Source organism: Leucoraja erinacea, chromosome 9 (assembly GCF_028641065.1).
Source record: "Leucoraja erinacea ecotype New England chromosome 9, Leri_hhj_1, whole genome shotgun sequence".
NCBI classification, from domain to species: Eukaryota; Metazoa; Chordata; class Chondrichthyes; order Rajiformes; family Rajidae; genus Leucoraja; species Leucoraja erinaceus.
The window spans coordinates 70,128,884-70,417,241 of NC_073385.1; the positions used below are offsets into that span (position 1 = coordinate 70,128,884).

A 288,358-nucleotide genomic window follows, 5' to 3' on the forward strand; every position below is an offset into this window, starting at 1 on the left:
GTGTGTGTGTGTGTGTGTGTGTGTGTGTGTGTGTGTGTGTGTGTGTGTGTGTGTGTGTGTGTGTGTGTGTGTGTGTGCGTGTGTCTCCGTCTCTCCGTGTCTCTCTCTCTGTCTCTCCGTCTCTCAGTGAAGGAAGGTGTGTGTGTGTGTGTGTGCATGTGTGTGTGTGTGCGCCTGTGTGCACCTGTGTGTGTGTGTCTCCGTCTCTCCGTGTCTCTCTCTCTGTCTCTCCGTCTCTCAGTGAAGGAAGGTGTGTGTGTGTGTGCGCGTGTGTGTGCGTGTGCGTGTGTGTGCGCCTGTGTGTGTGTGTCTCTGTCTCTCCGTGTCTCTCTCTCTGTCTCTCCGTCTCTCAGTGAAGGAAGGTGTGTGTGCCTGTGTGTGTGTGTGTGTGCGTGTGTGTGCGCCTGTGTGTGTGTGTGCGTGTGTGTGCGCCTGTGTGTGTGTGTGTGTGTCTCCGTTTCTCCGTCTCGCCGTCTCTCTGTCTCTCGCAGTCACCGGTTTCTCAGCGACCTGCTACGATTTGACAGTCGCCTGAAAAATCACCTAAGTGGGACAGGCGGATAATTATGTGATACACATTTGCCAACGCTGTGATTCAAACATTCAGCCTGATCTCCTGATGGCCTTGTACATATTTTAATCCAGATACCTCCTCCTTTGCAGGATTTATGCAGCACTGGAGAAGATGCAATTAACATCGTTCCAAGCCAACTAGGGAGCTATATCACTAATCCGATGTTTAATCCGCATGGCTTTGGAGAGCAAGAATGTTAAAATCTTACGCATTGCTTGTATTCATTGTTAATGTTGTAAAAAAGCGATTTAACCGCGGAGTCATTTGTGGACCATGCATGTGGTGTTTGTTCTTGTGCTAAGACAGTAGTTGCTGTGATTTTCATTTTCTGATGTCTCAATTAAAGCTGTGTCAGGTTTAGTTTAGTTTAGAACCACAGCATGGAAACAGGCCCTTCCGCCCACGCCGACAAACAGTCACCAGCTCACTAGTTCTATCCTACACACTTGGGCCAATTTACACAAGTCAATTAACCTACAAATCTGGCAGGCACAAGATGCTGGAGTAACTCAGCGGGTCAGGCAGCATCTGTGAACAAGGAATGGGAACGTTCACCCACTCCTTGTCTCCAGAGATGCTGCGTGTCCTGCTGAGTTACTCCAGCATCTTTTGTCTGCCTTCGATTTAAACCGGCATCTGCAATTCTTTCTTACGCAACCTACGAATCTGCACGTCTTTGGAATGTGGGAGGAAACCGGAGCACCCGGATTAAATCCGTACGGTCACAAGCAAACTCCGTACAGGCAGCAACTCTGCTGCTGCTGCTACTGCTGCTGCTGCTGTGCCGTGGTGTTAAACTCCGTACAGGCAGCAACTCTGCTGCTGCTGCTGCTGCTGTGCCGTGGTGGTATACATGTTGGAAAACGTTGAGTAAATAAAGGTGTATTTTCTCCAGTCAGGTTTTTTTAATTATAAAATATTTTCTCCCCATTCATCTTGCAAATGTTAGTCCAGTTTACAGCAGACCTATTCAGCACAGTCATTCGACAGTGTAGAAGCAAGGAATAGCAGATGCTGGTTAAAGCATAAAAGGACACAGAGTGCTGGAGTAACTCAGCGAGTCAGGCAGCATCTCTGGAGAACATGGATAGGTGACCTTTGGGTTGGGACCTTTCTTCAGACAGTGCATGTCCCGTGTGTCTTTGACCCAAGGCATGGCAACACATTTTGTACAATGTGGCCACTGTCAACCCATGGAGATGAGGATGAGGAATGGTGTGGGATTATTCAAGGAGACTGTCGTGGTGCAGTGGCATTTCTTTCTGATGTTCCTGATAATGTTTCCGATAATGATGAGAGGGGATCGTATTGAAACATATACGATTATTAAAGGGCCTGTCCCACTTGCCGATTTTTTTTTGGCCATTGCCAGCGTCATATCAGTGTCGCCTAACGGTTTTGAACATTTCAAAATCCAGCGGTGACAAAAGAAATGTTACGACACTTGAAAAAACATTGCTCGTCAAACGTCATCACGCTGCACCATCGCCGTGTCATGCCGCGGATATTTTGGTGTCCTGACACGTCAGTCAATAATGCCGGCAGTCATTGAAAAAATTACCAAGTGGGACAGGCCCTTGTTCCCGATGTTGGGGGAGTCCAGAACCAGGGGCCACAGTTTAAGAATAAGGAGTAAACCATTTAGAACGGAGACGAGGAAACACTTTTTCACACAGAGGGTTGTGAATCTGTGGAATTCTCTGCCTCAGAGGGCGGTGGATGCGGGTTCTCTGGATACTTTCAACAGAGAGTTAGATAAAGATAGCGGAGTCAGGGGATATGGGGGGAAGGCAGGAACGGGGTACTGATTGGGGATGATCGGCCATGATCATATTGAATGGCGGTGCTGGCTCGAAGGGCCGAATGGCCTACTATTGTCTGCTGTCTCACTTAAATTGCTAAAACTCTGCTGATTTCGGGAGCTCGATATTTCAAGGATGGCTGTCATCATTCTGATGGCTGGATCATAACTCTGAAACTTGGTGATTGTACATATATATATTTTACTGCTCATTATTCTATGTTTGCTCTTCTGGGTGAGATGCTAACTGCATTTCATTGTCTCTGTACTGTACACTGCCCAATGATAATAAAGATTGAATCTGAATCTGAAGCTGAATCCGTATTGTAACCCTGACCTCAGTTCCAAAGTGGTCCACTGGTATAATTTGCCTCTGTGTATTGTCTTCAGTAGAGTCAAATATTCAAAGGTACTCCCAGGAGAGTTAATAGACACAATGTAGATGTAAAAGGACACAAAGTATGGGAGTAACTCAGCGGGTCAGGCAGTATCTCTGGAGAAAAGGAATAGGTGACGTTTCAGGCTGGCACCCCACAATCAGTCCAAAGAAGGGAAGGTCACCAATTCATTGAAACAAAGGCTTTTCACTGTACCTCGGGGACATCAACCGCCTCAACTTCTCCACTCCCCTGTCTCACTCTAATCTCTCCCCCCCTGAACGTACTGCCATCCACTCACTCCGCAAAAACCCAGATTGGGTTATCAAACCAGCCGACAAGGGAGGTGCCGTGGTAGTCTGGCACGTTGATCTCTACAAAGCTGAGGCCACGCGCCAACTCTCGGACACCTCCTCCTACTTACCCTTGGACCATGACCCCACTGACGAGCACCAGGCCACCATATCTAGCACCATCACCGACTTCATCAATTCCCACGCCCTGCCCGACCAAGCTTCCAACCTCATCGTTCCCCAGCCCCGCACGGCCCGTTTTTACCTTCTCCCCAAAATCCACAAACCCGGCTCTCCCGGCAGACCCATTGTCTCTGCTTGTTCGTGCCCCACCGAACTCATCTCCACATACCTTGACTCCATACTATCCCCCTTGGTCAAATCCCTTCCCACCTATGTTCTAGACACCTCAGACACTCTCCGCCGCCTCCGCGCATTCCACTCTCTAGGCCCTCACCCCCTCATCTTCACCATGGACGTCCAGTCACTCTACACCTCCATCCCCCACCAGGATGGCCTCAAAGCCCTCCGGTTCTTCCTCGACCAGAGGAGCAACCTATACCCAGCCACTGATACTCTCCTCCGCCTAGCGGAGTTGGTCCTCACCCTCAACAACTTCACGTTCGACTCCTCCCATTTCCTCCAAATACAAGGCGTAGCTATGGGCACACGCATGGGCCCCAGCTACGCCTGCCTCTTTGTCAGGTACGTTGAACAATCCTTGTTCAATACGTACCAGGGCCCCATCCCCGACCTCTACCTCCGCTACATCGACGACTGCTTTGGGGCCACCTCCTGCACCCACACAAAACTGACTGACTTCATCCACTTCACCACTAACTTCCATCCGGCACTCCAATACACCTGGACCATTTCCGACACTTCCCTACCATTCCTTGACCTCACCATCTCCATCGCAGACTTCTGACCGACATACACTACAAACCAACTGACTCGCATGGCTATCTGGACTACACGTCCTCCCACCCTGCCCCCTGTAAAGACTCCATCCCCTACTCCCAATTCCTCCGCCTACGCCGCATCTGCTCCCTGGATGAGACGTTCCACACCAGGGCATCGGAAATGTCCTCGCTCTTCAGGGAACGGGGATTCCCCTCCTCCACCATAGATGAGGCTCGCACCAGGGTCTCATCCATACCCCGCAACACTGCTCTCTCTCCCCATCCCCGCACTCGCAACAAGGGCAGAGACCCCCTAGTCCTCACCTTTCACCCCACCAGCCGTCACATACAAAAAGTAATCCTCCGTCAGTTTCGCCACCTCCAACGTGACCCCACCACTCGCCACATCTTCCCATCTCCCCCCTCCCCTGTCTGCTTTCCGCAAAGACCGCTCCCTCCATAACTCCCTTGTCAATTCTTCCCTTCCCTCTCGGTCCACCCCCTCCCTGGGCACTTTCCGTTGCAACCGCAAGAGATGCAACACCTGTCCCTTTACCTCCCCCCTCGACTCCGTTCAAGGACCCAAGCAGTCGTTCCAGGTGCGACAGAGGTTCACCTGCATCTCCTCCAACCTCATCTATTGCATCCGCTGTTCTAGATGTCAGCAGATCTACATCGGTGAGACCAAGCGGAGGCTTGGCGATCGTTTTGCCGAACACCTCCGCTCGGTCCGCAATAACCAAGCTGACCTCCCGGTGGCTCAGCACTTCAACTCCCCCTCCCACTCCGCCTCCGACCTCTCTGTCCTGGGCCTCCTCCATGGCCACAGCGAGCAGCACCGGAAATTGGAGGAGCAGCACCTCATATTCCGCTTGGGCAGTCTGCACCCTAGCAGCATAAACAATGACCTCCAATTTCCGGTAGCCCTTGCTGCCTCCTCCCCTTCTCAGCTCTTCCTCAGCCCTCGGGCTCCTCCTCTTCCTTTCTCCCCCCCCCCACCCTACATCAGTCTCAAAAAGAGTTTCGGCTCGAAATGTTGCCTATTTCCTTCGCTCCATAGATGCTGCTGCACCCGCTGAGTTTCTCCAGCTTTTGTGTTCCTTCAATTTTCCAACATCTGCTGTCCTTCTTAAACAGCTTTTCACTGTACCTCAGTACACATAACTCAACTCAACGTCTCAACTAACTCTACTATTTACCGGAAGTGGCGGCGCTGGTGAACGGCTGCGACTCACCTGCAGTCCGTATGTTTTTACTTTTTTGTGTCTTTTTTTTCGTTTTGTTTTTGATTTTTAGGTTGTGTGTATGTGGGGGGGGGGGGGTTGAAACGGGGCTTGATGTCTCTCCCTTCGGGGGAATGCGACTTTTTTGTCGTATCCCCCTTCTCTGCCTCCGTCTGTGCTGAGGCCTAATGGCGGAGCTGGCAACCTCGAGACTCCGGAGGCAGAGCCAGTCAGGACTTGCCCTGGGCTCGCTCCTGTGAGGGCAGTCCGGCTTGGGGCTGGATCGGCGCTCCCGTGAGGGGCAGTGGCGCTCCCGTCGGGGCGGTCCAGCTCAAGGGTGGAATGGCGCTCCCGTGAGGGCGGCCCAGCTCGAGGGAGGAACGGCACTCACGTGAGGGCGATCCGGCTTGGGGCTGGAACGGTGCTCCGGTGGCTGGGACGGCGTTCTGGCGGCTATGACCCGAGTCCAGGGTTCAGCCGCGGGCCAGCGGCTGTGTCCGCTGGACTGGAGGGCGGCAGCTTCGACCACCTCGGGCCGCGGTGTTTGAACCAGCCCGTTCGCGGGGTTTGGTGAGCTGCGGGACTGTTTGTACCATCGCCCGGTGGGGAATTGCCTCAGCGCAGAGGGAGAAGAGGGAAGAGACTGCAGCCCTAAGACTTTTGCCTCCACCACAGTGAGGAGGTGTTTGGAGGATACACTGTGGTGGATGTTAATTTGTGTTCATTGTTGTTTATTATTGTATGATTGTATGTATGACTGCAGGCACGAAATTTTGTTCAGACCGTAAGGTCTGAATGACAATAAAGGTATTCTATTCTATTCTATTCTATTCTATTTATTCACAGACCACAATGTCATTGCCTTTTATGAGATGTGTTTGGGTGCAAAGCTGGTGCAAGTTCTGCTTTACGGTAATAATTGTACATAACAATGTATTAAATGGCTGGCCTGAAATTGTCAAAGGAACTCCATAGACTTGTCTTTATTTACATTGTATGGGTTTGGTTCAGCTATCTTTAGATGTTTGTGCAAAGCCACTGCTTTAAGCTGTCACGGGACTGCAACACAGTCAGTTTCACGATACTGAATCATCACCTATCCATGTTCTCCACAGTTGCTGCCTGACCCACTGAGTTACTCCAGCACTCTGTGAAACGTCACCTATCCATGTTCTCCACAGATGCTGCCTGACCCACTGAGTTACTCCAGCACTCTGTGAAACGTCACCTATCCATGTTCTCCACAGATGCTGCCTGACCCGCTGAGTTACTCCAGCACTCTGTGTCCTTTTGTGTATTAACCAGCATCTGCAGCTCATTGTCTCTGTAATCTAGACACAGCAAGATTTTAAAACGGTCTCTCTTTCACTAACCCTTTATAGGATCCTCTCCTCCTTCCTTCCTCTCAATTGCTGCCTTGTTGAACAAGGAGTATTTTTCCATAATCAGCGCTTGCAAAACGAACGCATTGCCTTTGCTTTCTGTCAAATGTTTTATATAAATCAAAGATAGGCACAAAAAGCTGGAGTAACTCAGCGGGACATGCAGCATCTCTGGAGAGAAGGAACGGGTGACGTTTCGGGTCGAGACCCTTCATTATATAAATCAGATGTGAAAGGATGTACGTACATTAATATATTGCCTCCTTCCAAAATAATATTTCTGTGACTTGAAAGAATGGAATTAAATCTTTCATTTCACCACAGTACTCTCACTGCTCAGGAAGCAGTGGTACTTGTTAGTTGTTGGTCAGCTAAATAGCGATGTTTTTACATTGTGAAGGATATTGTTTCAGAGGGAGAAACAGATGTTGGTGCCAGCTAAATACAGAGTGGTGACAACATGAGATCACCCCATCCTTTCAGCTGCAGTCTGTGTGAAGCTGGTATTGGTGAACTGATGGATGAAGAGGGATGTGATCACCAGCCTCAGTGACGCAAGTGGTCTGTTGTTTCATATCGCTTTGTGCCAGCCGTTTTTTCAAAAGGTCTAACTTGTAACGTAACGGTATTCCTCCCCTTCGCGGGAAGGAACTGCAGATGCCGGTTTAAACCGAAGATTGACACAAAATGCTGGAGTAAGTCAGCAGGACAGGCAGCATCTCTGGAGTGAAAGAATGGGTGACGTTTCAGGTTGAGACCCTTCATCAGACTGATGTATTCTCGTATTCCTCCACTTCTCTCATCTACAAAGACCGTCTGGCAATTTCTAAGAAAATTATAAAACTTTAACTGGTGGTCAACAAATGTACACAATTGCTAGTTGATTGAGCATTTCAATAGCTCACACTTTTCCTTTGTAAGTTCTCGGAGTAGAATTAGGCCATTCGGCCCAACAGGTCTACTCCACCATTCAATCATGGCTGCTCTATTTTTCCCACTCAACCCCATTCTCCTGCCTTCTCCCCATAACCCGACACCCGTACTAATCATGAATCTATCTATCTCTGCCTTAAAAAATATCCATTGACTTGACCTCCACAGCAGTCTGTGGCAAAGATTTCCTGACTAAAGAAATTCCTTCTCATCAGGTACATCCTTTAATTCTGAGGCTATGGCCTCTAGTCCGAGACTCTCCCACTAGTGGAAACACCCTCTCCACATTCACTCCATCCAAGCCTTTCACTATCCTGTATGTTTCAATGAGGTGCCCCCTCATCCTTCTAAACTCCAGCGAGTACAGGCCCATTGCCGACAAACGCTCATCATATGTTACCCCACTCATTCCTGGGATCAGTTTAACTTAGTGTAGTTTTAATTTATTAATTGAAAAATAAACAATCAAAGGAAATGGCCCAGAAGAGCACCTGGCAAAGGAGACATTGCCATCTATTTAGTTTCTTGTTTATATTAATATTACCATGGTTCTTTCACAAAGTTTGGGTTCAGGAGTGTCAATAATTCTACTTTATTATACCTTTTAGATGTGCCTCATTTTTTTCCACCAATAATTAATTTGAAATGCATTTGCTAATACTGGAAAATGTAGTGTCATAGTCATACACAGGGCTGGCCTTAGGAGGTGCGGGGCCCAATTGGGAACAATATTGGTGAGCCCCAGGTTCCCAGCAAACGTCTGTAGAATCATAGAAATACAAATAAAGTCTATTATAGACGTTATATTTCTATGGTAGAATGGAACGTAATCAAAATGTGCGTTTAAAAAGTGCCGCGACTTAATGGACCAAACAGATCTAAGCTATATTTTTTAATATCAAATTGCATACATGTAAGCCTACAAGTAACAAACAAAATGTGTAGATCACCTCTTAGAAGTAGATAGTTACAATAACACTTGTTTTAGTGACTGTGAAATGACATTTCTTTTTTAAATTAACTGGATCCTGGAAAACCAATAACTATTGGCAAAAAACCAGTCCAGGCATTAAATTTTGGGCTTCAGTCCCATCCTAACTTAGTTGTGTGTGTGTGTGTGTATGCTAGTTGTCTGTGCGTTATGTGTGTGTGTTAGTCATCTGCGTTAGGTGTGTGTGGGAGGGAAGGAGAGAAGGGAGCAAGGAAAGAAGGGAGGGAGGGAAGGAGAGAAAGAAGGGAGGGAGGGGAAGGAGAGAAAGAAGGGAGGGAGGGAAGGAGAAAGGGAAAAGAGAGAGATGAAGGAAGGAGGGAAGGAGAGAAGAGAGGGAGAGGGCCGGGGTCCGGGCGGAAGGGTGTGAGCTGAGGCCGAGGTTTGTAAACGTTGCTCCAACCCCCGGCCCGGCCCTCCCTGTATTGTTCACCGCGTCTCCCCGGGGAGAGAGAGAGGGCTGGAGCCGGGGCTGTGTGCGTGAAGCATGGCGACTGGAGGGGCGGGAACGCTGCCCTGGGACCATGAGGGAACGACCCCTCTCTTCCTTCTCCATTTCCCCTCACACCCCCTCCCCGTCTACCCCTATTCTTCCCCCTCCACCCCTCTATTCTCTCTCCAGCTCTCTCTCCCCCCTCTAGCCGGGGTAGATCTACCCAAGCCGAGAGTAGATTACTCTATCGCGGGGCCCCCTTGGGCACGGGGCCCAATTGGGAGCAAATGGTCCAATCGGCTTAACGCCGGTCCTGGTCATACAGTGTGGGATAAGGCCCTTCTGCCCAGCTTGCCCATACCAACTAACATGTTTCATCTACACCTAGCCCACCTACCTGCGTTTGGCTCGAATATATTCCTCGAAACCTTTCCTATCCATATACTTGTCCAAATGTTTGTAAACGTACTGATAATATCTGCCTCAACTACCTCCTCTGGCAGCTCATTCCAGATACCTACTACCCTTTCTGTAAAAAATACTTTCCCCTCAGGCTCCCAATAAATCTCTCCCCCTCCCCCTCACCTTCGACCCATGGTTCTGGATTCCCCTTGTCTGGGCAATTATCGTATCTTGATCTTGTCCCCCGCTATAGGATTACCCCTCGCCATCCAAGGAATAAAGTCCGATCATAATATGCCAACAAATGGACAATGTATTGAGAGTTGTTAAAGAAGGTGTTTTTAGTCATGTAATAACGTTGCTTAAAGTTTCAGGAGCAATTTCTGTTCCTCTCTGAATATCAGTAGTTTAACAGTTGGAAAGATGATACTTCGATATATCCCACAAAGGGTGCAAATGAATTAGATGCTGGATGAAAGATTTGTGTATATGGTTGGTGTGGACTCAGTGGGGCAAAGGGCCAGTCTCTGTGCTGTATGTCTCTGTGATCCATGAAAAAAGTCAACTTTAATGTGGTGGCTCGGGACGCAGTAGACTTGCTGCCTTACAGCGCCAGAGACCCAGGTTAGATCCTGACTACGGGTGCTGTCTGTGCAGTTTGTACCTTCTCCCTGGGACCGCGTGGGTTTTCTCCGGGTGCTCCGGCTTCCTCCCACACGCCAAAGTCGTGCTGGTTTGTATCTTCTGTACAATTGTAAATTGTCCCTTTTGTAGAGTGTTGGTGTACAAGGTGCTCGCTGGTTTGGTGGACGGAAGGGTCTGTTTCCGCACCATATCAGATTCAGATTCAGATTCAGATTCAATTTTAATTGTCATTGTCAGTGTACAGTACAGAGACAACGAAATGCATTTAGCATCTCCCTTGAAGAGCGACATAGCAAACGATTTGAATAAATAATAATAAGTGTCCGGGGGGGGGGGGGTGGTGATTGGCAGTCACCGAGGTACGTTGTTTAGTAGAGTGACAGCCGCCGGAAAGAAGCTGTTCCTCGACCTGCTGGTTCGGCAACGGAGAGACCTGTAGCGCCTCCCGGATGGTAGGAGGGTAAACAGTCCATGGTTGGAGTGAGAGCAGTTCTTGGCGATGCTGAGCGCCCTCCGCAGACAGCGCTTGCTTTGGACAGACTCAATGGAGGGGAGCGTGGAACCGGTGATGCGTTGGGCAATTTTCACCACCCTCTGCAATGCCTTCCGGTCGGAGACAGAGCAGTTGCCATACCATACTGTGATGCAGTTGGTAAGGATGCTCTCGATGGTGCAGCGGTAGAAGTTCACCAGGATCTGAGGAGACAGATGGACCTTCTTCAGTCTCCTCAGGAAGAAGAGACGCTGATGAGCCTTCTTGATCAGAGATGAGCCTTCTTGATCATATCTCTGAAGTCTAACGTAAAGCCTAATGATAGGGCATAGGGAAGGTATAAAGGAGGACCTGGAGTTGGGGAACGCTGTGAGGGAGGGAGGGAGGGAGGGAGGGGGGAAGAACAAGGGGGAACTGGCGCGGGGAGGGTGGATTTGTAACTTTGTAAGTGCCCTTTATGGGTGACTATTCGCATACCTTGGCATGGTTTGTAAGCAACGGATTTCACTGTAACTTATTACGTGACGATAAAGTATTCAATTCAAAGGAAAGCTGAAAAGGCAAGAGCCTAAAGCCCCTGTCCCACTTGGGCAACCTAATTGGCGAGTTCTGGCGAGTTTGCCCTCGACTCATACTCGCAGCATGGTCTCCGCGAGAGTGGTCTCCGCGTACTCAAGGCCTCAAGTAGGTCGCGGAGTTTTTTCCAACCTGATAAAAAATGTCTGCGAGTAAAAAAAGGTCGCCATGGAAAAAATCGATACTTTTTTACTCATAGGTAGGTCGTAGTAGTTTGTGATGCTGGTCGTACATAGTTGTAGGTACTCGAAGGTAGTTAGAGGCCCTCGAGGGAAAAAAAATTGAGTAGAAAAAAAAGGTCATGTAAACATCAGCACGTGACGCCTGCACTACAATGTGTGTTCATCGTAGCTGGAGAGTCTTTGGGAGCAGACACTTGTGTAGAGATGGCACCTAAAAGGCAGCAGTGTAGGGGCAGGGCACAACCCTGCCGTGCAGGTGTTGCCCACCCAGGAGGAGAGGCCACAGGAGGAGGAAGCCCCCTTCATGAGAGCTCCCTGGAGCAGGAGACCAGGGAGGTAGGCAATGTTCCCACCAACACCCCTTCTGCTGTGCCTGACACAGCATCAGAGGCAGATGCCCCATTGGTGGTGAGGGAGGGCTGGAGGAAGGTTATGCCCTATACCTTCAACAGGCAGCAGGAGGAAGGGAGACCTTGTTGAATGGTACCAGCAGAATACCATCCTGTACAATAAAGGTACAGAGGAGTACAGGAACAGGGAAAAGAAGTGCCTGATTCCAGTGCTTTCTCATATACATGTCATATAACCATATAACAATTACAGGCCATCTCGGCCCTACAAGTCCGTGCCGAACAACTTTTTTCCCTTAGTCCCACCTGCCTGCACTCATACCATAACCCTCCATTCCCTTCTCATCCATATGCCTATCCAATTTATTTTTAAATGATACCAACGAACCTGCCTCCACCACCTCCACTGGAAGCTCATTCCACACCGCTACCACTCTCTGAGTAAAGAAGTTCCCCCTCATATTACCCCTAAACTTCTGTCCCTTAATTCTGAAGTCATGTCCTGTTGTTTGAATCTTCCCTATTCTCAAAGGGGAAAGTCTGTCCACCTCCACTCGGTCTACCCCTCTCATCATTTTAAAGACCTCTATCAAGTCCCCCCTTAACCTTCTGCGCTCCAGAGAATAAAGACCTAACTTATTCAACCTATCTCTGTCACATAGTTGTTGAAACCCATGCAACATTCTAGTAAATCTCCTCTGTACTCTCTCTATTTTGTTGACATCTTTCCTATAATTGGGCGACCAAAATTGTACACCATACTCCAGATTTGGTCTCACCAATGCCTTGTACAATTTTAACATTACATCCCAGCTTCTATACTCAATGTCCTTTTGTTTCAGCAGGGGGCCCATGTTAGTGTTCAGCTCATTAAACAGCTCAGGTGGTATTCTTGTGAAGTTTCTAAAAGCAGACAAATCCTCCTCATGCAGCACATGTATCAGGTTCTCATCCTGTCCCAACCTGAATCTTCTTTGAAAGAGGGGCTTCACCCACTGAGACCTCTTCACCCTTGTTCTTTCCCTTCTGCCTTTATGCTGCAGCAGCAAAAGGGCTGCTGCCTACAGCACTAGTACTATTTTCACTGTCCTCCTCCTCACTAGTCCCTTCCTTGCATGCATGGTTCAGAATTATTTTTTAAAAACCTGGGAGGCTTTTTATTGTGGAAAAAAAAAAGCAAACATGACATCATTTTATCATGTGATAATTTTCCACTGGTAGCTAATTGTAGTTGGTCTTTGGTGTGGTCGACTGAGGTCGGTCCTCACTCTCCACTATTAGTGGTCCAATTTGCCAGAGACCATCCTCAAGTAAAACGTGCCTAGTCAAAGCTAGTCTTCAACATAGTCGTAGGAGGTCGTAGACAGTCGTAGGAGGTCTTCTACTTTGGCGAGTCAACACGGCCTTGACATTTTTTCAACTCGCCTAACGTCTTATAAACTCGTGGATTAGGTCGCCCAAGTGGGACAGGCCCTTAAGTTAGCAATGTTACAAAATTTTGAGATTTAAAAAATCAAGTCTGCAATTTATCCCATCAGATAAAGCATAAAAATACGTTTAATTTGACACCTAATTCACTTTCATATCTCAAGTATTTAAAACGTTATGGCTATTTTCATACTCGGAAATTAGCATCTTGTTCCCTATTGATTTTCTATGGACATAACAAAAAAGCTGTGATCGTGGACAGTCAAAAGCCCATAACCTTCTTAAAAATTAATTAGAACTGAATGAAATTTTCAGTTATCATAGATTGAACCATTCTGAAACAAATATAAAATAATCTTACTTGGATGACCTGAAATTAAAGCATATAATTAGTTAGTTACCCAATTGTAGTTAATTTCAAACTTCAATTACTAGATCTAAACATCTATCCATTTCTTAATAAATGATTAACATTTTTAAATAGCCTAAGTGTCCAAATAATATTCACAAATAATTCACAATAAAACATGATTTTTAAATCTCATTTACATTAATTTATAGGCCAAATGGAAGGAATTTAGTGTTCAATTGCTGTAAATTAAAGTCCATTTTAAATCGGCTTTCTAGTGGGTTCCTGTGAACGCGCTGGTTTAGAACGTTCACATTGCGCTGGATTTGTGCCTCAAATGCCCAGAAAAATACTGTGGGATATAAAGAGCCCAAAATGAGCTACTCGCTATAGTAAACTTTATATACAGGGTTCTTAAGAAGCCCCTTTTAATGTAAAAATAAGGTACATACCTTTAATTGTTTGCTTTATAAAACCCTGGGGCTGCGAGAGGTCGCGGGTTGAGAGAGTGATTTTTAAACTACTATAACTATTATACAAGGCCATAAAAACTAATAATACCTTTTGCGACGGGGTCTTTCAGCGATTTTTCGTTAATGATTTACTAGGCTGAACATCTTCGATTGCAACAGCCTAGTAAAAATCGCGTTTTAAACCCGCCCCCTCTAAACAGCACCAAAATCACGCACACGGGCTGGGACAGATTCTCAGCCACGCTTCAGGTAGGTTTTGCAACATTCCTACTTAAGTTACACCCCATCCACTCCTTCCATATCTACATTCCCACCGTATCTTTTTATTTTATAGTGGGCTTCATGCAGTATGGATTGGCAGCAATCACCTGCAATGAACCCGGGTCACTGTGATCAATGAGTATGTGTGTGACAATCTTTGCCAGCAGAATGTCACAACTTCCTGTTGCTTCTGACTCAAACCCCCCTAGTCTCCAACTGATAGTGATCGCAGGCTGAGGCAAGAGGGATTTATTTTATATTTCAGTTGCTGGTTTCAATGTAGGTCTGCGATCAACGAACTAGGAAAATATGGAGGTCAAAATTTAAGATAAACAGCTGGAAACTGTGATTATTTGTGATGGTTCAGATGGCTAGTCTTTGTTGGAACATGGGTTTAACTGGAGTGCTGTCCAATTCAATTCAACTTTAATGTGTCATTGCACAAATACGAGTATGGGTACAACGAAATGCAGTTGTAGGTAGTAGTTTGTGTACTGCAATGTTTTCTTTGGACAGGAGGTACATGGCATGCTTGCTCTCCTAGGTCAGGGCATTGTATGAGAGTCGAGTTATATGCAGGTAGATAAGTGATGGTCTTGGCATTGTGCTCAGGCATGACATTGTGGGCCTAAGGACCTGTTCTTGTGCTGTACTGTTCTATTTCAGGAGGTAAACAAGTACCTGGTGAAAAAAAGACACAGAGTGCTGGAGTAACTCAGTGGGTCAGGCAGCATCTGTGGAGAACATGGATAGGTGACGTTTCACAGAGTGCTGGAGTAACTCAGCGGGTCAGGCAGCATCTGTGGAGAACATGGATAGGTGACGTTTCACAGAGTGCTGGAGTAACTCAGCGGGTCAGGCAGCATCTGTGGAGAACATGGATAGGTGACGTTTCAACTTGGAACCCTTCTCAGTGTAAACTCCCGACATGCTGCCTGATCCGCTGATTTGCTCCAGCACTTTGTGTCTTTTCTTTGTAAACCAGCATCTGCAGTTCCTTGCTGGCTCATAGGTTCACAAGGAGCAGAATTAGGCCATTGGGCCCATCGAGTCTACACTGCCATTCAATCTTACAAATTAGGTGCAGGAGTAGGCCATTCGGCCCTTCGAGCCTGCACCGCCATTCAATATGATCATGGCTGATCATCCAACTCAGTATCCTGTACCTGCCTTCTCTCCATACCCCCTGACCCCCTTAGCCACAAGGGCCACATCTAACTCCCTCTTAAATATAGCCAATGAACTGGCCTCGACTACCCTCTGTGGCAGAGAGTTCCAGAGATTCACCACTCTCTGTGTGAAAAAAGTTCTTCTCATCTCGGTTTTAAAGGATTTCCCCCTTATCCTTAAGCTGTGACCCCTTGTCCTGGACTTCCCCAACATCGGGAACAATCTTCCTGCATCTAGCCTGTCCAACCCCTTAAGAATTTTGTAAGTTTCTATAAGATCCCCTCTCAATCTCCTAAATTCTAGAGAGTATAAACCAAGTCTATCCAGTCATAAGACAGTCCTGACATCCCAGGAATCAGTCTGGTGAACCGTCTCTGCAATCCCTCTATGGCAATAATGTCCTTCCTCAGATTTGGAGACCAAAACTGTACGCAATACTCCAGGTGTGGTCTCACCAAGACCCTGTACAACTGCAGTAGAACCTCCCTGCTCCTATACTCAAATCCTTTTGCAATGAAAGCTAACATACCATTCGCTTTCTTTACTGCCTGCTGCACCTGCATGCCTACCTTCAATGACTGGTGTACCATGACACCCAGGTCTCGCTGCATCTCCCCCTTTCCCAATCAGCCACCATTTAGATAATAGTCTGCTTTCCCGTTTTTGCCACCAAAATGGATAACCTCACATTTATCCACATTATACTGCATCTGCCAAACATTTGCCCACTCACCCAGCCTATCCAAGTCACCTTGCAGTCTCCTAGCATCCTCCTCACAGCTAACACTGCCCCCCAGCTGGGGTCCCAGCACTGAGCCTTGCGGTACCCCACTAGTCACTGCCTGCCATTGTGAAAAGGACCCGTTTACTCCTACTCTTTGCTTCCTGTTTGCCAGCCAGTTCTCTATCCACATCAATACTGAACCCCCAATGCCTTGTGCTTTAAGTTTGTATACTAATCTCTTATGTGGGACCTTGTCGAAAGCCTTCTGGAAGTCCAGATACACCACATCCACTGGTTCTCCCCTATCCACGCTACTAGTTACATCCTCGAAAAATTCTATAAGATTCGTCAGACATGATTTACCTTTCGTAAATCCATGCTGACTTTGTCCAATGATTTCACCACTTTCCAAATGTGCTGCTATCCCATCTTTAATAACTGACTCTAGCAGTTTCCCCACTACCGATGTTAGACTAACTGGTCTGTAATTCCCCATTTTCTCTCTCCCTCCCTTCTTAAAAAGTGGGGTTACATTTGCTACCCGCCAATCTTCGGGAACTACTCCAGAATCTAAAGAGTTTTGAAAGATTATTACTAATGCATCCACTATTTCTGGAGCTACTTCCTTAAGTACTCTGGGATGCAGCCTATCTGGCCCTGGGGATTTATCAGCCTTTAATCCATTCAATTTACCCAACACCACTTCCCGGCTAACCTGGATTTCACTCAATTCCTCCAACTCCTTTGACCCTGCTATTTCCGGCAAATTATTTATGTCTTCCTTAGTGAAGACGGAACCAAAGTAGTTATTCAATTGGTCCGCCATCTCCTTGTTCCCCATGATCAACTCACCTGTTTCTGACTGCAAGGGACCTACATTTGTTTTATCTAATCTCTTTCTTTTCACATATCTTGGCTGATCTATCTTTCCCTCTCAACCCTAAGTAAGTGAGACTCCTATTTAAATGCAAAATAATAACTGCTAGCGTTTAGCAGTGGGGTAGTGTGCAAATGGAATAATTAAGTGAGTTACAAAGAACTATGAGGAAGTTAAAGGGCCTGTTCCACTTTCACGGCCTAATTCACGACCTCTACCGAGTTTGCCCTTGACTCATACTCGCAGCATGGTCGTCACGAGGTCGTAGGTAGGTCGTAGGTCGGCCGTGATGCTAGTCGTGGTGCATGTGGCATCAAGTAGGTCAGGGCGCTTTTTCTAGCATGATGAAAAATGTCCACGAGTAAAAAAGGTTGTGAATTAGGTTGTGAAAGTGGGACAGGCCCTTCAGTGTTCTTTCCATGTTAACACATCTGACTGGCAGCTAAAAGTAACAATTCCTGCTACATGGACCCATAATCTGCAGCAAATGAAACCTGGTGAACTGTTAGCTTTAGATTTGTATCCACTAAACTAACTGCAAACCTGTCAAGTAATGAATTGAAGGACAATATGTGTTTGCTGGCTACCGTCTGTGAAACCCTTTACATAGAAACATAGAAATTAGGTGCAGGAGTAGGCCATTCGGCCCTTCGAGCCTGCACCGCCATTCAATATGATCATGGCTGATCATCCAACTCAGTATCCCGTACCTGCCTTCTCTCCATACCCTCTGATCCCCTTAGCCACAAGGGCCACATCTAACTCCCTCTTAAATATAGCCAATGAACTGGCCTCGACTACCCTCTGCTGCAGAGAGTTCCAGAGATTCACCACTCTCTGTGTGAAAAATGTTCTTCTCATCGCGGTTTTAAAGGATTTCCCCCTTATCCTTAAGCTGTGACCCCTTGTCCTGGACTTCCCTAACATCGGGAACAATCTTCCTGCATCTAGCCTGTCCAACCCCTTAGGAATTTTGTAAATTCCTATAAGATTCCCTATCAATCTCCTAAATTCTAGAGAGTATAAACCAAGTCTATCCAGTCTTTCTTCATAAGACAGTCCTGACATCCCAGGAATCAGTCTGGTGAACCGTCTCTGCACTCCCTCTATGGCAATAATGTCCTTCCTCAGATTTGGAGACCAAAACTGTACGCAATACTCCAGGTGTGGTCTCACCAAGACCCTGTACAACTGCAGTAGAACCTCCCTGCTCCTATACTCAAATCCTTTTGCTATGAAAGCTAATATACCATTCGCTTTCTTCACTGCCTGCTGCACCTGCATGCCTACTTTCAATGACTGGTGTCCCATGACACCCGGGTCTCGCTGCATCTCCCCTTTTCCTAGTTGGCCACCAATTGTAGATGCAGTTCATGTCTGGGCAGGGTGCAGTCGTGCTTGATTTAAAATAAAACATCTCACTTTATGTGGAATATTATAAACATCCAGGTCATCCGAGACTTTTTTTTGCAAGTCACTTAAGTGCAGCTTATTCAAGACTTTCTAAAATAGCAGAGTCTGGTTCAATTCTTAGTGGGTTACATTTCTGGCAGTTACTGCCAATTCTAATATTTCAGCCTGCCAAAGAAATCGACAAGGCACATTCAAAACCAACTTGTCAACTCCAGTGAAAATAAAAAGGAATAACTAAAGTGACTTATGAGGATACTCAAGTGTATTAAAAATTGAAAACAGTGACTCTGCTATCTCAGTATCTTATCACAAACACAATGTCGTTAGACAATAGACAATAGGTGCAGGAGTAGGCCCTTCGGCCCTTCAAGCCAGCACCGCCATTCAATGTGATCATGGCTGATCATCCCCAATCAGTACCCCGTTCCTGCCTTCTCCCAATATCCGCTGACTCCGCTATTTTCAAGAGCCCTATCTAGCTCTCGCTTGAAAGCATTCACAGAACCTGCCTCCACCACCCTCTGAGGCAGAGAATTTCACAGACTCACCACTCTCCGTGAGAAAAAGTGTTTCCTCGTCTCCGTTCTAAATGGCTTACTCCTTATTCTTAAACTGTGGCCCCTGGTTCTGGACTCCCCCAACATCGGGAACATGTTTCCTGTCTCTAGCGTGTCCAAACCCTTAACAATCTTATATGTTTCAATTAGATTCCCTCTCATCCTTCTAAACTCCAGAGTGTACAAGCCCAGCTGCTCCATTCTCTCACCATATGACAGTCCTGCCATCCCGGGAATTAACCTTGTAAACCTTCGCTGCACTCCCTCAATAGCAAGAATGTCCTTCCTCTAATTAGGGGACCAAAACTGCACACAATACTCCAGGTGTGGTCTCACTAGGGCTCTGTACAACTGCTGGACCTGTTTGCTCCTATATTCGATTCCTCTTGTTATAAAGGCCAACATGCCATTCGCATTCTTCACTGCCTGCTGTACCTGCATGCTTACTTTCATAGACTGATGTACAAGGACCCCCAGATCCCGTTGTACTTGCCCTTTCCCAACTTGTTATGGGTGAATTCATTTCCCATTCATGTTATGGTAATGATACAACATACAAGTTATTCACCAGTTAGTTTTTCTTTGCTTTATCATCTTTACAATTTAACCTTCAAAGGAATTGGATCGATCTTGCCTGATTGCAGGTGACCACTTGCCTTCTGCTGTTGTTTGACCGGCCAGGTAACATCTTGCCTGCAGGTGATGCTTGTGCAATGGGGTCGATTCTTTGCAATGTTTCTGCCTTGTGCTTGCCTCACCTCAAGAGATGCAAATAATTCCAAGTGGTGACAATGGCAGAGGTTTGGTGTTGCAGGAAGTTGCAGTTGATGGTGGATGAGGATGGGTTGTTAGAGGGTGCACGTGTCAAGGATGGAGCACAGTTGTATAGGGCTCTGGTGAGACCACATGGACACATAGAAAATAGGTGCAGGACGAAGCCATTCCTTCCTCAAATTAGGAGACCAAAACTGTACACAATACTCCAGATGTGGTCTCACCATGGCCATATACAACAGCAGAAGAACCTCTTTACTCCTATGCTGAAACCCTCTTGTTATGAAGGCCAACATCTGGAGTATTGTGTGCAGTTTTGGTCTCCTAATTTGAGGAAGGACATCCTTGTGATTGAGGCAGTGCAGCGTCGGTTCACAAGATTGATCCCTTGGATGGCGGGACTGTCATATGAGGAAAGATTGAAAAGACTAGGCTTGTATTGACTGGAGTTTAGAAGGATGAGAGGCAGTCTTATAGAAACAGATAAAATTATAAAAGGACTGGACAAGCTAGATGCAGGAAAAATGTTCCCAATGTTGGGCGAGTCCAGTACTAGGGGCCACAGTCTTAGAATAAAAGGAAGGTTATTTAAGAATGAGGTTAGAAAAAACATTTTCACCCAAAGAATTGTGAATTTGTGGAATTCACTGCCAGAGGGCAGTGGAGGCCAAGTCACTGGATGGATTTAAGAGAGAGTTAGATAGAGTTCTGGGGGCTAGTGGAATCAAGGGATATGGGGAGAAGGCAGGCACGGGTTATTGATTGGGGACAATCAGCCATGATCACAATGTATAGCGGTGCTGGCTTGAAACAGAGGAACATAGAAGATAGGTGCAGGAGTAGGCCATTCAGCCCTTCGAGCCTGCACGGCCATTCAATATTATCATGGCTGATCATCCAACTCGGTATCCTGTACCTGCTTTCTCTCCATACCCCCTGATCCCTTTAGCCACAAGGGCCACATCTAACTCCCTCTTAAATATAGCCAATGAACTGGCCTCAACTACCCTCTGTGGCAGAGAGTTCCAGAGATTCACCACTCTCTGTGTGAAAAAAGTTCTTCTCATCTCGGTTTTAAAGGATTTCCCCCTTATCCTTAAGCTGTGACCCCTTGTCCTGGACTTCCCCAACATCAGGAGCAATCTTCCTGCATCTAGCCTGTCCAACCCCTTAAGAATTTTGTAAATTCCTATAAGATCCCCTCTCAATCTCCTAAATTCTAGTGAGTATAAACCAAGTCTATCCAGTCTTTCTTCATAAGACAGTCCTGACATCCCAGGAATCAGTCTGGTGAACCTTCTCTGCACTCCCTCTTGTCCTGGACTTCATGGTTCCCTGTCACAACCAGAGAACAGTGCTGAGCGACCGTCTACCGCTTTGGTGACCCTCAGACTATCCTTGATCAGACTTTGCTGGCTTTACCTTGCACTAAATGTTATTCCCTTAATCATGTATCTGTACACTGTGAATGGGTTGATTGTAATGATGTATTGTCTTTCTGCTGACTGGTCAGCACGCAACAAAAGCCTTTCACTGTACACGTGAGAATAAACTAAACTGAAACTCCATAAAGGGGAGAGAAATGTGACGGTGGGATCATGTTACAGCGGATGGAAATTGTAGTGTAAAAGAATAGAGCGTGAAGACTGAGTGTGGAGGTGACAACAGTCACCCCCCCAAAGTTATGATACCACACAGGCCACCCCCAGACATATCTGTCCCCTCAGCTGTCATCCCTGCCCCCCTCACCCTCCCCACCGCCCCCCACCACGTTACTTGTCCACAGGCCAGTAAGCAGTTTGGTACCTGCCGTTTATGCTTTATTGACAGTTCAATTTTCAGTACTTTTCACCAAAGCACAATTCCATAATTTCAAAGAGGTGATTTTAAGACGATCCACTTTCACAAATTATCAAAAGAAACTGAAACTATTGCACCAGTAGTGTTAGGCTGATCATTCATCAGAAAAGAGCAGGATCCTTGATATTTTTTAGCAGTGTTATCCTCTCTTGAAGATGCTGCCTGACCTGCTGAATATTTCCAGCATTTTATGTTTAATTTCAGACTCCAGTTATAAGACTGCAAAATTAATCATGTACAGACAAAAATAAAGAATTGAGTTTTTTTTCATAAAGCCTACAAGGATAATAGGATTATTGCTGAAGAACAGACCCATTCATCCTTTCACGTCTATTACATGGAGAAAGCAATATCAAAGCAAATTATTAGAAAACAGATTATTATTTATTATTAAGAAACAGACGCTAGCTAAAGCCCTCTACAGCGGCACAATGGAGCAGCGGTAGAGTTGCTGCCTTACAGCGCCAGAGACCCGGGTTCGATCCTGACTACGATGCTGTCTGTACGGAGTTGGCACGTTCTCCCTGTGGGCTTTCTCCGGTTTCCTCCCACACTACAAAGATGCACAGGTTTGCAGGTTAATCGGCTTTGGTAAAGGTTGTAAATTGTTACTTGATATTTAATCCATTCCGAGAGTTTGTAATTCTAAGTCAAGTCACGTTTATTTATATAGCACATTTAAAACAACTCTCATTGGCCAAAGTGCTTTACATTTGTTATAAGAATAGTATAAACAAACAAACTACATACATATATACATATAGCCCTCGCTCAGTGGACGGCAGGAAAGGCTTGGGAGCTTGCTGTTCCAGTCTAGGGGCTGCAACCGCAAAGGCGCGGTCGCCCCTGAGCTTAACCTAGATCGCGGGATATTCAGCAACCCCAAGTCGGCCGATCTGAGGGACCTGGAGGTGGAGTGGTGGGTGAGAAGACTTTTAATGTAGGAGGGGGCAAGCCCATTGAGGGCTTTGTAGACATGAAGGAGGATCTTGAAATGTATACGGAACTGCACAGGGAGCCAGTGGAGAGTAGCCAGGATCGGGGTGATGTGGTCTCCTTTTCGGATGCCCGTCAGGAGTGTCGCTGCGGCGTTTTGGACCAGTTGCAGGCGGGACAGGGAAGATTGGCTGATGCCAGTGTAAACGGAGTTGCAGTAATCTAGGCGGGAGGAGATAAATGTGTGGATGATCTTTTGGAGGTCATCATATTGGAGGAATTGGTTTATTTTAGCTATCGTCCGAAGCTGAAAGAAGCTAGCTTTTACCACGGCATTGACTTGTTTGTCAAATTTCAGTGCTGAGTCAAATATCACGCCGAGGTTTTTGACGTGAGGTTTGAGTAGTGGGGTAAGGCTTCCAAGGCTGCCTGCTAGCATTTTGATTTGAGTCCGAGGGGCCGAGAAGGATGACCTCAGACTTACTTTCGTTTAGTTGGAGGGAGTTCTGGGCCATCCAACACTTTATATCCTCGAGGCAGCGGGTAAGGATAAGCAGATTTGATTGTTTTTTGGGCTTCAGGGGGAGATAGAGTTGTGTATCGTCTGCGTAGCAATGGAAGGAAATGCCGTGCCTTTCAAGGGGAGCATATACAGGGAGAAGAGAATGGGGCCAAGGATGGAACCTTGTGGAACCCCACAGCAGAGGTTAGCTGGGGAGCAGAATGAGTTGCCTATGTTAGTCGAGAAACTCCTACCTTTGAGGTAAGAGATGAACCATCTCAGGGCAGTGCCATCAATACCAACCCCGTACCGGAGACGGTCAATTGGGATGGTGTGGTCGACAGTATCAAATGCTGCGCTGAGGTCAAGAAGGAGCAGGATTGCACAGTCGCCGGAGTCAACGGTGAGCTGTAGGTCATTATGTACCTTCAACAAGGCAGACTCTGTGCTGTGGTGCGCCCTGAAACCTGATTGATAAGTAAAGTATTATTTTTTTCTTTTGTGCATGTGAATGTGTCCACTTGTGTAATCTCAAATTATAGCTCCAACAGTGCCCTCCATAATGTTTGGGACAAAGACCCATCATTTATTTATTTGCCTCTGTACTCCACAATTTGGGATTTGTAATAGAAAAAAATCACATGCGGTCAAAGTGCACATTGTCAGATTTTAATAAAGGCCATTTTTATACATTTTGGTTTCACCATGAAATTACAGCAGTGTTATGCCTTATTCTCTCTTTTCTATTTTCTTTTTCTCACCTTTCTTCACCCATTCATCTTTTCTCTTTTTCTTCACACACTATATATCTCACGCCTTTCTATCCTTTACTATCTCATTTCTTTTTCTTATTCTCATCTTTCTTTATTATAACAAAAAAAAATAAGAAGATGTACATAAAATGTATTATGAAAATATATATTAGGCACTTTGGTGCCATGTGACTGTACTTACTTCTAATTAAATAAAATATTTAAAAAAAAAGAAATTACAGCAGTATTTATACATAGTTCCCCCATTTCAGAGCACCATAATGTTTGGGACACAGCAATGTCATGTTTAGTATTTTGTTGCATACCCTTTGTATGTAATGACTGCTTGAAGTCTGCGATTCATGGACATCACCAGTTGCTATTCCAGGCCTGTATTGTAGCCATATTTAGCTTATGCTTGTTTTGGGGGCTAGTCCCCTTCAGTTTTATCTTCAGCATATAAAAGACGTGCTCAATTGGGTTCAGATCGGGTGATTGACTTGGCCACTCAAGAATTTACCATATTTTATCTTTGAAAAACTCCTTTGTTGCTTTAGCAGTATGTTTGGGATCATTGTCTTGCTGTAGAATGAACCGCCGGCCAATGAGTTTTGAGGCATTTGTTTGAACTTGAGCAGATAGGATGTGTCTGTACACTTCAGAATTCATTATGCTACTACCATCAGCAGTTGTATCATCAATGAAGATAAGTGAGCCAGTACCTTCAGCAGCCGTACATGCCCAGGCCATAACACCCCCACCACTGTGTTTCACAGATGAGGTGTCATGCTTTGGATCTTGGGCAGATAATTCTCTCCTCCATACTTTGCTCTTGCCATCACTCTGATATAAGTTCTTTGTCTCATCTGTCCACAAGGCCTTTATCCAGAACTGTGGTTGCTCATTTAAGTACTTCTTGGCAAACTGTAACCCGCTCATTCTATTTTTGTGGCTAACCAGTGGTTTGCATCTTGCAGTGCAGCCTCTATATTTCTGTTCATGAAGTCTTCTGCGGACAGTGGTCATTGACAAATCCACACCTGACTCCTGAAGGGTGTTTCTGATCTGTCGGACAGGTGTTTGGGGATTTGTCTTTATTATAGAGAGAATTCTTCTGTCATCAGCTGTGGAGGTCTTCCTTGGCCTGCCAGTCCCTTTGCAATTAGTAAGCTCACCAGTGCTCTCATTCTTCTTAATGATGTTCCAAACAGTTGATTTTGGTAAGCCTATGGTTTGGCTGATGTCTCTAACAGTTTTATCCTTGTTTCTCAGTCTCATAATGGCTTCTTTGACTTTCATTGGCACAACTTTGGTCCTCATGTTGATAAACAGCAATAAAAGTTTCCAAAGGTGATGGAAAGACTGGAGGAAAGACTAGGTACTGAGAGCTCTTTTATACCTGCATTAAGGAGGCAATTAAACACACCTGAGCAATTACAAATACCTGTGAAGCAAAATTGGATTTCTTTTGTTGTTCATACTTATAACAAACATTTCTGTCCTTGTGAGATGATCCAGAATACACAATGGTTTACAAATGTCCTTGTTTCTCAATGACGAGGTTACAACTTGTTAATGAACAGGATAACGGGATGCGGTTACCTGAGGCTGTGCGTGTGATGTGCGACTTGCTCCGCTGCTGCCTGGAGAGGTTGGAATGGGAAGATCGCTTTTCTTTCACCTGCTCGTCCTGTGATGCTGGTGTGACGACACTCTGTAGCAACAGGTAGGAAATTACACTCAGTTCCATCTTCTTCAGTGAGAAGTGCTCAACACCTGATTAAACATTGTGCCGCACCAGCGTTTTAATTCCAGGCAAGATGGGATAGAATTCCCACCCAAAGGAAGGAGGACGGGAAGTGGAAGGGAGCCGAGTGGAGTCATGTGGCAGACACGTTCATACTTGGTTGGAAGAGATATCAGGAAATTGTGTTGTTAAAGAATTGCGTGTGAAGACTGAGTGTGTAGGTGTGGAGTGTGGATACCAAACAGGCCACCCTTAGTCACATCTTACCCCTCAGCTACCATCCCTGCCCCCTCACCCTCCCCTCCCGTTACTTGTCCACAGGCCAGTCAGCAGTTTGGTACCTTCCATTTATGCTTTATTGACAGTTCAATTTTCAGTACTTTTCACCAAAGCACAATTCCATAATTACAAAGAGGTGATTTTAAGACTATCCACTTTCACAAATGATCAATAGAAACTGAAACGGTTGCACCAGTAGCGTTAGGCTCCACAGTGAGCCCTTTGAAGTAAATGAAGATGAGTTGCTTGATGGGGCACGTCACAATTACCATCCGCTCGGTCCGGGAGCTGGATGACTACAACATGAAATCTCTTTACAGTGATCTTGAAAAGGGAACTCATACGGCATCTGTATGAACAGTAATTTGTCAAATACAGCACAGAAGGCACACAGGTGTGATAAAACAGATAAACTAGCTGTAGTATACAAGCCTTTAATGCAATTTGGACAAAATTCTATGAATAATGTTTATCATACACTGAACATGAGATATATACACTGACATACACACACTAGCTCCATTCACCAGGAGCATATCATCTGGGTGCATATCAAAATGTACAAGGCTGCCATGAGTATCTGTTTTTACAATAACATAACATACAACACTTTTTTGTAGGAATGTATATTCATGCAATGACGTGTTTTTTTTTTTTAAAAAGGATCAAATTAATGTGGCTTCCTTATATCCCGAGACCACTGGTTCTCGAAACATCTATGCTACCTCAATCAGCAAGAGAACAATCACACTTTAAAAAAAAAGTCTTTTACAATAAGTATTTTAAAGATGCAGCAGGTCCATGATTGGCGTTCCCAGTATTAATGTTTCTCCATTGGGTCCATCAAGATTTATAGACAGATGTGGTCATTCACTAAAATGCTAGCACAAAGCACATCTACTTCAGAGATTAAAAACAGTAATACAAAAGGCAACTAAAATTCTTATTCACAGTATTATTTACTGGTGTCATGTATACCCTGAAGAAAACATTTTTTCTTTAATATTTATAAACTAAGATGCACAAACAAGGACAGTTTTATTTCACCTTTTACCAACTATTAGAAATTTAGAAGGAAAGTTTGGTGTAAAAGAATGTACAAGCCTCGAACTCCCAAATGTATTTGGCTGTTGAAGGTTCCAATTTATAAACACAGCACACAACCATAATCACCAAAGAATATGAATGATACCTAGTCATATATCAGGCTGGCAAAGTAAGCTGGAATTGTTCATAGACGAGCTTGAATACATAATTTAATGTGCAATCAGCAAGAATTAAAAGAAGAAATTATTCTTCATTCTTGGCACTTTCTTGTAGCAATTAAAAAAAAATCCATTTGTCTAGATTGAGTAAAAATGGAAATTCCTATTGGTTTGTGGCTGTAAGCATTGCAAAGTGTTACTGAGATTGATCATCATGCGTCACAGGTGGAGTGGTCCAGCCCATCAAGTGTAATCTGGTTTCTGTGAGGAGAGTTTGGGCTCGGTGGACTACTTGGGTTGGAGCTGTTCGAAGGTGTTGAATGCCTGGTGGAATCAGAGTCCTGAAGGGAAAAAGCAAGTGTGCACATCAGTTTATGCTTGGGGAACATATCATTGAACAAGGACAAGTACTTCATTATCATGCAAGTGAACCGAGCCTGAACAACCACACGTCAATACTTACCTCTCGCTCAAAATCTTGGTCAGGATCAGAAATATTATGGGATGTCATTACAGCCTCCCCACCTAAGTACAGGAAATAAGTACCTCAAATGAAAGTGCCTTGACATGTTTAACGAGTAGCACAGTTATTTATAAATGGCATATAAAGGTTAGAACAAGTAATCTAAGTGGTGGGGAATAATGCCCGATAAATGGAACTACTTGATCTATGAAATAATTCTTAGATATTTGCTGAAGTGATATCCTGAGCTGGCTCAAAATTATATCATCTGGTCTATTTAGAGTTCAAAAAATGATTACTAATTGAAAAAGATGTGGGTTGTGAACAAAACATAAAAGATTAGATGTTTAAGAAGGAACTGCAGATGTTGGAAAATTGAAGGTAGATGATTTTCCAGCATCTGCTGTTCCTTCTTAAACACTTTGTCCATCAGTCTGAAGAAGGGTTTCGGCCTGAAACGTTGCCTATTTCCTTCGCTCCATAGATGCTGCTGCACCCGCGGAGTTTCTCCAGCACTTTTGTCTACCAATGGTAAAAGATTAGATTGTGTCTGCCACTCTTTCTTACAACAGTGTAGGAAGGAACTGCAGATGCTGGTTTAAACCGAAGATAGACACTAAAGGCAGGAGTAACTCAGCGGGACAGGCAGCATCTGTGGATAGAATAGATTCCCTCAGCATTTTGTGTCTATCTTTCTTACAACAGATGACACGAAATGCTGACTGCATAGATACTCTTTGCATAGATACTGCCTATACCACTGAGTTTTTCCAGCATTTGCCAAATTCAGATGAGCCCGCCTGCATCTATTGTGCTGGAGTGGGATGTTCTGGAAAATCGCAATTTCCATCAGCTCCAATTCAAACCTTGTTACTTGGAGTTATGCAGCTGAGAGTTGTGAACACTAACATTGGTGTCGCTGGTAGGGAACGGCTCACGGCTCTTACCACATTGTTTTGCCTAAAACTAGTGATGAGGAAATCGACACCTAGAATGTTTCTTCATTTGAATGAATAATCTTTCCCCAGGATAATTCCTTTCTCACACAAATGCAAGCCCAGGAGATGGAGCTGAGTTACAGACTTTTTTTAGTTTAGTTTAGAGTTACAGCGTGGAAACAGGCCCTTCGGCCCACCTAGTCCGCACCAACCAGCACACTAACACTATCCTACACACTAGGGACAATTTACAATTTTACAATTTTACCAAGCCAATTAACCTACAACATGCAAAGGAAACCACACAGGTCACGTGGGGAACGTACAAACTCTGTAGTCAGAATTGAAACAAAGTGTTTCATTAAATTGTGTTAGCAAAATTGGATTACCATTATCATCAGTTCATACTTATAACAAACATTTCTGTCCTTGTGAGATGATCCAGAATACACAATGGTTTACAAATGTCCTTGTTTCTCAATGACGAGGTTACGACTTGTTAATGAACAGGATAACGGGATGCGGTTACCTGAGGCTGTGCGTGTGATGTGCGACTTGCTCCGCTGCTGCCTGGAGAGGTTGGAATGGGAAGATCGCTTTTCTTTCACCTGCTCGTCCTGTGATGCTGGTGTGACGACACTCTGCAGCAACAGGTAGGAAATTACACTCAGTTCCATCTTCTTCAGTGAGAAGTGCTCAACACCTGATTAAACATTGTGCCGCACCAGCGTTTTAATTCCCGGCTATAGCCAGCTGCAAGATGGGATAGAATTCCCACCCAAAGGAAGGAGGACGGGAAGTGGAAGGGAGCTGAGTGGAGTCATGTGGCAGACACGTTCATACTTGGTTGGAAGAGATATCAGGATATGATGTTGAGAATGAATGGGGAGGAAACACATTCTACGTTAAGTCAAAAGGAAACAGACTACCTAATTATCTCAGGGAAACGTGGAATAAAATGCTATTCTTCAATTCCTGGAAACAATTAAAACATGGTTTTAGAGAATATTAATAAAGTTTCATACAAGTGCAGTAAAATTCCAGCTTGCGTTGTACTTGTTTTGGAGTGTTAATATTTGAATGGAATGGCAATCGCTTGCTTCATGTTTTAACTTCTGTCTGTTCAAATGCAGATTTGTCTCTGTATTAAACAGTAGAATGCTGCTTCACAATTGCAAATTAACTTATGAAATATTACATTTGACCCATCAGAACCTTCACTGGATCTATTCGTATATTTTACTTTTTATACAAATACATAATTGACATTTTTGCTCCAGCCACCTATTGGGAAATGTTCACATCTACTCACGTATAAACGGAAAAATTATTTGGTGGAAAGACTTGAATCCTTTTCAGGATGTCTCTAAATGGTTTAGTTTAATTTAAAGATACAGCACGGAAACATGCCCTTCAGACCACCGAGTTTGCACCGACCAGAGGTCTCCGCACAGTAACACTGCCCGACACACACTAAGGACAATTTTACATTTTACACCAAGCCAATTAACCTACAAACATTTGGAGTGTACGTATTTGGAGTGTGAGAGGAAATCAAAGATCTCAGAGAAAACCCACGCAGGTCACGGGGAGAATGTACAAACTCCATACAGAAAAGCACCCGAAGTTAGGCTGGATCCTGGATGGCTGGCGCTGTAAGGTAGTTGCTCTATCGCTGCACCACCGTGGTGCAGTCAATAAAATCCTTCAGGGGAGTTAACACAGTTGCAATGCAGAAATTGCACCAGAATCCCATTAAGTGTAATATTCTAACACCTAGATAACCAAATGATTCTGGTTGATTTAAACATCAGTCAGGATACCCACTGCTCTTCTTCATAACCCTCCCATTTGATTGTTTATGTCTTTCTAAGGGAGCAGGTAAAGTCCTGATTGAACATTTCATCTGTGAGAAAGCACCCCAAACAGCTCTCAGTGCATTCCTACAATGCTAAACTATTTATGAGCTCAGATCTCCAGCAAGCTTTGAAACTGCAACCTTGTGCTTCAGAAGCAACAGTGCCAACCAACTGTGCTGCTGCCACTGTGAAGTCCAGGAATCAACACATTATGTTAGGCTTAAGGTGCGGAGATGCTCCCTAATTATAAACAATGACGGCATGCCAAGCTTGAAAGAAAGAAACGTAGACGAAAATCAAGTGAACTCAGATATAATGTAGAATAAGAGAGTTTAAAATGTGCAATATTGTATGGTAAATTTTAAATAGTTTGTATGATAAAGCTTACTGAACATTTCACCTTCAAATACAGTTTTAAATGTATGTGTGTGCATATTTTAATAATTTGCACTGATGCAATACTTATTAATATTCCCCATGCTAGATTCAAGGACTAAGCAAGTGGTGAATACACATTTCAGTTGGGACAAATATTGCTGTTGACAATTGATTCTTATATTTACCAGTGGAAGATCCATAAGTACTTGCATGCCATCTCCGGGCCCCATGTGAGCCACGTGATTGAAGTTTGTTGGATTTGATATCAGCTTCGACCGCATCTCAGGATCTCTCAGCATCTCACTGTCATGAAAATATGGAAAATACATGCAATTCAATCCTGAAATAGTTTAGAGATACAGCGCGGAAACAGGCCCTTCGGCCCACCGAGTCCACGCCGACCAGCGATCCCAACACACTAACACGATCTGCACACCAGGGAGAATTTACAATGTTACAAACCTGTACGTCTTTGGAATCTGGGAGGAAACCGGAGCACCCATAGAAAACCCACGCAGTCACAGGGAGAACGTACAAACTCCATACAGACAGTACCCGTAGTCAGGATTAAACCCGGGTCTCTGGCTCTGTGAGGCAGCAACTCTTCCACTGCGCCACCGTGCTGCATGAATAGTTCAACAAGTTTGAAATGCCGTAGATTGTAAAGCGGCTGGAGGGCAATAGGAGGATGCTAGGAGACTGCAAGGTGACTTGGATAGGCTGGGTGAGTGGGCAAATGTTTGGCAGATGCAGTATAATGTGGATAAGTGTGAGGTTATGCATTTTGGTGGCAAAAACAGGAAAGCAGACTATTATCTAAATGGTGGCCGACTAGGAAAAGGGGAGATGCAGCGAGACCTGGGTGTCATGGTACACCAGTCATTGTACACCAGTCATTGAAAGTAGGCATGCAGGTGCAGCAGGCAGTAAAGAAAGCAAATGGTATGTTAGCTTTCATAGCAAAAAGATTTGAGTATAGGAGCAGGGAGGTTCTACTGCAGTTGTACAGGGTCTTGGTGAGACCACACCTGGAGTATTGCATACAGTTTTGGTCTCCAAATCTGAGGAGGGACATTATTGCCATAGAGGGAGTGCAGAGAAGGTTCACCAGACTGATTCCTGGGATGTCAGGACTGTCTTATGAAGAAAGACTGGATAGACTTGGTTTATACTCTCTAGAATTTAGGAGATTGAGGTGGGATCTTATAGAAACTTACAAAATTCTTAAGGGGTTGGACAGGCTAGATGCAGCAAGATTGCTCCCGATGTTGGGGAAGTCCAGGACAAGGGGTCACAGCTTAAGGATAAAGGGGAAATCCTTTAAAACCGAGATGAGAAGAACTTTTTTCACACAGAGAGTGGTGAATCTCTGGAACTCTCTGCCACAGAGGGTAGTCGAGGCCAGTTCATTGGCTATATTTAAGAGGGAGTTAGATGTGGCCCTTGTGGCTAAGGGGATCAGGGGGTATGGAGAGAAGGCAGGTACGGGATACTGAGTTGGATGATCAGCCATGATCATATTGAATGGCGAATGGTGCAGGCTCGAAGGGCCGAATGGCCTACTCCTGCACCTAATTTCTATGTTTCTAATAACCTACCGACGTTGTTGTAAACGTTCCTCTTCTGGTATCCTGAAAGCAAATCTCTTCTTGCTGCGTGTTCTGACCATCTGCTTTCTGCTGTTGTCCGATGTGTCAGGCACACTCAAGCTGACTCTATCTGTGAACGATGCCCAGCACAAAATATTGTCACACAATCAACACACCAGGCCTCCGTGATAAGTGTTTAATGACACAAGATGCTCAAAGGCTCAAGTCAATTCATCAGTAGTTCAGTTTATTATTGTCACGTGTACCAAGGTCCAGTGAAAAGCTTTTTCGTTGTGTGCTGCCTATACAGCGATAAGATTCAGTGAGAGAATGGAGCAGCTGGGCTTGAACACTCTGGAATTTAGAAGGATGAGAGGGGATCTTATTGAAACATATAAGATTATTAAGAGTTTGGACCCGCAAGGGGCAGGAAACATGTTCCCGATGTTGGGGGAGTCCAGAACCAGGGGCCACACAGTTTAAGAATAAGGGGTAAGCCATTTAGAACGGAGACGAGGAAACACTTTTTCTCACAGAGAGTGGTAAGTCTGTGGAATTCTCTGCCTCAGAGGATGGTGGAGGCCGGTTCTCTGGATGCTTTCAAGAGAGAGCGAGATAGGGCTCTTAACGATAGCGGAGTCAAGGGATATGGGGAGAAGGCAGGAATGGGGTACTGATTGGGGATGATCAGCCATGATCACAGATTGGTGGTGCTGGGTCGAAGGGCCGAATGGCCTACTCCTGCACCTATTGTCTATTGTACATGATTATCATTAAAATTATAATGATACAAGATTACAATCAAGCCATCTACAGTGTACAGATAGAGGATAATGGGATCGAGGTAAAATACGCACCATATTAGTCCCACTGTATTGGTGTTCTTGCATGACTATAGTCTAATGTTAGCTTTCATTGCAAAAGGATTTGAGTATAGGAGCAGAGAGGTTCTACTGCAGTTGTACAGGGTCTTGGTGAGACCACACCTGGAGTATTGCGTACAGTTTTGGTCTCCAAATCTGAGGAAGGACATTATTGCCATAGAGGGAGTGCAGAGACGGTTCACCAGACTGATTCCTGGGATGTCAGGACTGTCTTATGAAGAAAGACTGGATAGACTTGGTTTATACTCTCTAGAATTTAGAAGATTGAGAGGGGATCTTATAGAAACTTACAAAATTCTTAAGGGGTTGGACAGGCTAGATGCAGGAAGATTGTTCCCGATGTTAGGGAAGTCCAGGACAAGGGGTCACAGCTTAAGGATAAAGGGGAAATCCTTTAAAACCGAGATGAGAAGAACTTTTTTCACGCAGAGAGTGGTGAATCTCTGGAACTCTCTGCCACAGAGGGTAGTTGAGGCCAGTTCATTGGCTATATTTAAGAGGGAGTTAGACGTGGCCCTTGTGGCTAAGGGGATCAGGGGGTATGGAGAGAAGGCAGGTACGGGATACTGAGTTGGATGATCAGCCATGATCATATTGAATGGCGGTGCAGGCTCGAAGGGCCGAATGGCCTACTCCTGCACCTAATTTCTATGTTTCTATGTTTCTAAAAGTTTGTTTTTAGGAGCTGCGTATCCCTGGCAGTTCTTGTTGCGTATCCCTGAGTAAGAAACCTCTCTCAGAACAAGGATAGCTGGGTGGCCTTAAACGTTCCTTCCACTGTGGACTTTCTCAATTTAGACTTGCAAAGTGCTCTGTGACGTTGCGATTGTTAGTGATTCGCAAATAACCATACCCGGAATAAACATGACATATCTGTCCCCTTTCAAATGCTTTTTCTCCCAATTGCTTCTACCTCTTGAAAGTGAAGTCAGTTAACAAGCTCAAGAGGGTAGGTCATAAAATTGCTTCAGGACAACTACACTGCAAGATTTTAAAGATACCCACTTTCAGGACAAAATGGCAAGTATTCAAAGTTCCAAAAGGTTGGCTTGAAATAAAAGATCCAATTCCCCAACACACATGGACAAGCATTCATTCCAACAGGGCTAGACAAAAATGAATGAAACAAACCTGAAAAGTTATTCTTGAAATATATTAACCGTGGAGGTTCAGAGTTGAGCTGATTTAGTGTACCTTCAGCATTCAATGGTCGAATCTAGTTATAAAAATAAAATAAATATTATGAATGAAATCAGTGCGCTGTCATTACAAGAACAGATCTTTGCATCTAGACAGTGTGACCGTCTACAATACCTTTCTAAGAGGAATTGTTTGGACCCATTCCATGGTATTCACATCAAAGACATCAACACCATATTCACTGTAGATGGATAGATATGACGTAGCATGACCTGGTATAGATGCAAAAAGTAAATTATTAGTCAAGCTGAGCAAAGGATATCTTTCCAATGAAATGTGTCCAAAATTGGCTTAACCCATGCGCGGGGTAGAGATATAACAGGTGCAGTTACATCCACTGCAAATGGAACTTTTTCTCTGGTTTAACCGATATCACAGTAGAGAGGGCCTCAGTTTAACGACTTATGTAAAAGATGAGAGCCCACACAGGATTGCTATATTGTCAAGCTGGAAAGGGTACAGAGAAGATTTATGAGGATGTTGCCAGGACTAAAGGTGGACACAGAGAGAATGTTAAAAATTCACAGATCTCACAAAGGATCTTTGACCTGAAACATTGGCTCTCTTCCCACAGATGTAGTCTGATCTGCTGAGTACTTTCAGTATTTTCTGTTATTATTATAGAGGATGCTTTCTATTAGGGGAGAATCTAGAACAAAGGGACACATCTAGATCGAAGGGGAGAATCTAGAACAAAGGGGAGACTATAGAATAAGGGGGAGGATCTAGAACAGAGGGAGAACCTAGAACAAAGGGGATAATCTAGAACAAAGGGATAATCTAGAACAAAGGGGATAATCTAGAACAAAGGGGATAATCTAGAACAAAGGGCTAATCTAGAACAAGGGGATAATCTAAAACAAGGATAATCTAGAACAAAGCGGTAGAATCTAGAAATGTGGGAGAATCTAGAACAACATGCATAACCTAGAACAAAGGGGTGGATCTAGAATGAAGGGGGAGAATCTAGAACGAAGGGGCAAATCTAGATTGAAGGGGCAAATCTAAAACGAAGGGGCAAATCTAGAATGATGGGGATAATCTAGAACTAAGGGGAAATCTAGAATGAAGGGGAGAATCTAGAACAAAGAGGCGAATCTAGAATGACGGGGAGAATCTGGAACAAAGGGGGATAATCTAGATCGAAGGGGAGAATCTAGAACAAAGGGGAGAATCCAGAGCAAGGAGAAGCTAGAACAGAGGGGAGAATCTAGAACAGAGGGGAGAATCTAGAGCAGAGGAGATTCTAGAACAAAGGGAGAGAATCTAGAACAACGGGGACAACAATTTAAGATAGAGATAATGTGATTATATTTTTCTGAGTACATGGTGTTTTGGCATTCCCTTCTGCTGCTGCAGATATATTAAAAGCAAGGAGGTGAAAGATTACCACAGGTAGATGAGAATGGTTACAGTCAAATAGATAACAGAATTCTACAGCACAGGGATGTACTGTAGGTCCATTGGCCCACAATGACCATGTCAAACATGATGCCAAGTTAAACTAATCTCCTCTGCCTGCATGTGATCCATATCCACCATTGCCTGCATATCCATGCAGTTCTGCAAAGGCCATTGTCATATCAGCCTCTATCACTACTCCAGCCTGGTCCAGGCACCTACCACTCTGTGTAAAGAAAATCCTGCCCTGCACAGCTCCTTTACACTTTCCCTTCTCACCTTAAAGCTATGCCTTCTAGTTTTTGACCTTTCCACTGTGGGGAAAAGGTTCTGACGGTTTTCAGTTGTGATGACATACCTCCTTGATCCATTGTACTCCTCCTGAAGAAGCTTTCTGCCCGCTGGTGGCACTTCTGGCATTTCGTCCTGAACCTCTATCTACCTCGTTGGTGACCCTCGGACTATTCTTGTCCGGACTTTACTGACTTTACATTGCACTCAACGTTATTCCGTTACCTTGTTTCTGTACACTGTATTATCACTTCAATTATTTTCAAGAGGACCTAAAGTGCTGCTCCAACAACTCCAAATATACAATCGAGCAATCTACTTGAGTAGTCTTTCAATCATCCCCTGGTCATTATCCCCCTCAATCACACTATAGTACGTGCTATGTACAAAAAGCACTGCAGCCACTAATCGACCACTCCAAAATGACCAGCTCCACAAAGCTCTGCAGCATCTACCAACAACATCAATGACTAGTACCATCTGCAAGTTTCACTCTGAGATGTACACCATCTGACACCATGTGTATGAAGGAACTGCTGGTTTAATCCGACAATAAGTAATTTCCATTTCTTCATTCTCAAGTTTAGTTTGTTGCCACGTGTACTGAGGAATAGTGACATTATGTTCTATGATATTTGGCTAACTCAATCAGTGGTGTTCTTACCAAGACACACTTTGAAGTGGGGGTAAATATTCTGTTCCCATCAGCTGAAGGATGATAGGCAATAATCAGAAAGTTTTCTTGCCATTTCTGAACTGATTCCATTAGACTTTAGACATACTAGAATGTTGCCTGGGTTTCAGCAACTAAGTTACAGAGAAAGGTTGAACAAGTTAGGGCTTTATTCTTTGGAGTGCAGAAGGTTAAGGGGGGACTTGATAGAGGTTTTTAAAATGATGAGAGGGATAGACAGAGTTGACGTGGATAAGCTTTTCCCACTGAGAGTAGGGAAGATTCAAACAAGGGGACATGACTTGAGAATTAAGGGACTGAAGTTTAGGGGTAACATGAGGGGGAACTTCTTTACTCAGAGAGTGTGTCTGTGTGGAATGAGCTTCCAGTGAAGGTGGTGGAGGCAGGTTCGTTTTTATCATTTAAAAATAAATTGGATAGTTATATGGATGGGAAGGGAATGGAGGGTTATGGTCTGAGCGTAGGTGTATGGGACTAGGGGAGATTATGTGTTCGGCACGGACTAGAAGTGTCGAGATGGCCTGTTTCCGTGCTGTAATTGTTATATGGTTTATATGGTTATATGGTTATACAGTGTGGAAACAGAGACCGCACCGACCACTGATCGCTCCGTACCATTGTACATTCCTACACACTAGGGACAATTTACCAATCTTACAGAGGCCAAATAACCCACAAACCTATACGTTTTTGGAGTGTAGGAGGAAACCGGAGCACACGGTCCCAGGGAACGTACAAACTTTGTACAGACAGCATCCGTAGTTAGGATCGAACAGGGTCCCTAGCGCTATAAAATAGCAACTCAATTGGGCACTATGCTGCCCACTTAAACTTCATGGAGTCAGAAATCAGCGTTGAAGGCCACTTGGGCTGCACTCTCTCACACTAACACCACTGTAAATCTCCACCTCAAAGAGCAGAACCAAAAACACCATCACCATTTATCTTTTTCTACTCCGATGTAAAACTTTGAAAAGATACTTGTGTGATGAAAGATCTTGGGCTGTTCTGAGGAGGTGGTATGAACTCTGTGTAAAGGTTTTCTGTTTAAAAGGTTAGTTAATTAATCAAACCTGAATTGGTTTTCAAGTATAATATATTCAGCTTGAATACTTGTTTAAGAAGGAACTGCAGATGCTGGAAAATCGAAGGTGCTGGAGAAACTCAGCGGGTGCGGCAGCATCTATGGAGCGAAGGAAACATGCAACGTTTCGGGCCGAAACGTCTGAAGAAGGGTTTTGGCCCAAAACGTTGCCTATTTCCTTCACTGCATAGATGCTGCCGCACCCGCTGAGTTTCTCCAACACTTTTGTCCAGCTTGTATACTTTTTGTTGTCGAATAAAATGTTATAAAAAGGCAAAGCATTAAACTTTAGACTTTACAGATACAGATTGGAAACAGGCCCTTTGGCCCACCGAGTCTGTGCCAACCAGCAATCACCCATACACTAGCACTATCCTGCACACTAGTGACAAATTAAAAAAAAAATTCAAAACCAATTAACCTACAAACCTATATGTCTTTGGAGTGTGGGAAGAAACCCGAGTTTCTGGTGCTGTAAGTACCACGACACATTGTGCCAGCCCTAAAAGTCTATGAATACATATCTAGTTTTTTTTAAGAAGAGGAATGTTAAAAGAAAAAATACAAAGTGTAGAATACACAAAATCTTCTCAAATCTCTGCTTCCATCATAGTAGTTCAATTGAATGGAGAATTACTAAATTTCTTAGACATGAATCAGTTTTGGAAAATTTGAGGTACTGCATTCAAATCCTTCCTATAAATAAAATGAACACTACAGTGAAAAAGAATCTGCCTAAACAGAAAATGCAAAAAAACCCCACATAATAGCAACCAATTTCTTAGACATGAAACAGTTTTTGAGCAAAAATATAAGCAATATGAGCAAAAATATAAGATACATACCACAAGCGATAGGAACTGCAGGCCACATTAATTCTTGCATGCGTGATCTTCTGCCTTGCAAGTCCACATATACACCAATGTGGCTAAAGCAGAGCAAGTATTCTTTATTGCTAATTTGCATAGCACACAGGGCATCGAAAGGTTGCTGTGAGAGAAACGCCAGCGATGTGTCCATTACATTTAAAAGGTTAATGGAAGGTCCATCGCCCTGGACGTTAAGCAGCGAAAATCCAGAGGGGTAGCCAACGCATAGCCTTTCTTCAAAGACTGTCATCCATTGCACGTTGCCTGGGGCCTGAAGCTCATGGAATCTCTTATAGTAAGGTTTAGTTCGGCTGGTTTCGTAGCACAAGATCTGCCGTTTCACTGCCACAAAGAGGCAACTCACAACACCGTGCCGCAAAGATCCAGTCACCATAGTCTGGCAGCCTTTTGTCTCAGCGAGTTTTATGTCAAAGGTGGTCTCAGGTCCATCAAAAGCAGCCCATGGATACAAATGGACATGTCGGTTTCGGCCACAAATGAGGACAATGAGATTTTCTTTGCGAATAAGCTCAATCTGGTGGACCTTTTTACAATCCGCTGCACGCACGATCACTGCAAGAAGAGAATATTGTTCTTATATAATGCACTCAAAATTTATAATAAAAATGCGTCGTTTATAACCATTTACTGATTCTTTAAAACCTTTTTACTTTCAGCAAAAGGTTCAGAGAAGTTATTTTCTATAATTTATTTAGATTAATTGAGTCTATTGTCACGTGTGCCGAGGTACAGTGAAAAGCTTTTTGTTGCGTGCTATCCAGTTAGCGGAAAGACAATACATGATTACAATCAAGCCATTTACAGTGTATAGATACATGAGAAGGGAATAACGTTTAGTGCAAGGTAAAGCCAGCAAAGCCGTAAAGTCGAAAGAAGTGTTAGTGTCGGAATAGAGATTTAAGAATGTGGAGTGATTGTACTCTGTGATTGTAGATCTGCTTCTGTGGCGAGCACGCAAATAGTCACCTGGGTTGGACGCCATCTTGGAAGCAATTTTAACCTGTTACAAAATACACTTTTGAAATTGGTAATACCGTTCGGTTATAATTACTGAATTACTGCCGAGAGTCTACAGTTAAATGAATAGATTATCTGGTAGCTTACTATCACGTGTCAGCTCTACTGCATAAAGGCCTTCATCCGTGCCGAGAGCTACACGCTCACGATCTAGGAGACAAAATGGAGTCAGATTGGGCAAAAAGGAACTGCAAAGAACACTATGAGAATAACGAATATACCAATTAACTTACCTATAACTGCAGCAGACAAAGTTGTTTTAATAAAAGGCAGTGTACTATCATATGCTTCTTGCGGCGTATAGACAACTCTGTTTCTAAGTTTGTTTTTTTGTAGAATATTTTGCAGGCCTTCCAGGATTCCAACCCATTTCCTCTTCTCACTTTCATTCTCTGTTAGAATAAGCAATGAAAAGGTCCTCGGTGGCGAGGAGAGGAGCAGAGTGGTCACCTGCGGAACAAATCAATGGAAGTTATATTCATCAATAAATCACATTTATATATATAATTTGGGGCGTGTAGCGGTAGAGCTGCTGCCTTATTGCACCAGAGATCCGGGTTTCATCCTGACTACGGGTGCTGTCTGTACGGAGTTTGCACGTTCCCCCCGTGATCTGCGTGGGTTTTCTCTGAGATCTACGGTTTCCTCCCACACTCCAAAGACGTACATGTTTGTAGGTTAATTGGCTTGGTATGAATGTAAAAAACGGTTCCAATTCTGTGTAGGATAGTGTTTAAGAAGGAACTGCAGATGCTGGAGAATCGAAGGTAATTTGTGGGGATCGCTGGTCAGTGTGGACTCTGTGGGCCGAAGGACCTGTTTCCGTGCTGTATCTCTAAACTATTCCACACAATCAACCTTCCTTCCTGTAAAGATCAACAGTGTTTGGGATGATTGTTTCCCAAGTACAATTGCTATTCATGTTATTTGCTTTCAAAGCATCAATCTTCATCTCCCACAGTTTGATGAAGTATAGGATTGTGCCACTGAACTGCAAAGCAATCACTAATTTGAGTAGGAACACTTAGGGCAACACAGTGGCGCTGCTGGTAGAGCTGCTGCCTCACAGCGCCAGTCAATCAGGTGCCATCCTGACCTCACCCACAGTGTGGATTTTGCACATTTTCTTGTGATCTTATGGGTTTCATAGAACATAGAAAAATAGGTGCAGGAGTAGGACATGCGGCCCTTCGAGCCAGCACCAGTATGATCATGGCTGATCATCTAAAATCAGTACCCTCCACAATAACTTGCCAGTGGAGAGAAAGTGAGTTGGGAAGAAGGTCTCAAGGGGCGAGCCAGATCCGGAGAGTGGGCTGTGAAAGCAGGAATTGATAGAGGATGAAGTTAGAGAATTGATCATATTTGGAGGGCCAGGGCAGGGAAAAGGGGAAGGAAGTATGGAGAATGATCACACAGATGAGGGCCCAGGAGAGATGAGAATCAGTAGGGAAAACCAACGGGGTTGAGGTGTTTTGGGGATGTTGCCAAGAAGAAGATCCTATTGAAGCTCGACAAAGAGAACTTTGTTCGTTAGATTTGGGATATGTCCTGTTACTCATTCATTGTATGAAAGCAGTGCACTAATTAAGAGCTTCCAAGCATAACTGAAACTTTTATTCATATTTCAAATATTCCCTTTGAGTCCAGAGAGGAGTCCCAAGAACTGCATAATTATCAGTCTGATTAGGAGTCTAATCTCAATAATAAAATTATTAGGAGTCTGACGAAGGATCCTAATCCATCCTTTTTCTGCCTGACCGGCTGAGTTACTCCAGCACTTTGTGTCTGCCTTAATTAGGATTCAATTTGTGTGATGAATGCTCACCTTGAAAATGCAAGGAATATCCTTCCGGGTGGCATGAATTACATCGGATGCAAACACTGAACTCACAGAAAAAGCTTCATCCCTGCAAATCAAAAGTTTACAGCGTTAATCACTTCACAAACATTTCAATGGAATCTTAACAAAACAAAAGGTTATCAGGACGATTTCTCCAGTTTCTTACAAATACTTTCACAAGGATGTTGCCAGGACTCGAGGGTCTGAGCTATAGGAAGAGGTTGTGTAGGCTGGGACTCTATTCCTAGGAGCGCGGGAGGATGAGGGGTGATCTTATAGAGGTGTATAAAATTATGAGAGGAATAGATCAGGTAGATACACAGAGTTTCTTGCCCAGAGTAGGTGAATCAAGGACCAGAGGACAGAGGTTTAAGGAGAAGGGGAAAAGATTTAAAAGTAATCTGACGGGTAACTTTTTCACACAAAGGGTGGTGGGTGTATGGAACGAGCTGCCAGAGGAGGTAGTTGAGATGGAACAGGTTTGGAGGGATATGGGCCAAACGCAGGCAGGTGGGACTAGTGTAGCTGGAACATGTTGGCTAGTGTGGGCAAGTTGGGCTGAAGGGCCTGTATCACTCTATTTCTCCATTTAAATACATTTATAGGCCCTTTGACAACATTATCAGCAGATAGTAGAAATAGTGGATGAAGTGTGTTTTGGTAACACATTTATGGATAACCATTGGAACCTATATGTCTTCAATTATTTCTAATTATAGAATGCTTCCCAAGATAATTCCAAATAAAACTGCTAGATTCAGTCAAGTGATTCTCCTCAGTCACTCTGTAACTTGCATTTCCCATGATATTCAACCGAGGCTAAATCTTTGAGCAAGAATGCAGTGGGTAAAATCACTTGTAATGAAACGGTGACTTGGCTGTTTGGATTCAGACTTGGCACTGCACATTTGTTTTCTAACCTTTCCTCATTCTGAAGAAAGATTGTTGGCCTAAAATGTTAATTTATCTTTTATGCGCTCACCGCATATTCTGCCTGTTCTGCTGAATATTTCTGATATTTGCTGCTCTTATTTCACTTTATTTAAAAATAGCCTTATTGCATTAGAGTTCAGCTCCTCTCTGAAAGGCAGCAACAAAATGACATGCAAAATTCATTATATGCTTTACGCAATGGGATTTTGATTTGTCAAGCCATCTAGGTGACATTAACTATGGCACGGTGGCGTGGCAGTAGAGTTGCTGCTTCACAGTGTCCGAGACCTGGGTTTGATCCTGACTATTGGTGCTGCGTGAACGGAGTTCGTACGTTCTTCCTGTGATCCGCCTGGGTTTTCTTCGAGATCCTCAGTTTCCTCCCACACTCCAAAGACGTTGAGGTTTGTAGGTTAATTGTCTTGGTATAAATGTAAATTGTCCCTAGTGTGTGTAGGATAGTGTTAACGTGTGGAGATCGCTGGTCGGTACAGACTCGGTGGGCCGAAGGGCCTGTTTCCGCGCTGTATCTTTAAATTAAACTACTAGATATAGATATAGATATGCCATTTATTGTCACTATACATGTACAACTAGTGCTTAGTGTTGCAGGAGCCGTAAGCAGAGAATACTATGGATCTAAATCTGTAATTTTTAGGATTCATGAAGAAATAGTGAGCAGAGTGCTGCAGACTTGATGTGTCGAATGGCATAATACTGCTCCTATGTCATATGGTGAGTCACCTGAGCGAGGTGGCCAAAAATCACGGCCGTAAGTGGCGGCGTTCTTTCAGAAATCACGAAATAGAAAGTCAGATATTGGTCAAGATCTTAGTTTTAGTAATATAGATGAAGTAAAAAATTCGATTCCAAAAATGGCAACGTTGATTGATTTTTCCATTGCATAAGCACCAGGTTAACCTTGTAAATCAAACAAAACATACATCCCCATCTTCTACTCTTGAAAAGCAGAATGAGTTAAAATATGAAGAATCCACTCTTGATACATGAAATATGTAAACGTACCTCAAGTCCAGCACCTGGCTTGCAACGACTCCAGGCTGCATAGATTTCCCTTCAGCTACATCATACAGAAACAGCTTACAATCGCACACAACTGCATATGCTCTCTGCCATCCCTTCTTCACCCCAGTCGGCTTGGGAATCTGAAGTACCAAACCGGAAATAAATTCAAGTTCTATCAACATCATATTTCAGCACTTGTAGCAAAACTCCTGCCTCACAGCACCAAAGACCCGGGTTCCATCCAGACTACTGGAGCTGTCCGTGCAGAGTTTTTCGTTCTCACTGTGCCCGCGTGGGTTTTCTCTACATGCTCCAGTTTCCTCCCACATTCCAAAGAAATGCAGGTTCGTAGGTTAATTAGCCTCTATAAATTGCCACCAGTGGATAGGATGCGAAAGTGGAATAACACAGAACTACTGTACGGGTGATCAATGGTCAGCATGGACTCAGTGGGCCAAAGGGCCTGTTTCCACATTTAATCTCTAAACTACCAAAAACTAAATCTCTGCAAAACCCTTACAACGTTTATATAGTCAACTGTCTTCCCTAATTAATGTTTGCATCTTTTTTATGCCTTTCTACTTCACCATTGAAATTTAGACAACTATTGCTTTTAGAATTTATTCCAGTTACAAAAATACGTGATATTATCCCTTGCGAATGAAATCTCCAAAAATGTTGCGTTAAGTTTGGAAACGGTACATTATCGGAAAGCAATTTCAATACCATAGCTCAGTTGGTTACCTGTTGCATGAGATACATTGTTGACGATGACTAAGTTTAGTTTAGTTTAAAGATAGTGTGGAAACAGGCTCTTTGGCACAACAAATCCATGCCGACCAGCGATCACCCGTGCATTGGTTCTGTTATCCTACATTCGCAGCCCACACATTAGGAGCAATTTAAAGACGCCAATTATCTACAAACCCGCACGCCTTTGGCATGGAGTAGGAAACTGGAGCACCTGGTGAAAACCCACGTGGCCACAGGGAGAATGTACATACTCCATACAGACAGCACCCGTGGTCAGGATGGAACCCGTGCGCTGTGAGGCAGCAGCTCCACCATTATGCTGCCTGCCCCTCCAGTCGCATGGACTCTCCATGTTTCTGCTGTGTGATAGTGCGAACTGTATTGGGTCTATTCCAAATGTAATAAATTCATACAGGGCACCTTCTCAGGCACAGCTTCATCATTCAGTCCACAAACTGGAGGAATAGTCGCGCAGTGATAGAGTTGCTGCCTCACACTGCCAGAGAGCTGTGTTCGATCCTGACTATGGGTGCTCTCTGCACATAGTTTATAGTTCTCCCTGTGACCTGTGCGGGTTTTCTTCGGGTGCTCCGGTTTCCTCCCACACTCCAAAGACCGACCGATTTGTAGGTTAATTGGCTTCGGTAAAATTGTAAATTGCCCTTAGTGTGTAGGATAGTGTTAGTGTACGGGGATCGCTGGTCGGCACGGACTCGGTGAGCTGACGGAGTCAGTTTCCACGCTGTATCTCTCAACTAAACTCCTGTTCTATCATCTTAGTGTTAACTACCAATATTGAGCAAACACCATGAATTCGATAGATTCTTTGCTATACTTAAATGAGAAGCAGTTTTCATACCTTTACATAGCCTTTGTAGGCAGTTCCTATTCCCCTCTGGACATCTATTCCAAGCGGCCTCTTTGCTTGCTCAGATGGTATCGGGCACACTTGAGGGGCACTGTCCTTGCACAACACGTGGCAGATAAATGAGCAAACTGTGGAACAAGTGAACTTTGGTTAACTACACAATCCAATATATACATTTTATTGCAGTGTGAGTACATTGAAGAAACTGGGCAGCAATCTGGATGCTGCCCAGTAACTGCACTATTTTTCTGCCCAATGTTATCGACAGTGCACTGAATCAATAAGAATAGGTGGAAAATTGGTTCAACAAATGTATGTTTTAAACCATGAAACCAACATTAACTCTGAAGGGGAAGAACTCGGAAGGTCAGGCAGCATTTACGGAAGGAAATGGGCAGCCTACATTTCGGGTCGAGGGCTTGCCTCGGGAGTGAGAGAGCGGAGGGGAGATTACCGCTGTCAAGCTGCAGGTGGATCCACAACCCGAGGACACGAACATCTCTCCCTCTCCCTCTCCCTCCATATCTTCCTATCTTTCTATCCAGATTCTACCACACATACCCTTTCGTTTAGTTTTCGAGTTTAGTTTAGAGATACAGCATGGGAATAGGCTCTTCGCCCCACCGAGCACCAATGACCTGTTCACACTAGTACTTTCTCACCCACTCCTACTCACTGGGGGCAATTTACAGGAACCAATAAACCTACTAACCCCGCACATCTTTGGGATGTGGAAGGAAACTGGAGCACTCAGATGAAACCCGTGCAGTCACAGGGAGAGAGTGCAAACTCCGCACAGCAAGCACCCAAGGTCAGGGTTGAAACCGGGGCTCTGGCGCTGTGAGGCAGCAGCTCTACCCGCTGCTCTCACTGCATCAACACCCCCCCACCCCCGTTCCCATGTACCCACCCTACCTCTCTTATTTGATCCCAAACTCAACCATACTTTTACATCAGATTCCATCAGCATCAGCCCCTTGTCACATCGCATGCCCGCCTGTCACCATCTCCGCCCCTCTCTCCCGCACTCGACTCCACTCCTCCTCACCACTTGCCGTCCCCTCTAACTTCTTTATACCCGGCCATCTCCCCTCCTCTCCTTCCGTCCACATCAAGGCTCAGGGCTCTAAACTGTCCCATTTCCCTCCACAGATGCCGCCTGAACCTGCACAGTTCTTCCAGGTGTATAAAATGATGAGGGGAATAGCTCAGGTAGATGCACTGAGTCTCTTGCCCAGGTGTACGGATCGAGAACCAGAGGACATGGGTTTAAGGTGGAGGGGTAAAGATTTAATAGGAATCTAAGGGGTAACTTTTTCACACGGAGGGTTGTGGGTGTATGGAACAAGCTGCCAGAGGAAGTAGTTGAGGGAGCAACTATCCCAATGTTTAAGAAACAGTCGGCCAGGTACATGGATAGGACAGGTTTGGAGGAATATGGACCAAATGGAGGCAGATGAGACTCGTGTAGCTGGGACATGTTGGGTGGTGTGGGCAAGTTGGGTCGAAGGGCCTGTTGCCACACTGTATCACTCTATGAGTTGAGTTTATTTGACTCCAGTATCGGCATCTCTTATGTCTCCACTAAATCTGAAGGCTATAACAAGTGTTAATACAGATGACGCTATTGTAGTACTCACCGTCGCAGGCATAGCCCTGTCGTACTAAACCCACCATCAGAGAGGTGCAATGGCTACACTGGGTCGGGCTGGAGAAGTTTCTGATGCTGACTTGGTGGGCTTTAGGCTGGGAAATTTAAAGAAACATGGAAAGGATACAAAATCAGAAATGGCCACTGAACAAGACTGCTTCAATTATTTACCTTTTTAAACAGAGATTGGGATTAAGTTGGCATTGAACCTATCATTTTGAATATTTAGTTTCATTTTACAGACATTATTCTTGGTGCCCAAATGGCACGGCAACTAGTCCAACCATCTCACGTTTCCTGCGACCTGGGTTCAGTTTGACTTGGGGGGAGTTTGCACATTCTCCCTGTAACCATGCCAGGACCAGGCCGGGTCGGAGCCTCCAACGGAGTCTCAGGGTCAAGGGGACGGGGGAGGGTGGGGGGTCGGGGTCAGGGGTGGGGGAGGGTGGGGGGGTCACGGGGTGGGGGTCGGAGTCTCTCGGGGTCATGGGGGACGGGGTGGGGGGGGACGGACGGGGTCGGGGTCGGGGGTGGGGGACGGGGTCACGGGGTGGGGGACGGGGTCACGGGGGGGGACGGGGTCGGAGTCGGGGTCACGGGGGGGGGACGGGGTCACGGAGTCTGGGGGACGGGGTCACGGGGTGGGGGTGGGGGACGGGGTCACGGGTCACGGGGGGGGACGGGGGTCACGAGAGTGGGGGACGGGGTCACGGGGTGGGGGGACGGGGTCAGAGAGGGGGGACGGGGTCACGGGGTGGGGGACGGGGTCAGAGGTGGGGGGACGGGGTCACGGGGTGGGGGACGGGGTCACGGGGTGGGGGACGGGGTCACGGGGGGGGGACGGGGTCACGGGGTGGGGGACGGGGTCACGGGTGGGGGACGGGGTCACGGGGTGGGGGACGGGGTCACGGGGTGGGGGACGGGGGGGGTGGGGGACGGGGTCACGGGGTGGGGGACGGGGTGGGGGACGGGGTCACGGGGTGGGGGACGGGGTCACGGGGTGGGGGACGGGGTCACGGGGTGGGGACGGGGTCACGGTGGGGGACGGGGTCACGAGGTGGGGACGGGGTCACGGGGTGGGGGACGGGGTCACGGGGGGGGACGGGTCACGGGGTGGGGGACGGGGTCACGGGTGGGGGACGGGGTCACGGGGTGGGGGTCACGGGGGGACGGGGTCACGGGGTGGGGGACGGGGTCACGGGTGGGGGACGGGGTCACGGGGTGGGGGACGGGGTCACGGGGTGGGGGACGGGGGGGGACGGGGTCACGGGGGGACGGGGTCACGACGGGGGGGGGGTCGGGGTCACGGGGTGGGGGACGGGTCACGGGGGGGGACGGGGTCACGGGGGTGGGGGACGGGTCACGGGGTGGGGGACGGGGGTCACGGGGTGGGGGACGGGGTCACGGGGGGGGACGGGGTCAGGGTGGGGGGGGACGGGGGTCACGGGGTGGGGGACGGGGGTCACGGGGGGGACGGGGTCACGGTGGGGGACGGGGTCACGGGGTGGGGACGGGGTCACGAGGGGGGGGACGGGTCACGGGGTGGGGGACGGGGTCACGGGGGGGGACGGGGTCACGGGGTGGGGGGGTCAGAGTGGGGGACGGGGTCGGGGGGGACGGGGTCACGGGGCTGGGGGGTCACGGGGTCATGGGGGGTGAGGACGGGGTGTCAGGGTGGGGGGGGTCACGGGTTGGGCTGGAGTCGGAGCTGGGGGACTGGAGTCGGACCGACGTGTATGTATGGGGCCACATTGTCGAGAAGGATGGAGGGCCTGGCATGGGGGTGCCAAGAACTAAGGGGAATGACGAAGGGGCAAGTACGTTTTGTAACGTTCCCGCTGCCACCGTTGTGGCGACTCCTTTGTGCATTTTGTATGCAAAAACAAAGAATTTGACGGTACCTCGCCAGGTGCAAGTGACAATAAAGTCTCATCGTCATCATGCTCATGCGGACTTCCCCTAATACTCTGGTTTCCTCCCATTTCCCCAACAAGTGCTGGTTGTTGGGTTAACTGGCTGTTGCAAATGTTCTTTAGTGTAGGTGGATGGTGGGAGAATCAGAAAGGTTTTCATGGGCAGGTGTGAGTGAATATTCATTCATCATTGTTGAAAACATTAGCGACGCAGTGGCGCTGGTTTCTAACGGGAACAGTGACGGATGCACCACACATCTCTGTCCTCCAGTTCCTGCGGACTTCCGCCGCTGGAAGTATAGGATTTTGGTGTGTGTCCTTTATCTGAAGATCTCTCCTGGTCCGAGAACACCGATGCAATTATAAAGAAAGCACATCAGCGCCTCTACTTCCTGAGAAGATTACGGAGAGTCAATATGTTAAGGAGGACTGTCTCGAACTTCTACAGGTGCACAGTAGAGAGCATGCTGACCAGTTGCATCGTGGCTTGGTTCGGCAACTTGAGCACCCAGGAGAGGAAAAGACTACAAAAAGTAGTAAACACTGCCCAGTCCATCATCGGCTCTGACCTCCCTACCATCGAGGGGATCGATTGCAGTCGCTGCCTCAAAAAGGCTGGCAGTATCATCAAAGACCCACACCATCCTGACCACACACTCATCTCCCTGCTGCCTTCAGGTAGAAGGTACAGGAGACTGAAGACTGCAACGACCAGGTTCAGGAATAGCTACTTCCCCACAGCCATCAGGCTATTGAACTCAACTCAAACAAAACTCTGAACATTAATAGTCCATTATCTGTTTATTTGCACTTTATCAGTTTATTTATTCATGTGCGTATATATTTATATAATGGTATATGGACACACTGATCTGTTCTGTAGTCAATGCCTACTATGTTCTGTTGTGCTGAAGCAAAGCAAGAATTTCATTGTCCTATCAGGGACACATGACAATAAACTCACTTGAATCATCATTGACTAGACCATTGCAAACTAGGGATGGGAGGCAATTGCTCTGAGAGCCAGCAGAACTTTATTGGGCTGAATGGCCTAGTAAGGAAATGTGTACAGAAAATATTACCTTTGGCAAAGGAGTAGGTTGTACGAATATAGGAGATGTAGCAGCAGGAGTAGTTTGATGAGGCGTCAGTGGCTCCTGAAATGTAATAAAATAGAAGGAAAAGTTAAGGTACCAGCTTGTAGATTTTGTCATGAACAATTAATGCCACCTTCCCACGAAATCCTCCCATATTCTCAGTAGATCAGCAAATTACAGATCATGAGTTTGGACTGCCATTACCGTAATGATAGCTATACAAACAATATTGCAGTCAGATCAGTGCCATAATCATTTTTGAATAAGACACAAAGTGCTGGAATGACCCAGTGGGCCAGGCAGCATCTGTGGAAGGAATGTAAAGGCGGAGGGAGGGATATGGGTGGAAAGTAGGACAGTGGGAGAAATGAATGTGCTCCTGGGTGGGAAGGAGGGAAGGGGTGGGGTTGTGACTGGAAAAAGGAGAATTTAATGTTCATACCATGGTCTCTTGTTAGCTTTTCAATAAAGTGTTATAAAATCAACAGAGGTTGGTGCCTTCGATTTTTATATTAAAAACTACTTAAAACAGTACCAAACAAGGATCACGGCATTCAAACGAATGGTAAATTGTGTTGAAAGCATAAAGGGGCTGTCCCACTTGGCCGTCATTTACACCTCATTTACGCGTCATATGTAAAATAGGTTGACGCGTCGTGACTTGTGGGGTACACATGGGTGATGTACGCATCGCGCATGGTGAGGCGTGGTCGCATGCAGTAGCACGCGATATCGCGCGGTGCTCCAGGATTTCGTAGTGTAACAAAATCCTCGCGCGCCACCTGCGTGGCGTATCGCGTACGCACGCTGACGCATTGGCGTATGCACGCTGGCGTCCCGACGTCTCACGTGTATCGCGTGGTGACGAATGGTTAGCTCACCGTGCGTCAACGTCCGTAACGATGCGACGCCGCGTGATTTGCGCGCGACATCGCGCATCACAGCGTGCAGACCTATTTTACATACAACGCGTAAATGAAGCGCAAATGACGGCCAAGTGGGACAGGCCCTTTACCATATAAACATATAACAATTACAGCACAGAAACAGGCCATCTCGGCCCTTCTAGTCTGTGCCTAACACGTATTCTCCCCTAGTCCCATCTACCTGCACTCAGACCATAACCCTCCATTTCTTTACCGTCCATATGCCTATCCAATTTATTTTTAAATGATGTCGAACCTGCCTCCACCACTTCCACTGGAAGGTCATTCCACACAGCTACCGCTCCGAGTAAAGAAGTTCCCCCTCATGTTACCCCTAAACTTCTGTCCCTTAATTCTCAACTCATGTCCTCTTGTTTGAATCTTCCCTACTCTCAATGCGAAAAGCTTATCCACATCAACTCTGTCTATCCCTCTCATCATTTTAAAAACCTCTATCGTCTCCCCTTAACCAAAGAATAAAGACCTAACTTGTTTAACCTTTCTCTGTAACTTAGTTGCTGAAACGCAGGCAACATTCTAGTAAATCTCCTCTGTACTCTCTCTATTTTGTTGACATCTTTCCTATAATTTGGCGACCAAAATTGTACACCATACTCCAGAATTGGCCTCACAAATGCCTTGTACAATTTTAACATTACATCCCAACTTTTATACTCAATGCTCTGATTTATAAAGGCCAGCACACCAAAAGCTTTCTTTACCACCCTATCTACATGAGATTCCACCTTCAGGGAACTATGCACAGTTATTCCCAGATCCCTCTGTTCAACTGCATTCCTCAATTACCATTTACCATTTATAAATCAGTTTTCTGAGGAGAATACTATACTTCATACGGTAGCTTTACATTTATTTCACTGGAAAGATTTCTTTTAAATAAGTGCATAAATTTGATAGTACTTACATCCCTTTGACCCACATGGTAAGAAGCTGAGGGTGATGGAGAAAGGGGAGATGCTTCTGGTTTCAGGGCCCCAATATCAACCTCACTGACAGAACCACTCTAGAAAATATCAATTTGGAATAAAGTTCTGTTTTAAACATTCTGTTTCAAATTATTGCTTGAAAATAATTAGTTCAGTCAATCTACTTTCTGTTCGCGAGGAGGTGTTTCCGAGAAGTAACAATATTAAGTTTTAAAAACCATACCCAAAATTGCACTTGAAAACAACTTTAATGCATTATTTTTACAAGTGGCAGCAAGCTTTTTCAATCAAAATATAAGCTGGGATGAAGAAGTGTGTCTCTGGATGCCCATCAAATTATTAAATCTAAGATGATAGAAATAAAAGGAGAAGGCTATTCACACCTCAACCTTACGCCGTTTAATAAGATCATGGCTGAGCTTGCATGGAGCCAATTTTACCTGCAAACTGCATATTCTTTGATGTCAAAAACTCTATTGAACTGTGCTTTGGAATATACTTTGCTTGGGCGGTATGCATATTGACTTCTCTAACTTCAAGTAACCCTTGCTTTCCCTCTCTCGTTTTCACACTCCCGGCCCTCAGTCTGAAGAAGGGTCTCGACCTGTAGCGTCACCCATTCCTTCTATCCAGAGACGCTGCCTGTCCCGCTGAGTTGCTCCAGCATTTTGTGTCTACCTTCGAGATGAACCAACTTCTCCTCGCTTCTGTCCAGAACAAACATCTCTGATTTTGAGAACGTAAACTGTTTCCAGACACTGCTGCCAAAGGCAATGTCATTCCCGTACTCCCCAGCAAGCTCAGTGGAAATTTTGTGCATTTCAATAACATAACCTCTCATTTTTCTAAACTCAAACTGGTTTAAGACCAGTGTGTGTAATCCCTCCTCTTGTGACACACCAGTGATCCCAAGAACAAAGATGGTGTTGGTTGCAGATCTCAAAATAAGCAATTGAACAAAACAACCATTCTACTTGGTGCTGGAGTAACTCAGCAGGTCAAGCAGCAGCTCTAGGGAACATAGATAGGCAACATTTTCGGTCATACTGATTGTAACAGTGGTATGACTAAGCCTGGTGAGTGATAAGTGGATATAGGCTGGATATAGGCGGGGGATGGTTTGGATAGGCAGAAGGTTGGACAAAAGCCAGAGATAAACAGACAGAAGGCGCAAGATAGATTTCTTACTTTTCATTTCTGGCCTTTGTCTACCATTCAACCCCCCCCCCCCCCCTCACCTGTATCCACCTATCACGTGCGAGACTTTGCCCCAGCCCCTCCTCTCTTGCAGCTTTTTACCCCCCACTACCATCAGTCTGAAGAATGGTCCCGGCTCGGAACATCACCTCACCACATTCTCCAGAGATGCAGCCGGACCCATTGGATTACTCCAGCATGTCGCCTCTTTTTTGGTAAACCAGCATCTGCAGTTCCCCGTGTCTACCATTTTACGTAGACTGCATCCCAAAGAGCCAAATTATTACTTCACAGATTCATTAAAATTATGTTTTGTACAAAACATTATCTCTTCCGTCACAGATTTTGTTTAAAGAAAGTTGACACGTGACAAAAGTGACAGCCAACATGTAACAATAATGAAATAAATGATCAGATTATTTATTTTAGGTAGACAAAAAGTGCCGCAGTAACTCAGCGGGACATGCAGTATCTGTGGAGAGAAGGGATGGGCGACGTTCCTTCTATCCAGACATGCTGCCCGTCCCGCTGAGTTATTCCAGCATTTTGTGTCTATCTTTAGTGTATAACCAGTATATGCAGTTCCTTCCTGCATATTTATTTCAGGTGCTGTTTGAGATACGAGTATGCCCAAGGTGACTGGAGAAATACATTAGCTTTCCTTCAAATAGTACTGTAATAGTATAATAAATGTTTAAAAGACACTATTTAAATGCGTTTCCTAAAGAGTAGTGCATTAACAATACTGTACCATGTAATACTGTACTGGAGTACAAGCTAGATTACGTGTTGAGGTTGCTGAGCAAGTCATAAACACAACATCCTATCTCAGAACAATGTAGAACAACAAAATGCTGGAGTAACTCAGCGGAACAGGCAGCAGCTCTGGAGAGAAGGAATGGTTGACGGTTCGGGTCGAGGCCTGCCTGTCCCGCTGAGTTACTCCAGCATTTTGTTTCTATCTTTGGTTTAAATAGGTCTGAAGAAGGGTTTTGCCCTGAAACGTCACCCATTCCATCTCTCCAGCAATGCTGCCTGTCCCGCTGAGTTACTCCAGTATCTTTGGTTTAAAACAGTATCTGCAATTCCTTCCTACGCAACAAATAACACGTACCAGCAGCTTGATAAAAAGTTATCAATTTGTGATGACACTGTTTTTCTCTTCAAAGATTCTACCTGATCAACTGAGAAATTCCATTATTTTCCATGTTAGCTTAAATATTAATATCACACAGCTTCGTATTCAACGGAGTTTTGCTTGGCACTGTGTTCCAGTTTTCAAAGTCACGGAATATTTCCAGCATTTTTATTTTATACAATTTTATATGTAGCTACTGGATCTTTGATCTCCATCTGTTTGAGTACCTTACACTGAGTTATCAGAGGACATATTTAAAAAGCACACACAAAATCCTTTAACATAAAGACCATTTAAAAATAATGATTCATATTAAGTAACAAGAACTACTTTACTTCAATTGTAATTTATTCTCGAACCATAACCTGGTCTACAATGTACTAAAGAATGGATGCTGTCAGGTACAGCAAAATATTTTCTTACATGTCTTTTCTTTGAAAAGCAGGGCTTGATGGAAGACATCAAGTTTGAAAAAGATAGCCAGAAAACAAGAATCATTGAAACAATACATTAAAACAACATATCAGACAGGGAAGTGTAAATGTCAGGTCACCTAGCTTTTGTAAATTCCAAAGCTCCAAAGTACCAGATCAATTACATGCTCGCTAGTTACATTTGGAGTCAAATTCAGGAGTTCAAATAATCGACTGTAAACTCCTCAGCAGACCCACGAATTAGGGACTAACGAGAAAAGTACTATAAAGTGTTTATCTTTACTAGATGAAAGTTCGAGACCACATCTGAATCACTCATAGATATACAGATTCAGATTCAGATTCAATTTTATTTGTCATTGTCAGTGTACAGTACAGAGACAACGAAATATATTATAAAAACAAGTTAAAACTATCTGAAATAATTAACGAGGGGTAATTGAAAGCATTTGTCTAATTTCATTTGAACTCCTGAGGCTGATTAATTCTCTCAAATGCACTGATTTCAAAAAAATATGTATTAAAAAATGGCAACATTTTGTGTTTAGTAGATTGCTGAATTATGTTATCAATGGAAGATTATTTTTCCGATTGAGTGTCATGGGAACAGCAATTAGGAAGTTAAGTATGAAATATCACCAGTTTATTTTAATAGCTTTTCAAACACGAGCGGTGGGAATCAAGTAGAGGAAGTTTCACGTAAAGCGACACAGAAGTGAGTAACACAGAAGGAAACACGGCTGGTTCGTAGGGTCAGCTTATGAAGTTTGTAACAGTTAGGGTGACAAAGCAAGCACTGAAACTTACTTCTTCCCAAAATGCTAGGAGAGATGATGTAGACGAGGATGAAACAGAGCCCTTAAGTGCAACAGATACGAGAAAAACACACTTAGTGAATTCCCTTCACAGACTGAAAGGTTTTCATCAGGACACCATCTCTTGCAAAGAGACCACTGCATTGGGATATAATCAGATTTCTTTTAAAGGAAGACAGTGAGGCCACTAAAAGCAACACAGTTTACAGATTTGTGGGAGATGTTTGGAATAAGCATAACTCCATGCAATAAAGTGTACATCCAATTCACTTTCAAAATTTTAAATTTGTGGAGAATTAGCATTGGAAAAATGGAGTGTGAACTAAATCTGCATTCATTTTGTTTTTTGGCTCAAACCATGAAAATGAGTACATCAATCACTTGAGTACATCAAAGATAGACACAAGATGCTGGAGTCACTCAGCGGGACAGGCAGCATCTCTAGAGATAAGGAATGGGAGACGTTTTGGGTTGAGACCCTTCTTAATCTCGACCCAAAACATCACCCACCCATTCCTTCCCTCCGGAGATGCTGCCTGTCCCACTGAGTGACCCCAGCATCTTGTGTCTATCTTTGGTTGAAACCAGCATCTGCCGTTCCTTCCTACAGTTGAATACACCAAATTACTTTCTACAATCTCTGCATAATTTAATTCATATTTCCCACCACGTACAGTTTTTTCTGCCCTGCTTTACTCAGGATGTATTTCTAATCTCTTCTCTGCTCTAATAGAACTTGTGATTCCACATGGATAACATATCCTTTCGAGAGTTTTACCTGATCACTATATAGAGAACACTTACTTTAAATCCTAAGTCATGTGGAACAGGAGAGGTGTTGAAGTAGTCAAAAATGGAGTCTTGAAAATCGGGGAGTTTGAGTCCTTTAATGGAAAAAGTAGAAGTTAATCACCATACAGATTTAACATTTAAAAAAAGCTGTCCATATCTGTACTGGAAACTCACAGTAAAGTAGATTCAAGCAGCAAATATCACTAACCTTTTTCTGTTCTGGCTCTACTCTCCTCCAATTCCTTCTTTAAATTCAGTATCTCCTCCATGAATTGCTGGTTTTTGGCATCTGCTTCCTTCTGCTTACTATAAAATAGATCACGAACAATAGAATGCAGAATAGCTAAATGAATTTGACAGATACAAGTTTGATGTTTGAGTGGAATTGAATTTGTTGAGGTTTTAATTCACGGAGATGGAAGGTCAGAGTGGGGAGGATTTACAGATATTCCATTTGTCACCAAAATGCTGCAATATGTGGTATTTTTGGCAGAAGAATCTTGATGGCCTAATGGACATTCTACACAAGAATATGTGTGCGGCATGGTGGTGCAGCGGTAGAGTTGCTGCCTCACAGCGCCAGAGACCCGGGTTCCATCCTGACTACGGGTGCTGTCTGCACAGAGTTTGTACGTTCTCCCCGTGACTGCGTGGGTTTTCTCCGGGTGCTCCGGTTTCCTCCCATATTCCACAGATGGTTCTATAAAATTGTCCCTGGTGTGTAGGATAGAACTAGTGTTTGGATGATCATTTGTCGACATGGACTCGGTGGGCCGAAGGGCCTGTGTCCACACTATCTCTAAACTAAACTAAATCTTTTAAATTCACTTGGACAGTCAGAATGGGGAGGATTCACAGCCATTCCATTTGTCACTAAGAAGCTGCAATATGTGGCATCTTTGGCAGAGGAATCTTAATATCCTAATGAACATTCCACACAAGAATATATAACCAGAAATTCCCTTTAGATTTTGCCCTTTTCAACATAGACTATGCCTTCTAGTCCTTTCCACCCTTCGAAAAAGGTTGCGATTGTCCACTCTAACGATGGACTTTTAAGATCAGGTCAAGGCTTAATTGCTGTCAGGTGAAATATGCATTGAAAATTTACTTTTATAAGTCCGTCATTGAATATCATGGCATTGAAACAGGTCCTGTGGCATACCATGCCCTTACTATCGAGTCTTATCTGCACTAATCCTATTTACCAACACATGAACCATAACTGTGCTTGCAATTCAAGTGCTCATCTTGATTCTCCGTACATGCCTGCCTCATCAACCGAGCTGTCCACTTACAGCTTTGTCCTCAATACCTTTGTCTCCTTAAACCCACGATCTCTGATCTCAGATGCCTCTGCTTTCACTCACTGCTAGGTTAAAGAATATTGCAAATATATTTTACATTTTTGTAAAACTGCTTCAGCTTTTCATAAACTGCTTCAGACGACATCCATGTCATTTTAAACATTGTGGCCAGATAATAATGAACATAAAATCAACTCAATTGTACCTTATTACTATACCAGGACATGCTTTGAAAATACTGGGATAGTAATATCGGGAGCTTCACCGCGGATGCCAACCAGACTCCACATGCAGCAACTGATTCGGGTTTCCAGTCCAACCTCTAATGGAGTAGTTTGAGGGAGGATGCTTTCGCAATAGGTCACTGAAGCACAACACCCCTGTGTGCAGTGGTCACTTAGGAGAGCAGCAACATGCACTGACTTCACAGCCCAACACCCGGACTTCCATCTGTATATATGTATATAGCGCTGCAGAATTGTGCACCTATCCCCCCCCCCCCCCCCCCCCCCCCCCCCCCCATTCTCCCTTTTGTTTTTGTTTTCTGTTTCTTGTTTTTTGTACTAAATTATATGTATGCACTGAGTACGAGCAGCTTTTAATTTCATTGTACATGTATAGTGACAATAAATGGCATATCTATATCTATCTATCTATCCAAATCAGTAGTATCAGTAGTAATGTGGGCCTGTAGGGCTGTATGCTTTCAGACTAGTCTTCCTTCTGAGGGTGCGATGTATGATGTTTTTATGTATGTATTGTTAAATCTATGTACCATTGTATGTAGCACTTTAGTACCTGCACTGATCTAAAGCACTTTGGTCAACGAGAGTTGTTTTTAAAATGTGCTAGAGAAATAAAATTGACTTGACTTGACTTGACTTCCATGACTTGCTGCCAACAAAACTTGTGCTTTCAGTCACAAGGTTTGCTGGCATCAACTAATGGAACTGATCGAGATAATTTACAGCCAATTGCATCTTTGCTGCTATTCCTAAATTAATCCAACTAACCTGCACCTGAATTTATTTAAAACACATCTAATATTTTCTTAAAACGACGTCGCTGTTGCAACATTCGAAACAAAGAAATTCGCCTCACTTTTGCACAGTCACAGATGATAACATTCAATTGAACACCCCTGATCACCATCTGGTCAATGTGTAAGACGTCCCTTCTTGCTTCACTCCATTAAATTCCTTCACAATTTTACAAAACATGGATCAGGATTCATTCAAGTTCTTCTTCACTTCTCTACTCCAAAGGAAGCAATCTTTAGAAACCACGTCTCATCTCGAAAACCATAGTTTCTCCGCCCTAGTACTACCTTAGCGAATATCTGCTGTACGCTCTCCAGAATGGCCACTTCCTTTCTCCAATGGCACATGACTCCAATCACGACCTTGGGTACATGCCGATTGACTATAACCCTTAACCGGGTAGACTAGATTTAGGGCATGGTCTAAGGGAAAGAGGTTAGGCCTTCAGGGGCGGTATGGTGGCACAGCGGTAGAGTTTCTGCCTTACAGCACCACAGACCAACGACAGACCCGGGTTTGATCCTGACTACGGGTACTTGTCTGTACGGAGTTTGTATGTTCCCCCCGTGACCTGCGTGGGTTGTTTCAGAGATCTTCAGTTTCCTCCCACACTCCAAAGACGTACAGGTATGTAGGTTAATTGGCTTTGTATAAATATAAATTGTCCCATCATAGCTACATACAGTAGGATAGTGTTAATGTTCAGGGATCGCTGGTCGGTGCGGACTCGGTGTGCCGAAGGGCCTGTTGCCGTGCTGTATCTCTAAACTAAACTAAACTTTAGAACCAAGATGAGAGATTTCTTCACCCAGGTTTCTCTGGAATTCTTGAACCCAGAGGGATGTAGGTTCTCTGTTGTTGAATATATTTGAGACCAAAACTCAAAAGATATTTGGACTCAAGGGATATTATTAAGAGGAGGCTTGGGGGTTGCAATTCGGTAAGATAATGAGCATCGATCTCATGATGACCACCGGGTGGCGCCAGCAATGCCTCGCCAACAGTCTGTCTGTCCCTTTCTTCTTAATTTTTGTTAAAGTATGTGTTAGACGTAAGTTTTTAGTGTTCTTCAGCTTCTTTTACGTGGGGGGGGAGCAGATTGGGGGAAACTTTTTCCAATCTCTTAACTCGATGGAGATGTGATTTTTTCCCGTATCGTATCTCCATCCGCACAGCGGCCCAACATCGTGGAGTTGGCGGCCTTTGCTGGAGACTGACCGGACTCTGCACCGCAGGTGCCTGCGAACTTAATATCGTGGAGTCCGCAATCCCTTTGCCAGGGGTCGACCTCTGAGCTCTACAGCGGTGCCCGCGGAATTTAACATCGTGGAGCCCGCGGTCTCTGGTCAGAGACCGACTTCGGGAACTCGAAGCTGCAGAAGCTTCGATCGCCCCGATGCGGGAGATTCGACCAACGGCTGCGGGAGCTTTGATCGCCCCGATGGATGGTTCAACTGCCTGACGACCGTGGGAGAAGAATGCGGGAAGAAGATTGGACTTTACTGCCTTCCATCACAGTGAGGAATGTGGGGTGTCCGCTGTGGTGGATGTTTATGTTAGCTTTTATGTAGTTGTGTGTCTTGTTGCTTTTCTTAGTACGGCTGTACAGTAATTCGCATATCACTGTATCTTAATTGGTACATATGATAATAAAAGACTTTTGAAACCGTTGAAACCTTTGATACATCGGGATGGGGACGGAGACAGGAAGGTTACATGGCCAGCTTCTGGTCTCGTTTAAAAAAAAAATCATTACACATAAACACCCAAATTGTAAAAGATTTAACAAAAAAAAAGAAATTTAACAGCTGATCAATTTAGATTTAAAGTTAATAAATAAAAGATGAAAGCGTAACAAACAGTTACTGCAAATAGCCTTCTGAAATATGATCTTCCAGCATAATGCTTTAGATTAACGTTTAGAATGCAATGGTCAAAGATGACATTTATATGGGCCTTTTCAGCGCTGAGAAAATGAGCAGAGTGCAACCGAACGCAAACTTTAATTCATAGGAATTCTTAATAATGAACACCATACCTCTCAAAAGCCATGTTCGTCGCTTTCACCCGACTTAGCTCTTCCTGCACTAACTGCTTAGCACGTATCTCTGCTTCAAGCGCTGACTGTAACTCCAATCTAGCCGACATATCCAACTTTGCACTGCGTCTCACTTTCCACAGAGGATCCTGGAGAAGCAAACAAGAAGACGTAGAGAATTAACAAAGACCAGTTAACGCAATAATATTCATCGAGGGTAGTTGCTGATTGTTAACATACAGGGGCTGTTAACATTTGGTCACAGTAAATGGCGGTACTGGCTCGAAGGCCGAATGGCCGAATACAGAGGCCTACTCCTGCACCTATTGTCTATTGTAAAATTCAGCGTTAATTTGTTTTTCCTATGTCAATACTGATGCTAATTTTGTTTCCAATGTCACAAGGTCATCAGTGATAGGAGCAGAATTAGGCCATTTGGCCCATCACGTCTACTCCGCCATTCAATCATGGCTGATCTATCTCTCCTAACCCCATTTCTCTTGCCTTTTCCGCAGAACCTCCAACACCCATATTAATCAAGAATCTATCTATCCCTACCTTAAAAATAGCCAATGAATATCCAATGTCTCAGGATTCAATAGATTCTAAGTTAAGGCGGCATCAAGGCTCACTTTTTTAAATTCAATAACAGGAAAAACTAAATGCAAAACAAATTCCTAAAAGGGTGATGTGTAGGAAGGAACTGCAGATGCTGGTTTAAACTGAAGATAGACACAAAAAGCTGGAGTAACTCAGCGCGTCAGACAGCATTTCGGGAGAAAAGGAATAGGTGACGTTTCTGGTTGAGATGGGGGTCATTGTCGGCAAGGCATTCCAACAGTTTAATGTCAATACAGTTTTCATATCCATAGCAGGAGCTCAGGAGGGTACTTTGGGAACAGTTGTTATTGGGAATGGTCACATATGACATGTGGGAGTCATTTAAAGGCCAGTTGATCAAAGTTCAGAGTCCCCCCTTGACTCCATCCAAGGACCCAAGCAGTCTTTCTATGTGCGGCAGAGGTTCACTTGCACCTCCTCCAACCTCATCTATTGCATCCGCTGCTCTAGATGTCAGCTGCTCTACATCGGTGAGACCAAGCATAGGCTTAGCGATCGCTTTGCCCAACACCTCCGCTCGGTCCGCAATAACCAACCTGATCTCCCGGTGGCTCAGCATTTCAACTCCCCCTCCCATTCCGTACCCGACCTTTCAGTCCTGGGCCTCCTCCATGGCCAGAGTGAGGACCATCGTAAATTGGAGGAGCAGCACTTCATATTTTGCTTGGACAGTTTGCACTCCAGCGGGTATGAACATTGACTTCTGTAATTTCAGGTAGTCCCTGCTTTCTCTTCCCTTTCTCAACTCTCCCTCAGCCCACTGGCTCCACCTCTTCCTTTCTTCTCCCCCCCCCCCACCCTACATCAGTCTGAAGAAGGGTTTCGGCCCTAAATGTTGCCTTTTCCTTCGCTCCATAGATGCTGTCTCACCCGCTGAGTTTCTCCAGCATTTTTGTCTACCTTCGATTTTCCAGCGTCTGCAGTTCCTTCTTAAACACCAAGATTGCTGGGGTCGCGGACCGAGAGGAAGGCTCAAAATATCCAGCGAGATTTAGATCAGCTACAGAAATTGGTGGAGAAATGGCAGGTGGAGTTTAACTTCACTTTTCACTTTTTCCACATTTTGTTATGTTACAGCCTTATTCCAAAATGGATTTAAATTTTTTTTTATCATCAATCTACACACAATACCTCATAATAAAAAAAGGGAAAACAGGTGTTTAGAAATGTTTGCAAAGTAATTAAAAATAAATAACTGAAATATCACATTTACATAAGTATTCAGGTCCTTTGCTATGACACTCAAAATTGAGCTTCGGTGCATCCTGTTTCCACCAGGACTCTTCATAGAGCTGGCCACCCGGCCAAACTGAGCAATCGGGGGAGAAGGGCCTTGGTCAGGGAGGTGAACAAGAACCCGATGGTCACTCTCACAGAGCTGCAGAGTTCTTCTGTGCAGATGGGAGAACCTTCCAGAAGGACAACTATATCTGCAGCACTCCACCAATCAGGCCTTTATGGTAGAGTGGCCAGACAGAAGCTACTCCTCAGTAAAACGCCCACATGGAGTTTGCCAAAAGGCATGAGAAACAAGATTCTCTGGTCTGATGAAACCAAGATTGAGCTCTTTGGCCTGAATGCCAAGTGTCACGTCTGGAGGAAACCAGGCACCGCTCATCACCTGGCCAATACCATACCTACGGTGAAGCATGGTGGTGGCAGCATCATGCTGTGGGGATGTTTTTCAGCGGCAGGAACTGGGAAACCAGTCAAGATCAAGGGAAAGATGAACGGAGCAAAGTACAGAGAGGTCATTGATGAAAACCTGCTCCTGGGTGTTCTGGACCCCAGAATGGGGCAGAGGTTCACCTTCCAACAGGACAACGACCCTAAGCACACAGCCAAAACAACGCAGGAGTGGCTTCGTGACAAGTCTGTGAATGTCCTTGAGTGGCCCAGCCAGAGCCCGGACTTGAACCCGATCGTATATCTCCGGAGCGGCCTGAAAATAGCTGTGCATCGACGCTCCCCATCCAACCTGACAGAGCTTGAGAGGATCTGCCGAGAAGAATGGGAGAAATTACCCAAATACAGGTGTGCCAAGCTTGTAGCGTCATACCCAAGAAGACTTGAGGCTGTAATCGCTGCCAAAGGTGCCTCAACAAAGTATTGAGTAAAGGGTCTGAATACTTATGTCAATGTGATATTTCAGTTATTTATTTTTAATTACTTTGCAAACATTTCTAAACACCTGTTTTCACTTTGTTTTATTATGGAGTATTGGGTATAGATTGATGATAAAAAAAAATAATTTAATCCATGTTAGAATAAGGCTGTAACGTAACAAAATGTGGAAAAAGTGAAGCGGTCTGAATACTTTCTGAATGCACTGTACAGAGGGATCTTGGGGTCCAAGTCCATAACTCCCTGAAGGTGGCAACACAAGTGGATAGAGTGGTCAAGTACATGGCTTCATTGATTCAGGGCATTGAGATAGGAGGTCATGATGCAGCTTTATAGGACTTTGGTTAGACTGAATTTGGGGTATTAGGTATAGTTCTGGTCACCCCATTACAGGAAGACTGTGGAGATTTTGGTAAGGGTTCAGAAAGGGTTTACCAGAATGATGTCTGGATTAGGTATTAGTTACAGGGAGAGACTAGAGAGACTTAGGTTGCTTTCTCTGGAATTTCAGAGGTTGAGGAGAGATCTGCTTGAAGTAGATAAAATTATGAGAGGCATAGATAGGGTTGACAGTTAGAACCTTTTTCCCAGGAGGGAAATGTCAGACTAGAGGGCATAGCTTTAAGGCCAGAGAGGCAAAGTTTAAAGGAGATGTGCACAACAAGTTTATTTACACAAAATGTGGTGCCTGCATGGAATGTGCTGCCTGAATTGCATTTAAAAGGCACATGGATATGCAGGGAATGGAAGGATATGGATTACGTGCAGGCAGTTCAGAGATGGTCTTGGCATCATGTTCAGCACAGACCTTGTGGGCCGAAGGGCCTGTTCCTGTGCTGTACTATTCTATGTTTCATATTCCAGACTTTTGTTTGTTACTCTATTATCAAAAAAGTGGAATCAAAACCTTCATAACATTTTTCTTCAGTTGAAGATAGTTTACCATTAATCCACATGAAGTACATAGTTTTCTGTCAAAATATTTTATGTGCGTGACTAGAAATTCTAATAAGTTACATTTACCAATTAGAGGCAGAGCAATATTTCACTATTTTGTATTGTTGGTTTAAAGATTTGCTGATTATGTAGATATACAGATGAATCGTGACAAAATGTTCCTCATTGCGGAAAAATACATGCTTTATGCGTCATGCATGAAATTATTCACCATTAAATTGTGTTTTAGCATGCTTTCTAAAGAGTAAGATTTTTAGAAGGCTATAATTTTATATTTCTTCAACAAATTATTTCCTTTGGTTTGAAGAAAGACTACCATTCTCTCATGAATCAAAATTGTTTAAAAAAACGATCAGGACTTCACACAGAGAAAATAACTATTATAAATCATACCAGTGTTCTTGAACCAAGGCTAGAATTGCGGAGGGATTCAAGTTCTTCTGTCATCTTGGAGGCCAGGGCTTGCAGATATCCTCTTGCATCTTTCTCATCACTCACCCTAAAAGTATACAGCACAAGTAGATTGAAGGCTCTACAATTGTGGGTTAGCTACATGTATGATCTCAGAGTAGATAGATTCCAATCTTTACACAATAATAAGGAGGTGTGAAAATGCACATCACCAGATTCGGGGGCAGTTTCTTCCCAGCTGTTATCTGGCAACTGAACCATCCTACCACAACCAGAGAGCAATGCTGAACTATTATCTACCTCTTTGATGACCCTTGGGCTATCTTTGATCGGACTTTGCTCGCTTTACCTTGCACTAAATGTTATACCCTCATCATACACTGTAAATGGCTCGATTGTAATAATCATGTATTGTCTTTCTGTAGCACGCAACAAAAGGTTTTCAGTGTACCTCAGTACACGTGACAATAAACTAAACTGAGCCAACAAGAAGCTCTTTGTTGAAGAGCCCCTTATTCAAAGATCTATTTTTCTAACATTGATTTATTGCATGGACAAATCCCACCTATTAAGGAATACAATCAGTGAAGTGTCAGAACCTTGAACCACATCACTGCCCATTGAATGAAGGTGGCGACTTCAAACTGGAGCCCATGACATTGTTCAAATGCAGGGGATTGAGGAACATGAAGAACAAAAGGTTTTCACTGTACCTCGGTACACGTGACAATAAACTAAACGGAACTAATGTTTATTCACAAAGACTGCTACCTACCATTGTATAATTTCTGCAATCTGAGCTTCCCAATGAGCCACAGACTCTTTTCTGGCTGCAAGATCCTGCAATTCATCCTCAAGCCGCCTGTTTTGGGCTGTCAGCTTGTCCACAAATGTGCACATCTGAAAATCAAAAACCACTGTATTTTAGAAAATAGGAAAAACAGAAATATGTACCAGTGGACTGTCTGCGAATATTTTACATGTCGAACCAGAATACTATCTGATTCCAAAAAAGTCTCAATGTCACAAGAGCTTAATAATAGTAATTAATAATAGTATCATTAAATATAATTCCACAAGTTTGTGACAGCTCAAGATAAACATGTATATTCCATAACAATATTCCATAATCATCCAATGTCCATGTATGAATACTTCCCCCCCCAAAAAATATTGAGCAACCACAACAAGCCAAAACCAAGAGAAACTTTCCAATAGCAAGCCCAGGTGACATTGTAAATAAGCGGTGAGCAGCCAGAGTTCTGGGCCATCAATGTAAAGACAGACTCAAATTGCAGCATGTGTCGGAAGGAACTGCAGATGCTGGTTTAAACCGAAGATAGACACAAAACGTTGGAGTAATTCAGCGGGGGTCAGACAGCATCCCTGAGGAAAAGGAATAGGCGACGTTTCAGGCGGAGACCTTTCTTCAGACCCGAAACGTCATCTATTCCTTTTCTCCAGAGATGCTGTCTGACCCACTGAGTTACTGCAGCTTTTTGTGACTATCTTCAAATTTCAGCATGGCAGCTTTAAATAATTCAGTAAAGAGTTGAATTTTTTTTTAAAGGTTCACCAACAATAACCAATGTCCTTCCAAGAAATAAATTGACCCTTATACAGTCTGGCTTCATGAGAATGTTTGACCTACCAATGTAGTTAACTCCATTCTCAGGCACAGTTTGGAATGGACAAGTGCCAAAAACAAATAATGTTAAAAATTATTAATTTATTCTGGAACCAAGGTCAGCTGACGTTATCCAATTTATCAGAAGGAAGTTAATGAAAGTGAAACATTTTTAAAAATCTGTATTTTTCAAGCCTATGGAAACATTTCTGTTAAATACCCCAGATTAGCAGATTCTGACCACATGAATTTAAGTATTTTTAAATAGAATTTATTTATCAAACTATGTATATGTCCAGCATACGTGCACAACTTACGTGAAACAGGGTCCCAATGTTGGGGGAGTCCTGAACCGGGGCCACCGTTTAAGAATAAGGGGTAGGCCATTAGAACTGTGATGATTAAAAACTTTTTCACACAGAGAGATGTGAATCTGTGGAATTCTCTGCCTCAGAAATCAGTGGAGGCCGATTCACTGGATGCATTCAAAAGAGAGTTTGATAGAGCTCTTAGCGGAATCAAGGGGTATGGGGAGAAGGCAGGAACGGGGTACTGATTGTGAATGATCAGCCATGATCACGTTGAATGGCGGTGCAGGCTCGAAGGGTCGAATGGCCTCCTCCTGCACCTATTGTCTACGAATCTATGTCTATGTATAACCGGGTTAATATTTGCCATTTTGCCATTATTTAGGTTAGTATACATCTGTATGCAAAAAAAGTAACAATGATAAAAGAAACAGGCCATTGTTAGCTGTTTGCTAGGTGAGAACGAGAACCTGGTGCAACTTGGGTGGGGAAGGGATGCATAGGGAATGCAGGGGTTACTTGAATTAGATAAATCGATTTTCATACCACTGCCCAAGCAAAATATGAAATGAAATAATTCTTGACCCAAAACGTAACCCATATCTTCTCTCCAGAGATGCTGCCTGTCCCGCTGAGTTACTCCAGCATTTTGTGTCTATCTTTGGTTTAAACCAGCATCTGCAGTTCCTTCCTATACAGCATCTGATTGATTCCTCACAGTAATCTTTTCTCTTACAATGCTAAAACGCTCCACAAATACCCAGATGCTATTGACAAGCAGTGTAAAAAAAAAAGCTTTGGAGATTAAATTTGTTTTCCCATCCAAAAATTAATATCACCCCAAACAGATCCATCCAGCTTATACACTACACGATTGCAATCCTGTGTAATAGTCTTTTCCTTGACTGGATAATAATAATAATAATAAGTTTATTTATATAGCACATTTATAGTCAATTTTCATTGACCCCAAAGTGCTTTACATAATTTAAAAATCAGTTCCATACAAAGCATAAAGATGGGTTAACAAAATAATAAAATGCATAAACAGGACACAACATGTAACATAAACATCCAACACAGCATTCATCACTGTGGTGGAAGGCACAAAAAATGTTGGCCGTCCTCCTCCATTCCCCCCCCCCCCCCCCCCCCCCCCGTGGACAGGACCAGAGTCCAGAGTCCAGTCCAGGATCGGTCTTTCCTCACCGGAGACCGCGGCTTCAAGATTGTGTAGGCCGCAGGCCGGCGGTTGAGATTTAAAGTCCCTGCCGCAGCCAGAAGCACCGTAGACTGCAGGGCCGGCGGTCGAAGCTCCCCTCCAGGGGTGATGGTAAGTCCATGCCGGGCCCGCGGTAGAAGTTATCCGCGGGCCGGCAATGGCGGCATGTAACAAAACGTTTTTCATTGTACCTCGGTACATGTGACAGTAAAAAACATTTTTAAAAAAAAATGCATATGTGTTTTTCTCGATAGACTTTAAAATGTTAGAATTGAAGATGACAATAATATTTGAAGGAATACTATTGGCGAATTGGTGACTTACTCGATCATTTTCAGTTGAAAATTTCTTATTCTCTTCGATAAGCATATTTCGTTCACATTCATATTTCTTCTTCAGTTCACTCAGTGTTTCCTCGATCTCATTCTGCCTATACACAAGAAACTTATTTACCACTTTTTTCCCCGCAAATCACGTCATAAAGCACCATCCTACCACCAACTGGAGTGCAGTCCATCTACACATTGTAGACACTTGGACTATCTTTAATCAGACTTTATTTTGCACTAAACGTTATTCCTTTTATCCTGTAAACTATGGATGGCTTGGGTTTTTTTTTTAGTTTAGAGATCCATTGAACCAGTGATCCCCGCATACTTATACTATCCTACACACTCTAGGGAAAATTTACCAAGCCAATTAACCTGCAACCCTGGAGTGTGGAATGAAACCAAAGATCTCGGAGAAAACCCACGTGATCACGGGGAGAACATACACAACCCTGTATGGACAAGCACCCATAGTCGGGATCAAACCTGGGTCGCTGGCACTGCAAGCATTGTAAGGCAGCAACTCTAGTGCTGTGCCACTGTGTCGATTATAATTATATATAGTTTTTCCGCTGACTGGATAGCACGTAACAAAAAGTTTTTCACGTTACAATAATAAAGTACAATAATTTTATTTGATCAGTTATATTCTTGTGTGTTTCTTTTCTGATGTAACATGTCAGTCAATATATAGGCCTATGAAAGGAAACTGCACCACAAAATATCTTTGCAACTCGGTGCTGGGTTTTTGACAAGGCAGTCGCATACTTAACATGTATACAAAAACCGTATAAATTGTTATGAGTCTCTTAGTAGCAATAACTTCTGCAATAAAAACAGATAAACTTACAATTAGCATAAAAAATGCTATTCCTAGCTAGTTATTAAAGTAACAATATTTCATATTACTTATTTTGTCTTCTCTCTATGGTCTCTCCAATTACACAAAGAGTGAGAGTGGCTTTCTCTTGCTTGTTATAGGGAAATATCTATTCTGTTCTCTTATGTAACTGATCTTGGAGATTGGGAGCATATCAATATGGGCATGCGTTATAATGTTCTGTGAACACTAACCTTATTAGGTTAGTGGCTTCCAGATGTGTGCTTTTTCCTAATCACTATAAAACTAATTCTCAAATTGCAAACAATTTTAGAATAATCCACAAGTGTATGAAGCAACCAGCAAATGTGTTGTTCTTATAATTAAGTGCCATTCTTTGGATGTTTACCTGTCTCGCTTGGCCTTCTCCAATTTGTCCCTTAGTATCATGACGTCTTTTTGCAGGGCTAAATGTTGCACATCCGAATCATGGACCTCTTTCTTAAGGTTCTTAATCTCCGTGCTGTGGGCAGTTTCACACCGCATCAGTTCCTCCTCGTAGAAAACCAGTTTCTTGTCTAGTTCTGCTTTTACCTTGGACAGCTCTTGCTGATGTTGTAAACTGGATCCCGTGGCCCGACCTCCTTGCTTCAGCTAACCAGGGAGAGAAAAAATTGTTTACCATACACAAATCCTTTCTGATAGACATGCCCTCAGTTTAAGATGTCTGAGGTCCTTCAAGGGCCCTCAGTACTTTTCTCATTTATGCATTAACATATAAAAGCTTCATTATTAAACCTTGCTTTATTTATGGTCAGACCATCACACAAACCAACCTCCCTTCTATTGACCATTTATACCTCACGCTGCCTCGGCAAGGCCAGCAGCATAATCAAGGACCAGTCGCACCCTGGCCACTCCCTCTTTTCCCTTCTCCCATCAGGCAAAAGGTACAGAAATGTGAAAACACACACCTCCAGATTCAGGGACATTTTCACTCCTGCTTGTCTCAGGCAACCGAATCATCCTATCACAAACAGAGAGCAGCGGGGAACTACCATCTACTTCTTTGGAGATCCCCTGGGACTAACCTTGAGCAGGCTTCCCTTATCATGTATCTAAACACTGTAAATGGCTTGATTGTAATCATGTATTGTCTTTCTGCTGACTGGATAGCACGCAACAAAAGCTTTTCACTGTACCTCTGTACACGTGACAGTAAACTACACTGTAATTTTTGTTTGGGGTTTGTTTTGTTAATTATTTTAATCTAATATTTTACTTAAGGTGATAAGTTACTTGCATAGGGCGTTGACAATGTTTCACTGTAGCCTCACCTTTAATGCTTCCACTTCACTTTCCAGTTGTTTGGAGTAAGCCTCGCTGTGTTCACGAAGCTTCCGTTCCTTTGATGCTTCAGCAATCGATTCTTCCAACTGAGCTTCCAGCTAGGAAGAAGAAAGGCTCAATGCAATGCAAACCAAAACAGGCAACAAATGCCCTATTTTCCACAACAAAACTGAAGCATTTACATTAACATTATGATTGATTCACAACAACATTCTTAGCTTAAACTCAATCAACAAATGATGAATGGCCCTGGATATTTAGAAAATCCTCTCAGCAATTGTCAGTTAATAGGTGTCAGGCAACGGGTGTCAGGGGTTGTGGGGAGAAACCCTGTACAACTACTATAAGATCCCCCCTCAATCTTATAGAAACGTACAAAATTCTTAAGGGGTTGGGCAGGCTAGATGCAGGACGATTGTTCCCGATGTTGGGGCAGTCCAGAACAAGGGGCCACAGTTTAAGGATAAGGGGGAAATCTTTTAGGACCGAGATGAGAAAAACATTTTTCACACAGAGAGTGGTGAATCTGTGGAATTCTCTGCCACAGAAGGTAGTTGAGGCCAGTTTATTGGCTATATAAGGGTGAATCAGTGGATGTGTTATATCTGGACTTTCAGAAGGCTTTCGACAAGGTCCCACATAAAAGGTTAGTATACAAACTTAAAGCACACGGTATTGGGGGTTCAGTATTGATGTGGATAGAGAACTGGCTGGCAAACAGGAAGCAATGAGTAGGAGTGAACGGGTCCTTTTCAGAATAGCAGGCAGTGACTAGTGGGGTACCGCAAGGCTCAGTGCTGGGAACCCAGCTATTTACAATATATATTAATGATTTGGACGAGGGAATTGAATGCAACATCTCCAAGTTTGCGGGCAGTGTTAGATGTAAGGATGCTAGGAGGCTGCTAGGTGACTTGGATAGGCTGGGTGAGTGGGCAAATGCATGGCAGATGCAGTATAATGTGGTTAAATGTGAGGTTATCCACTTTGGTGGCAAAAACAGGAAAGTAGACTATTATCTAAATGGTGGCCGATTAGGAGAAGGGGAGATGCAATGAGACCTGGGTGTCATGGTACACCAGTCATTGAAAGTAGGCATGCAGGTGCAGCAGGCAGTGAAGAAAGCAAATGGTATGTTAGCATTCATACAAAAGGATTTGAGTATAGGAGCAGGGAGGTTCTACTGCAGTTGTACAGGGTCTTGGTGAGACCACACCTGGAGTATTGCGTACAGTTTTGGTCTCCTAATCTGAGGAAAGACATTCTTGCCATAGAGGGAGTACAGAGAAGGTTCACCAGACTAATTCCTGGGATGTCAGGACTTTCATATGAAGAAAGATGGATAGACTCGGCTTGTACTCGCTAGAATTTAGAACATTGAGGGGGGATCTTATAGAAACTTACAAAATTCTTAAGGGGTTGGACAGGTTAGATGCAGGAAGATTGGGGAAGTCCAGGACAAGGGGTCATAATTTTTGGATAAAGGGGAAATCCTTTAGGACCGAGAGGAGAAAAAACATTTTTCACACAGAACTCTCTGCCACAGAAGGTAGTTGAGGCCAGTTCATTGGCTATATTTAAGAGGGTGTTAGATGTGGCCCTTGTGGCTAAAGAGATCAGGGGGTATGGAGAGAAGGCAGGTACAGGATACTGAGTTGGATGATCAGCCATGATCATATTGAATGGCGGTGCAGGCTCGAAGGGCCTAATGGCCTACTCCTGCATCTATTTTGTATGTTTCTAAAGCAGGAGAATGGGGATGGAAGGGTGGGAGATCAGCCATGATTGAATGGTGGAGTAGACTTGATGGGCCAAATGGCCTAATTCTGCTCCCATCATCCATGACCTTATGAGCAGGACCGAATAATTGTGAAATTATATGGAAGACAACTATTATCTTGAGAGATGGAAATGGATTTGAATGGTAAATGAGCTAAAAACAGTGGCTGCAATGATGTGAGGGCATCATTTATCCCTGCTGTCCTATCACTGGGTTACAGAGTGTATCACAAGTTTTTATATTTCCCAAATGACAAAGCTACATCAATAGCTTAAATGCTGCCTAATGCAATTACCATGAAATAGAGTTGCATTTAAAGGAAAGAATAATCACTTCAATGAGTGGTAAAAATCAGTGTTACAGCACAGAATGGAGAATAATGTTTTAAGAGAGGTGATTATAGCAAAGCAATAAAAAGCCAAGTGAGTCAATATAATATGATGCACCAATTTGAATTAAAAATGTCCAAAGTCGATAGATTTTAACAGGACAGTGACAGCCACTGCACTTAGGAAGGGTGAAGAACAAAATGAGTCTCTGTACCATATCCTGTCGGAAGTGGATGAGGAGAGAATAAGGCTTAGCTGTGCTAATAAATGTCTGTGGGACCCGAACAGATGGAGAACTGAATCTAAAAATAGCACAGGAGCAGAAAGAGAAAAGTAATGACTAACTTGTAATGTTAGTCCACATCACATCCATCCTCACTCAGCTCCACTGGCTCCCTATGCACCACCGGATTAACTGCAAGATTTTACTGCTGCCCTTCAAAGCCCTACACCACCTTGCTCCCCAATACCTCTCTGACCTGCTGCTACCATACATTCCTTCCCGGTCACTTCGTTCCTCCTCAGTTGCAATTTTAACTGTCCCCACATTTAGACTCAGCACCACGGGTGCCAGAGCCTTCAGCTGCTCTGCCCCACGTCTCTGGAACATTCTCCCACCTCCCATCCGTTACCTGGACACTATCGATCATCAATTCAAGTCACAACTTAAAAACACACCTTTTTAGATTAGCATACCCGACATAACTTCCACCATGTTCACCCTGATTTTAATGACTTAAAATGTTTTGTGTATTTTTTTAATTTAATTTAATTTTTGTTTTTGTTTGTTTTTGTTTTTAATCAACTTGATTTTAATATTGATAAATGTATTGTGATTTTATGTCCTGTAAGATGTCCTTGGGTGTCCAGAAAGGCACCAGCAAATAAAATGCATTATTACTATTATTATTATTAATGGCTGAAAAATGGATACTACTTTGAAAATGCTGAACCACTTTGTAGGCTATATCAATGATTGGACTTAAATGAAAGAGCAAAGGTTAAGAAGCCTGAAGATGATATGAAAATCAATATGTTGGATACGTGGAAGTAAGTTATAGACAGTAGAATGTTATCATAAGACTAGTTATGCTGGAAGAAAGTGGCATTGGAAATTCAATACAGAGAAGTGTGATGTTGAGCATTTGGGAAGGGGAATAAATAACATGAGTACTACAAGGGAAGACATTGCAGGGACTGAAATAGGGATGGTCTTGAGAGGACTATTTGGTTAGAGTTGCACATTAATAAAGAAAATGATCAGAGAATTGACCAGAGGGTGGCACAGTGGTAGAGTTGCAGCACCAGAGACCCGGGTTCGAACCTGGCTACGGTTGCTGTCTGTACGGAGTTTACACGTTCTCCCCGTGACCTGCGTGGGTTTTCTCTGGATTCTCTGGTTTCCTCCCACACTCCAAAGACGTGCAGGTTTGTAAATTAATTGGCTCGGTATATTTGTAAATTATCCCTAGTGTGTGTAGGATAGTGTTAGTGTACGGGAATCGCTGGTTGGCGCAGACTCGGTGGGCCGAAGGGCCTATTTCCATGCTGTATCTCTAAACTAAACTACATTTCTGATTGGTGAGCGAACGATAGCAACCGGATATCAGATTTGTTTATTGTCATATACACCCAAGATGCAATGAAAATTCCTTGTTCATGTGAAGCTCACAGAGTAAATGATAGATACAACAATAAGTGCAAAACAGCAGAATGGTTTAGAAAATGGAGTGAGAGATGAGAGATGCGAGATTTTGGTTACAAGTTTAGATTGAAGCAGCTGAAATAAATCTTATTGAAACATAGGGGTTGAGAGAAGTGTTGGAAACATTCAAAATTTGATTTGGTAGACAATGAAAAACTGTTCTTATTAGATTAAGATTCAATTTTTAATTGTCATTGTCAGTGTACAGTACAGAGACAACGAAATGCATTAGTGGATTGGACACAAGCAAGGAGATCACGTATTTAAAGTTTGGAGCAAGAGACATGGATGCTTTGAGTAAAAACTGTGTAAACGTAGAAATGGGTTAAGATTTGGAGCTCTGTACCTACAAAGTGGTCGAAGCTGGGATGATCAATTATTTTAAAAAGGAATTGGAAAAGCATCTGGGAAATAAAATTTGGAGAGCTATGGAGATAAAAGGTACATAATTCATGAGATTGCTTGGCAAATAACAGGCAAGGACCTGTTATGCCAAATGGATTCCCCTGGTGCAATAATGGTCCTCAACCCTTATGACTGTGTACACAATGGGCAGCAATGTACTAAGTAGTAACTGGAAAACAATTTATAAACTCCACAAGTTATGAGTAGAATTAGACCATTGTCCATCCAGAATTAGACCATCGAGTCCACTCCGCCATTCAATCATGGCTGATCTCTGCCTCCGAATCCCATTTTCCTGCCCCGTAACCTTAGACTCCCGTTCTAATCAAGAATTCGTCCATCTATGCCTTAAAAATATCCACTGACTTGGCCTTCACACCCCACATAGCAATGAGTTCCACAGATTAACTACCCTCTGACTAAAGAAGTTCCTCCTCACCTCCTTTCTAAATGAGTGCCCTTTAATTCTGAAGCTATGATCTCTGGTTCTAGACTCTCCCACTTGTGGAAACATCCTTTCCACATCCAATCTATCTATGCCTTTCATTGTTCTGTAAGTTTCAATGAGGTTCCCCCTCAATCTTCTAAACTCCAGTGAGTAGAGGCCCATCTTAAAAACACTAAAATAATGAATTTTAAACGATTGCCAGTCTAAACCCATGCCTGCCAGTTCCCTTTGAAATTCATCGGGTCCAGGATGCAGCAGCTGATATAAGGATCTTTGATCTTAAATGGTCTTTTCTGGTTCTCTTTGCAACCTAACTTCCATCATTATCTACATTTGACATAACGCTGGGGGGATCCAAGCAAAGAGGTGTCAGGTCTGGCAGTGGTCCATCAGAATAAGCTATGAGATCAGGACTCTTAAACCAGTGACTTGAACATTTCACAGCACATGCATGTTGACTTACTTCAGTTTTAACAAAGGCTCTAGTCAGAATGACCAGCAAAGTTCAGTATGATCCAGCTCAATAAATGGGAGGAATTGGAGACTGCAGAGGAACAGAGGGAACTTGAGCTGAGTATAGAAGTTGGGAGGTAGACCGAACCGGGATCTCTGGCGCTGCAAGCGCTGTAAGACAGCATCTGCAGTTTTTTCTTAAACATAGAAGTTGGGAGGTCATGTTTCCATTGTACAAGACGTTTAGTTTTAGAGATACAGCGAGGAAACAGGCCCTTCGGCCCACCTAGTGCGCACAGACCAGCGATCCCAGCACATTAACACTACCCTACTACTGGAGACAATTCATACATACACCAAGCCAATTAACCTACAGACAGTGCCTTCCATCATGTTTGGGACAAAGACCCATCATTTATTTATTTACCTCTGTACTCCTCAATTTGAGATTTGAAATAGAAAAAAATCACATGTGGGTAAAGTGCAGATTGTCAGATTTTATTACGGGCCATTTTTATACATTTTGGTTTCACCATGTAGAAATTACAGCTGTGTTTATACATTGTGCCCCCATTTCAGGGGATCATAATGTTTGGGACACATGGCTTCACAGGTGTTTGTAATTGCTCAGGTGTGTTTAATTGCCTCCTTAATGCAGGTATAAGAGAGCTCTCAGCACCTAGTCTTTCCTCTAGTCTTTCCATCACCTTTGGAAACTTTTAGTGCTGTTTCTCAACATGAGGACCAAAGTTGTGCCAATGAAAGTCAAAAATGCCATTATGAGACTGAGAAACAAGAATAAAACTGTTAGAAACATCAGCCAAACCTTAGGCTAGATGCTGGAAAAATGTTCCCAATGTTGGGCGAGTCCAGAACCAGGGGCCACAGTCTTAGAATGAAGGGGAGGCTATTTAGGACTGAGGTGAGAACATTTTCTTTCACTCAGAGAGTTGTGAATTTGTGGAATTCCCTGCCAGAGGGCAGTGGAGGCCAAATTACTGGATGGATTTAATAGAGTTAGATAGAGCTCTAGGGGCTGGTCGAATCAATGGATATGGGGAGAAGGCAGGCACGAGTTATTGATTGGGGATGATCAGCTATGATCACAATGAATGGCGGTGCTGGCTCAAAGGGCCGAATGGCCTCCTCCTGCACCTATTTTCTATGTTTCTATCATTAAGAAGAAAGAGAGTACTGGTGAGCTTACTAATCGCAAAGGGACTGGCAGTTCAAGGAAGACCTCTACAGCTGATGACAGAAGAATTCTCTCTATAATAAAGAAAAATCTCCAAACACCTGTCCGACAGATCAGAAACACTCTTCAGGAGTCGGGTGTGGATTTGTCAATGATCACTGTCCGCAGAAGACTTCATGAACAGAAATACAGAGGCTACATTGCAAGATGCAAACCACTGGTTAGCCGCAAAAATAGGGCAGCCAGGTTATAGTTTGCCAAGAGGTACTTAAAAGCGCAACCACAGTTCTGGATAAAGGTCTTGTGGACAGATGAGATGAAGATTATCAGAGTGATGGCAAGAGCAAAGTATGGAGGAGAGAAGGAACTGCCCAAGATCCAAAGCATACCACCTGTGAAACACAGTGGTGGGGGTGTTATGGCCTGGGCATGTATGGCCGCTGAAGGTACTGGCTCACTTATCTTCATTGATGATACAACTGCTGATGGTAGTAGCATAATGAATTCTGAAGTGTATAGACACATCCTATCTGCTCAAGTTCAAACAAATGCTTCAAAACTCATTGGCCGGCGGTTCATTCTACAGCAAGACAATGATCCCAAACATACTGCTAAAGAAAGCAACAAAGGAGTTTTTCAAAGCTAAAAAAAGGTAAATTCTTGAGTGGCCAAGTCAATCATCCGATCCAAACCCAATTGAGCATGCCTTTTATATGCTGAAGAGGAAACTGAAGGGGACTAGCCCCCAAAACAAGCATAAGCTAAAGATGGCTACAATACAGGCCTGGCAGAGCATCACCAGAGAAGACACCCAGCAACTGGTGATGTCCATGAATCACAGACTTCAAGCAGCCATTGCATTAGAAAGGTTGTATTAGGTTTGTATTCACTGGGATTTAGAAGGATGAGAGGATATCTTATAGAAACGTATAAAATTATAAAAGGGCTGGACAAGCTAGATGCAGAAAAAATGTTCCCAGTGTTGGGGGAGTCCAGAACCAGGGGCCACAGTCTAAGAATAAAGGGGAGTCTATTTAAAACTGAGATGAGAAAAAAACGTTTTCAACCAGAGAGTTGTGAATTTATGGAATTCTCTGCCACAGAGGGCATTGGAGGCCAATTCGTTGGATGAGTTTAAAAGAGAGTTAGATAGAGCCCTAGCGGCTAGCGGAATCAAGGGATATGGGGAGAAGGCAGGCACGGGTTACTGATTGCGGATGATCACAATGAATGGCGGTGCTGGCTCGAAGGGCCAAATGGCCTCCTCCTGCACCCATTTTCTATGTTTCTAAGCGCTGTAAGGCTGCGCCACTGTGTAGCTGGGACATGTTGGTCGGTGTGGGCAAGTTGGGCCGAAGGGCCTGTTTCCACACTGTATTACTCTATAACAAGTCAGATAGCTGTTGGCTTAAGAAATGCAATAACCATTTGAATGTAAATCATTGCAAGTGCACAATGATGAGAGTCAAGGTGCCTTGGATGAGGATTCCTAATCAGGCTGCAGTTTGAAAATTTTAAGTGAGATGCCTTATTACACAAATTTGCCTGATTAGCCTTTTAATTGTGACATTGCTGGTTACTCAGTTAGAGAGATGAGAGAAATCATGTCGCATTGATTTCATTTAGCACATTGAATTAAAAGCGAGAAAAATACAAAGTAGAATGGCATCACACATAGATACAACATTGCCATGACTAATATACATCATGAAAAGGAACATTTTATAAGGAACTTGCAATTAAAAATGTATGACAAGACTGAATAAACAACTGAGGGGATATCTATACTTCTGTCCTTTCATTTTCCATTTTTAAACTTCTCTTATACAGGTGCACAACCTTTTATCCGAAAGCCTTGGGACCAGACACTTGTCGGATTTCGGACATTTTCGGATTTCCGAATGGAAGATTTTTAGCGTAGATTAGGTAGGTAGCGCGGGCGGCTTGAAAAGTCTGGAGCAGCTGCCTCCTCCCCGGAGACCGGGAGAATCATTGCATAAATGTTAGTCAGTTAGTTTGGAGGGATTTTATGTGGTGGTGGTGTGTAGGGGTGAAGGGGGAAACTTTAATTCTTAGTCCCCTACCTACCTGGTCGGCGACTCCCAACCTCGCGGAGCTGGGGGCTCCGTCCGGCCGCGGGCGGCGCCGGTTGGAGCTCCGACCCCGGCAACTCTACCCCTGGCTGCGAGGCGCTCCAAATCCAGCGCGGCCCGCGGCCGGACGTCCCAGCTCCGAGAATGTCGGGAGTCGGCGGCGTCGCGAGCAATGCCTTACCGGGTCGCCGTGCGGCAAGCTCCGGAGCGCTGTGGCCGCCTTCTTCCAACATTCGCGGAGCGTCGCTGGATTTGGAGCCGCGGAGCTGGGGGCTCCGTCCGGCCGCGGGCGGCGCCGGTTGGAGCTCCGACCCCGGCAACTCTACCCCTGGCTGCGCGGCTCCAAATCCAGCGACGCTCCGCGATGTTGTGTGTCGGCGGCCACAGCGCTCCGGAGCTTGCCGCACGGCGACCCGGTAAGGCATTGCTCGCGACGCCGCCGACTCCCGACATTCTCGGAGCTGGGACGTCCGGCCGCGGGCCGCGCTGGATTTGGAGCGCCTCGCAGCCGGGGTAGAGTTGCCGGGGTCGGAGCTACAACCGGCGCCGCCCGCGGCCAGACCGGCCACAGCGCTGCGGAGCTTACTGCACAGCGACCCGGTAAGGCATTGACCGCTCCCCGCCTCTCCGACCAGGTAGGGGACTAAGAATTAAAGTTTACCCCTTCACCCCCCTTCACATAAAAGCCCTCCAAACTAACTGACTAACATTTAAGCAATGATTTACAGATGTTTAAGCGTCTCCCGGTCTCCAGGGAGGAGGCAGCCGCTACAGTAGTACAGACCTGGGTTGACCGTGGGTCATTTTGGGTCAAGTTTGGCGCCAAACGCGAGCTTTGGTGCGCAGACGACATCTGGAAAAAATGGCCGGTTTTCGGAGCTTTTTGGTTTCTGGAACACCGGATAAAAGGTTGTGCACCTGTACAATCATTTCATTGATTTTGCTGCACTGATATAAAGATGAAGAAACTTACAGACACACACTCAAAAACTGATGTGAATAAACTACTATTAAGGTTATGAAATTTAAAGAAAAATCTGTGCTTTATGGCTCTATAATTCAATCAATCTTACAATTACAAATATCAGCAGTTAATATAGCTGTTATTCTCCTTTTGTAACCGATTAACTAATTTAACTGTGAATAGAAAAGCTCTGATTACTCAAAAATAATTGAAAAATGTTTTTAGTAAATGCAAAATTAATTTATGAAATGAGTACTTAGTTTGCTGCGTCCAATTTTTTTTCTACACATGGACCAAGATGATATTGCCTTGGTTAATTGTTTGGTAGTTACATACCTCCTTTCTTGTCCTTTCAGCCTTGCGGATATCCTGGCGCATCATGTCGATCTTCTGCATGGCTATTTCTAACTCCTCTTCCTTGTCACGGAGCTGGCGGGACAATCTCTGCTTCTGAGAGCGCAGGTCTGCCAATCTCTCGTTGAGTTCAGAGAACTCTTGCATTGCAAGCTTTCTCTGCTGATGTGCATCCTTCAATTCCTTGGTTTGGGCTTTTTGTCTTTCAAGCGTTTCAACAAGTTGCTACGAAAATTATAGAGTATCTAGATCAATAGGCAGGAGTGGAAAGAATGCTCATCGCTCAACATTGTGCAAATTTTTTCCCGTATCGTATCACCGTCCGCACTGCGGCCTAACATCGAGGAGCTGGTGGCCTTTGCTAGAGACCGACTTCGGGAGCTCCAAAGCGGGAGCCTGTGAACTTTAACATCGTGGAGCTTGAGGTCGAGGTCCCTGGTTAGAGACCGACTTCGGGAGCTCCAAGACGCAGAAACTTCGACCGCTCTGACGCGGGGGCTTCGACCGCCGGGGGCTTCGACCGCCGGGCTGCGGGAGTTTCGATCGCCACGACTACGGATGGTTCGACTGCCCCGACCGCGGGAGAATAAATGGAAGAAGATTGGACTTTATTGCCTTCCATCACAGTGAGGAATGTGGGGAATCCGTTGTGATGGATGTTTATGTTAACGTTTATGTAGTTGTGTGTCTTGTTGCTTTTTTTTAAAAACGGCTGTATGGTAATTCGAGTTTCACTGCACCTTAATGGTACGTGTGGCAATAAAAGACCTTTGAAACTTAGAACCAAATGGGCAAAATTTTGCCATATTAACTTTGATGTTCATGATCATTGTCATGGTGATGGAATAATATGTGCAGGTTAGTTACCCATCTAGCTCTAATTAGTGACTGTCCTCAATTTAACATGAGATGAGTAGCATTAAGTGAATTTGTTAATAAAGCCTGAAAACCTTCTTCAACGTGATCTGCATAAATTAAAGAACTGGCACAACTGTAGGATGATTACAGGCTATCATGCTGTTAAACATTACTGGAAATGTGTAGGAAGGAACTGCAGATGCTGGTTCAAGCCGAAAATAGCAGGAGTAACTCAGTGGGTCAGACAACAACGCTGGAGAAAAGGGATTGGTGGCATTTTGGGTCAAGACCCTTCTTCAGACAGTCAGGGGAAAGGGAAACGAGAGATATAGACGGTAATATACAGAGATATAGAACAAATGAATGAAAGGTATTCACAAAGTGACAGTGATCAATGAAACGGGCTATTGTTGGCCGTGGGCTAGGAGTTAACGAGTTATACAGACAATGAAACTCACCAGGACAACAATGAAACTAGTACAATGACCAGGGTGGTGGAGGGACGGAGAAGGGGGATGCAAGAGTTACTTGAAGTTAGAGAAATCAATAATCTAACTGTTGGGTTGTAAGCAGCCCAAGCAAAATATGAGCTGCTGTTCCTCCAATTTGTACTGGGCCTCATTTTGACAGTGGAGGAGGCCCAGGACAGAAAGGTCAGTATGGGAACGGGAGGGGAAAGTGAAAGTGTTTGGCAACCTGGAGATCACATAGGCCCAGGCAGACGGAGCAATAATGTTCACTTTGTTGTGGAAGCTGCCAGTGAGCTTTTACATGCAGACTAAACTATTATTAAGACTACAGTGATATAAAAATACATGCCTGTTTAAAATAACAAAAATCAATTTTCATTATTAACGTTTATGATGTAACAGTTTCAATCTTACTCTCATGGATATGATTCCATTTTTGTTTTATGCTCTGCAGGTTTAGAGAGTTAGTTTCAAACCAAGCTTTTTATTTGCTGGCTGCCAGCCTGGGGGAGTATTTCACTGCAAGCAGTGCAATATGACAATAGACAATAGATAATAGGTGCAGGAGTAGGCCATTCGGCCATTCGAGCCAGCACTACCATTCAATGTGATCATGGCTGATCATCCCCAATCAGTACCCCGTTCCTGCCTTCTCCCCATATTCCCTGACTCCGCTATCTTTAAGAGCTCTATCTAAATCTCTCTTGAAAGCATCCAGAGAACCTGCCTCCACCGCCCTCTGAGGTTGAGAATTCCACAGACTCACAATTCTCAGTCTTACAATAGACAATAGGTGCAGGAGTAGGCCATTCAGCCCTTCCTCATCTCCGTTCTAAATGGCTTACCCCATATTCTTAAACTGTGGCCCCTTGTTCTGGACTGCCCCAACATCGGGAACATATTTCCTGCCTCCAGCATGTTCAAACCGTTAACAATCTTATATGTTTCAATAAGATCTCCTCTCATCCTTCTAAATTCCAGAGTGTACAAGCCCAGCCACTCCCTCACCAACATGACAGTCCTGCCATCCTGGGAATTAACTTTGTGAATCTAGGCTGCACTCCCTCAATAGCACGAATGTCCTTCCTCAAATTAGGAGACCAAAACTGCACACAATATTCCAGGTGTGGTCTTACTAGGCCCCTGTACAACTGCAGAAGGACCTCTTTGCTCCTATACTCAACTTCTTGTTATGAAGGCCAACATGCCATTCGCTTTCTTCACTGCCTGCTGTACCTGTATGCTTACTTTCAGTGACTGATGAACAGGGACCCCCAGAATCCGTTGCACTTCCCCTCTTTATGAACTTATGTACTGGGAACTAGAAACCTCTGGAGCAAAAGCTGATGGTTCAGTGTCAGAAAAGGGAATATCACTTGATTTTTGTGGACAGATATTCACAACAAATATCATTCTACTAACTTCAAATTCTTGGGCCCATTTGCTCACTGATGGCTGTATCGTATATCTTCTATTCCCAAACATCAGCATTAACTTTTCTGAATAAAAAGGTGACTTTTTATGGAGGAAAGAGGAGTCACTGATGGCAGTTGCAGAATTGTTGATCAAAGTGCTAACGATTCAAGGTGTGTTTTACTAAATATCTGACCATGAAGCACAACATTTGGCATTATTGTGAGCACAAATTAAATGTGATAACCTGCTTTTTCATTTATCAGATGTTGCTGTTTGAGTGGCTGCATAAAACTAAACTCAACCTATTTCAGGCAATTTATATTTACATGACATTTTAGTTGCATTGTTTACTTTGAAGATCAACACAAAATGCTGGAGTAAAGGGCCTGTCGCACTTAGGCGATTTTTTAGCCGACTGCCGGCGACTAGGCAGTCGCCACATGGTCGCCGGGGTGTCGCCTGTATGGACATGAGTCGTCTCCTCAGTCGCCCAATGGGTTGTAGCGTTTTTCTGGTCGCCGCTGGATTTTGAAATGTTCAAAACTTTTTGGCGACAGTGGGCTTGTCGTAGCTTATCTTCTCCTGACGTAGGTGCTGTCATAGGTTGTCACCAGGTGACGTAGGTTGTCGCCGGTGCTGACTTCGGTGAATCTCATTGTCGTAGTCGCCAGAAGTCGCCTAAAACATCGCCTAAGTGGGACAGGCCCATTAGTCCAGTCCAGGCGACCTGCTACAACTATGACAGTCGCCTAAAACATCGCCTAGTGGGAGAGGCCCTTAACTCAGCAGGACAGGCAGCATCTCTGTAGAGAAGGATTGGGTGACTTTTCGGGTCAAGCCAAAACGTCACCCATTATTTCTCCAGAGACGTTGCCTGTCCTGCTGAGTTACTCCGGCATTTTGTGTCTATCCTCGGTGTAAACGAACATCTGTAGTTTCTTCCTATGCATTGTTTACTTTATTTATTAGGAAGCTAAAAAATAACACTTCAGACAATGGAACTGCGTCAATTATTTCAGATGCAGATGATGCCAAATCTCACGAATGCTTGAGGTTATAACCTTGCTGTCTTTTACAAATAACCTATTATGGTGTTTTTATGACAAGAGCCAAAATAATTCAATTTGGGTACCTTGTGATTTTCTTCTTTTTCTTGTTTAAGTGCTTTAATCTGCTTTTCAAGTGCTTTTACTTTGTTTGTAGATTCCTCAAAATCTTGACGGAGAGACACTGCATTTCCAAGCTGGTGTTCTAACCGATCAGATTCTAAAGAGAAATAATGAAAAGATCAATGATTTTGAACTGTGTTCTAAACTCATAAAGCTTGAACTCGAAGAAATCTGCCTGGAATACCAAGTAAATATAGTTATCACCAAGGAAAGTTTTATTGACAATGACAGTGTTTTTTTTTCTAATTGCAATAAGCAGCTCATGAAAATGATTCTGTTCTTTTACTAAGAAACACCAACACAGCATTTAGGATGCTGTTACAAGATATCAAGTTCAAGAGTAAATGCGGTCCAATTTTGTCACATTTCATTGTCATATCATTATAAATTGATAGCTAAAACGTGCATTTGCACACTCTCCAGATGGGAATCCAAACTAGTTCTAAAACCAGCCCTCAAAATGGCGTGTACACTAATGGGGGAAAAAGTTCATTTAACACGATCGCCTCTGATCAGCCATATTATTAGGTAAATGATCAACCCATGCAAAATACTGTTGTGAAAGTTACCATTGAAACTACCTTTAACAGATTGTGTCTAGGAATAACCTTATCAAAAAGTCAAATAATATTTGCTTGAGCCCTTGAGTTACTGCAGCACTTTGTGTCCTTTTTTGTATACTTGTTCCTTGTTTCTCTAAATCATATTTGATCATTCTTTTAGGAAAGCATAAAGTTTGTTGCCTTGATGTGAATATATGCAGGAGGAAGAAACATAGATGAACATGAAACATGCTCAAACTGAATAGATGCCTCCATTTTCTCCATCCCCACAATTCACAAACATCCAGAGGGATTCCCCTCCAAAACCTTCATTGACAGCCTGGACTGCATCAGAACATTGGAAGGATGTGCTGGCTCCGGAGAGGGTCCAGAGGATGTTTACGAGAATGATCCCAAGAATGCGTGGGTTAACATATGATGAGCGTTGACAGCACTGGGCCTGTACTCACTGGAGTTTAGAATAATGAGGGGGAACTATATTGAAGCATACCGAATTGTGAAAGGCCTTGATAGAGTGGATGTGTAGAGGATGTTTCCACTAGTGGGAGAGACCAGAATCAGAGGTTATAGCCTCAGAATTAAAGGACGGTCCTTTAGGAAGCAAATGAGGAGAAATTTCTCTAGTCAGATGGTGGTGAATCTATGGAACTCATTCTTCGGAGGCTAAGTGAATGGATATTATTAAGGCAGAGGTAACTAGATTCTTGATTAGTACGGGTGTCAGGGATTATGGGGAGAAGGCAGGTGAATGGTGTTAGGAGGGAGAGATAGATCAGCCATGATTGAATAGCAAAGCAGACTTGATGGGCCGAATGGCCTAATTCTGCTACTATTACTTATGACCTTGTCAGTTTTCCATCTATTGTACAGGATCAGCTTGTTTGTCCCCCTCCCCTTTATTTTTTGTCTCTAGATGTTCAGACCCAAGTTCCGTTTGCCCAGCTTGACCTGGGCATGGATTCCAGCTCGACATTTCACAGCTCCTGCACCCTTCACAAGGACCACAGAATGAGCTGCCGAGCAAACATTAACTCTTTTTTAAAATCTAAGGCTGTATATTCTCACTTGCCATCATATTGGAAAACGTGCTTGAAATATCTGTATTATAGCAAGGGTAAGCATTGGAATCGGGATATGGGCTCGTGGCTTTCATTAAATTTTGATAGTTTTAATGTAAAATTGGTACCGCTGTTCAAAGATGGGCAAAACAGGAAAAATCTTAGAATTATTTGAGGAAAAGGGTTTAATGGTTGACCTACTGAATCTCTGAAACAGTTTAGCAGACACTACCAGAACAATGCCCATCTTCCTAAACACTCATTAAACACTTTTGGTACATAGGCTTTGTACTTCCTGTCAGTGTTCCACGTTTAATGTCAGCTAGAGCCTGATCTATCAATTATTCAAGAGGCTAAAATACAGAGAGAATAATAATCAATTCTCATTTAGAAACATAGAAAATAGGTGCAGGAGGAGGCCATTCAGCCCTTCGAGCCAGCACCGCCATTCATTGTGATCATGGCTGATCGTCCCCAATCAATACCCCGTGCCTGCCTTCTCCCAATATCCATTCATTCCACTAGCCCCTAGAGCTCTATCTAACTCTCTCTTAAATCCATCCAGTGACTTGGCCTCCACTGCCCTCGGTGACAGGGAATACCACAAATTCACAACTCTCTGGGTGAATTTTTTTTTTCTCACCTCAGTCTTAAATGGCCTGAGATGAGAAAGACAAATTTAACAAGATAATTTAATGCACAAAAGTACAACTTGCTGGTAAAATATATCCTTGAGAAACAGTAAGCTACTGTGAAAATAACCTAATCAAATTAACGAGCGACATATTTGGAATATTTTATGCATCTTCAAAGATGGCATCAGATCTGCCTTGAAAAAGGATCCCAACATTGTCCATGTCATGATCTTTAATTGAGACATGCACATTTATAGATGAGAGGGCACATTGCTAGATCCTCTCTTTGCATATTATTTAATAAAAGCACACAAGTCTCTGGCTCCTCAAAAAAACATATTATAATAATTTCAGAGATTAATAGGCTATAACTCTGAGGTAATGATATAAAATTTACTTGTTTTTCAAAATAGAAGTGACCGAATAAGAAAAATGTAGCTGTAACCAACATGTGTGAAGATGGAATGAGAAGCAAATCTATATTCACAAAATGTCCGTGAGTACTAGGATCTCTCTCATTTCTAGTACAAAACAAATTCAAAAACAATTTTTTTAAGTTAGTGATCATCTTTCATTTATGTCTGAAACTAACTCTCTAAATATACTTGAACTTAACTTTCAAAATGCTGGATGAAATTTGTCAACCATATTGGATATTTAAATTAACTGCATGAGGCAAATGAAGATTTAAAAAAACTGCTGGTACTGGAAATTTGAACTAAAAACAGAAATTGCTGGAAGTACTCAGCACAAGATCACTCGGCTCGGCATGCTGATTGGAATCTGGAGGTCATGTAGTGAGCATGTCCAAGCAGAATTTGCAACCTAGGGGGAATGGGGAAGTTACACCACTTATTAAGCCGTGTACCTTACAGAGGCTGTGGGACAATTAAGACAATAGGTGCAGGAGTAGGCCATTCGGTCCTTCATGCCAGCACCGCCATTCAATATGATCAAGGTTGATCATCCCCAATCCGTACCCAGTTCCTGCCTTCTCCCCATATCCCCATGACTCCACTATCTTTAAGAGCCTTATCTAGCTCTCTCATGAAAATATCCAGGAACCGGCCTCTGAGGCAGAGAATTCCACAGACTCACAACTCTCTGTGTGAAAAAGTATTTCCTCATCTCCGTTCTAATGGCTATCCCTTATTCTTAAACTGTGGCCAATGGTTCTGGACTCCCCCCAACATCGGGAACATGTTTCCTGCCTCTAGCGTGTCCAAACCCTTTATAATCTTCTATGTTTCAATAAGACTGCCTCTCATCCTTCTAAATTCTGGAGTATACAAGCCAAGCCGCTCCATTCTCTCAGCATATGACAGTCCTGCCATCCCAGGAATTAACCTTGTAAACCTACGCTGCACTCCCTCAATAGCAAGAATGTCCTTCCTCAAATTAGGGGACCAAAACTGCGCACAATACTCCAGGTGTGGTCTCACTACGGCCCTGTACAACTGCAGAAGGGCCTATTGCTCCTCTTATTTTGAAGGCCAACATGCCATTTGCTTTCTTCACTGCCTGCTGTACCTGCATGCTTACTTTCATTGACTGATGAACAAGGACCCCCAGATCCCGTTCTACTTCCCCTTTTCCCAACCTGATACCATTTAGATAATAATCTGCCTTCCTGTTTTTGCTACCGAAGTGGATAACCTCACATTTATCCATATTAAACTGCGTCTGCCATGCATCTGCCCACTCACCCAACCTGTCCAAGTCACCCTGCATTCTCATAGCATCCTCCTCACAGTTCACACTGCCACCCAGCTTTGTGTCACCTGCAAATTTGCTAATGTTACTTTGAATCGCTTCATCTAAATTTTTGATGTATGTTGTAAATAGCTGCGGTCCCAGCACAGAGCCTTGCGGTACCCCACTAGTCACTGCCTGCCATTCTGAAGGGACCCGTTAATCCCTACTCTTTGTTTCCTGTCTGCCAACCAATTTTCTATCCATGTCAGCACTCTACTCCCAATACCATGTGCCCTAATTTTGCCCACTAATCTCCTATGTGGAACATTATCAAATGCTTTCTGAAAGTCCAGGTACACTACACCCACTGGCTCTCCCTTGTACATTTTCCTAGTTACATCTTCATAAAATTCCAGAAGATTTATCAAGCATGATTTCCCCTTCGTAAATCCATGCTGACTCGGTACAATCCTGTTACTGCTATCCAAATGTGCCGCTATTTCATCTTTTATGATTGACTCCAACATCTTCCCTATCACCGATGTCAGGCTAACTGGTCTATAATTCCGTTTTCTCTCTCCCGCCTTTTTTTAAATGTGTGATTGGGTAAAGTTAAAGAGGAATGTAACAATAGACAATTGGTGCAGGAGTAGGCCATTTGAGCCAACACCGCCATTCAATGTGAACATGGCTGATCATCCACAATCAGTACCCCGTTCCTGCCTTCTCCCCATATCCCCTGACTCCGCTATCTTTAAGAGGCAGAGAATTCCACAGACTCACAACTCTCTTTGTGAAAAAGTTTTCCCTCATCTCCGCTCTAAATGGCTTACCCCTTATTCTTAAACTATGGCCCCTGGTTCTGGACTCCCCCAACATCGGGAAGGGAACTCAATTGACATCATGGACAATGCAACTCAATAGCTTTGGCGAAAATCATATTGAGGATCATAGACAAAGCAATTTTCAAAATGTGTAGGAAGGAACTGCAGATACTAGTTTACACTGAAGATACACGCAAAATACTGGAGTAACCCAGCGGGTCAGGCAGCCTCTCTGGAGGAAAGGAATAGGTGACTTTTTGGGACAGAACCCTTTTACAGACACCTAACCTACTCAGAAATGTCACCTATTCCTTTTCTCCAGAGATGCTGCCTGACCCGTTGAGTTACTCCAGCATCTTGTGTCAATTTTCAAAACGATCTGCAAATAATACAGAATATATTGATTCAAGGGAACAATATAATATGTTGTACACTATCACCATACTTAGGAATTCAGGAGCAAAAAGAGTCTGAAGAAGGGACTCTGCCCAAAAAGTCACCTATTCCTCTTGTCCAGAGATGCTGCCAGTCCCGCTGAGTTACTCCAGTATTTTGTGTCTATCTTCAATGTAACCCAGCATCTGCAGTTCCTTCCCTCACAAATCTACCATGAGCTCTCGTATAAATTTCAGCATGCAAAGTATCAGTGAACAAAAATATACCTGCTAACTGTTTTCTCAGTTTTTCCATCTCCTCATTTAACTTCTTAATTTCTTTATCTCTGCTGATAGTTCCCATTCCACGTGTTGAACCATGAAGGGACTGTGCCGCTTGGGCAGATTCTAAAACAGAGTTCAAGAACATGAAATGTCATCAGCAATTAAACGGGATGAACACAACAAATTAGCAGCAATCTAATTATGAAGTTTAAGAAAAATATTACAAATGCAGGAAATCATTAAATGCTGTAAATAAACATTAATTGTCCATTGAAAAACAAATTGATTCTTTCCAACTGAAACCTAATCTTTCAGTTTTCTATTTGAAGCTTATTAAGTTTCTATTCTAACCCAATGCATGCAAACCCAAAACATTTCTCTTAATACAGTGCCCTCCATAATGTTTGGGACAAAGACCCGTCATTTATTTATTTGCTTCTGTACTCCACAATTTGAGATTTGTAATAGAAAAAAAATCACATGTGGTTAAAGTGCACATTGTCAGATTTTATTAAAGGGTATTTTTATACATTTTGGTTTCACCATGTAGAAATTACAGCTGTGTTTATACATTGTCCCCCCATTTCAGGGCACCATAATGTTTGGGACACATGGCTTCACAGGTGTTTGTAATTGCTCAGGTGTGTTTAATTGCCTCCTTAATGCAGGTATAAGAGAGCTCTCAGCACCTAGTCTTTCCAGTCTTTCCATCACCTTTGGAAACCTTTATTGCTGTTTATCAACATGAGGAAAAGAAGCAATTAAGATACTGAGAAACAAGAATAAAACTGTTAGAGACATCAGCCAAACCTTAGGCTTACCAAAATCAACTGTTTGGAACATCATTAAGAAGAATGAGAGCACTGGTGAGCTTACTAATCGCAAAGGGACTGGCAGGCCAAGGAAGACCTCCACAGCTGATGACAGCCGCAAAAATAGATTGGCCAGATTAGTTTGCCAAGAAGTACTTAAAATAGAAACCACAGTTCTGGATAAAGGTCTTCTGGACAGATGAGACGAAGATTAACTTATATCATAGTGATGGCAAGAGCAAAGTATGGAGGAGAGAAGGAACTTCCCAAGATCCAAATCATACCACCTCATCTGTGAAATACAGTGATGGGGGTGTTATGGCCTGGGCATGTATGGCTGCTGAATGTACTGACTCGCTTATCTTCATTGATGATACAACTGCTGATGGTAGTAGCATAATGAATTCTGAAGTGTACAGACACATCCTATCTGCACAAGTTCAAACAAATGCCTCAAAACTCATTGGCCGGGGGTTCATTCTACAGCAAGACAATGATCCCAAACATACTGCTAAAGCAACAAAGGAGTTTTTCAAAGCTAAAAAAAGGTAAATTCTTGAGTGGCCAAGTCAATCACCCGATCTGAACCCAATTGAGCATGCCTTTTATATGCTGAAGAGAAAACTGAAGGGGACTACCCCCCAAAACAAGCATAAGCTAAAGATGGCTGCAATACAGGCCTGGCAGAGCATCACCAGAGAAGACACCCAGCAACTGGTGATGTCCATGAATCGCAGACTTCAAGCAGTCATTGCATGCAAAGGATATGCAACAAAATACTAAACTGGACAACTTTTATTTACATGACATTGCTGTGTCCCAAACATGATGGTGCCCTGAAATATGGGGGGGGGGGGAACTATGTATAAACACAGCTGTAATTTCTACATGGTGAAACCAAAATGTATAAAAATGGCCTTTACTAAAATCTGACAATGTGCACTTTTTTTCTATTACAAATCTCAAATTGTGGAGTTCAGAGGCAAATAAATAAACGACGGGTCTTTGTCCCAAACATTATGGAGGGCACTGTAAATGACGAATAGTCTGCTGTGAGGTTTTATGTTTATGATCATAATTTAAATATCAAAGTTACCTTGCAGTTTCCTAGTTAGTTCCAGTTTTTCTTGTTCAAGTCTGTGGATTCGCCTCTCGTAAGCCTCAATTTGTAAACTGTTTTCCAAGTCTATTCGTACATCAGCATCTCTGTCAATCGATTCTGATTGCATGCCTGTTTTCAAAGAAGTTCTATCGGACAAAGGACTGAAACAGCAAATCCCATTACTCACTTTTCTGTGAACCAGACAATTAATTTACTTTTCATTGGAAGCTGTCCGAGAGATATACTTTGCACATTCACAATGGTTTTGTTTTTACATGCATAAGATACCACAGAACTTTATTTATCCCAGGAGGGAAATTGGTCTGCCAACAGTGACAAAACACAACAAGATACACTAAACATGAAAGGATTGGGGAGTGGGGGAGGGGAGTCAGTCTACCCCACAGTCTACCCTACAATGCAAATCATCTGGCTATTCATACCCAATCCCTTAAATGGAATTAATTGACCAGATAATCTGTTATTTTGAGGGACATATACAGGCTGGGTCATTGGGAGAATGCCCCGCATTCTTTATAGAGGCAGCATAGCAACTTTCACATGCATTTGAGGAACCGGAACAAGACAGTGTCTTCATGAATAAAGACAGTGAGCAAGAAAGGTGATGGCTGTGGGGGAATAATGGAGTAAAACGTGATTTTGGCGATTACTCATTTTGTCAAGAGGAACAAAAAAATGATGAATAAATTAACCTGCAGGCACAAGTATTTAGGAAGGCCAATGGTATATGCAAGCCATTATTGCAAAGAGATTGGATTGCAATAGGAAGAAGTTTTCAGTCTGAAGAAGAGTCCTGTGTTAAAACATCATCTATCCAGAGATGCTGCCCCTCCACTGAGTTATTTCACCACTTTTGTGCCTTTCTCTCCCTCAAAACTCAAGTTTTGGTCTTCATCCCCACGGATTTATTTGCTTTGAAGGCAGTTCTGAAAATTGGTTTCTGAGATGAGACATTGGTCCTACGAGTATAGTTTGAGTAAAGTTTGCCTATGAATATGAAACTAATGTTCAGAAAATGTTGAGGTGCTCATTGAAACTTTTATGATTAAGAGAAGGACTGTCGGAATTACAAAGCTGACGCTAAAATACCCCTGTCCCACTTAGGAAACCTGAACGGAAACCTCTGGAGACTTTACGCCCCACCCAAGGTTTCCGTGCGGTTCCCGGAGGTTGCAGGTGGTTGCAGATAGTGGAAGCAGGTAGGGGGACTGACAAAAATCTCCGGGAACCGCACGGAAACCTTGGGTGGGGCGCAAAGTCTCCAGAGGTTTCCGTTCAGGTTTCCTAAGTGGGTCAGGGGCATTAGAATCATTTTCCTCTGGTTGAGAAGTCCAGTAATGGAGCATGGGGGCAAAGTCTCCACAAAAGGTTAGTCAGTGATATAAATGAGATGAAAAACAATGTATTTGTTCAGACCCTTGTAAATCATTCAGAAACATCACAAAGAGACAGATAGGTTAAGTAAATGACAAGAAATTGACACATGACCAAATGTGAAATGACCCATTTTGGAAGGAGGACCGAAACAGTAAATAGAGTGAGATTACAAAATGTTGTCATGCAAACACACCGGATGTCCGTTGCACAAAGCAAAGGGCCGGCAAGAAGTACAGCAAGTAATTCGGAGAGCTAATGGAATTTTGGTTCCTGGAACTAGGACTAATGTATGATGGGCCTCTGCTTATTAAGCTGAGAAGAATGAGAGGTGTTTTTACAGAAAGGCAAAGCAAGCCAAAAGAGCCATGTATGGGTCCTGTTTTTTCTTCAGTTCTCACCACCTTTGTCAAGCAATCTCACATATCAAGTAGAGGTACATGGGTGAGAAACTCCTTTCAGCTTGGCTCTCTTAAGCAAGGTAAAACCACTTCCATTCAAAATGGTAGATAAAGCAACAAAACCAGTTATCCCTACTTAACATAACAAACAAGCCATGCTAATAAAAAATAGCATGCTGCCTTAAATCTACATAGTATAAATTAAGGTTAAATAACGTGTAGATTATTTAAATACTTTGTTAAAAGCAGAATGCGTTTACATCACTAAACATGTACAAGACCACCACCAATTTTCCAGTAACTGGTGGTCCGGCACTTCCTTTAATCCAGACAAAATCCCGAGAGCGCACTTAAATCCCCCCCCCCCCCCCCCCCCCCCCCCCCCCCCCGAGGTGCCCCCGAAAATGACAAGGCCAGATGCGGCGGCCGATCTCGACCTTGTCGGGACTTCAGTGGCCGATTGGCGTGTCGGGACTCTGGAACCCCAGCCCAGCCAGGGTCGGCAGATCCATTCCCATAGCTGACTTCTGTGGCTGGTCAGCAGGTTGAAATTTGCCTGCTCCTGTCGGGGCTCTGGGACCCTGGCCCGGCTGGTGCCGGCACATCTGCTTCCACAGCTGACTTTGCGGGCCAGTATCTCGACCCCCCCCCCCCCCCCCCCCCCCCCCCCCCCCCCCCCAGCCTAGGCGGACCAGTCCGGTAGCGTTGGACTCCTCTCGGAGGCCGTGACCTCCGTTGGTCCAGAGAATTACAAGGTTAATTCCCGGGATGGCGGGACTATCATATGGTGAGAGAATGGAGCGGCTGGGCTTGTACACTCTGGAGTTTAGAAGGATGAGAGGGTCTCTCATTGAAACATAAGATTATTAAGGGCTTGGACACGCTAGAGGCAGGAAACATGTTCCCGATGTTGTGTGAGTCCAGAACCAGGGGCCACAGATTAAGAATAAGGAGTAAGCCATTTAGAACGGAGACGAGGAAACACTTTTTCTCACAGAGAGTGGTGAGTCTGTGGAATTCTCTGCCTCAGAAGGCGGTGGAGGCAGATTCTCTGGATGCTTTCAAGAGAGAGCTAGATAGGGCTCTTAAAAATAGCGGAGTCATGTGATATGGGGAGAAGGTCGGAACGGAGTACTGATTGTGGATGATCAGCCATGATCACAATGAATGGCGGTGCTGGCTCGAAGGGCCAAATAGCCTACTCCTGCACCTATTGTCTAATCCAGAAAGGCACTAGAACTAAGGGTGCCGGAAATTCAGTGGTGACCCTGTACCATCCAGTTTTATAACAGTGGATTGTTCATTAATGCACAAGTGAACAACATGTACAATCATTATAGAAAGGTTCTACCTGGTGGTGGTAAAGGTGAAGCCTACAAAAGGCAGGTGCAGCCCAGAAAAAGCAGTGTGAGAGGCTGGAGGCACCAGCTCCTAGGACAACAGAAAGCATTTATCAATACAAACAGAGGATTACTTTTAATCCAACAAATGATCAGAATGCTAATTTAATCTCAATTTCTAAATGTTGTACAAAAGCAAAATACCACATGCTGGTCAGGACAAATGTGGAGCAAGAAACTGAGTGAACATTTTACATCATTCATCAGAAAAGAACAGGATCCTTGATATTTTTTATCAGTGTTATCCCCTCTTGAAGATGCTGCCTGACCTGCTGAATATTTGAAGAATTTTATGTTTTATTTCAGACTCCAGTTATAAGACTGCAAAATTAATCATGTACAGACAAAATAAAGAATTGAGTTTTTCTTCATAAAGCCTACAAGGATAATAGGATTATTGCTGAAGAACAGACCCATTCATCCTTTCACGCCTATTACATGGAGAAAGCAATATCAAAGCAAATTATTAGAAAACAGATTATTATTTATTATTAAGAAACCGGTGCAAGCTTAAGCCCTCCACAGCGGCACAATGGAGCAGCGGTAGAGTTGCTGCCTTACAGCGCCAGAGACCCGGGTTCGATCCTGACTACGATGCTGTCTGTACGGAGTTGGCACGTTCTCCCTGTGGGCTTTCTCCGGTTTCCTCCCACACTACAAAGATGCACAGGTTTGCAGGTTAATCGGCTTTGGTAAAGGTTGTGCTTGTTATTCTATAAAAGTGTTTTTTTTTCTTTTGTGTATGTGAATGTGTCCCCTTGTGTAATCTCAAATTATAGCTCTTATGTATCCCCCCCCCCCCCCCCCCAGGACAAACAGGAGTCTAATGCCCTGCTATTCACATCCCTGACAAAATGAACGTAACAGGATAATTATGTTATGTTCAGTTTCCTGGTCATAAGTGATAGGAGTAGAATTAGGCCATTCGGCCCATCAAGTCTACTCCGTCATTCAATCATGGCTGATCTATCTCTCCCTCCTAACCCCATTCTCCTGCCTTCTCCCCATAACCTCTGACATCTGTACTAATGTACTGTACTAAGCAATAAGAAGTCTTGATTTTGAGAATGTTACGGTAACTTCTTTTTTTAGGGGTTTGATAAGGAGGCTGATCCCCACATTACCACACGACCAGTGAGTGAGGCTTTAGAAAATTCCTATCCTCGGTTCCACTCATTTTGATTGTTTCCTGCAAGTCCTAATCTTTCATTAGTCAGAAATGTCAATGCAGTCTTGTAATCCAGGCTAAACATGGGAGTTGCACAAAATACCAAGTGCCAGTAAAAACTACATGTAAACCTCCTCTGCACACGGTGGCCAAAGTTAAACATGGTATTCCACAGAAAACTGAAATACTAACTGGATTTTTGAGAATATCATCATCTACATCAAAGTTTGAAGTGTCTGTTGGACTGCTGACTTCAGGAATATAAGGTGCTTCAATGTTTCTAATATTGTCCCAATCGATCCCTTTGAAAAATAAATGTTTTTTGAAATCTTCCATTCCATTTTTTCCAATGCGATGTTCTCTACTGCAAATCAACCGCTGAATCAAATCCTTGGCTTCATCGGATACATCAGTGCTATGTGACGGAAATTGGAATCGTTCCTGTCGAACAAAAGAGTTTGAATGCTTCAGAAAGTTGAAAGGGCCTGTCCCACTTGCCGATTTTTTACGGCTATTGCCAGCGTCATATCAGGGTGGCCAAAGATTTTGAACATTTCAAAATCCAGCGGCGACAAAAAAAATGTTGTGACACTTGAGGAAACACCGTGCGTCAATTCATCATCACGCCATGTCACGCTGCGACTTGTTTGGTGACCTGGTACATCAATCAACGATGCCGGCAGTCGCCGAAAAAATCACCAAGTAGGACAGGCCCTGAACATGCACGCAGAACAATGATGCGATTTCTATGCAAAGTACAGAATGGGTTCAATTGATTTAAAAAAAGATACCCCGAAATTAACATATACACAATGTAGCATTTTATTCATTTTATAATCTTTTAGCTTCATTATTATCATGAAGTTAATCATGTGTGATGGTCCACACACATTGCATGAACAGTCCCAAATGTTACACTAACAGAAATAAATAGAGGTTTGCCAACATTTAAAGACACATGGTAAGGATTTAAACAGGTAGTCATAATCTATTGCAACAACTCTTCTTCAGCAAAGAGGTGAACTGCTGTGGTTCATTACATGTTGTTTAATTCAGGGGCCGGCAACGGTCCATAGCCCGAAATCATCCAGCCCACAGGCGTATTTTTATTCAATTAGTTTTCGCGACCTGGGAACCATAGCCAGTCCCGGGAACGTGAGTTGATCTGGGAACTGCAGCTCATCTCAGGGCACGCAGGCACACGACCTGGCGCTACAGCCAGTCCCGGGGCAGGCGAGCTGAGCTGGGAACTGCAGCCAGTCCCTGGGCACGCAGACGACTTGGGCGCGACAGCCAGTCCCAGTGCAGGCCAACCAGTCCCAGGGCAGGCGAGCTGAGCTGGGAACTGCAGCCAGTCCCGGGGCACACAAGGCACCTGGGAACTGCAAAAAACGAATTGAGAAACACGTGAAAACTAATTCGAAAAACTACACCAAGTGTCACACTATGGCGATAGATGTGGCCCGCCATCCGCTCACAGATATGGGTCCTGGCCCCTATGCAGAACAAGGTTGCCGGTTTAATCATTACACGTGGTTTAAAATGTCAAGAAAAATGTAGCACTTACTTGATGATTCATAATTTTCCCATACGTTTCCACCAATGACTCTGCGTAAAATGGCGTTTCTCCGACAAGCATTTCATACATACATACACCAAGAGACCACCAATCACATTCTGGTCCGTACTTCCCCATTCCATCCTCCATTGCTTGCAAGATTTCTGGAGAGATGTAGTCAGGAGTACCAACAGCTACTGAAGATTGTACCTGAGCAGAAGAATCATGGTAGCAGTTTAAAACCGACACAGCTTGTGCTTACTTTACTCTGATAAACAAAAGACCCAATAAAAATAAAAAGTGCAATATAAAATAATGGCTTTAAATTTTAACTGCAATTGCCAAGTTGTTGCATGCTTACTGAAATAAGAACATAAATAAGAGGATTTTGCGATTTAGCAATTCAAGCCTGCTCTGTTAGTTAATATGATCTCAGCTGATCATTGCTCACCTACTTTTCCACATTATTCCCTTACCCTTCAATGTTTTAGAATTCAAATAAATTATGAATTCTGTTGTGAATGCGTTTAATAAAGTGGGGATCAGCAATCCTCAAAGTCCAAAATTCTAAAGACTCACAACCCTTTTTATTGAAGAAATGTTCACTTATCTTAATCTTAACTGGGCGACTCTGTACTTTGAGAAGATCCCTCGTTTCTGACATCACATCTGCAGAAAGATTCTCCTCCTCTACTGTTTAGTTTAGTTAAGAGATAGAGTGCAGAAACAGGCTCTTCGGGCCACCGAGTCCACACCGACCAGCGATCCCAACACACTAACACTACCCTATACACACACTAGGGACTATTTACAATTATACCAAGCCAATTAGCCTACAAACCTGTACGTCTTTGGAGTGTGAGAGGAAACCAGAGCACCTGGAGAAAACCCACGTTCACGGGGAGAATGCAGGCAGCACCCGTAATCAGGATCGAACATGGGTCTCTGCCGCTGTAAGGCAGCAACTCTACCACTGTGCTGCCAGTGTTAAGCTCAATAAGAATTTTGCAGAATGCAAGATCAACTCCCTGCTTTCTTAACTCTAATCTTGATATCTCAACTCTCTTTATAGAATAAACTTTATCACAGTAATTAGTCCAACAAATCATTTTTGTGTTATATCAAAATCAAATCTATCCTTGCTTGGGTAACGAGTTCCTGGTCTACATTCACATTGGCCCTGTAAAATTGCAGAACATTTTACTCACACATACTGCATCCGTTATTAATAAAAAGCCACCACAAGTTTCCCAACTGCTAGCTTCTGTTTGGGTATAAAGTCATCAATATTTCCCGGCCTCGCTACATAAAATATTTCTGCTTTTTAAATTTTTTACCAAAACGGGTAACTTCAATTTTCTCCACATTATATTACATTTGTAACATACCTGTCCATTCACTTAAAAGCAAAACAGTAGGGATCTAGAAATCCGAAATATTGAAAAACCCAGAAAAAGCTGGAAGTGTTCAACAGATCAGACCACACCTCAGTTTATTTCAGGTGACTAACCAGTCATCAGAACATGTTGATGAAAAGTCATCCACTCAAAACATTGTTTTGCCCTTGACATCTTGCCTGATCAGCTGAGCATTTCCAGCATTTTGTTTTTTTTTTTTAATTTAAAATCTCACAACTTAATTTACCTCAATTTACTTAAGTGATTTGCTTAATTTTTGATCAGCCATGATCGGTCTCCTTATGTACCTCTGAAGTGGATGGTAAATAGCCAATGCCCAAGCACTGATCTTTGTGAAATGATACTGCTTCAGGCTGCCAACAAAAATGCCTTCGTTTTCCAAGCCACTTCTCTGTGTGTTAAGCAGCCTATGCAAACCTAGTGCTCCTATTCCCCCAGAGCCATCATTTAGATTCATTCTAAAGTTAAGATATTGTGACAAAATCATTCACATTCTTTCTCTTCATTCCATGCTTATCAAAATCTCAATCAGATTTAAAAAAAGTCTTTGAACTAAATAAGATTTTGGCAGCTTCTTAATTCTGCTGCCTGGCAGGCACCAGCAGCAGGGCGACTTGTTTACAGCAAAATGGAACAAATTGTTACATTTTGAGCTTCTAATTGGAGACCACAAGAAATAAACATGATAAGATTACAAAAAGGGATGTTAAAAATACTGGGAATTTACCAGAATTTTACAATTTATTTTCTTAGACAAATCTTGCTTATATTCTACTTCAGAACATGAGGTGGTGCATAATATTGCATGGTTTATAGATAAATACCTATTTGCCGAATATCATCAATGTAGATAATGAATACAATTCTTAAGCAGCAGTTCTAATACAAATCTAGAATTTGATAGAGGCATAGAGTAGCCCAACTTGCCAACATGTCCCATCTGCACTATTCCTACCTGCCCATATCCCTCTAAACATGTCCTTTCCACGTACCTGTCTGAATCTTAAACATTGTGACAGTAGTAATCTGTAATAAATAGTACTCACAGTGCCATCATTCATCAACTTCAGGCATGATCCAAAGTCAGCAAGACGTATATGTCCATTCATATCCAGCAAAATGTTATCAGGCTTTATATCCCTATACAAAAATGCATCTGTTAACCAAATGGTCTTCGGAGATAAGGAAACTCATTGCACAAATATTTTTAACCTAAAATATCAATTCTATCTTGTTTATATGCATTGTCATTGAGACTCATGAGAATACAGTATAAGTAAAGGATGTAGCTGACAACCAAGGGGAATGTTGCATTGCCCACCACACCCACGTTTCAGACAATAGTCCACATCACAATGTTCTGCAACATGAAACAATGTCACCTGCCCACGTCTCGAGAAAGATGAATAAAAACACATTTCTTTTTTCCCCTCATCCACATAAATTCCATGACAGTTAATTTTATTTTGTATCTCAAATGTTTGGGAAGTGATTCTTAAATTCTGCACAGGCAAGTTTCCAAAGTACCATAACACGGGGATGGCTGCAATCATTGAGGCAATTATTTATTCAGTGTTTCTTTCCCATTCTGCTTGAAGAGAGAGCAGAGAGAATGGTCTCTTCCCTGTCAAAGAAAGTTGACTAAAAGTAAGTGACTTTACTTGTCTTCTGCTCTGGGCATTTCTTATTCGAGTTTAACCTGATCATGATGGAAAGCATTGTGATGCAATCCAGGTCAAAATTAAAACTTAATACCTTGTAATAATCAGTTTTGTTTAGTTTATTGTCATGTCTACCGAGGTACAGTGCTTTTGTTGCGTGCTATCCAATCAGCAGAAAGACAATACATGATTACAATTGAGCCATTCACAGTATACAGATACATGATAAGGGAATAACGTTTAGCGCAGGGTCTTCTTGCGTTTGAGGCAGCAGAGGTTATGTAACACCCTCCAGGCGCTGTAGCCAGTTCAATGTGCTGTTGTCGAGCGCCGTGAGGTCTACCCCTCCACCAGGGGGCGGAGGACAGCGCAGTCGAAAATAACGTGCTGTACTGTTTGCTGGTCTGCTCCACACACGCAGGTAAAGCCAGTAAAGTCCGATCTAAGATAGTCTGAGGGTCTCCGATGAGATAGGGTGGGTAGTTCAGGATTACTCTCTGGTTGTGGTAGGATGGTTCAGTTGCCTGATAGCAGCTGGGAAGAAACGGTCCCTGAATCTGGAGGTGTGCGTTTTCACACTTCTATACCTGATGGTAGTGGGGAGAAGAGGGAGTGGCCAGGGCGTTTGACTCGTCCTTGATTATGCTGCTGCCCTTGCCGAGGCAGCGTGAGGTAATGGATGCCTACAGCTAGAAATCATGTAGACAGGAAGATGGCTTGAATTAAAACATTTGTTGAGCACTGTCAATTCTTCTATGCAGCTCATTGCCCTTCATATGTAATGAATTAATTTGATGTGCAGTGGCACCTGTCCCTTAAGCTATTTTCATTAGTTTGGCATATTTAATGAGAAATGCACAGGTCAAATAAGTTATTTGTCCTTTACTTATTTTACTACCATTAATGCAAAGACAGTCAATGATTAGTCAAGTTTTTTGAATACCACTTTTGATCCGATTTTTAAAAAAATGCATTATTCCTGACTTTTACAAGAATCAGTAAAATATCTTGTGTAATGGACTATCACTGAACCTAATAGGGTATTTTGAAACAATGTACAAATAACTCGGGAGAAAAGGGTGTAAGTAACGGTCAGCATTCTCTTGCTCTCATATAAATCACCTTTGAATAACCAACTTTTCAAAAAGGTAGACAGGCGATGTCCACAGTATCGGCAGGAGGGATAGTTGCATTCCAATTAAACTGTCTGATTTGCAATTTTCTGTGACCAGAGGCTGCATCTTTTGCACATTCATTGCAGGAAACATGTTCCCGATGTTAAGGGAGTCCAGAACTAGGTGTCACAGTTTAAGAATAAGGGGACGGCCATTTAGGGCTGAGATGAGAAAAAAACCTTTTCACCCAGAGAGTTGTGAATCTGTGGAATTCTCTGCCACAGAAGGCAGCGGAGGCCAATTCACTGGACATTTTCAAGAGAGAGTTAGATATAGCTCTTCGGGCCAACTGAATCAAGGGATATGGGGAGAAAGCAGGAACGGGGTACTGATTTTGGATGATCAGCGACGATCATATTGAATGGCGGTGCTGGCTCAAAGGGCTGAATGGCCTACCCCTGCACCTATTTTCTATGTTTCGATGTTTCATTGCAAGTTTCCCATTTCATTTCCCACATAAAGTCTGAAAGAGCAAATGTTTGGGACATGTTCCTTGGGTATGTACACATACATACAGACTTGGTCAATAATTTGATTCTGATCTGATCTTTGTGCATTCTGTGAGGGTAAATTTCCATTACCTGAAGGCTTGAATCCGAGGGTGGGGAATGGGTCACTAACATAGTACACCCAGTGGCTACCACAACTTTAAAATAGCATATATTATTCCCCTCCTGACATTTGCACTAAAAGATGGGCCAAAGTCAGAGAGCAGTATCTCTCAACTAAACAAAACCCCTTGACGCATTTTGTGTGGAGAAATCTATTTACTTCCCACTTCAATATATTCAGTATTGTGGCCTCTGCAGCCTTCTGGAGTAGAAATTCCAGACATTCATCAATTTTTGTTTTTGATTGAAAGATAGAACATGGAAACAGGCCCTTCGGCCCACTGAGTCCATGCCGTGTCACGGGTCTACTGGTGTCAGGGGTTATGGGGAGAAGGCAGGAGAATGGGGTTAGGAGGGGAGAGATAGATCAGCCATGATTGAATGGCGAAGTAGACTTGATGGGCCGAATGGCCTAATTCTGCTTCTATCACTGAAGACCTTATTTATTCCTTTCAGTGTAGCTAAAATGTTTCCATTTTTACAAGTTTTTATATTCTTTCGTCTAACATTTGACTGGTTTATAAATGTAATGATATTTGTTAAGCAATATCAGGACAAGAAATTTCCTGGATCCCGTTGGCAATCATAATCCTTAAATTTGTGGTTCAACCACAGAGCCATAAACATATCAAGTTTGTCCTTATATTCAACTATTTCATTTATTGTGCTCTCGAGAGAGATATTCATTACCCATTTGCATAGAAAACAAAAAGAAATATTGCTCAAGGCACAGGCTTAAATCTGTGTTTGAGATACACACAAAGAGTTCAAGATGAATGCAACCACTCAATCTACATGTGTCACAGGGTAGTGAGGATGGCCTTTGGCATGCTGGCCTTCACGAGTCAGGGAACCAAGTATAGCAGATAGTGACACAAAAAGCTGGAGTAACTCAGCAGGACAGGCAGCATCTCTGGAGAGAAGGAATGGGTGACGTGGCTGAAGGTCACAGGAAAGGGAAATGAGAGATATAGAAGATGGCGTAGGGAGATCTATCCCTCCCCCACCCAAGTTGCACCAGCTTCTCATTTTCACCCAACAAACAGCTAACAATGGCCTGTTTCCTTTATCATCGTTACTTTTTTGCATATCTTTCATTCATTGTTCTTTATCTCTCTACATCATCGTCTATATCTCTCGTTTCCCTTATTCCTAACCAGTCTGAAGAAGGGTTTCGACCCAGAAACATCACCCATTCCTTCTCTCCAGAGATGTTGCCTGTCCCGCTGAGTTACTCCAGCTTTGTGTGTCGATAGAAGATGGTGTGTTATGTTACAATTGACATTGGTGAAGCTACACTTGGAGTGAAACCTCCCTTTTGATTACCCTGTTGTGGTAAAGATGCCTTTAAGTTGGAGAGAGTGCAGGGAAGATTTACGAGAACGTTGCAAGGGCTCGAAGTATCGGGTGAGGTGGGGCAGATGAGGACTTTATTCCTTGCTGTGCATGAGGCTCAGGGCTGATCTTAAAGAGGTGTATAAACTCATCAAGGGAATAGATAGAGTCAATGCACAGTCTTTTCCCAGGGTAGGGAAATGAAGAACAAGAGGGCACAGGTTTAAGGTGAGAGGGGAAAGATTTAATAGGAACCTGAGGGGTAACGTTTGTAGGAAAGAACTGCAGATGCTGGTTTAAATGGAAGGAAAACACAAAATTGTAGCGTAATTCAACGGGACAGGCAGCATCTCTGGAGAGAAGGAATGGGTGATGGTTTCAGGTCGAGACCCATCTGCAGTTTGAAGAAGTGGGAATGGATCGCTAACATAGTATACCCGGTGGCTACAACTTTAAAATAGCACGTATATAGAGGGGGAACTTCTTTACTCAGAGAGTGGTAGCTGTGTGGAATGAGCTTCCAGTGGAGGTGGTGGAGGCAGGTTCGATTTTATCATTTAAAAATAAATTGGATAGTTATATGGACGGGAAAGGTATGGAGGGTTATGGTCTGAGTGCCGGTAGATGGGACTAGGGGAGAATAAGTGTTCGGCACGGACTAGAAGGGCCGAGATGGCCTGTTTCCGTGCTGTAATTGTTATATGGTTATTATTCCCCTCCTGACATTTGCACTAAAAGATAATAATAATAATAATAATTTTATTTATAGAGCACTTTAAAAACAAACATAGCTGCAACAAAGTGCTCTACATCACTAATCATTGACAAAAAAGTTAATACACACCAAAAATAACAATCAAAAGAAATAGTAGGAAAAGACATGCAAAATAAAGAAACATCAAAAACACCACAAACAGAAGCAAAGCCTCAGGCACGGTCAAAAGCCAGGGAGTACAAATGTGTTTTAACACTGGATTTGAAGCTGGACAGTGAGGGGGCCTGTCTGATGTGCAACGGCAGGGTGTTCCAGAGTGCCGGAGCAGCAACAGAGAAGGCTCTATCCCCTCTGAGTCTCCGACTAGACCTCGGTACCTCCAGGAGCAGCTGACCAGCTGACCTGAGGGACCGGGCAGGAGCGTATGGGTGGAGCAGCTCAGAGAGGTAAGGCGGGGTGAGCCCATTCAGAGATTTAAAAACAAATAACAGTATCTTAAATTGAACTCGAAAGTGCACCGGGAGCCAGTGTAGGGAGGCCAGAATTGGCGATATGCGCTCCCTCTTTCGAGTCCCTGTTAAAAGGCGAGCAGCAGCATTCTGAACCAACTGGAGACGAGCCAGTGAAGAACGAGCAACACCAAAATAGAGCGCGTTACAGTAATCCAGCCTAGATGTAATAAAGGCATGGATTACTGTCTCAAAATGCTGCTGCTCGAGAATGGGCTTCACCTTCGCCAGCTTCCTTAGGTGAAAGAAGCTGGACTTAACCACCGCGCATATTTGGATGGGCCAAAGATGAGAGCAGTATCCCTAAACTAAACAAAACCCTTTGACGCATTTTGTGTGGAGAAATCTATTTACTTCCCACTTCAATATATTCAGTATCTTGGCCTCTGCTGCCTACTGGAGTAGAAACTTCCAGACATTCATCAATCTTTAGTTTTTGATCGAAAGATACAGCATGGAAACAGGCCCTGTCGGCCCACTGAGTCCACGCCATGTCACGGGCCTACTGGTGTCAGGGGTTATGGGGAGAAGGCAGGAGAATGGGGTTAGGAGGGAGAAACATTCAGTATCTTGGCCTCTGCAACCTTCTGGAATAGAAATCTCCAGACATTCATCAATCTTTAGTTTTCGATTGACTGATACAGCCTGTATTCAGTCTGAAGAAGAGTCTCGACCCGAAACGTCACCCATTCCTTCTCTCCAGAGATGCTGAGTTACTCCAACATTTTGTGTTTACCTCCGAGGGGTAACATCTTCCACACAAAGGATGGTGGCTATATAGAATGAGGTACCGGAGGAAACATTTAAGGCAGATACAGTAACACCATTTCAAAGACATTTGCACAGTATGTGGATAGAAAAGGTTTAGAAGGGCATGGGCCAAACTCAGGTTAATGAGTTTAGATGAGGTGAGATGAGATTGGCACAGATGGGCTTAGATGATTAGATGAGGTCGGCACAGATGAGCTGGGCTGAAGGGCCCACTTTCATGCTGTATGAATGCAGTTCATTTCTTTATGATATAAGAACGCACAATCACAGATAAAGTCGTGCAAGTCAGCTGCAGCAGTCACGGTGGCGCAGCGGTAGAGTTGCTGCCTTACAGCGAATGCAGCGCCGGAGACTCTGGTTCGATCCCGACCACGTGTGCTGTCTGTACAGAGTTTGTACGTTCTCCTTGTGATCTGCGTGAGTTTTCTCCAAGATCTTTGGTTTCCTCCCACACTCCAAAGACGTTCAGGTTTGTAGGTTAATTGGCTTGGTAAATGTAAAAATTGTCCCTCGTGTGTGTAGGATAATGCTTATGTGCGGGGATCGCTGGTCGGCACGGAACCGGTGGGCCGAAGGGCCTGTTTCCACGCTGTATCTCTAAGCTAAACACAGTGCTCACAGGGCATGGACAAACATAACATTTTAATTCTAACTGCAAGTAGAATTCTTCATTGTGGCTTAGTAATGCCTTCTCCGCAAAGAGGAGTAAAAACACTGAAAACTGTTCTTTTGTTTAAGAAGGAACTGCAGATGCTGGAAAAATCGAAAATAGACAAAAATGCTGGAGAAACTCAGCGGGTGAGGCAGCATTTATGGAGCGAAGGAAATAGGTCACATTACGGGTCGAGACCCTTCTTCAGACTGGGGTGGGGGGGGCGGGGGATGAAGAAGGAAGAGGCAGAGACAGTGGGAGAGCTGGGAAGGGGAGGGGAAAGAGGGAGAAAGCAAGGACTACCTGAAATCGGAGAAGTCAATGTTCATACTGCTGGGGTATAAACTACCCAAGCGAAATATGAGGTGCTGCTCCTCCAATTTACGGTGTGACTCACTCTGGCCATGGAGGAGGCCCAGGACAGAAAGGTCAGATTCGTAATGGGAGGGGGAGTTGAAGTGCTGAGCCACCGGGAGGTCAGGTTGGTTATTGCTCACCATCAAGCCTGACTTCTTGAAGGTGCTGGGGATCTGGTTCGGGGGGGGGGGGTGCTGAGGCGTGTAACAAGAATTGGTTGGAGTGGATAGTCAAGGTGGGGAAGAAGCTGGAGCTTTGGAGGCAACGCTCCCTCTCCATAACGGGAAAAAATGGGGTCATCAGGTGTGAGGTGCTCTCGGGGCTGCTGTACTTGGCACAAGTGTGGCCTGTCCCTCCCTCCTATGCCACAGGGATCACCCGGGCCAGTATCCAGTTCATCTGGGGGTTGAGGATAGACTGGGAGCGACGGGCCACAATGTACAAGTCAGCAGACAACGGGGGTACACAAAAATGCTGGAGAAACTCAGCGAGTGCAGCAGCATCTATGAGCGAAGGAAATAGGTAACGTTTCGGGCCAAAACCCTTCTTCAGAAAACGTGGGTAAAAGCGTGCCCAACGTCGCCCTCATCCTGATGGCCACCTTCATGTGTAGCTGCATCAGGCGGAGTGTAGAGCCAAGGCACGTGGGCACCAAGTGTCACTACCTGCTGAGGTTCTACCTGTCCCCGGTGTTGCGAAGGATGGGCCTGGCGCAGATGCCACGCAATGTGCCAGTCAGCTGGACATTGCCGCACCATCTGTCGTCTGTGGAAAGGTTCATCTGGACCAACACCTTTGACCACATGTCCATCGGGCAGTGGTCAGCATGGAATGTCCTGCAGGCACTGCAGGGAAAGGACTCGATGGATCCGGTGGCGTGGTTCCCAGAGCAGACTGCCCAGCTTGTCTGGCAAAATGCCTCATCGCCAGAACTCACCAACAAGCACCAAGACCTGGCTTGGCTGGCAGTGAGGGGAGCCCTCTCAGTCACATCCTTCCTGCACCGTCGGAACCTCACTGCCAGTGCACGCTGCCCCCGGGACGGCTGCTATGGAGAGGAGACGGTTGCCCACCTCTTCGCAGAGTATGGATTTGCAAAGAGAGTCTGGAGAAGTATGCAAGGATCCCTGGTACGCTTTATCCCGAACAGCTCCGTCAGAGGACTCTGTGATTTACGGACTGTTCCCAGGGACACATTCAGAGACTGACATCGAGTGCTGCTGGAGGGTCATCAACTCGGTGAAAGACGCTCTTTGGTCTGCCCGAGCATTGTTCACCACCCAGCGGAGCGAGATGTCCGTCAGGGAATGTTGCCAACTGGCCCGCTGCAGACTGCAGGAGTACGTGCTGAAGGACGCACTGAAGCTCGGTACAGTCAACGCCAAGGCTCAGTGGGGGAGGACCACAGTCTAGGGTCCTTCCGCTGCTGGACATGGGGGGCATGGTATGGTGGAGACGCCCCTCAAAATAAGGGAAGGAATTCCACGCCAGTGGGACACGAGTGGCAAGGGTGTGGGGTAAAATTGTGATTTGGGGAAATTGTATTGTATGTATATATAACCTCCGAAAATGGATCATGTATTGTATATAATTCTTTCTCGAATAAAGTCTATTTTGAAATATAAAAAAATACAACTGAGCGGAGGTGTTGGGCAAAGCGATCGCCAAGCCTAAGCTTGGTCTCATCGATGTCGAGCAGCTCACCCCTAGCTGTTCTTTAGTAACTCTAGATTTTGGTCTAAAGTTTGTGAATTCTGGCCCCCATCCTGAAGGTTCTCAACAGCCAGAATATATTCAAAAAGCTGGTGCAACTCAGCCGGTCAGAGAGAAAAGAAATAGGTGATGTTTCAGGTTGAGATCCTTCTTTAGACTGAGAGTTAGGGGAAAGGGAAATGAGAGTTATAGGTGATGATGTGGAGTACTTTTTTGCATATCTTTCCTTCATTTGTTCTATATCTCTCTATATCACCGTCTATATCTCTCGTTTCCCTTGCCCCCAACTCTCAGAAGAATGGTCTCGACCCGAAAAATCACCTATGCCTTTTCTCCAGAGATGCTGCCTGTCCCGCTGAGTTACTCCAGCTTTGTGTCTACGGTTTAAACTAGCATTTGCAGTTCCTTCCTACACAGAAAAATATATTATTGGACACACCAAATGCTCAGCAAATATATCAACCAGCAGCTGGCACAGCTAGAAAACCTTTCATTTCATTCCAGGTCTATGCTGATTTATTTAATCATCTCCATAGCAGTGAAAGGGGAATGCAACTGACAGCCGCTTCCCAGGAGAGAAAAATGACCCAATTACCCTGACAGGAAATGTGTACATGTGGACTTCAGGTCAAACCAAGATCCAAATCAATGAAGTTCTTTAATTAAACTGCTTCTCAACACTCACTGTCAAGGCTCACAAGAGAATATTAACTGCTTAAATGAAGCACAAGTGAAATATGTCCAACCACATCCCGAGATAGACACAAAAAGCTGGCGTAACTCAGCGGGACAGGCAGCATCGCTGGAGAGAAGGAATGGGTGATGTTTCGAGACCTGCCTGAGTTACTCCAGCATTCAAAGGACAAAGGACATTTATTGTCACATACACCAACTGGTGCAGTGAAATTTGAGATACCATGCAGCAGACAAATAAGATAAACACAACACTATAGAAGTTAACATTAAACATAAAAAACATCCCCCAACAGCAGGATCAACGTTTCCCACTATGAGGGAAGGCAACAAAGTTCAGTCCACTCCTCTATGTTCACCCGTGGTTGGGGCTTATTGAGGCCTCCGCTGTCGCCGCTATGGAGGCCCGATATTTCAGGCCTTCTCACCGGATGATGGTGCTCCGACGTCGGAAGAACACTCTCAGCAGCTTGGAGTTTCCGAATCGACCGCTTCCTACCGGAGACCACGGCTACGGAAATCCACAGGCGGAGCTCTGGGCGGAGCTCCAACACTGGCAACCTCGGCGAAAGATCAAAGGCTCCGCGATGTTAAAGTCAGCGCCATCCGCGGCTGGAAGCTCCTCAGACCACAGCTCCACGATGTTGAAGTCGGCAGTCCCAGCACTCCGGAGCTCCAACACTCGACCCGGGTAAGGCATCGCCCGCTCCACCATGGTACCTCAGTGCTGCGCCGCCGCTGAAGCTCGAAGCTCTGGTCAGTCTCCGACAGGAATGGCCGCACCAATCCAGATGGTAGGCCGTGTGGAGGGGGCGAAGATGCAGCTCGGAGGAAGGACGCATCCTTGACCAGGTAGGGACTGGAAAAACGGTTTCCCATTTCCTCCCCCCCATCCCCCACATAAAAAGACTAAAAAATAAAACTTTTTGACAAACTAAAAATTAAAAAAAGGGTGAAGCTGTTCTGAGTCTATCTTCAGTTTAAATAGGTCTGAAGAAGGGTCTCAAACCGAAACATTACCCATTCCTTCCCTCCAGAGATGCTGCCTGTTACTCCAGCTATTTGTACCCATCTTTGGTTTAAACCAGCATCTGCAGTTCCTTCCTACACAATCACACCAAGTTGTTTTCAAAGGGGGGGGGGGGTTTAAAAACTAACAGAGATCATAGAAGGAAAAGGACAAGGGGTCACAGCTTAAGGATAAGGGGGAAATCCTTTAAAACCGAGATGAGAAGAACTTTTTTCACACAGAGAGTGGTGAATCTCTGCAACTCTCTGCCACAGAAGGTAGTTGAGGCCAGTTCATTGGCTATATTTAAGAGGGAGTTAGATGTGGTCCTTGTGGCTAAGGGGATCAGGGGGTATGGAGAGAAGGCAGGTACGGGATACTGAGTTGGATGATCAGCCATGATCATATTGAATGGCGGTGCAGGCTCGAAGGGCCGAATGGCCTACTCCTGCACCTAATTTCTATGTTTCTATGAAAAGCAGGCAAATTGTTCCACATAAGATTATTAACGGTTCGGACACGCTGGAGGCAGGAACCATGTTCCCGATGTTGGGGGGGGGTCCAGAACCACGAGCCACAGTTCAAGAATAAGGGGTAAGCCATTTAGAAGATGAGGGAATACTTTTTCACACAGAGAGTTGTGAATCTGTGGAATTCTCTGCCTCAGAGGGCGGTGGAGGCCGGTTCTCTGGATGCTTTCAAGAGAGAGTTAGATAGAGTTCTTAAAGATAACGGTCAAGGGGTATGGGGAGAAGGCAGGAACAGGGTACTGATTTTGGTGATCCAGCAATGACCACATTGAATGGTGGTGCTGGCTCGAAGGGCTGAATGACCTCCTCCTGCACCTCTTGTCTATTAATCTCAGAATGTAAATTTGCAATACACACCACACACAATAAAAAAAAGCATATACCTGTGTACGTAACGCAACTTGTGAATGGAGTCGATAGCCAACACCATCTCTGCAATGTAAAATTTGGACATTTCTTCTGGCAGTCTGTCTTCAAACTTGCTGAGTAACGTCAGTAGATCTCCTCCCACATAGTAGTCCATAACTAAATACTGAAAATACATAAAATACACTTAATAACAAGGCAATTGACACATTGAACCAGAAATATAGAAACTAAAAAGCAAAATCCAATGACTGGATTTGAGATAGAATATTTGCTGGAATAAATATCCATCTTATCTTTTTATTATTTAAACTATTAACTGTAAACAGACTTACCAAGTAGTTATCATCTTGGAAGGCATAATGTAATGTAGTGATCCACTGGCAGTCACCATTCACCAGAACGTTCCTTTCTTCTTGAAAGCAAGCTGTCTATATACGAGAAACAACTTCATGAACAAGACTGTGTTAATCTGAGCTGCATTATTTCACTTCAAAGACTGGGTTTACACTCTGACATTCAGACCAGATTACTGGTATAACCACGAAACCCATTTGCCACACAAGAACTTAAGAAAAAAGAGGACCATTCAGTTTACAAATTAACCAAGTAGGGGCGGCACTGTGGCACAGCTGGTAGAGCTGCTGCCTTACAGTGCCAGAGACCAGAGCTCAATCCCAACCTCAGGAGGGAGCCGTCTGTATGGAGTTTGTACGTTCTCCCTGTTACTGCGTGGGTTTTCTCCAGGTGCTCCGGTTTCCTCCTGCTTCCCAAAGAGGCACTGGTTTGTAGGTTAATCAGCCTCTGTAAATTACCCCGAGTGTACAAGGAGTGGATAGAATAGTGGGATAGCACCGAACTAGTGTGAATGGTCGGCGTGGATTCTGTGAGATGAAGGGCTCATTTCCATGCTGTATCTCCAAACTAAGTATAACTTGCTAAACACGATGAGAGTCCATGGTATTAGGGGGCAGATACTAGCATGGATAGAAGGTTGGCTGAATGGCAGAAGACAGATAGTGGGAATAAAGGCGGCTTTTTTTGGTTGGCTGCCAGTGACTAGTGGTGTTCCGCAGGGGTCGGTGTTGGGGCCGCTGCATATGTTGTATATCAATGATTTGGATTATGGAATTGAAGGCTTTGTGGCCAAGTTTGTGGATGATACGAAGATAGGTGGAGGGGCAATAGAGTAGAGGAAGCAGGGAGTCTGCAGAAGGACTTGGACAGGTTGGGCAAAGAAGTGGCAGAAAGTGTAGCAAAGTGTGCGGCCATGCACTTTGGCAGTAACAATAAAGATGGAGATTATGTCCTAAATGGGGAGATGAATCAGAAATCAGATATTCAATGGCATTTGGGAGTGCTGGTGTAGGATTCCCTAAAGGTTAATTTGCAAGTGGAATCAGTAGCAAGGAAGGCAAATGCAGTGGGATGCGAGAGGTAACCAGATCATTCCACCATTTCCCCAATATTGGACATTAGGCTACTTGCTCTGTCGTTCTGGATTTTCACCCTTGCATCTTTCCTGAACAAAGATGTCCCCATTTGTGGTTTTCTCCTTCACAGAACATTTTGCAAAATTTCAGAATTTTAGAAGATCATAACCAGTGCATCCTCGCCAAGATTTTAGCGACATAATAATAAAAATAAAATTCCGCCACCCTTCTACTCATTTCACGTAAAAAAAGAAATAAAAAGAAATAACCAAAAACTGCAGAATAAATGACAGAGTGTAATGCTGAAAGTTTTAGGTATCTAGGCAAAACTAAATCATTTTGCTGTATATGGGGGTATTTAATTGTTAGTAGGATTTAGGCTATACAAATGCTCAGTTTGGTTTAGAGATACAGGGTGGAAACAGGCCCTTTGGCCCACTGAGTCCGTACCGACCAGCGATCCCCGCACATTAACGCTATCCTCCACACCCGCGGAACAATTTACATTTATACCAAGCCAACTAACCTACAAACCTGTAAAGTTTTTGGAGTGTGGGAGGAAACCGAAGATCGTGGAGAAAACCCACGTGGAGAACATACAAACTTTGAACGGACAGCAGCCGTTGTCAGGATCGAACCTGGGTCTCTGGGGCCGTAAGGCAGCAACTCTACCACCACGCCACTGTGCTGCCCTCAGTCATGACTCAGCATGAGAATGAAATTCCTAATCACCTCCCCAAATATTTGTCAGTACAGGTGCACAACCTTTTATCCGACGATCCAAATAACGAAAAGCTCTGAATAGCGACATTTTTTTCGGTCCTTGAAAACGTTCACCGAGGGCGACCCACAGAGGTGACAGCGGAACCTCCGGTCGGTCCTCGAAGAAAGGGGAACTAAATCCCCATTCATAAAAGAGGTGAGGGTATATTGCGCGGGAGGGTTAATAATTTACAATATGCTGCTACCTGCCCGCTGAGTTAAAACGTTCCCACGGTAGACACGATACACAGTGTATCGTGAGTCTTGCGTGGGAACTTTTTAACTCAGCGTGCAGGCAGCAGCAAATTGTCGCTCCCTTCTGTTTCACCCCACCTACACCCCTCTGCTTCCCGGCCATGTGTGTGACCCCTTCCCTCCCCTCTCCAGCTCCCCGCTCATTGCACCGGCGCGGGGGCTTTGCACTGTCTTCACGTCGGCGATTCTAGCAGCGCAGTGCAGACACCGGAGACGTCAGGACCAACGGGACACCGACCCCCAGGCCCACCGCAAGCACGGAGATCCCAGAGACCCACAGCCAGCAGCAGCCCAGCCCCGTTCCAACTCCAGAGGAAAACTGCAAGCTGGCCGGAGACGTCAGGGCCACCAGAAGCCGTTCCCCGATGGGCCGCTACGGTGACAAGTGGCAGTTCGCCCACAGCCCGAGCTGCGCCCTCTCATCGGGACACCGACCCCCAGGCCCACTGCAAGCACGGAGATCCCAGATCAGCAACTCCAGCCCAGCCCCGTTCCAACTTCAGAGGAACACGCAGTGTATGGGCAGAAGCTGATAGTGTGGAAGGTACCTCTTGTTCTTGGGGTCGCGCAGCTCGGACTATGGGCGAACTGCCACTTGTCGCCGTAGCGGCCCATCGGGGAGCGGATTCCTCTGGAGTTGGAGGGGGAGGGGGGTATTGTGCTGTTTGATCGCCCCCTACTATCCCAGGGACAGGGAGACAGGACGTTCACCGAGGGCGGCCCGCAGAGGTGACAGCGGAACCTCCGGTCGGTCCTCGAAGAAAGGGGAACTAAATCCCCATTCATAAAAGAGAAGGTGAGAGTATATTGCGCGGGAGGGTTAATAATTGACAATATGCTGGTACCTGCCCGCTGAGTTAAAAAGTTCCCACGGTAGACACGATGCACAGTGTATCGTGAGTCTTGCGTGGGAACTTTTAAACTCAGCGTGCAGGCAGCAGCAGATTGTCGCTCCCTTCAATTTCACCCCACCTACACCCCTCTGCTTCCCGGCCATGTGTGTGACCCCTTCCCTCCCCTCTCCAGCTCCCCGCTCATTGCACCGGCGCGGGGGCTTTGTACTGTCTTCACGACGGCGATGGCTGCAGGTCAGTGCAGTCACCGGAGACGTCAGGACCAATTGGACGTCGACCACCAGGCCCACCGCAAGCACAGAGATCCCAGAGACCCACAGCCAGCAGCAGCCCAGCCCAGCCCCGCTCTAACTTCTTCTGCTGGGATCAAGGCGCAAACTGGCGACCTTGCGGATATGAGCCGAGCATTCTACCACTGAGCCAGCCATTAAAATCTACGCAAAAAAATTTCCATTCCGAAGACCGACAAATTCTGAATTACGAAAGGTGTCTGGTCCCAAGGCTTTCGGATAAAAGGTTGTGCACCTGTATTTCAATTCACTCCAAAGACCTACAGGTGTGTAGGCTAATTGGCTTGGTATAAATGTCAAAAATGTCCCAAGTGTGGAATGATATTAGTGGCCGGGATCGCTGGTCAGTGTCGACTAAGGTGGGCCAACGGGCCTGTGTCCGCACTATATCTCCAAACTAAACAAATGTTATTATCTCTATTCTGTGTACTTTTGCTCAACCAGGTCTGGTCAATTCCATGAGTGTCAACTCTACCTCATGGCTCCTTAGTCACATGGATTTGGAGAAGGCACAAAAGACATGATCGTGGGCAGAGAAAGGCACATCAGAATACCTCCAAAACATTTGGTATTCTTTGCCATGCTCAACCCATTTAAGTATGCAAAAATGAATCTGTCTATTAATTCAAATATTCCCCAGCTATTCTTAAATATCAAGACTTATTATAGTCTGTAATAATTTACGGTGAATAATCTATAATTCCCTTGTTTTCTTTTTGACTATTCTTCAATAACTAGTGTCCTATGAAGCTCACCAATCTAACAGCTCACAAATAAGGAGAGCCTCGACATAGATGAGTAGGCACGTTTATGCAGAGGACAGGCACGACCTCTGGCTATTCCAACAAACACATGATTGGGATAGATAGGAACGGGTCCATGAATAAAATCATGTGCGCTAAAAATCACGAATGGGAGAGGGGAAAGCATTGTATATCAAATATTAATTTTAGGGATATTTCATTTTAATGATTGGAGTGTCATGTCAGTTGGCAAAAGATGCCTATTTATCATGAGATGAAATAAAATATTTCACTCCCCGTTTTACATCACTGCACTCTCAATTAGAATCCATGTCAAGAATTTGGTGTATTCATCATGTGTACCCTACAATGTTACTGACAAAGCTATTTCTGTTTGCCACATGCCATTAGGGAACAATCACACTTCATTTAAGAATAAAGGCAAAATCATACTGTCACAACTTAAAAGTTTCTCTCGGAGTGATAGAGTGATACAGTGGGGAAACAGGCCCTTCGGCCCAACCCGCCCACACTGGCCAACATGTCCCAGCTACACTAGTCCTACCTGCCTGCGTTTGGCCCATATCCCTCCAAACCTGTACTATCCATGTACCTGTCTAAATATTTCTTACCAAACATTGGGATAGCCCCTGCCTCAGTCTACCTCCCCTGGCAGCTTGTTCCATACACCCACCACCTTTTGTGTGAAAACGTTACCCCTCAGATTCCTTTTAAATCTTTTCCCCTTCACCCTAAACCTATGTCCTCTGGTCCTCGATTCACCTACTCAGGGCTAAAGACTCTGTGCATCTACCTGATCTATTCCTCCCACAATTCCTCTCTCCTCCATAAAATGCTTTTAAGTTCTGTTTGCCTGCGTACTAAGTCACATCTGGCATGTCATCGAGTTTGAACATGCCATATTTTTCCTACCATTTCAGCACAATGGTCAGTGTTTTTAAAAATGCAGTAAATTGCATTGGAATCATACAATGGCAACATAATAAGCAGCACATGATGGCAAAAAATGCAAATATACAAGTGTTTGAAATGATCTGCAAAGGGACTTATCTATAAATATAATACGGTGAAACAAATGAAGCCATTCTTACCTCAGCACGTTTGAGCATTTCCCATTTATTGAGTATTTTCATCGCATAAACACGTTCAGTGTTCTTCATTTTGACCACTGCTACCTACAATTATGTTTGTGAAATAGAATACCATATTAATACTGGTTAGACAATTTATTTAATCCTATTTGTATTTACTTTCTGATTATTTCACTCTGAAAAATTGTTACACAATTCACACACATTCAAATATTTACAATTCATTTTGTACAACACTATAAAACTAAATATTTCTTCATGTCCACCTTGGTTCTTTTAAAGAGCAATCCAGTGAGACCCTACTTACAATTGCCCACATCCCTTTGAAAGCTCTCGTGCATTTGTTTTATACGATATTCAGCAAGTTATTGCATAATTTAGCATTTACTTACAACAAAGTGTTTCTTTACAATGCCACTATTAGTTTGGAAAGTTCGTTTAGTTTTTCAGTTTAGAGATACAGCATATTAACACTATCCTACACACACTAGGAACAATTTTTTACATTTACTAAGCCAATTAACCTACAAACCTGTACATCTTTGGATGTGGGAGGAAACTGAAGATCTCGGGGAAAACCCACGCAGGTGACGGGAAGAACGTACAAACTCTGTATAGACAGCACTCGTAGCCAGGATTTAACCCGGGCCTCTGGGGCTATAAGGCAACAACTCTACCGCTGTGCCACCATGCTGCCCTTGATTTTGCCATTGAATTGTAACTCATACTTCATGTCTGACTTAAGTATTCACTTTAAAGGCCTCTGCCAGGGTTTGGAGTTGATATATTTGTCCAGAGTTTATGCTGTATTAATTGCCGTCAGATTACTCAGTACAAGAATGTGTAATGCATTCTATTGTTCTGTTGCTGCATTGACATTTCAAATGGTTTTCTTCAGTTGCGAGCTGTTGCTTTCCAAAATCTGTTCATATTCCAGGCTTAATTTTCATCAGTTCTGATAAACCCCAGGCTCCCAACCACAGGAATTCCAGGCTAGAGGACACCCCATGTTACCAAAATCCAACAGCCTGCTGACTGCAAAGTTGCAGGAACACTATCCCAGTACCGCCAAGTTTCACGATCAGTTGACCATGGCAACCTGAACAAGGCCTACTCCACATGCCGCACCTCCCTACCAAAAAAATCGGCTTGCATTAAATAATAAGATACGAAGTGCTGGAGTAACTCAGCGGGCCAGGCAGCATCTCTGGAGAAAAAGGATAGATGTTTCATAAGTTCATAAATGATAGGAGTAGAATTAGGCCATTCGGCCCATCAAGTCTACTCCACCATTCAATCATGTCTTTCCGTCTTAACCCCATTCTCCTGCTTTCTCCACATAACCCCCAAAATCCGTATTAATCAAGAATCTATCTCTGCCTTAAAATTATCCATTGACTTGGCCTTCATGTCGTTCTGTGGTAAAGAATTCCACAGATTCACCACCCTCTAACTAAAGAAATACCTCCTAATCTCCTTCCTAAAAGAACGTCCTTTTATTCTGAGGCTATGACCTCTTGTCCTGCACTCTCGCACTAGTCGAAACATACTCTTCACATCCACCCTATCCAGGCCTTTCACTATTCAGTAAGTTTCAATGAGGTCCTCCCTCATCCTTCTAAAATCCAACGAGTACAGGCCCAGTGCCATCAAATGATCATCAGGGTTGGGACCCTTCTTCACACTCTTTGTGTCTATCTTTGGTACAAACCAGTATCTGCAGTTCTTCTTTTCTATATTGTTGCTTTAAATAATACTGATCAAAAGATTATGAAAATACAAGCTCATTTATAGTTTCACAGAATGAATGAACAGTGTTTAGAATTTAATCACACCAAGTATTAACTCAGTCAATCCCTGTATATCAGTTGTCTTGGTATTGTGCCTAATAAGGTCTCAAACAAATGTATTATAAAATTGCAGTCACTGACTTGCTCTGGGAAATATCTACTAATCGACTGATAATCTGCTGAAATTGCTAAGTAAGTAGCTTGCAACATTCCATCTCCAGCTTCATTCATTGTGTGTAAAGCTGTGCTAATACTGTCCCCTGCCGTTTCCATTGGGCCTTTTGCAGATGATTCTGATTGATAGCATTTGTGATTTAATCAGCAGTTAATAACAGAAAAGGCTTTTAAAGGACATTTGGACAAGTACACGGAAAGGAAAGATTTAGAGGGATACGGGCTAAATGGAGGCAGGAGGGACCAGTATTCATGACACATCTTGGCCGGCATGGGCAAGTTGGGCCGAAGGGCCTGTTTCCTTGCTGAAGGACTCCATCTTAATGTCTTAATTTAAGTTTAAGAGAACCTTACTGACAAATTGAAAAGGCCTGTTTGCTCATGGAATAGGTACTGGAACCCAGAACCCTATTGCTTTCAAAACGTATCTGAATTAGGAGGTATATTGGGGCTAATTTCATTAATTAAAAGCATTATCCCATTAAAAATGTATAATATCTTAGGTTAACATGCATTAAACCTTGTTTTTCTTTGTGCAGGCAGGAACTGCAGATGCTGGTTTACACCAAAGATAGACACGAAATACTGGAGTAACTCAGCAGGAAAGGCAGCATCTGTAGAGAGAAGGAATGGGTGACATTTCGCATCGAGACCCTTTTTCAGACTGAGAAATTTCTTCAGTCTGAAGAAGGGTCTCGACCCGAAACATCACCCATTCCTTCTCTCCAGAGAAGCTGCCTGTCCCGCTGAGTTACTCCAGCTTTTTGTGTCTATTTCCAGATATGAATAACTATGGGAAGGAAGTGATAGGCGGTATTTGGGAAAGGAGAATTCAGCATTCATTAGCTCTTCAATATGTCATAGATGCCGGTGCAATTTGCCGGTTACTATTGCAAAATAAAAACCCTGTCAGTTCTATCACCGCCCAAGTCCATTAAAAAACACATTGGACTGAAGCCTAGAAATTGGTTCGTTTTCATCTGGGCCCAAGTCAAGTCTCCCAATGTAGAGGAATGTAGTAAATATTTATAATTAATTTCCTTCAATAAAATATCTAACCACTTCATCAAGTAGCTGGAACAAACTGTACATTGTACCACAAGTATGCAGCAGAGAACTAACTCTGCTACTACCAGTCAGTAAGTTCTTCTCTTCCTAACACACCACAGTGGAAATTCATGTCTTCAACACTCTGGTAGGCAATTTCAGGGTGTCATTTAAAACCTCTATTGAGCTTTTCGCAAAATTTGTTAACAATCAAAAGGTCATCTCCACCGTGCCTCTCCCATTACCACAGCTGTGCTGAAGATAGACACAAAATGCTGGAGTAACTTGGCGGAACAGGCAGCATTTCTGGAATGGGTAGAGACCCTTCTTCCAATCCGACCCCAAAACGTCACCCATTCCTTCTCTCCAGAGATGCTGCCTGTCCCGCTGAGGTACTCCAGCTTTCTGGGTCTATCTTCGGTGTAAACCAGCATCTGTAGTTCCTTCCTACACACCACAGCTGTGCTGTTGCTCATAATATTTTTATCGCCATTCTTCATAATATTTTTAGCCTCCATCCAATACTCCTCAAAATCAAACCCACTGTCCCACATCAATCCTTACTGACACCTATTTGCCAAGTTGCTATGGCAACCACCCTAAAGCCATGATTAATTTGTTAAATACTGCACACTAGATATCACTGTCCATGATCTTGACCTTTATGAAACTTGTCATTAATGTCTGCACTCCTCACACATCACTATGGCAAGTAAGAACAAGATTTTACTCTGATCCTTCGCTCATTGTGTTAATGGCTGAATGAGGTAACCTCCTGTGCCCATTTCAACACTCACGAATCATGGGCGGAAATTCTGTGGGGGGGGGGCTGTCACCCCCATGTTTTGAGAGGTGGGAGACAATTCCCCCCCCCCATCATGTTTTGTGACCAGGTCAGCTCGCCTGCCCAGGAACTGGCTGTAGCGCCCAAGTCGGCTGGCAGGTCTGGCTGCAGTCCCCATCCCACCTGCATGCCCCGGGACTGGCTGCGGTCCCCATGTCACCTGCATGCCCCGGGACTGGCTGCAGTCCCCATGTCACCTGCATGCCCCGGGACTGGCTGCAGTCCCCAGGTTGCCTGCATGCCCCGGGACTGGCTGCAGTCCCCAGGTCTCTGCATGCTCCGGGACTGGCTGCAGTCCCCAGGTTGCCTGCATGCCCCGGGACTGGCTACAGTCCCCATGTCACCTGCATGCCCCGGGACTGGCTGCAGTCCCCAGGTTGCCTGCATGCCCCGGGACTGGCTACAGTCCCCATGTCACCTGCATGCCCCGGGACTGGCTGCGGTCCCCATGTCCCCTGCATGACCCGGGACTGGCTGCAGTCCCCATGTCCCCTGCATGCCCCGGGACTGGCTGCAGTCCCCATGTCCCCTGCATGCCCCGGGACTGGCTGCAGTCCCCAGGTTGCCTGCATGCCCCGGGACTGGCTGCAGTTCCCATGTCACCTGCATGACCCGGGACTGGCTGCAGTCCCCAGGTCGACTGCATGCCCCGGGACTGGCTGCAGTTCCCAGGTCACCTGCATGCCCCGGGACTGGCTGCAGTCCCCAGGTCGACTGCATGACCCGGGACTGGCTGCAGTGCCCAGGTCGCGAAAACTAATTGAAAAAAAAAAAACGTCTGCGGGCCGGATGATTTTGGGTTACGGGCCGGATCAGGCCCATGGGCCGTATGTTGCCGATCCCCGTCTTAGATGTTAGGCCTCATTGTTCCCCCCCATGTTTTAAAAGTGACTAGTCACTATTACCTCACCTCATCCATGAAACTATGCCTGAGCAAACTAGATAAGGGAGGATCCGGGATAGACCAAGACAAAATTAAACCATTGAAATCCAGTTAAGATCAGGTATTTCCCATCTGGGAATCACGGCATAGACCATTGATCACCATTTTCCAACACACTGAATTATTTGTTCAATTGGACCATTCTCAGTCACTAGTGTCACCAAAATTATGAAAGATTGTGGAATAAATCTCTTGTAATTTTGAAAGTGGCGGCACTGTTGAACAGCTGCGGCTCGCCTGCAGTCCGTCTGTTTTTACTTTTTGCTGTTGTTTTTTAGTCTTGTTTTAGCTAAATTTTAGTTTATTAGGTTGTGTTATGGGGGGGAGGGGGGTGAAACATGTTTTTTTGTCTCTTCCTTCGGGGGATGCGACTTTTTCTTGTCGTATCCCCCTTCTCTGCCTCCATCTGCGCTGAGGCCTAATGACTTCGGGGCTGAGGCGGCGGCGGCCCGACTCGCTGATGCGGCGTTCCAGCCTTCGGCAGCGGCCCGGAGCTGAGGCTGTGGGACACGGAGCTGAGGCAGCGGTGGCCCGACTCACTGAGGCAGCGGGACTTGGAGCTGAGGCAGCAGTGGCCCGACTCGCTGAGGCGGCGTTCCAGCTTTCGGCAGCGGCCCGACTCGGAGCTGAGGCTGTGGCGGGCCGACTCGGAGCGGAGACGGCGTTCCGGCTTTCGGCAGCGGCGACATCACCACGGAGGTCCGCTGGACTGGAGGGCGGCATCTTCGGCCTGGATCGCCTCAGCGCAGAGGGAGAACAAGGAGGGAAGAGACAGAGACTAAGACTTTTGCCTCCATCACAGTGAGGAGGTGCTTGGTGAACTCACTGTGGTGGGTTAATTTGTGTTTATTGTATGTTTTGTTATTTATTATTATTGTGTATGACTGCAGGTAACGAAATTTCGTTCAGACCGAAAGGTCTGAATGACAATAAAGGAATAAAAATCTAAAAATCAAGTAAAAAAGTATATTGATTTGTACGGTATATATGACTCATATTTTTTTCAAAGTTTATCAAGTGAAATATTTATGTTATGCTGACAATGTTTGTTTAAGGTCAGAGGTCAAATATGACTGGTCATGTGTGTGATCTCACACATGTGACCACATTTTTTTCGTAATTCAGTTTTATCTTACAAATTCTTGTGAATTTTAAAAAGCTAGAATGTTCATATCTTTAGCAGACATGCATTGTGGTTCTGTAGGTAGGGAAATAGCAAAGGCTATTAATCTCTTACAAGAATATTTTAATGTATTACTTAATGTGGTGTAATTTGGTAACGTGTGTGACATTTTGGTGCACTTTCCAATGAATGGCCCAAAGGATCATTGCTTACAACAGTGAGTTTTGCGAAATAATATACTATGCCTCTCAAATATCAGCAACCTAACAATGTGTAGGAAGGTACACAAAAAAGCTGGAGAAACTCAGCGGGTGCAGCAGCATCTATGGAGCGAAGGAAACAAGCAACGTTTCGGGCCGAAACCCTTCTTCAGACTGATAGGGGGTGGCGGGGAGAAGGAAGGAAAAAGGAGGAGGAGGAGCCCGAGGGCTGAGGGATGGGAGGAGACAGCCCGAAGGAAGGAACTGATGCTGGTTTCCACTGAAGGTAGACACAAAATGCTGGAGTAACTCAGTGGGACAGGCAGCATCTCTGGGTAGAGGGAAAGGCTAATGTTTCGGATTGAGACCCCTCTTCAGACTGAGAGTCAGGGGAGAGGGAGACAGAGATATGGAAGGGTAAGGTATGAAAACGACATCCAACGGGTCGAAGTTCAAGCAAAATGTAGAATAGATCATTGTTACCATGGGGAAGTTCACATCGAAGCAAACAAAGATAAAATTTAATGAGTAACTAGACCAAGGGGGACCCCATTGGGTCCCGTCCCCTCAACGCGCGGTTTTGGTGGGGGGGGGGGGGGGGGGCCTTTGGCGTCACACACACACACTAACCCCCCTGATATTATATTAACATTACTCATTCGCTCCTCTTATCCCATCCCCCATCCCATCCACTCACGCATAACCCCCAACTGCGCAGGCTAGAGAGGGAGGAGGGGTGGAGAGGCAGGGGAGTGGGTAGAGATTGAGGGGTGGGGGTGGCCGCGGCGTCACAGGGGAAGGCTGGTTTCCGAACGCAATACTCCACCCGCAATACCCATAGGTGCTAATATTCACCACTTCCTAGAGAAGGAGGAGGGGCAGAGAGGGGGGGGGGGGGTGGTGAGGGGAGGGGAGGGGGGGGGGCAGAGAGAGAGAGGGAGGGAGGGGGCAGAGAGAGAAGGGGGGGCAGGGAGAGAGGGGGGGGCAGAGAGAGAAGGGGGGGGGCAGGGGGAGAGGGGGGGGCAGGGAGAGGGGGGGGTGCAGAGAGGAAGGGGGGGCAGAGAGGGAAGGGGGCAATGCCTCTCCTCCCCCCCTCCCCCCCCCACCCCTCCCTCTCCACCACCTCCCTCTCCACCCCCTCCCCCTCTCCCACACTCCCTCCCTCCAACCCCCCCCCCCCCCCCCCCGCTTCCCCTTCCCTCTCTCCCTTTCTCTGCCCCAGGGAGGAATTTAGAGGGGGGAAGGGGTAGAGGCAGCATCTACCCAGGTCGTAGAGCTCTTTGCGACGTCATCACTCGGGTGCTCCTCGGGTTATTCCAGGCGCGAGCGTACTTCTCGTTCAGCGGTTGGGCTGTGGGCGGGACTGGGCGCTGCAGGAGCCGAGGCTCGAGTTAGGGGTGGGGGGGGGGGGGGGGTTAACATAACTCCAGCTCGTTAGATTTTAAAAGGATGTCAGATTGTAATGTCAGGCAGGGTGTGTAAACGTAACTCGTCAGCTGCTATAATCCAGAGCGGGGTGGGGTGGCATTGTGAGCAAAGGCATTGTGACGTCATCAGCTCGCTTCAGCAGTTAGATTTTAAAAAGATGTCAGATTGGTGAACAATGTTAGTTAAAAAAAAGCGGGAAATAATTAATCAAATTTACAGATGAGAGGATTTTTGAAATCATGAGGTAAATCTCTACCGGAATATGTAAAAATTTCACCGTTACCGCGTCGGGTTTGAGTAGATGTGAATCGCATACGAAATGACACACACACAGTTTTGGGGGGGGGGGGGGGTGAGGCGGCATTCGATCAACCACCCCCCCCCCACACACACACACCAACCACCCCCCCCACACATACACACACACACACTAACCCCCCCCCCACTTGATATTATATTTATATTATTAATTTGCTCCTTTTACCCCATCCCCTGCCCTATCCACTCAAGCATAACCCCCAACTGCGCAGACGTGGCTAGAGAGGGAGGAGGGGTGGAGGGGGCCCGAGGCGTCAGACACACCGGGGGGGGGGGGGGGGGGGTGAGAGTGGGGGAGATGGGCGGAGGGGGAGAGAGGGGAGGGGAGTCTGAGGGGAGAGGGGGGGGGGAGAGAGGAGGGGGGAGAGAGGGGAACAGTGGGGAGGGAGGGCGAAAGAGTGGGGAGGGAGAGGGGTAGGGGGGGAGGGGGAATGGGGTAGGGGGAATGGGGTAGGGGGATGGAGGGGGTAGAGGTAGGGGGAGGGGGAGAGAGGGTTAGGGGGAAGGGAGGGGGAAGAGTGGGGAGCGAGGGGGGAGAGTGGGAAGGGAGAAGAGTGGGGAGGGAGGGGGAGTGGGTGGAGAGGGGGAGTGTGGGGGAGAGGAAGGGGGAGGAGGGGGGAGAGGGGAGTACGAGGGGGCAGAGAGGGAGCGGGGGGTAGAAGGGGAAGAATTTGTGGGGTGGGAGGGGCGCATTGTCAGAGGTTAGGGCTGGGTCTTGAACGCAATAATCACTCGCTCCCTAACTGCAAGACAGCGTGGGTTTTTTTCAAAGGTCTTGCGAGCGAGTTCTTCAAAAGCAAGTCGGTAACCTCCGATGACCTCTGGTGGGCTGCGAAAAGCGGAGAGAGAGAACAGGGCCCGACTCCCTTGAAACCCGGAGGGCTAAGCAGCTGGAGGGAGGGGGCGTGGCTTCACAAACTGCGCCGGCCACGAGGAGAAAGCTCTTCAGCGAGTGTGCGCCGGTGACCTCGGAATTTGCAGAACTTTCGCGGGGCCACGAGCAAAGGCATTGTGAGATCAGCAGCTAGGCAGCGGTTATATATTTTTTTAAATGTCTGTTTGGCGATAAATAACTCGTAAAATAATTAACCAAATTTACAGAGGAGTGGATTTTTGAGACCATAAGGTAAATTTCTACCAGAAGATGTAAAAATGTCACCGATATTGTGACGTCAACAGCTGGGCAGCGGTCAGATTTGAAAAAAAATGTCAGATTGGTCAACAATTTTAATTTAAAAAGTCGGGAAAATAATTAACCAAATTTACAGAGGATTTCTAAAATCATAAGGAAAATCTCTACTGAAATATGTAAACATTTCCTCGTTTTGACAACTGGTTTTCGAGGAGATACGTGTCGAAGGCAAAATGACACACACATACACACACACTTTTAAATTATAGATAGATATGATATATGATATGATAGTCAGACTGGTCAGAGAATTATGATGGGGGAGGGATGGAGAGAAAGGGAAAGCGAGGGTTATGAAGTTGGAAAAGTCGATATTCATACTGCTGGGTTGCAAGCTGCCCAAGCAAAATATGAAGTGCTGGTCCTCCAATTTGTGTTGGACCTGACTGACAGTGGAGGAGGCCCAGGACAGAAAGGTCAGCGTGGGAATGGGTGGGGAGTTAAAGTGTTTAGCAGTGAAACGGTTGTCGAGCCTGCGCTTGGTCTCGCTGATATATAAGAGTCCACTCTTGGAACAGCGCAGATACAGTAAGTCGCCATCCAAACATATTGGCACGACTATAAAAAAGTTTGAGAATATCAAAATGTTACAAGAGATAAATGCACAGAAAAGGCAGCGTTTTGTAAGAGTGTAATGGTGATGTTGGGATGCAGGGGGGTGGGGTGGATATACATGCTCAGGCATTTCTCTATTCTACCGTTTACATAGAAGCATCAAACTTGTTTTCACAGCGGTAACTTTAGTGTGGTCATATGGTTGTGGGGTCATAAACAACTCTGGAGACTTCAATACACAAATCAGGGAATGCTGTTAAAATTTCAATTGTACAGAAGACCTTAAACCAGGCTCCCCATCTGCAGCTCAAATAGGTGTAAAACATCCCATAACTGCATTGTCTAACCGAGTGGCACGGGCTATTTACACATTCAGCTAGATTCAAACGTTTCCATGGATTTATATTAAAAAAGAGCACAAGAGCAACTGGCCTTCATTCAACACTCAACTCATTACATCCTGTGATACATTGTTCTGCACAAATAGACTGCTATGTTTGGTCACGATGCAACAATGACAATATCACAAAAAATGCATTGCTTCAGACACAAAGGGGTTGTTTAAGCCACAATAATAATGGTTGCTGTTCATCGCAACAAAGACAATGTTAAGGCTATTGACAAGAGCTGAAGGGCAGTAACAAATATGGAACAATGTCCACTGCATGCTCAAAATGTAATCATCCTTACATCTGTCAAAAATACCAAACACTAGAAGTTACATGCAGAACATGAAACTTCCCCAAAACGAAAACAGAAGTGCAGGAAGAGCTCTGCCAGTTAAACAGTCATTTATGGAAAGAGAAACCCTCAACAATTTGAGCAACCTTAATGCTGGTTGTTCCCAGAATGTGACACAGTTTACTCCTAAATGTGGCATTTCATTTCTAATTACATTATAGAATAGATTTTCAATGAGATTAATACGTGGGTCAAGCAAATGCAAGAAGTGAAGAGTGTGGAAGATTTTGCACGCCATGTATAATACATTAGCTAAATGCGTTCAAGTATCAAGAACTGTGTGCTTAGCACCAGACCCTTACGTGATCAACACAAAAATACGGATATAGTGGACAAAGCTCCTGCACTGTTGATCTAATCCAAGATTAGGAACCACAGAGGGGGTGAACTGCAAAATCGTAGAGATAAAATATTCTGCCTTTGTGTAGAACAATACATGACAAGGCGAGGAGCAAGGGCAAACTCTTCGTGGCAATTTCCGCAGAGGAAGCACATGGGATCTTAAAAAATCATTTAATCAATCTGGCTCAATCAGTGGCCAACCAAGGCAACTCATTCAAATCTCTGTTGGTGAACAGCAGCAGGAAGGAAAAAACTACCGGTAAGTACTCTTAGACATTCAATTCCCTCTTTTGTTATAGCAGCTGGGCATACTTAGGAAACAAGTCTGCAAGTAAAGAACTCCATGTCCAGAGGAAGCGCTCAGGGGTGTTGTCCCTATGTACAAACTGTTAACTCATAGAACCACTGGAAACACTTTACCTCAAAGATAATTACTGTACACGCGAACAATCATTGACTTTCATGTAAACCATGCAATTCTGATGCAGTGGCTACGAATCACCCAGTCAGGATCATTTAGTTCTTGGATGTGATTATGTCTTGTAAGTTACAGAAATCATTCAGCTTCATGAGGCTGGGCTTATGGAGTTTATTTACAGGAGTCTGTTATAAGTTGGCTTGGTGTTGACTGGGAAAGGGGGGAAAATATAGCCCAAGGTGGACATGTGGCTCCTGGATGTGTCGGAAGGAACTGCAGATGCTGGTTTAAACCGAAGATGGACAGAAAAAGCTGGAGTAACTCAGCGGGTCAGACAGCATCTCTGGAGAAAAGTTAGAGGTGATGTTTGATTCTTCAGACTGGGTCTGAAGAAGGGTCGAGACCCAAAACAGAAATAGAAAATGCTGCCATAATGCTAGGCCTTGATTAGGATAGAATTAGTTAAGTGCGTTCAGGAATGTTTTCTCAAACAATGTATACATAGCTCTGCTGGAAAGGGGCAATGCTGGACCTGACCTATCAGTGGAGAAACATTTCGCGACAAATTACCACATTTCTATTAGTTTTTAATTAGCTATGGAAAAAGTAGAACTGGCCCACAAATTAAAACCTTAAAGACACATTTTTTGAAGGCATTTGATAGGAACGTGCAAAAGTTGATAGGGAGAGTCTATTTGCTGGTAAAAGAATATATGGCAAGTGAGAGGGTTTTGAAAAAATAAACAGGGAGAGCTCAGACCAGTATATTCCTGAGAGTGAAAGAGGCCGTCAGGATGAGTGAACCCTGACCAAAGAGGAATACTGAGACGTGTGGAAAGGAACTGCAGATGCTGGTTTAAACAGACGATAGAAACAAAAAGCTGGAGTAACTCAGAGGGTCAGATAGCATCTCTGAAGAGAGTCTCAACCTGAAACGTCACCCATTCCTTCTCTCCAGAGATGCTGTATGATCCGCTGAGATACTCCATCATTTTGTGTCTATCTTAGGAATATTGAGACACTGGTCTAGCTAAAGGAGACATGTAGTATAGCCTTGTGGGGTATGAGATGTCTGAAGAAGGGTCTTGACCCGAAACATCACCCATTCCTTCTCTCCAGAGAGGTGGAGGATTGAACCAGAGTTCTGGAGGGAATTCTCCCCTCTGAATGCTGAAAGCGAAGGGGAGAAGTAACGTTAGGCGCTGAGAGTGGGGAAAAATACCAGGTTGTTTCAAAATCCTTCTCATGCCCTAACCACACTGCAGAACTAAGTAAATGCGTCTGTTTCCAGTCAGGTGCTGAATAGTTTTCAGTCGTATAAAAGCAAGAACAGTTATAGTCAGGCATTCCACATTTTGAATCGAGGAATCCTCTGAATTGAGGACCAGAGGACATAGGTTGAAGGTGAAGGGGAAAAGATTTAATAGGAAGGGTGTGGGTGTGTGGAACGACCTGCCAGAGGCTGGGACTATCGCAACGTTTAAGAAACAGTTAGACAGGTGCACGGATAGGACAGGTTTGGAGGGATGTGGACAAACTCAGGCAGGTGAGACTAGGGAAATAGGTCCTGCTGCAATCTTTCACAGCCATCATCACTGTCTGCAAAACCACTCACTTTTGTATCATCAGCAAACTTGCTAATCTTGCCCTGTATGTTCTCATCCCAATCATTGATGTAGATGACAAACAGTAATGGGCCCAGCACCGAACCCCGAGGCACATCACTAGACAGTCCTCCAGTCTGAGAACCACCTCCAGTTTAAATTCCATTTGGAATATTTTGGAGGACTAAGAAACCAAGAACCAAGCAATCTTCCACCATCACCCTCTGCTTCCTTCCATGAAGCCAATTTACTATCCATTCAGCTATCTCTTCTTGGATCCCAAGCGATCTAACCTTCCAGAGCAGCCTACCATACGGAACCTTGTTGATTGACTAAAGGGCCTGTCCCACTTATGTGTCCTTGGCAGGTAAATTACGTGACCTCATGCTCGCGTTGAGCCGCGACGGTCCCGCGCGTTTACATGCGTACACATAGCCATCTGGAGCACGTGACGTCATTTGAAGATGGACACAAAGCTGGAGTAACTCAGCGGGACCGGCAGCATCTCTGGAGAGAAGCAATGGGTGACGTTTCGTGTCGAGGTTCTTCTTCAGTCTGAAAAGAAGGGTCTTGACCCAAAACGTCACCCATTGCTTCTCTCCAGAGATGCTGCCGGTCCCGCTGAGTTACTGCTGCATTTTGTGTCCATATTCAATTTTCTTGGACCCGCTCTGTGAGTAGAAGTGGGGGCGGATCCGGACCACAACGGCCGTGAGCCCCAGGCCGAGTTCGACGATCGTTTGCCTGTGTCTGCTGTTGTTGAAGGTGAGACGTTACGTCACGCCAGGGTCTTGGGCCTGTCCCACTTTGGTCTGTCAGTTACGCGACAGGCCGGTGGCACGCGAAGATTTTGTTCACTACAAAAATTTAGGAGCCCCGCGCGATATCGCGCACAACTACATACAGCTCCGCGCTTCTCAGTGGGACCGGCCCCGCACGGCCATACGATGCCCGAGGTCGCGTAATGTGCGTGCCAAGGACACGTAAGTGGGACAGGCTCTTTACTGAAATCCACTTACACAATATCTATATCTCTGCCCTATTTGACCTTTTTGGTCACGTCTTCAAAAAAATCAATCAGATTTGTGAGATACGACCTCCCACGTACAAAACCATGCAGACTATCCCTAATCAGCCCTTGCGCACCAAGAGCCTGTATAACCTATCCCTCAGAATACTCTCCAGTAACTTTCCAACTACAGATGTTAAGCTCACCGGCCTATAGTTCCCAGCATTTTCCCTGCAGCCCTTCTTGAAACGAGGCACAACATTTGCCACCCTCCAGTCTTCCGGCACCTCTCCTATATTTAAGGAGGACTGGTAAATTTGGCTGGTGTGGGCAAGTTGGGCTGAAGGGCCCGTTTCCACGTTGTATTTTGACTCGATTTGACTATGACTCGATTTGATTACAGTTACCAAGTCATGCAATCAGAAAGACATCTGGCATGGAAATGAGCCCTTTGGCCCACTACTCCCTTGGCAACCATCAAGTTTTATTTATACCAACTCCATTTACCTACATCTGATCCACAGCCAACAAGCAATACATTCAAGATGGCAACCATCCTCTGGGTAACAAAAAGAATCTCCCTCAGATCCTCTCTCACCTTCTTACTCCTCTACTTACTCCCTCTGGCCCATGGGGAAAGTTTGTTACTGTCTATCTTATCTAGGCCTCTCACAGATTGGTAGACCTCTATCAGGTGCCCCTAGGCCTCCTCTACATCGTTCTACCCCAGCCAACCTCTGCACCATCTCCAGTGCAATGTTATCTGCTGCATGGAACACCTACCTACAAATGTTCCTGTAAAGATTTCACATAGCTAGCCGTAGAACAAAGTTACCCAGCAAGAGTTAACCTGGCTAAGGGACTATTAAACCTATTAAGCAAAAAACACAAAGCTAGAACAGACCAAAAGAACACAATAGAGATCTCTAATGAAAGCCAGTGCCCATTTATTCAGCATAAGACTTGCATTAACTCTGATGTGCAATCTCCCCATTTGTGTTCATACACCCCTCCCCGCCCCACCAATCTTAGCTCGCACGTTCTGGTCTATTTCTGAAACTACAACAATGACTGAACCATTATGTCAGTCATTGGGCTAATGAAGCAATTCGAAATCACAGAAAAAGAATGAATCTGAACCAAAAAACAAGGTTTGCAGAAGCGAAACTAAGTGGTCAACATTTCTCACAAGCCTGCTTGAATATGAAAATCACAGGAGGCATTTCAGGAAACCACATTCTGTCACCATTTCCTCTCACTGAAAATATCATCTTCCTGGCAGTATCCTGTATGCAGCCGCATCCTCTGTTGTGTGGAATAACCCAGCCATTTATGGTCAAATACTAAGGTCGGTGTAATCAGCAGAAAAGACTTAAGAATTAAATCATTTGTTTACTTTAGTTTAGAGATACAGCGCGGAAACGGGCCATTCAGCCCCCGAAGTCTGCACCAACCAGCGATCCCCGCACAGTAACACTAGACTAGCCACACAACTACGGATAATTTACATTTACACCAAGCCAATTAACCTACAAACCTGTACGTCTTGGGAGTGTGGGAGGAAAAGAAAAAAATCTCGGAGAAAACCACGCGGGTCACGGGGAGAACGCACAAACTCCGTACAGACAGCAGCTGTAATCAGGATGGGACCCGGGACTCTGGCGCTGTGAGGTAGTAGCTCTACCGCTGTGCCACCGTGCCGCACACATCTGCTATTGTTCCACATCTGCATTGTTCTGCACACATTTGCTATAAGCCTGTAATTTTATTTAATAATCACCCAACACAACCCATAATTAAACTAATAGAATATATATTCAGTCATTAATAAATATCATGAACATTTTATCATTATTGGTTGGAGTAGTTGGTGGTAAATGATTTAAAATATTAAAAAGAACTAAGTATGGGAGAGTTTACAGTCCTATTTTTATAGGTTTTCTTGGTTCTTGGTTTCTTGGTCCTCCAAAATATTCCAAATGGAATTTAAACTGGAGGTCAAGTCATTTGTAACTGGGGGAGCCCCTGGATCTCCATGTCAGATGGTGGGGGGCATTTGGTGGTGTTCTCAGCATCTTCACCCTGCGTCCATCTTGTTAGTATGAGGCTATGGGTTCAAGAGCCAAATGTCTGAAGAAGGAAGTGCCTTGACCCAAAACATCACCTATAGGGTGATTTCATTAAAGGTCACTGGAGCGTAGATCCGCACCCACGTGACCAAAATTCTCAAGTGGAGGACACTCGAGGGTTCGGTACATGTTAGTGGATGGGAAAAAACGCATTTTCTCACCCGTTAAAAACATAGAAAATGGCGAGGTTGTGAGCTGCAATTTACTGTGCCAGTCGGGGTGACCGTGAGGCACAGCTACCTAGATTTACAGGGGAAAAAAAAGATAGCAAGTAAGGTAAATTCAAGAGGGAACTGAAGGTGCCAAACCGGCGGAAATGAACAGCCGACATTTGCCGTGGATATTTACAGGTCCAAAATATCGGGAATTATCGCGTTTGCTCGCTGAATTTCATCAAAAGTAAGGCATTATTAACTTACTTTTGATAAATTCAGCGAGCAAACGCGATAATTCCCGATATTTTGGACCTGTAAATATCCACGGCAAATGTCGGCTGTTCATTTCCGCCGGTTTGGCACCTTCAGTTCCCTCTTGAATTTACCTTACTTGCTATCTTTTTTTTCCCCTGTAAATCTAGGTAGCTGTGCCTCACGGTCACCCCGACTGGCACAGTAAATTGCAGCTCACAACCTCGCCGTTTTCTATGTTTTTAACGGGTGGGAAAATGCGTTTTTTCCCATCCACTAACATGTACCGAACCCTCGAGTGTCCTCCACTTGAGAATTTTGGTCACGTGGGTGCGGATCTACGCTCCAGTGACCTTTAATGAAATCACCCTATTCCTTTTCTTCAGAGATGCTGTCTGACCCGCTGAGTTACTCCAGCTTTTTTTTTGTCTATCGGTGTTAAATTAGCCTTGGCTATCAGCTGCAGCACCTTTCATGGATGGGGCATCAGCTTCAGCAGTGGTGGGAGTTCATGGTTATCATCAAACATTCTCTGCTTTTCTGGATGGTTTGAAGCATCTTGAGTCTTCTTGGAATTGCAATGCATATTATTCCAACATGGAGTTTCAGAGGGTTCCCGATGCAAATCCCACTGTTGGAATCCCACATTAAGGGATGCATGCTTGTATTCACAGGGCACTCAGAAAATCAGTATATAGTTAATGTCAACATGGTCGTACAAAGACACAAAATTGTGTTTGCTAGATCTCGGGCCGCTCTTTTCCTAGGATAGAACCAGAACCACAAATAAGGTTGGGCGTCGGTGGGGGTAAGTAGTTCTTGCAATACAATTGACTTTCAAAATGCATTTGGTTAAACTATCCCGCTAAAAGGTTGTTATATTAAATCATATCCTCGGAGATTGACGAGGGAAATGCATTAGTATGGATATAGGATAGAAAGCAGCATAGGAACAGTGAAAAGCTTGTGTTACGTGCTCCAGTTAGCAGAAACACAATACATGATTACAATCGAGTCATTCACAGTGTATGGATGTTGTTCGTCCTTCGTAGTCAAAGAAGATCATGACTTCAGTGTATTTGTTTGTGGGTTCGGAGGTGACTGGTGAGTCTGATGGGGCCTGGAAGGCTCGCCCGCATATGGGACCCAGTTGGGTGGGTGCTGCAGTAGAAGTTGAAGTGGCTCGAGCCTTGTGCGCGGCGCATTTCCTCTGAGCTTCTGCAGTGCGCTTCTTCTCAGCTGCACGCGCTCCTATGGTGATCCAGCGTCACCCAGTTGGGCGGTACACGTCCTGAAGTCATGACTGGAGCTTGACTTGGATTAACGCGAGGGAGAGTTGCGCAAATCATCAGCCTCACCCTCTCGTCCCGGCCGATCTGGATCCAGCGGCAAGACATAGTCAAGACGGCTGGCGATAGGTCATGATGCAGTGGATGGCCACCAGTGTTCTATGTGAACATTGTGCCCTAATTGTGCTCCACCATGCTGTGCTGGGTTCACCTTCCTACCGGTTGACCGCCGGATGCAGTCTTCACCTTCCCTGAATAAGGTAATAGCCACAAGGCAGTGGAGGTTTTCCTTCACCCCTCCAGGGTGCAACATGGAGGATACACAAAAAAGCTGGAGAAACTCAGCGGGTGCAGCAGCATCTATGGAGCGAAGGAAAAAGCAACGTTTCGGGCCAAAACCCTTCTTCAGATATACCCTTCTGCTATATGGAGGATGCTTGTGCGTGACTTTGTTTAACGTGGGGAGACTGATGCACAGGCAGCCACCCCACGGTCCTTGACAGATCTGTGTCGTGATCCAGTGGCATGGAGTCCAAGACGACCGGAGACCCTTTTCTGCTGCAGCCTTCATCCGCCTTCCCAGCCGTTGTGACGCTCCACTAAGGTCAGCCATCGTCCTCCGCCTGTTTCACCGTTGAGGTTTTGGTTGGATTGCTCTTTGTCAGAGACCTCCCCCTCCCACCGCCATGGTTGGCCCTACCAGGAGCATTGCTCCAGACGGCATCACTCTCGGGTCCACACAAGATTCTCCACCGTGACAAGGTTACAATCCACGGAGAATTTGTGTATGGATACATGATACGGGAATAACGTTTAGTGCAAGGTAAAGCCAACAGAGTCTGATCAAGGATAGTCCGAGGGTCACCAAAGAGGTAGATAGTAGTACAACACTGCTCTCTGGTTGTGGCAGGATGTTTCAATTGCTTGGTAAGAGCTGGTAAGAAACTGTCCCTGAATCTGTGATGTGGAACAATTTTTCAGATAGAGATGAAGCAAATCTCAAAATGAGTTGAAAGAGTAAGTGATCTTCAGTATCTTTGTCAATTGATGAATTGTGCTGAATGATCTGCTTCCTCTATAACTATCCTGGGATCAACGTTCCAACCGTGGCCTGCGGACGTTACCATTGAGAGCTCGCAGTCGCGGGTAAAGACCGTAGATGTTGGGAACTCCAATGACACAGAAGGTTCGACAAGCCGCGACCTGGGATCTGATCGCCGGCGTGGGGGAGCTGAGACTACCCCGATGCAGGAGCTTGATCGACCCGACGTGGTGGGCCCGACCGCCAGCTACGGCAGTCAAGATCGTCCCGTCAACAGAAGGCTCGAGGCCCCCGACCGCGGCCAAACAAAGAAGGGAAGAAATTAAACGTTCTTTTTCACCTTCCATCACAGTGAGGAATGTGGAGGAGTCACTGTGGTGAATGTATATGTTAAAATGTATTTTGTGTGTTCTGTTGCTTTTTATTTGTATGACTGACTTGGCAAATGAAATTCCTCGTATGCTGCAAAACATACTTGGCTAGTATTATTGTATTGTATTGATGTCTTGAAGGATTGAATTGGGGTTTGGGAGATCAGCAAAATGTTGAATTTGTGAATTTAATAAAATACTTTGCATAAGGTTATAGAGTGCACCATTTAACAATCACAGATTCATTATCATATAATGGACTATTTTTAAAGGAATTCTCTGGGGTGGGAGATTGCAACCTTCACGTGGCCCGCATTGTTTCGACGAAAGCAATCAACCCCGGTGTGCACAGTAAAATAAGATCAAATAGAACAGGTTGTCGTACAACTTTAGGTTGTGCACGCCATACACAAGAAGAAGAAAGGAAGAAAGGAGCTAGTTGTGTAGGAAGGAGCTATAGATGCTGGTTTAAACCAAAGATAGACACAAAAATCTGGAGTAACTCAGAGGCATAGGGAGCATCTCTGGAGAGAAGAAATGGGTGACTTTTCATGTGATGGGAGCAGAATTAGACCATTCGGCCCATCAAGTCTACTCTGGATCAAGAGCTAGTTACCCTCTCCAATAAATGCATCTGACAATGAATGTTGTTTGTTTGCTATATCAGTAGTTGGCTTAAATTACTTTTTGCCACAGTATTGAAGTTTCCTCGCTTCCTTCTCCACTCATTTATAAGTGTCGAGAGGGCTGTTAAAGTGAACCTATTCTAATCCCCTACAAATCCTGACCCAGTGCAATGTCGTTTCTCCAGCACATCTTGTATAACAGCATTTGTGTATCCACATTCTCACACATCCCATTCTGAACAGTTAGTCTTACCACATCCTGTTAAGTTCTAAAAACAACTACTTTTGTGTTCCCTTCTAAAATGTATTACCTTCTCATCTTACTTTGCCCACTTCCTCCATCCACATGAACCCTTTTCACCTTCGCTTGTTTCTTCTACTTTTTCTAAAAAATGTTCACCATTAAAGATGATGGAAATAAAAACTGCTATCTCCAGGTGGGATTGATGGAGTCAGAAAGAGGAAACAAAGGAAAACATACTAAGAGGTGCATCTTATAGGTATGTTGCAAAGCGTACCTGAATCGTCGTTGAAAATCTGTCCCAGCCCGTGTGCGTGATTTTGGCGCCGTTTAGAGGGGGCGGGTTTAAAAGGCGAATTTTACTAGGCTGTTGCAATCGAAAATGTTCAGCCTAGTAAATCATTAACGAAAAATCGCTGAAAGACCCCGTCGCAAAAGGTAATATTAATTTTTATGGCCTTGTATAATAGTTATAGTAGTTTAAAAATCACTCTCTACACCTGCGACCTCTCGCAGCCCCAGGGTTTTATAAAGCAAACAATTAAAGGTATGTAGCTTATTTTTACATTAAAAAGGGCTTCTTAAGACCCCTTTATACAAAGTTTACTATAGAGAGTAGTTCATTTTGGGCTCTTTATATCCCGCAGTATTTTTCTGGGCATTTGAGGGCACAAATCTACTGCAATGTGAACGTTCTAAACCAGCGCGTTCACAGGAACCCACTAGAAAGCTGATTTAAAATGGACTTTCATTTGCAGCAATTGAACACTAAATTCCTTCCATTTGGCCTATAAATTAATGTAAATGAGATTTCAAAATCATGTTTTATTGTGAATTATTTATGAATATTATTTGGACACTTGGGCTATTTAAAAATGTTAATCATTTATTAAGAAATGGATAGATGTTTAGATCTAGTAATTGAAGTTTGAAATTTGCTACACTTGGGTAACTAACTAGTTATATGTTTTAATTTCAGGTCATCCATGTAAGATAATTTTATATTTGTTTCAGAATGCTTCAATCTACGATAACTGAAAATTTCATTCAGTTCTCTTAATTTTTAAGAAGGTTATAGGCTTTTGACCTCCCACGATCACAGCTGTTTTGTTAAGTCCATAGAAAATCAATAGGGAACAAGATGCTAATTTCCGAGTATGAAAATGGCCATAACTTTTTAAATACTTGAGATATGAAAGTGAATTAGGTGTCAACTTATTTTTATGCTTTATCTGATGGGATAAATTACAGACTTGATTTTTTAAATCTGAAAATGTTGTAACATTGCTACATCTTATTTCTGTTTTTAGAGTTGAAATCAACAAAACTTTGTGGTACTGAATTTTTTAAATATTTCCTTCATTAAAATAACAACTTCCCATTTACAAATCTATATTGACTGCTGCTAATTAATCCTTTTTTACAGAGAGTGTTAATTTTATTCATTACCCCTCAAAGAACAGCCTTAACCAACTTTAGTGGAATGATCTTTTGCTATTCCTCTAACTTGTCGTTGAAATTGAGCTGTATTACTGACAAAAGAGAGACAGAAATAACTGGAGTAACTCAGCAGGACAGGCTGCATCTCTGGAAAGATGGATTGTTTGATGTTTCGGGTCGAGACCCTTCTTCACACTGAGAATCAGGGGAGAGGGAGACAGAGATAAGGCAGGGTAAGGTGTGAAAACGACAGATCAAAGGGGAGAATGCTGAAGGAAATGTAGAATGGTTCATTGTTAACGGAGGGGAAGTTGACAACGAGGCATATAATCAGTATAATTAATCAGGGTCAGTGAAACTAGTCGGAGAACTAGATGGGGGCGGGATGGAGAGAGAAGGAAAGCAAGGACTAGGTTAAAGAAATCAAACTGATACCACTGGATTGTAAGCTGCCCAAGCGAAATATGAGGTGCTGCTCCTCCAATTTCACACTGACAGTGGAGGAGGCCCAGGACAGAAAGGTCAGTGTGGGAATGGGAATGGGAGTTATAGTGTTAAAGCCTCTGTATTTCTGTTCATGAAATCTTCTGCGGACAGTGGTCATTGACAAATCCACACCTGACTCCTGAAGGGTGTTTCTGATCTGTCAGACAGGTGTTTGGGGATTTGTCTTTATTATAGAGAGAATTCTTCTGTCATCAGCTGTGGAGGTTTCCCTTGGCCTGCCAGTCCCTTTGCGAATAGTAAGTTCACCAGAGCTCTTTCTTCTTAATGATGTTCCAAACAGTTGATTTTGGTAAGCCTAAGGTTTGGCTGATGAATGTAACAGATTTATTCTTGTTTCTCAGTCTCATAATGGCTTCTGACTTTCATTGGGACAACTTTGGTCCTCATGTTGATAAATAGCAATAGAAGTTTCCAAAGGTGATGGAACAACCGGAGGAAAGACTAGGTGCTGAGAGCTCTCTGATACCTGCATTAAGGAGGCAATTAAACACACCTGAGAAATTACAATCACCTGTGAGGCCTTGTGTCCCAAACATTATGATGCCCTGAAATGGGGGGACTATGTATAAACACAGCTGTAATTTCTTCATGGTGAAACCAAAATGTATTAAAATACCCTTTCATAAAATCTGATAATGTGCACTTTAGCCACATGTGATTTTTTCTATTACACATCTCAAATTGACTTCTCCGTGGATAGTCACCTTGTCGTGGTGGAGGAGCTTGTGTAGACCTGAGATCCTGAGAGCGATGCCGTCTGGAGCCATGCGTGGGAAGATAGAAGGGGATGTCTTTGACAAATAGCAATCCAACCAAGACCTCAACGGTGGAACAGGCGGAGGACGATGGCTGACCTTAGTGGAGCGTCACAACAGCTGGGAAGACGGATGAAGGCTGCAGCAGAAAAGGGTCTCCAGTCGTCTTGGACTCCATGCCACTGGATCCTGACCCAGATCTGTCAAGGACCGTGTGGTGGTTGTCTGTGCACCAGTCTCCCCACGTTAAACAAAGTCACAAACTGGCGTCCTCCAGCCCTGGAGACACCCATGGTCAGCCATGACCGAAGGGGGCCTAAGAAGAAGAATCTCAAATTGTGGAGGACAGAGGCAAATAAATAAATGATGTGTCTGTGTCCCAAACAATATGGATGGCACTGTAGCAGTGAAGGTAATGAAGTGACAATTTAAGGCGAGTTACTGGCAAACCTGCAACTCTTTGGCACAAACTTTTATCAGAGCCGCTGCTACTTCCTGAAAGACGACTCTAAAGTTTCACACAAAATAGTGCTGTATGTAAAGATCTATTGCCATTGTCATCACATTCCCCAAAGATTGGGTTTTCTTTCTCATTTCAAGTTGTGCCTATTTTACTATCGTGACATTTAATTTGTATCCTATCACTGGCCCAAAACAATTTTCCACAAAAACTAAAGTGAAGTCCTCCCTCAGTATCATTGTATCATTATTTCTCTAAATCCTATCATAATTAAGCACAATTAGACACAAAATGCTGGAATAACTCAGCGGCACAGGCAGCATCTCTGAGTTACTCAAGCAATTTGTGCCTACCTTTGACTTAAACCAGCATCTGCAATTCTTTCCTACACATTTTTAAATGCTTTTTCCTTTCAGCTATATAATACACAAGGTCATAAGTGATAGGAGAAGAATTAGGCCATTCGGCCCATCAAGTGTACTCCGCCAACCGATCATGGCTGATCTAACTCTCCTTGCTAAACTCATTCTCCAATCCATTAATTTAACCTGTGTTTAAGAAGGAACTGCAGATGCTGGAGAATCGAAGGTACACAAAAAAGCTAGAGAAACTCAGCGGGTGCAGCAGCATCTATGGAGCGAAGGAAATAGGCAACGTTTCGGGCCGAAACGTTGCCTATTTCCTTCGCTCCATAGATGCTGCTGCACCCGCTGAGTTTCTCCAGCTTTTTTGTGTACCATTAATTTAATCTATTCATTTAGATTTACCAAGTGGCCTCTTGCAGGTTAACATTAATTTATTTGAATCCTTTTACTTTAGCAATCTTTTGTGCAAATAAGCCTGAAATTAAAGTCTCACTTTCATTTTTCTCCTAACGTGAGAGATTCAAGTTTCTCTCCATCAATTTAGTTAATGCATGACAATATCTGATTTATATCTTCAACTTCTCTTTCAATACTCAGTTATATTTGTGTTCTGTTATTTGTATTCATTCCAGTTTATGCGAATTCTTATCTTATTGAACTTGGCTTTGCAATCTTCATCTTTTAGCCATGAACCAAATGATGTGATGTTTATTCACAATTTCATACATTATCTACCTACTCTAAACAATCAGAATTATCATGGCACGGAATGGCTCTGCCTGTTGAGTTTATTAAAAAAACAGTCACACGGAACACCTATCCTCATGCCTTCCTCAGAACCTATCAAATTCCTTTAAATGTAGGAAAGAATTGCAGATGCTGGTTTAAATCGAAGGTAGACACAAAATGCTGGAGTAACTCAACGGGGCAGGCAGCATCTCTGGAGAGAAGGAATGGGTGATGTTTTGGGTCGAGACCCTTCTTCAGACTGAAGTCCTCTATGAATGCTCTAATTCTCTGATTCTACTATTACCCCTGGCAATACATCCCAAACCTAAATCCTCTGCTCTGTAGGAAAATCTACTTCACATCATTTTTGCTTCTTAAGTTCATTCATTGTCCCCAAATTCTTGACCTCTCTGTCAATGGAATTAGTCTCTCTCTATTTCATCGATACCTTTCATTTTAAACATTTATCAGATGTCCTCACGATCTCCTCTGTTCCAAGGAAAATAACTGTGGCAAAAGTTGATGGGAATGGCCTGCGTGTGAGCAAAGGGATACCTAGCAACTGGAAAGATAATAAAAGCAAGGCAGCAAGAATTCAAAGTCGGCACAGTCTGAAGAAGGGTCTCGACCCGAAATGTCACCCATTCCTTAGAGTCATAGTGCAATACAGTGTGGAAACAGGCCCTTCGGCCCAACTCACCCACACCGGCCAACAATGTCCCAGCTACCCTAGTCCCACTTGCCTGCACTTAGTCCATATCCCTCCAAACCTGTCCTACCCATGTACCTGTCTGTTTCTTAAACGATGGGATAGTCCCAGCCTCAACTACCTCCTCTGGCACCTTGTTCAATACACCCACCACCCTCTGTGTGAAAAGGTTACCCCTCGGATTCCTATTAAATCTTTTCCCCTTCACCTTGAACCTATGTCCTCTGGTCCTCGATTCCCCTACTCTGGGTAAACGACTCTGTGCATCTACCCGATCTACTCCTCTCATCATTTTGTATACTTCTATAAGATCTCTCCTCATCCTCCTACACCCCAGCCTACTCAACCTCTCCCTATAGCTCACACCCTCTAGTCCTGGCAACATCCTCGTAAATCTTTTCTGAACCTTTTCAAGCTTGGCAATATATTTCCTATAACATGGTGCCCAGAACTGAACACAATATTCTAACTGCAGTCTCACCAACGTCTTATACAACTGCAACATGACCTCCCAACTTCTATACTTAATACTCTGACTGATGAAGGCCAAAGTTCCAAAAGCCTTTATGACCACCTTATCTACCTGCGACTCGACCTTCGTGGAACCATGCACTTGTACTCCTAGATCCCTCTGCTCTACAACACTACCCAGAGGCCTACCATTTACTGTGTAGGTTCTGCCCTTGTCCGACGTTCCACAGTGCAACACCTCACACTTCTCTCCACAGATGCTGGCTGACGCGCTGAGTTACTCCAGCATTTTGTGTCTATTCCTGTTAGAGGGCAGGGCAAAGATGGCAGGAGTAGGGAACACTGGATGACAAGAGATATCGAGGCTCTGGTCAGAATAAAGACAGAAGCATGGTACAGGTTGCTGGGATAAGTGAATTTCTGAAGCAGTACAGGGGATGCAGGGGTATATTCAAGGAGGGCGTCGCGAGGCCAAAAGGGGGGCATGAGACTTGCAGGGAAGATTAGGAGAATCTAATATAAAAATATGAGCTTTTTTAAAGTATATTATGGGGAAAAAGTGTAACTGGGGGGAGAACAGGGCTGCTTCAAGAACAAAGGGGAGAAATATGTGTCGAGCTGCAGGAGATGGGAGAGGTCCTCAATGAATATTTTGCTTCTATTTTTACCATAGAGAAAGACAAAGTCTGCATGTAAGACAAACTGAGGAGCACAAGTACATAGCAGGTCCGGGAGTCCGAAGAGTTTCGACCCAAAACGTCACCTATTCCTTTTCTCCAGAGATGCTGCCTGACCGACTGAGTCACTCCAGCTTTTTGTGTCTATCTTCACTAGATATGCATATTTCCCTGAAAGTAGAATCACAAATGGACATGCTTAAGCAGGAGGCTTTTGGCACACAGACCTTCATCTGGAAGGCTGTTCCCAGGACTTGACAGACTGAGTTATAGGGAGAGGTTGTGCAGGCTAGGACTTTAATCCATGGAGCAGAATAAACTGAGGGGTGATCTTAAAGAATTGTCAATAAAACAAAAGAAATAACTGTGGACTTCAGGAAGAAACAGACAGCACACACCCCACTCACCATCAATGGCAGTGCAGTGGAGTCTGTGAAACGCACCAAGTTCCTGGGAGTGCACATCACAGATGTCAGACATCGTCCACCAACACCATCTCCCTAGTCAAGAAAGCACAGCAATGCCTCCACCTCCTTCGACGGATGAGGAGAGCCGACCTCCCTCCTTCTGCCCTCACCACTTTTTACAGGGGTGCCATTGAGAGCATTCTTACCAGCAGTCTCTCAGTCTGGTATGGCAGTTGCTCTGCTGCTGACCAGAAGGCCCTACAGAGAGTGGTGAGGACAGCGGAGAAGATCACCAGATCACCACAACCTGCAATCCAGGACTTCTACCCATCTCGCTGTCACAAGAGAGCAACCAATATCATCAAAGACACCACCCACACAGCACACAAACTGTTCACTCTCCTACCATCCGGCAAGCGCTACTGCAGCAAGCAGACCAAAACCACCAGATTCAAAAGCAGCTTTTTCCCTCAGGCCATCAGACTACTCAACACACTCAAGAAAATTCCATGAACATTTAACTTTAACTCAATGTCTGCAGTATGCTATTTGCACTTTTCTATATTGCACCTTTAGTATTGCACCTTAATAACATACCTCAAAATTTTACTACAGTCTGGCACACTGTGAATATTTTAAATAATGGATATTGTCTATCTTATTGGTATATTGTCTGTCTGTGTTATAAATATTACTTGCACATTTGGAGTATGGGGAAACGCAATTTCAATCCAATTTATTTGAATTGACAATAAAGTTTACTTTGAACTTTGAATCTTAGTTTATATTCTCATTTGTTCCACCATGTCACCTTCTCTCAGCCCAGTCTATCCGCCTGTACATATGCTTAATGCTTATTACTATCCCTCTCACGTTTCCCTTTCCCAGCTCATCTGTAAATGTATATCCTATTCACTCAAGTCCTAATGAGAAATATACATCAACCAGTGCTTATAGCTGCTGGTGAAGTTACATCAGTTCAAATATCAACCTTTTGCGAATGTTCCCCATTTCTTACTACTTAAGTCACTTTTATTCCACAGCCTTCAATCATGATGACACTCCCATTACATGACTCCTCATCTAAATGAACCATACCATCTTCATTTCCTTCATTCACTCTCTCTATCCCTTCAAGCTAAAAAATGTAGTTAAACGCGATTTTTCATTTAACAAATGCATACAAGCTTTTTTCAATCAATTTATGCTCGTCTAGATTACCATTAATTCTGGCAGATTATTATTTTTGGGTATTTCCCCACTACCGGGCGTATACTTCATCAGTTTATCATCACACCTCCTTTAACATCTGCAGTCAGGTGAAGTCACTGAATTCAAAGTTGGCGTGCAGGTACAGCAGGCAGTGAAGAAAGCTAATGGAATGTTGGCCTCCTGCATTCCTTTTCCTATCGGCATTTCTATGGAACATTGTCTAGCTTTTTACTTCCTACCAATCTTTTCCCACATCCCCTTCGTGGTTTGTCATTTCCTTTTTCACTTCCTCCTAAACTTAGTAGTCAACCAGTTTCTCACTAGTTGTTAGGAAGTGGTACCCGTCACATGTTTTTTTTTCTGCTTTGTTTTAGTATTCTTTTTGGACACACATAGAGCCTTGGCTTTAATCCCCATTACCTGCTCCCGAATGGGAATCTGCCTGGTCTGCAGCTAAAACTCTTTGAAGGCCTCCTGTTGTTCAGTTCTATTCTAGCCCAAAGATCCTATAGGCCACTCCTGCTAAATGCAATGGGCTGACGTGTAGTACGCAACGGAGCGGAACGTGGGCCTTTTTTTCCATCCATTTCAGTAACCCGACCCGACCCGACTCACAGTGTAATCAACGTTGCGGGGGAACATAATAAATTATAATTCTGAAAATGAGGAAAGATTTTTAACCAAAGAACTTTTATTTTTACGAGGATGTTTCCGTAACCAGCTTCTGTCTCCACACTAGGTATCATTGCTCTGCTATGGGATCTTTGGTGCGGAGACGGAAACAAGTTACGGAAATGGGGCCGAATATTACCCATGACTGTACTACGTCTTTTTCGTCGAGTGGACTATCTTGCTCGCTATAGGATCTTTGTTCTAGCCTGCTACGCTATGAGTCCACCTCACCTGGGCAGGATCTGCTTCAATCACAATGAAACTGGCACCTCTCCAACTAACTATTTGTCTATGGCAATAAACTTAATGGTGAGCAACCACTGTTGAGCTGGTTACCATGGAGATGTATCCAAAGCCAAACAAAGAGGGAGAGATAGACACAAAATGTTGGAGTATTTCAGTGGGCCAGGCAGCATCTCTAGAGAGAAGGAATGGGTACCGAGCACCCCCTCCCCCCCCAGTTGCACCCCGTCAGCCATCACATACAACACATAATCCTCCAACATTTCTGTCACCTCCAATGGGATCCCACCACTAGTCGCATATTCCCATCTCCACCCCTTTCAGCCTTCCTCAGAGACCATTCCCTCCGCAACTCCCTGGTTAACCTATCCCTTCCCACCCAAACCGTCCCCTCCCTAGGTACCTTCCCTTGCAATCGCAGGAGATGCAACACCTATCCCTATACCTCCTCCATCAAATCTGTCCAGGGACCCCGACAGTCCTTTCAAGTTAGGCAGAGGTTCACTTGCACCCCCTCCAACCTCATCTACTGTATTCGTTGCTTGAGATGTGGACTCTTATACATCGGTGAGACCAAACGCAGACTGGGCAATCATCTCGCTGAACACCTTCGCTCAGTCCGCCTGAACCTACCCAATACCCCGGTTTCCAAACACAAATTCCCCTTCCCATTCCCACACTGACCTTTCCTAGGCCTCCTCCATTGTCAGAGTGAGCCCAACAGCATCTCATATTTCACTTGTGCAGCTTACAGCCCAGTGGTATATTGATTTCTCTAACTTCAAGTAACCCCGGCATTCCCTCTCCTTCCAACCCTCCCCACCCAAGTCGCACCAGCTTCTCGTTCTCACTCAGCAAACAGCTAACAATCGCCTGTTTCCTTTATCACCATTACTTTTTTTGCATCTTTCATTCATTTGTTCTATATCTTTCTACATCACTGTCTATATCTCTTGTTTCCCCTTCCCCTGACTAGCTTGAAGAAGGGTCTTGGCCGGAAACGTCACTCATTCCTTCTCTGCAGAGATGCTGTCTGTCCTGCTGAGTTACTCCAGCATTTTGTGTCTATCTTCAGTTTAAACCAGCATCTGCATTCCCTTCCTACACAAAGAGGGAGAGATGGCAGCTTCCATCATATTCAACTGCCGGTGATGAGAGGATTCAGACTAATATGTGGTGCCGCCATTCCTGGTCCCCAATGAAAGTTCCACCCACCTTGCCAGAGTGCTGGCCTTGTCCCCACATGTGAGTGGTGGGCGAGCTAGGGCATGTGATGAAGCTGCCCAACACCAGCCTTCTCAGACATCTTCTCCCTAGCGAGCCATAGGCAATGCTTTGCTGCAGTAGGCTCAGTGGACATGGGTTCGCACCTGAATCTAGGCTCAGCATCACACGCTCCATATACATGATCTTATTGAAGTAGAAGGGTAATGTACCTGTGAGCATTTGGACCAGAGAACCAAAGACTCTAGAGCAAATCTGCACACAGTGGGTAGCAATGACCATGCATACCAGTAGAGGTTAGTCCTGATGGCCTTTGGATCATTCAAATCACCTATTATGATGCTCCACAGTCCCTATATGTTTCTGTGGGCAGGTTTGGGTGTACAAGATGTAATTGTTTAAGCTATCTCTATCCAGAGACAGATCGATTATTGATTAGTACAGGTGTCAGGGGTTATGGGGAGAAAGCAGGAGAATGGGGTTAGGAGAGAGAGAGAGATAGATCAGCCATGATTGAATGGCGGAGTAGACGTGATGGGCCGAATGGCCTAATTCTGCTCTCATCACATGAACTAACTTGCAAGCATTGCAGTAAACATAAAGACAGCTATCAACTTCAGGAAATACATACAAATAGGTAGAGTACAGATAGCAAATACAAATTACCATTGAAACATTTAGATAAGAGTGACAAAAGGCAATGAAAAGATCAAATGTATAATTTTGTAGGAGGTACATGTATAGAGAACCACATGAAAAATTCTAGAACGATGGGGTTTTTAGTATTGTGAACTGGCACTTGTTTTCTTCAGAGCACAAATAGTTAAAATAGTTGAGAAAAATCAGACTAAGGTGTAGGAAGGGACTGCAGATGCTGGTTCAAATGGTAGACACAAACTGCTGGACTAACTCAGCAGGACAGACAGCATCTCTGGAGAGAATGGGTCGAGACCCTCATTCAGACTAGTCAGGGGAAAGGAAAACGAGATACTGTATAGACAGTGTTTAAGAAGGAACTGCAGATGCTGGAGAATCGAAGGTACACAAAAAAGCTGGAGAAACTCAGCGGGTGCAGCAGCGTCTATGGAGCGAAGGAAATAGGCAACGTTTCGGGCCGAAACCCTTCTTCAGACTGAAGAACTTCTGAAGAAGGGTTTCGGCCCGAAACGTTGCCTATTTCCTTCGCTCCATAGATGCTGCTGCACCCGCTGAGTTTCTCCAGCTTTTTTGTGTACTGTATAGACAGTGATGTGGAGAGATATAGAACAAATGAATGAAAGAATGAAATGATATGCAAAAGAATGAAAAGAAAGGAAACTTTAAAAGGTGTCATTATTTTGAGTTGTCTGACAAAAATAATAATTGGAAGTGAATTCATTGATAACATCCAAAAGTTAGTCGTCATAGCTTAAAAGGAAAGCACCCACATGGGTAAACAGCAAGGAGCAAATTGTTGTGCTCTGTTGCACAATTTTATGATTCCAAGTTAAGGGCCTGTCCCACGTTCCCGAAGTACTCACAAATTCTCCCGAGTGTTCCCCTTGATTCAAACTCGGAGAATGTCCGTAGCGAGTCTGTAGGAGGCCGTAGGAGTCCGTAGATATAACGTAGCGGCTCGTTATGGCAGCCGTAGGTACTCGTGGCATCAGGTAAGTCGGGACGTTTTTTCCAGCATGTCAAAAAAGTCCACGAGTAAAAGGATAGAGGAAGGGTTCGTAGATCACAAAAATCATAATTTTTTTTTTTAAGGTCCTTTCAACTCAGCAGATGACTCGGAAAAGTGGGACAGGCCCTTTACTTACTCCCCTCTTAAAATGTCTCTTATTTCATTGAAGCCATAATCTATTTTTGCACCACCTTACAATTTGAGTTTCAGTATTCCTAGAAAAAGACAGTAAAAATCTGTTTTCGTCCCTGGCAACTACTATGCGTCCGAGAAATCTGTACACAGAAACATTACTTTTTCAGCATTATCAATTATACTTCAAATGCACTCAATATAATAAGGTTTTATGGCACTATTTTAATTGCCAGTGATTGTAAACCATCCTGCTGGAAGTAGCAGGAGGCAATATATTTAACTAGTGATTCTTTGCAAAGTGGCAGCTTCTCATCAAATGAAGGTGCCAGAATTTACAATTACAGAATCTTAAGCATGCTGCTTTATTACATGAAGACAGACACAAAATGTTGGAGTAACCCAGCGGGACAGGCAGCATCTCTGGAGAGAAGGATTAGGTGACGTTTCGGGTCGAGACCCTTCTTCAGACCCGAAGTCTCGACCCGAAACGTCACCCATTCCTTTTATCCAGAGATGCTGCATGTCCCGCTGGGTTACTCCAGCATTTTATCTATCTTCAGTTTAAACTGACATCTGCAGTTCCTTCCTACACACTGGAAGACTGTGGCTCCTGGTTCTGGACTCGCCACAGTCTTAGAATAAAGGGGAGGCCATTTAAGACTGAGGTGAGAAAAAACTTTTTCATCCAGAGAGTTGAATTGCCATTGTGAATGTAAACAGCTGACACCCAATGAGGTAGCACAGTGTCTCAGCAATTAGCGATGCTGCCTCAATTGCAGAAACCTAGATTTGATCCTAACCGTGGGGATATTTTGTGTGAAGTTTGCGCAATTTCCCCGTGGCCACATGGTTTCACCCTCGCTCCACATGCTCCTGTTTCCTTCCTCAAGCCAAAGATATGTTGATTGGTAGGTTACTGAGCACAAACAACATACTTGCAATTATATACGCAGGTTTATAACCATATAACCATATAACAATTACAGCATGGAAACAGGCCATCTCGACCCTTCTAGTCCGTGCCGAACACGTATTCTCCCCTAGTCCCATATACCTGCGTTCAGACCATAACCCTCCATTCCTTTCCCGTCCATATAACTATCCAATTTATTTTTAAATTATAAAAAGGAACCTGCCTCCACCACCTTCACTGGAAGCTCATTCTACACAGCCACCACTCTCTGAGTAAAGAAGTTCCCCCTCATGCTACCCCTAAACTTCTGTCCCTTAATTCTCAAGTCATCTTAATGCACTTTATGTGGAAGTTTACAGCCCATGAATATTAGCGACCATAGTTATCATACTTCCCATTGTAATAGCACAGGATTAGATGTCACCAATAAATTAATATGTTGTAACAATGCCTATTAAGGAAGAGTCAACACATTATGGAATGGAACAGTCTGAAGAAGGGTCGACCCGAAAAGTCACCCATTCCTTCTCTCCGGAGATGCTGCCTGTCCCGCTGAGTTACTACAGCTTTTCGTGTCTATCTTCGGATTAAACCAGCTTCTGCAGTTCCTTCCTACACATTATGGAATGTCGGCCTCTTGGTTCCCAGAAAGGCTTTTCGGTTCCCGCCCCATTTCAGGAAACAAACTACGTTAAACGCTGTTGATCTCAAGCCAATTCTGCTAAGAAATGTTTTGCATCCAATTCCAGCACAAATAGAATGAAAAGCTTTTTGAAAACGCTTTTTTTCCCCTGTATGTTACAATTTTATATGCTCAGTCTCAACATTTACAATCAAAGCTTGTCCAATCTATTAAATTAGGAATTCACTTCCTGTTCAGTCTATATTAATATGGATAATTATGACAGTCAATTATACTAATGTGGCTTTAATTTGGAAGAGTGGGTAGAGCTGAACATTATGATCATTTGTAGAGAAAGGAACAGGGAAGGGGAAAGCAAGAACCTACTTGAAACCACAATATAACTCAAAACAAACTGGTGGAGGAACTCAGCAGGTCAGGCAACATTTGTGAAGGGGAGAGCCAGGTGACGTTTCAGGTCAGAATGAAGAAGGGACCCGACCCAAGATGTGATCTGTCCATTTCTTCCACAGATGCTGCCTGACGCACTGAACCCCCCAGCAGATTGTGTTTAGCTCATGATTCCAGCATCTGCAGTTTCTTGTGCCCCTAATAAAACTCAGAATTTTAATATCAACTGGTTTACAAAAAATAACTATTATAAACTTTCTGACAAGAAGTTAGGGACTTCATCACTTAGTCATAGATTCATACTGCATGGAAACAGGCCCTTCGGCCCAACTTGCACCTGCTGACCAAGATGCCCCTTCTGTACTATTCCCACCTACCCACGTTTTGGCCTATATCATGGCCACATTCCCATAAATCTTATCTGCACTCTTTCCAGCGTAACAACATCTTTCCTATACAAGGTCCCCAAAACTAGACACAATTCTCCAAATGCCTCCTAACCAACGTCTTATACAGCTGTTAAAATAATATCCCAATTCTATACTCTGACTGATGGAGGCCAAAGTACCAAAAGCATTCTTGACCACCCATCCATCCGTGATGCCACTTGACTGCATGCACAGACTCCCAGTTAAGCAGTGCTGATTACTAAAATTCTCACCATTGTTTTTAAATCCATCTAAGGCTTCGCCATTCTCTGTATATGTAGATTTCTCCAACCATGTAAGCCTCTAAAGCATTTTTGCTTCTGTTATTCTGCTTTTTGATCATTCGTAAATATAATCACAACCTATGACTGTCAGGACTTCAAGCTCTGGATTATTCTTTCACCGTACAGTACAACACTGATGCTTTGTTTTATTATGTTTACTGAATATACCGAGTGTTTTAAAAGATAGACACAAAGTACTGGAGTAATTCTGCAGGTCAGGCTCCATCTCTGAGGAAAAAGGACAGGTGACATTTCGGGGCAGGCTGAAGAAGTGTCCCTCCCCGACCTGAAACATCACCTATCCTTTTTCTCCAGATGCTGCCTGACCCGCTGAGTTACTCCAGCATTTTATGTCTATACCGTAAGTGTGATCATTTCCCCATGACAGAAATTAGATAAATACTAATTTTACATGACATCAATGTTAAAATTGTCCTTGATACCTGTGTTACATCAAAATTGTGCTGTACTTTTTCCTCCTTTAAGACAATCCATATAGCTTAGTGATTTTAGTAAGCTTCTGGCCATCAGCCTAAGGTCTTCCATATAAGGTCACAAGTCACAGGAGCTGAATTAGGTCACCCAGCACATCGTCTACTCTCTCATACAATCATGGCTGATCTATCTCTCCCTCCTAACCCCATTCTCCTGCCTTCTCCCCATGACCCAACACCTGTACTAATCAACAATCTATCTATCTCTGCTTTAAAAATATCCAATGGCCTCCACAGCCTTCCATGGCAAAGAATTCCACAGATTCACCACCATCAGACCGAAGAAATTCCTCCTCATCTCCTTCTTAAAGCAACATCCTTAAATTCTGAGGCTATGACCTCTAGTCCTAGACCCTACCACTAGTGGAAGCACCCTCTCCACATCCACTCTATCCAGGCCTATCCAATATAGGGCAATTAAATCTTATTCCTCACCACTCCTGCATGCAGTCATTGGACATTTTCCTGTATTCAAAGCAGTGAGAATTGTTGATGTTGTAGTGATCCCCGCCGTTTGACTCAAAAAGACTTCAAATGTGCACAAATACAAGAGACTAAATTTCCAAACCACAGCATATGTACAGATATGCATGGCATATCAGCCATGATCACAATGAATGGCGGTGCTGGCTCGAAGGGCCGAATGGCCTCCTCCTGCATCTATTTTCTACTGAGCATATCAGTTAATAATCAAAAGCCAAAATTAATTACTATTAGAAATAGCAAGTAAAGAAGTGATGATCACAATCAATATTTTGACTGTTCTTTACAAAGAATAAGCAATTACACAACTCAAAACACTTTATTGTTGCCTTAGGAAAGCAACTTCAAAATAGAGTACAACATTAAGTTGTATTTGATTATTATTGGACAGAATTTGCTGAATGCTCACCTCTCCAAATGCCCCTCTGCCAATGACTTTCAACATTTCAAAGTCATCTCGGTGCAGCCGCAGTTCCTTTACAGTAGAAGTAAATGGTTTTGCTGAAAAGGTCAAAGATAAAAGAATTAGAAGGGCTGCAAATACCAAATATTTGTTTCAGAATGCTAGGCGGGGCTGTAAAATTCAAGGAATATCGACAAATTATAAGTCTAAGAAGAACATAATAAGGGAAAATACAAGAATACCACGAATGAAGAATATTTATTTTTAAATGGCAAGAAATTAGTGAACTTGTTCAAAGAGGGAAGTTGATACATTAGTTCATGGAACCCAGGAGGTCAACATGTAGGTACAGGATGCAATTTAGAGTCATAGTGTCATAAAGTGTACAGTGTGGAAACAGACCCTTCGGCCCAACTCGCCCACACAGCCCAACAATGTCACTGCTACACTAGTCCCACCTGCCTGCGCTTGGTCCATATCCCTCCAAACCTGTCCTATCCATGTACCTGTCTAACTGTTTCTTAAACAATGGGCTAGTCCCTGCCACAACTACCTCCTCTGGCAGCTTGTTCCACACACCCATTGCTGTTCTCGAGTCATAGAGTGATACAGTGTGGATACAGGCCCTTTGGCCCAACTTGCTCACACTGGCCAACATGCCCCAGGTACACTAGTCCCACCTGCCTGAGTTTGGCCCTTATGAAAAAGTTACCCCTCAGATTCCTATCTTTTCCTCTTCACCTTGAAGAGTGATTGTTGGCCTTGAATGACCATGAGACGGTACAAATTTCCTCCACTGATTATTTGGAAGAGGGGTAGTTATTCAATAAGCAGAGAATGTATGGAATAGATCCACATTCACTGGAATTTGGAATTGTGAAAAAGTCATGCTGAAATATAAGATTCTGAGAGGGACAGACAGTAGATCTCGAGAGGCTGTTTCCTGGAACCAAATGGGCATAGTCTTTGGATAAGGCCTCGACCTGGACAAGGACAACTTTATTTATTTATACAGTTGTAATGTTTAGGAATGTTTTCTTCTAGAAAGCCGTGAATGCTCAGTTCTTGAATATAATCAGGATTGGGACGGGTGGATTAGTGAAGTCCAAAGGATCAAGGAATATGGAAACCCGATGGTGAATGGATATGGTGCAGGAACTGTTGTGCAAGATTAAGGGCACAGAGCTTATTCCTATAATGAGACCAGCAATGTTCAAAACCCTGTTTATCCCAGGCCAATTCTTTTCTCTCCCAATCATCACATCTGTGCATCTTATGTCATTAAATCAGTACATCCTATTGATAATGTTTTAAATTGTTGAAAAATGACATAAAAAATATTAATGATTGTGCCATTGTGCACCACACGTCACAGACATTAGCAAAGAATTCAATTTTATACCAGAGAGCAACTCGACTAAATAAACAAATACACCGCAGTGTGTACATGTTCGGCATATAAATGCACAAGGCAATGATAGCGGGGGGGGGGGACTAAAGAAAAAGCATTCATGTCAAAGCAAGGGCAAATGCTTTAACATTCTCACAAATTGATGAGAATTTTTTTTCAGACGTGGCTTCAGAGAAGTCTGCAACCAGCCACTGGTTTACTGCGTAATCTTGATAAACCCAGCATTGTTTTAATTCCAATCAACCAGTAAAGTAGTAACAGTGCTTCAAAATTCTACTTTTGAAAACTTGAAGAAACATGCCAAGTACAGGCAGACTGCCGATGAAACAAATGAATACATGTTTGGAAACAAAAAGCAGACATCTTTGCCAGACAACATTACAGCAGCTTGAGACATTAAATTTAGATTTTCTTCATAAATGGAAACAGATCTGGGACTTCCATGCATGTACAGTCAAGTCGTGAAATTCCTAACTTACAAAATACAGCATTAGTTAATCCACATTGCTTCTATGTGGAATTTAGTAGTAAAAGTTCTATCTTGTTGAGATTCCCAGCATTTACTTTGGGAAACTGACTCCAGAGATCCCCAGGGATTTTAATCAGAATTGTAAGGCAGTAGAGATGAAAAGAGAGAGCCAAGCAGACAAGTTCTGTACCTCATTTCAAAATAACTTTAACTTTGAAATGATTTTTTAAAGTATTTTAGCTAATTTGATCCTTAGGAAAAGTTTTTTTTTTTTTTTTTTAATTGCGTTTAAAGCATCGTCAAAAGTCAATGACATAGCGAATCATTTTAAAGCCTTTACAACTTTGACAATTAGCAAAGCTAGGGCAATAGTTTGCTAGTTTAGTTTGGAGATACAGAATGGAAACAGGCCCTTTCTGCCTATTGGATCCATGTCGATCATCGATTACACGTTCATACTAGTTCTGCATTCCACTTTCGCATCCACTCCCTACACATTAATGGAAATCTACAGGGGTCGATTAATGTACAAAACTATACATCTTTGGGACATGGGATGAACACCAAGTACATTTTGGGACAGGGTTCTTTAATGGCATCCCAGGAGAGCATACTGCTGGAGTCCAGGGTACTTTGGGCCAGCAAGGAAGGTTCTATGTATCAAGACCATGGTGGCGCAGCAGTAGAATTGCTGCCTTACAGCTTGAGACCCGGGTTCCATCCTGACTGCGAGTGCTGTCTGTATGGAGTTTGTACGTTCTCTACGTGACCTGCGTGGGTTTTCTCCGAGATCTTTGGTTTCCTCCCACACTCCAAAGACGTACAGGTTTGTAGGTTAATGTAAAACATTGTCCCTAGTGTGTGTAGGATAGTGTTAATGTGCGGGGATCGCTGGTCCCGGTGGGCCAAACGACCTGTTTCTGCGCTGTATCTCTAAACTAAACTAAACTAAACACTGGAAAGGATCACATTTAATGCCCATCCCCAATTGCTTTGACAAGGTGGCACATCAGTAACTTGAACAGTATTTCTGGTGCAGATACTCTTAACAATGCTGATGAATAATATATTCCAGCATATAGATCATGTGACATTGCAGAGACAGCAATATTTTTGCAAGTCGGGCAGGCATGTAATTGGGAGCAAAACTTGCAGACGATGTTCCTATACACCTTGTGCTTTTGTCCTTCTGGATGGGAGGGGTCACAGTAACCTAGGCAACCAATTACAATGCATTTTAGAGATAGTACACATCAACCACAGTGTAATAGTTATGAAGGGAATTAATTTTAACTATGGTCTGTGCCAATAAAGCTTGGCCCACTGAGTGCTCCAAATTCTTTGGCATGTAACTACAAACACACAAGCACTTCCTTGTCTCGTTTATTGTCTAAACACGAAACGCCTGAAATCCTGTTACACCCTTGTTTTCTGTAGTGTGCATTATGAAGGAATTGTATTAGAAAAAAGGGCTAGAGTATTTTACAACACAAGGGCATTTAGCTATACCTGTATGAGTCAATGTATGCAATGCTCCAATCCTCTGGAATCATGCCTGTAACTGCAGAAAGTAAAGTATGGGCCTCCATCATTTCTTAGAGGCATAGAGTCAGTCATACAGCATGGAAACAGGTCCTTCAGCCCACCAACATGCTGGCCCTAAACTCTTCCTATCTTATTTTTAAAAGGCCTCTCATTTTCCCCAATGTCCCTTTATTTGCTAACAGTTTGTCCCAATGTGGGACTGTTTGTACCATCGCCCGGTGGGGAATTGCCTCAGCGCAGAGGGAGAAGAGGGAAGAGACTGCAGCCCTAAGATTTTTGCCTCCACCACAGTGAGGAGGTGTTTGGAGGACTCACTGTGGTGGATGTTAATTTGTGTTTATTGTTGTTTATTATTGTATCATTGTATGTATGACTGCAGGCACGAAATTTCGTTCAGACCGTAAGGTATTGAATGACAATAAAGGAAATTCAATTCAATTCAATTCAAATCAATCATATGTTGCAAATTCCTGCCTGACGCCATCCAAATTTAGCCATGTCCCAACTCAGGACCTGAAGGTACAGGATTTGAAGGGCGATTTTTTAGGCGATTGCCAGCGACTAGGACAATGGAATTCACTGGTCAGCACCGGCGACAACGTACGTTAACCTGGCGCAACCTACGACAGCCCAAATTGTCGCCACTGTCGCCAAAGAATGTTCAACATTTACCAGCAGTTGTCTAAAAAATTGCCTAAGTGGGACAGGCCCTTGACTATATCTATCAGATGAAACTACATGAAACTAGATTAAAATTAATGACACCAAGCATGCCCCTTGGAATGTGATGCATGAAACCCATAATGTAACACTGCCCTTTCTCAAACAAGTTTCTTGATTTCATAATGGAGCAGCCAATTTATAATGATGCAAATCCAAACAACTAAATATCACATTAAAAACAAAATACTGGACAAACTCGTCAGGCAGCATCTGTGGAAAAAGGGTCAATGTTTCAAATTTTGATTGTTACGTGAGTAACATTAACACAAGCAATAAGTAAATTCTAAGGAAGTGTGTCTGTGTTATCTTGGGCCTCAGTAACTAAAATAACCATCTTTAGAGTCTACATCAGTAGAAAGATTTATTCAAAAATAGACCCGGAAGGGAAATTAATTTACAAACTCCATATGTGACATAAATATGGTTTATAAAGAATTGCAAAGTATTATTATAAACATGTTTTTTAATAAGATCCTAAACCATAAGGACACAGCTGAAGTAACTTTAACATGACATTGACTGAATTATTGGCTTTAAACAGTGCCAGCTTCATACAAGTAATCCTTTTCAATTATTTTTGAAGTCTGCTCATTATTAACATGTTTTATCTTTTTTTCTAAGAAGGTATTCTAACTATAATGCATAATTTCTTTCCACTGCCTGAAGCATATGACATTTTTATAAACTAACTAGACGAAGTGCAGACCCACTGGCTCCCCCCCAATGTAATATTCCACTATACACCCGTTCCACCAATGCAACCCGTTCCCCAATGCAATATTCCACCGCTCATGCATAGTCCCCAACTGCGCAGACGCGGGCATCGCGGGGAGGGAGATGAAGTCGGTGTTCGTCATGGTGGGCATGAGGGTGAGTTACCGCAGTGGTGGAGGCTGAGGAGACGGACGGTTGCAGCCGTTCACCCGGGGGGACGGGTGAGTGAGGAAGAGATTCAGATTCAATTTCAGATTCAGATTCAATTTTAATTGTCATTGTCAGTGTACAGTACAGAGACAACGAAATGCATTCGTTGAGAGATGGGACCAGGGCCTCCATTAATCTGAATGAAACTCGTTTAATTTACATCACAGGACAATGGTGAGTAAGGTGGGCCAAAATTGTAGCGCTATCGTGCACTGTTTTTGCGCAAATATAGGTACAAATAAACAAGCAAGATGAGAGTTTTAGTAATGTATAGATGAGGGCCAAATTGAAAATATTTTATTCTTTTATTTTCTTTCTTTATATGATTTTTAGAGCACACAGTACAAATTCTGAGGCCATTCAAGCATATCACCAGAAACAACAGTGTATGTCCTAGACATTGCTCATCGCTCTTTGTGGATAACAAGCCAGTCTCCATATACAGCAAAGGTACACAAAAATGCTGGAGAAACTCAGCGGGTGCAGCAGCATCTATGGAGCGAAGAAAATAGGTAACGTTTCGGGCCAAAACCCTTCTTCAGACTGAAGGGTTTTGGCCCGAAATGTTGCCTATTTCCTTCGCTCCATAGATGCTGCTGCACCCGCTGAGTTTCTCCAGCATTTTTGTGTACCTTCGATTTTCCAGCATTTGCAGTTCCTTCTTAAACTCCATAGACAGCAACGTTTCTTTGGGTGTGGTGGAATAATAGTACAATTTGCATTGTACCATCTCTTATATTTGTGTAGAATAGGGGGCTGGGTTATTATGTTTACTCTGGTATACAATACATGTTCCTAGCATTAGCATAATTGGCATTAACGAATAAACATTAGGTGACATTTCTTTTTGTGTCCTTTTACAATACTGGAGTTTTTAACGAACAAGATTAGTATTCACTTTTTTAGTATACACCAACACACTGTTCTTAACAAAAATCTACCCATCGTGTGAAACCTTGTAAATAGCAGATATAAATTAGATACATTTTCATCGTTTTCCACCAATTTGGACCACTAAAAGTGTGACATTAAAAACTCTGCCACATTTAGTCATGAATATTTAATTCATACATAAACTTCATATGGCACCTCATACATATACGTTTTGATAATGATCTAGGGAAATATCTTCATCTATACCAGGAGAAAAATACAGTAATATAAAGATAATACAGTACAGTAAAGATCCCGTAACAATCGTTGTGCTTGGCGTCCATTGTCACAACGACCGTTATCGGGGTCGGTACGTCCGTAAGTTAAACCACGAAGGCTCAAAACCACTAAAGCATTTCAAATACCCAACGAGGTATCCTATGGTAGTAGCGATCTTTGGGTGAGTTATGGCCCTGTCCCACTTAGGCGAATTTTCAGCGGACTGCCGGCAGTCGCCTGAAAAACCGGCAACTGGAACAGCGACTGTCAGAGTGAAACACACACACACTTACAAACACATCGCTTCCTTCACCAGCCCGCTACGCAGGTGGTAACAGGGCAAGCGGGGGGAGCGTTGTCTAAAAAAAATCCCACGGTGAAAAGCCAAGGTGATACAGACACACACCGCAATGAACAGGAAGGTTGGCACTGTAATAAGGCAGCTAAAGCACAATGTACGGTAAGTCCTTTAAAAGAGGGGGGAGCGGGAGGAGAAGGAATGGAGACAACTTTTAAGAAGCCAGAGATACATGGCTGTGAAGCTCGGCGGACATTTAACATTACCGGTCGGTTACCCTTGGTTCTGATAACTACTGCTTACCTTTTTTTCCCGCCATTGAGCCAATGAAATTCACTAGTCAGCACCGGCTACAATCTACGAGAGCCTCCGTGAACCTTCGACCTCCTGGCAACCCAAGGGACCTCCTGGTGACCCACTTACGGCACGAGAATTCTCACTATTCTTCATGGCCGCTTCATTCTAGTTGCCGCTAATTTTTCAACATGTTGAAAAATGTGCGGCGACCATTATGAGGCCACAACTAGTTCCCAGAATGCGGGAACTCCTCGCGACCATGAAGGCGACTCCCCGGCAACCACCCGCGAACATGTGGCAACCATGTTACGGAGACATTTTACAAAAAAATCAGCCCATATCAAACGATCTGACGAATCATCGGCCATCGCTAGCTCAAATCCATAAGGTAATGTACCGTTCAGGCCACATTGGTGAGAATGCTTGGTTCTCGCTAATAATGTAACGCTCGTTTTCTGGGACACCAAACCTTTTAGTGTCCAACGCAACGAACGTTTGTGTAACGCACGTTGCGGTGTCCACTCAGATGGATGCAATATTCTACTAAATGATCAGGTGAATGAAGTGGAAACGGTGTTTGCAATTTTATTGTTCCCTGTGGTATTCATAAACATAGAAAGGAATAAGAAATGTGTGCATTTACTGTGCCAACCAGGTCACTCACTGGTGGACACCACGCAACAACCGTTACACAAAATGTATTTGTGTATTCTGATGCCATTTTCAGAAACTTGCTACCAATATGCTATCTCTTCTTATATTTGTTGTTGATACTATGTTAGTCATGAACCCAATAAAGTGCTTGTCAACTTTTTTGAAGGAATTTGAAATTTGACCCCATTTGTCACATTTGTGTGCAGTATTGTAAAAAGACACTTATAGATTCAAATTTACAAGGTCTTCTCAAGTCAAGTTCATGCTCATATGCACAATATGCTGAGACACTAGTATCATGAAAAGCATGTTTGCAGCAGTATCACACTTCGTGGAAACGATTACTAATCTGAAGACCACGTGCTCAAAGTAGTGGATGAGTTTCACTTCAAAATGGTGAAAATTATAAATAATATTTATATTGGCTAGTTCTTTAATAAATTCTGAAGAACTAAAGCAAAAAATTATAAAAGTGGAATTAAAGTAATTACAACGGCGGCTCGGTGGCACCGCGGTAGTTACTGCCTTACAGCGCTTGCAGCGCCAGAGACCCGGGTTCAATCCCAACCACGGGTGCTGTTGGTACAGAGTTTGAATGTTCTCCCTGTGATTGCATGGGTTTTCTCTGATATCATTGGTTTCCTCCCACAAGTTTATAGGTTAATTGGCTTGGTATAAATGTAAATTGTCCCCAGTGTGTGCAGGATAGTGTTAATGTGAGGTGATCGCTGGTTGGTGCAGACTCGGTGGGCCGAAGGGCCTGTTTCCGAGCTGTATCTCTATACTAAACTAAACTTCTTAGAAAAATTAACTGCACTTTAAACACCAGGAAAGATAATGCAGTATATTGGAGTGATTTTTTTTTTTTAAACTATTACAAACTATTCCATTCATTTAATGTTCTGAGTCAGGGATGGTCAGTTGATTGGTTACTTTCAAAAGTCAACGGTTTCATTTGCAGTTGATTACTTCCATGGAGTAAAGAGAATGAGCCTTTCCTCACATATGAAGAACTCAGTGGGTCAGGCAGCATCTGTGGAGGGAAATTGATGGACCCTGCTCCAGCTTGGTGTAGTAGATTGATGTTTAATCCTCTTGCTTTAGTGTCCCTCCTTTAACTGATATTACCATTTGAAATAATTGGAACGTGTTCGTTTTAGAAAATACATCAAAACCCGTTAGAGATTTGCAGAGGACGTCTAGATTGTTGGAGCTGTGGACAATAAAGGCGGCTTTGAAAGAATACAGAGGGGTATACTGCCCTAATTTGACAAAAGGAAGCAACTGACAATGTTGTCAAAATTGAGTCATTGCTTGTTTTAGGGTATTTGAGATATGCTCTACACAATGGTGAACAAAATAAGTCTTCTCTGAGTACAATTTGAAAATATTTATACCAGAGAAGTAAGAAATTCCATCACAGAAAGCTGAAAGAAAATGCCTTTCTGCCAGTTGCTTCCTTTTGTCAAAGTAGGGCAGTATAGAACAGAAATGGGCAGAGAAATGGCAGATGGAGTTCAATTTAAACTATAGGGAATATATAGTTAATGGCAAAACCTAACAGCTTTTAGTTTTAATTTTAGAAATACAACGCAGAAACAACACTGACCAGCGATCCCCACACATATCCTACACACTGGGGACAATTTACACATACACCAAGCCAATTATCCTACATACCCGTATGAGTTTGGAGTGTGGGAGGAAACCAAAGATCTCAGAGAAAACCCACACGGTCACGGGGAGAATGTACAAACTCCGTACAGAGAGGACCCGTAAATCGGGATCAAACTCGGGTCTCTGCTGCTGCAAGCGCTGTAAGGCCGCAACTCTACCGCTATATCACAGCGTTGATGTACAGAAGGGTCTTGGTCTCCAAGCCCACAGCACCCTGAAACTGGCAACACATGTAGATGGTGTTAAAGGCAGCATATGGTACGCTTGCCTTCATTAGTCGGCCGTAGGTATAAGAGTCATGAAATCATGATGCAATAGTAGGAGTTTGGTTTGGCTACTGATAAAGTATTATGTTCTGTTCTGACCACCCCATGACAGGAAGCATGTGGAAGCTTTGGAAAGAGTGCAGAAAAGGTTTACCAGAATAATGCCTGGATTAAATAGAATTACCTGCAAGGAGATGTAGGAAGCTTTTCACTGTACCTTGGTGCACGTGACAATACACTGAACTGAAATTAACTGAGACTTGGATTGTTTCTCTGTAAAGGGCCTGTCCCACTTGGCGATTTTTTCGGCGACTGCTGGCGTCATTGACTGACGTATCAGGGTCGCCGAAAGATTTTGAACATTTCAAAATCCAGCTTTTTTGTGACACTTGAGGAAACACGTCATCACGCCTCGACTTTTTCGGTGACCTGATTCGCCTAAAAAAAAATCGCCAAGTGGAACAGGCCCTTAACGCTGGAGGTTGAAGGAAGATCTTATAGAAGTACATAAAGTTATGGGAGACATAGATAAGGCAGAGAGTCAAACCTTTTCCGAGGTTTGAAATATCTAGGACTAGAGGGCATAGCTTTAAGGTGAGAGGGAGAAAGTTTAAAGGAGATGTGCGGAGCAATTGTTTGCACGCACGCCCACGAGCCCGCCCACTGTGGTGGGTGTCTAGAATGTGTTGCCAGGGGTGGTGGTGGCAGCAAATACTAATGTGGCATTTAAGAAGCTTTTTAATAGGCATGATAAAGGAATAACGTTCAGTGCAAGGTAAAGCTAGCAAAGTCCAATCAAGGATAGTCCGAGGGTCACCAAAGAGGTAGATAGCAGTTCAACACTGCTCCTGCTCTAAGGGGACAAACCCTCAATCTTCTTTTCAGCAGCTTTCTACATCTTTTTGGAAACATCCTTACATGTCAAGATTAACAGAAGCTTGTGTTTATAGAGTAATCTGAAGTGGCATGCAAGAGTTCATCCCTGTTGATTGTTATATGCAACTGATCTTCTGCCATGTACAAAGTTCTACGAGTAACAGTTGACCTTAATCTGAAACATCTGGAATAACTTCATTTCTAAACATTGGCAAGCAGTACATTGCAAACATCCTTTACAACATGGTTACAATCTTTTATTTTGGAAAGGCCAGCTAGCTCAACAATGAGAATCAATAATCTGGAGAATAGTTAAACTAACAGTGTGTCAATATAAAGAATGTCAATTTTAATTTTAATATTGCTGTTATTCTCTACTTATAAAGGCCAACATTCCATCATTCTTTCATCTTATTTTCTGAACCTGCATGCCATTTTAATGGGTACATGGACAGATGTATTTCTGGACTTCCATCCTTTCTAACTTTTCACCATCTAGAAAGCACTCGGGTCCAAAGTGGATGACCACACATTTATATCAAAACTGCAACATTTCTTCCAGCTATAAAAACTAAAAAAATAAAACAAAACTGAAAATGCTGGAAATCACAAATTAGAACATAAAGTGTTGGAAACACTCAGCATGTCCAGTAGCATCAATGAAAAGAGAATTGTCTGGTATGATCTGCTTGGATAACACGTCTAACAAGTTTTTCACTGTATCTTGGCACAGGAGACAATAATAACGCAATACAACAGAAGCATAGTGAAAGATTCAGGTCGACAATCTTTCATCAAAAGTGAGAAAGTCAGATAACAAGTGCATTTCATAGTTCCAGACAGGGTGTGGAAGGGATGGACAGGACAAAGAGAATTGTCTGGTGAAACCAGGATTATCATCGGTTTTGCAAAGATGTCTGGTTGACAGACTAATGAGGGCTTTTTGAGACCAAAATAAAAGGGTGTGTAAAAAGTGTGAGCCACAGATGGAGAGCAATGATGTAATTAATGTGGGCGCACAAAAAAATGCTGGAGAAACCCAGCGGGTGCAGCAGCATCTATGGAGCGAAGGAAATAGGCAACGTTTCGGGCCGAAACCCTTCTTCAGACTGGCAATGTTTCAGGCCGAAACCCTTCTTCACACTGGCAACGTTTCGGGCCGAAACCCTTCTTCAGACCCTGATGTAAATAATGTGGTGCCCGAGGAGAGCACAAGCCATAGGCAGACCCTGGAACCATCTTTATCTTGCACTAAACGCTATTCCCTTTATCCTGTATCTGTACACTGTGGATGGCTCGATTGTAATCATGTGTAGTCTTGCTGCTGACTGGATGGCATGCAACAAAAGGCGCCCCGTTACACGTGACAATAAACTGATGTTTACTGACGAAGGGTCTCAAAATGAAACGTCACACATCCCTTTTCTCCAGAGATGCTGCCTGTCCCGCTGTCCAGCATTTTGTGTCTTTCTTCGGTTTAAACCAGCATCTGGAGTTACTTCCTACAACAATACTAAATTTAATCTTAGCTGATCTCGTCTCAAGATGACGCAAGTGAGAAGAAGAATGAGTAAGCAGTGGGAGGATCAAACAAAAAATGCTGGATCTGTGAGATACAACGCACTGCAGATGCTAGAAATCTAAAATTAGAAAGAATGATTGAAATACTCAGCAGTTCAGGGAGCATCTGTGCAGAGGGTCATGTTATATATGAAGGATGGTCTGCTCTATGTAGATTGGTGGGATGCAAAATGAGGTTCAAAGAACGTCTAGCCTTACACTGACTATTATATGAGAAATAGATGAGACACAGTTGAAGGTTCTGTCATTGGTAGATGAGGAATCATGGTTAAAGAAAAAATAAAGACATCTCAGAGACAAACTGGAAAGGCTGGTTATCTGAAACTGTTGATTTCAATGTGAAGTTGTGCCGACTATTGCATGGGCAATTTCCTGTCACCAAGCACCTCATTTCCACAATAGATGTCCAGTCACTCTGCAGCTTCATCACTCATCAGGATGCCGAGAAAGCCCATCACATCGGTTTTGAATAGTTCCCAACCAGTTTCCACCCATCAACATCTTCCTTGAACTCATTCTCATGCCAAGTAACTTTTCCAGTGTTAGTTAGACATAGAGTCATAGAGTGATACAGCGTGGAAACAGGCCATTCGACCTAACTTGCCCACACCGACCAACATGTCCCGTCTACACTGGTCCCACCTGATCACGTTTGGTTCATATCCCTCCAAACCTGTCCTATCCCTGTATAAAAATACAGATTAGAGATACACCTGTTTCCGCACTCTAAGTCCAAGCCGACCAGCAATCCCTGCGCACTAACACTATCCTGCACACACTTGGGACAATTTATAATTTTTATCTAAGCCAATTAGCCTACAAATCTGTATGTCCTTGGAATATGGCAGGAAACCTGCGATTCCGGAGTAAACCCACATAGGGAGAACAAACAAACTCCGTACAGACAGCTCCCATGGTCAGGATTGAACCTGGGTTCTGGTGCTAAGGCAGAAACTCTACCATGCCACCATAACTTCTCCTTCAACATTTATTTTCTCCAAATCAAAAGGGTTGCAGGCGGGAACCTGCATTATCCAACACATGTCTAGTTCTTCAGGTGACAAAATAAAACAATCTTAACTTCAAACCCTCTCAGGACCTATTTTTCAGAATAGAGTTGCTGGTGATATGCACCGAGGGCAGTGTGGAGGGGGTGTTTTTTTGAGTGGTACAGCATCGATCAGTATTGGAAACGCCATTTGTTATATATTGACATGACTTGGATGAGAATGTACATGGGATGAGACGCAAGTTTACAACAATGCAGATATTGATGGAGTCATGGATAGTGAAGGTGGTTGTGCAAGGGAACAGGCTAGAAAGTTGAGCAGAGTAATGATCGATGGAATTTAATCTAGACAAGTGTGGAGTCATGTACTTTGGGAAATTACATTCTGGTAGGACATACAGTATATGGTTTTTAGGAGCATTGATGTACAGAGACTTTGGGGTGCAAAACCAACGGCAAAGGTGGATGGGTTTGTGAAAAGGATATTTGGTAGGCTTACATTTGTTGGCCAAGGCATTAAGTGTGATAGTTGGCACATCATATTGCAGATGCACAAAACCTTGGCTAGTGCACTTAGTTCAGGATGCCACATTACAATGAGGATGTAGCAGAAATAAAGTGCAGAAAAGATTCACCACGATAATTGCTGGAATGGAGGGAAGTTGGATATAGACAATAGGTGCAGGAGTAGGCCATTCCGCCCTTTGAGCAAGCACCGGCATTCACTGTGATCATGGTTGACGCCACTCGTACAGCTCGACGGGAGTGTCGCAGAGCTGAGCGAATGTGGAAGGAGGACAGGCTAGAGGTTTCATCGCAAATCCTAAAGGACAGCTGGCGAAACTGCCAAAATACTGTTAAAGAGGCAAAAAGATATTATCTCTCTAATATAATAGTGTCTAAGTGTCACGATCCACGTGCGTTATTCAAAACTATTGATTCTGTTTTAAATGCCCCACAGCCTGTCTGCCTGGAAGCATCGCCCGAATTGTGCAACAACTTCCTGCACTTCTTTATAAACAAGGTTGTTTCTATTAGGGCTCTTATCTCAGCTCCTGCCTCAGACCCACCTGTTCTGGCCCCTTGTCTGGTGGCATTTGATAAGTTTGTTCCCCTGACGCTGTCGGGTCTAGAGGATGTGGTTACCCATATCAAGCCGTCGGGCTCCCCATGTGATGCTGTCCCTCCTCTTCTTTTTAAAGAGGTCTTCCCGAGCATAGGGCAGTAGGTCCTCGCCATCATAAACAGTAGCTTGTCTTCTGGGGTTGTCCCCGTAAAATTTAAACATGCTGTAGTGCAGCCACTACTCAAGAAACCTGGCCTGGACCAGACTGTCGTGGCCAATTTTAGGCCAATCTCCAAGCTGCCATTTATCTCGAAAATCATGGAGAAAGTAGTTTATGCCCAGCTGAAACTCTTCCTGGATGAGCACAACATCCGGGAGGTCTTTCAGTCTGGCTTCAAGGCTATGCATAGCACAGAGTCGGCTTTGCTAAGGGTCTCTAACGACATCCTCCTGGCAAATGACTCCGGTAATTATGTGGTTCGTGTCTTGCTGGACCTATCTGCCGCCTTCGACACTGTGGACCATGGAATATTAATTTCCCGATTACAGCAACAAGTGGGCATCTGTGGCAGTGCCCTGGGATGGTTCAGGTCCTATCTGGCAGATAGAACCATGCGTGTAAGCCTTGGTGGCTTTGAATCCTCCTCTGCTCCCTTGGCATATGGGGTTCCACAGGGCTCCATTTTAGGGCCCCTGCTTTTCTCCTTTTATCTACTTCCACTGGGCTCAATTTTAAGAAGGCATGGCATCTCCTTTCACTTTTACGTGGATGATAGCCAGTTGTACATGCCACTCAGGAAAGAAGATAATTATTCCCTAAAATCACTTCTGTCTTGTCTTGAGGACATTAAGTCCTGGATGGCCTTAAACTTTCTGGGACTTAATGAAAAAAAGACAGAGGTGATTTTGTTCGGCACTAATGGCTGCCGTGAACCTCCCTCTGTTGACTTGGGTCCACTTGCAGTGTTCGTAAAGCCAACAGTTTTAAACCTGGGTTTTATGATGGACGGTGATTTTAAATTAGATAAACAAATAGGCGCAGTGGTTAAGTCCAGCTTCTTTCACCTAAGGAAGCTGGCAAAGGTGAAGCCCTTTCTCGAGCGGCAGCATTTTGAAACAGTAATCCATGCCTTTATTTCATCTCGGCTGGATTACTGTAACGCGCTCTACTCTGGAGTCGCACGAGCTTCATTGGCTCGTCTCCAGTTGGCCCAAAATGCTGCCGCTCGCCTTTTAACCGGAACTCGAAAGAGGGAGCACATTACGCCAATTTTGGCCTCCCTTCACTGGCTCCCAGTGCACTTTTGAGTTCATTTTAAAATTCTTTTATTTGTTTTTAAATCATTGAATGGCCTCGACCCGCCTTACCTCTCTGAGCTGCTCCACCTATATGCTCCTACCCGGTGCCTCAGGTCAGCGGATCAGCTGCTCCTTGAGGTACCAAGGTCTAAGCGGAAGCTCAGAGGGGATAGAGCCTTTTCTGTTGCTGCCCCGGCACTCTGGAACACCTTGCCGCTGCAGATCAGACAGGCCCCTTCACTGTCCATCTTTAAATCCTCCCTAAAAACTCACTTTTATTCACTGGCTTTCGACACTGGCTGAGACATTGTTCCTGTTTTAGTGCTTTTAATGTCTTTTAATTTTTACTGTTTTTATAGTCCTGTCGTCTTAATGGTTTTAGTAGTTTGTAATAACTTTTTGTTGACTTCCAATGTACAGCACTTTGTGGTAACTGATGTTGTCTAAAAGCGCTTTATAAATAAAGTTATTATTATTATTGATCATCCACAATCAGTACCCCGTTCCTGCCTTCCCCCCCATATCCCCTGACTCCGCTATTTTTAAGAGCCCTATCTAGCTCTTTCTTGAAAGTATCCAGAGAACCGGCCTCCAACGCCCTCTGAGGTAGAGAATTCCACAGACTCACAACTGTGAGAAAAAGTGTTTCCTCATCTCCGTTCTAAATGGCTTACCCCTTATTCTTAAACTGTGGCCTCTGGTTCTGGACTCCCCCAACATAAGGAACATGTTTCCTGCCTCTAGCGTGTCCAAACCCTTAATAATCTTTTATGTTTTAATAAGATGCCCTCTCATCCTTCGAAACTACAGAGTATACAAGCCCAGCCGCTCCATTCTCTCAGCATATGACATTCCCGCCATCCCGGGAATTAACCTTGTAAACCTACGCTGCACTCCCTCAATAGCAAGAATGTCCTTCCTCAAATTAGGGGACCAAAACTGCACATAATACTCCAGGTGTGGGCTCACTAGGGCCCTGTACAACTGCAGAAGGACCTCTTTGCTCCTATACTCAACTCCTCTTGTTATGAAGGCCAACATGCCATTCGCTTTCTTCACTGCCTGCTGTACATGCATGCTTACTTTCATTGACTGATGAACAAGAACCCCCAGATCCCGTTATACTTCCACTTTTCCCAACTTGACACAATTTAGAGAGTAATCTGCCTTCCTGTTTTTGCTACCAAAGTGGATAGCCTCACATTTATCCACATTAAACTGCATTTGCCATGCATCTGCCCACTCACCCAACCTATCCAAGTCCAAGGATAGATTAGAGGGGCTGGGTTTATTCTTACTGGAACATAGGAGGCTAAACAGTGACCCTACTGAGATTTATAAATTGTGGGGGAAACAGATAGGATGGTCAGAATCCTTTCCCCTCAGGGAAGGGAAATCTAGATCGAGAGGATACAGGTTTAAGATAAAAGGCGAAATTTAAAAGGCCACCCAAAAAGCAAGGTTTTCCCGCAAAGGATAGTAAATATCTGGAAGGAGCTGCCATGGTGGTGGTCTGTAAATGGCATTGGGACAAGTACTTGGATAGGAGGTAGACAAAAATGCTGGAGACACTCAGCGGGATAAGGTGGGCCAAAAGGGCCCCACATCTGGACTGCATGCCTCTATGATTCAGTGTGTTGATGTTGCTTCCTACTCCCATAGAGGACCAGAAAATGATCTTTTCTGCCGATCTCCAACCTGCTCTTACTCTCATCTGGTTGATCTTTTACTCTTCAATCTGCTTTCAAGTTCTCCATCTCAGGGGGTTGGCTACTAATTGACATCCATTACAAGCCCAATTACTACACCTTCTATCACTGCTTTCTTCAATGGGTCTATCCCACTTTGGCGACTATTTAGGCGACTGCCAGGGACTAGTGTTAATGGAATTCACCTATGGCAACCTACAACAACACCCACGTTAACCTACCACAGGAAAAAATTGTCGCCGAAAAATTTTCAACATGCTGAAATTTTTGTGGCAGTCGCCTGTAGTCACCCAAATAAATCGCCTGAGTCTCTTTCTATTCTCCCATTTTTGCTGGCTCTGCGATATTAGTTCTGAGGACAACACTTTTAACACCAGTGCCTGTGAATGGCTTCACTTTCCTTAACCATGGCATCATACATTCATAAGTCACAGGAGCAGAATTGGGCCTTTTGGCCCATCAAGCCTACTCCACCATTCAATCTCGGCTGATTTATCTTTCCCTCTCAACCCCATTCTCCAGCCTTCTCTCCGTAACCTTGGACACACTTGCTAATCAAGAACCTGTCAATTTCTGCTTTAAAAATACCCAATGACTTGGCCTCCACAGCCGTCTGTGGCAATGAACTCCAGATTCACCACTGTCCACTCAATTGTTTGTTCTATTTTTCATATTACAGCCTTTATGGCCTCGTCCTCTCCACATCCAACTGATCAGCCTCCATACTTGTGACACTTCCAATGTGATGCCACCAGGCATATCTTCCTCCTTCAGCCAAAGGGACTGAGCACAACACAGCTGTGGTTCTCTTTGCCACCCTCACCAACACCCACTCCTCATCTCACAGCACTAGTTCAACTACAGGAGCGACAAGATTCACCTATTTAATCTTCTCTTCTGAGATCCAAGCACCCTTCCCTGTTGAAGCAAGGATTCAACCATATTTCTTCCAATTAAGAGTTCTGTATTTGCTGCATTCACTTTGGTCTTCACAATGGAGAAGTCACAGTATAAATTAGGTAGACAAAAATGCTGGGGAAACAAACTCAACAGGTGAGGCAGCATCTATGGGGCGAAGGAGATAGCCAACATTTCGGGCCGAGACCCTTCTTCAGAAGGTCCGAAGAAGAGTTTTGACCCGAAACGTTGCCTATTTCCTTCGCTCCATAGGTGCTGCCTCACCCGCTGAGTTTCTCCAGCATTTTTGTCTACCTTCGATTTTCCAGCATCTGCAGTTCATTCTTAAATGTAAATTAGGTGACTGCATTGCAGGATAACTCTATTCAATCTGCAGGTGTGAATTCCCATCCTTCTCACAATACAACTTCTGCATTCTTGCCCTCTTACATCATTCAGTGCAAGTTTCAGAAACACCATCTCATCTTCCAACAAGGCATATCAGCAACATACGCAAATCAGTGCTTCATTTTGTATTCAAACAGGCTATTTTTTTCAATGGTCTGCCTCTAATATTAACTCAATATATCTCATTTCCCAGAAGATGCCTGGCCTGCTGAGTATTTACTACATTCTGGATTTCCAATAACTGCTATTTTTGTACCCAGCTCTCCTCTTTGCGTACTCTGTTGTTCATATTCACTGATAAATGCTGAAGGAGTTCATTTACAACTCCTTCAGATAAATGAACTGCAATCAGCAAACTTTAACTGTGGACTTTGACAATTCTCCAACATTTGATATTAATAAATGATCTAGAATGACTCGCGCAAAGGTTCCTCTGTCTTTTTGTTATTCAGTCTCTTCGCCACTCCACCCCATCTCAGAGCTTCCTTATGGTTCTCTCCTCCTCTTCACTCTTCTCTGCAACTTAAGGCATCTTTGATTTCGAATCTTCTCGCTCTGATGAAAGGTCATTACGCTGAAACCTTAATTGTGCTTCTCTCTCTCTAATTCTTTCTGTCTTGCTAAAGATTTCTGGTACTTCCTATTTTTAGGAGCGTGGTGTCCTAATGGTGGAGCTACTAGCCTTGCAGCGCCAGAGACCAGGGTTCGGTCCTGACTACGGGTGCTATCTGTACGTAGTTTCTCCCCTTAACCTGCGTGGATTTTCTCCAAGATCTTCGCTTTCCTCCCACACTCCAAAGACATACAGGTTTGTAGGTTAATTGGCTTAGTATAAATGTTAAATTGTCTCCAGTGTGTGAGTGTGAGTGTGTGTGTGTGTGTGTGTGTGTGTGTGTGTGTGTGTGTGTGTGTGTGTGTGTGTGTGTGTGTGTGTGTGTGTGTGTGTGTGTGTGTGTGGTAGTGTTAATGTGCAGGGATCGCCTCTCAGTGCCGACTTGGTGGGTCAATGGGCACGTTTCCTCGCTGTATCTCTATCTAAACTAAGTCAGGTAAACGTCTTTTCTTCAGCTTCACAATCAAGTTTGGCTAATCATCTCCGAAGAGGGAGTTTATCAAATGCCTTCTGGAAATCCTTACCCATAAAACGCAAGGATGTTATCCTGACCACTAAAATTGGTCTGCCATGATATACTTCTTACAAATTAGTTTAGGCCCAGTGGGAATGATTAAAAAGTTCCAAGCTGTTTAGTCACTCCATCCTTTATGATGAATGCCAGTAATCTCCAGACAACAGACAGATGCTGACTAAATGTCACTAAAACCTTGCTTTCCTTTTCTCAGAATGACAAAGACAATTTTCCGGTCTATACTATTGAATCCCAAACAGGGAATGCCAAAGCGGAGTGATTCAGCCCTATTCCACCGACAGCAGTACTTCACACCCTTCCCCACAATCGTGAGATCCTTTAGAACCAGCAATGTATTTACAAATCAGCCTCCCTATAAAATACTCTCAAAGACTAAAGGGCCTGTCCAATCCAGCATGCGATAGCATGCATCTAGGGCGATCAAACGTGGTCGCTTGAGGCGCACGGCCTCGCGGGGCCGGTCTCACTTCGATCGGCGGACGCGTATGGAGTTGTGCGGGGCTCCAAAAATCTTGTACTGTCAGAAAATCCCGCGCAACAACAGCCACATTGAGGCCATACGCAGCGCCTCAACAGGCGTAAGCAGCGTCCTGACGGTGTATGCCTGAGGCTTGGCGTTGCGCGATGACGTCACTGCCCGGCGTGCCGTTGCGTGATGACGTAACCGCCCGACGCCGTGCGACGTCCAAATTCAGTCGGCCCGCCTCGTGCCCAGCTGATTGGTGAGTATGATGTCGGGACCAGCCCTGCACAACTCCATACGCCTCCGCGGTTGGAAGTGGGACCGGCCCCGCGAGGCCGTACGCCTCAAGCCACCACGTTTGGTCGCGCTAGACGCATGCTGGTGGGACAGGCCCTTAAAGCTTTGTTGGATGATGTCCGAATGAGTTTGTAAATGACATACCAAGACATAATTCCAATTTCACTCAAAAGCCTGATGGTGTGTACAGTAACGTTCTGAGAATCCACAATACCATCATGTGGAAATCCCTGTGATTTAGTACAGTCTTAAACGGTGGTTTTTCTGCCATCCCTTGTTTCCCTCATTGCTTTGAAACTTACTGAATTCGCTGGAAATAAATCAGGCTCTTGTGCTAGGATCTGTAAAATGTACATAACCAATTACTGTACAAATAGGAATTACTATATAAATACTATACTAGTTTCACTGTCCTCTTGATGGATTTTGCTGATTTTATGCTTCGTTATCACCTTCCCCTAGGATAACTATGACCCATTCTACATTTCCTTGTCAACATCTGTGTTGATCTGTCATTTTCACACCTTACCCTTCCAGATAGACTCCCTCTCCCCTGACCTCAATCTGAAGAAGGGTCTCGACCCAAAACGTTACCAATTCCTTCTCTTCAGAAATGCTGCCTAAGTTATTCCAGCATTTTGTGTCTATCTTTACTATATAAATGAAACTAGCACAGGAAGAACAATCAAGTTGAGGGTTGCCAAAACCACAACCTTGATCCAAATGGAAAACACTCCAATGATCACAGTTATACAGTGCCCTCCATAATGTTTGGGACAAAGACCCATCATTTATTTATTTGCCTCTGTACTCCACAATTTGAGATTTGTAATCAAAAAAATCACATGTGGTTAAAGTGCACATTGTCAGATTTTATTAAAGGGTATTTTTATACATTTTGGTTTCACCATGTAAAAATTACAGCTGTGTTTATACATAGTCCCCCCCATTTCAGGGCACCATAATGTTTGGGACACATGGCTTCACAGGTATTTGTAATTGCTCAGGTGTGTTTAATTGCCTCCTTAATGCAGGTATAAGAGAGCTCTCAGCACCTAGTCTTTCCTCCAGTCTTTCCATCTAGAAACCTTTATTGCTGTTTATCAACATGAGAACCAAAGTTGTGCCAATGAAAGTCAAAGAAGCCATTATGAGACTGAGAAACAAGAATAAAACTGTTAGATACATCAGCCAAACCTTAGGCTTACCAAAATCAACTGTTTGGAACATTATTAAGAAGAAATAGAGCACTGGTGAGCTTATTAATCGCAAAGGGACTGGCAGGCCAAGGAAGACCTCCACAGCTATTGACAGAAGAATTCTCTCTATAATAAAGACAAATCCCCAAACACCTGTCCGACAGATCAGAAACACTCTTCAGGAGTCAGGTGTGGATTTGTCAGTGACCACTGTCCGCCGAAGACTTCATGAACAGAAATACAGAGGCTACACTGCAAGATGCAAATCACTGGTTAGCCGCATAAATAGAATGAGCGGGTTACAGTTTGCCAAGAAGTACTTAAATGAGCAACCACAGTTCTGGAAAAAGGTCTTGTGGACAGATGAGACAAAGATTATCTTATATCAGAGTGATGGCAAGTATGAAGGAGAGAAGGAACTGCCCAAGATCCAAAGCATACCACCTCATCTGTGAAACACAGTGGTGGGGGTGTTATGGCCTGGGCATGTATGGCTGCTGAAGGTACTGGCTCACTTATCTTCATTGATGATACAACTGCTGATGGTAGTAGCATAATGAATTCTGAAGTGTATAGACACATCCTATCTGCTCAAGTTCAAACAAATGCCTCAAAACTCATTGTCGGTGGTTCATTCTACAGCAAGACAATGATCCCAAACATACTGCTAAAGCAACAAAGGAGTTTTTCAAAGATAAAATATGGTAAATTCTTGAGTGGCCAAGTCAATCACCCGATCTGAACCCAATTGAGCATGCCTTTTATATGCTGAAGAGAAAACTGAAGGGGACTAGCCCCCAAAACAAGCATAAGCTAAAGATGTCTACAATACAGGCCTGGCAGAGCATCATCAGAGAAGACACCCAGCAGCTGGTGATGTCCATGAATCGCAGACTTCAAGCAGTCATTGCATGCAAAGGATATGCAACAAAATACTAAACATGACTACTTTCATTTACATGACATTGCTGTGTCCCAAACATTATGGTGCCCTGAAATGGGGGACAATGTATAAACACAGCTGTCATTTCTACATGGTGAAACCAAAATGCATTAAAATGGCCTTTATTAAAATCTGACAATGTGCACTTTAACCACATGTGATTATTTTCTATTACAAATCTCAAATTGTGGAATACAGAGGCAAATAAATAAATGCTGGGTCTTTGTCCCAAACATTATGGAGGGCACTGCAATTCTCAATGAAGATGGCTGTGTTGCAAAGGGTTAATATATAACAGACTAAGACTCAGCTGTTGAAACAATGGTCTTCCATCCATCACAAATGGGAATGTGTGCTAATGATTCCACATTGTTTAATTATACTTGCATAAAAAGCAAATCCATGCCTTCAAGCCACACGCCCTAGATAATATTCAGGCATGAACTGATTAATACTTGTTCCGACCCAACTGAATCCAAATGCCTAGACTTGACACAAACACTGTGGCTGCAAAGTGGGTGGTATCTCATGGCCAGTGATTCAACTTTTAACACAGATAATTCTTCCATTGTGCAATAACTGCATTCTTAAGAAACCTCGTTTTGCAGAAAATCACATTATAAAAACAATTGTGACAATGGAGGAAAGGGGGTTTAGGATTAGAATGTTTTGCCTTGCAATCAAAATGTCTTTTTTCCCTCCGCTGGATTATCGGTCTGTTTAATAGCTATCAGTTTATTTTTGTTACTGCTAAAATTATCAGTCTGCACTTTACATTGTTCATTGAAATATCATTGCACCAGTGTCAATAGAACCAATTGCTTTTCAATTTCAATGGCCACTTGCAACAACTGGCACATTGTGTTAAGAGACGGTGTCTGTTTGCTGTGGGGAAACCATACGGAAACTCTTTCCCCCCAAAGCTTTCTTCATAAGTTAACCTGCTTCTGCTAGTCAATCTCCAGAATAACTTTTACTGGTTCTTTAGTTACCAATTAAAATTGCATTTCATCAATTTGACCCTTGTAATACTTTTCCTTACATCATCAATCGTGCTATATTCAATTTGCATTATGGAAACATGTTATTGCAGAACTGCCTGTACTTTATAGCCAATCCACCTTTTACATGGGCGTCAGGATAGCAATAGAATAGTTGCCGCATGCCTAGATTCAGTGCAGTTCCAACAACACAAGATGTTTGTCACTCTCTAGACTGAAGCAACCAAACTGATTAACACATCACCCACCACCTAAATATTCACTCTCTCTACCATGGGTGCACCATTTTTGAGTGTGTATTCTTAACAATATGCACTTGCTATTGAGGGAGTGCAGCGTAGGTTTACAAGGTTAATTCCCGGGATGGTGGGACTGTCATATGCTGAGAGAATGGAGCAGCTGGGCTTGTATACTCTGGAGTTTAGATGGATGAGAGGAGATCTCATTGAAACATAAAATTGTTATGGGCTTGGACACACTAGGGGCAGGAAACATGTTCCTGATGTTGGGGGAGTACAGAACCAGGGGCCATAGTTTAAGAATAAGGAGTAAGCCATTTAGAACGGAGACGAGGAAACACTTTTTCTCACAGAGAGTGATGAGTCTGTGGAATTCTCTGCCTCAGGTGGAGGCAGGTTCTCTGGATGCTTTCAAGAGAGAGCGAGATAGGGCTCTTAAAAATAGCAGAGTCAGGGGATATGGGGAGAAGGCAGGAACGGGGTACTGATTGGGGATGATCAGCCATAATCACATTGAATGATGGTGCTGGCTCAAAGGGCCAAATGGCCTACTCCTGCACCTACTGTCTATTGTCACTGCAGTTACCCACCTACACAGTTCAATCGCACCTCCTAAACAAGCATTTCTTCCTCATTCAAGTCAAATTGTGGAACCTTCTGCCCAGGATCAGTGAAAAGACCCACGTTTTCCCTCTCTCCATCCCTCCCCCTTCCTAGTTCTCCGACCAGTCTGACTGTCCCCCTGATTAGATGTTATCTCTGTATTCTTCGTTGTCACCTTCTCCTAGCTAACAATTATACAATCTACATTTTCCTTGAACTTTGTCCCCTTTGATGTCTCGTTTTAACGCCTTACTCTTCCTTATCTCTGTCTCCCTCTCCCCCAAATCTCCGTCTGAAGAAGGTCTTGACCCAAAACATCACGCATTCCTTCTATCCAGAGTCACTCCAACAGTTCGTCCTACACAAAAGACTACAGCAGTTCAGGAAAGCGACTCAACACCACCTTCTCAAGGATAAATAGGGTTGGGCGAGAAATGTTCCACTTTCTAGTGACACCAATATCTCACAAACATTTAAAACCGCTAATTCTCCCAGATGTACTAGTGGCCAGAGGATCTGGGGTGACGGAGGAACTGAAGAAAATTCACATTAGGCAGGAAATGGTGTTGGGTAGACTGATGGGACTGAAGGCTGATAAATCCCCAGGGCCTAATGGTCTGCATCCCAGGGTACTTAAGGAAAAGGGCTCTAGAAATCATGGACGCATTGGTGAACATTTTCCAATGTTCTATAGATTCAGGATCAGTTCCTGTGGATTGGGGGGTAGCTAATGTTATCCCACTTTTTAAGAAAGGAGGGAGAGAGAAATCAGGGAATTATAGAGTTAGCCTGACATCAGTGGTGGGGAAGATGCTGGAGTCAATTATAAAATATGAAATAGCGGCACATTTGGATAGCAGTAACAGGATCGGTCCGAGTCAGCATGGATTTACGAAGGGGAAATCATGCTTGACTAATCTTCTGGAATGATTTTGAGGATGTAACCAGGAAAATGGACAAGGGAGAGCCAGTGGATGTAGTGTACCTGGACTTTCAGAAAGCATTTGATAGGAGATTAGTGAGCAAAATTAGAGCACATGATATTGAGGGTAGGATACTGACATGGATAAAAAATTAGTTGGCAGACAGGAAGCAAAGAGTAGGGATTAACAGGTGCCTTTCAGAATGGCAGGCAGTGACTTGTGCGGCACCACAAGGCTTGGTGCTGGGACCGCAGCTATTTACAATATACATTAATGATTTAGATGAAAGGATTCAAAGTAACATTAGCAAATTTACAGATCACACTAAACTGTAAGGAGGATGCTATGAGAATGCAGGGTGACCTGGACAGGTTGGGTAAGTGGGCAGATGCATGGCAGATGAAGTTTAATGTGAATGTGAGGTTATCCACTTTGGTGGCAAGTACAGGAAGGCAAATAATTATCATAAAGGTGTCAAGTTAGGAAAAGGAGAAGTACAGCGAGATATGGGTGTCCTTGTTCATCTGTTACTGGAAGTAAGCATGCAGGTACAGCAGGCAGTGAAGAAAGCTAATGCCATGTTGGCCTTCATAACAAGAGGAATTGAGTATCAGAGCAAAGAGGTCCTTCTACAGTTGTGCAGGGCCCTAGTGAGACCACACCTGGAATATTGTGTGCAGTTTCAGTCTCCAAATTTGAGGAAGGACATTCTTGCTGTTGAGGGAGTGCAGCGTAGGTTTACAAGGTTAATTCCTGGCTTGGCGGGACTGTCATATGTTGAAAGAATGGAGTGACTGGGCTTGCGTACTCTAGAATTTAGAAGAGATGGGATCTTATTGAAACATATAAGATTATTAAGGGATTGGACATGCTAGATGCAGGAAACATGTACCCGATGTTGGGGAAGTCCAGAATCAGGGACCACAGTTTCAGAATAATGTAGGCCATTTAGAACGGAGATGAGGAAAAAAAAATTTCACCCAGAGTTGTGAATCTGTAGAATTCTCTGCCTCAGAAGGTAGTGGAGGTCAATTCTCTGGTTGCTTTCAAGAACGAGTTAGATAGAACTCTTAAATATAATGGAGTCAAGGGACATGGGGAGGAGGCAGGAACAGGGTACTGGGGATTGTGGATGATTAGCCATGATCAGAGAATGGCGGTGCTGGCTCGAAAGGCCGAATGGCCAACTCCTGCACCTATTGTCGATTGTCTATTGTCTATTTTTTGCAAGACAAAGTTCAGAAAAACATGAACTTGGAATTAATAAGAATAAAAAAACATTTAATAAACACCTTTGTAATAAATTTACGTTGAAAATAGTCAACTGCACTTAACTGAATTACCCTCATTGCTTTCCAAAATACTGACATTAATCATAAATGCGAAGGTCAGCACTCGATAAACTTCCAACCTCCACAACAAACTACTAGTTTAAGATTAAAAAGTGAAGAATGTGTGAAATTAAACAAAAAAAAATGCTAAACTGCACGTTGCAACCATCAATAAAAAAACGGATTTAGTAATCCAGACACATTCCATGCGCTATCAGCTTGCAGAGATGTATGCACTTTAGAATCAAATAAACCTGCAGCTAATCAGAGGGGGGGGGGACAGTAAATTATTCATCTTGGTTAGATGACCAGAAATGATTAAGACGTATAATGAGTTGTGTAATACATTAGTATTGCAGGCACGCAGCGCTGAACAGCTTCATGTATAACCGCAACCACTAAATAATGTGGACATTGGGAAAGCCATTTATTCTGTGTTGACAACTTCTATTATAAGCTCATAATATTAAACTGCTACACATTTTGGCTTCACATCTGTACCATTAGCTATGACCTCCATAATTAACTGTTCTACTGGTTTACTCATTAAAGATAAACAACCCTTTTTGTCTATCAAAGTAACAAAAAGTAAAATTATATCAATTTCTGGATCTCAACAGTTGTAAACTGATTCTCCCAAAATCTCAAATTAAGAATTGTATAAAAGTGTTTTAAACTAGTAGAGGAACATTTAGTTATCTTTTTAAATCATTTGATAGTTTTGACAGCTAGATTTACTTTGCATCAGCTTTGTACGCAAGATTGAAAAAAATACTGTTCAAGATTTATTATCAATAGGTAGACACAAAATGCTGGAGTAACTCAGCGGGACCTCTGGAGGGAAGGAAGGGGTGACGTTTCGGGTCGAGGCCCTTCTTCAGACTGATGTCAGGGAAGACCCACTCCCCTCAAATCAGTCTGAAGGGTCTCAACCCAAAACGTCACCCATTCCTCTCCAGAGATGCTGCCTGACTTGCTGAATTACTCCAGCATTTTGTGTCTACCTTTGATTTCAACCAGCATCTGCAGTTCTTCCCTGCTCTATTATTAATAGGTTTAGATGCTCAGTTGAAGAATCTTCAAGTTTGTGCACGTACAAAAATATAATCCAAAGATGTTTTGGACCACTAAAGAAAGTACTAAACCACTAATCCATAAAGCACTAAACTGCCCAATTAGTTTAACATCTATCGTAATGATAGGAAGATTACATAAGACAAAACATATTGATGAGATCTCCTGAAATTAGGTGAATTTACAAAGTAAAAGCACATCACAGCTTGTGGCGATCGAAGATTCTAATACAGAAATGGGCATAGAGTGTTGAATCCAAGAAAACAAACTAGCATTTATTTTAAGACGGCTTGTATACAAAAATGGGGATGTAATGCTGAGGCTCTATAAGGCACTAGTACCATCGCATTTGGAATATTGCGAGCAATTTTGCGCACCATATCTGAGGAAGGATGTAATGGCTCTGGTGAGGGTCCAGAGGAGGTTTACAAGAATAATCCCAGGAAAGAGTGGGTTAACCTATGATGAGCGTTTGTCGGCACTGGGCCCGTACTCGATGGAGTTTAGACGTTCTTTTAGGAAGGAGAAATGTATTTAGTCAGCGGGTGGTGAATCTGTGGAGGCCACAGAAGGCCGTGGAGGCCAAGTCAGTTAATAAGTCAGTCCGTAAGGCAGTCAGTGAGGCAGAGATAGATAGATTTTTGATTAGTACGGGTGTCAGAGATTATGGGGAGATGGCAGGAGAATGGGGTTAGGAGGGAGAGATAGATCAGACATGATTGAATGGCGGAGTAGACTTGATGGGCCAAATGGCCTAATTCCATTCCCATCACTTATGACCTTATGAAAATATGTAGCATACTTAAAAATGTAACATTTCAAAGGATTCTATAAGACAAATCAACCATGGCACAACTATGATATTAACATCTGCCCAACAACGAGGATGGTGGTCTAGTGCAATTGATGACGTGTTAGTATTAATTGCCTAAAATCCTCTAGATTTAATGTTAGTTTTCAAGAGATACAGCATGGAAACAGGCCCTTGCCCCACCGAATCTACACTGTCCACTGATCACCTGTTTCACACGAGTTCTATGTTATCCCATTTTCTCATCCACTCCCTGCATACTTGGGGCAATTTAGAGAGGCCAATTAACCTGCAAACAAGCAAACATGGGACATGGGAGGAAACTGGAGCACCATGGGGGAAATTGACACGGTTACAAGGAGATCCTGACAATTCTACTCAGAAAGCACCAAAGGTCAGGATTGAACCTGGGTCTCTGGCGCAGTGAGGCAGCAGCTCTACTAGCTGCGCTACTGTGCTGCCCTGGGAATCTTTCATTCAACTAAGGAAGGAACAAATGTAATCTCTTTATTCAAAAACAGTACAGGGAAAGTAGTGGCCCTATTAGTTTACCAAATAGTATTATTCAAACTATTTCTACGTACTGTGATACAGCTGCTGCCTCACAGCCCCAGTGACCGGGGTTCCATCCTGACTATGGGTGCTGTCCGTGCGGAGTTTGCATGTTGTCCCCTTGACCGTGTGGATTTCTCCAGGTGCTCCAGTTACCTACCACACTCAAAGACATACAGGTCTGCAGGTTAATTGGCTTGGTATAAATGTAAATTGTCCCTAGTGCGTATTGGATAGTGTTAGTGTGCGGAGATCGCTGGTCAGCATGGACTCGGTGGGCCGAAGGGCCTGTTTCCTCGCTGTCTTCTTCGGCCCCCTTCGTTCATGGCTGACCACGGGTGTCTCCAGGGTGCTATTCCCTTTATGGAAGACGCCTGTGCATGACTGTTTAACGTGGGGAGACTGGTGCACAGACAGCCACCCCACATTCCTTGACAGATCTAGGTCGGGATCCAGTGGCATGGAGTCCAAGACGACCGCAGACCCTTTTGTGCTGCAGCCTTCATCCGCCTTCCCAGCCGTTGTGACGCTCCTCTAAGGTCAGCCATCGTCCTCTGCCTGTTCCACCGGTGAGGTCTTGGTTGGATTGCTCCCCCTCGACCTTACCGCCATGGGTGGCCCTACCAGGAGCATAGCTCCAGACGGCATCGCTCTCAGGATCTCAGGTCCACACAAGCTTCTCCACCATGACAAAGTGACACTCCTCGCTGTATCACTAAAGTAAACTAAACAAGACAAAAGACTAGTATAGAGATACAGCATGAATTTAGGAAAGGTAGCAGAATCTTACTGTTTATTGTTAGGAGAACCAAATACCAAAGTAGGGAGGATATGCTTCATTGCTGACTCATATACAATGAACCGCACTGGCTTTCTTTTTTAAGGTTCAGTGCTGATGCATTGGAAGCTATTTTAAGGCCTACCAGACTAATTCCTGGAACAAATGGGGTGAATTATGAAAGATTGGATGGGCTGGGCTCTTGGTAATTAAGTTTAGAAAAGGTGGGGGTGAAAGAGAACAAGATCATGCGGGGTTTAAGAAGGAACTGCAGATGCTGGAAAATCGAAGGTAGACAAATGTGCTGGAGAAACTCAACGGGTGCAGCAGCATCTATGGAGCGAAAGAAATAGGCAACGTTTCGGGCCGAAACGTTGCCTATTTCCTTCGCTCCATAGATGCTGCTGCATCCTCTAAGATCCTGAGGGGACTTTACAGGATGGGCATGCAGTGAATGCTACTTCTTGTGGGAGAATCCAAAACAAGGAGTCAAGCAGTTACGATAGAGAAGACACTTTATTCACCTCACATTGGGTTTTGAATCTTTGGCGATCTCTTCCTCAAGGAAAACGGAATGTTTTTAAAGGCAGAGATAGACTGGGGCAGTTGATAAACTGGGGCAGAAAGGTTTCTGCGGGGCAGATGGCATTGCAGTGCTGAGATTAGATTGGTTTATTAAATAGTAAAGGAGGTTTGAGGGCACGTTCTCACCGTGGCCTGTGTGAGTTTTTTCCGCGAGCTCCGGTTTCCTCCCACACTCCAAAGATGTACAGCTTTGTAGGCTAATTGGCTTCGATAAAAATTGTAAATTGTCCCTGGTGTGTGTGTGTAGGGTAGTGTTAGTGTGCGGGGATTGCAGGTCAGCTTGGTGGGCCATTGGGTCCGTTTCTGTGCTGTATCTCTAAACTAAACTAAACTAAACTAACCAATGCCCTGGATCTAACCATGGCTGTTTTATTAATGAACATCATGCTGATAGTTGCTATTGTTCAATTATATTCAGAGCGTTATTGAAGGACTCAACACCTGCTAGCAAAAGACCTGAAACACATTGAGGCATTAGGTAGCAGAAATTAATTCATCTGACAATGAGAAATAACTCATGGACAAATCCACATATGGACTTCATTGCCACAGACGGCTGTGGAAGACAAGTCAATGGATATTTTTAAGGCGGAGATTGATAGATTCTTGAATGGTACAGGTGTCAGGGATTACGGGGAGAAGGCTGGAGAATGGGGTTAAGAGGAAAAGATAGATCAGCCATGATTGAATGGCGGAGTAGACTAAATGGGTCGAATGGCCTAGTTTTGCTCCTATAACTTCGGAACATGTCAGGCAATGACAATCTCCAACAATAGAGAATATAACCATAAACCAGTGATGATCAATAATATTACCATTGCCAAGAATCCCATTATTAACATCCAAGAAACCTGCAAGGGCAAGTCTGTATGTTGTGCCAAATAATCATCTGACAACCCAAAGCCTTTCCACCATTCACAAGTATGATGGGACATTTGCCACCCATCTGGCCAAGAATACTTAAAAAGCCACTCAACTCTTGAAATTGTACAGGTGCACAGTATTTCTCTTGAACTTCTACAGGTGCTCAGTAGAGAGCATACTGACTGGTTGCATCATGGTCTGGTTCAGCAACTTGAATGTCCAGGAGCAGAAAAGACTGCAAAAAGTTGTGAACACTGCCCAGTCCATCACCGGCTCTGATGGGAGTTACCATCGAAGCGATCTATCGAAGTCGCTGCCTCAAAAAGGCAGCCATCATCATCAGAGATCCACACCATCCTGGCCACACACTCATTTCACCATTGCTATCGGGAAGAAGGTACAGGAGCCTGAAAACTGTAACGTCCAGGTTCAGGAACAGCTTCTTCCCCACAGCCATCAGGCTATTAAACACAACAACGAATAAGCTCTGAGCTACAACAGACTATTATTATTATGCACTATATTTATTTATTTATTGAGTATGTGTGCATGTGCATATATACACACACTGAAGTCTTTCTCAGTTATGTATTATGTTTACATATTATGTTGTGCTGTAGCAAGCAAGAATTTCAATGTCCTATCTAGGACAATAAAACACTCTTGACTCTTGAAACTGCCACATATTCCTCCACCACAGAAATGTTCTTCCATGCCACCAGCAGTTGTGGCAAAACATACTGCTACAACTTAGAATGGTGATTTTTTTTGACAACCTACTTAGACCGTGACTTCCAGCAGCTGGATGGGGAATGGCAACTGGTGCACTGCACCTGTCAGTGTCTATCCAGGTCACCCAGCAAGTTAACTTGGATACTTAATGCATTCCTTCATCACCACCAGTTCTGCCTGCTCAACAGCACTGTGGGAATACCCGTATAACAATAACAACATTAAATCAAGGAGCCTTGTCAAGGGCAAGGCCAAAATTCGGCAACTGAATGCAGTAAATCAAAAATTGGCTCAGCAGCTCTTCCAATTTTTTTTAAAAATCACTAGGAAAGGAGAAGACTACTTAAAATGAATAAATTAACAGTTACACACAAAATAAATAAAGATCTGACCACTATTAAAGATGGTACGTTTGATCCAAAACAATGCTCTGGATTTGATATACAGGGAATATTTTCAAATGTTTCACCCATCAAATGGGTTTGATTGCATCCGTTATAAAAATGGATATGCAGCTTAGTGGCCAGGATAGTATCAGATTTCAAAGTAAACAAAACCACTGGAAAAACCAAGCATGCTCAAGACAGATGCAACACACAGCTAGGAAAAAATATGCATTTTGGGAGGATGGCTTAAAAAGGCAGTGTAAATATTACAATTTACAATGAGGCACAGGAAGAGAAACATTTAGATACACATATGCAAATCTTTCGATGCTATGCCTGTTAAACTGCAAATGGGATCATTGCCTAATGAATAGAGGGATAATGTATAAAAGCAATAAATGATGCCTTCTTTGCCATATTATGCCCAATTCTGGGTGCCTTACTTTAAGATGTCATGGCTTTGAAGGTTATAGAGGAAATTTTAGTAAATTTAGCAGAAATAAGTGAATTCAATTAAACTGCGAGGGGATATAGAGCATGCATTGTTGCTATCCGAGCAGAAGAGTCCAAGGGGAAAGATATGCTAAATTATGAAGTTTTTACAATATCTCCGAATCAATTCTGTTTCAATAACCATAGGAGCGATTCAAGATTATTAAAATATCAATAAACAATTGAGGCGGCAGACAGGATTTGTTGGAAAACTCTACTGATTTGATTATTAATGATGCAGAACTGATTAATTTGTTCCAAGTAAATTATGAAGGATAAGGATTATGTAATTAAGCCTCATTGTGAAATTATTGAAACTATAAATGAACAGGTTACAAATCCTCACTTGATATTGTCACCTGAAAACCATGCAACCTGATGAGTCACCGAAATAGGCAGAAGGATAAAATAGCCAGAAATAGATAAATAATTCTGTTGCAGTAGTAAAATGTGTGTGTTTTTTAAACTCCAAATACTCATTGCAATTAGTCATGTATTTTGCAAGCATAGGCTTGACACGTGAAATTCAGTGATCAAAAAAGTGTTTTTTAAAATGGGTGGGATGAAGCCAAACCTTCCTTGCTTAACTACACATTTCACATTCCTTTCCCTTTAGAAGATTATAGGCATCGCACTGCCTGCGCCTCAACTTGTTCACACAACACACACCCTAACCACTTTCTGCTTCAACTTCACAATTTTGGTGCAGTAATCTTCGGATAGATTAAGTTTTTGGACAATTAAATGCACTCTCTATGAGAGGTACACAAAATAAGGCTAGCTAGACATTACACTTGCTAGGTGAGTTTGAAATGTAGTCTAAGATAATTGATTTAATGAAGGTACAGAATAAAAATGCCACAATATCCATATTAAAAATAATTCTAACCAAAATCAAAGCAAAGAAAATGGATATATATTACTTCTCAGAGATGGATAAAGGAAAAAAATGTAACAGCATGCAATAATGTTTCAATCATATCAGCAATAGGTTTAAAAGAATGAGAACATGTTAAGTTACAATTGAAGCAAAAAAAAGATATTCATAAAGTGTCTTTAAAAGTAAATTTCCCAAGACGATTCACAGAAGACCTAATAACAAAAAATGATACCATCACAAAAGAGATATTAGAAAGAAGAATGTGTCAAGGAGTGAATTAAAAGAGATGTGAAGAAAATAGTTTAAAGGGGAAACTATGGGATCAAGCATCTGAAGACACAGCCACCATGAGTGGAACAAGTAAAATTAGAATGTGCACGAGACCATAATTGTAGGATCAAAGCTTATCTGGCTGTAACAATCGTAAAGGAAGGGAGCAACAAGCTGTGGAAGAGTTAATAAAACATTTAAAATTGAAGCATTGCCAACCAGGAAGCAACATGGGTCTGGCAAATGGGTGAAAAGTGGGTGCCTGGTCACAGCCATCCAGAGAAACAAGGAGAACAAAAGTTTCAAAAGAGGCAGAAGTGGGAAATTCATCTCTGGGTCAAATACAACACCAAGTTTGCAACTATCTTGGCTGCCAGGAAGCTGAATGGAATGAGTACTTCAGCAGTAGTGCATATTATGGAGACCATTGTTAATGGGTTCAGCCTTTCTTTCATTTTGTTGAAGGAAATTTCCGCTCACTCGGTTATAAGAAGTTGGAGGCAGGGAGAGAGGTGATAAAGAAGAGAAGCATGTCATATCGTCATCTGTTTACACACCGCTGGCTGTGACTATACTGCAAAGTTAACTGCATCTAATCAAAGCTCAGTTATAATTAAATTTGATATCAACTTTCAATACTTGCACATTCTGACACTCCAGTCAGCAATTCCCGGTTAGTCCTCAGGACAGGATAGTTTGTGAAGTAACAAGAACCTATTTTATGTAAAACACGCCAGAAACTACCATAGAACAGTCTGAAGGGTCTGGACCCAAAACGCCACCTATTCCTTTTCTCCAGAGATGCTGTCTGACCTGCCTGTGATGTCTATCTCTGGTAAATATCACATCTAGTTGAACCAGGTATAACAGAGATTTTAATAGCAATTAATTCTTAACAATCTCTCTGGCCCACAAAATAAATATTTCACGTGTGTGGATTGCCATTTCTTAGATAGTTATAGGGGGGTTGCATGTAATGTAAACGGGTCAAAGGGCGTGACGCACGGTGCAGCTCAATCCTTTTGGAGGACATGGCAGCTTCCGGCATACACTGTTAACACACGAAACACGTACTTTCTTACCTGTTAAAAAACGCTGAAATGGTCAATCTTTGCGCAGTAAATAATTGTGGAGGGTGACTGAGCGCTGTGAACCAAATGCTCTAGTATCTTTGCTCTGAACCCAGCCAAAGGAGCGCATCCCTCAGGACAGCCCCCCACTCTCCCCCCGGGGTCAGCGCTGTCCAGCCACGGCCACCTTCTGCCCCGTATCCCCCTGTGCGGCTGCACTATCACGTGCAGTGGGCCGGCAGCGCCCACACACTAGGTCGGGTGGAGCGGGGCAGCGGACACACGGAGACGAAAACCCGGCAACGTCTCCGTCTGCTGCAGCAGAGTTGGGGACAGTCTGGTCCCTCCCAGAGTCACTGACCACGCTGCACCGGCACCCTGACCTCTTCACACACCCCCCCCCCCGGGGATAGATTGCCCGGGGTCCGCGAGTGTGGAACCAGTCAGCGTGGAGTCCGGATGCTGGGACAGAAGAAGTCTATCTATACCGGCAGCCATAGTAAGTGCTCACCGCGCGTACTCCAGAAAGCGTAGCGTGGCAACAGTACGGGTCACGGGTCGTGACATCGACTGTCGTGCAACCTCCCTATTCAATTTTATTAAAATGCAAAGTTAATGATATTTTTTTACATGAAATCATTCCAATGTTTACACTCTGCAAAGTCTCTCAAATCTATTAAGAGGTGTGACTTTTATTTATCATCCATGTCTGAAGAAGGGTCTCGATCCGAAATTTCATCCATTCCTTCTATCCAGAGATGTTGCCTGTCTCATTGAGTTACTCCAGCATTTTATCATCATACTCCAGTCTATCTTCGATGTAAACCAGCATCTGCAGTTCTTTCCTACACTTTTATTTCCTGGTTTACTGCTGTGAAAATTCCACCCAAGGTGTTGCTGGATGCAAAGATCCACAAACACCACTTTCGTCCCCTCAAAGCTGGAATCTGACAGTGAAAGTCCACACCACACAGATCGCTAAATGACTTTGAGTGCTTCCGTTAGGCCAGAAACAAAATCAATTTCTTTGTCATTGACCACAAAATACAAGTCATTGTGGCTTTGGATGATATCACGGAGCTGCAGGAAGTAGACAGAAATAGAAGAAGTCCAAAGGCAACTCAATTAGAAAGAAACTTACTGGTTTCACAAGGTTCAATTTCAGTGCCAGGGCATTTAGTGATTAGAGTTTAAAGTTCAATATGTTAAATGAACCATTAATTCTCAGTTCAATAGTAGAATGAGAAAAAAGTCAGATAACACACTACTGAATATTAGAGAAGGCAAGCAAAAACTTCAAATTCAAAAAGAAAAAAATGGATATTGTCAACAGCTCAAATTACTTATGTCAATGACCTTTCATTACAGAGATCAAGTGTTAAGGTCATGAAAAGATTAAAAAAGGACAAGTATTTTAAGATCAAAACTGGAATTGTAATGCTATACTGATATAAACTCAGTTTATTCCCAGGTACACTATTAATAGCATTATCAATCATTTCAAATTTGTTGCAATAAATCAAAAAGGTTAATGTTTCCTTGGACAGTAATTTGATATAAAATACTGAGATACTGTAAAGGAGTAAATTGGAAATCTTTAAAACGTGGTAGCAATGAAGACAAAAGTAGGGTCTCAAGCACATTTATAGGGCTCCTGAAATGCTAAATACCCTTAGAAGTTTGTCATGTCCCCTACAACTCTCACCAACTTCTATGGATGCACTATATAAAGCATTTTATCAGGATGTATCACAGCTTGGTTTGGGAACAGCTCCATCAAGAACGCTAGAAATTGCAGCAAATTGCAGACCATCACACAAACCAACCTTCCTTCTATTGACTCCATTTATATTTCACGCTGCCTCGACAAGGCCAGTAGCATAATCAAGGACCAGTCGCACCCTGGCCACTCCCCCTTCTCCCCTCTCCCCTCAGGCAAAAAGTACAGAAGGGTGAAAATGTACACCGACAGATTCAGGGACAGTTACATCCCAGCTATTATTAGTCAACTGAATCATTCTACCACAACCAGAGAGCAATGCTGAACGACTATCTACCTCTTTGATGACTTTCGGACTATCCTGGATCGGACTTTGCTGGTTTTACCTTGCACTAAATGTTATATCTTATACACTGTAAATGGATCAATTGTAATCATGTATTGTCTTTCTGCTGACTGGTTAGCACGCAACAAAAGCTTTTCACTGTACCTCGGTACACGTGACAATAAACTAAACTAAACTGGATCAGTCAATCATAAACTTATAAAACAACTTTTAAATTGTCTTTAGCGTACAAGCTTGTAAAAATGCATGAATCTTCTTACCTCTGCACCTCTGCCGTATCTGCAGTAGCTGAATTTAAGTTTATCCCATGGAAAAGTGCAAACTCTGACCCATTGCTCATTTCCTGGGAGTTATCAGGAAATGTGTTTATTATATTATAAAATCAAGTGTCTCCAGAGAATATATACTTTTCCCCCTTTGCCTACATACAAGCGAAGAGATTACATTTGAAACAAAAACGTTGTTGGCTCACAATACAGGTGGCTACGTGCAAGGGAACCTGGAATTTGCACACTACCTCTTTCCAATGCTTTATCCTTATCTTTTGTGAAAGAACTCAAAAAGTATCAACAAGACCAGAACCTGTCAAAAGGGATAGAAATAAGCCAGCATTCTCAATTATTTTAGCACCGTGCACGGAACTGAAACTACCAAATCTTTAAGTTATTGTAAAAAAGATTTACATCTACTCGGAGTAAAGAATGGAATCATTGTTTCCTCGAAATCTAAATAAATAAAGGAGTACATAATTTTGATGTTTTACCATTTGATCCAGTGAAGTTGCAGGCAGAAACCACTGAATTTCCACCTAATTGACATGACCTCCACTGTCCTTGAAGCGACATTCATATATTCTCCACAGAACTTCTATCCAGGTCCTCATTCATCACCTCAAAAAAGAGCAGATGGAACTGCGACATTCCAAGTATATACATTTTATTAGTTAAAAGGAAAGGCCCTTTGAAGTTGGTAATGGGTGGCTAATAGGAGCTTGTTTCTCTTTGTAAACTCCATATTCAGAACTTAATCACCACACAATGAGGCATTATTGAAGTGCCCCAGTTGATTTTATATTCTTTACTTATAGCTTTTGAACTTCGTTGTTAAAATGTACTCAACTTGCTGGAACATGCTTTTAAACAGTACAGAAACTAAGGACAGAGGGGATAAAAACATGAATACATGCAACAACTGGACAAAAATGCTTTGCCCCAAAATCAGTTTGTGTAGCTTAAACATACAAATTGTAGCATTTAGACTAATTTCAGTGACAAGGAAAGATTTCTTGCACCTTAATTTTTTCGCACAATAATTCTCAAATCTGGCTGAATCCACTTTAGTGCATGATGAGTCTGCCTTGCTAATGTAGCCTAAAATGGAAAGGCATTCAGTGCACTAATCCTGTAACATTGCACGATACGAAAGAAGAAAAATCTTTATATTAATCACATAAACTCTTCATTGAAATTACAGGAGATAACAGGAGATGCGGCAACATGCATCCATGATGTGTGCTAAACATCTTCACTGAAATCAAGCTACATTGTTTCCAAATGTGTAGGAAGGAACTGTAGATGCTGGTTTACACTGCAGATAGACACAAAATACTGGAGTAACTCAGTGGGACAGGCAGCATCTCTGGATGGAAGGAATGGGTAACGTTTCAGGTTGCGACATCTCGACCCTATACGTCAGGATTTGAGTATAGGAGCAGGGAGGTTCTACTCCAGTTGTACAGGGTCTTGGTGAGACCACAGCTGGAGTATTGTGTACAGTTTTGGTCTCCTAATCTGAGGAAAGACATTCTTGCCAGAGGGAGTACAGAGAAGGTTCACCAGTGATTCCTGGGATGTCAGGACTTTCATATGAAGAAAGACTGGGTAGACTCGGCTTGTACTCGCTAGAATTTAGAAGATTGAGGGGGGATCTTATAGAAACTTACATAATTCTTAAGGGGTTGGACAGGTTAGATGCAGGAAGATTGTTCCCGATGTTGGGGAAGTCCAGGACAAGGGGTCACAGTTTAAGGATAAAGGGGAAATCCTTTAGGACTGAGATGAGAAAAACATTTTTCACACAGAGAGTGGTGAATCTCTGGAACTCTCTGCCGCAGAAGGTAGTTGAGGCCAGTTCATTGGCTATATTTAAGAGGGAGTTAGATGTGGCCTTGTGGCTAAAGGGATCAGGGGTTTGAGAGAGAGCAGGCACAGGATACCGAGTTGGATGATCAGCCATGATCATATTGAATGGCGGTGCAGGCTCGAAGGGCCGAATGACCTACTCCTGCGCCTATTTTCTATGTTTCTATGTCACCCATTTCTTCTATCCAGAGATTCTGCCTGTCCCACTGAGTTACTCCAGCATTTTGTGTTCCACCTACATTGCTTGTAAAAATTGGCACTTTTCCTATTTATGCTATTCCTATTTGTTCAACTGCACCAAATATGGTCTCTCGGTGATACAAACACCAGAGAGTCTTACAGTCAGAAAGATACAGCATGGAAACAGGCACTTCGGCTCAATTTGCCCACACCAGCCAACATCTTCCTGCTACCCTAGTCCCATCTGCTGGCGTTTGGTCCATATCTCTCCAAACCTGTCCTATCCATGTACCAGTCTAACTGTTTTTTAAACATTGGGAAAGTCCCTGCCTCAACTACCTCCTCTGGCAGCTTGTTCCATACACCACTACCATTTGTGTGGAAAAGTTACCCATCAGATTCCTATGAAATCTTTTCCCCTTCACCTTAAACCTACATCCTCGAGTCCTCGATTCACCTAATCTGGGCAAGAGACTCTGTACATCCACCCGATTTATTCCTCTCATGATTTTATACACCTCAATAAGATCACACCTCATCCTCCTGTGCTCCAAATAATAGAGTCCCAGCCTACTAAACCTCTCTCGATAGCGCAAGCCCTCTAGTCCTGGCAACATCCTTGTAAACCTTCTCTGTACCCTTTCCAGCTTGACAACATGTTTCCTAAAACTAAAACTGCCGGCCAATGAGTTTTGAAGCATTTGTTTGAACTTGAGTAGATAGGATGTGTCTATACACTTCAGAATTCATTATGCTACTACCATCAGCAGTTGTATCATCAATGAAGATAAGTGAGCCAGTACCTTCAGCAGCCATACATGCCCAGGCCATAACACCCCCACCACTGTGTTTCACAGATGAGGTGGCATGATTTGGATCTTGGGCAGTTCCTTCTCTCCTCCATACTTTGCTCTTGCCATCACTCTGATACAAGTTAATCTTTGTCTCATCTGTCCACAATGCCTTTATCCAGAACTGTGGTTGCTCATTTAAGTACTTCTTCGCAAACTGTAACCTGACCATCCTATTTATGCGGCTAACCAGTGGTTTGCATCTTGCAGTGTAGCCTCTGTATTTCTGTTCATGAAGTCTTCTGCGGACAGTGGTCATTGACAAATCCACACCTGACTCCTGAAGGGTGTTTCTGATCTGTCGGACAGGTGTTTGGGGATTTTTCTTTATTATAGAGAGAATTCTTCTGTCATCAGCTGTGGAGGTCTTCCTTGGCCTGCCAGTCCCTTTGCGATTAGTAAGCTCACCAGTGCTCTATTTCTTCTTAATAATGTTCCAAACAGTTGATTTTGGTAAGCCTATGGTTTGGCTGATGTCTCTAACAGTTTTATCCTTGTTTCTCAGTCTCATAATGGCTTCTTTGACTTTCATTGACACAACTTTGGTCCTCATGTTGATAAACAGCAATAAAAGTTTCCAAAGGTGATGGAAAGACTGGAGGAAAGACTAGGTGCTGAGAGCTCTCTTATACCTGCATTAAGGAGGCAATTAAACACACCTGAGCAATTACAAATACCTGTGAAGCCATGTGTCCCAAACATTATGGTGCCCTGAAATGGGGGGACTATGTATAAACACAGCTGTAATTTCTACATGGTGAAATCAAAATGTATAAAAATACCCTTTAATAAAATCTGACAATGTGCACTTTAACCACATGTGATTGTTTCTATTACAAATCTCAAATTGTGGAGTACAGAGGCAAATAAATAAATGATGGGTCTTTGGCCCAAGCATCACGGAGGGCACTGTATGTAATAAATGGTGAGGCCAATCACCAGATTTGCAGCTGCAGCCATTTGTTTGGTTGCTTAAATCAATATTATCCATATGTAACAAATTGATATCTTAGAAAAGCAAGGGAAACAATGTTTTACAATTAAGCAATGAGTCATTGATGCCTTTGTGAGCTTAAGAAACTGGAATAGTGACTAGTGGAATTGGGAAATAATGGAATAATGGAATTTCTTATTTAATCACACACACCTCTCGCCCATCCTCTAAACAATCCAACCTTTTTATTTCAATGAGTACAATTAAACCAACTCCTCCATGGTATCGTACAATAGGTAAATCCCAGACGCTGATTTACAAAAAAGACCAAGGGAAGTCAGGCAGCATCTCTGGAGACATGGATAGGTGATGTTTTGGGTCGGGACCCTTCTTCAGAGTCATGAAGAGACCAAGCCGAAACTTCACCTATCCATGTTCTCCAGAGATGCTGCCTGACTTGCTGTGTTATGCAGAGATGGGCCCTTTTGTGTCCTTCATCAAAGGTATCACATGGGCCCTTTTGTGTCCTTCATCAAAGGTATCACCAGATTTAAGAGTAGAATGTAATGCGAGGAAAAACAAATGTAACGCTTTCATTTTAAAATGGACCAAGTAACCGAGGGCTGAATATTATCCCAAAGTAGCATCAGACACCACCTGAATATTTGATGCATATTGCAATGCAGTGAACTGTAAGGAGTCACATAATACATAGCTGAATATATCTTTGCATGTGTTGTGAGCAGAACACCATCTAGACAAAAAACTTTCAAGCTTTAATGGTAAGTAGACTAAGTGGGGCCCGTTGGGTCCCATTCTCGCATGGGAGGCGTGTTCCCCCAATGCAATATTCCACCACTCACCCATAGCCCCCCAACTGCGCAGGTGCGGCTGACGGGTTCCCGTTGTAATGCTCCTGACACCCCCCCACCACTCCGCCCCTTGCCATTCCCCTCCCCCCCCCCCCCCCCCCCCCCTCCACGCACTCACTCCATCCCCCTTCAACCCCCCCCCCCCCCCCCCCCCGCACTCTTAGCGGCTCTCCAGCGGTGCAGCCATTCCCACCCATACGGTTCCCATTGTGATGTAGAACACGCTGATATTACAGCGCAGGCACAGCTGACGGGCATGGCAAGTGGAAAAGGGATTTATTAAAGCTTAATGTGAATAATTCTTAAAATATAACAACAATTTAAACGTTAAAGATGAGATCTATTCAGTTCAGTTCTTTCTTGTGTCTCTTGTTGTGTTTTACTGCTCACTGCCTCTTCATGTCTCCTTGATGTTGATGAAAAAAAAGAAACAATTTTAATATAGAGACATTATTGAGTGGTCAAACTTTAACTTGAAGAAAATCTGACAATTTACCTCAGAAGTCATTGTTCAACCAAGCATGCGTTTAGTGACAACATTCTTGGTCGATGTTCCATCCTTCAGGAAAACGTTGACGTTTTCCTTCATCTTTCCTCGGCTAAGAGCCACATATAGTTGTCCATGCTGAAATACTGGTTTCTTGAGGTATATCAACACTTTCGACATGGTTTGTCCTTGCGCTTTATGGATCGTCATAGCAAAACTTGACTGAATGGGGAATTGGGTCCGCTGAAGGGGAATGTCTTCGCTTTCTGTCAAATCCTAGGAATGAGAACAATGTCATCTTTGAAGGCTCCCATGTTGATTCTTGCAATGATCAGATGACTGTGTAGCTCTCCCACTATCATTCCCGTTCCATGGAATAGCTTTGGAGGTTCCATGTTTCTCATTAACATGATTGGAGATCCTTTTTTCAACTCCAATTTGTCTAACTGTTTTTTCAACATTGGGAAATTATTGGGCATTCATCCCAAACAATGAGTTTCACTTGCCTCATCAAACGTGTTAGAGTTCTTGTCAATGTTGCAGAATATATCCTCGGTCACTTGGATGGGTATCTTGAATCGAGAATGTGCAGTTCTTCCACCAGGCATTAATGTTGCTGCTATCCCAGAGGATGCAACAGCAATAGCCACATCACCTCGACCTCTAACTTTGGAGAGGATCAAATTGGTGATAAATGTTTTTCCTGTTCCTCCTGGTGAATCAATGAAAAACATTGAAGGAAGCTTCCTTTTCAAGCAGTTGCATACCTGGTCATACATTGCTCTCTGCCCAGCATGCAGGAGAGGCCTCACTCCCCTCAACAAATTGTTGTTCAGTTCTATTGTATTGCAATTCCTGCAGCAATTCTGGATTGTCATCACCAAGGTGCAAACTTCCATTTCTTGGTCGTGGCAAATGAAAGCATTCCATTGTTTTGCTAAATTGGTAAATTTAGAAAAAAAGATGTTACTAAGGCCTGAAGATAGACAGAAAATGCTGGAGTAACTCAGCGGGACAAACAGCATTCCTGGAGAGAAGGAATGGGTGATGTTTTGGGTTGAGACCCTTCTTTAAACCAACATCTGTAGTTCCTTCCTACACGTTACTAAGGCTTGGTGTGCTTGCTGGCACAAAATCAAACTATGCAGCTGTCAGTTCAGTGTTGTTTATCGCTGGAGAACAATAAAGTGTCATACAATGAGTACAACAGAAAGGCATTATTTATATTCCATGCAAAATTACACACAAAGATATTGATCCCTATTCAGATGACAGCTGCAATGATAACCATAAGATACATTTTATGCTCTTTTCTATGTAACAAATCGCTGCAGCGAACACATTCTGAAATATTGCTTAAGTGGAGGCCAAAATGCGGGAACGTTTGACGACAATTCAATTGAGCTGGTATTACAAGTGCCGCTTTCTTCACAAAATATGATGCATTTAATTTATAATTAAATGTATGACTAACATGGTAGAAGGATGATTAATAAAAACTACAATGGGATTTGCATAATGAATTAGTTACAATACATTTATTGAAAAGAGAAGCATTCAAATAAATAACTAAAAAAATAAATTAAAAAAATCAATATTAAATGTCCATTTGAATATTATTTCCCAACCAAATTCCCAAATTAATACAAATTCGTTACCAGTGCATCACAGTGGCGCAGTGGTAGAGTTGCTGCCTTACGGTCCCAAAGACCCGGGTTCGATCCTGGCTACAGGTGCTGTCTGTACGGAGTTTGTACGTTCTCCCTGTGACCTGCATGGGGTTTCTCCGAGAACTTTGGTTTCCTCCCACATTCCAAAGACGTACAGGTGTGTAGTTTGATTGCCTTGGAATAAATTTTAAAATTGTTTCTAGAGTAGGATAGTATTAATGTGTGGGTAGTCAAAAATGCTGGAGGGACTCAGCGTGTAAACAGTATTTATGGAGAGAAGGAATCGGCAACGTTTCGGGTCGAGACCCTTCAGTCTGAAGAAGTGTCTCAACCCGAAACGTCGCCTATTCCATCTCTCCATAGATACTGCCTCACCCACTGAGTTCCTCCAACATTTTTGACTACCCACACATTAATACTATCCTACAGTTCTTTCTTAAACATTAATGTGCGGGGATTGGTGTGGACTCGGCGGGCTTGTTTCCGCTCTGTATCTCTCAGCTAAACTAAACCATTCTGCTGAAGAATCTGAAAAATATGGATATACAAAACTAAAGGGAACTGGAAAAACTGTTGTTTATTAAACATTAAAACAATCTTTCCAGGTTGCCTAATTCACATTTATCTACAATCAGGTACTGATCCCCTTCATCAAGTAGAATTATGTTATATATATATATAAAAAGAAGCAGGCATGATCAAAAACACGATTTTTCAAAATGCCTCCCGAGTCATTCTTATTTCCCTTGTGTGTCTGAGATTGTGTCTCCTGGTTTCTGAAATATCAGGAAGGTTCTATTTATGGCTGTCCCCCACCCTTTCCTTCCACTACTCAATAAAATTAGAGATTGTGTGCAAACTATCACATTTCCTCAACAATGGGAAATCTAAGATGGAGTTACTCCAAAAAGCTGGAGTAACTCAGCGGGCGGGACAGGCAGCATCACTGGAGAAGGAATGGGTGACGTTACAGGTCGAGACCCAAAATCCATCCTTCTTGTTTCCATCCCTGTTCATCTCTAGCCTTTGTCACTTACTCCAACCACTGTTAAACACCCCCCCCCCCTCCCCTCCCCACCTGTAATATCACTTACGAGGCTTTGCTCCTCCCTCACCTGTCGTTGCCAGATTTATCCCTCCGACTACAGTCATTCTGAAAAAGTATCCCAACACAATACATAGTCTGTGCATTCTCTCCATTGATGCTGCCTGACCCGCTGAGTTACTCCAACAATGTGTTTCAGCAATATTTATGGACATTTAATTTTAAAATAAAGTGAGAAAAAAAACAGCAGGTCCTCGTACTCGAAACAAAGATTCATGAATGTTGCTGATAGATATCCTAGTCAGAACTCCAGTGATAATATTTTAACTGATTTGAGAATTAAGGGACAAAAGTTTAGGGGTAACATGAGGGGGAACTTCTTTACTCAGAGAGTGGTAGCTGTGTGGAATGAGCTTCCAGTGGAAGTGGTGGAGGCAGGTTCGATTTTATCATTTAAAAATAAATTGGATAGGTATATGGACGGGAAAGGAATGGAGGGTTATGGTCTGAGTGCAGGTAGATGGGACTAGGTGAGAGTAAGGATTCGGAATGGACTAGAAGGGCCGAGATGGCCTGTTTACGTGCTGTAATTGTTATATGGTTATAACTGTTACTGCTCGACTTGATACTGATCAGCCAAACATTTAACTGCCTGTCTTTCCTACTTTCAAATGAAAGTGAAATGAACACCAGTAGGAAGCAACTTCAGATGCTGATTTACTCCGAATATAGACACTAGATGCTGGCGTAACTCAGCAGGACAGGCAGCATCCCTGGGTAGAAGGAATGAGTGATGTTTTAGGTCGAGACCATGCTTCATATTGAGAATCAGGGGAGAGGGAGAGAGAGAGAGAGTTAAGGAGGATAAGGTGAGAAAACGAGAGATCAAAGAGGACGTATATGAAGGAAAATGTAGAACGGATCATTGTTAGTTCATGGGGAAGGCGACCTCCAAAAATGTGGTCATCGTGTTGTGACGCATGGGTAGCATGTGAGTAGTGCGGGACGGGCGCATGGAGAGGCATGGAGTGTGGAGTTGCGCATGGTATCGCGTGGCACTCCTGGATTTTGGTGTTGCACGAAATCCTTGTGCGCCACCTGCGTGACGTGTCGCTTACGCATGCTGACACATTGGCGTCGCACGCTGGCGTCCCGACGTCTCACGTGTATCACGTGGTGACGCATGGTTACGTCACTGTGTGTAACCATGCGTCACCGCGCACCGCAGGCTATTCTAATGACATCACGCGCACCAGACGGCATACAGATGCGTGATTCGCACGTAACGGCGCGTCGACCTATTTTACATATGACGCATAAATGAGGCGCATATGACGGCCTAGTGGGACAGGCCCTTTGCCTACCAATCTTGCAATTCAAAGAAAGCTCGTACTTTTCAGTCAATGGCAAATAAACAAAGTACGAAATTCAACTACATAAAAGATTGGCTTTATATATAATATATATATATATATATATATATATATATATATATTTATATATATATATATATATATATATATTTATACGTGTGTGTGTGTGTATGTTTATATATATAATATATACACACATGTTAAAATATAGACACCATTTAAATATTACCAATTAACAACATTATTATCAGAACAACAACTGAATAAGCAAAAATACTCTTCAAAGGACAATAAATCAGGACTGTTCCAACCCAATGCAAGGATTAAATCCTGTAATGTTTTCACATAGGGCCACGAGAACTTTATTAACACCATTCTGTTCACACTATATAGCCAAAGTCAAGTTTGCATTTCTAGTGCTGCTGAAAATTGTACTTTGAGATTAGTTTAGTTTGTCATATACACCAAAAGCAATAAAGTTCCTTGTTCACTTGAAGCTCACTACATAAAGCAATAATAAATATAGCAATAAATGCAACGATGTGTGCAACACTGCACAATAGTTTAAGATTGCAGTGCAAAAGAATATTAAAGTACAATAATGGAATAACCGAATGGGGTAGAGTTAAGAGCAGGGGTATGTGGCAGCATGTCTGGAATGGAGTGAAAGGGGTGATTGGCCAGGAGTCGGGTAGCAGCAGGGTAAGAATATGTTCTTAAGGCTGAACATACCAGCTTTCAAGCTCCTTAATCTTCTCCCAGAAGGGAAAAAGGGGAACGGCCAGGATGGCAGGCATCCTTGTAGATATTACCAGCCTCCTGATGCAACACAACATGAAGATGGACTGGATGAATGGAAGTGATGAGCCTGTGATGGACTGGGCCGGGTTCACCGCAAACAGCAGGTTCAGGAGGGCAGGAGAAGTACAGTTGCCACACCAGGTTACAGGGAGTCGCATCAGAGAGGGCTTGCTATCACACAGGGAGCAATCCTTGTGGACATGCCAGATCTTCTCAGATGTCCAAGAAAGTAAATCTGCTGATGCACTTTCTTGATCATCACATCAGTGTGAAGGCACCGACCGGGTTAGGTTGCTGGTGATACGGATGCCCAGGAACTTGAAGCTGTTGACCATCTCAACAGCAGTTCTGTTGATGACAACATGGTTGTGTTCAACACCTCACTTCCTTCGATCAACAGGCATGATGAGAGCTAGGTTATTGTCCACACACTGTGATACGAAGCTCTCTCTATCCTTCCTGTACGTCAACTCATTGTTATTGTAGATCTGGCCGACAGCCGTGGTATCATCAGTGAACAGAACTATTGGGCTTTTATCATTAAATAACTCTTAAAATGGCCTAAATAATCCTTTAAAAGATAACATAATTCAGCACAGCAAAAAAGCGCACAAAAACTGCACTCAGAAATGACTCTATTCTGCAGGACAAATGAAACTATTCAGTGAATTGGTAATGGCCAACTTTATTATAATTAATACGAGGAGGTGTTAAAAGCACTATATTAAGTTGAAAAGAGTATTAAATCAAGATGTCATTTCATGGCCTTCCTTTCAAGAGGTCATAGGGTAATTAAAGGTCATGGGAAACTCCAGTTGCCGTATAATACAAGTCTATGGGTCAGATTGTGATAAAAAATGATTTTAAACACACACACATATATCAAAAATAATTCACAATTATACACGTTTGTGTCGTGTAGAAATTTGACTAAATATACTTTACACTGCCAGCGCTTGGAAGGAAAATATGTGTAAGCACAATTCAGTAACATAATCCTTTAAGAGCAATACTACTGAAATAGAATGGTTGAGTGTCAATTTTCATTCAATAAGATTGATTTTAACCAAGCAGATTGTCTAAATTGTGAAAGGGCAATGAGTGACTTCATTTGCAAGATTTGGAGACAAGTCCTTTATATCCCTTACTTCATCAGTAATCTTCCCTGGAGGAACTATATGCACCTTCAATGGATGCACAATGAAAATAGTTATACTGTAATGGAGGAAAGATGTAATAAATGAAAGCAAGTTTAGACTCACACCTAGGAATTGTAATCTCAAAACAAGATGAAAACTGCTTTGTTAACTAGACATGCCATAGACAAACAAAATACATTACAGTGCTGTAGATTGTTGCTGCAATTAGTATAAATCCTGGGACTTCAAAATGTTAAACCACATTTAATCTTACTTTGCTGAATAATTAATATCATTGCGAGCAACGGGAGAAACAAAAATACATGCCAAAGAAAGACACACAAAGTTGGAGTAACACAGCGGGTCAGGCAGCATCTGTGGAGAACATGGATAGGTGACGTTTCACAGAGTGCTGGAGTAACTCAGCAGGTCAGGCAGCATCTGTGGAGAACATGGATACGTGACGTTTCACAGAGTGCTGGAGTAACTCAGCGGGTCAGGCAGCATCTCTGGAGTGGATACGTGACTTTCAGAGTGCTGGAGTAACTCAGGCAGCATCTCTGGAGCACATGGATACGTGACGTTTCGGGTTGGAACACTTCTTCAGTCTGAAGCAGAGTCCTGACCCAAAACATTACCCATCTGTGTTTTCCAGGGATGCTACCTGATCCGCTGAGTTACTCCAGCTTTGTGTGGTTTTTTGGGGGGTATAAGCCAGCATCTGCAGTTCCTTCTTATTTAAGAACACATGGCAATTCTCCACACTTAGCAAAATACGAGTTTAACTTGCTCATTAAAATTTGTTCAATAACAGAAAGTGTGATTTTGAATTATCTCGACGGATTTTCTTGGGAACACGTAAGCAAGCTGAAATAAAATTAAAAAATGAAACCATTGGTGCAATATGATTTTTCTTGGAAAATTGCCTTCGCTCTTAGTAGACTTCTTTAACCATCAGAACCCGACATATCAGCACACAATGATACTACAAAATAAGCGTCACACATTAGAAACCAATAGAAGATTCAGGACAGAAGATTTCAGAATCAAGTTTGACGTTGAATTTTATCAAAGGTGCACACTGGAGCAACAGATGTGAGAAAGACTAATTTCAGCAAATCATAAATAGTATTTCACAAAGAAACCTTCTGAACTGTAAAATTATATGTAGAGGAAGGAACTGCAGATGCTGGTTTACACCGAAGATAGACACAAAATACTGGAGTTACTCAGCGGAACAGAGATAATGCCTGAGTTACTCCAGCATTTTGTGTAAAATGATATAATCAGGCCTCAAACTGCAACCACTCTGATAGCACGGTGTACTTGGCATTGAGTCATGCAGAGAAATCATGATCCAGTATTTTAATCCGGAGATTAGCAAGGGCATTTTCTTTCCTTTAAAGATTTCAGCTTCCTCCCTGCCAATATGCAAAGATCTCCATTTTGCTACGTGCGAATGCTTGCACAGGAAGAGTGACTTCATTTATTTTTAGCAGGCTGATTAAAATACTGAAGATTATATCTATTTAATTAAAGTGTACAAATCTTTCAGTCGTTCCAGTTTTACACAGGACGTAGACCACCAAGACCAGTCTTTCTACCTGCTAGTCTAAAAATGCTTATTCTTCATAACAGCCTCCTCCTACCTCACCCATGAAGGGATGAATACATACCACAGTTCTGGATGGGATGTATTCCAGTCAGCATGAACATCTGATGAGTGAGAAGTCATTCTGAGAAATTGCGTTAGGAAATAGAAATCCAACTGGATTCGTGCAAGCAACAAAACATTCTTGAAGAGCGTTGCATTGGGGCATGGGATTGCTGCGGCAGCCACAATTGCAGACGCAGCATGCACGACTGTACCTGCAACACGTGCCTCGGTCACCTGGTAACGGGACAACGCCCCCCCGCCCCTACTTCCGCCAGGTTACCCAACAAGCTGGCACCATGTGGTGTGTTGATTGAGGGAGGGGAGAGAGCGAACAGCTTGAAGGTGGCGGCGTATGTACAGTGTGTGGGGGCTGGTCGTTCCTACTGGCAATAACGCAAACTGTTGTCAATAACAGACCCCCCCCCCCCCGGGATGCATTATAGTGAGGGTTTACTGTATTCTTAAATCGATTTGTATTCATCCAAGGAGCAGCAATAGATATTTCGCATTTGAGATTCCAAAAAAGCACTATTATCCGTACACAGAATGTCAGAGGGAAAATTCTGCTTCTTAATGAACCACAATGCAATGATATATTAACTCTTTGCCTCAAGCATAATATGTTGACAAATTTAAATATTGTGAAAATGTAGAATCCTTTTACAATCTGAATATGTACTTCTCCATAAAGATTTCCTTTCGGTATATCCTTGAAATATTCCCTAGCAGTATATAACGTCAGACAAATTAGATGGGCTTATCATGGAACGCCATTAGTGTCTTTCGATATTCCAATATAACAGGCTGGTAGCCCACAGTATTCTCGCAGAACAAACCACACATAGCAGCTTTGACTTTCACATTTTCACAGATCTGTCACCACACTAGATTTGTGAATGTGAAAAGCTGCAAGTGTACTGTTATGAGCTGGTAGGTGCCAGTGTTCGCACTGTGGAGTTGCCGTGATGTTTTGTGCTAGTCTCCCTGACAAATCAGATTGCTAAGTCATAACCATGCTCCAAGTATGTTGTCATGTAAAGGACCCCATTCCCATTTCTTCCTTGTCAATTAATCCCGGTAGATTGTAGTGCTCCTTCACACATTGGCACTGAGGTCATGCAGGAAATTCACTTTGCCTCCCTTCAAGATGCGAAGAAGGAATTTATACGGTCAAGGTAGAAGTTCTCCTTGGCCTTGTCTGATGCTCCAAGAGTAGGCCACCTGACCTGTCAACCATTGCGTATTGGATTCATGCTAATTGATGGGTCAGAAGGTGTTTAGTACGTCCACCGGGCGAGTCTTGATGATGAAGCTAACTCTGGCAAAGCTATGTCCCTCTACTGGTTTGTTCTTCCAGTATGTGGTGTGTCCACATCTTGTTCCTCAAATGAGTCATCTCCTGATATCTTACCTGGTGCAGCAAGGTCAAAGTGCCTGACTTTCCATGCTATGACAGCAACACTCATTCAAGCTTGTCTGCTTAACACGAGGGTCCTGACATTCATCTCAATGTGTGAAAGTTACCTGCGCATGTTTTATTGTTGAATATTTGCAGCACAATTGCCGTTCCCTTGTCTTTTTTATCCATGTTATTCCTGTTGGATGGTGTTGATGGATCAAACATACAAGTGGCACGGTAGAGCACCTTACAGCACCAGAGACCTGGGTTCAATACTGACTACGGGTACAGTCTGTACGGAGTTTGTACATTCTCCCTGTGACCTGCGTGGGTTTTCGAGAACTTTGGTTTCCTCCCACACTCCAAAGATGTACAGGTTTATAGGTTAATTGGCTAGATATAAATGTAAAAACAGTTTCTAGTGTAGGATAGAATTAATATACGGGGATCGCTGGTCGGTGTGGACGGTCGGCCAAAGGACCTATTTCCACGCTGTATCTCTAAACTAAACTAAGTGCCCATGTCTGAAATGTTGCTAGTTGAATTTATATACAAGAGGTTAAAAAACAAAATTCTTCTTTGCCAGTGTATTTTCTATAAAAATAAATGTCCCAGGCTAAAAGAGAGCACATCTTTCAATGCCCGCAAGGATGGTGGACACAGAAACAATCAGTGCCTTCAAATGGGAATTGGATGGGTACATGAGAGAATAACAATTCTAGGATTCTACTGGAAAATATATTTAATGTTTTACAGATGTTCTTGCTAGCCTAGTTATAAACTGAAACTAAAATAAAGTCAATGTTATTAGGCCGTTTTAAAAGGCAGTTTTCAGTAATGCTCTTATTGCTTTGAGTACTTTTGCATTCCAAGCTGCTTAGGATATTATAAGTAAAATAAGTAACCGTGCATTATCAAAAGTGAATTTTCAATCGACGTAAGTAAAATATTCACAACTATTTTAAGCAAGCTATACAGCGACTGCAATGTCAAGACTTATTTTCAATCATCTTTTTTTATTAACAAACTGCATTTCAGTGATATAAAGTGTTGGCATACACGCAAGTACACATTCACAAACACAAACATTCAATTAACAATGAGAATGAACGAACATGGCTGGAATAAAGATGTCACTGTCCAAAGCCTGGCGCTCTATAACTCATATGTACATTTAAATCTATCTTCTGTTCAACCAAATGTTCATTTTTGGTGGATGAGATTGCTGCTCCTTTCAACAAGAATTTAATCGATATAATTTGCTGAAGGAATGAAGAGATACTAGATTAAAAAAAACAAAGATCTTGTGTCTTATATGACTCAAACATCTCCACCCTTTCGAGGCAAAACAGAGCTAAAAAGATAAACCAAAAATGCTCAGAATGCACAGGAGACTGACTAATCTCAAAACATTGTTTACTGAGTGACCTTTTTAAAAGGTTCTCAAAATGCTAATCTACACCTATTCTTGGATTTTAACAAATACAAATGGAAACATTGTCTCTACATTCTTTATAAAATGCTTGTGCACAATAATAAAAGCTTATTTTAAGCCCCTGAGTTACCCCAGCATTTTGTGTCTACCTTTAACTTCTGTTTAGTTTAGTGTAGAAATACAGTGAGGAAACAGGCCCTTTGGCCCATCGATTCCACGCCGGCCAGCTTAGCACAAACCTCCACACTAGGGACAATTTACAATTTTACCAAAGACAATAAACCTACAAACTTAAGGTACACAAAAATGTTGGAGAAACTCAGCGGGTGCAGCAGCATCTATGGAGCGAAGGAAACAGGCAACGTTTCGGGCCAAAACCCTTCTAGACTGAAACGTTTCGGCCCGAAACGTTGCCTATTTTCTTCGCTCCATAGATGCTGCTGCACCCGCTGAGTTTCTCCAGCATTTTTGTGTACCTTCAATTTTCCAGCATCTGCAGTTCCTTCTTAAACACAACCTACAAACCTATATGGCTTTGGCGTGTGAGAGGAAACCAGAGCACCCGGAAAAATCCCACGCATATCACGGGGAGAATGTACAAACTCCATACAGGCAGCACCCAAACCCAGGTATCTGCCACTGTAACGTAGCAGCTCTACCACTGCCGTAAAGAAAATCCCCAAAGAAATTATTTTTTAATGAAAAAAAAAATCAAATATTCCATTAAGGGTGAGAATATTATTATTGCACACTTTGCAATTAGCAAGCTTGTTTATTTACTCATTGTTTGGGATCTGGACATCACTGGCAAGGCCAATATTTTTTACCCATTTCTATTTATCCATGAGAAAGTGTCAGTAAACTACCTTCTTAAACTGCTGTATTCCTGGCGAAGAAACTCGTACATATGTGTTGTCAGGAAAGAAGTTCCAGAATGTAGTCTATCTGACAATATCTCTGAGTGAGGATGATATGCAACTTCCTGGGAGGGGAGCATGTAGGCAGGCATACAGTCAATGGTGATGCCCTGCTCCTGAAAACAGCCTCATTCTTGGTATCCCAGGTCATGGATTTAGTGGTGGTGCTGTCAGGGTAACCTATGCAAGTAAACACAAGGCCTTTTTGTGCACCTCACAGGCATCATTTGGGATAGTGGACGCAATAAATAACAGGTGAATGGGGTGCCGAACATGCACTCTTTAGCAAGGTGATGTGGAGCATCCTGAGTATTTAGTTTTAGAGATACAGCGTGGAAACAGGCCCTTTGACCCACCGAGTCTGCACTGACCAGCGATCCCCGCATATTAACACTATCCTCTACACACTAGGGACAATTTACATTTATACCAGGTCAATTAACCTACCAACCTGTACGTCTTTGGAGTGTGTGTGGGAAGAAACCGAAGATCTCATTGAAAACCCACACAGTCACGGGGAGAAGGTACAAACACCATACAAACAGCACCCATATTCAGGGTGGAACCCAGATCTGTAAGGCAGCAACTCTACCGCTGCGCCACTGCGCTGCCCCACGGATGTTGTTGAGTATTGTTGGTGCCACATTCATCCTGGCAAATAATGAGTATTCCTTAACTCCCGTGGCTTTTACATTGAGATGGTGTAAAGTGCTTTGCGTGTCAGGAAGTGACTGACTTGCCACAGGATGGCCAGTCTCGACCTTGTTCGTGTAGCACTGTGCGGTTAGTCACTTTGGGTGCCTGGTCAATAGTGGCGCCGGGGATGTTGATGGTACAGGCCCAACAATGCTAATTCCAATCTATGTCACCAGTTGGCTTTGAGGCTCTCTCTTGCTGGATATTTTCAGTGTTTGAAACTTTTGCCAGCAAAAGTGATGCTTGCCACTGATCACCCTGTGCTCAGGCTTTGTCTGGATGGTGTGGCATAACAGGCATGAGCTGCTTCATTTACTGAGGCCTGGGAATGGAATTGAACTATCAGCTTTCATCAGCAACTTTTCCCGTACCGTATGATGGAAGATCATGGGCCAAAGAGAACGTCATTGGAATTAAAGTCTTACACCCCCCTCGATCATATCATTCTTTGTGTGAGGCTGATGCCCAATGTTTGTTTACCAGTGGTTCTTGACCCTACACTTGGATGAATACTACATTATGTCAAGGGCAATCGCTCTTCCCTCACCTGAGCTGTGGGCCAAATGCAGACAAACGGAACTAGCCAATATGCCAACTTGGTTTGCTAAAGACAAAGTGTGCTGAAAGGCCTGTTTCCGTACTGTACAGCTCTTTGACTCTACTCAGTACTAAGATGGGATTTCAACTCGGGTTTTGGGGATGTTGGCCCACGCCTTTGTAGAATAACAGCAAATCATATTGACAGTAGTAAGACTTTTACTTTGGACATTTTCTGGAAAAAAACTTTCAGTGCTTAGCTCGATTTAAATAAGGCTTATAACATAAACAGCTCACAGAAAAGAAGCCAACACCCTTATGCCTGCTCATACATTTCCCGGATGCAGCGATGTGGGCAGTAATTTATTGTCAAAAGCCAATAAAGTAACATTGCTTTCTCGTCAACATAGAGCAGGTTCGTGCAGAACTTCCATAGTAGTTAAGCTCCAAATGAGGGCGGCACAGTGGCAGAGTTGCTGCCTTACAGTGCCAGCAACGTGGGTTTGATCCTGACGACGGGTGCTGCCTGCATGGGGTTTGTACATTCTCCCTGTGACAGCGTGGGTTTTCTCTAGCTACCCCGGTTTCCTGCCACATTCCAAAGACGTACAGGTTTGTAGGTTAATTGTCTTTTGTAAAATTGTCCCTAGTGCGTAGGATAGAACTAGTGTACGTGTGATCAATGGTCGGCGTGGACTCGCTCTGCCAATGGGCCCGTTTCCACTTTGTATCCCTGAATTAAATTAAAGTAATGTCCAGTGGAAGTCAAAATTCACCCTCATGGTTTTTTCCCCTACACAAACCATGGCTACCATACAGTCAATCATATCAGTTACCATGGCATGCTTATTGTAAGACATCTGGTTGTGTAAATGTTCCCATTTAATACAGCATAGAGAATAAATACAAACTTCACTCAGTTCTAAGCTAGCACTCAATCCTATATATCTCTAACCTGTTACATAAATGATTTATGATATTGCGCACTTCAATGCAACTTTACACTCAGTATCCGTCTATGGAACTGATGCACTACAATGCTGAGAACTATATTGTATGGGACTTGATTGTATTTATGTATAACATTGTCTGATCTGAATGGATAGCATGCAGAACATAGCTTTTCACTGTACCTCGGTACACCTGGCGATCATAAAGCTAAACCAAAAACTCTCAAGAGTACAATTCTCATACATATAATTTCCTATTTTCATCATGCAGATGATATCTAGTAAGGTTAAACCACATTTCAACATTATTTTCAACAGTCAAATACAATTAAATATGCATTAGGTATGTAGAACAATATTTGTAAGAAACACTGAAAGTAGCAAGACTGCAGAATATAATCTGGGCGAGGGTCTTCAATGTCCATCACAAAAGGTGGCATGGAAAACACCGAGCTGGCCAATTCCTACATAATACAGCTACTAGACTGGAAACTTGTGTCTCAATGGTACAGCAAAACCTTATTTGTCACATGTACAATGACATTCATTTTTGTATACGGTTCAGTACAATTATCACTGTACATAAGCATATACATATTGCATCTTATTTCAGAACTGGACATAACAGTTTAATATCAGGCTTTCAAGAACATGGCTTCCTATACTCTAGGAATGTAGAAATGTAACCAGGCCATTTAGACCCTGAGCCTGTCCTACTAGGAGTTTTGTGTGTTTCTGAGATTCTAATGTATCTATAAACTAATTAAATTAAAGTAAATGGTTTAAAAAAAAAATCCTATAATTATGCAAAAATGTAAAGAACACCTTGAACTAATGATAACTTGGTAAAATAAATGCCTTCCCCTTGGCCTCCAAATCTGCAGATGTGGAATTCCCATCCACCATTACTCTCTGGCATCTCCCATTCAGGCACTGTTGAATCCACAAAAAAGCTGGAGAAACTCAGCGGGTGCAGCAGCATCTATGGAGCGAAGGAAATAGGCAATGTTTCGGGCCGAAACCGAAGGGTTTCGGCCCGAAACGTTGCCTATTTCCTTCGCTCCATAGATGCTGCTGCACCCGCTGAGTTTCTCCAGCTTTTTTGTGTAACCTTCGATTCTCCAGCATCTGCAGTTCCCTCTTAAACACTGTTGAATCCATCTTGCTCCTCCTGCAGAGGGTCTGCTTGGTAAATTGATTTAAATCACCAGATCCAGCTCATGTAGAATGCAACAAGGAAATGAGGGATGTGGAACCATTAGCAAAAAGTAAGTCTTCTGAGCCCCGAAGCTTGTGAGAAGTTCCACTAGCTGAAAGTTCTGATTCACACCATTGTCACCAGGTAGCAAGATTTGACCCACCATAGGTCTTGCTTGATAAAAATGATTTGAGGATGCAAACAAAATAATCAAAGAAAATCAAATCTTATGGAACTATTATACTGATGATATCCTGGATAAAAACTAATTAGATCCCATGTTAAATGCCATCAATAATAGAGGTTGTTTTAGTGGAGTTCCAAAAGGCCTCATAATAACACAACAGTCTATTATATTATTTAAGCTTTGGAAGAAGGTGTTAATGGAATCAGATGTGATTTCACAGATGGCATTAAAATGTGCACAAAGAACAGTAATTTGTAGCAAATCAATAAACTGTAGTCCAATTTAATTAAGTAGATTAGATTTTCTCTTCATTAAAGATACAAAAGGTGAAAGCAAGGTGGCTATAAAATGGCAAAGTGCTTTTTGGTTGATTTACTACGATTACAGTGTATAACTAACAATATGCTAATGGCTATACCTGCAATTTGGCTATATCTAATCACAGTACACATACACAGGAGAAGGTGCAAATTAAATCTAAACACAAGGTTCTTAGTTCAGCAAGAAACAAAATACCATCAATAAAGAAATCCAGAAATAAGAACATGTCCAGATAAAATCTAAACTAACCAGAAGCATTGACTAAATGTCTCTTCCCACAGATCCTGCTGATCCAATGACCATTTCCAGCATTCTCTCTCTAGCCTTTGGTTACCAGAATAAGTTTGCAGAGTTAGGGCTATTTATTCTAGAAAAGCGGGATTAGATGGATTAATACTTCTAATTTGTTAAAGGGATTAAATACAGGTTACTTAAATTAGTTGAAATGTACAGGAACAAATGGACGGCACACAATGTATAAGAAACCATTTTGAAAGAAGGTTATTGCTCTAAAAAAACCTGGAAACATTACTGTGGACAGAGATTTATATCTGTTGCTTAGTCATAGAGTGATACAATGTGGAAACAGGCCCTTCGGCTCAACTTGCCCACACCGGCCAACAATGTCCCAGCTACAATAGTCCCACCCGCCTGTGTTTGGTCCATATCCCTCCAAACCTGTCCAATCCATGTACCAGTCTAACTGTTTCTTAAACAATGAGATAGTCCCAGCCTCAACTACCTCCTCTGGCAGCTCGTTCCAATGAGAATCATGAGCAAAAAACTGCTGAAGGAACTCCGCATCCTGAGGTAGGTTAATAATAATAATAAGAAGAATGCCTTTATTGTCATTGTACTTAGAAATACAACAAAATTAGGAGAGCTGATCAATGATAGTTGAGGAATTTAGAGTTCTGATGGCCCAGGGAAAGAAACTGTTCTTGAGTCTGTACGCCTACCAGGGGGCAGGAGGTTGAGTAGGAACTGTCCAGGATGGGAGGGGTCTTTGATTATTTTCCTGGGAAGGCAGGGGGCAGCCAATGATTTTCTGGGCAGTTTTGATCACTCTCTGCAGGGCTCTCCTGTCTGCTGCCGAGCAGCCGGCATACCACACCGTGATACAATACGCCAGCACACTCTCGATGGTGGAGCAGTAGAAGGCCACCAGCACTTAGCACTCTCAGGAAGTGCAATCGCTGCTGGGTCTTTTTTACAACCGCTGAAGTGTTGGCAGACCAGGAGAGGTCCTCCGCGATGTGCGTTCCCAGGAATTTGAAGGTGGTTAATAATGCCTGGATGTGTGGTTAAAGATTTCGGGCGGCATGGTGGTGCAGTAATAGAGCCTTTCAGCACCAGGGACCCGGGTTATCTGTTATGCTCTTCCCGTGATTTGCATGGGTGTTTTCCGAGATCTTCCTTTTCCTCCCACACTCCAAAGACGTACAGGTTTTGTAGGCTAATTGGCTTAATATAAATGTATAAATGTAAAATCGTTCCTAGCGTATGTAAGAGAGTGTTAATGTGCAGGGATCACTGGTTGGTGCAGACTCGGTGGACTGAAGGGCCTGTTACCATGCAGTATCTCTAAACTAATCAAAATAGATTGATGCATTGTTAACTGACAATTGCAGATGTGCTGTAGGTAAAGAACAGATTAAGATTGGTAGTTTAAAAAAAGTTTAAAGACTGAAAAACAAATATTAATAAGGATCTAATGCAAAGTTTGACAATGATTATCCTATTTACAGAATTCTTGTATTCTTATTTGAAAGTGAAACACACCAAAAGATTGCAGAAATGCAATATAAAGCGTAATATGGATACACAATATTTAATCCTTCCTTTAACATTTACTACGCAGTAATATATATAAAGTACAAATTAGAGGCAATAACAATTTTTCAAAAAACGCTCACATAGTGCTGAGATCTGATACCAGAAACAAACAAACAGCAGCTGACATTTTTCTAACCATCTCGTTAATCTACACTAAACATCCCTCAACAAATCTTTCAACAGAAAAACATGCAACTACTCAAATATTTTAGAAACATAAGTTTTATAAAACTATCACAATGCTAGAATTGAACATATGGTAAGATGTCAACCAGCAATATAAAATCATGTCAAAAATATTATTTTTATTATAAATGACTCCAATTATTGGCATATAAATATTTCTGCCCTTAGTATAAGAAATGAAACAGTAGCATCCTACAAGTAACATCCCACCTGCATGACATAGCCCAGCCGTTGGCGGTTGTACAGTAGCAAGCAGAAGTAGAAAATATTGATAATGGATAACATGAACAACCATTCTAAATAAGACTAAAGTAATGTAATAAGGAATAGTTTGACTTCAGTGGTGGGCAAATTAATGGAAAAGATACTTAGAGATAATATATATATAAGCATTTGGATAAACAGGGTCTGATTAGGAACAGTCAACGTGGATTTGTGCCTGGAAGGTCATGTTTGACTAATCTTCTTGAATTTTTTGAAGAGGTTACTAGGGAAATTGATGAGGGTAAAGCGGTGGATGTTGTCTATATGGACTTTAGTAAGGCCTTTGACAAGGTTCCTCATGGAAGGTTGGTTAAGAAGGTTCAATTGTTGGGTATAAATGCAGGAGTAGCAAGATGGATTCAACAGTGCCTGAATGGGAGATGCCAGAGAGTAATGGTGGCTGGCTGTTTGTCAGGTTGGAGGCCAGTGACGAGTGGGGTGCCTCAGGGATTTGTGTTGGGTCCACTGTTGTTTGTCATGTACATCAATGATCTGGATGAAGGTGTGGTAAATTGGATTAGTAAGTATGCAGATGATACTAAGATAGGTGGTGTTGTGGATAATGAAGTAGATTTCCAAAGTCTACAGAGAGATTTAGGCCATTTGGAAAAATGGGCTGAAAGATGGCAGATGGAGTTTAATGCTGATAAGTGTGAGGTGCTACATCTTGGCAGGACAAATCAAAATAGGACGTACATGGTAAATGGTAGCGAATTGAGAAATGCAGTTGAACAGAGGGATCTAGGAATAACTGTGCATAATTCCCTGAAGGTGGAATCTCATGTGGATAGGGTGGTAAAGAAAGCTTTTGGTATGCTAGCCTTTATAAATCAGAGCATTAAGTATAGAAGTTGGGATGTAATGTTAAAATTGTACAAGGCATTGGTGAGACCAATTCTGGAGTATGGTGTAGTTTTTGGTCGCCCAATTATAGGAAGGATGTCAATAAAATAGAGGGAGTACAGAGGAGATTTACTAGAATGTTGCCTGGGTTTCAGCAACTAAGTTACAGAGAAAGGTTGAACAAGTTAGGTCTTTATTCTTTGGAGCGCAGAAGGTTAAGGGGGGATTTGATAGAGGTCTTTAAAATGATGAGAGGGATAGACAGAGTTGACGTGGACAAGCTTTTCCCATTGAGAGTAGGGAAGATTCAAACAAGGGGACATGATTTGAGAATTAAGGGACAAAAGTTTAGGAGTAACACGAGGGGGAACTTCTTTACTCAGAGAGTGGTAGCTGTGTGGAATGAGCTTCCAGTGGAAGTGGTGGAGGCAGGTTCGATTTTATCATTTAAAAATAAATTGGATAGGTATATGGATGGGAAAGGAATGGAGGGTTATGGTCTGAGTGCAGGTAGATGGGACTAGGGAGAAAGAATTGTTCGGCACGGACTTGTAGGGCCGAGATGGCATGTTTCCATGCTGTAATTGTTATATGGTTATATGAATAGTAGAATTAGGCCTTTCGGCCCTTCAAGTCTATTCCGCCATTCAATCATGGCTGATCTATCTCTCCCTCCTAACCCCATTCTCCTGCCTTCTCCCCATAACCTCCGACAGAGTGGCTTATATCTGCAATGCACTGCCACAGATGGTCGTGGAATCACAGGTAGTTCTATCGTGACGTCTTTCCATAACATGAACTGGATATAACACAAGCAATCGATAGGTGGGATGAATTAGTTACAACCTGGTTTTGATTAAGAACTAGAAAACCACTTAAAGGGTACTTTGGAAACTGGCAAGCAGAAATGTTACTCCAGCATTTTGTTCATCTTTGGTATAAACCAGCATCTGCAGTTCCTTTTTACTAGCAAAAAAGTTGTCTTGGATTTAAACAATACAAGGGAGACAAAAATCTGTTTCGATGTAACACCCCACATGAATCAGATGTCTCTTTGAGAACTCAGCTGCTACTTTAACCACAGGTGGCCATTAAAGTTGAGACACAACCACTTCTATTGACACTTGTGTAAGGATACCCCATTAAACATTGTAAACTACAACTTTTAGTATTTTACCTCACAGTAACTGAGTAAACTTATTCCTATTGAAAAGACTTTAATTTGGAAAATCTTGCAACAAAAATAATGTTGTTATTGCAAGCTGAAGCTCTCCAGCCCCAATCCCATTGATAGAATTTTCCTTAACACAATAAAGTGTTTTTTTAGGAACTCAACTATCGGGTTATAGCAGTGCTGTGTTGAAGAAACATTTGGACAGGCATTTAAATAGGCAGGGCGTAGAGTGATATGGTCCTATTTTAATCAGTGTAGATTGGCATAATGGTCCGCATGGAGTGTTGGGGCACTGGGCCTGTTTTTGTCCTCAATGATTCCGAAATTGATTCACTCATCTTATTTGTGTTGATTCTTTATTCGAGGTATCAAAACTAATCCATTGTTCTGCCTTTCCTCCCCCCCCCCCCCCCCCCCCCCCCCCACCCACAGCTTTCAAAGTTCTATGTTCTTGGTCCAATTTTCTGTTAAACATGATATTTTTGTTTTTAATTATTCCCTTAGAGAGGGAACACTGTAATCACCAGCAACATTTCTGTAAAGAAATTGCTCCTAAACTTGCTCATTTGCTAATGACTATGCATTGGTCACACCTCAAAGCTATTTCCCCACTCAAGGAAATAATCTTTCACTATTCAATACAGCAGAACAATGAATAACTTCAAATCCTGACTAAATGGAAAGATGGACACAAAGTGCTCGGGTAACTCAGCGAGTCATTCAGCATCTCTGGATCAAGATAGGTAACGTTTTGGGTCGGGACTTTTCTTCAGACTGAAATTAAGGAGTGGAGGGCAGGGAGGAAGGAAGAGAATCAGGTCCAGCCACAAATTACGTCAGACAGGGAGGTGCCCTGGTAGGCCCATTGTTCACTAGGGTAGGAGTGATCTGAAGAGGGATAAATGTGGAACTGATTAAACGACTAGGGTGGAGGAGGTAGGTTGCCATGGAGAGGGGACGCGAGTGTTAGTACTCATTCTCATTAGACATTAGAAAATAGGTGCAGGTGGGGGCCATTCGGCCCTTCGAGCCAGTACCACCATTCATTGTGATCATGGCTGATCATCCTCAATCAATAACCTGTGCCTGCCTTCTCCCCATATCCCTTGATTCCACTAGCCCCTAGAGCTCTATCTAACTCTCTCTTAAATCCATCCAGTGATTTGGCCTCCACTGCCCACTGTGGCAGGGAATTCCACAAATTCATAACTCTCTGGGTGAAAAAGTTTTTTCTCACCTCAGTCTTAAATGGCCTCCTCTTTATTCTAAGGCTGTGGCCCCTGGTTCTGGACTCGCCCAACATTGGGAACATTTTTCCTGCATATAGCTTGTCCAGTCCTTTTATAATTTTATATGTTTCTATAAGATCACCCCCTCATCCTTCTAAACTCCAGTAAATGCAAGCCTAGTCTTTTCAATCGTGCCTCATATGACAGTCTCACCACGGAGGAGCCCCAGAAGAGGAAGGTCTGTTTGGGAATGGGAACTGAAATGGTTGGTAACAAGGAGATCCCATAAGCCTCAGCATACCGAGCATGTGTTTAGCGTAAAGGTGGCTGAGTCTACGTTTGGTCTCGCCAATGTACAGGAGCCCACATTGGGAACCCTGGATGCAGTAGATAAGGCTAAAAGAGGTACACATGAACCTCCGTCTCACCTGAAAGGACTGTCAAGATACGAGGGAGGATGTATAAGGGCAGATGTTGCATCTCCAGTGGTTGCAGGGGAAGGTACCTGGAGAGGCGGTGGTTTGGGTGGGAAGGGATGAGTGAACCAAGGTGTTGCAGGGGGAATGGTGTCTGCAGAAGGCAGAAAGGGTAGAGATGGGAAGATGTGCTTAGTGGCGGGATCTTGTAGGATGATAATGTGTTTGATGCAGGGGTTGATGGGGTGAAGGGTAAGGACTCTGGGGGGAGGGGGTGAGAGCAAAACTATGGGACAGAAAGGAGACACGAGTGAGGGTCCTCACCTATCATCGAAGAGGGAACCCACATTCCCTGATCAATGAGGATATCTCAAATGTTTTAGTATAGAACAGCTTATCTTGGGAGCAGGTGCAGTGGAGACGAAGGAATTGAGAGTAGGGAATAGCTTCATTGCAAGAGGCAGGGTGGGAAGAATGTCACATTCTTTTTAAAATCTCTTCAGTTTTACATGCTCTAGAGGGGATTCTGTCAGTATTCTCAATCCACATTTGAAGGACAATGTCAACATTTTTTGTTATTGACAGAAAAGTAGGTGTAGCACATTGTTACTTGTCTAACCCGTGTCTAGTCGAAACAGAGTTTTGTAATCCAGCATCAGAAGCTCCTTGTTGAAGGGTCTCGACCCAAAACATCAGCCATTCTGTCCAGAGATACTGCCTATCCCTCTGAGTTACTCCCTCCTCCACAGTTCCTTGTTTCTGGAGGTTTTACAACGCTTCGACGGCAAACATTCTTGCAGCCAATCCCACCTAATTTGAGCAGAAACCCCACTCTCACATCACAATCAAGTAAAGATTTGGTAGAAAACTGGAAAACGGCCCAATCTATTTCACCCCTTTGTTTTTATTTCCCCCAAAACTATTTGTGGCGGGAAATCGTGATTTGTCATCCATTTCAACGCTTTGGATGAGAATGTACACGGCAGATTAGTAAGTTTGCAGACAGCACAAAAATAGCTGGCATCAGAGATAGTGAAGATGGTTATCAAAAATTACACATGGTGCTTGATCAGCTGGGGCCAAGGAATGGCAAATGGAGTTTAGTTCAGATACATGCGAGATGTTACATTTTGGGAAGTCAAACCACGACAGGATGCAGGATCCCTGTGTGCACAAAAATGGACTGGCTTCTGTTTTTTACTTTTTCTGTCATAGAAACATAGAAATTAGGTGCAGGAGTAGGCCATTCGGCCCTTCGAGCCTGCACCGCCATTCAATATGATCATGGCTGATCATCCAACTCAGTATCCCGTACCTACCTTCTCTCCATACCCCCTGATCCCCTTAGCCACAAGGGCCACATCTAACACCCTCTTAAATATAGCCAATGAACTGGCCTCAACTACCCTCTGTGGCAGAGAGTTCCAGAGATTCACCACTCTCTGTGTGAAAAAATTCTTCTCATCTCGGTTTTAAAGGATTTCCCCCTTATCCTTAAGCTGTGACCCCTTGTCCTGGACTTCCCTAACATCGGGAACAATCTTCCTGCATCTAGCCTGTCCAACCCCTTAAGAATGTTGTAAGTTTCTATAAGATCCCCTCTCAATCTCCTAAATTCTAGAGAGTATAAACCAAGTCAAATGACATGACCATGTTTTCTCACAATGCTCTCAGGTGCCACATTATGCACTCACTCACTTCACTCTCCAAGCAATCCTGCACCTTCCCCTGAACTCAACTTTCTCATTTATTGTAAAACCTCATTCCATTATACCCTGTATTGTTATTCCACAGTATAACCTGATAATCACTGTGGACTATATACTAACCTCTATTTTTTTTTCCCAATAGTAGCAGCACAAGCTAATTCTTTTTATAGTTTAGTGATACAGCGCTGAAACAGGCCCTCCGGCCCACCGAGTCCGCACCGACCAGCGATCCCCACATATTACACTATCCTACACACACACTAGGGTCAATTAGGGACGTCTTTAGAGTATGGGAGGAAACCGGAAACCTCGGAGAAAACCCATGCGGTCACGGGGAGAACATACAAACTCCGTAGAGACACCACGCGTAGTTGGGATCAAACCCTAGTCTTCGGCAATTCAACGTTACCGCTGCGCCACCATGGCTGCCCAAATGACTTTTTTTTTGTATTTTTCAATTTCTATCTTTAACTAATCCTCCATCCATGTAAATGTATTACACTGCCCTCCGAGTCATTTAAAGCAACATGTTTTTTTTTAATCCAGATAATTTTCATCTCCTTCATTACTCCCAAGAATTTCTTGCAAATAATTTTTTGGAAATCCACATATATGACAGAACCTATTCTCTCCATCCAATCGGTCATAGTTTCAAAAATATTTATTTTTGTTAATAGATTAAAGACAAATAAACCCTAATACGGTACATTCCCGAATTACCGAGGGGTTCAATTCCTAGAAAACTGTGTGTATTACAGCTTCTTTTGCATTTTGTGTTTCCTTAGTTATATTTTTCTTACATAAATCCTGTGAGAGGAAATTTCTATTTCATATCTCAAATTTCTTGGATAGTGATTTGCAAATTTGGTAAGAGAATTTCTGTTAACTGAGCTGCCCTAACCCGGGGATACACTATGTTATTGCCAAATCCAAAACTCAGTCAAAATCATATATTCATTCTACATAAATCAGAATACATTGTTACAAATCTTGCCGCAAAATAAATCTAATCTCTGCAATATAATTGACTGGCCAGCTTTATTAGAAGGTTTTGATATACCAAGGCTTTGAAAAGTCCACAGGAACACAGACCCAAAGACACCACTTACAAATTATAAAATGAAAAAGCTGTCTATACATCAATATTTCAGAAAGCACAAAATAAACACACCTATCTCATTTCATACATGCTAAAGTGTTTCAATACATTTGTTCGGATGGCAATTGTAACAGTGGCTGAATGGGAGATATCGGAGATTAATGGTGGATAACTGTTTGTCAGGCCTAGTGGGGTGCCTCAGGGATCTGTGTTGGGTCCACTGTTGTTTGTCATATACATCGGTGATCTGGATGATGGTGTGGTAAATTGGATTAGTAAGTATGCAGATGATACTAAGATAGGTGGTGTTGTGGATAATGAAGTAGATTTTCAAGGTCTACAGAGATTTAGGCCATTTGGAAGAGTGGGGTGAAAGATGGCAGATGGAGTTTAATGCTGATAAGTGTGAGGTGCTACATCTTGGCAGGACAAATCAAATAGGACGTACATGGCAAATGGTAGCGAATTGAGGAATGCAGTTGAACAGAGGGATCTAGGAATAACTGTGCATAGTTCCCTGAAGGTGGAATCTCATGTAGATAGGGTGGTAAAGAAAGCTTTTGGTGTGCTGGCCTTTATAAATCAGAGCATTGAGTATAGAAGTTGGGATGTAATGTTAAAATTGTACAAGGCATTGGTGAGGCCAATTCTGGTGCATGGTGTACAATTTTGGTCGCCAAATTATAGGAAAGATGTAAACAAAATAGAGAGAGTACAGAGGAGATTTACTAGAATGTTGCCTGGGTTTCAGCTCCTAAGTTACAGAGAAAGATTGAACAAGATAGGTCTTTATTCTTTGGAGTGCAGAAGGTTAAGGGGGAACTTGATAGAAGTCTTTAAAATTATGAGAGGGATAGACAGAGTTGACGTGGATAAGCTTTTTCCATTGAGAGTAGGGAAGATTAAAAAAGGGCTTGATTTGAGAATTAAGGGACAGAAGTTTAGGGGTAACATGAGGGGGAACGTTTTTACTCAGAGAGTGCTAGCTGTGTGGAATGAGCTTCCAGTGGAAGTGGTGGAGGCAGGTTCAATTTTATAATTTAAAAATAAATTGGATAGGTATATGGATGGATATGCATTAGTAATAATCTTTCAAAACTCTTTAGATTCTGGAGTAGTTCCTGAAGATTGGCGGGTAGCAAACGGAACCCCACTTGGCAAAGGCAAATCATGTCTGACGAATCTTATAGAATTTTTCGAGGATGTAACTAGTAGCGTGGATAGGGGAGAACCAGTGGATGTGATGTGTCTGGACTTCCAGAAGGCTTTCCACAAGGTCCCACATAAGAGATTAGTATACAAACTTAAAGCACAAGGCATTGGGGGTTCAGTACTGATGTGGATAGAGAACTGGCTGGCAAACAGGAAGCAAAGAGTAGGAGTAAACGGGTCCTTTTCACAATGGCAGGCAGTGACTAGTGGGGTACCGCAAGGCTCAGTGCTGGGACCCCAGCTATTTACAATATATATTAATGATCTGGATGAGGGAATTGAAGGCAATATCTCCAAGTTTGCGGATGACACTAAGCTGGGGAGCAGTGTTAGCTGTGAGGAGGATGCTAGGAGACTGCAAGGTGACTTGGATAGGCTGGGTGAGTGGGCAAATGTTTGGCAGATGCAGTATAATGTGGATAAATGTGAGGTTATCCATTATCCATTTTGGTGGCAAAAACGGGAAAGCAGACTATTATCTAAATGGTGGCCGATTGGGAAAGGGGGAGATGCAGCGAGACCTGGGTGTCATGGTACACCAGTCATTGAAGGTAGGCATGCAGGTGCAGCAGGCAGTACAGAAAGCGAATGGTATGTTAGCTTTCATTGCAAAAGGATTTGAGTATAGGAGCAGGGAGGTTCTACTGCAGTTGTACAGGGTCTTGGTGAGACCACACCTGGAGTATTGCGTACAGTTTTGGTCTCCAAATCTGAGGAAGGACAATATTGCCATAGAGGGAGTGCAGAGACGGTTCACCAGACTGATTCCTGGGATGTCAGGACTGTCTTATGAAGAAAGACTGGATAGACTTGGTTTATACTCTCTAGAATTTAGGAGATTGAGAGGGGATCCTATAGAAACTTACAAAATCCTTAAGGGGTTGGACAGGCTAGATGCAGGAAGATTGTTCCCGATGTTAGGGAAGTCCAGGACAAGGGGTCACAGCTTAAGGATAAGCGGGAAATCCTTTAAAACCGAGATGAGAAGAACTTTTTTCACACAGAGAGTGGTGAATCTCTGGAACTCTCTGCCACAGAGGGTAGTTGAGGCCAGTTCATTGACTATATTTAAGAGGGAGTTAGATGTGGCCCTTGTGGCTAAGGGGATCAGGGGGTATGGAGAGAAGGCAGGTACGGGATACTGAGTTGGATGATCAGCCATGATCATATTGAATGGCGGTGCAGGTTCGAAGGGCCGAATGGCCTACTCCTGCACCTAATTTCTATGTTTCTATGTTTCTATGAAAGGAATGGAGGGTTATGGTCTGAGTGCAGGTAGATGGGACTAGGTGAGAGTAAGTGTTCGGCACGGACTAGAAGGGCCGAGATGGCCTGTTTCCGTGCATTGTTCATCATGTTGGCTAATTATCATGAATGACAATAGACAAGAGATGCTGGAGTTACTCAGCGGTTAACTGCATCTATGGAGACAAGAAATGGGTGACATTTTGGGTCAAGACCCTTCTTCAGACTGAGCTCGGTCAGTCTCAATCTGAAGGGCCTCGATCTGAAACGCCACCCATTCCATCTCTCCAGAGATGCTGCCCGTCCCACTAATTTACTCCAGCATTTTGTGTCTATCCTCGGTGTAAATCAGCATCTGCAGTTCCTTCCTACAAAAATCACGAACAACATATTTTTTCATGGGTTTATAGTTCCAGATATTCCATTGTTTGAGATGATCCATTGACCATTCACAACTGTTTTAAAAATGTCTCGTTATACAAGGTTATAATAAAGTTTACTGGATGCAAGTTGTAAACAGTATACTAAAATAAATCCTTTTGCAAAATTTTAAATTATGTCGAGATTACATTTAACTGCAAAGACAAGCCCTCATCACTAGTCAAGAAAAGGAAAGAGCTGCATGGTTGCCCAAAGCAATGAAAAGTCTCCGACTACTCTAACAAATGTCTACAGATGCACTGTGGCGGGTTGGATTGTGGCCTAGAATGGTAACTCTAACGTACAGGAACACAAAAGGCTGCAAAGGGTGGTGGACTCAATCCAGTTCAACAAGGGCGCAACGCTCCCCATCATCGAAAGCATCCACATCAAGGATACCCCCTATCTGGGTAAGGGCCTTTTCCCACTGCTTTCATTAGGTAGGAGGTACAGAAGCCTGAAGTCAAGAACAGCTACTTTCCGACAATTATCAATTCAACTGACCTGCAAAACCCAAATGCTACCTCGGCAACAAAACATTACGGATTTACCTTGCTTTGGCATCAACTTTACTCTCAATGCCATGTTTTGCATTAATGGATTTTTTTCTATTCACTGTCTTGAATAATTAATATGCGATTAATGTACAATTGTATGTGTTTCTGTGTTGCCTGCATCTATGTGCCTACGATGCTGGTGCAAGTACAATTTCATTGTACCTTACCATACCTTGTGCATATGATAATACACTTGACTTGTGCAGCAACTCTAAAGGGCCTGTCCCACTGAGGCGACTGTTTAGGCGACTGCCCGGGACTAATTTTAATGGTATTCACCCAAGACACCTGGCGACAACATACGACAGCACCTACGACAGCAAAAATTGTCGCCACAGTATCCAAAAATGTTCCAACATGTTGAAAATTTTGCGACTGTCGCCTGTAATCGCCCAAAAAATCTAAGCGGGACAGGCCCATGAATGTATTACATACTTAAAAACCTTGACTGCACTGAATTTAAATAATTGAATACAAAGCACATAAAAAGCAGGATGTAAATTGATGTTAAGTCTTTCTATTGTGAGATAATGCTTTTCTCCTTAAAGTGATTAAAAGCTCATTTACAATATATGCCTATCTGATTTGTACATACAGTGCCTTCCATAATGTTTGGGACAAAGACCCATCATTTATTCATTTGCCCCTGTGCTCCACAATTTGAGATTTGTAATAGAAAAAAAAATCACATGCGGTTAAAGTGCACGTTGTCAGTTGTCAAAGGTAATTTTTATACATTTTGGTTTGACCAGGACGAAATTGATCTTTTAAGTACTTCTTGGCAATCTGTAACCTGGCCATCCTATTTTTGCTGCTAAACAGTGTTTCGCATCTTGCAGTGTAGTCTCTGTATTTCTGTTGATGAAGTCTTCTGCTGACAGTGGTTATTGACAAATCCACACCTGAAGAGTGTTTCTGATCTGTCGGACAGGTGTTTGGGGATTTTTCTTTATTATAGAGAGAATTATTTTGTCATCAGCTGTGGAGGTCATCCTTGGCCTGCCAGTCCCTTTGTGATTAATAAGCTCGCCAGTGCTCTCTTTCTTCGTAATGATGTTCCAAACAGTTGATTTTGGTAAGCCTAAGGTTTGGCTGATGTCTCTAACAGTTTTATTCCTGTTTCTCAGTCTCATGACTTTCATTGGCACAACTTTGGTCCTCATGTTGATAAACAGCAATAAAAGTGTCCAAAGGTGATGGAAAGACTGGAGGAAAGACTAGGTGCTGAGAGCTCTCTTATACCTGCATTAAGGAGGCAATTAAACACACCTGAGAAATTACAATCACCTGTGAAGCCATGTGTCCCAAACATTATGGTGCCCTGAAATGGGGGGGGGGGGGGGGGATTATGTATAAACACAGCTGTAATTTCTACACGAGGCGAAACAAAAATGGATAAAATCTGACAATGTGCACTTTAACCACATGGTTTTTTTTATTACAAATCTGAAATTGTGGAGTACAGAGGCTAATAAATAAATGATGGGTCTTTATCCCAAACATTATGGAGAGCACTGTGCATGCTAAACACAAAGTATTGTGATATTTCATTAATATTTTACAAATGGGTCCAAAATTTTAATTTTGCATTTAGTAAGTGCATGTCAAAGACTCAAGCTAGAATAAACATTGAGTGGTAAACATTCACCCTCTCCTCCGACAGCACATCATGTCCGCCATGCAAAGCATCTGGAAAAAGCACCACCACAACATGTCAATGCTTCTACAGCATTCATCAGATCTTCAACCTTTACCACCAAGAAAGAATGAATGAACATCACCATTCTGACTTGCAAACATAAGCGCCATTCCTTTGAGGTCACTGGGTCACAAACTTGGAACTAACTGGTAGCATTGTGGGACCACCTTTTACCACACAGACAGCTGGAGGTTGCAGAAGGCATCTAATCACCATCTTCTCAAGTGCAATTAGTGATGGTCAATAAATGCAGATATTGTCAGCTGCTCCCACGTCCTTACTGTGAGTTTGGAAAGCGAACAATTTCCAAAACTATATTAGCAATTGTCCATTACACCCAACGGTGCGAATCTCAAATAATGCTGAGGATATGCTCCTATAATTGGAACTGTGTATGTAGTAAAGTTACTACTTTTAAAACTTTGTCCCTTTCAAGAAACCTAAAAGTGGAGCTGAATTGGGATTGCCTTTCACCTTTGGAACAAAGCAAATCTTGCAAACATACAGCAGTGCCGGGGGATATCCAATAGTTGAGCTCTTCGTGCCAGATGTGATACAATGGATCACCATTCAGTTGTTAATCTTATTACTGACGTCAATGAAAGAGGACAGGAAGTGAATCCTCTTAATTTGGAAAATGTTGGCGACTTAAGTGTAAACTAAACCGAGCCCAAAATCTATTACTAATTTCATGTAACTAACATTATCAGTCCCTACACATTATCAGTCTACAACACTTGTTAGTTAATGTCCAGAAGGATCACATTAAAAATTGATAATGTTGTAGTTAAAACGTGTGGTAGAAGAAACACACCACACCTTTCACATCATATCCCCACCTACTGATTTCAAATTGTGAAATACGTGGGTACTCATAAATTAAAAAAAATCAATAGACTAATGACAGCAGTGGTTCAACCTGATGTTGTTCACACTAAAAGGAAGCACATTTTAAAAGGGAATCAAGCACACACACATCAACATTGTGGAACTTCCATATTTTTAACAATTTTGAATTTTAGAAACAGATTTGAACCTTCTGTAACACCAGCCACCAAAATGGGGAGAAAAGGGTCATTTGCCAATATTTAAGCTGATGTTAAATTTAGAAAAATCTGTCCCTGACAAGTAAACAGTGATTGCACACATGAAGCTTATATTTCACATTGGATCACCTAATGTTTGGCTTACCCCATTCCAGGAATTCTGCAATGTACTTTTCCCGTCGTATGGGCGAGCTGCTACATTCGTTGTACAAACATATTAAAATATCCAGCAAAGTCTCCACGCTCATTGAATTTGCATTCTTCTGTGGTCCGTTCAGGAGCAACTGCTCCAACTTCTTCAGGCGAACCTTCGCTGACATTTTATCCTTTCAAGTTTTTGTTTCCTCTCAAGAAACACCCTCTCGCCTTCAAAAAAAAAAAATCCTCAAAGGGCGACTGCCGAGCCCGAAACGGAGATCAAAGCAGTGATTTATTTCACATTGAGACGGCAGGATCCGATGGGTTTTCACGGTTGGAGTTGAAAGGAGAAGCGGCGGCGGCGGCGGCGGCGGTCGGGCCCAGTTGCTGGAGTGGCAGCGTCTTCCCCGCTGGCGTTACTCACACTCCCTCCTCCTCCTCCTCGTCCTCCTCCTCCTCCCCGCCGGCAGCGGCAGCAGCAGCAGCAGCAGCCCAGCTACCGTGAGGCCCGGTCCCGGCCCGGCCCCGGGCAGCCCTGCATCCCCATCCCCGCTCCTCCTCGCTCTCCCCGGCCGTCAGCGGACACTCACTCCGCCGCCGCCGCCATCTCCCTCACACACACACACGCTCCCGATCGCGGTCCCTCCTGCAGCCCGGATAGGGTAGGGTGGGAGGTGAAGGCCGGCGGAGACTCCTCGCTCCAGCTCCAGCTCCGCTCACTCACTCACTCGCTCGGTGGCTCGGTGGGTCCGGCCCTCTCTCACTCTCAGTCCGTCCGTCAGCGCCGCCTCCACCGCAACCGCCCGGCCGGCCGCCGGAAACACACCAGCGTCACCTGATTGACAAAGTAACATCCCTCCTTCCCTGTCTCCCTCCCTCCTTCCCTCTCCCTCCCAGTCTCCCTCCCTCCTTCCCTCTCCCTCCCAGTCTCCCTCCCTCCTTCCCTCTCCCTCCCTCCTTCCCTCTCCCTCCTTCCCTTCCCTCCTTCCCTCTCCCTCCCTCCTTCCCTCTCCCTCCCAGTCTCCCTCCCTCCTTCCCTCTCCCTCCCTCCTCTTCCCTCTCCCTCCCAGTCTCCCTCCCTCCTTCCCTCTCCCCTCCCTCCTTCCCTCTCCCTCCTTCCCTCTCCCTCCCTGTCTCCTTCCCTCCTTCCCTCTCCCTCCCTCCTTCCCTCTCCCTCCCTCCTTCCATCTCCCTCCTTCCCTCTCCCTCCCTGTCTCCTTCCTTCCTTCCCTCTCCCTCCCTCCTTCCCTCTTCCTCCCTGTCACCCTCCTTTCCTCTCCCGCCCTCCTTCCCCCTCCCTCCCTCCCTCCCTCCTTCCCTCTCCCTGTCTCCTTCCCTCTCCCTGTCTCCCTCCTTCCCTCTCCCTCCTTCCTTCCGTCTCCCTCCTTCCCCCTCCTTCCCTGCCTCCCTCCTTCCCTGTCTCCCCCCCCTCTGTCTCCCACTCCCTGTCTCCCTCTCCCTGTCTCCCTCTCCCTCTACCTGTCTATCTCTCTCTCTCCCCATCACTCTCTCCCTGTCTCTCTCGTCCATCACCCTGTCATAGAAAATAGGTGCAGGAGCAGGCCATTGGGACCTTCGAGCCATTCAATATGCTTATGGGTGATCATCCAAAATCAGTACCCCATTCTTGCATACTCCCCATATCCCTTGATTCCATTAGCCCTAAGAGCTATATCTAACTCTTGAATCCATCCAGTGAATTGGCCTCCACTGCCTTCTGTGGCAGAGAATTCCACAGATTCACAACTCTCTGCGGGGTGGAAGATTGCAACCTTCACGAAGATTGCAACCTCCTGTTTCGACTAATGCAATCAACTCGACGTGCACAAACGGAAGATCAAATAGAACAAGTTGTCCAACAACTTTAGGCTGTACACGCCACACGAAAGAAGAAGATATAGAAACATAGAAATTAGGTGCAGGAGTAGGCCATTCGGCCCTTCAAGCCTGCACCGCCATTCAATATGATCATGGCTGATCATCCGACTCAGTATCCTGTACCTGCCTTCTCTCCATACCCCCTGATCCCTTTAGCCATAAGGGCCACATCCAACTCCCTCTTAAATGTAGCCAATGAACTGGCCTCAACTACATTCTATGGCAGAGAATTCCAGAGATTCACAACTCATCTCAGTCCTAAATGGCCTACCTCCTATTCATTAACTGAGACCCCTGGTTTTGGACTCCCCCAACATCGGGAACATTTTAACTGCATCTACCCGGTCCAATCCTCTAAGAATTGTATATGTCTCTATGAGATTCCCTCTCATCCTTCTAAATTCCAACGAATACAAGCCCAGTCGATCCATTCTTTCATCATATGTCAGTCCCGGGATCCCAGGAATTAACCTGGTGAACCTACGCTACACACCATCAATAGCAATCGTGTCCTTCTTCAAATTAGGAGACAATAATACTCCAGGTGCGGTCTCACCAGGGTCCTGTACAACTGCAGTAGGACCTCCTTGCTCCTAAATTCAAATCCTCTCGCAATGAAGGCCAACATGCCATTAGTTTTCTTCAATGCCTGCTGTACCTGCATGCTTACTTTCAGTGACTGATGTACAAGCACACCAAGGTCTTGTTGCACCTCCCCTTCTCCGAATCTGACACCATTCAGATAATAATCTGCCTTACTGTTCTTGCCACCAAAGTGGATAACCTCACATTTATCCACATTATACTGCATCTGCCATGCTTCTGCCCTCTCACCCAACCTATCCAAGTCACCCTGCAGCCTCACAGCTTCCTCCTCGCAGCTCACACTGCCACCCAGCTTTGTGTCATCCGCAAACTTAGATTTGTCCGGTAGGCGGCGCGGCTCTGGCCAGCAGCGGCCTCTGCAGCCTGTCCGCGTTTTTATTATTTTTTTGTCTGTGTTTTTATGTAGTTTTTGTTATTTTATGTTGGGGTGTGTGTGTGGGGGGCGGGGGTGGGGGGGAGGGGGGGGGGGGACTTTTTGAATCTCTCCCGCCACTGGAGACCCGACCTTTTCTCGTCGGGTCTCAGGTGTCGTTGAGGCCGCAACGAGGAGCGGCCTCCAACAGGAAGAAGCCGGGGACTCTGGTGCCGACTCACCGTTGCCGTCGCGGAGCTGGCCGGGTCCGGAGCGGGTGGAGCGGTGGAGGAGCGCTGCTGCTGCCGATGCCGCTGCTGCTGCTGAGTCGGAGGCTCCAACGACGGGTCTGTGGACGACGGCACCGGGAGCCCACGGCTCCCTGGAGGGAGACCGCTTCTCAGGGCTCCTGCAACGGCGACTTCTCCCGCCCGAGTTGCGGGGTCGAAGAGCTCCTGGAGCGGGGCCTGACACCACTGCCCCGCGCGGCTGGAATGGCCGCGGGACTCTGCGAGCGCACACCGGGGGCTCTAACACCAAGACCCGGTGTGCGACCTCGCACCACCCGGCGTGGCTTTAATGGCCGCGGGACAATCGCCATCGCCAGCCGGGGGCTATGACTTTGACTCTGACATCGGGGGGGGGGGGGGGAGAGTGCAGTGGAGAGATAAGTTTATTTGGCCTTCCATCACAGCTATGTGATGGATGTTTATGTTAAATGTAATTATTGTTGTGTCTGGGGTCTATTTGTATGTAATGTATGGCTGCAGAAACGGCATTTCGTTTGGACCTCCAGGGGTCCAAATGACAATAAATTGACTCTGACTCTGATTGACTCTGACTCTGAATTCCCTCGTCTAAATCGTTAATATACAGTACTAGACTAAGTGTCTGCCAACCAGTTCTCTAACCATGTCAATACCCTACCCCCAATACCATGTGCTCTAATTTTGCACTCTAATCTCTTGTGTGGGACCTTGTCAAAGTCCAGATACACCACATCCACTGGCTCTCCCTTATCCATTCTACTTGTTACATCCTCAGAAAATTCCAAAAGATTAGTCAAGCATGATTTTGCCTTCATAAATCCATGCTGACTGACCGATCCTGTCACTGCTTTCCAAATGTGCTGCTATAACATCTTTACTAATCTACTCCAGCATCTTCCCCACTACCGATGGTAGGCAAACTGGTCTATAATTCCCCGTTGTCTCTCTCCCTCCTTTCTTAAAAAGTGGAGTTATATTGGCTACCCTCCAGTCCACAGGAACTGATCCAGAGTCAAGAGACTATTGGAAAATGATCACCAATGCATCCACAATTTCTAGGGCCACCTCCTTGAGTACTCTGGGATGCAGACCATCAGGCCCTGGGTATTTATCTGCCTTCAGTCCCAACAGTTTACCTAACACCATTTTCTGTCTAGAGTGGATTCCGTTCAGTTCCTCCCTCCCACTAGAACCTTGGTCCCCTAGTATTTCCGGGAGATCGTTTGTGTTTTCCTAAGTGAAGACAGAACCAAAGTATTCTGCCATTTCCTTGTTTCCTTTTATATATTTGCCTGTCACTTCACTAATCTTTTCCTTTTTACATACAGTGGCTTGCAAAAGTATTCATACCCCTTGAACTTTTCCACATTTTGTCACGTTACAACCACAAACGTAAATGTATTTTATTGGGATTTTATGTGATAGACCAACACAAAGTGGCGCATAATTGTGAAGTGGAAGGAAAATGATACATGGTTTTCAAATTTTTTTACAAATAAAAAACTGAAAAGTGTGGCGTGCAAAGGTATTCAGCCCCCTTTACTCTGATACCCCTAAATAAAATCCAGTGCAACCAATTGCCTTCAGAAGTCACCTAATTAGTAAATAGAGTCCACTTGTGTGTAATTTAATCTCAGTATAAATACAGCTGTTCTGTGAAGACCTCAGAGGTTTGTTAGAGAATGTTAGTGAACGAACAGCATCATGAAGCCCAAGGAACACACCAGACAGGTGAAGGATAAAGTTGTGGAGAAGTTTAAAGCAGGGTTAGCTTATAAAAAAATATCCCAAGCTTTGAACATCTCATGGAGCATTGTTCAATCCATCATCCGAAAATGGAAAGAGTATGGCACAACTGCAAACCTACCAAGACATGGCCGTCCACCTAAACTGACAGGCTGGGCAAGGAGAGCATTGATCAGAGAAGCAGCCAAGAGGCCCATGGTAACTCTGGAGGAGCTGCAGAGATCCACAGCTCAGGTGGGAGAATCTGTCCACAGGACAACTATTAGTCGTGCACTCCACAAATCGGGCCTTTATGGAAGAGTGGCAAGAAGAAAGCCATTGTTGAAAAAAAGCCATAAGAGGTCCCGTTTGCAATTTGCCACAAGCCATGTGGGGGACACAGCAAACATGTGGAGGAAGGTGCTCTGGTCAGATGAGACCAAAATTGAGGTTTTTGGCCTAAATGCAAAACGCTATGTGTGGCGGAAAACTAACACTGCACATCACCCTGAACACACCATCCCCACTGTGAAACATGGTGGTGGCAGCATCATGCTGTGGGGATGCTTTTCTTCAGCAGGGATAGGGAAGCTGGTCAGAGTTGATGGGAAGATGGATGGAGCCAAATACAGGGCAATCTTGGAAGAAAACCTGTTAGAGACTGTAAAAGACTTGAGACTGGGGCGGAGGTTCACCTTCCAGCAGGACAACGACCCTAAACATACAGCCAGAGCTACAATGGAATGGTTTAGATCAAAGCATATTCATGTGTTAGAATGGCCCAGTTAAAGTCCAGACCTAAATCCAATTGAGAATCTCTGGCAAGACTTGAAAATTGATGTTCATAGACGCTCTCCGTCCAATCTGACTGAGCTTGAGTTATTTTGCAAAGAAGATTGGGCAAAAATGTCAGTCTCTAGATGTGCAAAGCTGGTAGAGACATACCCCAAAAGACTTGCTGCTGTAATTGCAGCGAAAGGTGGTTTTACAAAGTATTGACTCAGGGGGGCTGATTACTTTTGCACGCCACACTTTTCAGTTTTTTATTTGTAAAAAAATTTGAAAACCATGTATTATTTTCCTTCCACTTCACAATTATGCACCACTTTGTGTTGGTCTATCACATACAATCCCAATAAAATACATTTACGTTTGTGGTTGTAACATGACAAAATGTGGAAAGGTTCAAGGGGTATGAATACTTTTGCAAGCCACTGTACCTATAGAAACTTTTACAGTCAGTTTTTATATTCCTCCGCAAGCTTTCATTCATGTTTTTTCCCCTCTCTTAATTAACTCTTTGTTGAGTTCTAAATTTCTTCCAGTCCTCTGGTTTGCCGCATCTTCTGGCCAATTTATATGCTTTTTCCTTGGATTTAACACTATCCTTGACATCCCTCATCAGGCATGGTTGAGCTGCCTTCCCAGTTTTATTTTTTTGCCAGACAGGGATGAACAATTTCTGGAGTTCATCCATGCGATCTTTAAATCTTTGCCATTGCATCTCGACTGTCAACACTTTAAGTATAATTTGCCAGTCATAAGTATAATTTCCGAGCCAATTCCCGTCTCATACCCTCCCTCCCTCTTTGCCTGCCCCCCCCCCCCCCCCCTCTCTCTCTCTCTCTGCCCTTCCCACTCTCCCTCCCTCCCTGTCTCCCACCTTCTCTCCCTCCCTGCCTTTTCCCAGCATGGGACTCTCACAGACAGATGCACAGATGCACAGATTGAATCTCGCCAGATGCACACAGACCCCTTGGTGTGCACCAAGCTGGGCTTATGTTTGTTGTACATTAGGCTAGCTTTTGTGTGCATTTTACTACCTTTAGTTTATTGTGCATCTGACTATTTTTATGTTTTGCGTGTTTCACGCTAGATTTGGGTTGAGTGGGTTTGGGCTGGGTTTGGGTTTAGTGTGGAACAGTCTCGGTTTGGGTTTATTGTGCATCTGGCTCCGTTTTGTTGAATTATTGTCACATATATTGAGGTATAGTGAAAAGCTTTGTATTACACGCGATCCAAACACATCCATTTCACCATACATGGATAAAATCAGTTCAAACATAAACACAACAGATAGAGCAAATGGGAGGATGCAGAGTATGCAAATGTATGAATCTCAGCAGATGCACACCATGTTTTTCAAGGCTTTAAGCATGGTTCAGGTTCATTCTTGTCACTTTTACCATGTATTGTCACAGGTTTAGGTTTGTTATTGTCACGTACTGAGGTGCATTGAAAAGCTTTATTTTGGACGCTAGCCACACGGATCAGATAGACCATACATAGATAAAGCCAAGCACAACAGATAGAGTAAAGGGGAAGATGCAGAATATGCATCGGGAATGAATCTCGGCTGATGCATGCTGCGGGTTTAGAGGCATCAGGCACAGTGGGAGAGATTGGAGAGACAAGCCACGACAACACAGTGCGTGCTAACTTGTGCACAGCGATGTGACTCGGTCTGAGGAAATGCTGTGACTTAGACACCAGTGCAACTCCAACAGTAATTTAAAGGGAAGAAAAATTGCTTTATATTTAAGTAAAACAAGTGTCCCTGCAAAATGTAAAATCTCGATGGAAAAGCATTGATGCCGCGTTAGTGCAATCTGTGTATACACAAAAATGTATAGGAAGGAACTGCAGATGCTGGTTTAAACCGAAGATAGACACAAAAAGCTGGAGTCGCAGAAGGTCGAGTCGCAGGTAGATAGGGTGGTTAAAAAAGCTTTGGGCACTTTGGCCTTCATCAGTCAGAGCATTGAGCATAGAAGTTGGGATGCTAAGCTGCAGTTGTATAAGATGGTGGTGAGACCGCATTTAGAATATTATGCTTAATAACATGGCTCTGGGCACCATGTTATAGGAAAGATACTGTCAAGCTTGAAAGGGTTCAGAAAAGATTTATGAGGATGTTGCCAGGACTAGAGGGTGTGAGCTATCGGGAGAGGTTGAGTAGGCTGGGTCTCTATTCCATGGAGCGTAGGATAATAAGGGGTGATCTTATAGAGATGTACAAAATCATGAGAGGAATAGATCGGATAGATGCACACAGTCTTTTGCCCAGAATTGGGGAACGGAGGACCAGAGGACATAGGTTCAAGGTGAAGGGGAAAAGATTTAATAGGAATCTGAGGGATAACCTTTTCACACAAATGGTGGTGGGTGTGTGGAACAAGCTGCCAGAGGAGGTAGTTGTGGCAGGGACTATCCCATCATTTAAGAAACAGTTTGACAGGTACATGGACAGAACAGGTTTGGAGGGATATGGACCAAGTGCAGGCAAGTGGGACTAGTTTATTGGGGCATTGTTGGCCGTGGTGGGCAAGTTGGGCCGAAGGGCCTGTTTCCACATTGTATTATTCTATGACCCTATAACTAATTCAGCGGGACAGGCAGCATCTCTGGAGAGAAGGAATGAGTGACGTTTCGGCTCGAGACCCTTCTTCAGACGCTTCATCAGTCGACCTGAAAAGTCACCCATTCCTTCCCTCCAGAGATGCAGTTGATCCCGCTTAGTTACTCCAGCTTTTTGTGTCTATATCAAAAATGTAATTGTTCTTGTCTTAAATGGATGTATAAAATCCAGGGCTTTGTATTGATTGAAACATTTATGTTTCTTAGAAAGCCTCTCTCAAAAACATAATCCAGGGTCTGGATCTGAAATATTGGCCATCTCTCACTTCCACTGATGCTGCCTGACCAGCAGAATACTGCCAACATTTTATTCTTTTATCACCATTTGTCTTCATCTCAAACCTTCTGTAAATGATTGCACAAACTATTTTCTCCTTTAATCACAGAAAGAGACAAAACACAATGCCTTTGGTGAATAATCTTTAATAGATACTTCCAATTGACAAAAACAAGATTTAATAAATTAAGATCAAGGATAAATGTTGGCCAAACTGAAAATCACAGTTAATATATCTTTATCTTCTATCTATACTATTACTAAAACTCTCATCTTGACCACTGTCTGCGTTGTAATTAAATTTGCGATTTAATTCCCTATATCGCTAGGATTATTTTCGCCACCTTACTCACCATTCTCCTCTGCTCCAAGCCACCAACTTTTGTTCCGATCGGTGAAATATGAGAAAAGTTATGATGGTTTAAAAAATCGTGAGATCAGCAGATTGGTCTTCTCGCCTGTCAGTCACTGGAGAATAAAGCCCTGGAGGCGGCGCTGAGTAAACAAGCCGTTCTGATTGAGTCCGCAAGAGTGGAGTCGGGAAAGACGCTGTGTGGAGTCGGGAAAGACGCTGTGGGGTCGGGAAAGCTGCTGTGGGGTCGGTAGGTCCTGTGTGGTGCTGCGGCCGGTGGCCGCTGAGTGCAGTCCCGCTCCCCCACACTCCACTCCCTCCCCCCCAACATCCCCCCTTACCCCCTTCTCCTCACCCCCCCCTTCCCTCCTCCCTTTCCCCCTCCCCTTCTTCCCCACACAGTCCCCCACCCCCCAGATCACCACACTCCCGCAACACCACCCCCCACCCTCCCCACCCCACCCACCCACCTCACATCACCTCACCCCCCACACCACCCCACCCCCCCACCCCCCACACCACCCCTCCCACACCACCCCCCCCCCCCACACCCCCCCCCCCCAAAAAATGTTTGCACCAGCTTACTCACCATTGTCCTGTGGTCGTTTGTGTCAAGTTTCGTTCGGATTGATGTTATATTTCACAAGTTATTGACATTTAAAATTTACAAAACAATATTTTGAGAAGGATATCTTAAATCTTAACTGGCAGTTACCAGCTATGATGTCAAAATGCCCCAGCTACAATGTTGCTATCCTAGGACATTGAGTCCTTGACAGCAAATGTCCTTCCAGGGAAGAATCTACCATAGAAACATAGAAATTAGGTGCAGGAGTAGGCCATTCGGCCCTTCGAGTCTGCACCGCCATTCAATATGATCATGGCTGATCATCCAACTCAGTATCCCGTACCTGCCTTCTCTCCATACCCCCTGATCCCTTTAGCCACAAGGGCCACATCTAACTCCCTCTTAAATATAGCCAATGAACTGGCCTCAACTACCTTCTGTGGCAGATAGTTCCAAAGATTCACCACTCTCTATGTGAAAAATGTTTTTCTCATCTCAGTCCTAAAAGATTTCCCCCTTATCCTTAAACTGTGACCCCTTGTTCTGGACTTCCCCAACATCGGGAACAATCTTCCTGCATCTAGCCTGTCCAACCCCTTAAGAATTTTGTAAGTTTCTATAAGATCCCCCCTCAATCTTCTAAATTCTAGCGAATACAAGCCGAGTCTATCCAGTCTTTCTTCATATGAAAGTCCTGACATCCCAGGAATCAGTCTGGTGAACCTTCTCGGTACTCCCTCTATGGCAAGAATGTCTTTCCTCAGATTAGGCGACCAAAACTGTACACAATACTCCAGATGTGGTCTCACAACTGCAGTAGAACCTCCCTGCTCCTATACCCAAATCCTTTTGCTATGAATGCTAACATACCATTCGCCTTCTTCACTGCCTGCTGCACCTGCATGCCTACTTTCAATGACTGGTGTACCATGACACCCAGGTCTCGTTGCATGTCCCCCTTTCCTAATCGGCCACCATTCAGATAGTAATCTACTTTCCTGTTTTTGCCACCAAAGTGGATAACCTCACATTTATCCACATTATACTGCATCTGCCATGCATTTCCCATTCACCCAACCTATCCAAGTCACCTTGCAGTCTCCTAGCATCCTCCTCACAGCTAACACTGCCCCCCAGCTTAGTGTCATCCGCAAACTTGGAGATGTTGCATTCAATTCCCTCGCCCAAATCATTAATATATATCGCAAATAGCTGGGGTCCCAGCACTGAGCCTTGCGGTACCCCACTAGTCACTGCCTGCCATTGTGAAAAGGACCCGTTTACTCCTACTCTTTGCTTCCTGTCTGCCAGCCAGTTCTCTATCCACATCAATATTGAACCCCCAATACCGTGTGCTTTAAGTTTGTATACTAATCTCTTATGTGGGACCTTGTCGCAAGCCTTCTGAAAGTCCAGATATAACACATCCACTGGTTCTCCCTTATCCACTCTACTAGTTACATCCTCGAAAAATTCTATAAGATTTGTCAGACATGATTTACCTTTCATAAATCCATGCTGACTTTCTCCAATGATTTCATCACTTTCCAAATGTGCTGCTATCCCATCTTTAATAACTGATTCTAGCAGTTTCCTCACTACCGTCGTTAGTCTAACTGGTCTGTAATTTCCATGTTTTCTCTCTCCCTCCCTTCTTAAAAAGTGGGGTTACATTAGCTACCCTCCAATTTGACCCCTGGTCCCCTGCTATTTCCGGCAGATTATTTATGCCTTCCTTAGTGAAGACAGAACCAAAGTAGTTATTCAATTGGCCTGCCATGTCCTTGTTCCCCATGATCAATTCACCTGTTTCTGACTGCAAGGGACCTACATTTGTTTTAACTAATCTTTTTCTCTTCACATATCTATAAAAGCTTTTGCAGTCAGTTTTTGTGTTTCCTGCCAATTTTCTTTCATAATCTATTTTCCCTTTCCTAATTAAGTCCTTTGTCCTCCTCTGCTGGACTCTGAATTTATCCCAGTCCTCTGGTAGGCTGCTTTTTTCTGGCTAATTTGTACGCTTCATCTTTTGTTTTGATACTATCCCTGATTTCCCTTGTTATCCACGGATGCACTACCTTCCCTGATTTATTCTTTTGCCAAACTGGGATGAACAATTGTTGTAGTTCATCCATGCAGTCTTTAAATGCCTTCCATTGCATATCCACCGTCAACCCATTAAGAATCAATTGCCAGTCTATCTTGGCCAATTCACGTCTCATACCCTCAAAGTTACCTTTCTTTAAGTTCAGGACCCTTGTTTCTGAATTAAGAATGTCACTCTCCATCCTAATGAAGAACTCAACCATATTATGGTCACTCTTGCCCAAGGGGCCATGCACAACAAGACTGCTAACCAACCCTTCCTCCTTGTGCATCAGTCTATGAAAGTAAACAGCAGGCTGTGAAGAAAGCGAATGGCATGTTGGCCTTAATAATAAGAGGAGTCAAGTATAGGAACAAAGAGGTCCTTCTGCAGTTGTACAGAGCCCTAATGAGACCACACCTGGAGTATTGTGCGCAGTTTTGGTCCTCTAATTTGAGGAAGGACATTCTTGCTATTGAGGGAATGCAGCGTAGGTTCACAAGGTTAATTCCCGGTTTGGCGGGACTGTCATATGCTGAGAGAATGGAGCGGCTGGGCTTGTACACTCTGGAGTTTAGAAGGATGAGAGGGTACCTTATTGAAACATATAAGATTGTTAAGGGCTTGGACACGCTAGAGGCAGGAAACATGTTCCCGATGTTGGGGGAGTCTAGAACCAGGGGTCACAGTTTAAAAATAAGGAGTAAAGCCATTTAGAATGGAGACGAGGAAACACTTTTTCTCACAGAGAGTTGTGAGCCTGTGGAATTCTCTGCCTCAGAGGGCGGTGGTGGCCGGTTCTCTGGATACTTTCAAGAGAGAGCTAGATAGGGCTCTTAAAAATAGCGGAGTCAGGGGATATGGGGAGAAGGCAGGAATGGGGTACTGATTGGGGATGATCAGCCATGATCACATTGAATGATGGCTCGAAGGGTGAATGGCCTACTCGTGCACCTATTATCTATTGTCTATTGAATAGAAAGATTACTTATTATTTGGAAGGTGAAAGTCTAGGTGGGTAGAATAACATGATCTCAGAATGCAAATATACCAATATTGCAATTTAGCTCCAAATGTTAACAGGGATTAAAAGAAAAACAAAAAGACTTGACCAGTAGGGTTGTTATATTAAATCTGCATCAATCCATGGTTAGAGCGCATTTAGAATGATGCAGTTCTAATTGCCCTGTCATTTGAAGGATAGAGAGGCAGTGGTGAGTGTGCAGTGAAAACGTTTTTTTTTAATTTTTATTTTTTTATTATTTATTAGAAGTGAGTACAATGCATTGGTACAAAAATTATGTTAACACATTACATTCTCTGTACAACTTCCCTTTTTAAAATTTTTTTTTTAAGAGAGGTGAGAAAAGAGAGAAGAAAAAAGAGGTTGTGAAAAGTGAAGAATAGACTAGTGAGCGTGGGTGAAAAACAGATCAAGAAAAAGTGAAAGAGAAGGAATAAGTGAAGAAGGAAAATGTATAAGGATGATAGCTGAAATGCCAGGGCATACATCGAGAAAGGATGAACAGATTAGGTTTCTCTTCCCTTGAGAATTGAATGGCAAGGGCTGACATACTGTAGCAGAGATCTCTAACATAATAGAAACATAGAAATTAAGTGCAGGAGTAGGCCATTCGGCCTTTCGAGCCTGCACCGCCATTCAATATGATCATGGCTGATCATCCAACTCAGTATCCCGTAGCTGCCTTCTCTCCATACTCTCTGATCCCCTTAGCCACAAGGGCCACATCTAACTCCCTCTTAAATATAGCCAATGAACTGGCCTCGACTACCCTCTGTGGCAGAGAGTTCCAGAGATTCACCACTCTCTGTGTGAAAAAAGTTCTTCTCATCTCGGTTTTAAAGGATTTCCCCCTTATCCTTAAGCTGTGACCCCTTGTCCTGGACTTCCACAACATCAGGAGCAATCTTCCTGCATCTAGCCTGTCCAACCCCTTAAGAATTTTGTAAGTTTCTATAAGATCCCCTCTCAATCTCCTAAATTCTAGAGAGTATAAACCAAGTCTATCCAGTCTTTCTTCATAAGACAGTCCTGACATCCCAGGAATCAGTCTGGTGAACCTTCTCTGCACTCCCTCTATGGCAATAATGTCCTTCCTCAGATTTGGAGACCAAAACTGTACGCAATACTCCAGGTGTGGTCTCACCAAGACCCTGTACAACTGCAGTAGAACCTCCCTGCTCCTATACTCAAATCCTTTTGCTATGAAAGCTAACATACCATTCGCTTTCTTTACAGCCTGCTGCACCTGCATGCCTACTTTCAATGACTGGTGTACCATGACACCCAGATAATGATAGAGTTTAGTAGAGAGATGCAGATATGGTGCAAGTATGGCTGTGGTTTAGTTTAGTTTAGAGATACAGCACGGAACCAGGTCCTTCGGCCCACCGAGTCCGCACCAACCGGCGATCCCCACACATTAACACTACCCTACACATACTAGGGACAATTTACATTTCGACCAAGCCAATTAACCTACAAACCTGTACGTTTTTGGAGTGCGGGAGAAACCAAAAATCTTGGATGAAAACCCACGCAGTCTCGGGGAGAACACACAAACTCCATACAGACAGCACCCATGGTCAGGATCGAACCAAGTTCTCTGGCTCTGCAAGCGCTGTAAGGCCACAACTCTACCGCTGCGCCACCTCGCTGCCCCTTGTGGGAAGCGTATAATCAGAGATAATAAAATCAGATCCAATAGAGAATTCAGAAAGAAGTAACACTGCCAAGGGACTGGCGAGAAGGTGGAGAATGGGAAGCTCCCACACAGAACGGTTGGGGGGAATAGTATGGATGCATCTGAGGGCATTTTATATGGAGGAAAAAGAAATGAATAGAGAATTCAATAGATAATTATATATCGGCCGAACGCACTATGAGAACTTTACTCACCCCCCTGCAGGAACTATACAACAGGAGGTGCAACTCCAGAGCAAACAAAATCATGGGAGACCCCTTCCACTCCTGCAACGGACTGTTCCAGCTGCTACGGCAGGCAAACGCCTCCGTTGCCATGCAGTGAGAACGGAGAGGTTGAGAAGGAGTTTCTTCCCAGAGGCAATTCGGACTGTAAACGCCTATCTCACCAGGGACTAACTCTACAGAACGTTTTTCCTTCCATTATTTATTATGTAAAAGAATATGTGTGTTATGATTGTGTTTATAATTTGTTTGGTTGTTTTGTTGTTTGTCTTTTGCACAAAAGTCCGCGAGCATTGCCACTTTCATTTCACTGCACATCTCGTATGTGTATGTGACAAATAAACTTGACTTGACTTGACTTGATCAGTGAGCACAGGTGGAAGCTGAAGTGGAGCATAAATACCAGTGTGGCTTCTGCATTGTAAATAATGCTCTGTAAAAGCTGGCTGCCACTGTGCCTGAGCTACTCCAGCACTTTGTCCTCCTAATCAAACCTGTCCTATGTTTTTTCACTGGAGATTCCAATAATCCCTTCAGAGGTGCTAATTATGAAGGACGTCAAGGCAGTATCAATACTGTGGAAACTCCTATTTGGGTCAAAACCACCAAATTCTCACCTTTCCAAAAAATAAACACAGTGCTGGAGTAACACAGCATCTCTGGAGAACATGGATAGGTGACTTTTCAAATTTGGACCCTTCTTCAGACTATCCCCCCCATGTCCAGTCCCTTCCCACCTCTGTCCAAGACACCTCACATGCTATTCAACTCTTCAATATCTTTCAATTGTGATAAATGTCTAGCCCAAAAGGCAACTATAACACACTCCTTAGTTTCCTGCATAAAACTTTATAGATTTTGGAATGATATTTTTGAAATATTTACAAAATTATTCAAGACAAGAATGGAACCTAATACTGAAATGATTATATTTGGTGTAATGGAAGATGGGAATAAATTGAACACATCTCAAAATCTATTCCTTAACTATGGTTTAATACTAGCAAAAAAATTAATACTTAAATTTTGGAAGTGTACATCAATACCAATGCTTAAAATGTGGATTGCAAGTATGTTGGACACCGCTCATCTTGAGGAAATGCGATTCCTCCTGATTGATAAATCAGACCAATTCATAACGAGTTGGTCTCCATTCGTCGTTTTTTTGGAATCATATGGTGCAACACAATTGTAAAAAATAACTGTTTCAGGACTGGACGAGGGTTGGTCAAGATTATAAATAATGATCTCCTTTTCTTTTTTATTTTATTTTCTTTTCTCTATTTTCTCTCTCAACTTTCTTCATTTACTCGTTTTCTTTCTTCACACTATATATTTCACATCTTTCTATCCTTTACTATCTAACTTATTTTTCTTATTCTAATCTTTTTTCAATGTAACAAAAAAAAAGAAGTTGTACATAAAATGTATTATGAAAATATATATTAGGCACTTAGGTGCCATATGACTGTACTTCTAATAAAATAAAATATTAAAAAAAATATATATATCTTTCAATTTCTAGGACCCCATTTCTAGGACCCCATTGCCTCATTTGTTTAGATTGCATCTTTTTCTGTAAGGCTGCATCTGCAGTTCCTTGTTTCTAAATGCTCACCTTTGTTCCCAAAGGTCAACACCCGGAACAATGTCATTGAAAAATTGGCACACAGCTCATTTGGAAGTGAGCCAACAACAATCGCACTGCAGCCCTGGTGCTCTGCTGCTCAGTGGCAGAATATGCAAGCCTCATCTGGAGCCGCTCTAAACATGCACACAAGGTGGACTCTGCATTGAACACTGCCTGCAGAAAAACCACAGGATGCCTGAAGCCGACAAAGCTGGAACACCTGTACGAGCTGGCTGGCATCGACGAACCATCTTGAAGACGTGATTGGGCAGCTGCAGTAGAACGCTTCAATGTGGACACAGACCTCTGTCGCCCCTTGCACAACCACCAACATGCCAAGAAACGCTTGAAGAGTTGGAACAGCTTCATGGAACTACAGCCAACTGTACCAGGCACCAAAACCAAACAACAGGCGGCACCAGGACACCGCCTGCCTTATACTACCTGGAAAGCCCTAAAGCACTGGAGTGGGACGTTGCGGACTCAACCTGACAAAGTGGGACTTCTCGGACCCTGACAAGTGCAGCTGTGGAGATGTACAGACAATGCACACCTACTGACGTGCTGCAGGGAGGCATGGACTGCGGACAATCTCCACAGAGGCATAGATGTGGCACTGGCTGTGGCAGAGCGATGGCAGAACAGCATCTGACACACGATCGAACCTTTGTTCCATTGGTGAGTTCCAGGATGTCCTGGATGATATTGCCCATCAATAATGCCACACACTGTCGGCCTTTTCCACACTGTGCTATTATCATTTTAAGGTTGTGCATACCCCTCTCCAGGAGGTTACCCAATACCTCCTCAATCTTCAATATCTGTATCATGTTTCTAAGGCAACAACATGCTTTGCAGATTTCAGAAGTTCAGATTTTACAGAATTAGGCCATTAAGTCTACTCTGCCATTCATTCGTGACTGATCTCTCAACCCCATTCTCATGCCTTCTCCCCATAACCCCTGACACCCGCACTAATCAAGAATCTGTCAATCTCCTCCTTAAAAATACCCATAGCCTCCACAGCCATCTGTGGCAATGAATTCCACAGCTTCACCATCTCCTGTTTAAGCTCCTGTTCCTACCCCAGCATAGCCACTCAGAGGTTAAAGTTCCTCGCATTATGATTATCACAGATGTTTAAAACCAACTTTGTAAAACTTTGTATGTGTTTATGTGGAATGTGAACCTTTGTTCTTTAAGTGACCTTTGACTCTGTTAGTCACAGTCATCACTTTTACTGTACCACCAGTCTACTTTGAAATCCACTTCCCGGAGATGAAACTGAAAATATTGAATAAATATTAACCCATGGTTAGATAATTTAATATGTTTCAAATAATTTACAGCATGTGGTAGCTTTGGTTTGTTTTGAAATGCAGCACGGAAACAGGCCCTTCTGCCCACTGAGTCCATACTGACCTTCGATCACCTGTTCACACAAGTTCCATGTTATCCCACTTTCCCATTCATTCCCTACACACTAGAGGCAATTTTACAGAGGGCCAATTAACATACAAATCCGCACGTCTTTGGGATGTGAAAGGGAACCGAAGAACCCAGAGGAAACGCACGTGGGCAGAGAACGTACAAACTCCACACAGACGTCAAGGGATATGGGGAGAAGGCAGGAATGGGGTACTGATTGTGGGTGATCAGCCATGATCACATTTAATGGCGGTGCTGGCTCGAAGGGCCAAATGGCCTCTTCCTGCACCAATTGTCTATTGTCTATTTTACTTCAGAGTCACGTGAGTGACTAGGTGAAGACCCCGCCAGCACGCATGCACTACAGCGACGGGCGGGAGAACGAGCTCTCCCGCAATAGAGTTTAAAACGGGACCTCCAGGTAAGTAAAACTTATTCTGAGGTCGTATTTTGTGAAACCCTTGTTGTGCTCTGTTTTATAGACAACATGGACAAGGGCAGAAAAACAAAGTAGGTCGCACCCTGTCCGACTGTGATGGCCCAGGAGGGTTCCAGCAGTGGGGGGCGACCGGCGGCACCTGGACCGCACTCGCTGCGGTCCACAGTCACCAACGCAATTTCTGTAGGGCCAAGCCCAACGCCGCAAGCTGCACAGCTCGAACCACTGCAGCGGGTTGGAGGCAAGGCAAAGCAGAAGTCGGTCCGACCGGTAGACTCTGACGAGTCTGGTCCAGAAGACACACCGCCCGAGAGCTACAAAGGTGACCGTTTGTCCCGCATGAAGCGGTTAATGGAGCAAATGCTCCAGCGGGACTTGCTCCGAGAGATGGGGCAAGCCCGCCATGGGAGTGCAAGCACAACCGCCACTGTGTAATATCCAGCACTGCCCATCGCATCTCCCTCAGTAGAGGGGAGCGGTGGCGACCAGGGCTGGGCTGATCAAGAAGAGGGGTCCGTGGCCGAAGACAACAGCAGTATGCTGGGGGTGCAGGAACAGGAAGAGCTGCTGGGAGTGGTCAACCGCTACACAGTAACACCGCGAGCAGGACAGCCGTTGTAGTCTAAACTGGCAGCCAGTATTGACTACCTGTCCTTCAACCCACTACAAGAACAGGTAGTTAATGAGGCGTTGGACAGATACACACCTCCGGAGAACTGCATGTCCCTCAATGTCAACAGCCAAATCTAGGGGTACATTGGGTTGGGCATACGTACCCAAGAGGTAAAACTCCCAAACATTCTGAATCTCCTGCCGTCAGCCATTACATCCTATGCTCGTTCCGTGGATGGGGTCGAAATGGCCAACAACCAGCAGGACACCCTGGCTCTACTGTGCAACACACAGTACGAGATAAACAGCCTGCGGAAAGATGCCATCAGACCTGCCCTCAATCCCAAATTTGCAGGGTTGTGCAAATCTGCGACCTCACAACCTCAAATCCTGCTATTTGGAAAGGACCTGTCGAAACAGGTAAAAGATCTGGATGAGCGCTTGGACTCATGAGGGCAGGCCTCGGAATGAGCAAAACCACACAACCCAGACGGCAGCACCCCTACGCAACCACCAGTAGGCGTCAACATCATGGTACTGGTGAAAGCATGGGGCCCGCATATCATCCCCGGAGGTCTTTTTTAGGCCAGGGCCCAGAGCGGACCCCATGGAAGATGCACCACCACCACACAGCAACACCTCGACCGACGAAGAACCAGAAACCCAAGAAATGAACACTCTACCATGGAGGTAGGTGGGTCTGGGTCCTACCAGAACATAAAAGGTGCAGAGCCTGTACTAACTGGGGGAAGGTTACACCTGTTTTTGGAAGCATGGAGGACCATCACTCTTGATAATTATATACTACAAAGTATTCAGGGATACAAAATTGAATTCATTCAAAAAAGTCTGCCACCAGTTCAGCATGCATCCCACAGGGAGTTTACCCTCTCACAAAAAGAAAAATGCGAGGGACAGGCAGAACTGGTGAGACTACATACAAAAGGAGTCATAGGAAAAACAGAACATGACCCCTTGGAATTTGTATCAAATATCTTTACAAAAACCAAGAAAGATGGTGGATGTCGCATCATCATTGACTTGACGACACTGAATACTTTTGTCCAGTATATACATTTCAAAATGGAAACATTTGTTACTGCCAAACAATTGATTTCCAAAGGATACTTCATGGCATGCATCGATCTATTCAGTACCCATTCACAAGGATCATCGTAGATACCTAAAGTTTAAATGGATGGGGGCAACAATGGCAGTATAAAGCGTTGCCAAATGGTCTAACATCAGCCCCAAGATTATTTACCAAGATATTAAAACCAGCCTTGGCAATACTAAGAAAACAAAAACATATTGTCATGGCGTATCTTGATGACATTTTAATAGTGGACAAATCCCTGGAATTAGCTAAATCAGCAGTATTAGCTACTAAACAATTGTTTGAAACTCTGGGGTTTGTTATCCATCCACTAAATCTAAGTTGACACCATCCACAACTATGGATTATCTGGGATTCACAATTAACAATCCACATGTCTGTAACATTGCCAAAAGAGAAAGCAGCAGAATTGGTACAAGCCTGCAACAAATTGATGGTTACCAATCAACCAACTATTTGACAGGTGGCAAGAGTAATTGGGAAATTAGAAGCAGGATTTCCAGCTACCCAGCTTGGACCTTTGCATTACCAAACCTTACAAAGAGCAAAGGTGCAAGCGCTAAAACAACATAAGGGTAATTTCGATCGACCCATGAAATTACCAGCCAAAGCAATATCAGAATTACAATGGTGGAAAATAAATATTTGGCATAGTTCCAGCCCCATCATTATCGATAACCCAACAATCACGATACAAACGGATGCTAGTGCTCAAGGCTGGGGAGCAACTAACACTATATCTAGTACTGGTGGTAGATGGAATATACAAGAATCATCACTACTACAGACACTGGGTATAAATTATTTAGAAATGTTGAGTGCGTTTTATGGGCTAAAAGCTTACTGGTCAGCTATGCACCATTTGCATGTCCGCCTACAAATTGACAATACCACAGTGGTGGTCTATATTAACCATATGGGCGGAATAAAATCGATATCATGTGACAATCTGGTCAACACAATCTGGCAATGGTGTGTCGACAGATATATTTGGCCATCAATAACTTACCCGCCAGGTAAGCTTAATACAGTGGCAGACACCAGGTCACGAAAATTCAACGACAACACCGAATGGATGTTGAACCCCAAAGTATTTGCTGATATTACAAAGTGATATGGAACACCAGATATCGATCTCTTTGCATCCTGACAGAATCACCAGTTATCAACATATGTCGCTTGGGAACCAGACCCTGGGGCAGCAGCGATGGACGCGTTCTCGGTGAATTGGGGAAAATTGTTTTTCTATGCCTTTCCCCCCTTCTGCCTCATCAGCCGGGTCCTACGCAAAACAAATGGACTCAGCTTCAGGTATTTTGGTAGTACCCGACTGGCCTACACAGCCATGGTTCCCCGTGGTCCTTGACATGGTCACGGAACCACCCATGAGCATTCCCAGATGACCAGATCTGTTGGTCCACCCTGTCACGGGCGAGAGCCATCCGTGTCATGACAGAATAAATCTGTTGGATTGCAGAATTTAAAAAGACCACTATTGGATCTGGGACTATCAGGCAGGGCCATGGACATGATGACAGCATCTCACTGACAGTCCACCAAGAAACAGTACCTCTCCAGCAGCAGGAAATGGGAAGCATACTGCTCGAAGACTGGGGCGACATACAGAACAGCAACGATAACGAACGTACTGGAGTTCCTGTCCAGCCTTCACTACGATGAAGGTCTGAGTTACAGCACAATTAATTGTGCTAGGAGTGCTCTGTCAGCCTATCTAAGGCAGGCACCAGGCCAACAGTCCATAGGATCACATCCGCTGGTGGCCAAACTAATGAAAGGTATTTTGAATACCAACCCCCTTAGACCAAGGTACACACAGATCTGGGACATCAATGTCATCCTGTCATTTCTAAGGGGATGGTCACCAACCAGATCCCTGACTCTGGAACAGCTCACCCTGAAAACGGTAATGCTGATGGCTTTAGTCTCAGCCCAAAGGGTCCAGTCCCTACACCTTCTAAGACTGGACAACATGGTCATATCAACTGACCAATTTACATTCACAATCTGGGAGCTGATCAAGCAGAGCAGACCGGGAACTTCAGGACTAACAATGGAATTCCGGGCGTACCCACCTGACCCCCGTTTATGTGTCATGTCACATCTGCTGCTATATCTTAGCACAACCAAAGAATCCCGAGGGAGAGAAAAGGCACTATGGGTCAGCTTCAAAAGCCACATGGTCGGGTGTCGGTACAAACCCTCTCAAGATGGCTCAGACAGGTATTGGGAGCTGCTGGGGTGGATACTGACATTTTTACATCTTACTCCACCAGGGCAGCAGCAACATCGGCGGCTAGGAATATGGACGTGCCAATGGACCATATCTGGGAAACAGCGGGGTGGTCCATGGAAAGAACTTTCCAAACGTTCTATAATAAGCCGATTGCCAAACCTGCATTGTTGCAGAAAGGATTTTAAATTCTGCAAATATATAATTTAAGCCCGGGGGAGCTTTATTTTCTTTGTTTAAAATAAATATTGTTATTGTTTTTAAAAACGGATTCATGTTTGATTACGATAACATACTTCCTCCCTTGGATGACTTTGGCAGTGAGTGAAGCATGTACTGTTACACGGCTTGAAATCACAGAGCTTTAAAATCTTCACGCAGTCACTCACTTGACTCCGAAGTAAAATAGTAAGATTAAACGAGAACTTACCAGATTGAAATTTGATCTTTATTTTATGAGGAGTTACGATGAGGGATTACGTGCCCTCCGCTCCCACCCTCAATTATAAAGGTCAACTGGTATCCTAGTTCTTCTTATCTTTACTATGTTTATTTCAATTACTGTGTTCTGTGATTCCACACCACTGCTTTGAAGAATATCATGCATGCGTGCTGGCGGGGTCTTCACGTAATCCCTCATCGTAACTCCACATAAAATAAAGATCAAACTTCAAACTGGTAAGTCCTCGTTTAATCTTACTATTGTCTTGGATTGAACCCGGGCCTCTGGTGCTGAGAGGGTGTGACTCTCCATCTGTCCACTGTGTTTTATCAAAGAGCACACACATATCACCTAGTATCAGATGAAAAGCACTTACATTCTTTAAATTTAAACCTCTATTTACACCACACCTTTATAAATCTGAGTAGCAAATGAACTCCTCAGCCAATCTCTGCTTCTGTGTTTCTAACTCCAATGTTAGAGTGCATGCAGCAAGATCCTGACATCCTGGGGATACTGAGATTAATCTCACGTTGGCTATGAGGTGTGAGGTGCTTGATGTGACGCTGTGGACCTGCCCCTTTCTCGTGTGTGGGAGAGGGGTGGTAGGCAGCTGGCTGCTCTTCTGCGGAGGGTTGTGGAGGCTCCACACTATGAGCAGTGCATCTGCAGTGATGGGAAACACTGGGAGTTGTGGGCACATCAGGGCTCCACTGCTATCAGCCATCTGCTGCACAGTTAGCAGAGGGTGGACTTCATGTCCTCACATGTTTAAAACCAAACAGATGATGTCGGTGAGCAGTTCCCAGTAGCAGCAGCCTAAAATGCAATGTGTGTATGAAGAAACTGATACTGGTCTAAATCGAAGATAGACACAAAATGCTGGAGTAACTCAACGGGACAGGCAGCATCTCTGGAGAGAAGGAATGGGTGATGTTTCGGGTCGAGACCTTCCACAGACTGAAAGTCACCCATTCCTTCTCTCCAGCATTTTGTGTCGAGCCTAAAATGCAAACCTGTTTAAAAAATATTAGCACCAATTGACAGCATGAAGGAAACTGGAGGGACTCAGCGGGTCAGGCAGCAATCGCGCGCGTGTGTGTGTGTGGGGGGGAGGAAGGAAATTGTCCATGTGGGTCCAGACCCTGCATCAGGACAATCCACTTCGAAATGTACATGGGATTCCTTCAACTGCTACAATAATGGTAAGTTTGGTGGAAGTTGTAATGACTGTGGGGGCAATGTTGAGGGGACTTAAGAGTATCAAAGTTTACGGAGAAAAAGCAGGAGCATGGGGTTCAGAAGGAAAGATAGATCAGCCGTGATAGAATGGCGGAGCAGACTTGATGGGCTGAATGGCCTAATTCTGTTCCTATATTTTATGATCATGATGTAAATCTGATACTCAGTGTGCTGTGCCTGAACAAATAGTATTTTCATTGGGGACACAAAATGATGTAGTAATTCAGATCAGGCAGATTCTATTTAGAACATGGATAGGTAATTTTTCGGGTCGTGACTCTTTTTCAGACTCAGTCTGAAGACGTGACCTGACCCAAAATGTCACCTGTCTATGTTCACCAGAGATGCTGCCTGACCCGCTGAGTTACTCCAGCACTTTGTTTCCTTTTGTGTATCCACCAGCACAATTGTTCTGCACTTTCATTGTATTTTTACAGATTTATTGTCATAAATTGATAGTATTTTCATTACTCTTTCCTCTTCAGGTACAGTCCAATGTGGCCACTGGAAATGTATACAGTGAGTGTTTGGTTTATTGTTCAGGCCAAAACAGTGAGGAAGAGTAATAGCCCTGTCCCACAGTACGAGTTCATTCGAAGAGCTCTCCCAAGTTAAAAAAAATCAAACTCGTGGTAAGCACAGAGAATGAACGTAGCAGGTACGTCGGAGTTTGGGGACGTCTCTTAGTGGCTCGTAACGCTAACGGCAGGTAAGCACGGGAAGACTCGTGAAGATTTTTCAACATGTTGTAAAATGTCCACGAGAGCCCCGAGTACCGACGAGTGGCCGTTACTGTAAATTTCCGAGTTCGAATCAGGGAAAACTCGGGAGAGCTCTTCGAATGAACTCGTACCGTGGGACAAGGCTTTTAGCAATCAGCTTCTGTGGAAACATCAATTGTTCAAGCAGGTAGTATTTGAACAGAAATAAATACATGCAGCACTGACATCTGTCAGCCACTTAGGCAGTGGCGTAGCAGGCCGGATAACAGCAGGTGTTCCTCCATCCGATGACAAAGCCCTGCATTGACTGGTGACCTTGCAAGCATCTACAACAGCTGTCGTCAGGTACCAGCAACCAGGGCTCCAAATACCCCTTTGGCATCTTGATGGATGGAGTCTTAAATAACGATCAAGATCACCACTGTGTAAAATCCTGGCAATTAGGCCGGATCAAAATAATTCACTCATTGCCAGGATAAAAATGAAGCTATTGCCTGTAAAATTAAAAAGGCTTCTTGCTCAACCGTGGACTTTTACATTGAACATTGACTCCTCCAATTTCAGGTAGTCCTTGCTTTCTCCCTCCTTCCCCTCCCCTTCCCAGCTCTCCCGCAAGCCTACTATCTCCGCCTCTTCCTTTCTTCTTCCCCCCCCCCCCCCCCCCCCCCCCCCCCCCCCCATCATCAAGGGTCTCGACTCGAAACGTCGCCTATTCCTTCTCTCTATAGATGCTGCCTCACCCGCTGAGTTGTCTAACTCCAGCAACTGGAAGTAGTTTATTTGTATTTATACAATCTAAATTCTGAATGTCATAAAGCCAAACACAATTACTAATCTTGTTCTCAGAGTCCATCGATAGTATTGCTTTGTTTTAAACAAAATTATCCATGCTTCTTGACTAACAAACATTTATTGCATTAAATGCATTTCTCATCGCAAATATAAGCAAAAAGGTGAGTAGCTTGAAACCATCTGAATCTTTGCCAGTTCTGCAGCATTGATATAGTGTGAAAAGCATTTTTAAATCATTCTCTACCTGTAGGAACAGCTAAACCAGGGTTGAGAATAAATCCCAAGGCAATTGGCAAATTCCTCCCTCAACTGAATTACGGACATGCAAATTAGATTGCAAGTTTTGACAAGCTTGTGCTCAAAATCAATGAAGGTTAAGAGAATATACAGGAAATAAAATGAAAAGAACTGTTAAATCTTAATTCATAGTGAAAAAAAACAAACCCTAAAACTTTGACCATTCCTTCCCCCCCACATGTTTAGTTTAGTTTAGTTTAGTTTAGAAATACAGCGCAGAAACAGGCCCTTCGGCCCACCGATTCAGCACCGACCAACTATCCCCGCACATTGATACTATCCTGCAGACATTAGGGACAATTTTTACATTTATAACCAAGCCAATTAACCTACAAACCTGTAAGTTTTTGGACTGTGGGAGGAAACCAAAGATTTCAGAGAAACCCCACGTAGGTCACGGGGAGAACGTACAAACTCTGTACAGACCCACATGGGCTCCTAAACCTGTGCGTTCCTCACGCAGTTAGTGTTTTTCTTCATATTGCAGCATCTGCTGTCTCTTGTGTCTCCAAAATATCTTAATCATTCAAAAATGAAAGATATTCAAAATGAATACAAGGAAAACAAATACAAATCCTGTTACCTGCATGTAAGAGGGAAAGATAAATCAACCATGATTGAATGGCTTGATGGACCAAATGACCTAAATCTGCTCCTGGAACTTATGAGTGCAAAGATATTATGACACTAGACAATTGACAATAGGTGCAGGAGTAGGCCATTCATCCTTCGAGCCAGCACCGCCATTCAATGTGTCATGGCTGATCATCCACAATCAGTACCCCGTTCCTGCCTCCTCCCCATATCCCCTGACTCCACTATCTTTAAGAGCCCTATCTAGCTCTCTCTTGAAAGCATCCAGAGAACCTGCCTCCACCGCCCACAGAATTCCACAGACTCACCACTCTCTGTGAGAAAAAAGTGTTTCCTCGTCTCCGTTCTAAATGGCTTACTCCTTATTCTTAAACTGTGGCCCCTGGTTCTGGACTCCCCCAACATCGGGAACATGTTTCCTGCCTCTAGCGTGTCCAAACCCTTAACAATCTTATGTGTTTCAATGAGATCTCCTCTCATCCTTCTAAACTCCAGAGTGTACAAGCCCAGCTGCTCCATTCTCTCAGCATATGACAGTCCTGCCATCCCGGGAATTAACCTTGTAAACCTACGCTGCACTCCCTCAATAGCAAGAATGTCCTTCCTCAAATTAGGGGACCAAAACTGCACACAATACTCCAGGTGTGGTCTCACTAGGGCTCTGTACAACTGCAGAAGGACCTCTTTGCTCCTATATTCGATTCCTCTTGTTATAAAGGTCAACATGCCATTCGCTTTCTTCACTGCCTGCTGTACCCTGTATATTGGTGTGAGACCATTGCAGACTGCACAGTGCTGCCATATTACTTGTATCTGAATCATCAGAGATAGTACTATTGTTGTGGCTCCATCAACCTGTCCCCATGCTTTTGTCCCCATATAATTCTGGACAATGTCAGGCAAATATCCTTATACTGCAGGCAAGGTACTTCATAATCTTTAAATTGAACCCGACCCAGGTGACTATTTGCGTGCTGGCCATAGAAGCAGATCTACAATCATATATTACAATCACTCCACTGTAGCGGCATCTGCTGGTGCTCGCAGGTAGTAGAACCCTACGGTCGGGTGCCTCGGACATGTGACTGGGGCGGGGTTACGTTTCGCGTGCTTTCTGGGCGATGCCCCTTCAGTCACTCTGGACCACTGTTGTGGCTGGATCTGTTTATTGGTTGTGTTGAGATACTTCGTCAGTTTACTTGTTTTGTTAATAAACTCGTTTGAACAATCGACTCTCGTCACATCCGCCAAATTGGTGACCCCGACACGTCCAAGATTGGACGACAACATGCAAGATAATTACCTTCCTGCCGGTGCTTCCAGCGCCCATCATAATGCAGCCAGCCTGAAACTGCCCGCGTTTTGGCCCGCTCAGCCTCAGGTGTGGTTCACTCACATTGAGGCGCAGTTTCATCTGCACCACATTGTTGCAGGTGAGACAAGATACTTCCATGTGGTGGGTGCCCTGTCGCAGGAGTCAGCCTCCCGTCTACTGCCTTATCTTCAGGACCCACCCGCAACCGTCAAGTATGATGGTCTCAAGGCCCTCCTTTTGCACACCTTCGGACTCAGCCGATGGGACCGTGCCGCCCGCATCCTTCACATGGACGGTTTGGGAGATTGACGGCTGTCCGCCCTGATGGCCAGAATGCTCGTGCTCATGGACGGCCACCGCCCATGCCTGTTGTTCGAGCAGGCATTTCTGGAGCAGATGCCTGATGATATCCGTCTAATGCTTGCTGGCGCGGACTTCAATGATCCCCAGCAGCTTGCGGAGCGGGCTGACGAATTCTGGATGCCTGCGCCATTAACCACGTGGCCGCACCAGCGCGCCTTTCGCCTCAGCGGCTCTGTGAGGAGTGCACGCCCTTGTCTTCCACCGAAGAACCACAGCAGTGTCCTGTGTCACTATCACACTGCCGCGATCCCTGCACGTTTCAGGGAAATGCCTCGGCCGATCATCCACATAGGCGATCGCGATCGGCTAGAACGAATGCCTCTACGTCCGCAACCACCATTCCGGCCGCCTTTTCCTGATAGACTGTGGTGCGATCACCAGCATACTGCCCCCGACTGGCCGCGACACTCGTGCTGGTATGAAGGGCCCGTACGCCACCCTGCTCTCTGATTTTCCCGAGCTCCTTACGCCCCGTTTCAGCAGGCGGCTCCCTGACACGGGGTCGTGCATCCCTACCGAGAACCGCCTGGTGCATTGCCGGGCGTGCCGACTGCCGCCGGACAAACTGCGCATCGCCCGGGATGAATTCCAACTAATGGAGGACATGGGCATTGTCCGGCGGTCCGACAGCCTGTGGGCCTCCCCGCTACATATGGCGGACCGTTACCCGGTGCCTCATATCCAGGATTTCTCCGCGCATCGAGGGTGCCGCGTTCTTCTCGAAAGTGGACCTAGTCCGAGGTTATAACCAAACCCCCGTCCACCCCGATGACGTTCCCAAAACCACCACCATTGGCCTGTTCGAATGGCTTCGTATGCCTTTCGGCCTGAAGAACGCCTTGCAGGCATTCCGAAGGCCCATGGACCAGGTCGGACGGGGCCTGCCTTTTGTTTTCATTTATTTGGATGACATCCTGGTCGCCAGCGCTTCCCAGGCGGAGCACATCACCCACCTCTGTCTTTAGTTTCAGCGCCTCCGCGAACACGGCGAAGTGTCAGTTTGGCCTGCGTTCCATTGCGTTCCTGGGACACCGGCTTTACTCGCAGGGTGCTACCCCGCTCCCTACGAAAGTGGCGGCCATCCGGCAGTTTCCCCGACCGTTCACCGTCAAGGGGCTACAGGAGTTTGTCGGCAAGCTGAATTTGTATCACCGTTTCTTGCCGGCAGCTGCTGACATCATGTTCCGGCGCCTGGCGGGCAAACCGCGGTACCTCGTGTGGTCCGCAGAGGCGGACGCAGCATTCGAGTGTGCCAGGGCAGCGTTGGCTGATGCCACCATGTTGGTGCACCCGCACGTGTCCACTCCCACAGTGCTCACCGTCGACGTCTCGGATGCTGCTGTTGGTGCAGTTCTGGTGCAGTTCATTGACAGATGCTGGCAGCCGTTGGTGTTTTTCAGCCGGCAACTGTAGGCTCCAGAGTGCAAATACAGCGCTTTTGACCGAGAGCTCCTAGCGCTCTTCCTGGCCATCAGGCATTTCAGGCACTTCCTCGAGGGCCGCGTGTTCACCGCGTTCACGGATCACAAACCCCTTACTTTCGCCCTCCATAAGATCGCGGATCCGTGTTCCGCCCGGCAACAGCGGCATCTTGCATACGTTTCTGAATTCACATCAGATATCCGCAACGTAGCTGGGAAGCTTAATGTCGTGGCCAATGCCAAGTCCCGCTCAGCCATTTTGGCTCTCGACCATGGCGTTGACTACGGCGAGCAGGCGGGTTCCCGCATGGCGGACTACCGCACCGCCAGCACTGGCCGTCGGCTAGCGGAGGTTCCTTGCGACACGGCGGGTATCAAGGTCCTGTGCGACATCTCCACAGTACGCGCCCGCCCGCTCAACCCCGTCAGTTGGAGATGACGGGTTTTTGACGCGGTCCATGGTCTGGCCCACCCGTCCATACTTCCGACGTCCACCTTGTTTGCTGCCAAGTTCGTCAGGCACGGACTCCGTAAGCAGGTAGCTGCCTGGGCCCGCACCTGCATCCCGTGCCAGACCCCCAAGGCCCAGCGACACACACGGCCTCCGGTGCAGGATTTCGCTGTCCCTGAGGGCAGGTTCCTGCACGTGCACCTGGACCTCGTCGGTCCCTTGCCACATTCCAGAGGCGCCACACTCCTGCTCACCATCGTGGACCGTTTCACGCGATGGCGGGACGCGATCCCACTTTCTGAAACCTCTGCCGAGGCTTGCGCCCGGGCTTTGGCGGCTCACTGGATCGCCCGGTTCTGGGTGCCCTCTGACATCACCACGGACCATGGCGCCCAGTTCACCTCTTCCTTGTGGTCGGCCCTGGCACTGCTCTACGGTGCCCGGTTACACCAGACAACCGCCTGTCACCCGCAGGCTAACGTTCCATCGGCACCTTAAGTTAGCGCTGAAGGCCCGGCTTACGGGTCAGGATTGGGTGGAGCAGTTGCCCTGGGTCCTCCTGGGCATCTGTACCACGCTGAAGGAGGATTTGGCTGCTTCCTCAGCTGAGCTCGTGTATGGCTCGGCCTTGCGGGTGCCTGGGGATTTCCTGCCTGCCGTCCGCGGACAGGACGTTTCGGCTCCAGCGTTGCTGGCCGGCCTTCATGAATGGGTGCGTACGTTGGCTCCCGTCCCCACTTCCAGGCATGGATCATCCACGTTGCATGTGCCCGCGGTGTTACAGCAGTGTGCCTATGTTTTCATCCCCAGAGACGCTCACCGTTCATCACTGCAGCGGGTCCATGAGGGACCTTTCCGAGTGCTGCGTGCCAGAGTCGCCATGTTCACATTGGACGTGTGTTGCCGGCAGGAGTTCCGTCGGCAGTCTTAAACCCGCCCCCGTGGATGTGGACAGCCCGGTGGTCGTTGCTCCACCACAACATAGAGGCCATTCGCTGGCCTTTTCGACAGTACTGAGTACACCTGTTTCCGGCTTTGTTCCGCCGGCCCCACTTGTTACAACCGTTCCATTTTCATGGCCCTCGTGCCCTCCCGCCCCTGTTTTGCCGGCCCCTACTGTTACGCTGCCCCGCCTTCGAGAACCATGCGTTCTGGACGTATCATCCGGGTCCCTGCTCGGTTCCATACGTCAGGTTCTGGGGGGGCCCTGTTGCGGCATCTGCTGGTGCTCGCAGGTAATCGAACTCTGCGGTCGGGTGCCTCGTACATGTGACTGGGGAGGGGTTGTGTTTCGCGTGCTTTCTGGGCAATGCCCCTTCAGTTGTTCTGGACCACCGTTGTGGCTGGATCAGTTTGTTGGTTGTGTTGAGATACTTCGTCAGTTAACTAGTTTTGTTAATAAACTCGTTTGAACAATCGACTCTTAAATCTCTATTCCTACAACAACATTCTTAATTATGCCCCTGTCCCACTTAGGAAACCTGAACGGAAACCTCTGGGGACTTTGCGCCCCACCCAAGGTTTCCGTGCGGTTCCCGGAGGTTGCAGGTGGTTGCCGGAGGTTGCAGGTAGTGGAAGCAGGTAGGGAGACTGACAAAAAAAACCTCCGGGAACCTCCAGGAAACGCACGGAAACCTTGGGTGGGGCGCAAAGTCTCCAGAGGTTTCCGTTCAGGTTTCCTAAGTGGGACAGGGGCATTACCCTTGGACTATCCTTGATCAGACTTTGCTGGCTTTACCTTGCACTAAACGTTATTCCCTTATCAAGTATTGATACACTGTAAATGGCTCGATTGTAATCATGTATTGTCTTTCTGCTGTTTGGTTAGTACGCAGTACTAGACTTTAGAGCTGCAACGCGGAAACGGGCCCTTCATCCCACCGAGTCTACGCTGACCAGTGATCACCCCGTACACTAGCACTATCCTACACACCATGGGCAATTTACAATTTTACAAAAGCCAATTAACCTACAAAACTGTAGGTCTTTGGAATATGCAAGGAAACCGGAGCAACTGTTACGCTGAGTTACTTCATTCATTTATTTTAGTTTAGGATAGTGTGGAAACAGGCCGTTTGGTCCATCGACTCCAAGCCAGCCATTGATCACGCATACATTAGTTTTATTCTACACACTAGGGACAATTTTACAGAAGCCAATTAACCGAAAGGTCTCGATCCAAACCGTCACCCATTCCTTCTGTCCAGAGATGCTGCCTATCCTACTGATTTTCTCCAGCATTTTGTGTCAACCTACAAACCTGCACAACTTTAGAATAAGGGTGGAAACTAGAGAATCCAGCTGTCACAGGGAGAAGGTACACAATCAGTACAGAGGAATAGATTGGGTAGATGCACAGAGTCTCTTGCTGCCAGAGGAGGTATTTGAGGCTGGAACTATCCCATCATTTAAGAAACAGCTAGACATGTACATGGATAGGACTGGTTTGGAGGGATATTGACCAAGCGCAGGCAAGTGGGACTATTGTAGCTGGGACATTGTTGGTCGGTGTGGGCAAGTTGTGCCGAAGGGCCTGTTTCCACACTGTATCACTATCATTCTATGACAGCACCCGTTGTCAGGTTGGAACCTGGGTAAGGCAGTAACTCTACCACATATAAACGTCACCCTTTCCTCTCCAGAGATGCTGTCTGTCCCGCTGAGTTACTCCAGCTTTTTGTGTCCATCTTCAGTTTAAACCAGCATATCCAGTTCCTTCCTACACAACTCTACCGCATATGTTGAAACATGTTTTGTTCCCACTGCACAGGAAGAATAGTGACTGGATGTGTGACATAAATAAAGGAGGTCAGTGTCCTTCCATCCCCTGTGCTCAGATCCAAATTGTTACATGACGATATATTCCAAAAGATATTATAACGTCTATTCAAACAACTGATCAGCACATGGTCAAAATGTTCAAGAAGGAACTGCAGATGCTGGAAAATCGAAGGTAGACAAAAGTGCTGGAGAAACTCAGCGGATGAGGCAGCATCTATGGAGCGAAGGGAATAGGCAACGTAGGCCTCCTCCAAGGCCAGAGAGAGCACCACCGGAAATTGGAGGAGCAGCACCTCATATTCCGCTTGGGCAGTCTGCACCCTAGCGGCATGAACATTGGCTTCTCCAATTTCCGGTAGCCCTTGCTGTCTCCTCCCCTTCTCAGCCCTCCCTCAGCCCTCTGGATCCTCCTCTTTCTTTTTGCTTCCCCCCCCCCCAACATCAGTGTGAAGAAGTGATACTGCTACACCCGCTGAGTTTCTCCAGCACTTTTGTCTAGCACATGGTCAAAGATACAAAGCCACAAATAAATGAATGAGTGATGCAAAAAAAGGAAGAAAAAAGGAAAAATGTAAGTTAACTTGGATGGGAACATGGATAGGAAATGTTTAGAGAGATATGGGCCAAACAGTGGTGCAGCAGTAGAGTTGCTGCCTTATAGCGCCAGAGACCCGGGTTTGATCCTGACTACAGGTGCTGTCTGTACGGAGCTTGTATGTTCTCCCTATGACCATGTGGGTTTTTGCTGGGTGCTCCAGTTTCCTCCCACACTCCAACGCCGTGCTGTTTTGTAGGTTAATTGGCTTCTGCAAGACTGCAAATTATCCCTAGTGTGTGGGATAGTGTTAGTGTATGGGGTGATCACTGTACAGCATGGACTCAGTGGGCTGAATGGTCTATTTCCACGCTATCTCTTTGCCGTCTAAAGGAGGGACTAGATAGGTCCGGCGACTTGGTCGGCATGGGCAAGTTGGGCCGAACAGCCTATTTTCATACTGTATAACTCCATGACTTCAAAGCAGAGTAAAAAGACAACAAATTAGATAGAGAAGTCACATCTCGTTAGACTGAGAAGCTGCTGGAGATCAAGACTGGAATTCTGAATACAATTTGTAAGGGTGGAAATTTTAATACATTATTGCTGGTGTATTAAGAAGTGTTGAAAGATGACTCATTGAATTCTACTGCTGTATTATTGTTAAAGTCATCAGTACATTATTCATCCAGTCAAGTGGAGCATGTAACATTTCTGATTTGACTGTAATTTGTTTTGAGATTGAAGTTAAGCCCTTTGATTTTATTATTTCTGAGCAGGTTTCAACCTATCAATTGCAATGATTCAACCCCTGTTTATTGGAAGATTCAGAATCATAGAATGGTGGAATATTTAATCTTGGAATGATGCCAGTCAAAGCAACCAGTAACTGACGTACATTTTACACAATCTTCGATTAATTTGCCCATCCAATTCTATTTTTGTTGGTTCCTATTGATTCCACTATCATCATTCACTCCAATTACACCTATTTTTACATTAAAATATATGGATCTTATATCGGGTTAAAAAACCTAACATTGCTGACCTGCACAATGTAGTCTGGAGAAAATTCTCCTTCAGAAGAGCAGTCATTTCTATAAAAGTTTAACTCTTAGAAATAGTTTTTAGATGTTAGTCATAGCCACAGAGTGATCCAGTGTGAAAACAGGCCTTTCAGCCCAACTTGCCCACACTGGCCAACATTTCCTAGCTATACTAGTCCCACCTGCCTGCATTTAGCCCATATCCTTACAAACCTGTCCTATCCATGCACCTGTCTAACTGTTTCTTAACCGTTAGGATAATCCCTGCCACAACGACCTCATCTGGCAGCTTGTTCCATACACCCACCACCCTTTGTGTGGAAAAAGTTACCTCAGATTCGGATTAAATCGTTTCCCCTTCACCTTAAAACTATGGCCTCAATGCTCGATTCACCTCTGCAAGAGACTCTGTGCATCTATTCCCCTCATGATCTTATACACCTCTATAAGATCACCCATCCTCCTGCGCTCCAAGCAATAGAGACCCAGCCTACTCAACCTCTCCCTATAGCTCACACCCTCTAGTCCTGGCAACATCCTCGTAAATCTTCTTTGTAGCCTCTCCAGCTTGACAACATCTTTCCTATAACATGGTGCCCAGAACTGACCTGTTGCTCAAAATGTTCATGGATGTGCGGAGTTCCGACAAATATTCAGATCTTAGTTACAAGTGCATATTTGTGCAAATATTTGTTTTTTGGTTGGATGAATGGGCAGATGCGTGGCAGATGCAGTATAATATAGATAAATGTGAGGTTATTCACTTTGGTGGCAAAAACAAGGGAGCAGATTATTATCTCAATGGGGTTAAGTTAGGTAAGGGGGAGGTACAGCGAGACCTCGTCACTGAAAGTTGGCGTGTAGGTACAGCAGGCAGTGAAGAAAGCTAATGGAATGTTGGCCTTCATAACAAGAGCATTTCAGTATAGGAGTAGAGAGGTTCTTCTGCAGTTGTATAGGGCTCTGGTGAGACCACATCTGGAGTATTGTGTACAGTTTAGGTCTCCTAATTTGAGGAAGGACATCCTTGTGATTGAGGCAGTGCAGCGTAGGTTCACGAGATTGATCCCTGGGATGGCGGGACTGTCATATGAGGAAAGATTGAAAAGACTAGGCTTGTATTCGCTGGAGTTTAGAAGGATGAGGGGGATCTTATAGGAACATATACAATTATAAAAGGACTGGACAAGCTAGATGCAGGAAAAATGTTCCCAATGTTGGGCGAGTTAACATTATTCAGCATCTGAGCAATCTAACACCTCTGAGATGATAATGGTTATCATATCAATCATACCTGCTGTGATTTAAGTAATCATTAAAAATAAATATATATTTTAATCTTATTCTGAAGATAATATAGTTTTAATCATTACTCCTTTTGAAATTGCCAGTCCTAGATTATAATGTGCGCCAAATGTGTACAAAGCACCAAGTGCCGGAAATGTTCTGAACAGCAGGTGGCTTCTGTGGAGAGAGAAAAAGGAATTAACTTGGCATCAATGACAATTCAGTGAATTCCAAAGGGAAAGCCATCATCCACCTTTGAATCTATGTGTAGGAAGGGACTGCAGATGTTGGTTTATACTGAAGATATAGGTTACGTTTTGGGTTGAGAGCTTTCTTCAGACTGAGAGTTGGGGGAGAGGGAAACGTGAAAAGATTCAGAACAAACAGAGCCGGCACTGATGACTCAGGAAAGGTGAAGTCCACATTCGGTTTGGTGGCTGCTAACATTGATACAGATAGGTCTGGGTGATAGCATCTGTTGAGGGCTTGGATCTGGTGTCAAATGAAGTGCAGTTGGGGTCCGTTGCAGGTCTGAAGAAGGGTCTCGACCCGAAACGTTACCCATTGACGGTGACATTGGCATCCATTGGCATTGACGGCAGTCACGGTGGCGCAGCGGTAGAGTTGCTGCCTTACAGCGAATACAGCGCCGGAGACCCGGGTTCGATCTTGACTACGGGCGCTGTCTGTACGGAGTTTGTACGTTCTCCCTGTGAACTGTGTGGGTTTTCTCCGAGATCTTCGGTTTCTTCCCACACTCCAAAGACGTACAGGTTTGTAGGTTAATTGGCTTGGTGTAAATGTAAAGATTGTCCCTAGTGGGTGTTGGATAGTGTTAGTGTGCGGTGATCGCTGGTCGGTGCGGACCCGGTGGGCCGAAGGGCCTGTTTCTGCACTGTATCTCTAAACTAAACATTTGTTACAGATAGGTTTCCTTTCTTTTGACTGCAGGCTCAATGTCAAGTAATTATTGGACCAGTAAACCTAGTAAATCATATGCTAAGAAACTTAAATATGGATCTAAATCTTTAATACAAAAGCATTGTGCTACATCCCTTCAATTTCTGTTGGCTCTCTGTTTAATGTCGACCCGAAACGTCACCCATTCATGGGCAGTCACGGTGGCGTAGCAGTAGAGTTGCTGCCTTACAGCACCAGAAGCCCAGCTTCCATCCTGACCAAAGATCCTAGAGGAGCAAGATAGACCACTCCTTCGAAATCCAATGGGCTGGCGTGTAGTACGTGACGGAACGTCACGGCCGCCATTTTTTAGTGCGACATGCGACTTCCGGTATGCCACCCGCTGTGGTCCAAAGCAAAGATTATAGAGCTCCGCTATAATCTTTGATCCAAAACAAAGATCCTCAAGTATCTTGTAGCGGGAACAGCCCCCTCCTTTGCGCAGTTTCCCTTGCATTGTATTGCTTTAACACACACTGCACAAAATTAAATTTAACGTATACATATTATATATATTTATATGAATGTGTGTCTGTGTGTGAGAGGCAAGTTACAGATAGTTACGTTTATTCTCATGGATCAGAAGCTACTTTGATTTAAATAATCACTATTAATTTATTTGTCTTGTAAGATGATATACATAAACCATAAAGGCAATTATATATATAATTATATAGTAATAATATATATATGCATATATATATTTTATACACACATATATACACACATACATATATATACATATATACACATACATACATACGTATACACATACATATGCACACATACAAATACACACATACATATGGATACATTTATATGCATACATACACATATAAACATATATATACATACATATATACACACATATACATATACATGCATATATACACATACATGCATATATATACACATACATATATATTTATACATATGATTAACATGTAGAGGAACCAACGAGAGAGCAAGCTATTTTAGACTGGGTATTGAGTAATGAGGAAGGCTTAGTTAGCAATCTTGTTGTACGTGCCCCCTTGGGCAAGAGTGACCATAATATGGTTGAGTTCTTCATTAGGCAGGCAGTGACTAGTGGGGTACCGCAAGGCTCAGTGCTGGGACCCCAGCTATTTACAATATATATTAATGATCTGGATGAGGGAATTGAAGGCAATATCTCCAAGTTTGCGGATGACACTAAGCTGGGGGGCAGTGTTAGCTGTGAGGAGGATGCTAGGAGACTGCAAGGTGACTTGGATAGGCTGGGTGAGTGGGCAAATGTTTGGCAGATGCAGTATAATGTGGATAAATGTGAGGTTATCCATTTTGGTGGCAAAAACAGGAAAGCAGACTATTATCTAAATGGCGGCCGACTAGGAAAAGGGGAGATGCAGCGAGACCTGGGTGTCATGGTACACCAGTCATTGAAAGTAGGCATTCAGGTGCAGCAGGCAGTGAAGAAAGCGAATGGTATGTTAGCTTTCATAGCGAAAGCATTTGAGTATAGGAGCAGGGAGGTCCTACTGCAGTTGTACAGGGTCTTGGTGAGACCACACCTGGAGTATTGCGTACAGTTTTGGTCTCCAAATCTGAGGAAGGACATTATTGCCATAGAGGGAGTGCAGAGAAGGTTCACCAGACTGATTCCTGGGATGTCAGGACTGTCTTATGAAGAAAGACTGGATACACTTGGTTTATACTCTCTAGAATTTAGGAGATTGAGAGGGGATCTTATAGAAACTTACAAAATTCTTAAGGGGTTGGACAGACTAGATGCAGGAAGATTACTCCCGATGTTGGGGAAGTCCAGGACAAGGGGTCACAGCTTAAGGATAAGGGGGAAATCCTTTAAAACCGAGATGAGAAGAACCTTTTTCACACAGAGAGTGGTGAATCTCTGGAACTCTCTGCCGCAGAGGGTAGTCGAGGCCAGTTCATTGGCTATATTTAAGAGGGAGTTAGATGTGGCCCTTGTGGCTAAGGGGATCAGAGGGTATGGAGAGAAGGCAGGTACGGGATACTGAGTTGGATGATCAGCCATGATCATATTGAATGGCGGTGCAGGCTCGAAGGGCCGAATGGCCTACTCCTGCACCTAATTTCCTGGAATATGTAGGAAGTTTATTGTAACCTAGTGCTACTTGCCTGAACAATGGATGATATATCACTTAAATGCAATTGTTTTCAGTTGTGTGGAGAGACCTGTATATTGAAAATGCGTTTTGCCTCTAATATGTCAATTAACCTTAAATGGAGAAGAACTTATTAAAATCTTCTTACAAAGACCATTAAGTATTTTCTATCTATCCTCTTTTGGACCCAAGGCATAGCAGAGCTGCCAACTCTCGCGAAAAGGTAAGGGAGGGATTGATGGAAGGGAGGGAGAGAGGGAAGGGAGGGAGATCGCGAAGAGAGGGAGAGAGAGAGAGAGAGAGAGAGAGATCGAGAGAAGAGAGGGAGAAGGGGGGAGAGGGAGGGAGAAGGGGAAAGGGGGGGACAGGGAGAAGGGGGGAGGGAGAAGGGGACAGGGACAAGGGGGAGAGGGAGAAGGGGGAGAGGGAGAGTGGAACGATAGCACATTATAACGCGCAGCCGTCCCATTCCGACCAAAGATTATAGAGCAGAGCTCCACTAGTATCTTTGATTGCGGCCGCCGCCACCGAACCCCCCGACCCACCATTGCACCCAAAGATGATAGAGCAGAGTTATATAATATTTGATTGCACCCTTCTTCACGGCGGGCTTGTGATCTTTGCTTGTGATGTCTTGTATGTATGTGAGTGTTGTTTGCTATGTCCCTATGTTCGAGGAATATAATGGGTAACAGCCGCCCATTCTCGGACTTGAATCTGAGCTCGAAAAATCTCCTGGTCACTGGACCTGATGTGTCCGCGGACCATATTGTGGAAATAAATCCCTTACAAAACAAAACCAAAAACGTACAGAAGTGTTAAAATTGTCTTTATTATTGTGGTGAGTAAAGAACTATTAAAAATAAGTCTAATAACTTTCTAATGTACCGACAAACCCAGTTTCCCAATGGCCGTTGATGGGAGAACAGAAAATAACATTTTCACGACAGAATATCGACTGAAAATAATAAAAATATTTTCTCACCTTTCTTTTTTATTGGGGAACCTAAAGAATGACAGGTCGGGTCGTTTAGATTTACGATTAGAATACTTGATAGCAGAGCAGTGAGATGAAATTTAGATAAGGACGCCATGACAGTGTGGGGGAAGCCCAATAAATGCCTCGAAAAATGGCGTCGACGATCACACACGTCATACTACGCGTTTTTCGAGGAGTGGTCTATCTTGCTCCTCTAGGATCTTTGATCCTGACTACGGGTGCTGTCTGTACGGAGTTTGTACCTTCTCCCCGTGAAGGTACATCACTAGGGGGCGCTGCACTGGCAGCAGTCTCTACCTACTGTTATTTCTATCTTTTTTTTTTAATTTTTAGTTAGTCTAAAGTGTTGTGTTGGGGGAAACTTTAACATTTCTATGTGGGGGAGTGGGGCAGGGTGAGGGGGAAACCGTTTCCCAGCCTCTTCCTGGCGGGGACGCGACTATTTCTCCAAGTCGCGTCCTCGCCCCCCACCTCGCAGCCTACCAGCTGGATCGGAGCGGCCTTTCCTGCCAGGGACAGGAGCGGCGGCACAGCGCTGGAGTCACTGCGGAGCGGGCGATGCCTACCTGGGTCGCCGTTTGGAGCTCCGGAGCGTTGGGCCGTTGCTCCAACATCGTGGAGCTCTGGTGCGGGGAGCTTCCAACGCGGGCGGCGCTGACCATCATCGTGGAGTCCTGGGGCGCATTGCAGAGGGCCTACAGCAGCAGTCTCCACCCGGCGCGGCCTACGGACTTTGGGAGCTGCCGACTCCGGTAGGAGGGGGCCGACTCTCGTGTCCACGCCGCTGAGGACGTCCCGCAGCCCCGACGTCGGACTTGTATCACCCCGGCGAGCGGTCCTGGACATCGGGCTGCCCGTAGCGGCAACTGCGGAGGGCATGGGGAGGCCCTGACCACGGGGAACAGTGGAGGAAGAGACTGACTTTGGTGCCTTCCCACACAGTGGGGAACTTTGATTCTGCTGTGTGGGGATGTTTTATGTTAAACCCTATAGTGTGTGGTGTCCCTTTTTTTATTGTATGGCTGTTTGGGAATTTCATTTCACTGTGCCATCTGGCACATGTGATGAATACATCTATCTTGTATCTTGTATCTTGTATCTTGACCTGCGTGGGATTTCTCTAAGATCTTCAGATTTCTCTCACACTCCAAAGACATACAGGTTTGTAGGTTAATTGGCTTGGTATGAGTGTAAAATTGTCCCTCATGTGTGTAGGATGGCGTTAATGTGCTGGGATTGCTGGTCGGTGTGGACTCGGTGGACCGAAGTGTCTGTTTCAATGCTGTATCTCGAAACTAAGTTACGAGTGGTTATTGTACTATAGGATGAACGTCACAAGGAGTAGCTCAGACATTGAGCAATGTTCTCAGTGCTTAAGAAACTTGGATTAATGACAAGAGAGAAAATATTCATTCCGTAAAGGGCCTGGATGCTAGATTAGAAACCAAGCATTAAAAGTCATGAACCCGTTACACTCCACATCCCCTTCCTTACCAGCATAGGTACTTTTATGAAAACACAAACATTAGGGCTTTAATCTGGGACTTTGTATGAAACAGGCAACTGTGGAGGCCCAGTCAATGGATATTTGTAAGGCAGAGATAGATAGATTCTTGACTAGTTCGGGTGTCAGGGGTTATGGGGAGAAGGCGGGAGAATAGGGTTAGGAGGGAGGAATAGATCAGCCACGATTGAATGGCAGAATAGACATGAATGGACTAATTCTTCTCTTATCACATGAACTTATGCAGTAGAATTACCATTTAAAGTTAGAAACGTCTAAAATGTAGGTAATTTGAGGAAGTTATAGTTTGACACATTGCTACCATGAAACCAGAATAGATTCAAAGGTGGAGACAAAATACTGGAGCAACAGCAGGTCAGGCAGCATCTCTGGAGAAAAAGAATGGGTGACATTTTGCATTGGTACCCTTCATCAGACTGAAAGTAGTGGGGGGGGGGGGGGGGGGGGGGGGTGGGGGGGGGGGGGGGGGGGGGGTGTGGGGGGGGGGGGGGGGGGGGGGGGGGGGGGGGGTCATGTGTCCATACCATAATATAAATATACACACATATATACACACAAGCTTGCACTTTGAAGAAGGGTCCTGACCCGAAACATCACCTACCTGGATCTGAAGAAGAGTCCCGACCTGAAATGTCATCTATCTGTGTTCTCCAGGGATGGTGTGTGATCTGCTGATTAATCCAGCACATTGAGCCCTTTTGTATAAACCAACATCTGCAGTTTTTTGTTTCTACAGGTTGCACCGACATACTGTAGAAACACAGAACTGCAGATGCTAGTTTATACCAAAGATGGACACAAAGTGCTGGAGGAACTCAATGGGTCAGGCAGCATCTCTGGAGAAAAAGGATGGTTGATGTTTTGGGTCTGAAGAAGTATCCCAAATCGAAATGTCACCTATCCATGTTCTCCACAGATGCTGCCTGACCCGCTGAGTTACTCCAGCACTCTGTGAAACGTCACCTATCCATGCTCTCTACAGATCCTGCCTGAGTTACTCCAGCATGTTGTGTCTATCCTGAATGCCTATCCCCTTTTCTCACGGCACCAAGTGTCTCTGATAATTAAAATTAGCATCTTAGATATTTATTTGATGCATGCAAATGATTTTCTAGCCATGTGCTGTCATCATACTGCAGCTGAATTATCTGGTTGCCACACAAGTTTGCAAGTTATAGGAGTAGAATTAGGCCATTCGGTCCATCGAGTCTACTCCACCATTCAATCATGGCTGCCTATAATTTCATTTTACCTGCCTTCTCCCCACAGCCCTTGACACCCATTCTAATCAAGAATTTGTCTATCTCTACCTTATAAATATCCACTAACTTGGGCTCCACAGCCCTCGGTAGGCGGCGCGACTCTCGTCAGCAGCGGCCTCTGCAGCCCGTCTGCGTTTTTATTATTTTTTGTCTATGTTTTTATGTAGTTTTTGTTATTTTTTGTTGGGGTATGTGGAGCGCTGCTGCAGCCCGACCTCCGGAGATTCGGAGGCTGCAACTGCGGGTCTGGCGGACGGCGGCACCGGGAGCCCGCGGGTCCCTGGAGGGAGACCGCTTTTCAGGGCTCCCGCAATAGCGACTTCTCCCGCCCGAGTTGCGGAGTTGAAGAGCTCCTGGAGCGGGGCCTTACATCACCGCCCCGCGCGGCTTGGAATGGCCGCGGGACTCTGCGAGCGCACGCCGGGGGCTCCAACATCAAGACCCGGTGTGCGACCTTGCACCACCCGGCGTGGCTTTAATGGCCACGGGACAATCGCCATCGCCAGCCGGGGGCTTTGACTTTGACTCTGACATCGGGGGGGGGGAGAGTGCAGTGGAGAGATAAGTTTTTTTGGCCTTCCATCACAGCGATGTGATGGATGTTTATGTAAATTATGTTGTGTCTTGGGTCTATTTGTTTGTAATGTATGGCTGCAGAAACGTCATTTCGTTTGGACCTCAAGGGGTCCAAATGACAAATAAATTGAATCTAATCTAATCTAATCTGTGGCAATGAGTTCCACAGATTCACCACCCTCTGACTGAAAAAGTTCCTCCTCATTTCCTTTCCAAAAGAGTGCCCTTTAATTTTGAGGCTGTGACCTCTGGTCTTAGACTCTCCCATCAGTGGAAACATCCTTTCCACATCCACTCTATCTATGCCTTTCATTATTCTGTAATGAGGTACCCCCCTCAATCTTCTAAACTCCTAAACTCCAGCGAGTACAGGCCCAGTGCTGTCAAACGCTCATCATATGTGAACCTACTAATCCCTGGGATCATTCTTGTAAACCTCCTCTGGACCCGCTCCAGAGCCGGCACATCCTTCCTCAGATATGGGGCCCAGATTTGCTCACAGTACTCCAAATGTGGCCTGACCAGCGCCTTATGGAGCCTGATTTATAAAATGCTGCTGTGAAAGATGGCAACCGAGGAAAATCCTTTGCTCGTTGATTAACTCAATAAAGACGATGCAATTCATAAACAACGTGATTACTTATTAAGGTGGTGTCGACAGAGATTCTTATAACAGGAAGTAGCCCACACCCCAAGATAACTTTATTCACGTTGAATAAATCTGCTTTTAGTCCTTTTGACTTTGAACGTTCACTGTATCCTCAGGGAAGAGTTTGATTGCCGCAAGTAGTAAATAAATATAAAAGGCAACATGTCAGCATGCAGGGTAACATGACATCCCAGAAATCAGTTCTAACAGTAACTAACTACCAGGAAAGGGCAAAGAGATCTTACTTCAAATCTTGAGAAAGTAAATTGATCTGAATGCACTCCCATGATGTACCATAGTCTTTCATAAACATTAGTTCCTATTCGGTAGCATATTTATGGAATACTCCACATGTTCCCACCATTCTCACACTTGGATTGTTTTCTCCGGAACGCCGGTGGTTGTGGGGAGACCTGATGGAAGTGTGTAGGATTATCAGAGGCTTAGAGAAGGTAGACTGTCAGAATATTTTCCCAGGCAAATGTAAGGAAGGTGATGAGGTCAACAATGATAGAAGTAGAATTAAGCCATTCCCCATTCTCCTGCCTTCTCCCCATAACCCCCGACACCCGTACTAATCAAGAATCTATCTATCTCTGCCTTAAAAATATCCACTGACTTGACCTGTACAAGCTACTGTGGAAAATAATTCCACAGATTCACCCTGCTGGCTGACGAGGGAAACTAGAGCATTGGTCAAGAATCAGAAGGATGCATGGGGCAGGGAAAGGCAACTGGGATCAAATGTATCCCTGGAGGAGTTTCAGGAACTGAGGAGCAAAGTAAAAAAGGAAATCAGAAGGGCGAAAAGGGGCCAGGAAATAGCTCTGGCAGATAGAATTAAGGACAATCCCAAGAGAATTTATAAATACACTAGACCAAATGGGATCTGTTGGGACCCGTCCCCCAACATGGGAGGGGGGGGCGCGTCATCACACGGGAGGGCTGGTCCTCGAACACAGCGCCGGCGCTCACCCCGGAGACAGGCACCCCTGGAGCCAATCACCCCTTCACCCGTTCGCCCAACGCAATATTCCTTCGCTCCATAGATGCTGCTGCACCCACTGAGTTTCTCCAGCAATTTTGTGTACCTTCGATTTTCCAGCATCTGCAGTTCCTTCTTGAACGCAATATTCCACCATTCAACCATAGCCTCCAACTCCGCAGCGCGGCTCATTTCCCCTCAACACTCCACCCCCCCTCCACTTCACCTTCCCTCTTCTCTCCCCTCACCTCCTCCCCTGCTTCACTCCCTCCTTCACCTCTCCCTCCCTCACCTTTCCCCTACCCTCAGTCACTCCCTACCCTCAGTCACTCCTTCCCACCCTCCATAACCCCTCTCCCCTCCCTACCCCCTGACCCATTGGGCCCCGTTTCCCCAACGCAATATTCCACCACTCACCCATTTCCCCAATCAATCCTTCCCATGTGGGGGGGTGGGGGGCACTTCCGGAGCCAATGAATGGACTTGTCTTTTGTGGCGGCGCTCCCTTGAGCCAATCAATCCTTCCCACATGGGGGGAATCTCACTCTCTCCTTACTCCCCTTGAAGCTACTGATCCCATTGTCTCTCTGTCACCTCTACCTCCGTCTCCTTTGCCCTAATCCCAGTCACTCCCTCCCTCACCTCTCCCCTTTCGCACTACCCCACTAAAGTCAATGTTTAAATAACATTTCTTCTCCGCCCATCCCCCGCGCGGTCAACTCTCAAGGCTTGTGATTGGCAGCTGAGATCACATTGTGACATCATGTCCGGTTTTTGGAATGTTCACGGCAGTGTATGTAAATGAGATCCCGTTGTGATTGTACGACTGTGAGATGCCATTGTGACATCATCACTTGAAGCTTCCGGAATCGTCTCCCACTCACAGGCAGTTATTATTGTCAAAGTTGGCTGTTAAAACTTTAAATATCAATAACTTGTGAAATATAACATCAAATGTGAAGAAGCTTGATACCAACGCACATGGGAAAAAGCTGAGTAAGATTCTGCAAAAACCTTTCACGCTATTGTGTACCGTTTTCAAGATTCAAGATTCAATTTAATTGTCATTTGGACCCCTGGAGGTCCAAACGAAATGCCGTTTCTGCAGCCATACATTACAAACAAATAGACCCAAGACACAACATAATTTACATAAACATCCATCAGATTGCTGTGATGGAAGGCCAAAAAAACTTATCTCTCCACTGCACTCTCCCCCCCCCCAATGTCAGAGTCAAAGTCAAAGCCCCCGGCTGGCGATGGCGATTGTCCCGCGGCCATTAAAGCCACGCCGGGTGGTGCGAGGTCGCACACCGGGTCTTGGTGTTAGAGCCCCCGGCGTGCGCTCGCAGAGTCCCGCGGCCATTCCAAGCCGCGCGGGGCGGTGATGTCAGGCCCCGCTCCAGGAGCTCTTCGACCCCGCAACTCGGGCGGGAGAAGTCGCCGTTGCGAGAGCCCTGAAAAGCGGTCTCCCTCCAGTGACCCGCGTAGCTCCTGAGATGGCAGGCAGACAGACAAACAGACAGACAGACAAACAAGTCGAGACTTTTAACAGTATATAGAAAGATAGATAAAGGGGAAAAGGGTAAGGAGAGAAAGAGTGGGTCCTCTCAGGGAGCTCCTCACCTCTGTGTGGAGCCACAGGAGATGGGCAAGGTCCTCAATGTGTCTTTCTCCTCTCTATTTGCTGAGTAGAAGGACAGTAGGACGGAGGAATTTGGGGCAGTCAATGGAAGTGTCTTGAGAGCAGTCAGGGTTACCGTCGAGGAGATGCTGAAGGTACTATCATGTATGAAGGTAGACAAATCACCAGGGCCTGATCAGATATATCCAAGGACATTGTGGGAAATTGCAGAAGCCCTGGTTGAAATTAGTGACTTTAAATACAGGAGAGGTGCCGGAACACTGGAGGGTGGCAAATGTTGTGCCTCTTTTCAAGAAGGGCTGCATGGAAAATGCTGGGAACTATAGGCTGGTGAGCTTAACATCTGTAGTTGGAAATGTATGAGGGAGTATTCTGAGGGATAGGTTATACAGGTATTTGCATGTGCAAGGGCTGATTAGGGACAGTCAGCATGGTTTTGTACGTGGGAGGTCGTGTCTCACAAATCTGATCTGAGATTTTTGAAGACGTGACCAAAAAGGTCGATGAGGGCAGAGCTGTAGATGTTGTGTACATGGATTTCAGTAAAGCATTCGACAAGGTTCTGCATGGTAGGCTGCTCTGCGAGGTTAGATCGCATGGGATCCAAGAAGAGATAGCTGAATGGATAGTAAATTGGCTTCATGGAAGGAAGCAGAGAGGAGAGGGGGGGGGGGGGGGGGGGGGGGGGGGGGGGGGGAGAGAGAGTGCCTTTTTACTTCAACCCAAACCCAAAGAACCATTTGCAGGCAGTACTTTTTTACCTCTAACCATATTTTCATTTTCAAAACAAATTAAGGGTACTCACAGTGCTGTAGACATTTGTCAGTGTCATTCAGAGCTCTGATTGAGGCACACCATTTGCAGAGACTGATTGAGACACACCACTTCCTGGTTTTATAGTCCCTCCACCTCCCTCCAGCAGGGGCAGCAGAGAGAATGGGGAATTTTGTAAAAACATTAATATCTCATTAATAGACCATTCACCTTGAGATACAAAATGGCGGCGGCGCGGGCACACCGCGACGCCCTGTGTCTTCCTAGAATGGGAAAAATAGCAACGATCCCCTTACCTGCTTCAAGGCTGCTCACTCGGAGCAGTCTTGTATTCATCTCGTACAGCCGACAGGAACTTCTGGACTTCGGTTCCTGCGGCTGCAACAACTTTTTGGACAATCTCCCTCTTCCGACTGAGCTCATCAGAGCAACAGAGCACCCGACTGGAGACCGCCAGGTGAGTCGCGGGGTTGGAGACCGCCATCCGACCCGCGGAGCCCAACCGACCCTCGGTCCTCACCGGATCCCCGGCCCACGCCCGACTCCCGGTTCTCGCCCGATCCCCGGCCCTGACACGACTCCCGGCCCACGCCCGACGCCCGGCCCACGCCCGACGCCCGGCCCACGCCCGACCCTCGGTCCTTACCGGATCCCCGGCCCACGCCCGACTCCCGGCCCTCGCTCGACTCCCGGTTCCCTCGCGGATCCCGGTCCCGCCCGACCCCGACCCGACCCCCCCGGCCCTCGCCCGATCCCGACCCCCTGACGGACCCCCGGTCATCGCCCGACTCCCGGTACACCCGATCCCCGGAGCCCCAACCGCCGCGACTCCCGGTTCTCGAGTCCGGTCCCCGGCCCTGACCCGAGACCCCCCGTCCTGGAGCCGGATCCCCACCCGGTCCTCGTCCGAGACCCCTGGACCCACGCCCCACGCCCGGGAGCTGGACCGGATCGACCCGTCCTGGAGAACGCACCGGATCCCCGGTCCTGGAGACCACCACTCCCGACCCGTGGAGCTGGAGACTCCCACCCGGTTCTGGCCTGGAGACCACGGACCCGTGAGCTGGAGACCCACGGTCCTCGGAGCTGGAGACCACCACCCGGCCGTGGAGCTGGAGACGCCCCACACCGGACCCCCGGCCCTGGACCCGACCCCCCCGTGGAGCCTGGAACGCCAGGTCCCCGGGGCTGGAGAACGCACCCGACCCGTGGAGCTGGAGACCCCACCCGTCCCGCGGAGCTGGAGAACGCCACCGACCCCTGTGGAGCTGTCCCCGGACCCGACCCGTGGAGACCACGCCACCCGACCCGTGGAGCTGGAGACCACCACCCGACCCGTGGAGCTGGAGAACGCCACCCGACCCGTGGAGCTGGAGAACGCCACCCGACCCCGTGGAGCTGGAGAACGCCACCCGACCCGTGGAGCTGGAGACCACCACCCCGACCTGTGGAGCTGGAGAACGCCAGGTAAGCCCCGGGGCTGGAGACCATCAGCAGAGCCGCGGGGCTGAAGACCGCCTGCGGAGAGTAAACGCAGACGCGGAGCAGCAACGGAGCGGCAGAACACCAGCGCGCACCAAGCCAGCTCGGCCCACCAGAAGCACCAACAGACGGCGACGGGTACGAAAACACCGCCGGGGACGCAGAGGTGGGTTAAAGGCTAGGTTAGAGCTAGCCCCACACAGGGCAGCGATTCCTAGCCTTTTCCTCGCCAACGTGCGCTCACTGGCAAACAAAATGGATGAACTCCGGCTAAGGATCACCTCCCACAACCGGATCAAGGACTGCAACATCTTGATCTTCACTGAAACTTGGCTCAACACTGACGTTCCTGACAGCGCCATCCAGCTATCGGGGCGTCATTTACTCCGAGCGGACAGGACATCAGACTCTGGTAAGACCAGAGGGGGGGGGTCTGTGCATTTATGTAAACAAAGCATGGTGCACGGACTCCACCATCATCGAGAGTCACTGCTCAGCTAACCTTGAATTCCTCTTGGTTAGATGCAGACCGTTCTATCTGCCCAGAGAGTTCACCTCCACTGTTGTGACTGCAGCCTATATCCCTCCTGATGCTAATGCCAAGCTTGCAATGAAAGAGCTGCATACTGCCATTAGCAAACAACAGACTCACAACCCCGAGGCAGCCTTCATTGTTGCGGGTGACTTCAATCACTCCAACCTGAAGACTGTACTCCCCAAATTCCACCAACATGTATCCTTCCCCACTAGAGTAGACAAGACACTGGACAAAGTCTACACCAACATGGCTGAAGCTTACAAAGCCATCCCCCTCCCCCACCTTGGTCAGTCTGATCACGTCTCATTGTTCCTGCTCCCTAAGTACTCCCCACTCATCAGACGGGTTAAACCAACTGTAAGGACAGTTAAAGTCTGGTCAGAGGAAGCGGACTTCACACTTCAACAGTGTTTTGGAAACACTGACTGGAAGGCGTTTGCAGCCCAGGCCACCCTTGACTCTCACACGGACATTGATTCCTATACATCCTCTGTTCTGGACTTTATAAACTCCACCATCAATAGTGTCACCTCCCTCAAACAGGTGACCATATACCCGAATCAGAAGCCATGGATGAACAGCGAGGTCAGGCTACTGCTGAAAGCACGGGACACCGCTTTCAGGTCAGGCGATGCTCGAGCCTACAGTTCATCCAGAAGAGGGGCATCAGGAAGGCCAAGCACTGCCATAAGCTCAGGATTCAACAACAACTCCGACCCCCGACGCATGTGGCAAGGCATCCGGGCCATCACGGACTACAGACCCTCCAACATCACCCCCACATCCAGCGACGCCTCCTTCCTTGAGGAGCTTAATCACTTCTATGGCCGCTTCGGCAGGGACAATCTAGAGACAGCCATCAAGGCTGTGCTACCTGCCGATCACCAACCCCTCACACTCACCCCCTACGATGTATATGTGGCACTGAGTAGGACTAATGCACGTAAGGCTGCTGGCCCTGACGGCATCCCCGGGCGCGTGCTCAGTGCCTGTGCTGCGCAGCTGACAGACGTCTGGACTGACATCTTCAACCTGTCACTTGCCCAAGCAGTTGTCCCCACTTGCCTTAAAGCCACCTCCATCGTGCCAGTGCCAAAACACTCCACTGCGGCAAGCCTCAACGACTTCCGCCCAGTTGCACTTACCCCCATCATCACCAAGTGCTTCGAGAGGCTGGTCCTGGCACACCTCAAAAGCTGCCTACCCCCCACACTGGATCCCTATCAGTTTGCCTACCGCAAGAACAGGAGTACGGAGGATGCCATCTCAACAGCACTTCACTCCGCCCTCTCCCACCTTGACAACAGAGACACTTATGTAAGAATGCTGTTCATCGATTACAGCTCAGCATTCAACACCATTATTCCATCAAAACTGATCACCAAACTCGGTAACCTGGGCATCGACCCCTCCCTCTGCAACTGGATACTGGACTTTCTAACCAACAGACCCCAGTCTGTGAGGTTAGACAAGCACACCTCTTCAACCCTCACCCTGAACACCGGCGTTCCTCAGGGCTGTGTGCTGAGCCCCCTCCTCTACTCCCTCTTCACCTATGACTGCACACCTGTACATGGTACTAACACCATCATCAAGTATGCAGATGATACAACGGTGATTGGCCTCATCAGCAACAACGATGAGCTGGCCTACAGGGAGGAGGTCCAGCACTTAGCAGCATGGTGCGCTGACAACAACCTGGCCCTTAACTCCAAGAAGACCAAGGAGCTCATTGTAGACTTCAGGAAGTCCAGAGGTGGCACGCACACCCCCATCCACATTAACGGGACGGAGGGAGGTGGAACGTGTTTTCTAGCTTCAGGTTCCTGGGAGTTCAACATCTCCGATGACCTCTCTTGGACCCACAATACCTCTACTCTGATCAAGAAGGCTCATCAGCGTCTCTTCTTCCTGAGGAGACTGAAGAAGGTCCATCTGTCTCCTCAGATCCTGGTGAACTTCTACCGCTGCACCATCGAGAGCATCCTTACCAACTGCATCACAGTATGGTATGGCAACTGCTCTGTCTCCGACCGGAAGGCACTGCAGAGGGTGGTGAAAATTGCCCAACGCATCACCGGTTCCATGCTCCCCTCCATTGAGTCTGTCCAAAGCAAGCGCTGTCTGCGGAGGGCGCTCAGCATCGCCAAGGACTGCTCTCACCCCAACCATGGACTGTTTACCCTCCTACCATCCGGGAGGCGCTACAGGTCTCTCCGTTGCCGAACCAGCAGGTCGAGGAACAGCTTCTTTCCGGCGGCTGTCACTCTACTAAACAACGTACCTCGGTGACTGCCAATCACACCCGGGTGTGTGTCACCTCCCTCAAACAGGTGCAGGAGTAGGCCATTCCCCCCCCGGACACTTATTATTTATTTTTTATTCAAATCGTTTGCTATGTCGCTCTTCAAGGGAGATGCTAAATGCATTTCGTTGTCTCTGTACTGTACACTGACAATGACAATTAAAATTGAATCTGAATATGAATCTGAATCTGGATCTCTGTCAATTTTCATCGACGGGCAAAATCGTCGGCACACGTGCGGCGGAGGGGGGCTCTGAACGAGGTGGCCAAAAATGGCCTCGGAAATCTCGGAAATCGCAGCACAGAAAGCCAAAAGCGGTCAAGAACAGACTTTTAGTAATGTAGATGGGCCAAACACAGGCAGGTAGGGCTAGTGTAGCTGGGATATGTTGGCCGGTGTGGGCAAGTTGGGCTGAAGGGCCTGTTTCCATGCTGGGATGGAAAAATCAAACACCTAAGAGCCCAGCTTTAAGGAGAATGAGGCAAAGTTTGAAGGAGATGTGCAAGACAAGTTTTTTTACACAGGTGAGTGCCTTGAACAAGCTGCCAGGGTTGGTGTTGGAGGCAGAGACGAGAGTGGTATTTAAGAGACTTTTGCAAAGAAGCATGGATATGCAGGAAATGGAGGGATTTGGATTATGTGCAGGTAGATAAGTGATGGTCTTAGCATTATGTTGGCACAGACTTTGTGGGCCGAAGGGCCTGTTCTTGTGCTGTACTGTTCTATGTTGTCCAATACCTTTGCAGATGTCTGTCTGATATCTCAGCTACAGTTCTGTAACACTGTGACCTCCTGTATCTTTTAGAATATTTGTCCTCACATCACTTGGGGTAAGAAAACAGTTCTGGTTGCAGCCACCACCATCACACGATGAAATGTCATGTCCACTGGCCAGTTATTGATAGCTTAGTTTAGTTTAGTGGGGGCACTCAAGTGGGGGTGCGGTTGAGTATAGTGCCCTGCCTGCAGCAGTTTGTCCTGTCACCCTTGTTTTACTTTAGCATGTTGAAAGTGTTTGTTTTGGAGGTCTAGTCTTTTTATGTGGGGGGTGGGTGACTGTATATCTCAGTCCCTACCTGGTCTGAGATGTGGCTTTCCTCGCGGCCTACCAGCGGGACTGGAGCGGCGTTTCCTGCCAGGACTGGCCAGAACCTCAGCTTGGGCGGCGGCACAGCGCTGGAGTGCCACTGCGGAGCGGGCGATACCTTACCCGGGTCGCCGTGTGGTAAGCTAACAAACAAGCGAATGGTATATCAGCTTTCATTGCAAAAGGATTTGAGTATAGGAGCAGGGAGGTTCTACTGCAGTTGTACAGGGTCTTGGTGAGACCACACCTGGAGTATTGTGTACAGTTTTGGTCTCCAAATCTGAGGAAGGACATTATTGCCACAGAGGGAGTGCAGAGAAGGTTCACCAGACTGATTCCTGGGATGTCAGGACTGTCTTATGAAGAAAGACTGGATAGACTTGGTTTATACTCTCTAGAATTTAGAAGATTGAGAGGGGATCTTATAGAAACTTACAAAATTCTTAAGGGGTTGGACAGGCTAGATGCAGGAAGATTGTTCCCGATGTTGGGGAAGTCCAGGACAAGGGGTCACAGCTTAAGGATAAGGGGGAAATCCTTTAAAACCGAGATGAGAAGAACTTTTTTCACACAGAGAGTGGTGAATCTCTGGAATTCTCTGCCACAGAGGGTAGTTGAGGCCAGTTCATTGGCTATATTTAAGAGGGAGTTAGATGTGGCCCTTGTGGCTAAGGGGATCAGGGGGTATGGAGAGAAGGCAGGTACGGGATACTGAGTTGGATGATCAGCCATGATCATATTGAATGGCGGTGCAGGCTCGAAGGGCCGAATGGCCTACTCCTGCACCTAATTTCTATGTTTCTAAGCTCCGGAGTGCTGAGACCGCCGACCCCAACTTCGCGGAGCTGTGGCTGTGGAGCGTCCAGCTGCGGCGGCGGCGCTGAGTTTAAACACCGCGGAGCCTGGGATCTCTGGCCGAGATCTCCAGTATTGGAACCCCGACCAGCGCGGCCTGTGGACTTTGGGAGCCGCGGTCTCCGGGGAGGAAGCGGCCGTTCCAGACACTCCAAGCCGCTGAAGAGTGTTCTCCCGATGCCGGAGTTCCATCATCTGGCGAGAGGGCCTGAAGCATTGGCGACTGCAGAGGCCTCAATATCCCGACCATGGGTGAACATAGAGGAAGAGGACTGGACTTTGTTGCCTTCCCTCACAGTGGGGGGATTGTGGGGGGATGTTTTTATGTTCATTGTTCAATTCTTTAATGTTGTGTTTTATTTTTATTGGTGTGCTGCAAATGGCAACTCACATTTCACTACACCAGTTGGTGTACGTGACAATAAATGTCCTTTGTCCTTTGTTTAGTTTTGAGCTACAGCCCTTCGGCCAAAGATCACCAGTACATTAGTTCTATCCTATGCATTACCGACAATTTACAAAAGCCAATTAACCTACAGACCTGCACCTCTTTGGAAATTGGGAGGAAACCCGAGCACCCAAAGGAAACCCATGCAGTCACAGGGAAAACATGTGAATTCCGTAGAGACAGCATCAAAGGTCAGGATTGAACCTGGGTCTCTGGTGCTGTAAGGCAGCAACTCTACTCTGAAGAACGGTCTTGATCTGATACATCACCCATTCCTTCAACCCAGAGATGCTGCCTGTCCCACTGAGTTACTCCAGCATTTTGTGTCTATCTTCGTTTTAAACCAGCATCTGCAGTTCCATCATACACATTGTGTATCTTACTCTATTCTGCATCCTCAGTTTGGATTTCTTTTTAGACCTTTCCTTATTCCTTTTGATACATATCTCTAAAGGGCCAGTCCCACTTAGGCAACCTTGTTTGCGAGTGCAGGAGACTGCGCTCGCCACAAGATCGCCACATGGTCGCTACATGTCCGTAGGTGGTCTCTGGTGAGTCTTCTTCATGGTTGAGAGGAGTTCCCACATTGTGGTAACTAGTCGTGGCCTCAATATGGTCGCAGAAAAATGTTCAACATGTGGCTGTGTTCCTTGTGTTTGTCACTTTCTGAATTCACTTGGATTAGTTGGTGTCACATTCACAGTTCCATGATTCTTCCTCATCTCATCTCTCATCTTTTGCCTTCTCTCGAGGTGACAGATGAAATACTGCAGCACATCTGCTCACACCATTTCTTATTGTGGGTTGTGTTCTTGAAGATAAAATAACACTAAAACCTCAACACTAATCTTACAGTCCTGCTGTTTCTTTTAGAGATCCAGCACCAGAGATACAACACCTTTGGCCAACAGAGTCCACACTGACTATAGCTCACCCATTCACACTAGTCTATATTATCCCACTCTCATACCCTACACACGAGCAACAAGTGGTCAAGTGAGTTTATTGTCATGTGTCCCTGTATAGGACAATGAAATTCTTGATTTGCTTCAGCACACAGAACATAGTAGGCATTTACTACAGAACAGATAAATGTGTCCATATACCATGATATAAATATATACACACATGAATAAATAAACTGATAAAGTGCAAATAACAGAAAATGGGTTATTAATAATCAGAGTTTTGTCCGAGCCAGGTTTAATAGCCTGATGGCTGTGGGGAAGTAGCTATTCCTGAACCTGGTCGTTGCAGTCTTCAGGCTCCTGTACCTTCTACCTGAATGTAGCAGGGAGATGAGTGTGTGGCCAGGATGTGGGTCTTTGATGATACTGCCAGCCTTTTTGAGGCAGCGACTGCGATAAATCCCCTCGATGGAAGGAAGGTCAGAGCCGATGATGGACTGGGCAGTGTTTACTACTTTTTGTAGTCTTTTCCTCTCCAGGGCGCTCAAATTGCCGAACCAAGCCACGATGCAACCGGTCAGCATGCTCTCTACTGTGCACCTGTAGAAGTTAGAGAGAGTCTTCCTTGACAAACCGACTCTCCGTAATCTTCTCAGGAAGTAGAGGCGCTGATGAGCTTTCTTGATAATTGCGTTAGTGTTCTCGGACCAGGAAAGATCTTCAGAGATGTGCACGCCCAGGAATTTGAAGCTCTTGACCCTTTCAACCATCGACCCGTTGATATAAATGGGGCTGTGGGTCCCCCTCCTACTCCTTCCCAAGTCCACAATCAGTTCCTTGGTTTTGCTGGTGTTGAGGGCCTCGATCTCTCTTCTATACTCTGACTCATCCCCATCAGTGATACGTCCCACAACAGTGGTGTCGTCAGCGAACTTGATGATGGTGTTCGCACTGTGACGGGCTACGCAGTCATGAGTATAGAGTGAGTACAGCAGGGGGCTGAGCACGCAGCCTTGAGGTGCTCCCGTGCTGATTGTTATCGAGGCTGACACATTTCAGTTACAGAAGCCAACTAACCTACAAACCTGCACGTCATTGGAAAGTGAGAGGAAACCGGAGCACCCAGAGAAAACCCATGCGGTCACGGGAAGAACGTACAAACTCCGCACAGACAGCACCTGCAGCCAGGATTGTACCTGGGTTTCTGGAGCAGTAAATCAGCAACTGTACCACTGTGCCACCGTGCCACCACTTATTATTTGATTGATTTAATCTCTTGTTTTTATCATTGAAGCCAAAACATATTGAAATTTCCACTCTGCATGCAGTGTCTAACACTGGGCCAGAGTACAGAGAGACCTCAAAATCCAGCATGATATACTGCAGACCCACAATGTTTGGATTCACCTGGAAGAAAGATAAATATAGAGATGACACTGGCCCCAGATAAGTGCGAGAGACAAGCAAACAAGGAAACCTTCCTAGCATTGGTGTTCTGCCTGGGCTGCTTATTGGGGCAACACGGTGTTGCAGTGGGTAGAGTTGCTGCTTCATACTGTCAGAGGCCCAGTTCCATCCTGACTACGGGTGCTGTCTGTGCAGAGGTTTTTCTGTTCTTCCTGTGAGCACGTGGGTTTTCTCTGGGTGCTCCGGTTTCCTCCCACACTCTAAAGACGTGCAAGTTTGTAGGTTAATTGGCTTGTGTAGTCTGAAGAAGGGTCTCGACCCGAAACGTCACACATTCCTTCTCTCCACAGATGCTGCCTGAGCCGCTGAGTTACTCCAGCATATTGTGTCTATCCTGAACGCATATCCCCTTTTCCCACCGCACCAAGTGTCCCTGATAATAAAAATTAGCATCTTAGATATTTATTTGATACATGCAAATGATTTTCTATCCGTGTACGGCAACATTTTGTGTCTATCTTCAGTGTAAACCAGCATCTGGAGTTTCTTCCTACACATGGTCATTCCATACACCCATCACCCTTGTGTGAAAAAGTTACTCCTCGGGTTCCTATTAAATCTTTCCTCCTCTCACCTTAAACCTATGTCCTCTGGTTTCGATTCCTTTACTCTGTCACGAGACTCTATCTGTTTACCCAATCTATTCCCCTCATGAAATTATACACCTCTATAAGATCAGCCCTCAACCCCCTGCTCTCCAAGAAATAAATTCCTAGCCTGCTCAACCTCACCCTATTGCTCAGGCCCTCTAGTCTTGGCAACATCCTCGTAAATCTTCTCTGTACCATTTCTATCTCGACAACATCTTTCCTATAATATGGTGCCCAGAAATGAACACAATACACCAAATGCAGCTTCACTAACGTCTCATACAACTGTAACATGACCTCCCAACTTCTGTACTCAATACTCTGACTGATGAAGGCCAATGTGTTGTAAAACAACTATTTGATCTTTCTTGTTGTCCACCATTTCAGAGCACACCAGCATCAGACATTTGTCATAACTTGTTTTGTGAGCCTGTGCTCGCTAGTATTTGGCTTCTGCTTTCAGCACTTTCCTTTAGGTTTGCTGCCTGTTCAGGCACGTGAGGAATTAAAGGATTCATGTGTTGGATTAGGCCCAATAAGCTGCTCGTTCTTCCACAGGCTTCACCACTCCCAGCGCAAACATCCTTGTGGGGGTTGACACTGTCCCTAAGCAAGGGCATTCAGTGTCAGTGTGGCCATTCTGCTACACTCCATCACATCATGGTGAGAGCCGTCAGCTCCGGCATCAACTCCACACATTTGCATCTCTGATCTTCTGCATCCTCTGTGTGGGTTTAGTTTAGTTTAATTTAGTTTAGTTTAGTTTAGATTAGTTTTGTTCAATGGATTCAATGGATATTTATTAAACACTAGACTAAGTGGGACTAGTATGGGTGTTGCGGGCTGAAGGGACTGGTTTCCAGGGGGCTAGTATGGACATTGTGGGCCGAATGGATTCTTGGGCTGGCCGCTCAGTCACTCAAGCTTGTTGTGCTGGCAGCTCACTCACTCACAGCTGGTGGGCTGCAGTTGACTCACGGCTATTCCTTGAAATTCCATTTCAAGCAGGGTGCAAGGCCACCAAATTCAAGTGCAGTTTCTTACCACTTCAAGCAGGGTGCAAGGCCATTAAAGACAGCGAGTCGTGACCTCTCCCTCCTCCATCTTGCAGAGACTGAGCCACGCCCACTCTTCTGGGTTTTATAGTCGCTCCCCCCCTCCCACCTGAAGGGGCGTGGCCTTCATAGCGTGATTGATAGGAGAGAGAATCTCAGCATTTTTTAAACACTAATACCTCTTTTATTTTTCATCGATGGGAAAAATCCTCAGCACCTGATGAGCGAAGGTGGACTCTGAGTAAGATGGCCAAAAATCACAGCCATACATAGTAGTGTTTTTTCTAAAATCAATATAAAGCGCAAACAGGAAGTGGTCAAGATTAGACTTTTAATTATATAGAAGGCAAGGAAACTTAAATTAGGCAATGCAAATTAAAGTTTAAACTTTTAATTATATAGAAGGCAAGGCAACTTTAATCAGACAAGGCAACTTTAATTAGGCAACACAGCTTTAACATTTCCAAACCAAAGGCAATACAGCTTTAGCATTTCCAAACTATATTTTCAAACCACATTAAGGGCACTGACAGGTCAGTAAAACCACTTACAGTTTAGTTAACAAGTGTTCAGTGTTATTCACAGCTCAGACTGAGAGACGTGACCCTCTCGCTCCCCCATCTTGCAGAGACTGACTGAGGCACTCAACACTTCCAGGTTTTATAGTCCCTCCAGAAGGGGTGTGGCCTTCAGGAGAGAGAATCTCAACATTTTTTAAACACTAATAACTCTTTTATTTTTTGTAGATGGGAAAAATCCTCTTGTCCTATGCAGGGGGACTCTGAGTAAGATGGCCAAAAATCACAGCCGTAAGTGGCAGCGTTTTTTTCTAAAATCAATATACAGAACAACAGGAAGTGGTCAAGATCAGACTTTTAGTAATATAGATTACACAGTGAACTACATTTTGCTCACAATGCTGGTGTCACCATGTTTGGCACCATTTCATCGTTCAAAGTCCCGGACTGACCAAGCATAGCCACGGTGCCCTCTGCCGCTGCTCCACAGCTGTAGGTCCACGTGTGGTCCACGTGCTTGGCCACTTTAAGCGGCGCCCGGTCCAGCCGAGCCCCATTGCTGCTGTCGGGCCTCCAGCGGCCCACTCTCCGTCGAGGCCGTGCACTGCCTCTTGCAACTGGTCTGCTTACCGACCCTCAGTCCGACTCCTTCTATACTGGGCGGGCAAGCCTGGACTTCTGGACGTCTTCTCAGTCCGCCCTCCGTCCATGGCAGGCTAGTCGGGACTACCAGGCAGGTCCTCGGTCTTCAGGGCAGACTAGTTTAGTTTATTAGTGTCACGTGTACCGAGGTACAGTGAAAATATTTTGCTTACGTGCTATCCAGGGTTTAGACTTTACACTACAGATACAGAGATACAGCGTTGGTCCTACTCTGGACCAACCAGTGGTCACCCCACACACTAGCACCACCCTGCACACTACACATGATTTACAATTACCAGAAGTCAATTGACCTACAAACCTGTACATCTTCGGAGTGTGGGAGGAAACCGGAACACCTGGAGAAAACCCACATGGTCACAAGGAGAACGTGAGCAAACTCCGTACACACAGCACCCATAGTCAGGGTCGAACCTGGGTTAGGCAGGAACTGCTGCACCACTGTGATGCCCTGAAGACAAGACTATACATGATTACAAGCAAGCCATCCACAATGCGCGGATAAATGTACAACATTTAGTGCAAGATATTACAGTTGATGCAAGAGGTAACTTTGTGCCCTATCTTTGTAGGAAAAACATCGCAGGTTGTGCAAGGGCCAACATATTGACACGAGAACTCACACTAACCACAATAGTGTTCAATATTGTCACAGTCGTTTACATTCCAACCCTACACGTAACGAACTGCAGCCCTGACCTGCTGCACCTCCATAACCAATCAGCATTTCTCAGACAGATACAGAATGAGTGCAAAGACGGGGGCACAGAGTGCTGGAGTAACTCAGCGGGTCAGGCAGCATCTGTGGAGAAACATGGATAGGTGACGTTTCACAGAGTGCTGGAGTAACTCAGCGGGTCAGGCAGCATCTGTGGAGAACATGGATAGGTGACGTTTCACAGAGTGCTGGAGTAACTCAGCGGGTCAGGCAGCATCTGTGGAGAACATGGATAGGTGACGTTTCACAGAGTGCTGGAGTAACTCAGCGGGTCAGGCAGGATCTGTGGAGAACGTGGATAGGTGACGTTTCACAGAGTGCTGGAGTAACTCAGCGGGTCAGGCAGCATCTATGGAGAACATGGGTAGGTGACATTTCGATTTGGGATACTTCTTCAGACCCAAAACATCAACCATCCTTTTTCTCCAGAGATGCTGCCTGACCCATTGAGTTCCTCCAGCACTTTGTGTCCATCTTTGGTATAAACTAGCATCTGCAGTTCTGTGTTTCTACAGCATGTCGGTGCAACCTGTAGAAACAAAAATCTGCAGATGTTGGTTTATACAAAAGGGCTCAATGTGCTGGATTAATCAGCAGATCACACACCATCCCTGGAGAACACAGATAGATGGCATTTCAGGTCGGGACTCTTCTTCAGATCCAGGTAGGTGATGTTTCGGGTCAGGACCCTTCTTCAAAGTGCAAGCTTGTGTGTATATATGTGTATATATTTATATTATGGTATATGGACACACTGATCTGTTTTGTAGTAAATGCCTACTATGTTCTGTGTGCTGAAGCAAAGCAAGAATTTCATTGTCCTATCAGGGACACATGACAATACACTCACTTGAACTTGAACTTGAGCTTGATAAATGTCATAAACATGCTCCAAGGAGCCAGTCACTCCTTGAAGGAGGTCGGCCTATCCAGGGCTCTCCTGTAGAATACCAGGAGCACCAACACTGGGGGAAGTCTGAGAAATCTGTATGTATTTGTTATTTTTACTTTCTTTGTGAATTTTCCTATTTAATTGCTCGGAGTTATTGAATCTTGAGTACACTTCCAAGGTTATACATTTATTATTACCACTGGAGTAACCATGACAAGCTTTGCTTTGTGTGCCTTCCAAACAGATCAGATACAATATACATAGATACAATCAGTTCAAACTCAGGTACAGTGACGTTTAGTTTAGAGATACAGCGTGGAAACAGGCCCTTCGGCCCACTGAGACCGTGCCGACCATCGATCACCCATTCACACTAGTTCCATGTTATCCCACTTTCTCATCCACTCCCTACACACTGGGGGGCAACTTAGAGAGGTCAATAACCCTACAAACCCGCACGTCTTTGAGGTATGGGAGGAAACCCGAGCTCCCGGAAGAAAACCACACAGTCACAGGGAGAACATGCAAACTCCACTTAGGCAGCAGCTGAGGTCAGGGTCGCAACCGGGTCTCTGACGCTGTGAGGCAGCAGCTCTACCCGCTGCACCACTGAGAAGGATACAAAGTGCAAAATATAGTTCTCAGCATTGTACCGCACCCGTTCCTGAGACAAAGTCCAGTGTCCGCAATGGGGTAGAGGTGAATTGGACAGTACCCTAGCTTATGGAAGCACCGTTCAGAAGCCAGATAACAGAAGGGAAGAAACTGCTCCTGAATCTGGTGGTGTGTGCTTTCAAGCTTCTGTGCCTTCTGTCAGACAGACAGGAGCAGGGACAGGGCAAAATCCAGGCTAGGATGCATCAGAGTGAAAGCAGAAAAAGCTGGTCATGTTAAATTAATAAGGGCAAGAACTTGTTACCTTCAAAGTTAACAACAGTAAATCAAAACGAGAATGACACTTGACTTGCTTTGAGGATGGAGAAGGTGGTGGATGGTGCCACCTGCTGAATGATATAGTCCCTGCAGGCCCAGCATTACTTTACCCTTGGGATGGGAAAGAAAGGCAGATTATATTCCAACCACGGGCAGCTTTATGGCAATCCGCAATTGAACCCCATGTTCAGCTTTAAAATCAGAATTTCAAACAGGTGTGTGTTATGAAGCTATGAACAGGTAGGTCTAGATAGAGTGGATGTGGAGAGGATGTTTTCACTAGTGGGAGAGTCTAGGACCAGAGGGCACAGCCTCAGAATAAAAGGACGTACCTTTAGAATGGAGATGAGGAGGAATTTCTTTAGCCAGAGGATGGTGAGTCTGTGGAATTCATTGCCACAGACGGCTGTGGATGCAAAGTCAATGGATATTTTTAAAGCGGAGATTGATTTATTAAATTTGATTGATTAAAGAGGTTGTTGATTAATAAGAGTGTTAAAGGTTACAGGGAGTAGGCTGGAGAATGGGGTGGACCAGCCTGGATCGGATGACAAAGTAGACTCGATGGGCTGAATTGCCTAATTCTCCTCCGATGCCTTATGATCTTGTAGTCTAATGAACAGCACACATGTGATGCCTGCTTTTACCCATTCACCATTATCTGATGCAGCTATGGATCTGATCAATCACTCCTTCACCTTACACTGGGGCCTCATCTTTCTTTGAAACTTAAAACCGAGGTCTCATGATTAGGAGCTATTGTGAGGAAGAATGGGGAAGTGATTTGCAGGATTCCGGCCAATTTTAATCCCTCAGGATGGCACAGTGGTGCAACGGTAGAGTTGCTGCCTTATTCAGCGCCAGAGACCCGGGGTGTACTCTGACTACGGGTGCTGTCTGTATGAAGTTTGTGCGTTCTCCCTGTGACCGTGTCCGTTTTCTCCGGGACCTCGTGTTTCCTCCCACACTCTAAAGACGTTGTGGTGACGCTGCGAGTCGGCTGCCTCACCTGCAGCATGTTTGTTGTTTCGACTTTTTTCAGTATGTCCACAAGTATGTTTCAGTGTTTCTCTGTATGTCTTGTGTGAGGAGGGTGGTGAGGGGGGGGGGTTTAGGGGGAAACCGTTTTTCAGGCACCTACCTTGTCGGAGATGCCACTTTCTTCCTTGTCGTTTCTTCGCCCCCCCCCCCCAATCCTCGTTGCCTTACAGCTGGTTTGGTGCGGCCTTTCCTGGCCCAGAGTTTCGGCTGCGGTGCAGCGGGGACTTTAACATCGCGGAGTGGGTTGACCCCTTCCCGGGGGTCGCCAGAGAAGCACTCCGACCGCCGGCCTGCGGCCTACAACATCTGGAAGCCACAGTCTCCAGTGAGGAGGTGGCTGACTGGGAGCTCCAGGCCGTGTGGTGTGCTCAACCTGTCCCAACGTCGGCGTTCCGACCATCCCAACCAGAGGGCTTGAACATCGGGCCGTCTGTAGCGGCGACTACAGAGGGTCAGGGCCCAGACCACGGGTGATCAAGGGAGGAGGAGGAGGAGGACTGTGTGAACTGTATTGCCTTCCAACACAGTGAAGAATGTTGTGGTGGATATCTGTGTTGAATTATGTTGTGTATTGTGTCCTTGTTTAATTGTAACGCTGCATGGTGAATTACATTACACTGCACCTCATGGTGCATGTGACAAATAAAGTTGAACGTGAACTGGAGGTTTGTAGGTTCATTGGCTTCTGTAAATTGTCCCTAGTGTGTAGGATAGTGCTAGTATACAGGGTGATCGCTGGCCAACGTGGATATCAGAGGGACAAAGGGCATGTTTGCAAGCTTTATCTCTCAAGTCTATAGTCAATCAGCATTGCAGAAACTGATAGTTACAATGATACTTCACTGGCAGCAAAGCAGCTGATGGTATAAAAAGCACTTGGTTAATGAAGTGTCTTTTTTATGTCTTTGGTGTGAACCATCCTAGTCAATCCCATGTCTGGCCTCCATCTGCCTCCAATGACACAGACAAACGTAACTGACATTATCACCAGATGTTGTAGCACAACACCAGGTTCCAGAGCTCCTCTTTGTTCCAACCATCACTGGCCTCTTATGTAACCCCATCTCCCTTCTTCCTGCACATGCCGTTAAAACCTACCCAAGGTTCTACACTTCATCCACACTCATGCTGTCTCAAGAAAGCAGGCAAAATTAGCAAGGACCTCTCAACGCCACCATTCTCTCTTCTCCCCGCTCTGGTTAGGGAGGAGTTGAAACCACATACCAGCAGATTCATGAACAGCTTTCTCCCAACTGTTACCAGTTTCTTGAACGGACATCTCATATGCTGAGGATGTATGCCCGATCATCCAATCTACCTTGTCGCATCCCCTGCACTTTTATTTATCTGCGCTTTCTCTGTAGCTGTAACACTCAGTTTATTTTCTCTCTAGCATTATCTGTTGAACTCGTAAATAGCATGATCGGCCTGGATGGTAAGTGAAACAACGTTTTTCACCGTATCATTCTGTACACGTGATACTAGTGATAATAACCAATAAACCAGAACCTCTGAGAACTTAACATTCTCATTGTATAATCTACATGGGTTCCATTGACACACAAACGAGTAGTTTCTGCCATCTGCAGAGAATGGCAATGTGATGAGAATGGGAATACGATACGATACAATACGATAAAACTTTATTCATCCCCAGTCTGCCAACAGTCACAACACACGATACACGGAAACTTGAAATTAAAATTGAAAACAGAAAGAAAACGACAAGCGACTGTTGTCTGGCCGCCGTGTGCACAGCGCCTTCACTGGAACAAACAGACGGACAAACGAACGAACACAGACTTCCCCATGGCAGACCATTCT

At 44.4% G+C, this 288,358-nt stretch overlaps 2 protein-coding genes across 2 annotated transcripts in view; one reads left to right on the top strand and one right to left on the bottom strand.

Annotated features, from left to right (window-relative positions):
• The window catches only part of amn (amnion associated transmembrane protein), a 54,905-nt gene extending 51,575 nt beyond the window's left edge, over positions 1-3,330 (top strand). Inside the window, exon 12 of the mRNA XM_055641185.1 lies at positions 664-3,330. Coding sequence (XP_055497160.1) covers positions 664-774 — 111 coding nt within the window. The 3' untranslated portion in view covers positions 775-3,330. The remainder of the gene's footprint in view (positions 1-663) is intronic.
• Positions 3,331-26,074: 22,744 nt separating this feature from the next.
• cdc42bpb (CDC42 binding protein kinase beta (DMPK-like)) lies at positions 26,075-225,045 on the bottom strand. The gene is made up of 37 exons (XM_055641186.1): positions 224,291-225,045; positions 151,459-151,550; positions 115,910-115,993; positions 110,796-110,891; positions 110,478-110,626; positions 99,410-99,503; positions 96,955-97,155; positions 95,580-95,828; positions 94,171-94,250; positions 91,018-91,184; positions 89,113-89,232; positions 83,639-83,772; positions 79,745-79,987; positions 70,024-70,134; positions 69,096-69,340; positions 67,862-67,967; positions 65,156-65,280; positions 64,363-64,468; positions 60,268-60,416; positions 56,091-56,188; positions 55,895-55,974; positions 51,485-51,583; positions 49,619-49,693; positions 46,613-46,718; positions 44,964-45,100; positions 43,352-43,491; positions 41,378-41,459; positions 39,783-39,999; positions 39,637-39,699; positions 38,488-39,084; positions 34,287-34,384; positions 34,104-34,188; positions 32,098-32,218; positions 30,685-30,802; positions 28,792-28,903; positions 27,325-27,386; positions 26,075-27,202 (listed from the first exon to the last, which is right to left on the bottom strand). Exons 1-37 carry the CDS (start codon positions 224,463-224,465, stop codon positions 27,074-27,076), a joined length of 5,145 nt encoding a protein of 1,714 aa, XP_055497161.1. The 5' UTR covers positions 224,466-225,045; the 3' UTR covers positions 26,075-27,073.
• Between the last annotated feature and the right edge of the window lie 63,313 nt (positions 225,046-288,358).

Coding starts and splice junctions, on each gene's coding strand:
- cdc42bpb (XM_055641186.1), bottom strand. CDS start 224,465: ATGTCAGCGAAGGTTCGCCTGAAGAAGTTGGAGCAGTTGCTCCTGAAC. Junction 45,101..46,612: donor ACAGGGCTATGCCTGCGACG/GTGAGTACTACA, acceptor CTTGTTCCACAG/TTTGCTCATTTATCTGCCAC. Junction 40,000..41,377: donor ATATTCCTTGCATTTTCAAG/GTGAGCATTCAT, acceptor TTTGTTCCGCAG/GTGACCACTCTGCTCCTCTC.